At 46.2% G+C, this 284658-nt stretch overlaps 4 protein-coding genes and 2 long non-coding RNA genes across 25 annotated transcripts; 4 read left to right on the forward strand and 2 right to left on the reverse strand.

Moving 5' to 3' along the window:
• The first annotated feature begins 7786 nt into the window (after positions 1-7786).
• Positions 7787-35185, forward strand: ST8SIA2 (ST8 alpha-N-acetyl-neuraminide alpha-2,8-sialyltransferase 2). 3 transcript variants are annotated; one of them, XM_031587759.2, is made up of 6 exons: positions 7787-7965; positions 19183-19245; positions 21122-21250; positions 21892-22149; positions 23861-24154; positions 31382-35185. In XM_031587759.2, exons 1-6 carry the CDS (start codon positions 7868-7870, stop codon positions 31665-31667), a joined length of 1128 nt encoding a protein of 375 aa, XP_031443619.1. In that variant the 5' UTR covers positions 7787-7867; the 3' UTR covers positions 31668-35185. The 3 variants fall into 3 exon arrangements, with proteins under 3 accessions (XP_031443619.1, XP_031443620.1, XP_090005165.1); XM_090149039.1 differs by lacking the exon at positions 7787-7965 and adding an exon at positions 13867-14218; XM_031587760.2 differs by lacking the exon at positions 19183-19245 and having other exon boundaries at positions 7788-7965.
• Positions 35186-49028: 13843 nt separating this feature from the next.
• Positions 49029-68090, reverse strand: FAM174B (family with sequence similarity 174 member B). The gene is made up of 3 exons (XM_031587761.2): positions 67753-68090; positions 59359-59490; positions 49029-52714 (listed from the first exon to the last, which is right to left on the reverse strand). Exons 1-3 carry the CDS (start codon positions 68031-68033, stop codon positions 52711-52713), a joined length of 417 nt encoding a protein of 138 aa, XP_031443621.1. The 5' UTR covers positions 68034-68090; the 3' UTR covers positions 49029-52710.
• A 170-nt stretch (positions 68091-68260) lies between these two features.
• On the forward strand, positions 68261-178443 carry CHD2 (chromodomain helicase DNA binding protein 2). Of its 17 annotated transcripts, none has more exons than XM_090149051.1 (52): positions 68261-68344; positions 68646-68838; positions 81431-81539; positions 89103-89189; positions 90439-90557; positions 91305-91488; positions 95448-95532; positions 97082-97289; positions 104696-104775; positions 107473-107581; positions 112387-112458; positions 113152-113231; positions 117103-117159; positions 122665-125851; positions 126185-126318; positions 138818-139037; positions 141683-141769; positions 147111-147172; positions 148499-148621; positions 148915-149064; positions 149231-149364; positions 150033-150258; positions 151111-151211; positions 151700-151744; positions 151891-152066; positions 152761-152885; positions 153072-153288; positions 153708-153797; positions 153921-154111; positions 155126-155314; positions 155752-155914; positions 156284-156436; positions 157590-157661; positions 158664-158813; positions 159419-159567; positions 160063-160159; positions 160884-160976; positions 161442-161615; positions 162481-162656; positions 164115-164156; positions 166172-166311; positions 166736-166877; positions 167019-167169; positions 168466-168588; positions 169437-169565; positions 170305-170445; positions 171603-171737; positions 173293-173471; positions 173871-173970; positions 174179-174404; positions 174769-175018; positions 175233-178443. In XM_090149051.1, the coding sequence occupies exons 15-52, from the start codon at positions 126257-126259 to the stop codon at positions 175564-175566; spliced, it is 5517 nt and encodes a 1838-aa protein (XP_090005177.1). In that variant the 5' UTR covers positions 68261-68344; positions 68646-68838; positions 81431-81539; positions 89103-89189; positions 90439-90557; positions 91305-91488; positions 95448-95532; positions 97082-97289; positions 104696-104775; positions 107473-107581; positions 112387-112458; positions 113152-113231; positions 117103-117159; positions 122665-125851; positions 126185-126256; the 3' UTR covers positions 175567-178443. The 17 variants fall into 17 exon arrangements, with proteins under 17 accessions (XP_090005177.1, XP_090005180.1, XP_090005179.1 ...); XM_090149054.1 differs by having other exon boundaries at positions 122665-125847; positions 166739-166877; XM_090149040.1 differs by having other exon boundaries at positions 68262-68344; positions 122665-125847.
• Positions 178444-182105: 3662 nt separating this feature from the next.
• Positions 182106-201852, reverse strand: RGMA (repulsive guidance molecule BMP co-receptor a). Its single transcript, XM_090149058.1, has 4 exons — positions 201779-201852; positions 195368-195483; positions 184731-185242; positions 182106-182856 (listed from the first exon to the last, which is right to left on the reverse strand). Exons 1-4 carry the CDS (start codon positions 201790-201792, stop codon positions 182146-182148), a joined length of 1353 nt encoding a protein of 450 aa, XP_090005184.1. The 5' UTR covers positions 201793-201852; the 3' UTR covers positions 182106-182145.
• Positions 201853-209687: 7835 nt separating this feature from the next.
• On the forward strand, positions 209688-215264 carry LOC116225412 (uncharacterized). 2 transcript variants are annotated; one of them, XR_004166057.2, is made up of 4 exons: positions 209688-210255; positions 212683-212875; positions 213876-213966; positions 215036-215264. It is a non-coding gene; the product is annotated as an uncharacterized LOC116225412 (long non-coding RNA). The 2 variants fall into 2 exon arrangements; XR_016470435.1 differs by having other exon boundaries at positions 213879-213966.
• Positions 215265-222727: 7463 nt separating this feature from the next.
• Positions 222728-246696, forward strand: LOC116225413 (uncharacterized). Its single transcript, XR_004166058.2, has 3 exons — positions 222728-222930; positions 238430-238726; positions 238943-246696. It is a non-coding gene; the product is annotated as an uncharacterized LOC116225413 (long non-coding RNA).
• Positions 246697-284658: the final 37962 nt, after the last annotated feature.

Raw genomic sequence — 284658 nt, forward strand, 5'->3', positions numbered from 1 at the left:
CGTCCCCATCGCTGTCCCCGTGGCATGGTGCATCTCAGTGTGCTGCTGCAGGTCCCACTGCCAACTGTACGGTCCTGGGCTGGAGGAAAAGTGAGCCACGTGGGGGACATCTGCTGATGGTGTTTTCAGCCATGGCCAAGTATTGGGCTCTTTATCAGGAACTGTAGGTACGCAGCACCTCACATAATCAGGCTTTTATGGGAGTTTGGTTCATCTCCATGCAGTTCCCTTACGTGCAGTACTGTTCTTTATAAATGCTCCCATCTGCCAATGCAGGGATGAACACTGCTGCTGTTTCAGCTGACACAGATTCTGCATCTTTCTGAGCTGTACCAGAGGCCTATTCTCTGCAACACTTCTTTCACTGTTCACCTACTATGGAGACAGCAGCTCGCAGGAAAATTTATCTCCTGAAGATGTCGGTGTGAGAAGAGGCTTTTCTCACACAGCCCTCCCAAACCTCCCTGCTGAGCCCTGCAAACAACCTGGTTGGACAGACGGACAGCGTGGGGAGGTGAGTGCTGGGAGAGGAAACGCTCTGGCTTTCAGGGAAGCAAGAAAGGCAAATCTTGGCAGAAGCATTAATTTATTTATTGAAAGAAGCAAAGGAAATCCTTCTTGCTCCCCTAAATAAAACTCTCTCATTCCCCGACTCCAGTCATTCACAAAAAAAGGAAGCGTTTTCCCATCCTCTCTGGATTTAGTGCCTTGTGCTGCTTGCTAAATATACGCCAGCCTGCCACTTACTGCAGCGTGCAGGCTCGTGATCTTTGCATGGCTTCCTCCCCTCTAGGAATGCCATAAATAAATCACTAGGTCAGGAAGTCTGCTACATGCCTCTGGTCTCTCTCCCTCATTCTCTCTCTCCTTCTACATTTGTACAGAGCGCTTAAACCTGCCAGGAGCATTATGTGCAGTCTCCCTTCTGATGGTGTCTCACTGCTCTAGGTGGAATCCAGCAGTGGATCAATCCCTCGCATTCCTCACCATGGAGAAAACTAATGATCTAAGATCAAAACAAAAATCATATTTAGGCACAAGCTGCACTGAAGTTTTCCCTTCCTGAGGAGCGTGTATAGGGTTTGCAAAGGGGTGGCCTTCCACGTGCGTGGTGTTGCATAGCCAAGGTCATGGATGCAAGAACATAGGATTCAGAATGGAAGTGTGACTGCAATGCATAAAGAGCTTTTTTGGATCAAATGTAGGTGATTTTCATCTGGCTGTGGTCACCTAAAGACAAGTTCTTATGTGAGTCCTGGGTGGAGAACTTCAGTTCTTGCTGCCACAGGTGGGGCTGATCCAGGGCTGTGCTCACTGCATCTTCTAGCTGGAGATCTCTGGGGAAACCCCTCTGCCCAGCTTTACTCTTTGAGCAATTTCTTGATTCTGAAGCCTGGGCAATTCAGTCAGCAGCTCAGCACAGTACAAAGGACATGAAGGATGAGAAATATTAGTATAAAAGAGGAGAAAAAAGCATTCATTATTGATGGGGGGAGCAAAACGACAATCTCTATAGACAGAAATCAAGTGCCTTTCTGGAGCTGAAATGAGGTTTCACATTAAAGGCCTTTTGCACAGCAATTTTTACTTGGTAAAGAGAAGTGAAGAGAAGAAAAGGTTATGCTCTTTACATACCCCTAAAGATTTTGTCATTTTGCTAAGTGGAACATATTGCTGAATCTCATGTGTTCCTTGCAGAAAAGTTCTCATTTGCAAAGGGCCATGTGTGCATGCAGGATTTTTTTTCTTTTTTCTTTTTCTGCATGTTTTAATTGCTGTTGAAACCTTTATGTTTCACAATGACTCGAGATCAGAATTTTCCCAAAGACTGCAAGAAGATCAGGGGAGAGCAAGAAAGCTGTGCGTCGTTATCATAGAATCATTAATCACAAGTTTGGAAAGGACCAACAAGATTATTGAGTCCAACCGCCCTCCTGTCACCATTACTACCCCTAAGCTACTAAACCAGCTCTTCCCAGGTGTGCTCTTCACTGCTGTGATGCACTTCTGAGAGGTCAGCAGTGCTGCCTTTATACGGATGGCCCCAAAAGAAGTTTGTCAATATATCTGCTTCCTTCTTCACCTATTTTTGAGTCACCTTCTCCAGCCTTTGTCTTCACTTGGACATCTCAGAGGTGAGAACAGAGCCTGCTATCCCTAATTAATCCTACAAGACCTCCCTGGAAATCTGCTCTGTGCCCATATGCAGTTTATTTCTTCATCTCCCATGCAGAACTGTTTATCCAAACCAGGTAGATTTACCTACGTGTCGCTGTTGTGGAGAGTAATTGGGCTTCTGTCAAGTACAGGACAAAATTAATCAAACCTGCCAGCTCAAAGCAGGCCACAATGAGATTCAGATTTGACCTGTGCTTTAAGGGCCAGAGAATTCAGAGAGCAGTGTGCTGATGAAGGTGTTCTGTGGAAAGAAAAGCCACATTTTAGCAGCTTTGAACTGAAGATAAAAGACAAAATTCAAAAACAGATGGGGTCTGAATTTGGCATCTGAAATTTCTATCTGTTTATCAGACACTTTACATCTAGCATTGTAAGTGAGAAATACTTATCAATTTGGAATGATCTCGAAGGAATGTGTTGTTAAATTCAAATAATTGCTAGTTGTATGCAAGAAAGGGGAATGCTTCATGTCTAACTGAGCACACGTCACGTATCCTGAGTCACTGAAAATACGGCCTTGCAGAGATCATTTTTGTTTTCCGTGGGGTGGGAAGAGCATGGGTGAAGAGTGGGCTATGGCACAAAGCCTTGGCAGGAGCACATCCTCTTCCCAGGCTGGGAACACGGGTTTCAAGAGAGGAGAAGCATGCCAGCTCCATCCATTTGCAGATCTCACTGCCTCAGCATCAGGTTCAGATAACGGGCAGTTTGCAGTTGTCACACATTTTCTACCTTTCCCATTTTTTTTGTGTGTGTGTGGTTAATTGCGAGGGGGAGGACGGCAGACCTTATCTGCTGCGACTAGTGGTGGTAAAACTGAAAAATTGTTTTCATTACCAGGTAGAAGGCTTTTCACATGCAAATTATCAATATCATTGTGAGGTGGCATTTTTATTAATCCAAACCAGCTTATCTGACCAAAAAGAAAGAAAGATCATTCTTGTTTTATATCAAACATTTTGCTCTGACAATGGTAAGTCATATTTGATGAAATATTGCATGGATCACACCATTTTACCATTTACTGCAGGAGAGAATGAAATAGAACAGACTAATGGATGGGGTTGGGTTTCTTTGTTGATGGTGTTCAGTTTGAGGGGGTTTTTTGGTGTTTTTTTTTTTTTGCTTTTGCCTTTCTTTTTGCTTGTGGACATGTCTCCTAAGTGTCAGTCAGAAATGACGGCTTACAAAAGAATTTTAACTTCTCTCCTTCTGCACTGAAGAAACCGATCTGATTTTATAGATATGCGTATTTTTGTCTCTCTATTGTGTGCACTTCTCCTTCAGACAGTGGGAAAATAAGGTCATGTTCCCTATTGAGTCCATCCTTTTCTATTGATTTTACTTTCTTAAAATCCTAATAGAGCTTGAAATTAATACAGTTTAATTTTCCTCGCCCTTTCTTGCAAACCACCAAAGCTTTTTTTGTTGCTGCTGCACCACTTTGGTCATAAAGACCATGATAGGCTTGGATTCCTTCTTCCAATGGCAAAAATCCCTGGGAAGAGAAAATCACTGAGGGTTTTGGGTGTCCAGCCAAGGACTGTCAGGGCTCCAGCTTCCATCATACAGGATGAGAAGTGGGGCTCTCATCTTGAGGCAGTTCAGCAGGGAGTGACAAGTCCTTAATAGGTTGCCCAGAGAGGTGGTGGGTGCCCCATTTCTGGAGACACTCAAGGTCAGGCTGGAGGGGCTCTGAGCACCTGATCAGCTGGAGGTGTCCCTATTCAGTGCAGGGGAGTTGGACCAGATGGCCTTGAAGGCTCCCTTGCAACTCAAACGATTCTATGATTCTGTGATAAGTCCTGGATCTTTCTGACCACCACCATCAGGCCACCTCTCAGCTAGGGCTGTGTCTCAGTGCTGTGCATTAATAATGAGCTATATTCACACCCCCATGCTTAAGACTTATGAATGCATCTGGCATTTGGGAGCCCCTTCAGAAGACTGCTTTTTCTTCTAGGGGGGATGCAAACGTGCTTATTGTTGGAGCTAGCTTCCTCAGGATTCTGGCTGGAAAAGAGACTGTGTGCTCTTTATGCTAGAATGCTAACACCCAATACTTCACCAGAGTGCTCTACTGGAAGGGGAAGGTGGAGGATGTGGAGCCTACAGCATCAGCTCCTCCCTTCCTGCTAAAGGCCCTACAGGGGAGGAGAAGACACACTGTGCTCCATGGGAGCTGCCTGCCTTCAGCTACGGAGGTTCCATTGGGAAGCACACCCAGAGGCCAGCTTGTTGCCTATAATGAGGCAATGAAATGTTGCGACCCTGCTTAGTACCGGCTCCCATCCATCATGACTGTTTATCACACCCAAGTGCTGTTTAGCTGCATAAAATGGGCTGTAAACTTTGTTCACTTTGTCTGACAGCTATGATGAAGGTTGGCGTGTGTTTTACAGCCTTACAGATTGGAAGGAGAAAGGTCCCTTGAGACACCTCTTCCCGCTCCAAGTCCCAGCATTCGTCACAGCATGGGACTGACCCAATGGATCACCTTCACGGCCCTCCTCTGCTCACTCAACCTGCCTTTCTCGATGGTGCTTCTCGCACGGATTAAAAACATTTTAAATATGTATCATTTTTGCGCTCTCTGCATATCTGTGCCTTTCTTATCCGCATCTTAAATTCATCCCCTCTCTGTCAGTTGTTTGTAAATGTCCCTAGGTGTTTAACTCTTATTCCCTCAATCCTCCCAGCTATTGTTGGCGAATACGGCTGTTACATATTCCTGCTATTTCTGAAAGGTCAAAAGAAAATGTAAAAGTGCCATTTCTTTTCTTTTCTCCCTTCAAAGCCGCAAAATGCAATGCTGTGCTTGTGCAGTAACCTTTGCTGTTATGCAAAGACTCTTTTTCAGTACACCTTATATTGTATTTACTGCAAGTGTTCAGGATGCAAAATTATTTCCTCAAATTATTAGAAACGAGAAACTGTAATAGCCTTTTACTCTGTTTCAGAACATACCGCTCTGCCACAACAGTCTATTTTCTACACTTTGCTCTCATCTTCCTGCAACCCATCTTACAAATGAGATGTAAAATTGTGGCTCCGGATGCTTACGGACCCAACCCTGCAGCATTTACGCACCTGTTTAAGTTGAATCGTGAGGTTTTCATAGTGGATTGAATGTGTGGAATGATGAATGCTTGAACTATGGCAATTATTCCAAAGCAGTTTGCAGTTCTTAAAGAGCAATGCATTAAACTGGAGTGTGCTGTCTGCTCATCAGACAGTTCTGGACAGAATGCTCTAAAGGATGGACTTGGAGCAGAGAGTAAAACGTGCTCCTGTGGTCAGTGCCATTATGCTCATTCCTTGCTACTGCTGTTGTACAAGTCCTGATCGTACAGTATTCAGCCCTCAGCAATGCAACAGAATCCCCAGGTTTTCACCACGGAGCTGCACTTGGGGATGTTACAGAGCCTCATTAATTGATTACAAAACAGTTCAGCAAGCTGCACTGTTCCTGCATTGCCTACAGAGCTGGCAGCCTCCTCGCTCAAAGCTCAGCTGTGTGCCCAGGGTCCGGTCCCTGCCTTTAAAGCCCAACCAGCTGAAAGATGACCTTTCTCTCTGACCTACATCTTTCATAGGAATAAAGCAACAGATGACTCCAAGCAGCACCTCCACGGCTCTTTATGCAAGCCCCTAGCAATGGAGCTCCCCAGTGAAAGGCATTGAGCTTAGCTCCTAGCTCTCCCTGCTAGGGAGACTGCTGATAGCAGCGTTGCCATTGCCTTATGCAGGAGCAGAGTCAAATCCCAGCATGTCTTTTAACACCAGTTACTCCTCAGCATCTCAGCAAACCGGGCATCCTTTCCCCTAAAAGAGCTTCCATCCCATCACACCATGAACAATCCCCACTTTTTGCTCAGCATCCTTCGAGCTTTTCGCTCTTGCACGTCGCCACCGTGATTGGCAACCGAAACAGAAAGATCAGACAAAAGAAGCTGAGCCACCACCTGGGACGGAGCTGAAAGAGATGCAGGAGCAGATATCTCCATCTGCATTCTCGAGGATTTGTGAGCAGCGGGAACCAGCTGCAGTGCTCCCTCAGATGCAGGGATCCTACATCTCAGGAGGCCCCAATGGCACCTGCAAGGTCACCCCTGCTCAGGATGCTGTGGGACTCCAAATATGGTGAGCAAAAGGAGCCTGGAAAGAATAAAGGAGAAGAAAAATGAGTGTTTCCTCAGATGTATGCAGAAGGTAAATTATGGGGCTACTTAAATTGTCTAAAATCACTTTCTCTCCAGGGGTCTGAATATGTTCTATTACAAAAGCTGTATACTAGACTGTAAATTTGCCATACATACTACAGTGTAATTGTACCACACTCACCTGTTTTGTTTTTTTTTAACCTATAACCATAAGGGTGATTTGGTCATCTCCTCTTCCTACAACAGGAGTTGCAGAAATCCCCAGGACAGGACACTGGCTCTAATGGGCTCCATCCACCATTTAATCCATATAGAGGGAGAAGTGCTCCGTGGAATGCGTGCACAGACCCCCATCAGACATCGCTGTGACACGCAGAGCACCTCAGCATCCCTGCTAGGAACCCCAGGATGCAGCCAGCAGCCCTTCCTGCCCTCAGCAGCGTACTTTTGTGTCGATGCAAAAAGCCGTGCACAACACGGAGGATGGCAGCTTTCCAAGTGGCCCCAGTTAATAGCTCTGCTTTGCTTAATGGAGCCTCCCATTCAGCTGAAAGATGCTGTTTTAAATATGTAAGCAATTAGTATCTCTCTCTCTCTCTCTCTCTCTCTCGCACCACATCTGTGCTTCTCCTATTTGCTGCATTACAAAACCGCCGTGCCCCTCTCCAGCTCGCCGGTGCGTGGACCTCAACAACTCCTTCCTGGTCCTCAGCAACTTTCTGGTCCGAAGCATCACTCCGGGCTCTGGGGATGCTGTGCCAGGCTGCCCTTACCTGACCCTGTGGATGGTGCGGCACTAACAGACATCAGGCCTGCAGAGGAAGGACCCTTTGGTGCAGTTTTGGCCGTTCTTTGGCTCAGACCTGTTCTCCTTCCTCCCAATGGCCATTTCCATACGTGTTCTATGCAGAAGGCGAGAGGCACCGCAGCCCTTTCTCTCAGTGCCAAGCCCAGCGTTAGGATGCTCGCTGGGGCTGCCGGGGACGCACCCTGGTGCCGCGAAGCGGTTTCTGCTCGGTGATTTCTGTCTGCTCAAAGTCTCCTGAGATATCCAGAGTAAAGGCAAGGCCGGCGCGCTAAATACTGATGGAGCGCGAAGAACTGTTGTTACCAAAACGTGAATCAATAGCAACAGAGACAGGTGTGATTAGTTCTCAACCACCTTTATTTACAACGCGGTTCTCATCCCACAAGCCGCGCATTATCGGCAGAAAAACGCAAAGGCGCCCACCCCGCATTGTTCCCCTCCGACCCCGCAGGGAGGGGCGGCAAAACCCCACCGCGGGGCTGGGGGCGGCCCTTCGGAGGGCTCCCCCCGGTGCGGGGCGGCAGCAAACTTTGTCCGCTGGGGGGAAGCGGCTCAGCCCCGTGCCCTCCCCTCCCCACGCCGGGCGGGGCGGGACGGGAGCTCGGCGGGCGCCGAGGGGCGGAGCGGCCCCGCCGGGCGGCGGCGGCGGCGGCTGTGGGGCCGAACCGGGACGCGGAGCCGCGCTCCGCACCCCGCGGAGCGGCCCAGCCCGGGAGCCATGCCGCTGCCGTGCCGGGGCTGGACGCTGGCTTTGCTCACGCTGCTCGTCGGCTTCCTCATCTTCGCCGACATCTCGGAGATCGAGGAGGAGAACGGGTAAATTGACGGAGGGAAGGGGTGCCGGAGGAGGAGGAGCGGTGAGGGAGGGGGGGTGCGCCCGGACAGTTTCTTTGTCTCCGGCTCTCCCGGTTTCTCGCTCGTAGAAGTGGGAAGGAGCGCGGAGACAGCGGGCGGGGAGCGGGGTTGGTTCGGGCGGCGTGGGGCAGCGCGGTCCGGGTGGGGAGCGGGACCCGGCGGTCCCGTTAGGGACAATGGGGTGTCAGCCCGGCTGGAGCCGCACCGCTTCTCTTAGGGGCGTTGAATAGCGGTCCGGGTAGGGCTGCTCGATCCCTACACGTCCGGGTAGGGATGCCGGGCAGGTAGCAGCCTGTTCGGAGGTATTGGAGCGGATAGTGGCTCGGAGAGAGGCTTTGGTTGCGGGCAGCGCTCAGGTGTGGACGGGCTGATGGAGGGGCGAGTGGCAGCCCGGGGGAGCGGGTGGATGGGCGTGGTGGAGCGGGCACCGGGAGATGGGTGAAGGATCGCCGTGCTGGGGCCGGGACCCGCCCCGGGGAGCGAGGAGGTATGGAGCAGGTACACGACGTGGGATTGGGGTGATCGCCCTTCCCGGTGCCCTACGGGTGGGTGCTCTGTATGGCAGAGACTAAAGGAACCCCAAAATCTAGGGAGAGAGCAGTGCCCTGCCCACCCCGTACCACCTCTGAAGGCTGGTTAGGAAATTAGGGAGTGAGAGGAACAGGGAGGAGGATTTGCATTAACCTGAGGAACTCATCGCAGCAGTGTGAGAAAACAAGTCAAATAATCACAGCAACATGGGGGGCACTTGTAATGGCACAGGGTCCTTCTTTCTGCATAGGAGCGGGTGGCATTTCCATGTTCTGTATCAAAACAAATACCTGGCACTTGGCTGAAAAGAGAAAGGAAAGGCAGGGATGTTTGTCATTGTTTCATTGTTGTGTTGTGCTGAGTGCCACAGGCAAGAAGTGCCCAGAAGCATCCAGCCTGTAGGTTACTAGGCGGGATGGATTATTGCTCTGCAATCAGCTGGAACCATCTATATAATAATAAAGGAAATGAAATGCTTATGAAGCATCCTCCCCATCGGACAGGCTGCTCCGATCCCATTGCTTTCTTCCCATCACCTTTCCCTGCTTCGGCTCTTTCTTCTCTCTCCTCTCCTATCTGCTAGATCTGTCCACTAGAACTTGCTGTGCCCTTATTGAAAATCCATTCTGTTTTGTTAGTTGCTCATCCTGCTTTTCCCCCTGGTTCATTAGGGATTCCCAGTGAGTGGCTTTCTTTATTTTTTTTTTTCTCCTCTCTTTTCTGTACATTGTATGGAAATTGGATGTTTGCTGGCTGCTTATCTCCCAGCCCTGGCATCTGAGTTTGTTGCTGTACTTCTGTGAGGAAGTGCTGCCAAACAGTTCAGCGACAGCAACAGGGTCAGAGGAGTTGCAGAGGAATAACGAGCAGCCCGTTCAGTACCATGCTTCTGCCAGTGCAGGAGGCAACGTGCACAGCCCTGTGCACTGCTCAGCCCTGCACTGCCCCACATCTGCTGCCCTCTGATATGTGGGCATCAGTCCCATGCTGATTTTTGTAGACAAGCTACAGCATGGGCTGGGACACAGAGCAAAGGTGAGACCTGGCTGTAAAAAGAAATAATCATAAAGCAAGACAAACTGATACTTTTTCCTTACTTCTCTTTTCCCACACATTTCTTTATCCCCACTGCACATCAGAAATCCCAGATGTGCTCCATGTCTTGAGTTCCTTCACCTCATTCACACAAGGGGCTGCTCAGTGATCATTGCACACCCCAAAGCTCTAAGCAGGGGAGCCTGGTGCAAAATGCAGCTCATCCCTGTGCACAGCGATGGTCAGCGTGATGCTGGGGAGATCTAAAGGTCTGTGGTTCATTCCTAGGCTTCAGCAGTGGTTTTTTTGGAACAGGCTGGGCAGGGAGGTGGTGGAGTCGGTGGTCTGTGGAAGTGCTGAAGAATTGTGGAGATGTGGCACTGAGGGACACGCTTGGTGGGCATGGTGGGGATGGGCTGGTGATTGGTCTGGGTGATCTTAGAGGTCTTTTCCAACTTCAATGATGCTATGATTGTGGATGTAGGAAAGTCAGCTTCTGGGCTCGCACGCTAGCAGAATTGCTTGCAAGCAGGAGTTGTAAGGCAAAGGGAACTACGTGACAACAAGTGCGTGTGACAAAATGTGCGTGATGGCACAGAGGAGCCTCAAAGTTTTCTAGGAGCTCTCAATGTGCAAAAGATGTTTGGAAACTACAGGCTTTTTGCTTAGCCCTTCCCCAGGTGGAGATTATTTGGGTGATGGCTCATTGTCTTGCTCTGCACTCCCCATTGCAGGCAGCTGGCCCTGGCACGCAGGGCTGGGGGCTGCAGGCAGGTGCAACTCTTTTCTTCCTTTTCCTTGGCATCGAAGCACTCTCTAATTATTGTGCAGAGCGAACAGCTTGCCCACTTTTACACGTGCCCTGCCCCCTGCCTGCGAGTTGGATTGTCTTTGGAAAGATATGCCTTGTACGGGTAGGAGAAGGGGGAATGTATTTCTCTCACCTACAAGTACTGAGAAATCTCAGAAAGAAAGAACAAAATGTTCATTAGGTTCAAAGTAAGAGTGTAATATTACTGGCAAAGGGACCAAATATATATATATCTCGTGCTGTTTGCCCAGAAAAGTTCCCAGCATCGCAGGTGAAGGGGGCTCGGAGCCGAGGCTCTGCCTGGCAGAGCTGTTTGAGGAACGTGGTTAGAGTCCGCTTTGCTCCTCCGGCTACTCACGGCCCTTCCTGCAGGCGGAGACGCTGAAACGACGAGGTGAGGGCAAGGATGGCCGCTCAGCAGCGTGGCGGTGCCGGGGACGTGCTGCTCTCCAGTCCTGCGTGTCCCATCCGGACACCCACATCCCAACTCGCAGGGGATGCTGGCAGGGATGCGGTGAAGCCGGGACGTTGCCGGCATCGTTGGCGCTTCGGTCCCCAAAAGCCGCCCGGTTTCGGCTGCTGAACTTTCCCTACAACCCGCTGATGGGTTTCCTTGCGCTTCTCCGCCTCTTTGTTTCTCCCGAAGGAAACAAAAGAGATGCTTTGGGTAACGCGAAGCGATCGCTGCCGGTTCTCCCAGCAGCCGGGATGGAGCAGAGGGCCAGACGGAGACAAAGGGCTCGGCATCCACGGGGATAATTATCGCGAAATCCTGCTCCTCGATGGCAGTTTAAAGGCACTCTTTGTTATGCGTGTGCCGTCGCGGTCCTGCGGGGGTCCGGCTGTGTCCTGATTGTCTGTAGAGGGAGCTGGTGACCCGCTGCCACCAGGTGACTTCTCAAATTAGCGGTGAGCCATCTTAGGGAGCACTTGACACTTAGTAATGGGTTGGACTTAATGAGCCAACCTTTTTCTTTGCCAGCCCAAACCGCGTGCCTTCCAATCCTGATTACAGAAGGAATTCTGTCAGCTCTTTGAAGCGAGGAGCTGGAGAATCGCGTCTTGCTACCTTGCCCCAAAGCATGTCCCCAAAGGGCCGCTTTTTTCATCGTGTGCTCTGTCCCAACGCCTGCCTGTCCGGGAGGCTTTGCTCCCTCGGTGGTGCATTTGCTCCAGGTGTCTGTAGCATGCTGCAGTCATACAACACTTTTGGCAGTGGAACTGTCCTGCTTAGGTCCTTCAGGCTGTGATTTACTGCACCTGGTAACAAGTCATGGGATCACTAAGGTTGGAAAAGAGCACTAAGATCACCTGGTCTGACCATCACTCCGAGACTTGCTCTACACTAGAAAGTTTTGGTGAAAAAAGCACCCTATTCTGTGTTTTTGCATACTTACACACATGAACCACCAATCTGAGTGGGCTCAGAGGAGCATTGCCTCTGCAGGAGTCAGCAGAGGGGCTTTTGTGTCCATTGGGTAGGACAGAGCTCTCACAAAAGCTCCATGCTTTTTCAGGCTGGAAAATGAAACCCATGTCGGAGTACTGATTTGAATAAGAAAATATCAGAGTAAGCTTTGGTTGCAGCCATCCTGACAATAGCTGCAGCAGCCAGTTCTATGTTGGTTGCACAGCTCCCCTTGCTCCATCTGAGCTCCTTTGCTCCATCCCAGCTGAGCTTCCAAGTCGTGCTCAGTATCACCCCAGCGACCACAGTAACCAAGAGAGAACGCACTCCAACAAGTGCTGCAAGTTTCTCTCTTGCCCAGGTGGGCTTTCTGTTTCCTTTCACTACACCTGCAAATGCATGAGTTAAATCCGGAAGGAATTGGACACTGATAAAAGGCTCTATTTTCTTTTTTTTTCTTGTATTCTGTGTTCACATGCCTGCAGCAACCGTGGTTATTCTGCTTGGACATCTGTTCATCTTTGCCTACCTGCATGCCAAATGTGCTTTTGATCTTCCAGAGGAGCATATCACAGGAGCTCCCACTCCTTTCCCCAGGCTTGCTGGTTACAAGTGTTTTGGTTTCTCATCCCCAAGACCAGAACTACTTAAACACATCTGCAGGCTATAAAAAACAGTTGTTACAAAGACAGACTTCCTCTAATTGCCTCCATCATTTGCTTTCCCTGGACCTGGGTCACCCTCAGCAGCAAGAAATAAGCCCAAACCACAATACTAGGCAGCAATTGTTTTGCTTTTTCCCTGGCTTCTTTTTGCAAGGAGGGAGTTCCCTAGGCCAGCAAATTCACTGTGGGAGCAGAATTTAAGGTGTCCTTCAGCAGATACTGTGGCAGAGCAGGCTGGTGTCAGCAGCTCTGCTTCTTGCATTTTAATAGTGGGGGAAAAAAAGCAGAACCTTATATTGTATATATACCTTTATAATATATAATATATATCCTTATAATGCCTTTTTTCTTTGTATCCACTGTAAATCTGAACAGCCTTGGTGGTGGCGGCCTTGAGAGAAGCATATTCAGCAGTGCTGATGGCACTGTGGGCACAGTAACTTTGCTGGTTCTCCTCTTGACTGCTCACAGGTTTCTTGTTTGCATGGCATTCAATTCATTGAGCTGGCTGTTGGTTCAGTGGATCTTTTCAAAATGAAGCACTGGAATCTTTCTTCTTGCTGCTGCTGCAAACAGAGTCCATGTTATTGCATATAGAAATCCACTGGGAGGGTCTCAAACAACACACACACACACAAAAAAAAAAAAAAACACAAGCAAAAGTGTGGCTATCTGCATGCTGAGCACACGGTCCTGCCCATCCAGCACAGGCTGGGTTGCTTTTAAAAGCTCAGTATTGTCACAGTGTGGTTTTGGAGTGCTCTTTTGATGAGCATCTCAATGCATCCTGGTGTCCCGAGTTGAGTTGCACTCCTGGTACCCAACATCACACTGAAGATGCTCAGACAGAAGAGCAGCATCAAGAGAATGTTGCTGCCCAGGAAGGTCCTCAGCACCGATGCTGACAGTGGAAGAAACCACATGAGAGGCTGAGTATTCCAGCGAGCCTGGAGACTACAGCCCCTCTGATGTGCTCTTTTCATATTGCACCATTCCCTTTTACTTTGTCCTGAAGATGCCACAAGAACCACTGGGGTTTCTGCCTTTTAGGGCATGAATGCTCAGGGTGACAGGATCTGCTACAAGACTGATGCTCTACTGCTTGTGACTTCCAATAGCTCTGCTGGCTTAAAAAATGATCTCAGGAAGGACGCACAGTGTAGACATGGGTATTTTAGCAGTGACACTTTTGTCTTTCTCAGCTCTTTTCGAGGACTCTTGGTATTTTTCTTCTCCTCTCCAGGAGGGGAAAATCGAAATCTACAGACAATGCTCTCATCTCAAGGCCTCTTTGGATCCTTTCTGTCTGCTTCTTTGGCTTTTCCTGTGCTGGATATTTCATTAATGTGTCCGGAGAAGCTTTTCAAGAAAAGGGTATATGTGGCACTGAGGGACGTGGCTGGTGGGCATGGTGGGTGGGTTGATGGTTGAGGATCTTAGTGGGCTTTTCCAACCTTAACGATTCTGTGATTCTGTGAAGGAGTAAGGTCTGCCAGAATGCAGGATGGGGGGAAGTAGAGTATGTGATGTGTCACCCCTGTGACCACGTAAGTGGTGACAAAACAAGAGCATTGTGTGATGATGGACATGTGCAGACATGAGAGCTGGTGCTGGCTGATCTGTGTCTGGCTGGGAATAGAGCCTGTGAGGTGGGGGTTTGGTGCTGATGGTCTGGTTACCCCAAAGGGATCCCCTTTCTCTACCTTGTGTCCTTTCACCTTTGGAGCTGCGCCTTTCCTGCTGCCTCTTTGCTGGTTTTGTCACGTAAGCATTTCAGCCTAATTGGCTTATTCCCTAATAAGCAATAGGTGTCTCTGTTTTGCAAACTCATGCATCTCAATTCCTGTGCCCTCGGCATATGCTGGCAGTGATTGCACACAGTGATTTGCAGCCAGGCAGAGAGCTGAGAGCCAAACCCTGCTCTGATTTACACCGGAGTTGGTGCGGGGCTGCTTCAATGCTCCTCCAACTCCTTGTCCCTTCTGGCCCTGGGATGGGCAGGTGATGGAGGAGGGGCTGGAGCACGGAGGGAGCAGCCAAATTAGTGAGGCTGATTCACACGAGGCTGACATCCACGCGGGTAGATAGATGGCTTTAAAAGAGGGGTGATTTAGATTAGATGTTAGAAGGAAATTTTTCTCTGGGAGGATGGTGAGGCCCTGGCACAGCTGTCCAGAGAGCTGTGGGTGCCCCTTCCATCGAGATACTCAAGGCTACATTGAACAGGGCCCTGGGCAGCCTGAGCTGGTGGGGGCAATGAGCCCATGGCAGGGGGTTGGAGCTCAATCATCTTGGAGGTCCCTTCCAGCCCAAGCCATTCTCTGGTTCTGTGATTTTCCTGAGTGCCCCGACACGGGCACACACTCTCTGAAATGCCTTCTTATGACTCGATAGAAAGAGTGGAACTTAGAGCTGCAAAAATAGCGCCTGATATTTAGGAAGTTTTTGACACTCTCTCTGCCAAGCTGTGACAATATGAACAAGTGAGATTTTAAACACATCCAAGTGAGATTTTAAATGTCTCATCAAGATGTATTGCAGGATCTTTCATCCTAGCAGGCAAATGCTTTAGAAATGCTCTCCAAATTAATCCCTAAGGAGGAACCTTGCTCACTGGGAGAGCACACGTTGGCAGGTCCCAGTCCCCTTCACACCCTGGCTTGAAAACCTCAACAGCAACTGCTGAAATGTCACAAGGAATGATCTGCAAATACCAAACATCCTGGTGTTAGGATGTGTGATGTACGGAGGTGGGTGAGAAGCAAACCTGAGAACTGTGTTTCTGGAGTGAGGGGAACGTGGGGGTGGGCAGGTGGTGTTGCCTAAAAGCAGCTGATCTCCAGGGTGAGAGACACACAGGTGCCAGCCAGTTCTCATGCTGCAGGCTCTGCCTTTTGTGCATGCATAGAGGTTACCCATGTGGTTTTGGCCGAGCCACTTCCCCAGTACCATCCCAAAATCATAACATGCACCTAACATGTGAGGGCTGGGAAGACTCAATGAGTGGGCATTGCTCATTTACACTCCTCAGAGAAAGCAGGCACTCTGAGCTCTCTTTCTGAGGAATTCAGATGAATACATTTAGTTTGACAGTCCCACAGTGGGTCATGTATGCTACTAGCTCTATTTTCCATGGGTGAGAGCTGGGGTAACCTGTCTTGCCCATGGTTGGGAAGGCGACCCAACATGGTAGAGTAGAACACTTGCTCTACAAGAAGTGCAAATGCAGCTCATGATGTGCTTAGAATTTGCTTGTGTCCTTGGACCATGCATGTTGTGCCCACCTCCCGTGTGTATTCTGTTCTGGAAAGGAGAAGGAACCAGAGGTTGACTTTATAAAATATCCATGGATAACACATTTTTAAATTTGTATGCCTGCACATAGGGATGTGTGAAGCCTGCTGTTGGAGACCCAGTCACCCAAAGAGGCTGTGTGACCTACTTGTTCAGTCAGAGGAGCTCTAGTTTCATGTATCAAAATGGCTCAAAGCAAGACTAAGCTGTGCTGAGTGACAATTAAGAGAATTATTTAAGAAGAGGACAGTGATGTAAAAGGAAACAAAAACCTTAAACAACCCTTTCGTAGACAGGAAATAGAAAAGTCTTTGCATACCTGGTATATCAAGAATTCTTTATCCAAGAAAATTTGGGCCTGAATCATAAGATAATTTTTCTTTCTTATCCTCTGATGTATGAATCAGTGTCACTTTGCAACCGAGCACAGAAATTTTTGACCTATATAATATCTTAGATAGTCAAAATTCAGCTTGAAGAATCTTGAGGCAAAAATGAGAAAGGATGGTGTAAGCCAGTAATATGGCATTAGCACATATAGACGTGACTTATCGCTGGAAAACATCCAAGCAGAAATCAAAAGAAGAGCGTTTTGTAAATAATAGGATTAGGGAGCAGGTTGGTATTTCGTGGGACTGGCTACACAGTCAAACTGATAACAACTAGATTAATAAAGTAATTCAATCTAAACACGGTGTAGCCCGAGAAAGCTTTTCAAAATCAATGCCTATCTGTGCAATTTTAATCAAGGTTGGTCTTCGCCTTTTGATGCCAAGAGATTTGAAACTCCAGGTCAGTGAGATGTAATAAAATGGGCTTTGTTTGTTGGTTGGTTTTACACAGGCCTCTTTAATTACTGCCTTCCATTTCTTAGTGTTTGCCTCTTCCCAGATGGGATGGTGAGGTGGCACAGGTGGTTTGTCTTTGTTGGAGGCTGTGGCAGACATTGGAAAATATTGTGTTTGGTTGAACCGCAGGCATTTTGAGCCACTGGAGGGCTGAGCTGGACGTACCTGGATGGGTCAGTCATGGCTCACTGCAAAGGGAGGTTGTAGGGCAGACGTCCCAGAGTTGCGGTGTAGGGCAGGAAGGAACAAAAGGCAGAAAAGCAGCTGGTTTTGGATGGGAGAGTTTTAGGATTGAGTGGGCCTTCAGTGAAGTACCATATCCCAACCTTTCTGTGTCTCTGTAGTTTGCAAAGAGGAGCCAAGCCTGGTGCAGGGAGCAGCATCACTGCCAGCATTCAGGTGTCTGCCAACAGCAACCCCACTTCTGCTGGGCCAGGCATTGGCTAGCAGAGCCCTGCTCACTCCAGCACCAATGAGCCATCCCTTCTGTGTTCATGTAGGATAGCAGTTTCATGTCATAATAGGATATAGGGAGCGTAAATACCCAGAGAGAAAGGCAGTGTTTCCTTGCCCTTTTGGGTGTCAGGGCACCCACAGCCGTGCCTCATCCCACGACTCCCAGCTTATCTGTCTGCATCCAGCAGCTCTAGAGCCTGATGGAATTTTGAGAGGAAGCGTGCACAAGGCTGTCACTGAGGACACATGAAGCTTAGATTGGATAAATTCATTTGAATAATATGTTGTGATGCTTCAGATCCTGATTATGATGACAGAGCATGGATGGGACGGAGCTACGAAGTCTTCCCCACTTCCTGATTTCTGTGATTCCTTCCCACCCCCTTTCACAGAAATGGTGAACCAGAACTTATCAGGGAGCAGCATTTCTTTTTCTAAGCCCTTAATCCAGTCCCTATCTCTCTTACAGCAAGTGTGAAGGAGTGTGAATCCCATTTGGAAGGCTCCTTCAGAGGAGACGTCTCTGAAAGGCTGCGTGGTTTGCACGCTAATCCTGCCTGCTCCCACACCCTGCGGTGAACCCCATTAAAGCAGAGGCTTGTTAAATGCCAGTAGGCTCTAGGAATAAGCTAGTCCTGCTGTTCCCTTGATACACCAAAAAAAAAATGAAATAGCTCGCTGGCTCTCAGGTTTGTCAAAGGGAAAAGGAGAGTGTCAGAGGGAGAATCTCAATGGCTTTGGCCACAGATTGTCTCTGCAGGAGGGAGAGAAGGGACAACCTTTGTGGCATTTCCAAAGGTTTCACATTATGCAGTGCTGAGGGCTGCACTCAGCTTAACTAAAGGGTTTACATCGCATCCCACAAGCCTGAAAATCTTTTTAATGCTACCAAATGGTCATGCTCACTATTTCATTTGTGTCTAATGCATTTGGGATCTTTTCAGTTCTACTAGAAATAACATACTCCTGAGATACATTTTCATTAAGATATATATTTCTGGGTAATAATATTTCTGCTGGAAAACAATTTGGTTCTCTTTATGAGCGTGTTCATGTGGATATCTGTACAATGGAAACAATAAAGCAGAGCAGTGGGTACGTGGCAGTTGAAATGTGTCTGCCACTGAGCATCACCTGAAAGCAGGGTAAGAGTTCTTTGTGACCTGTTAAAAAATAGTGAGCTGAATCAGGAAGGGGCTCTGCAAAGTCCTGGACGAGATTGTATTCGTTGAACTGAGGATTGATGGGTTGGATGAGTGTCTCAGGTTTCTGAAGAGGTTTGGTGCCACCCATCCTTTGCTACAGCATCAGTCCAGAGCCTGGTGTTGGAAATCTGGGCTTTCCACTGGCACTGTTCTGCTCAGGGAGGTTTGATGTCCTCCTCGTGCCGTTCCATGGCAGTGGCACTCAAGGTCTCAGGCCCAGCTTGTGAATGAGCTGGCCTCGTAGCTCCAGCCTGCTTACACCAAATGTGAGACTGGCGGCTTCAGGGCACCAGTGGGATCAGAGGGAGCTGGATCAGGGCCTTGGGTCTGCATGGGGTCACTGGAAGCCAGGAGAAGGTGCACGGTGAGGATAGGGTCTCTGCAAGTCTCTGAGGAGGCTAGCGGCTCATTTTGGTTACAGTGGAGATGCTGGGTGGTCTTCGGTGAAGGCTTCCATTCTCCAGGAGAAAGACCTGGAATCCCATCCAGGTTGGTCAGTTGGTCCTCAGTGTAGGACAGGGACATCCTTTGGCACCACAGAGGTGGAGGAGAACTCTGGGCACTACTCCCATCCGATCTGTAAAAACAGAAACAAGAAGAAATTTATGTAACGCAACCTATGGGCTGCATGCTGCTTTGACAGCAGAAAGCAGATGTCTTTGATGGCTGGTTAGAGAGCTCAGGTATTATTCATTGGGTTCGGTAGGAGCTCTTTTGCTGTAACAGTTCTACAGCTGCAGCAGGGCAGTGGTGACAGTGGGTGTGAAAAGCCCTTTGCAGGCATCAGGACATCTCCATTTTGACAGGGTTGGGCGTGAGCCCTGCCTCAGCTCAGAGTCCTTTGGAGCAGGTTCTCTTGACTGTTGAACAATGCTTGGCAAAGAGGAGCCGGGTTTATAAATAATGCATTTCCTTTGTCTTGCAGGAGTTCTGGAGGCAGAGGTACAATCAGATCAGCTGTGAACAGCTTACATAGCAAATCTAATAGGTTTGTAAATTAGATTTTGTGTTCATTTGTTTTTGCTGTAAGGCAGCTATTAATCTGCTTCTCCTCTTTGCTGGATAGTGCTGGTCTTATTTAGCAAATGTATCTGTTTCTTTTCACTTCTGCTTTGCATTTTCTTAATCGTTTCTCCCCCCTCCTCCCCCAGCTCAGTGCAATAATCATTTGCAAATAACCAAGGATCTGCAAGTTGCAGTGATTGAGAGAATGAGAGAGTTACTTATTGTGAAAATAAGTCAGTGATAGAGTTGCCATTTGCGTAGTTTTACTATGTGCTATTAGGGGAGAAAGAGCTGCTTTGACATCAGAACTCCATTCGGTTTTATCGTAATGCAGTTGGGTAACGTTGCTCCATTGCAGTCATTCCGTGGCATCACAGCTTCATTCCGTGTCTGTGTTATTGTTATGATGATGTTGTGTCATCCCAGCCTTACCGAGTGATGCGGTTGCGAAGCTCAACACCACCACTCAAGACAGACAGGGCAATGCTGTTCCATGGTGACGTCACAAGGCGTGATCAAAACACAGAAAACAGATCCCAAAAAATTATTATTCCCAAGATTTCTTTACTCGTTTCCTTGAAGATTTTGACACTGACACCTCGTAGTAATTTTTTGCAAGGCACGAGATGTTGTGGCAAAATGCAAGAGTGGGAAACAACCTCCAGAGGAGGTCCTGTAGTGTTGGTATGTACAAGCACACAGTGACACTCTGGAAGCCAGCCTTTATAAACAACCTTTATGAACACATTTCCTTTCCTTTCTGCAACATTACATACTTGGAGCCATGGTGTCACCCAGAAACACCTTCTGAGGGCTGGAGATGTGCTCCCAGGAGTTACTCATTGCCATGAGCCCAGGCCACCAGCTTTGCCCCCATGTCCCCCTCTTTTCCCTCCTGGGCTTCACCTGCCTTTTATCAGTGTATTTATTTAGAGACCATTCCCCAGCTGGAAGAAGTCCTTTGCACTACAGAGGGAGATTCCCTTCAACTGGTAGCGAGTGCTTTTGGCTGTGTGTTTTTCAGAGTGCTCAGAAGTATGAAGGCTTTTTTGGGGCTGCGGACACATGCGCAGCTTCTTGATGAGGTGCTTGGGAATTCTCTTTGGAGGGCTGGCTGGAATCAAATATGCAGAGGCTCCTTTAATTTATGCCATTTGATGTAAATTGCACTGAAGTGCTGGGGCTCGTTTGCCTCTTCGAGCAGGGATTAAAAGCTGGGGTCTCCCAGTGATCATCTCGAAACCACAGCAGGAGTTTATTTGGCTGTTCCTCATCCCCATGCTCATTTCTGGGCATGGAGCAGGCAGTATGAATGCTGAAATCTTTTTGTTATTTTTCAACAGGAGGAAAAAAAAAAAGTGATCTGCGAGCCAACGTCCCCCTGTTTGGGTTCCACATATCCAATCTCACAAGCAGACCCAGCAGCTCAGTTAAACTCATTTCTCCCTTGGTTGAACTGCAGGTTGCGCTTTTCTCATGAGGTTCTTAACCTGGAGCTGAGCAGGCTGTGCTTTGGGGCACGACCAATCTCTCGGTGAAGTCTGGGGTTCTGCGTCTCAGCCTGCCTGCAGAGCTCCTGCTTCCATGTGCATGCATTTCTCCAGCCCGACATCTGTGATTGTGTTTTATGTAAACGTGTAGGTCTGTGTTCGTGTGAGCAAGCAGGAATTTAAGGATTTGTGTCTGCTTGAGTGTAGCAGAATACAAACAGGCTTTCAGTTCTTGTTTGGGTAATAACTACCATTTTGCTTTTCTGATGAAGTTTGAATTCCAGCAGCCACAGCCTAAGACAGTGATTAGAAATGCCATTGGGATGCTAACGGATCCTGTCTCTCTCCCTCCATCTCTCTTTTCTCTAGAGCTGAAGTAGTAATAAATGACTCTTCATCTCCAGCTGTTGTTGACAGAAGTAATGAAAGCATTAAGCACAACATTAAACCAGCCTCATCCAAATGGAGACACAACCAGACACTCTCTTTGAAGATCAGGTACTGGTAATTACCTATAGGACAAGAGACAGATCTGGTCCTCTCCAGTGCAAGCTGGCAAATTGCCTCTGTATATCATCTAAAGAAGTCAAGGAAGAAATAAAAAGCTTATCTCCTGCTGAGCTAGACTTCATATCTGTAAGCAATCGCTTGGAAATGAGTTTCTGGCTAAACCAGCTGGCCTTGCAGCCATGAAACATGGAGCTCGAGTCCCAGTTCCCAACCAGGTGCTACTGATCTGCCCAGGGTGGATGCAGAAACCCCAGGAATGGGGGAACACCCACTGGAGGGGCTGGGTGGGACAGAAGAGAGCATCCAGTTGGAGCTAGCTGTTTACATGCTGTTCCTGGAGGGCAAATGGGAAGCAAGAGGCCATCCTCTGTATTACTCAAATTATCAGATTGGATATTAGGAAAAAACTCTTCTCAGAAAGAATGGTGATGCAGTGGCACAGGCTGCCCAAGGAGGTGCAGTCACTGGCCCTGGAGGTGTTCAGGAACGGTTGAGATGTGGTACTGAGAGATGTGGTCAGTGAGAATGGTGGGGGTGGGTTGATTGTTGGACTGGGTGACCTTAGTGGTCTTTTCCAATCTTGGTGATTCCATGATCAGCTGATGGGGCCATTTCTTCCCTGTCTTCAGGAAACAGATCTTGAAGTTCCTGGATGCAGAGAAGGACATTTCCGTGCTGAAGGGGACACTGAAGCCTGGGGACATCATCCACTATGTCTTTGACCGGGACAGCACCATGAACGTCTCGCAGAACCTGTATGAGCTGCTGCCCCGCACCTCGCCCCTCAAGGGCAAGCAGTTCCCCTCCTGTGCCATCGTAGGCAACTCAGGGGTGCTGCTGGGCAGCGGCTGTGGCCCTGAGATCGACACACACAGCTTTGTCATCAGGTAGGGCACATCGTGCTGCACGCTGAGCGTGGGCGTTTGGGGTCTTGGGGAGGTGCAAGCATAAAGTTTACCAATGCCAACACCATGCTTCAGTGCCTCTGCTCCTGGTGCTGGTGTCCCTGCAGACACATTGCCCCATGGGCCTGCGGTGGTGGGTCCCCATCCCCACCCCATCTCCTTCAGAAGATGCTCAAAGCAGAGAGGAGGAGCACACTCGTTCTCCCATCCCCTGTACCCATGTACATCCCTCAGCTGTGGGAGCCCACGGATGATTTATGGGCCTGCAGACTTTTGCTTTCTGGCAAGTCTATTATGAGGACAGCCCAATCCATCAGCAGCTCACAGAGTCAGTCCCTGTGTGACATAAGGGTTAGGATAATGTCCCCTCTGCCCCTGCTCACAGCCAGCTGCTGCCTTCTGCCCGCAGGGGATGGAGCCGTGTCAGCTGCACCCTTAAATATAACCTGAGCAAGGGAGCAAATCACTTACTGCAGTTCTGGCAAAGTATAGGGGTTTCGTGTCAGGCAGCAAAACTGCATGAGAAAAGTTGTACTGGGTATTGGGATAGAATCGGGATGTTGAATGATGTCTCCTCCGCCATATAACCTGGTGGGCAGTGCCCACGGTGGGCTCAGTCCAGCACACAGCTCTGTTTGTTTTCAGCCATTTGATTCCTGCAGTGAGTGGGTCAGATGGGCTCTGGGCCCAGCATGCCACTTGCTTGGTTTTCTTTCTACTGTTTCCCCAACTGTAAAGTGGGGAAAAGAGCAGTAATAGCTGATTATGGAGACAGATGGTTAGGATGCATTTCCTGCTTGTTAACTACTGTAACTTCACTGTAAAACACCACTGGAGAGCACAGCATGCTGCACAAAACCCCATATAATGGAGGAGGGGTTGCTGGTGATTTATCCCACTGCTCTTCCATCCTCATTCCTCGTAGCCCCCCCAAGCTTGTAGAGCCCCGAAAGGACACCTATTAAAATGACAGAATGCAATTGGGTTTTGAAGGTCACAGCATCCATCAGCCCACATCCTGGCACCATCACCTGCCGGTGTCATTGTCACCGCTGGTGCCAGCAAGGCTGCTGTGAGCAGAGACTCACTGGCAGCAGGGAAGAAGGGGCTTGGGATAATGTTACTCTAGCAGGGCTCAGGCTAAGGGCTGCGGGTGTCACATTGCTATTCCTGGAGAGAAGGGAGGCTGCAGGCACTAAGGCCAGTTCCTGTGCATGAGCAGGTAATGGTTTCTGGCTGGTGTATGGGGCACCGTCAGCTCTCTCTGCTGTGTGTCCTACCTGGCCCCAAGCTGCTGCCACATGGGAAAAGCAGTCTCATCTCAAACCTGCTGTGGCAGCAAAGCAGGAAGGTTTGTTGCTATGTTTTATTTTCGAATGGCACCGGGAGAGATACAGACCCATGTAAACTCACCCACCAGCTACATGCATTATTAGCGCTGCCCGGAGACACGTGCACACACATCTTGGTGCATTGAGGAATGATAACCTGATGGTAGGATGGCTCAGTGTTACCAGGTTAGAGCCTCTCTAATTCATTGCAAGACCTCATTCTCCCTCTGCCACCTTCCAAAAGTGAGAGCAAACAGACACGTCTGTCGCTGCTCTGGCTTTTAGAATCAACCCATTGCAACACTTGTCAGTGCCCTCTGTCACATCCATCACTAAGGGCTGTTGGGTATTTCCACTTGCAGGTGCAACCTGGCTCCTGTTCAGGAGTACTCGCAGGACGTGGGCACGAAAACGGACCTGGTGACCATGAACCCATCGGTCATCCAGCGGGCCTTCGAGGACCTGGTAAATGAGACGTGGAGGGAGAAGCTGCTGCAGCGCCTGCACAGCCTCAACGGCAGCATCCTCTGGATCCCTGCCTTCATGGCCAAGGGGGGCAAGGAGCGCGTGGAGTGGGTTAATGAGCTCATCCTGAAACACCGCATCAACGTCAGGACTGCCTACCCCTCACTGCGCCTGCTGCACGCCGTCCGAGGGTGAGAACGTGGTCGATGTGCTCAGAGCTGGGATTTTGTGAGCTTCCCCAGCAGGAGAGCAGTCATTGCACTGGTGCTCCCTTAAGTGGAATCTGGTCCCTTGATGTGGGGTGGAGACTGCCTTGCAAGCAGGACCCCTTGCTCTGCTCTATGAGTATAATGTCTTCTAGCTATGCAACAGGCCTAAAGATCCAGGTTGGGTACTAAGAAAAATTTTCTCTCATAAAGAGAGGTTGGGACTGGCACAGCTGCCCAGGGAGGTGGTGGAGTCACCATCCCTGGAGGTGTTCAAGAACGCTGGGGATGTGGCAGTGAGGGACATGGTTAGCAGCCGTGGTGGGAGTGGGTTGACTAGATGATCTTAGTGGTCTTTTCCAACCTTTATCATTCTGTGATTCTAAATCTGCCTTTGCTTTGCTGGCTGTAAGCCTGGATATCGTCACAATAACTCCCCAGCCCACAGCTAGGGCTCTGCTAGGAGAAATGTGTGTGGTGGCCAGCTGAGCTGGTGACAGGGTTTGTCAGCGTGTGCCTGAGGCATGTGTGGAAATCTCACTTAGCTCCTTTGTACCAGGGAGCTCATAGGGAGGTTGAGACCAAGGAGTCAATGAGAAGCTCAGAAGTTCCAGAGTAGCCCATGGGTACCTGTGATAGTGCTAATTGCATTGTTCATCTTAAATGAACTTCCAAGGCATCCCGATCTAGTGGATGGCAACCCTGTCTGCAGTAGAAGTTTCAGAACAAGATGATCTTTAAGGTCCCTGTGAACCCAATCTGTTCTATGAACTTGCAAGGCACTGGAGGTGCTCTTAGGTTGTCCCCAGCACAAGCCAGCCAAAAGGCTCTGATCAATCCCAGGCAGCAACAAGGGGTGAGAAAAGTTGGGTCTGCCCTCAGGCGCTTCTGTTTGAGATTTCTTGGGGCCTCAGAGGCTTTTTACAGAAAATTCTGGCTTTGAGGTAAAGAAAGAGAAGGGGAACAATGCTGTGCTCAAAGAAAAGGGGGGAAAACAACCCAAATTCAGAGCTATTTCTAGCTGTAATTGACTTACTTTCATCTGTCAAAATAGAATTAAGCTCCTGTAATAAGTCCTTTAAATCAACAGGCTGCTAATCCTGTGCTGGCAACCCCTCCTGGTGCCAGGAACGTCCCGCAGGAAGCTCTGCAGGGCTGGCAAGGGCTGGGCACTGCTTTCCTGTGGAGGCAGAGGAACCCCCAAAGCTGCTCATCCCCTGGCACTATCCTGGTGTGCTCCTGGCTGGCACCATGTTGTCCCCGTGTAGTGCCCACAGGGCAGCTGGACCTCTGCTGGTGGCTGGATGGATGGTGGTAAGCCCTGGGGTTGTGTGGAAGGAAGGCATCTCTTGGTTGGGGTCCTGAAAGCCCCTGATTGCAGAAGGGCAATGGGAAAGGTGGCTTGTGCTGCACTGGGGGAAGCAGCCAAGGGCAGAGCGTGCAGCTGGTGCTGGGCAGTGCTAATTCAATCAGAGGCATAGAAGCCAGTGGTAATCCTCATCAGGCCCTCCAAGCCAAGGGATGTGCTGCCTGCCCTGCCCTCCTGCCTCTCAGCCCAGCAGCAAGAAAGCAAGGATGCTACTGGTTACTGACGATTATAATTAATATTGTAGCCCCCTCGCTAGCCAGAACTGATGGGATCGCTTCAAAGCTGATACTGTGAGCTGTAGCCTGGCTAAGGGGCCATGCAGCAGGACCCTTCCAAGGCTGGGGTGCAAAGGGCTCTGTCAGTGTAGTATCAATGATGTTATCTTTGGTGCAGCGTCTTCAGGTTTGGGCTCTGGGATGGATGTAAGAGCAATTCAGGCAGTAATGAGTGAGCTGGTCACAGCTGAGGGTGGGTGCTGATACTCTCGGGAAGTTTTTCAGGTACCCATGGGGTTGTCTTGACCATTTGGCATCATTCCTGTGATGTAGTTTGGGCTGTGGAAGTATCAGCATCACTCGGTGTTCACTTATTTGTCTTCTGTGGTTCCTACAATGTTCCTTTTATGCTGCTGTGCCAGTGCTGTCCCTTTTCCTTTGCTCGATAAAGCTGCCCTTGATTTATAATCCGCCCTAAGTTGATTTGGAAATCACGAAGAAATGGGGAAAGTCTTTCAGCTAAGACACTCTTTTAGATATTTTATTATATCTTGTAGAAATAGCACTTTGTACAAAGACTAACCTTATCTCAGCCAACTTCAATTCAGCCACAAAAGCTTTGCCTTTACTCTTCTTCCTTCCTTTCCAGTGAAATACATTTGTGAGTTCTTGACTCCTCCTTGAACCACAGTGTTTATTGTCCTCCTCTGCTCTCCCCCAAACCAGAATGTGTTCCAGTGGCAATCAAACACTTCTTCCTATAATTTGCAGTGCATTTGGGGCACTTGTAGAGAGTGCATTGCTGAGATAAATAGAAAGCATTTGTTTTCTGTTTTCTTTAACAGCACCATTTGAGACATCACCTTCCTAGCTCTGCTGGTGCCTTAAATGTTTGCTGATAGCTTTTGTGCTGATGCTTCTGGATAACTGTGCTGTAGGACCGAGGCTCTTTTCACACCGTTAAACTCACCAGCTCTGTTCCCTGCCTGCCAGGACTGGGGAAAGTCATTGGCATTTCGATGCAGGAGCTCAGAAGCAAACCATGAAAGCAATGAAGCAGAGTCACTAGCTAGGAAGCCTGTTTCCAGTGTCGTTGCCGTGCATTTTGGGGTGTGTGACTCAATTCTAAGAGGTTCTCTAAAATGTCTCCTGAGCAACACACCCAGCAAGTACAGCACTCGTCTTCTGGCAGGGAAGCAGGTGAGCCCGTTAGGAGTCATCTGCTAATGTCTCCAAAAAGCCTTGTAATCCCTATTGCCAGGCAGCTTTTGTTAGAGAAATAACATGAAATGCAAGAGGCAGAGGGAAGAATTGTATCTGGAGGTCTGACTATTGCATCTTGTGGAGAATTTGTGGACACGTTTCTGTTTGCTTTGTATTATCTAGTCTAGCATTTCTCACCGTGTCCATCACAGGGGTCTCTTGGCAGTAACCACTTCTAATCCCATAAGATTTTATTAAGAGCTTCTTGAAAGAAGAAAATCGATAAATCTTCCAGCTATCCCGTTAGGTTTGCCAGCCAAACAGCCCTGACAGCTTGCGTGTGTGCTCCGTGACAGCGACTGCCCTGCTTGGAGTCCATAGCTCCCATAGCACAGCTCTGCCACCTGTCCTCAGAAACCCAGTTTGGTGGGATGGAAGGTGGATTTGTCTTTGCTTCAGGAGTTTCCCTGGGTCCCGCACCCAAACAACATCTAAGCCTTGGAGTTTTTAGCATGGTAGTGCTCTGAGGTTGCCTTTCCCATCCATTGGCCATGATGGAAGCCTTCCCCTGGTCCCTCCTTGCCTGCATCCCGACAGTGCCTATCTGGTAGCCTAGCTGAGGGCAGAGGTGCTGAAGTGAGGGACACAGGCAGCCACAGGGTGCACGGGGAAGGGAAAAAATGACTGACAAGTGTGTGAATGGAACAGGTTGGAGGCCTACCACCACTTGTGTGAGCAATTGTTCTTGCTTCTGCACAAGGCAATAAGGCATGTTGTATCCCAGCTGTGGTGTGTTTGCACACAGTCCCCATGACATTTGATTTGTTCTAGTTGATAAGAAGAAGATTTAGGCTTTCCTTTGTAAAAAGAAGTGGAAAAGTGCAGGAAGGAAGGGGGAAAGAAACAGAATGATCCTTTTTTGGCTGCATTCCTCGTGTTTGGTCTGTGTGGAAATGGTTTAACTCGTGGGTGTTGAGTACCCTGTGTGCTAAAACTGGCATTGCAAATACCAGGACCTGGAGATGAAGCCCACCGCTACTCTGTGTCCAGCATTTGGACTCCTGGAGAAGACCTGAAGGGGGTCAGCTGCTGTTTTACCCATCCAGCACTGATCTGTATGCAGCTCTTGGTTATTTTGGTGGAATTAATGGTGGAAACTAGACACACAGCCCAACAGGAGGATATTGGTCTCTCTCCCGGCTCCATGCATCATTCCATTCTGTGCTGTTCCCTGCTGGTACCAGTGGGTCCTAGCATGTAGCAGTGGGAGCACAGGGTGCCCTCAGGGTGCTGTCTCCGCTTGCCTTCGGACAGCTTTTCATGAGCATTAATGGGAGCAGGATGTGTGTGGCAGACTGATAACGTGCTTCAGACAGGCAGGGGCTAGCACCTCCACAACAGCTTGTGTTTGTATCACACTTCTACAAGTAAGCTGTTTTAAAAAGGTCTGAAATTGCATTATTTCAGCTATTCTGATTTGTATCAAGAAATAATGCAGCTGAGGCCGCTGAAACTTGATTTCTTCATTGACCTGGGTTTCTTTTACTCATTTTATCAGTGTGATGGATTTTCAGTTCTTTTATCCTGCAGTTTAACCCTTGCCTGTAGAGAGCACATTACCCAAGGGTTTTCTTGGATGCGCTGGGATGCACCCACCCCCTAGCACAGTACTCTGAGCTGCTCACTCTGAAGCCTCCGTCCTCAGCTGCCATCAAGTATTAGTTCAGGTACTCGGGCCCATGTCTGGCCTGTTTCCTTACAAAAGATGGCCTCGATGATTGTGGTGGCATTTCCCATCTGTCATTATCATGATCCTCCAAACAAGAGCTGTCTCAGGCAATTTCTGCCTGGCAGCACTCGGCTTCCTGCTCATGGCTGCATCCCACTCGGGTGCCCGACCACCTCCAGAGCTGCTCGCACCCCTGGGGTTTATTTATACTGGTTCTGAAGGAGGTCAGCACGTGGGCATGGGCTCTGAGAAGGGAGGCATTGAGTTTTAGGACTGCTCTTTGCTCTTCCCTTTTAATTGCTGTCTCTTTCCATAAAATGTTGCAATTAATAGTTATGGTGATTGGTGTAGCCAATTTGAAAAATAATTACTGCCTGCTTCAAGATTATCTTTCCTCCTAATTAAAATCCTGGACCTCACATATTAAAGGTGTGCTGTTGACACAGCATCCCATGTGCACCCAGACAACCTCATTTGGATTTACAAAATTAATTAGGTTTTATTTCCATCCCCAGCTGTTCTCTGCTATACTGGGAATGTGGCCACTGTCTCCATTGGCTAATGGTAGGAAGATGAGGTCTTCCTGCATAGCTTTTATACCCCATCTCAAATGGGTTGTTAAAAAGTATTCCCCAAACTTCACTGGAGGGTTTCCCACCTTCATTGTTTAAGAAACAAACTGCAAATGCTGTGATGTGGTCAGTGGTATGGTTTGGCCATTGTGTGTCATGTATGGCATCCATTTTTTTTGTTCTAAGCATCTGAGTTGGTCCCTACCCCGATGTTATTGGAGGGTTTGGAGTGTTCAGCTGCCACGTGTGCTTTGGGTTGTTGTGTCAGAACTGCTTTTGATGCTAGTTGTGCACGTTTGTTAGTGGGGCTCTTCTGAGGTTGCCCCCAGTCCTTTTTGTCACTGTTAATACGCTTCAGGTGGTGATGGTGAAGTGAGATGTCATGGGCATCATATGTAGGTGCAGTGCTGGTTTGTGTCTTCCTCCAAAGCAGGCCCGCTGACAGGACAGCTCTTCCCAGGTGGCTTCCCTGTTGTCTGCTGTACTGTAATTCAGTGCTAAGTGGCCGTGATATCCTCCCTTTCTCTGCACACCTCATGAGTCTGGTGTGATTACCTTGAATGCAGTCAAGGAATCTGTCTCATCCACCTGTGGGTTAAGATGACCTCAGCACCGCCACAGCCTTGGCTGCCCCGTAGCTCAATCCTTGGGGCTGGGTACTGTGTTTGTTCCCTCTAGTATTTTTTTCCTCTTTCATGCTGGATGCTGAGAGATCAGGTGAGGAGGACCTCCATCCTAAAACACCGTACCCATCATTGGGCAGCCCTGGGGTGTTAGACCCCCATGAACTCTGCTGTCTCCCGCCCTTGCCTCTGGAATTTGATTCACCAGAAAAGTCAATTTTCCTCTTATCTAGCTGAGAACAAATGAGTACATTTTGTGCCTTGGTTGCTAAATTTTAATGGCTTTTGTGAAAAGCTAATTTGCAGGATTATGGCTCTGCTCTCCCGTGGGTTCCCGCTGTCTGAGCCCCAGACCCTGGGGAGCCCAGCAGGAAGTGTGAATGAGGAGCGAGATGCATTCCGTGCTCAATCTCCTGCACCCGGTCCCTTTGAAATACCCATCATAAGTAATCTGCTGGCAGACCCCGTGGTGCAGGCTCAGACAGGCAGTGGCGGCATCAAACATATTTTGGGAGGAAGGAACATGCCTGGGGACCTCTTCCACCAGCCCAAACTTTCTCCATTTTGTATTTCCTCATCTGACAATGCTTTCCTGCTGAGCAAACTGGACAAATTGTCCATGCAGTAAAGCACTGGCACTGGAAACTTTGCAGTACAGTGGTGCTGATACTGCAGTAACTTTTATCAGCATCCCAAAATACTACTGCTGATGCTATTTCTGCTCATGCATCACTATGGGATACCTCCTTCCCCCTCTCTTTTGGCCATCCCTCGTAAAAACTAGCACAGTTTGCAAGTGAGTTCATCTGATCTCTATAGGATGTGGTGTATTGTGGTAGGCGTGGTATATTGTGGTAGGTATGGTATATCGTGGTAGGTGTATTACAGTAGGCAGGTGTATTGTGTTATGCCCTGACTTTATGCAATATGGTGATGTATTTTGACACAGGATTGCAGAGCAGTGGCTGGGTATAACAGGAGCATGGTGGTGTGCTTGAGCTCTCTCAGCCAGCTGACCCTTTATTCAAAGGCAAACGTTTTTGCAGCCCTGTTGTGTTTACTGTCAGTAAATCTTCGTTCATCAATGAAAACTGTCAGCTGTGTGTGTGTGAGTGTCTGCTTCAAGGAAGGGGCTGCTGGAGTTTACTTGATGTGAGGATGGTTTGCTCTGTGGTATCGATCTCCTGGGTTGATTGGAAGATAATTGTAGGCTGAAGTACTGAAGGCCAGCGTTGCAAGCAATTTGTTTTTCATAAAGGATTGCCAAGACGTGAGATGCTTCAATGCCATAGCAACACGCGTGATGTAACCGCCAGACAGAGAGCAGGAGATGCTTATTCATGAAGCAACCCCTAGAGAGGCTTTCTTGGCATGGAGAACTCTTCTGCTAGTCAGAAACCTCTCACTTTGAATCACCAATATATCTCAGTCAGAGAAAAAAAGTGAGAGACACAAGCTTTGGCTGCAGGGGGATGACAGGCTCTCTGCTCTTCCCTTGCAGGTACTGGCTGACCAACAAGGTGCACATCAAGCGACCCACCACTGGCCTCCTCATGTACACCTTGGCCACTCGTTTCTGCAACCGCATCCATCTCTACGGCTTTTGGCCATTCCCCCTGGACCAGAACCAGCAGCCAGTCAAGTACCACTACTATGACAGCCTGAAGTACGGCTACACCTCGCAGGCCAGCCCGCACACCATGCCCTTGGAGTTCAAAGCCTTAAAGACTCTGCACCAGCAGGGAGCCTTGAAGCTGACTGTAGGGGAATGCGAGGGGGACACGTAGGGTGGCCCTGGCTGCGATCCTGCAGGCTGCACAACCGGGGCAGGACGGGGAGGGGGCAGAAAGGAGCCCAGTGGGGTTGGGTGTCTTTGTTAATGCGCAGAGCAGCGGCACAAATATATATACGTGGTACCTATATATATTGACCTGAGTATTATAACTGTTCGGTGTTTCACCAAGGAACGGGTAGGAGACATGTGTGAGCATCTGGAGGGGCCAGCCTGGGTGAAACCTTGGGTTTGCTGGGCTGGGCCAGGCGTTCGATCTACGTCCATGACGTGTGATGGTGACCTTGGTTTTTGAGGGTATGTTAGGTGATGGGTAGACGTTCAGCCGTTTGTCGTGACTGGTCCGAGGTTGGTAGTTAGTTTGTTCGGCCAAGAGCGCCGCTGCCGGCACGTTCTTGGCTCCGTGCTCGGGGAGGGAAGGGGCAGGGAGCGGGGTGGGCAGGGAAGGTTTGTTGGCGGCTCTCACAGCTCAGAAGCACCAAGCAGGACCCATCTCCTGCCCTGCAGGACCCGGTGCCCAGCAAAGTGGCACGCAGATCCATTCCAAGTGGTGTGGGCATGCGAGTGGCCCTGGGGGGATGCAGCCTTCGCTGGATGAGCTGGGTGAACAGTTAAGAGGCTGCTGAGGGTGTGTGTTGAGGATGGGTTTTCCTTTCCTAAAGAACAACGTAGAAAGGAGCAGAGATGCTGGAATGTGGCAGGAAAGAGGTTTGATGCTGCAAACCAACACCATTAGTATGAAGTGTCTTACTGTGCTCTAGTGTAAGACACTCAACATCTGCCAGGGCTCGTGAAAACCATAAGTATGACGAGCTCTAAATTCCCAAAAGCTACCTGCTAAGCAGCCTGCCTTCTCTCCCCCTCCAAAAATAACTGCTGATAAATCGGCGATGGGCCTGAGACCCAGCCAAGTAGAAAGACCGCAGGACTTCAAGGGACTTTGTCAAGTCTAAATAATTTATTTTCACTTCCCTGCAAGGAGCTAGCACACTGTGCCGTGTTCCTGGAGTCCTGCTCTTGCCTTTCTTTCAAGCTCCAATTAGTTGTTGCTGCGAACAGTTAAATAGGATGTCAGATGGATCTCAATGGGATGCTTGCACGGTAATGAACGTCAAAGAAGTAATTAATCTTTTCTGAGAGTCCCTAAATATGAAAAAGTTCTTACAATCACACATTGGCTTTTCTGTAAATTTGGGGTTCTTTTTTTTTTTTTTTTCTGGGAAGCAACTACATTGGTCTGATTAGCCCATTTAATTTTCTGCTTCTATAGCCTCCTCAATTCATCTCCTAATTAGCAACGGGTGTGAAAGTGCAGGTGGGCCCAGGGTTCAGTGAGTGCAATTTGGGTTTAATTTGTGTGTGAGCAAATAACATTGCACAGCCGAGCCCTGGGCGTGTGTTGCAGTGCTTTCCTGGCAAGTTTTCTGCACCTTTGTGCCTCCCAATACCACTGTGGTTTTGAAATTTAAGAAGTGTACCTCCTGGGTCTGGTATACTTGATATTGTTTCTTTAAAAGCAAAGTGCTTCAAGTGGTAAAAGGAAGAGCTCTCTTTCATGTTTTGGGATGTAGACAGTATGATGCCCATAGGAACCTCCAGCCTGCTAATTAGTGTCAGATGAAGATGCCGAAGATTAAGGTGTAAGCAACTTTATAGTGGATAAATGTGGGCTAATCTGCCACCGGGGAATGTTTCTTTCCAACTCCAGAAAATGATTGATTTTATGTATGCTTTTTAAACCTGTTTAGGTTGTTGGGGTTTTTGTTTTTTTTTAAACTTCCTTTTTATTGAGTTTAGTGACAGGATAAAGCTAAATCTGGCTGTGAACCTCTGCTTAAGCTGCTGAGGTTTCCTGAGATAGGAGGAGGAAAAGAGTGAAATTGCAAGGTGGAAACCATCTGAAGTGTCAAGGAGCATCCCGTGATTCAGGAGTGGTTGTGAAGTCCCTGGTTTGGTACGGCAGGGATGGAGATGAAGGCCCAGGACTGCTGAAGTCAGCTGTTGTGTGGAGGGGCCTGGGCCATGGTACTGATCGCTGTTAGCAAACCTTCTTTTTGAATAAAAATACGAGAAATGAAACAGATGTGCAGTTGTGATGTATTGGTGGGGTAAGAGCGTAAAATACTCCCCAGTTAAATAGGGAGAAAAGGGAAGAGAAGGGACCTGTGGCGGATACAAGGCTATTTGTGTGCTGCACTTGTGGCCAACTCAGATCCCTGTTGGGAGTGTGCTTTGCCTTCTGTGTCCAGCAGTTAGCTGGGACCCAGCTTTACCAACCTTGGCCCCTGCCACTGGACCGCTTTAGAGCCTGTTTTGTAGAGGAGAGTTTGGGGACTGGGCTGCTGCTTGCTGGATAACTTCACGCCTAAAGCTTGAGGCTCTTCCAAAGCTCAAGGAATGAGCCTGTCATTACAGACCCTGACGTGGGGCTTGGGCAGGCTGAATGAGGACCCTTCTGAAGGTTTAGCTTGGCTCATCGTGCTGTGATGCAACAAAGGTAGGTACTCACATATACTGATGCGAATGTGGCTCTCTCAGGGGATGTCTTGCTCATTACCTTGCAGTGTTATGGGGTATTGCTCTGGTAGTCCTTTGTACCATCTATACAGATCTTGATAGAGAGAGATGCTGTCTTTTTGAGCATCACTTCTTTAAAAAAAAAAAAATCAAAGAACCCAATTTCGTGCTAGGGAAGCTTGAAACTATGGAAATTAAAGCTTAAAGCTTTGAGATGGGATGGCAGGCGTGTGGTTTGCTCCAGGGTGCCCTTCAGCATCAAGTGTGTGATCTCTGGTGTGGTGCTTTGTTAACCATACACTGTTCTGCCCATTTGGTGTTCCTGTTCTTGTTGAATTACTCACATTTCATGAGCGGTCTGTGAACGCGGTGTCTCCCCAGCTGCAGGACCAGTGAGAGGAGCAGATACCTGAGCAGGCAAATCTTGTGTGTGACATCTTGGGATGGCTCCAATCCCGGCTCCACGTCAGGTCATCTCACTGTGGATATTATGACACTCCCAGCTTCAGCTCCAGCCTGGAGAGCCCACCACAACCAGGCAATGGACTCCATGAGTTATTTTTCACCGCCCAGATGATTACTCATCGCCTATTTTTGTAAAGAAATGACTGAGAAAGGCTCTGAGCAGAGGTCTGAATGATAACCAAAAAATCATCATCCTCTCAAGAGGATGAACTTCTCCCCCAGTATTAGCAATATCAAGGCATTGGGCAATAAGCTCCTTTTCCAGCTGGGAATCGCTCCCATTCGGCTCCGTTCGATGCACGAGCAAAGCTGTCACATGCCAATTGCACTCATAATCCAGCTGAAGGCAAAGGCATTTAGTTGCTTAACAGCATTTCCAAGCAAATTTAAGAGCAGTTCTGGGGGAATCGCAGTCAACTCCCACTAAACCCTTCCTACACTGATGCTCTCACAACTCAGTGCATGAGCTGAGCGCCACGGATGGAAATAACTCCCATTTGACATAGGCATTCCTAGCACTCAACTCTTCAAACAGCTCTTTAAAACGGAGCACAAGGCAGAAAAGAAGGGTGGCCCTATAAATAAAATTAATAATAATGTTAATAATAAAACTAATAATAAAATGAAATATAAACAATGTACCTGTTGTATAGTTTGGGATGGGAACCCAGCTCTCCTGTAAGACTGCACAGGTGCTGAGTTTACTGTTCTTGTGCTCTAAGCAGGACTGAGCTGTATCTGTTACATTGCATCAATGACGATAAAAAAAAAACAAAAACAACACAGAGATTGAGCAAGGATTAAGCACTGGGAAAAACAGCACTGCCAAACACCTAAAGCCATTCAGATCTTCCCCAGAGCTCCTGGCCAGAAGAAGCCATCTAGCGCTGCTGGAGGAGCGCAGCCAGCAGCACAAGCTAAGCCCTGCTATGTTGAAATGGTGGCAGGCCATCTGATGCCAATCCTGTGCCTCTTGTGAACCAACCCCTCCAGGCGCTGTGACACAGCCCCAGCTGTTTGCTGCTTTGGTTGCCTGGAGAGATCCCTCCAGCGAGTGCCAGTGAAGCACTCCGTGTTCGTGCACGGCCTGTGCAGCAAAGGTTAAAGCACATTATAGGAGTGCAATGGGCTTTGTAACGAGCACTTGGGAAAGCCTAACAAATGGCTTTCTAGAAAATGTTGCAATTTAGGTTTCGGCAGGAACCACAGAGCAAGGAAAATATTATTCTTGGACCATCAGTCTTGCGGTGTCTTCTGTACAGGTTCCAGATGAGCTTGCTTAGCTGCTCTCGTGTCTGCAAATGACTTTGGATGGGAGGTTGCTTGAAAAGAGGAGCAGTGGCACGCTCTGCTCCTGGACTGCACGTCAGTGTTCCATATGGGTGCAGAGCCAAAGCATATGGACCTGCATCTGTTAGGCAGGCCTGGCCTGGCCCCGTGGATGGTTTGTAAAGCGCGTAGATTCATCCAGATTTGGGCTTCCTCCAAAGCAAGAAGCGAGCCAATGACGCAAATATTGTGTAAAGCCATTGAAACTAATGGCACTAAACAACAGCCATTTGTCTCCAGTTTCGTTTTACTTGCTGTAAAATAATGAGTTAGTTACGGGGGTGGGTGGATGTTGTGGTGCGGATGGAAGCTTTGAAGGAAGCATGGTTAAAAGAAAACAAAACAAAAATCATCAAATTACTGCAATATATTATTCCCCAGAAGGGAAGCTGTGTCCTTCAACTTCATAACCTGGTATTTACGCTCCATCTGTGATCAGATTTAGAGATTTGCATGCACAATTTAGGAAACTTTCAATGGCAAACATAAGGAAGCTGAAGAAAAGATTTTTGAAGTTCTTCCATAACTAAGACAATCGTCAGAAAAATTACCTTGTCCATACTAGCTACAAGCTTTGGACTTGGATCTTTTCTATATAAAATGGATTGCATGCCCCCAGTGATGCTGGGTGCTGGCATGCCGTGCTGTTCCTTGCATCGGGAAGGCGGTGTGTGCTGGGAAACAACCTGAAGGCCAGAGCCTGGCATTGCTGCTTCACTCACCCCCTCCAAGGGCACATCCCTGTGCCCAAGGCCGGACCTCAGCAGCTCCACTGCAGGCACCGTGCCGGAGGACTTGTGAATGTTCCATGGAATGCTGTGGGATGCAGGATGAAAGCCGTGGGCAGGCAGTCTGACCGCCGAGGAGACGTGCTATTGTGTCAGCCCCTGGGAGAGTTCATAGCAGCTAGAAAAACCTCTCTCCACTAAAGGAATTAATTACCATGCATGTTAGCTCTGTGGTTTGGGGAAATTACTGTGGCCTGATTTCCTTCAGCGCTTTTATTCCTGGCTGGAGACCAGGGGAGTTGTTGAGGTTGCTGACTTAAGACACCATCACAAATGCCTTGAAACGACGGGGCAGGCATTACGGTGTGTAACCTGTGGGGCTCACCTGCCTCGAGTACAGCCTTCAGGGCATTTTTCTGGTGCTTTTATGAGAAGGGCAGGTTTATGGGCATGCCAGCCCGCTCTTAGAGTGTCCAGGAGAGAGCAGAAGGGCTGCAATTCCTTGGCTGGAGAAGCCAGGCAGCTCTGAACATCCCGTGGTTTATTTTTGGAAGAAGTCGTTCTGGTAACTGCACGTGTGAAATGGAATGCAATTAGGGATGGAGAGAAGGTGTTATGTGTGTGGTGGAACAGCGGCCGCTTCCCAGCCAAAGGGATGGAAATGGAGAGCGATGGGGCAGAGCTGCAGAGGTGCTCTGTTCTGTGTGTTCAGTGTGGAACAGGGGATGGAAACGCTCACATCTGTGATGGGTCTTTTATGGTCCTCCCAAGGTTTTAATTAAAAAAGCAATAAAAGCACGGCTATAGGAAACTGGGATGTTTTTATAATCATCTGCTATAAATTTTGTGGTTTTTTGTAGGGGGGGAAGAAAAATCAAAGAACAATGGTTTGTATGGAGGTGTCAGAGCACTGAGTTCAGATGGAAAAACAAACCATTTCAGAAAGGTTTTGCTGTTGGGAAGCAGCAGTAAGTGCAGGGAGCTCTGAGCCAAGCGGCTGCTCAGCACCGGGCACAGGGGTGTCAGGAATGGGAGCACAGGGTGTGGGGTGTTGGGTTTGGGCTGGGATGGTCCCAGCACAGCTCATAGGATTTCAGCAGGAATATCTGTGGTGATGCAGCACGGCGTGTTTGGTGACAGATGGCTCGAAATGCTTTCTGCAGCACCTGTTGCAAAGGCAGTGTGACCACGGGTGGGAAATGAATGCTGCTGTGTGATGGATGGGAGGTAATGAGGCCCAGAGCGGATGCTGCAGAGCATGCAAGCATTATGAATTTGGGGCAGGACGTGTCTATGGAAAGGTTTGTCACCTATTGCACATCCAACTCCTGGCTCCACAGAGGAGCACCCAAAAATCAGACCATATGGTACCAAGATCCATCTAGAGACAAACATTGAACGCTCCTTCTTCATGCTGTTGTGTATGCACAGAGGGGGTGGGAGAACCTCACCACTTTGCTGCCTTCAGACCTGACATTTGCCTGCACACAGCCATTCTTTTGCAGGAGATGGACCAATAATATCCCCAAAATGCTCCTTTTGTTGGGGCAGACACGCTCTGGTGGGTGTTCTCTCTGCCCTCCAGGTTCACTCAATGAAAGCCCACTACAAGTAGCCCCCGAGGACCCACGTGTGCTGAGCTTAAAATGGAGATTAGATTCTAAAACTTAACGAGAATCTCTGTGAAAACAGAGGCCCAAGGATAAAACAACAAGTGTTAAATAAAGAAGAAAGAAGAAAGAAAAAAGCCTGTTGAATACCCATCCAATTAGGGCTTCCAACCAATCCTCATTAAACATCCGCTCCTGACATTTGACAGTGGAGTTTAGATGAGAGCTGTGAAAAATCCCCTTGAAAAGGCTGATTGACGTTTTGCAGAGGAGTGTTTTCATAGGAACGCTAATAGTTTACAAACCCCAAGCTTTCAGCCAACCATGACAAAAACCCTTTGGGCACGGCACTGGGTAAGGTGACCAACTCCTCACAGTGATGTGCACAGGCAGCCCCTGGCCGTGGCTCCCCACATGTACAGTCTTTGAAAAGGAGCATTTAATAAGATACAGAAGCCAGATTTTTTGGCTGAGCTGAATATGGAATCGCCATGGCAACCTTTCTTCGGAGGTGATCCCAGTCAGGTAGCAACAGCAGCAATGAGCAAAAGGTCAGCCCCGCAGGGGAAGATGGGCACTGATGAAGCGCTTTAACAAGACCCGGAGGAGGTGGCATCTCAAAGCCACCCAAAGGGCTCGGACACATCCTGGAAGGTGGAGAATTCAGAGCACAGCACTCATGTGGGATGCTCCCAGCCAAGGATGAGGCATGGCCCAGCAATGTCACTCCTGCAAGGGCATAGAGAGCCGTGAGACCATGGGGATCCACCACTGGGCACCCTGTGCTGCTGGGGAGGAGCTGGAAAATGCTTTGCAAATGCGCCTGTACCCAAGGGAAAGCAGTAGGTGTGGGAAGAAAACCATCTGAAGTATCATCTAAGGCCAATTGCAAACTGATCTGAGACTTGCACTTCCAGATGCCCCGAGGTTCTCCAAGGAACCTTCATATGAAGGGCTCAGTGTGATTTATGACAGTGCCCCACTGCTGTTATCCTCACACCACAGACAAAGGAAAGAGGTGAAGAGGTTTTGCCGTAATTTCCACAGCAAAGCTGGGCACCTGAAAACACAGCTTGGTGCTTAACAATGTGGCCAACCACTCAAACACTGCTTTTGGGGCCTTGCTGAGTCAAAATGGATTGGTGTAAGTGGCTCTGGGAAGACCAGGGAACAACTTAGTGGCAGATCCAGAGACAAAACAGGACTAAAACTCTCACTGCAATAAGGTTTAGCAGCAATGGCGAACACAGGGTGGGTGATGTGGGAAATGTCACCACCATCAGACTGCTAAGCAGGACCTCAGCATCTTGTCACAGTAATTAGTGCTGGCAGATGGACCTGCTGCCTCTCCCAGCTGTGGCATGTTCCTGCCACATGCCCTGTGCTGGGCTCTGAGGATAACCCGGGGCCCCACAGGGGCAGCTCAGACCATGAGGATGGGGCTGGTGGGGATGCATCTCTTTGCTGGGAAGGAAGAGCAGGCTACAAGCTGGTAGCACTGCAGCTCAGCCTTCCCCCCAAATCACAAAGTTCTCTCAGAGTAATACCTGTGGGAATCCTCCTGTATGCCATCTATTTTTAATTTTGTTATTTTTCACTACTTCTCAGGGTCTTTTTATTTTTCCCAAGCCTTTTGCCTGTAACCACGAGGGCCAGAAGCTCGCAGCCTTTGTTGTATGCATGAAAGCGGAGCATCTCAAATAATCTTGAGTTAAAGAGCTGTGGCTTCAAAACCCCAACATGTCATATGACCAGGGAAAAAATACGGTGTGAGCTTCCATAGCAGCTCTCCCCATCCCTACAGCGCTCAGTGCTCACCCACAGCTGCCACCCCACTCCCAGCCAGAACTTACTATCATCTGCAGCTCTGGGTCAGGACCTTCACGTTCAGGAACAGAGGGGAAAATCCTCATGGAGCCTGAATGACAGAGAAAGCAGAGGGTTGGGAGGTTTGGGGAGCGTGGTTTTGCTGATTTATTGCTGGGAAGAGAGAGTGGAGCTGATGGCGAGCAGAAGGCTCGCAGGTCAGCACGAAACACCCGCAGAGCCCTTCCCATCCAGGCACATTTTGTGCCTCTTCTTTCAGAAACGGGGACAAAATGAGCCGTGCTGGGTCAGCCTGCAGTCGCCATTCCATTTGTCACCGCGGCTGCTCTAATTTGAACTAATCCCACTGCTGCTGATGGCAGGGCACTGCCTGCCTCCTGGCTGCAAGCACGCGATGGCAACAGAAAAACAGCCCCTCCTCAGCGTGGTGGGATAATATTTCATAGCATTGCCAAAATGGACCTCGACCATTTATTTTGACAGCTGTAGCTTTAATTATTAACGTGTCGATTTTACAGTGTGCTGGTAAATGGACTGCAAGGCGTTTCATAAAAAAGGAATGAAGCCTCGCCGTGGGCTCGCTGTAATAAAGCAGGAGGGAGGAATGGGGAAAGGCAGTACCAAGGGACCCCTACCAGCAAGGAGATTTGTGAGGAGAAGCTCTTCCTTTGGGAAACCTTGAGAGACGTCATAACGCTGATCAAAACTTGGAGGTGGGACACATATTTACTCTTTTTCAAGACTGAGTACCAACCATCAGCCCTAGCAGTCCAACCATCAACCTATCACCACCCTGCCCACTCACCACGTCCCCCAGCGCCCTGTCGCTCCATGGTTCACTGCAGGATGGAGAGGAGCTGTGAGCAGGACAAGCAGTGCTGTTCCACGCCTCCACAGTTCCAATCCCATCCCACTCACCAGACAGGGAAAGAACATCTCTGCCCTTCAGAGAACGGCGATGTCTCAGTCTTTGCTTTCCTTGGGGATGGAGATGAAAGCCACAGTGTTCACGGAGGAGAAACTGCACAGACACACACGCAGTGGGATTTAGAAAGATGAAAAGCTTTCAGCCCGGCCAACGTTTGCTGTGTTGCTGAAATGCTCCCCTGGAATTGCAGTTTGGATGTACCGTGCCTTCGTGCCCCTCCATGTAGCAGATGGCTTTGCTATGGGAACTGAACATTTCATCAGAAGTAGATTTAATGGGAAAATATTCCTGGTTCTCCTGGGCAAGCCTTGAAACTGGTGTGAACTTGAGGATAATTTTACATCTCTGCTGCGGTTCTCCGCTTTCCAAAGGAGGAGAACAACAGCAGCACACCTCGTTACAGCTCTTGGAGAGAAATGGCTGGAAAACTTTAACTAAAACCTCACAGCTACAGCAGGAAGCGTTTGGGGTCTCACCATTCTCTGTGAGGTTGGGTTTGCTCTGTAACTGAGGCGTGATGAATCGGTGCCCATCGTGCAGGCTGTCCCAGGAATGCTGCAATCATTCCTTCAGTATTAGTCCGAGGGGACCCATCACTTCAGAGGTGGTTTTAAAGAGAGATGTGAAATGAGCTGAGACTTAACACTTGCATATCGGGTGCGGATAGGTCACAAACTGAACTGTTGTTTCGGGCAGCGGGGCAGGCTGATCCCTGCAGGCTCTGCTCGTATGGGTGGGAAAAACACAGCAAGTGGGCAGGGATTGTGCTACAAATGTATGATGTGCTGAGGTAACCCTGCTCTGGGGATTGCATCCTGCCTGTGACATCTCCCTATTCATGAGATCTCCCATTGCCTTCTCCCAGCGTGGCCAAATGGAGCTGAAGTCCCTCCAGGTGGTCCCCATGAGGAATGGACACAGATGACTGCAGAGGGGACTGGGCCCAGCCCTTTGCAAAGAGGATTAGGAGCAGTGGGGGATGATTGCTATCATTCATGTCAGGAAGCAAGCAAACAGAGAACTCCGCATTCGGTATTTTGACAAAAGCCACGGGGTCTCTATTTGCACTCAAGTTCTACAGAATGCTCTGCAGCGAGGCTTGAAACAACAAGGTAGAATGTTTATGGTACTAATAACTTCTTTAGTTAATGTCAAGGCAAGTGAGGAGAGTTTCTTGCACTTGATCCCTTGTTAAAGCTTCGGCAGTGCTAAATGCTGGGAAGGAGCAGGTTGCACAGAAGGAAGGTTGTGCTTTGTGTTTCTAATCAGAGAGGGCTGCTAATTGCACAAAGCTGGCACCGGACTGCTGGTGTCCTGGCTCATAACCTGCATACAGCCTGAAATCCAATGTCAAATATCTGGATCTCACCAATCATAGAACCATTAAGGTTGGAAAAGCCCATTAAACCAGCCAGTCTGACTGCTGATCCACCCCCACCATGCCCACTGACTGTGTTCCTCAGTGCCACATCCCCATGGTTCTTGCACACCTCCAGGGTCAGTGACTGCACCACGTCTCTGTGCAGCTGTGCCACTGCATCACTGCTCTCTCTGAGAAGAAATTGTTCCTAATACCCAACCTGAATAATACCCTAATATCCAGTTGTGCAGTTTTAAGCCTGGGAAATGTAGGCCACTGATCTTCAGTCTGATCTAGGCAGAGTCACGTCTCAGTGTAAAGGTATCTATGGACACAGCTTTGTCTATTTTTGCCTTACAGGAAGGTAACAAAAGGAATTTTATCATTCCTGCTATCTTTCTAGTATGTAGAACAGGGTCAGCAAAAATAAACCCAAGCCCTGGCAGGTTCTTTTTGTGAATAAAGGAATATGCAGGGTGCTTCATATGCCTTATCCATCCTTTTTAACCAAAGTGCCAATTCCACTGATCCCTTCAGACTTCATCTTCGCTGCATCCATCACGTCACTTCAATACTCGGAGTATCTTTAGCTGTAAGAAATATGAATAATAGCAGCTGGATTTTGTCCATAAGGTAAAAGGAAAAGCCCTCACAAGCCTGCAAGGTAGGGAGGATGTTTAAAACAACACAGGTCGATTCAACAAGCCAAATGAGGACAGGCATTAAGGACACAGCACGGCTGCACTGAGCACCATTTTGGGGTCCCATATATGAATGCAAGACATTGCATAGACTGTATCTCATTGCTGTGAAATCTCAGCTGATGTGCAGAGGATTTTCTCACCTCCTGTGGCTCCGGGCTGTTGCTGTTGCTTTGAGTTCTTTCCTTGCAATGAGTGCTCCCGGCAGTGCTGGGAAAACTCATAGCAGCAGTGGCTGCAGCCCGCACTGTGGCTGTGGGTGTAGTAATGTGCACATATATATCGGTGGTGATGCAATCCTCGTGTTACTGCAGGGAGGGCAAAAGAAAAGAAGCAAAATAGTGTCCACCTCGTGAGAATGTGACAAGAGCTCATCAGCCAGGCACTGGCTGCATGCTAAATCCACCTCCCCCTATCTTTCAGCAGCACCTCAGCTGGATTTAGGGCAGGAACCCTTCAGAAGTGCTCAGCACACTGAAGCCTAATGCAGGCTGGAACTCCTGTGGGTGCTCTGCAGTCCCACTCCGACTGATGAGAGCTGGCCAGCAGAACATGCCAAAAAGCTGGGTGGGTCCATAGGGTGAGATGATGTAAAGCACTGCCCATGGCAAGGGGCAGGGTCCCTGATGACCTTCATGCTGGCAAAGGCTGCAGAAATCATAGAAAAACTCAAGCTGGAAGGGACCCATAAGGATCATGGAGTCCAACTCCTGGTTGAATAAATTTGTCATCTGCGCTTTCCTATCTCCATCCCAACGGGGCTTCCAGTAAGATCTGCTTTGCTCTGTGCTGAATAGGAGCAGCTGCACATAAGGGCTCTCTGACTACACACACTATGCATTTTTGGGGAGCGGTCAAAGAAGTGGAGTGAAAAACTCAGTGCTGCAAAGGCCCCCATGGCTGATACCTTGTTATTTGTATTCTGCATGCAAGTTTTCTACGTTTGCACACATTTACATTAAAGTTTAATAGGCTTCATTGAAGTATTTTCAGGTTCTGCGGAAAAAACAAAATGCCAAAGGAAGCCTCAGACTCCGTGTTCCTAATGTCCTCGTTCAGACTTCAGCTTTTTAGATGGTACATCAAAAAGGAACATAACGAAGCTGCTATTATTACTAATGTCTTCCCCATTATCCGAGTTGCAGGGAACAATTAAATGGCATCAACGACGTGCTGTTACGCTTGGGTACACCACCAGGCTGCAGCCTGATTCACCTCCTATCTGCTCCTGCTCTTCCCCACCTGCTCCTCGTCAGCAGGCAGAACACTGCAGCACTGCTTCCAGCGAAACTCAAAGAAAACTTCAAATGTTTGGAGCTCCTTTCAGAAAAATAAAATGTGTGCTGAAAGTATCACCCCCTGTGGGAATTTGCCCCCTAACAGCAGCAGCCCCTTGGTGCCTCCGGTCTGGGGCAAATTGCACAGCGGCTCTCCGCGATGCTGAGAACCCAGTATCAGCCTTGAAGTGAAAAAGCTGAAATTCAATCAGTGCGCAGAACTCAGAACCTTACAGCCCACACCTACACCTCTGCAAGCTCTGTTTTTGATTTGCAGCCTTATTCCTCCACCTGGGTCTGAATGGTGAGGAATAGGATGGGAGAGGCTGCTGACCAAGGAGGGCAGCTGGAGGGCATTGGGTCGTTGATGGGATGCTGCTCAGGGCCCGAAAGTTATAAAGGGCACAAGCAGAGGACTCAGTACAGGTGGCGTAGGGGGTGTGGTGGTGTGTTTGTTAGGTGCTTGCTCGTGGATCTCCAGGAGTCTCTCAGAGATTGGTAAGAGAAGGCTGGAGGGTTTTTTTCCTATTTATTTAGGGGATGAAATGTCTGAAAACTGAACTTTGATGTGGGCAGTGGTTGAGTTGTCTGGGATTTCCTGTAGCAGCAGCGTGGGATGTGAGGCTGGGCAAGAGATCTGTACTTAGTCTTTGGTTTGTGTCTGCTGCTAATGGTATCTGAAACATAAAATGCCCAGAGGTTGTGAGCCTGGGTGTGGCAATGGCAATTTGGAGAGTGAGCACTGGGTGTGTTAGAGCATGTTTTTGTATGGCTATGGGCCTGTGCTATGCTATTGTAGGCTTTATTGCTGGCAGGAGGGGGAATTGATATATCTGAAGTGCTGTGTTCTGTATTTGACATCTAACGTGGTGTTGTGAGCTGTCTTGTGTGCGTGTGGGTATTTGCTCTCACAAAAGGCTCCTGCCTGTTTGCTTTCTTGCTAATGAGATATCCTCACTCATTTCTTTGTTACGCCAGCTCTCATTTAGAGCTCTTTGACACGAGCAACCATTTTTCTGTGAAAGGCTGAGATAATAAGGCAGGATTATGAATTTACTCCTGAAACGTCCCATTAATAAATGATAAAGTGTTTATAAATATGCAAAATAGATTATTAGTCAATTCTACAAAATCTTGGCTACAGGAGCATAAAAGTGTGCCCTGCAGCTTGTATATCTATTATAAAAAAGAGGAAGAAACTATAAAGAAATCCAGGCTCCCTTTCTAACTTCCGAGCAGCAAGTGCTGAATAATTTACTTCTGATAGTGATTATGTTAAAAGCAAATCATTTGTTTCCTTGAACAGCTGCAAACAATGTGCTGTAAATATGTGATTTTAAAAATGGTATGCATACACAGAGGGACAAAGGAAGTTGTTCATTTGAACAGCTCATTAAATAGCAGCTCTCCAGCATGGGACTCCCCCAGTACACTGAGAGGTACCACTGCTTTCTTTAAGCTTAACAGGCTTTGGGAATGCTAATCCTGCTTAAATAGACCTGACTTCATCAACAGGAGCTCAGACTGGAGGGTTGAGTGAAGTCCTGTTTAATTTGGTTGCTGTCAAGGCAAAGGATGAGCCATGTCTGCTGCTCCATGGAGGCCTGTCCTTGGCAGCTGGTGGTTGCAGCAACAGTTTGACCATTTCTCCAAAAGAACCCTCCGTATTTCTCCTTTGCTGTGACTTTATCTATGAGGGCATTGCTAGCCCATAACCGCTGGGCATGGCAGGGAGGAATTCAGGGTTTTTGTGGCCAAGCGTTGGTGGCAAGGAGGGCAGAAAGGCAGGGATCCCCTCATCCACTTCCTGGCGCTGACAGCATTTGCTCAGCATCAACACCTTGAAGTGGTCTGACCTCCTTAAAAAAAACAAGAAAAAGTACTTTGAAAGCCTCTTTTTCCTGTTCACCTGAGAAATATTGTAACACTGGTGGGCTCTGTGCCTGTAGGAGTCCTTAAGCAAGGAGCGGGATGGAGCCAGGTGATGGCAGACACTGCCCAGAAGGCACTGCTGAGACAATGCTGCTGACAGCTGGGCAGAAATGAAGTGGGGAAATGTCAGATGTTCTTGACCTGAGCTAAACCTTCACGAATTGAGGGCAGGAGGCGAGAGAAATGTCTGTAAAGAAGAGCTGCTTTCCAGCTAAATATATTTGTACCAGGGCAGAGGCAGTCTGGAAACTGATGGCAGCAGGGGGGAACAGCTCTGGGGGTGTGAGGGCTTTACAAGTGATGTCTTGAGGAGCTGAAGATGATTTGAAGCATTTTATTCATCTTCACTTATCAGCAGCACTGTGCTTATTTTGAGCTGGCATCAGGGCTGATGAGGAACAGCCACATCAGCCCAGATTGCTTCGTATCTCCTCTAACAGACACAGGGCAGCACAAACACACGCATTACCTGGCACAAAATACAGCCATGTTCAATCTTTCTGTACTGCAGCTGTTTGATTTCAGTGGTTTCACCCCCAGGGCTGGAAGGAGGAATCCTAATTCAAAGTCCTTGGGCACCTTTGTGCCACCATCTTCCCATCGGGTTGTTGGCTTAGAGAAAGTTTTGAGGCTTTTCCATCCTCTCCTGCTGCTAATTTGATGCCTGTTAACACATGGAGAACTGCATCTGAAATGGTAATGCCATTTGCTTTTTAGCTTTAACAGCAATGGTCACTCGTTCCGTACTGTTGTTTTTTTTTCATCAGATGGAAGTGCTGCTTTGAATTAAGCTCAGCTCATTGAACAAGCCCTGAGCAAACGGTCATTAGAAAAGCAAACCAAGTAGGAATGTGGTTGGTTGAGCTCAGAGGAGCAAGTGTCTGCTGGAAACGAAGGCTAGGAGAGTTTCTGGTGTCTTAGAAATTGGTAATTGCCAGCTGATAGGAAGATCAACTGTCTTCAATGATGTTTCTGTGCAGCCTAGTTACAGACTACTTGGTCTTAAGCAATTAGAGCCGTTTCTGCTTCATACTCTAATAGAGCTCGTTGTCAGGCGTAATTCAAATTATCTCAGTGCTAAGCTAATGTCTCTTTGATAGCACTTGCCAAACATCGCTGACAATTTTGTACTTTTAAGTATCAAGGCATCCAAAGATCACTGACAGACACAGGAGGGGCATCCCTCCCTTCTCCAGCATTATAAATATGTATTGAGTTAACCTCACGCTTGGGTACAGACAGTGGCTGCCAGTGAGAGCAGTACCTTGTATGAAGGTAGCAACACCACGTCCAGCAAAGGAAAGGTCGTGTTATACCTTGGTCTGTGCAGAACTCTACCAGAAATCAAAATAACCTGTTAAGAGGACCCATTTAAAATATATATATATGAGGACGTGTCTTGTAGCTTCAAGTTTCTCCCATGTCAAAATTCAGAGAAGGCTAAAATGAGCATCCCCTTTCTGCCCAGAGCCCCAGCTGCAATCATCTTTATCCAACTCCAGCTTTTTCAACCCTTAGCTAAGAAATTACACCAGATTTTTGGTCATTTATCTCCCACTTGAGTTCTCATCAGAAAAGCAAGTGTGTGCAGATTGCAGCTGCTGCCTTTCATTTGATCTTCCCTTCTGCAGTGTGCACCAAATAAGGGAGCTAGTCCTGTTTGAGCACAGCTGGGTTAGGCTGGTGCTCCTCTCGGTGGGTCAAACTTCCTACAAACACCAGCTTTGCTGCACAACAGCTGGCTCATGGCTGAGGCCTGATTACATTTTGATACGCGTGTTGAATTGGATTTAACTTCACTTTGGCAGGATGTCATTCAAAAGGCACTGGCTGGTTGGCAGCTGCTCTTTGTCTACAGCACTGAATTAGTCTGACTATGAAATAAGGCATGAAGACATCAAAGCAGGAGCGACTCTGGAATGTGGGAAGAGGCAGAACTGACTCATGCAAGGGACACTGAATCAGACTGTCCCATAACTAGCAGCCCCTCCTCACTTTAAATAAACATAGTGCAAGAGGAGAAGTCTTCAGAGAGCTTGCTCATAGTCCTAAAATGAGCATTAAATCCCCACACGCCCCACTGCCCTGATGCTCGTCTCTAGCTCTTCAGCATCTCGTGTGCCCTAAAAGCCACAAGGCAGAATTGCTTCAGATTGGGAACATGGACCCACAACCCAGCTGGAGGAAGCCTGCCCACTGCTGCCGTGCAGTCTGACCACCCCGGGGAGGGGAGACGGCTCGGTTCACTCCGCTTGGCTCATAGCCTGGGACAACAGGGCTGCAGTTTGTGGGTTTGATGCTACTTAACAAGGCTGGAACCAGCAGTACTGATGTCTTTGCTATAGCAGAGATGTTTGCTTTTTGAATCCAGATGTCAATCTAGCGTATTGATAGGGAGTCTGTGTGACTAAATGTATTTCTCTTCTGTGCTGTCACAACCAGTTTCTCTCCTTGTCGCGCTCTGGTTCAGGCTCACTGTACGAAGGGATGTGCAGCTCTGTACCAAGGCAGCGTGCAAGGCAATCTGAAGATCAGTGCACTTCAGCAAATGACAAACCCTTTCCCACCCCCTCCCTAAACACAACAGCACAAGGAGAGGTTTCAAGAACATGTTTAATAATGGCAGTTTCTACTGAAACATGAGATGTCCATTCAAACTTGTCTTACCAATTTTTCTTATTAAAAAAAAAAACAAAACAACTTTTGGTCACAACAACAAATTTTCTTAAAACACTTAAAGTTCAAGCAATTGCACAAAACAAAATGCATGGTCCTGATAACTCCTCACACAAAGACTGCAGCAGCAGAAAGCCATGTAACAAAAGAAAAAAACCTTAATGAAAACCATGGTGTGCCACCCTGCAGAGATTATGCCACGTACAGTGCTTTAGAGGGAGCAGTAATGAACAAAACGTTCAAATGCATTAGCAATTAAGTGTTCATTAGACTTCTACAAGTCGTTTGGAGCTTAGGATAAGCATTGACCTGTGTACAAGTTAGTGTGCTGAACAAGTGTTTGCAGTCATCTCCACATCTTTCAGGGAAGGGAAAAATACTACCTGTGCATTTCTGCCTTAATCCTGCAGGCAAACATGGCACGCTGACTTCTGCAGTTGGAGTAACGAAGCTGTGATTCTGTGCAGGGTTTTCCTCCGCAGCACAGCATGCACAAAGAGGAAAGCCTCTAATTTGCTTGCTCTGTTTGACTCTGCTACTAGTCAGTGGATTTTGTAAGCAGTGAGCAAGCTGCAGGCAGACATCTGTAATAATGTTTCTTTTCATTTTCTGTAACAGAAAAATGCCTTTAAAATGCTCTTGAACAAAGCAAGCTCGACTATGCAACACAAAATAGCAGCAAATACTAAGAGACAATCACAATCAGATTAAATCTGCACTGTAAGATGCACAGAATGTTAAGGTAAAACATTCATGTAGTGGTTAATGGTTATTCCTTTCCAATGAAATAGATCTACCTGAAAAACAGTCCAAATTATTAAAACTATGTTTTAAACTAATTCCTACAATTAAAAAAATATTCTTATATATACTATTAGATGAGTCACATCAAGTGCTCTTAAAATCTTAACTAAATATAGCTATAGAATATTTAACTAGACAATTTAAATCACATACAGCAACTTTTATAGAGGTAAACATTGCCTCACATTTGCAACAGCAACTGAGCAACATCAAACAAAGAATTCAGGTTATTTTCATGACCGTGAGCAGTGGGTGAGGTCAGCCTTTTATTTTGACCAAGTAGCTGCTCCCCCCCCTCCCAGCACTCCTCAGCTTATGGCACGTCATTTGGGACCTCTCTGAGGAGCAAGCTGAGCACCTCTATTTTCAACATCTGAAATGCTTGGTCCCCATCCACCACTGAGATTTGTCCATGTTATAAAACAGTGGGGTTTTTAGCCACAAGCAAGTGGAGCAGATGGCCTCTGCCAGCTTAACTCTGCAAGTAACCTGAAGTTGGTGGAAATAATTCATTTCAAGAACTGACTTGCCCTTGGAAAGAAGTACCCTTTATGCTCCTCTCATCTTTCTCCTTTGTCACCTGGTCTTGCCCCTCTTTTGTGCAAGGAGGCTTTATTCCCTCTATCCCCACCAATTCCAGAATGCCTGATGCTCAGCTTAATGAATTTGGCAGAAGTGTGGACATGAACATGTTGCCATGGTGTTTGCTCAGAAAGCACAGCTACTGCCCTTCATCACCTCCTTCAGCAAATGCAAAAGGAGCTTTTAACCTAGCTTTCCTCTTAGCATCGCCACTTCTTTGACTTAAGAAGGATTCTACCTATCTAAATTTAGTTCCTGCTTTTCAAAGTACTTTAGTCCTGAAGAGACATGCTATTTCCTTCAGAATCATCCAGCCTGAATCTCAAATCTGCTTTACCAAAGTGGGGAAAGATTCTCTGGCTTTCATCTCAATCTGCAGCACTGCTCAACCCACCAGTACTTACACGTTATACCATCCTGGAGACAGCCTGCTTGGCCCCATCATCAGTTCCTCTACTCTCACTTAGTAGCTGATATGAAATATTGCTTAGTAACAGTACTGTGGAATGACTCAAATTCATTCCATGAATGAAAATAGCAAAGCATTTTTATATTGCCTTGATGACTAATGGTAACACGACAGTCTCCCATGGGATTTTTCCATGCCAGTTGAGTGGGATGTTTGCGAAGCCTTTGCTAAGTCAGAGTTGCAGAAAGCAAGCTATGGGAGCTACTCTTACGAAAGCACAAGGCTGCTGGGGAAAAGAAATTTCCCTTCTCCTCCTCTTACGGACTGCAGGACCTAAGGGAACCATGCAGAACCAGCATAGGTTATGGTATCATGACAAAGCAGCTTAGTGTTCTCAGCAATCATCAATTCCACAAAAAAAAAAAAAAAGGCAACTCACTGCAAGGATGGTTCTTTGCCAGATACTCTGCAGTCTCCTTGAAGGGCTGTAACTGTAGGAGTAAGTCAAGCAAACAATGGGACAATCCTAAAATAAACAGTGTGGTTCCCAAGAAAAGCAAGGTTCTCCAGGCAGCTTTAAAACCCAAAGTACGAAGGTTTCAAGGGTGAAGCAAATGAAGAGTAAAAGTGTCAAAGAGAAATCTGAGCTGCATCTGTGGTTACTCTAAAGGAAAACCACAACGTGAAGAAACAAAACCAGTTAGGCTTGCCTTTTCTAATGACTGCCTGGAAAGTATACATGCTTGTGGTTTCCTTAGCCTGATCCATCCAGATGCAGCTATCTCATTTTGTTAGTGTCCTCCCACAGCTCTGACCTCTGCAGCGTGAAGCATAGCAGGGAGTAATGGTTCAAAATGCATCCTTGAGTTTAATGGGATTTGCCAAGCAGGTGGTAAGGGAAAACTTCCAGTTTTTTACAGATTAAGATCACTTATATAAAGCTTCCGTGAAATATAAGTAGTGGTCTTTCTGCAGTCAAATCATTCCATGTGAGGACTTACTCTGCTTAGAAAAAAGGTAATACAGATGACTGGTACACAAGTTACAGTAAGCATAGGACACACAACAGTACAAAACACTTTAACTCCCCGTGGAAGGGCAGAAAATTACAAAAATATATCTTTTTTTTTAATCCAAGATTGTTGTAGTGTAGGGCATGTCTGATTCCTCCTATTTCCCTGTGATCTCATTTATTGTTGGTCTGATCAGAGCTCCTAGGGACAATGAAAATGTCATTATGAAAGCTTAGTGCAACTATAATGTTTAAAAAATCAGTAGCAAGTCAAGAAATTTTTCTGCATGAGTCAACCTCTCACCTTTTTCCCCTTAAAATCCTATACTAAACATAGTACGGCATTTTAACATGGCTTACATTTTTACCACCTAAAGTCACAAGTCACTTCTGTAAGGCCAGAAAGAAAATACCCTTCTTAATATTTAAATGTATGAACTGTTCTACAGTGAGCAAAGTTTAACAGTGACTAAAGTACTGAATAGGGAAAATAAGTCCTTGAGGCAGCTTGATTGAATCTTCCTGTTCTTCCTTCTTCTGCAAAACATATTTAGACCATAATGAGCTGCAAGTTAGTACACAGGGCTGTATCTTGTCATGCTTTAGTGACAAAGCAGTCCTCTTAAAGCAAGAGACAGCTGAGTTGGTGAGGAGGAACTCCATCACTCCAACATAGTGGTCTGGAAACCAGGGAACCTAATGGTGACATTTTGGTTGGAAGATTTGTAGCCTGCCATATAAACAGCACCTCGAGGAGATGAGGCTTGGTTTGGTTGTAATGCTGCAGAGATGAAAGCCTCCCCTTTCACAGTTATGGCTTCAGCAGGTCCCTCAACAGCAGAATGCCACCTGGCAGGGTACCAGTGCTCCACAGAACTGCTCTACCTGGAAAGAAGCAGGGGAAATTAGTGCTTTTGTAGATTTGCAATTAAATAGCTCACAGACAGAGATGAGAACTGATGTGCATGGGATGAGGAAAAAAGCCTCAAAGGCAGTGTTATTCACTGATTGCTGTCAGTTCCCTCCAGCAGCTGATTTCCACGTTGACAATGGACACTGATATGAGGTTACTGTTATGCCAGGAGAAAGCAGACCAAGCAAAGGAAAAGAGCAGCACACCAGACAACCCCTAGATTGTGTGGTCAGCACTGTGCAGGCCAGAGCAGGGAGCGTGCACACAGGAGGAGGTTCCTATATCACTGCACACGGAATAACATCTTGGACCTAACAGCTTTTTTCACATCAGTGCAGCCCCTCTCTGACCAGCATGTGTGGATTATTCACCTTGCAATGGATTCTCCTGCTGACTCCCTATTGCTTTAACTGTTTCAGGATTTAATGACTAAAGACAAAAAAGAGAAAAAAGTCTTAATAGAAACTTGTTATACTGTCGTGCATGAGGTGAGCACCTTCTCATAGGACTGCACTGCCTGCATATGATCAGCTGAACTGGCCAGCAGAATGTGGTGTGCGCTGTAACAAGTGTGAGGGAAGAGAAACTGTCCTTCAAAACCCAAGCAGAAAGTGCTTTCTAACTATGTATTTCCTCCCCTGCTGCAGATCCACAGGAAATCATAAACAGCAGCATCAAAGCTTTGGCAACTTGCTGTATTTATGGCAAGCAGCTGACTGAGTCGGTGATTTGCACCCCCTTCAGATGAGGGTAAATGATACACCTCCATTTATACTCAACCTGTCACTGCTGCTAGAGAAAAAAATTTAAGCTGCTACAAACCCCAGTGCAATTCACCTAGCATCATCCATAAAGGCCCGAGGCTTTCACTTGCCAAAAATCCATTACAGCTGCTCCCTTGAGAGCAAACACGCTGCTTTAACAAGCAGACAATGCCCCGCTCCGTTCAGGGCTGCACACGCAGTTAGGATCTGGAAAAGATGTATTCAAAGAGAAGACACCAATATTGCAATCGTATATTTTACAGAGAGACTCCCAGAAGACTGGAGCACATCAAAGCTGAGCCCCACAACGGTGATGAAGATGTATTCACACAGTTCAGTGCTATCAGCACCTGAAAAGGGGTGAATCCAGAAACAATGCGCTCTGCCAGCCCTTTGATACAGCGCATCTTTCCTCTAAAACGTCCCGCGAGCTCTCCAAAGCCCTTTAGTCCAATGATGAGCGCATAAATGTTACTGACCTCTTCTCTCTGCCTGCCACCACTCCTTGCACGTAAATCTTTCCGCTTTCAAGAGCGCTTTGCAAGAAGCATTCCTAAAATGCTTCTGTGCTTTGTTGGTACTGCTGCTGTTAGAGGGAGAGGTGGCAATCCACGTGGAAAACAAACTGAGACATTTCACTTAGCTGACAGGAGGGACAGAAGCTTCAATCTGCCCCGAGAAAAACTTGTGGCTTTCTTTTGGTTCTTATTTAGGAGTCAGACATCTGGGTTGGGAAAATTCCAACTCTGGTATTTAAATTCTGAGCTCTTCCTTGACTGCAGGCTCTCGCGTGGCGCATCTCAGCCTGGACCCCAAAGGCTCCGCAGGAACAGTTGTGAAATTCACCCAGCTGGGCCCAGCAAGCACAGCAGGAGCAGAATGCACTGCCTCAAGCAGCTGCACTTCAGCAGGGAGAGGAGATGCTGATCTCCCAGATTACTGAAGTGCTTTCAAAGTGTTCGTGTACAAGGTACCACAGAATTTATTCAGTGCTTGTTTTGCTTTTTCTATTGAAGCTGACAAGGAATCCCCCAATGAATGACGCTAGAGTTAATAAGCTTAATAACCCAACAATTTTAATTACCTTTTCAGAAACTGGTTCTTTTCGAAACTGCTCTAATCTCTTTTTCTCTTATTACTTAAAGCATTCTGCCTGCATTGTGATGAGGGATGAATGAAGTTTATTGGGGGTGTCTGCCTGTCACCTATTCCCTTCCTTTACACTTCTTGAGTATCATGCAGTGCTATCGTGTAGGAGATCAGAAAATCTGTGTAACTTTCTTTCAAGAAGGCGAAGGAAAGTGCTAATATAGCAAATAGGAGAGGAACATTTTAAAATCACACCTACTGATGGGATGAGAAAGCACAGCAAAGGATGGGATTTAGCTTTCCATTTAACTCATTTTCCAAGATGTAATCCCATCATAAAACATGAAAAAATACCTGACAGGTGGAAAATGATGACCAGTAATGTTGATATTGTCCAAAATCGATTGGACGTGGATAACTTTCAGCCTTCTGCAGCACAGACTGAATCAGGGATCAAGAAATAAGCATTCTCTATGTTCAGTTTGCTTTCTTTGTGTAGCTCTGTAATAATTTCAGAAAAATTCTTCAACTTTTTATCCCAGTGCCTCATTCAAAACCAGAGCAAATACACCAAAAGCTATCCTACATACTAAAGAAACATTCCCATGAAGCTTTTCAAAGAGGTGCTAATATCCAAGTGATTAGGCATCTTTGCACTGTGACAATCTCTGATTTACACTTTCAGCCTCTTGTCAGAGGCTGAAATTGTGCTCTCAGGATTAGAGAAGCCATTGACAGAACCATTTCCTCTGCTGCAATAAGATTGCAAAAGGGGCATCTAATCCAGCACCCTTGAGCTTCTGTGTCTGACAGAGACAGGTAGTGGGTGGCTTTTGCCTCTGTGGAAAGGACTGTATTTGGTTGAGATGTGAAGTGTCTCATTAGCTTGCTTTATGGAAAGAGACAGGTATTCCTTGGCTCCGTGGAAGCAGAGAGTGGGGGATCTATTGGGAGCCCCAAATTTTAGAGCCTCCTCAAAAAAAATGTAAACACCTTCATCCAGCAGCCCAATTTACACTGCCTGCTGTTCTTTGATGCCTCATGTAGGGCTGCAAACAAATACTTGCAAGGACAAAGCATGAAAGGAAAGAAAATTAGCTGCATGAGAACAATTGGAGAGGTATATGTGGCTTCTCCCCTGTTGCTGCCAGACATCAACTGCCTTTTAATTAGGGCTGTTTGCATTGCATGGGGGACGTGGCTCAGAATCTTAATTACTCCCCCAAACACAGACATGTCAATGTGTACCTCTCAACAATCTGGAGGGGACCCCAAACAAACCAGCCCAGAGTCCACCCCATCATCCTCAGCAAAGACTTAAGCTACAAACTCGAAATGAGACTCTCTGTGAGCTGTTTATCAGCTTGAGAAATACGTCAATACTGAAGTAATATACTTAGTGTTATGTACAGGAGGCACCTAACGTCGTGGTAATCCAAGGTCAGCACTTCAGGAGTCCCATAGCTGCCATGCAGGTAGCAGCCCTATGAATCTAAAAGCACATAATTGTCTTGGAGCCCATGAGTAACATCTGAGCTGAATGATGCTCGTACTCCATTGTGGCCCTACTGCATTGCATTCTGGAAACCTCATTCCATTTCCACGATGTTTTAAATATATTTATGGTGCTTTCCTTGTGGAAAGCATTGGGCAAAGGCCATAGCAAGTCACAACTTTCTGGAGAATGGACTCTTTTCCTTGTACTTTTACAGCCTTTAAATCCCCAATGAACAGCTCTGAAGAATAAGCTAATTTCATATGACTTTCTGGAGCCAGGAAGGCTTCAAAAATTCTAGGTTTCAGTGACAGAAAGTTGGTTTCTGCAGCAGATGTGGTAGCGCATATGTTACAATATTGAGTGATGTGCCCAGCCAATAGGCTTATCTTTTCCTACCAGCATGACATGAGGAAATAAAGAATTAAAAAAAAAAAAAATCAGAATGACACCTCTTGGTCAGCCATAGCTCTGCACCAGCAGATCCTCCCATAGCTCTGGGCTGAATGAGGTTCAGCCTCTCTGAAAGCAATCCCTGGGATGGTGCAGTCACAGAAGCGCTTTATGTGAAGCAGCACCTTGCCAAAATCCCCACGCCAGGAACTGGTAGCATAGACAGGGGCCAGAAGTCTGTTGTACTACAGGCCAAGCGAGTGCTGCTGCTAGGAGGTTGACTGAATAAATCCAAACGATGGATAGTGACTGCTGGCAAGGAGGCACCTTCATTTGAATATAAAAATAAACACATAAAAGAGAGCACAGTACATCCTAGCCTGTGGGTACTTGTCAGGAGGCACCTGTTGCTCCTCTATCCCCTTCACAACTGCTTCCAGGTTGCTGTGGTTCGTTACACTCTGCTGTAGTTTAGCTAATGAGTTGAGACAGCAACATCATGCCATTCCTTATGCAACAGCCCAGTGACAACTGTGAGGGTTCACCTGATGTGTTTGCACTTTTTTTGATATAAAGGAGAGGGGAAGCAGCTTTCCTGCTGCAATAATTAACAAAGATTCCTTCAAATCTGCAGGCACTTGCTGAACACCTATAACAATCCTATCACTCCAGTTATGTGGGTACCCACATATATTTATAACTCCTTTTAACCATGGGCAGGCATCAGAGATACCACTCTTTATGTGATCTTGCTGGAATCTGCCTCCAGCTGCAAACAAAACAAAACAAAAACCTTAGGTGGCAAAAGTTAACTATTATTCTTTGATGGGGTGGGGAATTCCAGCTTCTACCAGGTGTTCTGTTAATTCACCAACCATCGAGGGCACATCTGAGATGCTTACTTATCTTGACACAAGTGCTACAAAGGACTTCTTGACTAGTTTAGGGAGGGATTTTGGTGGACAAACTTGGTAATGCGTGGATGCAAAGATCCTTTACTGGTTAACAGGAGACAGGAACTACTCAAGATGTGGTCTCTGAGAGGCACAAAGGTATCAGGAAGCAAATGTATCTTCAAAGAAGCTTTCTGATGCTCAGTCCTGCGAAGGAGATCTCTGTAAGGTGATATTCCCCTCTAGACTGAGGTAGCACTGTTTGAGCTCGAACTGTATGCTTAAAAACAGCAAAGACTTCAGGAAATATGGAATTTAATAGCTGTTGTACTGTGGCAGAAAGGAGGAATTCCCACAGATGAAGAGAGGACAGGTTGGCTAAGAATCAAAACCCCCTATTGTCTCTGAACAGAGCATCACACAAGGTGAGATGAGCTATTTGTACTGCAAAGGAACCCATGAACACTAAATAGCTTTTGGGAAAGTATCAGTACAGCATGTGCTCCAGGGGAGCAATGTCAGATTACATGACTCTCACGAGTCAGAGACTTTCCAGCATGCTCTCCTCTTTGTTCATCTAACATTTTACTATTAGATATCTTATCCTGAAGCATTGCCATGATGCAGAATCTTCTGTTCTCTGTCTTTGGAAAATCCCTCTGATGCTGCTACCATAAGGTCACAGAGAAAGTTCTCAGTTATTTCTGCTTAGTGAAGAGGAAGCAGGGCACGAGACAGAGGACTGTTGAAGGAGGCTGTGGTGAGATAGATTTCTTCAAGGTTAACAAAGTCTGGGTCAAACAAGCTGCTTGAGGAACAATACAACCCAAAATTATTACTGTAAACACAGAACAGCTACAGGGAATGGCAATGGGATGTCAAGGACTAAAAGGAGCCTTCCAATTCAGGCACTAATTACTAATGTTTAGCAACATGACTCATGCCCTTCATTGTTTTGAAACTTCCAACTAGAGCCTGACTTTTACAGAGAAAGAATGCAGTTATTTTGATAATGACCAGCAGAACGTGTGGTGCTGTGTGTTTTAGATGCTGGCATACAAGTGCTTAGAACAAATATGTCGTTCCCCTTTCTAAAGTTAAGAGATGGGCAACTTGAGTGAAGTCTGATTATTTTCCAATTAGGAGTTGTCAAGATCTGCATTTTTATAATTAGAAAAGCTTATTTCAGCCAAAGAGAGACAGATTTTAGAGTAGGCCATATTTGGTTAAGAATGCAACTCAAGTGCTGCATATTGCTGGATGCAAATAAAAATAAGAGGTGCAGATACCCTCATGCCATAAATCAACGTGCAACATCATTACATGCTGAGTGTCCGCAGTAAATCTCAGGTCCAGAATAGGCACCAAAAGGTTTGGGTTGTCACATTGCTCCTATCTCAGAAGAGACAAACACGTTTAGGGAAAGTTTGTTGCTAAAGGATAACTGCTGCAACATTAGGGAGTGACCACAGTCCTTTCTCTGTCACAGAACAATACCACAGCATATCTAAATCCAGAGGTCAGTGCGGATTTGCCACTGTTTCCTTCCCTACTATACTGCAATAACAGTGCCTGGAAAAGCAGCCCTTGACACACAGTCCTCTATCTAGAATGTGTGTAGGCACTGTGAGTGTGCAGGAATGATTGCTGACAACTGCTGGAGAGGGGAAGTTCAGTCTGTTAAACCTTGTTAGCTATGTGGGGCATGTGTATCCTACTGAGCTGCTCTGCAAAGGAAAGAGGAGGGCAGAGAGAGCCTCAGGGTAGCAAAGTGGTTATTATAAGAGAAGGAGAGTACGGAGCAGATGTGTGCTGAGAAACTAGGCACAGGAGCTGTAAAGGAGAGTGATAAGGCTCAGACAAAGCGAAAGGGAGACAGTGATTGCCTCATCTCTGTCAAGGAGGCCCAGTGGAGAGGAAAGAACAACCTTTCCTAATAAGAGCTCAGTAGCAATTCTGACTGGATGGGCTTGCAGCCATACCTGTATTTCACATCAAACACTGTTGAGTCTTCATCCTCATCATCTTCTTCATTGAGAGGAGCCATTTCTACCCGCTCAGCTGGAGTGGTGATTATGTCATACTTCCTGGTCTTCTTAATCCTCTTTCCTGACCTGAAACAACAGAGGTGGGGAGGTTAAGGTTCATGTCTACACAGTATTCCTTAGAGGATAAAGCTGTTTCCTGTACACACAAGCCCACCAACAATCAATACCAGTCTGTTGGAGACCTCCCCAGACATAAAGGCCACGGAGCCAGTCTGCACCCTGCCCTCCTGCTGCCTTTCCAGGGCTCCCATTCGTGCCTGTCAGTGTATAGAACCATTTCTTGTCAACTGCAATCTGGATCAATGTCAGTTTTTTCAGCTGCTGACAATCCAGAGATCATTTGGCATCCAGGACTAGCACTGAGCAGCAGTCCACTGCGTCCTCCTGCTGCCATGCTCAGTAAGCGAGGCACAGGCTTAATCAGCAGAAGCAACCAGTGGTTTAGAGAATGTGTTTAAATGGGAAAGCTCAGGTTAACTCTACTGAGATGAGGGAATTCTGGGTAGGATTCTAAGGAGTGAAGGGTTGGCAATATTTGGGTACAAACAGCCTGCTTTCCTTTTCTTGCTATCAAGCCTGGCTCAAGGCTCCTCCTGCAAAACTCCTTAGCCTTGTCTGAGAAGTTCTGTGCTCAGTGCTGTGCAAGTGCTATGAAAAATAATCAGTTGTGATTTGTAGCTAACTGTACCCGTTACCTCTCCTCCCACAACAGCTTCATGTCCCTTTTGAAATGGAGATACTCAAGTGCTTGCACACTCCAGGATTTTGTAAGATCTATTTTCAAATACTTACTTTCAATTAACAAACAATTGGCACGCGGCTTTTCAGCTAATTCCCTGCTTCTAGTTTGAATTGGGTGGGTCCTTTTTACTTCACCTACTTCTCCAGAGTGTATTAGGAAGGTCACACTGCTTATGTGTGAATCCAGTTCCATGATCAGACAATGAAGAAAGTGTTGATGTGTACAGCTTGCCTTCAGGGAGGAAAGACAATGTTTCTGTAGAATTTTCCCTTTAACCTTTAATAAAACAGAACTGCCAAGCATGGGCTGATGCAGGCACAAGCAAGCAACCCCTAATTTCTGGTAATCACAGCTGCTGTTCAGAGCAGGTCAGGACTGTGCTTTCACTGTCAAGAAGCCTTGCCCTGGCATGTTGTGCAAGGTGTGCTGGATTCGACACTGCCATTTTTGCATCAAGAACAAATGTCTTGTAAAGAGTTACACAGCAGGGAGATCCAAGGTGTAGCCATTACCAAGAGACTGGGACTTGGAGCTTGCATCTGGTGTCTCTACCAGAGCTGACTACAGTGGTCTCTTCTGGCCTTAAAGTAAAGGAAGTTTAAATTAGAGAGCTTAAGAGCTCCAGCCTCAGTGCCTCTACCTTGTGTGGCTTTTGGCTGTTAGTCTGAGGCTGAAGAAAGAGGTCCCATCCCTTGGGATGGAGGTGTTTGCATTTCCTCCCTGTGTGGTTGCAACAGAAGAATGGAGACAGACTTCTTCTGTCACCTAATCCTTACAGCAATCTGTGCTGCTGTATTTCACAGAGCACAGGGTGGGCTGTGCTATTACTGCTGTTGGTGAAACAAGCCATTTTGTATCCAATACAGTAGGAATCTTAACCTAAACACTTGAAATTTTTTTTTGAAAGCACTTGTCTGTATTATTCTGCTTCTCAGCCAAGACCCAACAGCTAAGTGATTCAGGGAGGTCTCAACTTACAAGTAATGCATTGCTTTTACAGGAATCATTTACTCACGCTGTGAAGCATAAACAGACACAAGAGCTAACCTATGTCTACCTGTCAGAACCAACGAAGCGCAGTCTTAGCACTTCACCTTATGTCTACAGATTGCAACAGCTTTCCATAGGTTCCCAATTTAAGAGCCTACCTGCATATTTTGCCCACGTTAATGAGAAGCAGCCTTCCTCGTTCCCTTCTTATTCTGCAGAGTTCATCTTAGAACAGTAACACTGGAGCGTCTGAAGCAATTACTGCAGAATAGCTATCTTTAGAAATTGTAAGCTAGAACACTTTAGCCTCCAGCAATTAATTAGTCTATTTGGGCTCCATTTTAAAGGGGACCCGGAGCAGAACTCGCTGCACAGTTATCTCTTAATCCTCTGTAACCCTCACTTAACCGTAGCATTCATTTAGAAAAGGGAAGAAGTTGGTTCTGCTGGTTTTTGGCGCAGCCTCTACAATCATTTGCCCAAAAGGCAAACGATTTTCTCCATGAATTCGACACCATTTTAACTCACTAATTCATCATGAATTTTTGCAGCGGTCACTTTTCTCACACTGGCTCATTTGGACAACTCCCCTAGGTTTCATCAGCACCAGAATCATCACCCGGGCTACTTTGAAGGAAAGCATTAGGACTCTCCCTGTACGCATGGAAAACAAGTTTGTCTGTTGGGAAACTGCTGCACATGAAAACTGCTCAGCCTTGGTAGGATCCCTTTAATCATCTGTGTCGGCAGTGCGAAAGGAAAAGCACTCGATCCAGTGGGTGGGACCAGACAGTATCTTTTGTCTGCAGGCAGACAGCAGCGTCAGCAGAGCAGTGCAGGGAGGAACTACAGAATACGAATGTTTCATGAACTTTTGAGACCTCTCAGGTAGGATGAGGATATGTCAGGCCTCGTGGGTCTATTTTTTATGCGCTTTTTTCTTTTTGTGGTGTTTTTTTAATATTTAAAGCAAACAAAAAAGCACTGAAAGCTGTGGCCAGAGTATGTCCCTGGCATAGTGACAAGGTGAAACCCTCAGAGTGATTTCATTTGGGTAGGAGTGGTAGTGCATGTTGCAATGCTGAAAGCTGTCTTCCATCTCAAAGGCACGTTGCTTCTGCTGTCCGACTCCAGCCACCTCCTGTTAATAGCAGTGAGGGTGCAGAGGCAGCAGGGCAGGATGGTGCTTGGGATCATCAGAGCCTGAGATGGAAGGAGGTACTGCGGAGTGTCTGCACTGTGCAAGTCCCAGCAGCTGATGCTAACAGCTCCTGATGGCTTTACCCCCAACTCTGGGGCCGCCATACAACCAGCATGGGGTAGGAAAAAGAAGCTAGCTGTAGCCAGAAATATTAGCTGTTCACTTGAGACCCAGTATTGCTCCCATCCAAACCAGCTAGCCTTAATAGAAGGCAGATTTAGTGAGTGCAAAGACAGAATGAAGAAGAACTGATTGGACCTGACGCGGAGGGCTGCTTCCAAGCTCCTGAGCTATTCAGCCTCCGTTGCTTTTGCTTATTTGCATTCCCCTTGGGCTGGAATGCCTCAGGCACTGCATACCACGTTGGTGTCTGGCCCGTAAGAAATCAGATGTATTCCCTTCACCGCACAGCAAGGGGAGGGAGGACACGCAAAGACGGGCTGGAGCAGAATGCTGACTTTGTGTCTCTGTATTTTGACCCGGGGCTATTTAGATCAAGCACCAGTCACATGCAGAACTTCATCCTTCGTTCTGAGGCATCATGTGGTGGAGTAAATGCCCAAGCCAACTCACTGATTCATTACATTATTTACGCCTCTCATCTATTTTAGTCAACAACCCTGATATTCAAAGATAATGCTTTTCTTGACCCATAGAGAGAGGTCTCTGCATTTCTAATCTACCATTTACACTTCCTGCCAACAGCTGCAGAGGTAGAAGGCCATGCCCTGAGGAAAAAAAGGAAGCTATCCTTTCACAGTAGATGTTTATTGAAGCCTGATTAAGCCAGCTACAAACCTCCCCCTACAAATGTAGCAATGCTGTATTGGGAGCAGAATTGGGACCAGTTTATTTCCAGTACGTGAATTTCTTTAGCAGTTAAAAAATATGGAAGTACTGAGCTGGGGAAACTCCAGGCTTATTAGTGGCTGATGAATTAGATCAGTGGTATTTCATTACTGTTGATCAGTCTGGGTATCTCTGCTCTCTGGGTGGTGCTGTACATACTGAAGTTAAGTCCTCGTGTGCTCTCAGGGTATGTGTTCTCTGTTGCAAACCAAAGATGTTTTTTATAGCAAAGTCCTTGAGATGGAATATACGTGGCCACAAAAGCAAAGTGCCAACTTGCTTAACGGCGTGGCTAATAAGAGGGATCTGACAGCTATGGGGAATAACTTCAGGAACATCTAAATGAGACATTGCTGTGGTTCCATGAAACCCACAAGCAATTAAAATACATCAGTCGTGGTGTTAGAGTGTACTTTCAAACATTTCAGTACAGTCTGACTGGATGTGCTCAGGAACTATCCCTCTTTTATGGGAAAAATCTATAGAAAAGTTTATGATCTACCCAAATGTTTTATGCCACTGAATCCCAAAACAAGAAACAATCTATTCTCTGTTGTGACTGCTCACAGAGCTGCAAAGAGCACAAGACAGCATTACATGGAACCCATCTTCCTTCCTTCCGCCAGTTTGCTGTCATGCTCAGATGAAGTCTTCCAGGTACATGGCCTCTGAGACCCAGGACAAGTGTCCCATTCGTCATTCTTCTCTCTGTGGCTCTCACTAAACTGCACAAAGCTTAAATGAAGCTTTCCATCTGGGATCACAAGTCTGTGCTTAGCATATCCTTTTTTCCTCCATTTAAAGTCCTTTTAACAGTGAGGATTTCTTTCCTGTTCCTGGCAGAGGTCTTTTCTTTGCTGGAGTACTGTGACTGGTTATAATATAATTAGTTTTAAATCAGTGCAACTCTCTGGGGTTAAGGCTTGGACGGCTCAGAGCCACTGCCAGCTTTTAGAACAATGGGTCTTGTATCCTGTGATCATATGCCTGAACATTTCTCCTCAACCTAAGTAATTCATACTGGTTTTGCAATTATTGGAAAACCAAGCTTAAGATGGTATTTGAGGAAGGAATTGTAATGAAACATGTAATGTAGCAAAGCAACAAGTAATAAAATCTGCAGTAGCTTTCCTCTAAAAATACAGGTAAGCAGCAGCTGTTTCTAGCCTGGGCTTTGTTCATTCAAGGGCACGTCAAGACACATAGCAAACACTATTACAGATGGTGCTCTGCACCTACAGCTTTGGGTTGCTTTCAGCTGGCACATTTGAGCACATGTAACTTCTCCTGTTTTCCCAGAAGGCATATGGCTGTATGTGCTGGTAAACCATATCTGAAACATTACGTTTCCTGAGAGCTGATCCCAAGGATTGTATTACAATGAAATGAACTGAGCTGCACCAGAACAGAAAAAATATTAGAATATGAAGGTAGAAAAGCAAAATCCAAAACACAGATCAAGTAGTCCAATTGAACTCTAGAGATCATTCACTAGCTGTTTCAATAAACTGTGCTTTTAGGGAATACAACTTACTCAATTATTTGATTGGGAACAACATGAAATTTGGTCTGGTAGGGGAAGGATCTTGGTTTAAGAGCCTGCAGTGCCCAGGGATATGAAGGAAGAAAGTTCAGAACTGGACTTGCAAAAAAAGTAGTAATAATAATATTCAATTACTGCAGCCAATTAGGCCTTGCCTCACACAGACACGCAGCAATGTGTTAGCTGGCCTTTCTGGTCCCCAGCAGCCACAGACAGACAGAAAATTCAGATCACTCTGGGTAATTCAAATTCTGAATCACTCGACCATCAAATGGACTCAGAGCATAACACTCCTAAAAGGAATGAACAGGAATCTCTGAAATGTTGTCTTAACAATAGAGCTGGAAAGCTAGAAATCCATCTGTCCGCGCTCTCATTAAACAACTACAAGAGAGTAAATAATATATAGAGAAATACATTAAAATGAAATTATAAAAAACAAAAAAACAAAAAAAAAACAATGCTGGTGACAAAAATATCTGGCTACTTGATAGTTTATTTCATCTCTATAATTCATATCTGAAAGGATAATTTACTTGCAGCAATCCAGAGCAATTTCACAGTGAAGGTTTAATCAAAGATTGGATTCCAGCAAAATCTCTTTAATAGGAATCCATGACACTTCAAAAAAAAAAAAAAAAAAAAAAGAATGTTTTTGACTAAGCATGAACAAAGCTCTTATTCTGGCAGAGGAAAGCTTTACATTTATTGAGGGTAAATCTCTTATCTCTTTTGCAACAGCATCTCTTCCAATCTGTTTTGTCAGCTACAAGTGTGACATGGTACAAACATACCTGTTGGTATTTCTGTCTCACTTCCCAGCTGGGATAATTATTTATAAACAAGTGCTCTGCCTGATAAACGTTTTTTGAAGCTAAAACCTTAATTTCTCATTTTTCTTGCAGGGTCGATTAAAAACATAGGAGAGATCTCAGAGGGATTTTTCTTTCTTAACACATCTTTAATGCAACATTAACTCTGACAAGTTGCATAACAATGACTTTGGCATAGGATAATTCATCTACCATTCCAATGTAACTTTAATGTGGACCTATTTCTGCTGATGATGGTATAGGGAAAGGTCATTATAGGCTATCATTTTGCATACTTTGGCTAGAAATATTCAGACTTATGCCAGATCTGTTTGATACAAGGTCTTGCTTTACACCCAGAGAAACTGAGGCAGAGGGTACAAGCCCTCCAAGGGCAGAAAGCAAGAGGGCTACGAACTTATGCTTTTCATTCAGCACTTACTTAGTGACTTGCTACTTCTCATGTTTGTCCATTAGGACTGTATGAAGCTGAAAAGTGGTTGATGTTGATTAAAATAATTATTTTTGAAATTTTACTTGCTTCTCCTGACCCACTTTGCTTTAATGAGCAGATCTTTCCTTGTGTTGTCTTTGCCAGCTACTGCAATGGAATTTAGTTAAATGTCAATTTCTTTAGAAAAACGGCAGTTCTGATCCTCTCAGTCTCTAAGTCCACATTTAATAATACTGCAGTTGTGAACGCTGCTGTTCCTAACACAGAATTAGTGTTCAGAATTCAGAAACAGGAGAAGGGGAGAATTCAGCTGCACCGTGTAAATACAAAGGAGCTGCTTGGAAACAGAACGAGGAAGAATCTGCAAACTCTGCTTGTTCAGTCACTTCTATCACCTCCGACGCAGCGCACGCCTCCTCCCAGCTCCTCTTCCTGGACAGCGAGCTGCTCCACTTTCCAGGCACTCTCCTGCAGCCTGTACCTACAAGTCAGATCACTGCTAACTACTGAAAGTTTGTAATCTTCTATGGCAAAGTTAGGAGTGAACAGGCAATAACTTCGTCATCTGCAAAACAGGAACAGCTTTTAGCACTGCATGGGGACTCTCACCACTACTCTGAGATAAATAATAACACTAACAGTGCCAAAAGGAGATTAATAATATTCATTTCTGTTTCTGCTTCAGCAACAAGCCAACCGGAGGACTGGCTTTTTAAAGCAATTGAGTTTCCATTGTTCTTGTTCCTCCAAGCAGGAGATGTTAGATAAGATTCAAGGACTGTTGGCCTAACTCAAGCACGTGCCAGCACCAACCTGCTTCAGCAGCGTGACTGAGCGGGCCTCCTCTGGCTGCACACACTGTGTGGACCAGAGATGAGCACCAAGCAGATGAGAACCACCGCCAAGTTTCCTGCTTCCACCGGCCCTTCTTGCAGTTCTGCAAGCCATCAGGAGCTTTTTGCCCTTTTGCAATGGGTGTGGGAATTTGCATCCATCAGTACTCAACAGAGCACCAAGGGGTGTTGTTCCAACCGATGTACTGCCGTCCACTTTGGGCTGGACCTTCTCAAACCAAGCCTACCTGCTTAAGCTTAACTTAAAAAAGAAGCGTTTAGACCTGGTGTGACTTCTCCACCAGGGACATCTGCATGGCCCCACCTGCAGGCAAAGCACTGAGGCTGGAAGGCACCTTTCCGGGTCACCCTGTCCCATATAGGCTCACCGTGTCCACTCAGGCTGAGTGTCTTCATGGCCAGAGCCTCGCAGGGCTGCCTCCTCCACAACAACACAGCAACCTGTTTTCTTACATTGGGATGGAAGGTGTTGACTGTGTCTTTTCCAGTCTGCGGGCAGCGCTATGAGCCTGGATCCACCTCCTTCACACCAGGTAACCTGTAACGATGCCCCACTGTCTCACCCACCACGGTGACGTGAAACAGAGCGATGACCTCTCCACAGCACGCTAAAAGTGCCTCGAAACCCCCCCCCTTTTCTTTTTTTTCCCTTCCAAATCAAAGTAGAGCGCATCACATTTCAACCTAATTCCGAGGACCGCGGGGCCACCCAGAAGCGGTTCACCCTTCTTCCCTTTTACCCGAGCTCAGGCCCGACGAAAAAGCCGACGAACAGCCGAGCGCCCATCGCAGCGCCCCGTCCCGCACCGCGCCGCGCCGGCAGCCCGAGGCCCTGCCCGGGGAAGCGGCAGCCGAGGGCCGGGCGGCACCTGCCGCTCCCTACCTGAAGACGCGGAGCAGCAGGCAGGCGATGAGCGCGGCCGTGAGGGCGCAGGCCCCGATGACGGCGGCCTTCAGCGCGGACAGGTCTCGGAGCAGCGCGGGCACGGGGCTCAGCTGGGCCCGGCTGTGGTTGCCGGCCGCTCCGTGCGGTTCGACGGCCGGCCGGCTGCCGTTCACCGCCGGGCTGAGCGCTACCGCCGGCGGCTCCCGGCTACCGCGGGCTCCCGGCAGCGCGAGCAGCGAGCAGGCCGCGAGGAGCAGCAGCGGGCACGGCGAGCGCATCCTGCCCGGCTACGGCCGCCACCGCGCCGAGCCCCGGAAGGCAGCGGCGGCCCTGCCCGGCCCGCCTCCCGAGCGGCGCCGCCTCCCGAGCGGGAGAGGCCCGGCCCCGCTCAGCGCTCACCGCTCGCCGTGCCGCCCCCCCGCGCTCCGGCGGCGCTGCCCGCGGCTGAGGTGCGCGCTGCGTGCCGGTGGGCTGCGCTCCCAGCCGGGGTTGTGCCCGCTGGGGGGGACCTGAGCGGCTTGGGCACAAGTGCTGTGGGCTGAGCTTGAGGGAGACGGGATGTTCTCCACACTCTGAAAGTGAAGTGAAGGTGAAGTGGGGATTGGGCCTTTTTTCTCAGGTAACAGCGATAGGATGAGAGGGAACGGCCTCAAGTTGTGCCAGCTTGGACGTTAGGAAAAATTCTTCTCCAAAGGTAGCGATGCATTACAACAGGCTGCCCAGGGAGGGGATGGGGTCACTGGCCCCGGAGGCGTTCAAGAACGGTGTAGATGTGGCACTGAGGGATGTGGCAGCATTGGTGATAGGTGGATGGTTGGACCAAAGGATCTTAGTGGTCTTTTCCAACCTTACTGATTCAGTGACTCATACAGGCCTTTCTCTCTTACCAGTGGGAAGCAAGGAAGAAGGATGCTTAGAAGAAAAGCTGATGCCCTGTTTCCCACCAGCAATGGAGGAAAGGGTGAGGCAGGACTGGGAAGGATAAAGCTATCGCTGCCAGCTGGGAGCCAAGCAGACAGGCTGAGTTTCGTGAGCAGCACTGCACCGACGGACAGATGTCATGCCCAGGCTGGCCTGCTTTATGTAAGTCAGCCTTTCCTGTGTTTAAAGGGTGCCAGAGGCACTTGCCAGCTGGTGAGGATCTATGCAGTTAAAGGGTGTGTTAATCCACAGTGACTGCTCTATAAATACAGACTTGGATCTTATTACTTGTCTGGTGAGCTCACGGTGCTCGTGTTTCCTTAGCAATTGCTGCCCTTTTTGGCTTAAGCAAACAGATACGGTATTAAATGTTCACCATCCCTTGGTGCCCACTGAGGTGTTTCAAGAGTCCGTGCCTGGCTTCTCCCTGAGACTCAAACCTGTGATGATGGCTCTGCACAATCCCTTTTCTGCATGGGACTGCTGTCTAGGAAGGTTGTGAGTGGAACTCGTCCCTGTGACTGATTTTACTCTTTCAAATGTGTAGTAATTCACAGCACTTAGGAAGCCTTCTCAAAAATGAGAGTAAAATTAAAAAACATTTTGCTTGAAAAGTTGCCTGCTTTCTGTACATGCCACTGGACTCTTGGGGAAGGGGTTCAATTATCTTGTTTCACTCTCGTGTTCCTCTAGAGACATCTATCTAAGAAACAGATTGGACTAATTTTATTTTTGTATGCCTATTAAGTCAATGGGGTAACACCAGGGATGAATGTGGCCCAATGGGTTCCTTAAGAACTCATCTGTTCCTTACTCCAATAACATTTCCTTGCCAATAACAACTGTTTTTAATTACAACACGCAACATCTGTCCAAATATAAAATGAAGTGATCACAGAGTTCAAGCTGCGATGCATTTGCATGGGCATTCTCATGGAATAAACCTCGTTGTGTTGCTGATTCAGCATTTTGTATCTGTTAAACTGAAAGAATTACTAAAATTGCTGTACTTCTTTTGCCTTCAGCAACAAAATACACTGATCGCCTCGACCTTGAGTCTAATTTAATTTATGTGGCAATACTTGACATCTATCAAATGATGGTAGTCCTTTTCTTAAGATTCATGGAAAGCACAGTTGTGGCTGTGAAATTAATCCAGGTGTGCTGAGTATTTGAGTAGTGTCATTAAGCCGGACAGTGAGAATAAATAAGGAAGCCTATGCTAGGGTACTGCTAGGACATAACTTAGTTTTGCTTGCCATGTGTTCTATCGGATTAGCACAAGTTTCACTGCTGCAAAATAATTGCTTGTGTCTGGGGAAAAGGGCACGTTGCCACTGAAATGAAGTGAGAGAAAGGAGGAGAGAAGAAGGAGCTGATTTCCTGCCTATTAAACTCCGCCTATGCTTCAAGCTTATCATGGTAGGGTATAATCTATGTGTGTGTGTGTGTCAATCAACTTTGAAAAAGATTACACTGCTGGCAGTGTGCAGTTGGGAAGATAGCAGTAAATAATGTATGGTTCATAGGCTTTCCTGGCCAATTGGGATACTGTATCAAACACCACCCACTCTATAATAAAGGCATCCTGTGCTTTTTGCAGGAAGTTCTTTGGTATGAGGAAATTTTGACATGTACAATGTGCAGAAGGGCATCTAAACTGTCTGAATTGGTCATTGTTCCAGCTTTATTTCATTGTTTGTTTTTGTGTAGTTTCCCAGTTTCTGACATGGGGCCCCAATTTATTTCTGTTCACCAAGAGAAAAGAATCCAGCTGGGGAGAAGGTCAGATTGGTGATGCAGACTCTTTCCCAAACATTGGTGTGAGCACTGTTCACTTGATTTATTAATTGTAAACACTGACCCTGATGTTGGCCCTGCCTGTTATGAGATGTTTGCCAGCTGCTGCTTTGCCTCTGTCAGACTTCACTGTGTCATACACTGCCATTCCTCTTGCAGCTCAGTGCTTTGCCATACAATGAAGTAAAAGATGTAGGGGCTTCCAAAGTGAACTGATTCTGGCTTGTCACGAGGCTTCGGGTCCAAAAATGCATCAGTCATTTGCTATTGCTTTTATAAGTGTAATTAGAGCTTTGCAGTGACATGTACTGGTCATGAATCTAGACAAAGGCACTCTTTACCCTCAAAAACTAATATCTGTAACTGGTGCCTTCAGTGCTCAATGGTTATGCAAAAATGAGGGGTAAAAAGCAGATGCTGTCCCCTGTGGACAGCATCTTTTGTGTTTCTTGTGCAAAGACAGATGAACCACAAAGATTCCTTCTATGCTTGCTCAGAACTGAGTGCTGCCATCTTTGCAGTGGGGTGATGCAGGACAGTGGGAAGCACAAAATCCTTTTTGAGTGTAAAAAAATTAGCATTTCTGGATCTATGATTTTCCTGTGATCATCTTTAACCTTCTTGTAACATTCCTGTTGTAGTGCAGGACTGTGAGCTTTGTAACCCATGTCAGTTTGTTTCACATCCATTTTTTAATAGAACCGGACTTATTCCCAAAACATTCTGCAAGTTTGCAACAGAATTTGCTGTATTGTATGAGTGCATCAGTCTAATTTTCTCTGAAATGCTTAGCTTGAAACATCTGTTACTTGACTAGCATAAAGCAGGCAGTGGTGGATGCTAAATCTAGCACTTTTGTTGGACTTTTATTGCTACTTTTGCTTTTTTTTTTTCATGTTCCTGCAGCAGATATTTCAGTCTACTAAGATTTATGCTGAAAGCCAGCATGGAGAATTAATATTTATTGACACTACAGAGTTCCTCTATTTGACAAGGTACAATTGTACCAGTATGTGTGGTGTCAAAGATATTCCAAACAGTTTAGAAATGATAAAGCTCAGGATTTTTCTGGCTTGTTTTGATCCCCCTAAGATGCAGACTTGTGCTGTTGGATTTTTTTTGGTGCTCAGATGAGAAGGCAGCACAGCAGAAGTAAAAAAAGGCATTATCTACGTACAGAGTGCAATTACTTCCATTTGTACCTTTGCTCCGTCCCCTGCCTTCTAAGGTTCTTCTTTATGGCCATTTCTATCCTCAGTAATCTGGTTCTGAACATAATTGGGTTTAACTAGCCACTCAGTGACGGTGATTAATGATTTGGGTACTTTTTATTGCACTCCTTGCATCCAGGTAATTTCTGCTCAGCAATGTCTAGACATATGTGGGAATAGAGGTGTGACTGTGTTTAGAAATAGGACCTGCTGAGTGGGAGTCCCATGGTAAGTTACCTCTGTGTACCTCCTGCATGAATTTTGCCTGTTTTGCCTGTCTTTTTCACTGGAAGAGGTCAAGGAGTGTCAGAGAGATGCAGCTGTGACCAAAGGCAGAACATTTCATGAAGCTGGTTTGAGATTATACTTCAGCAGTGTTTGAGCCACATCTGAAGTTCTCTGAATGAGACCTATTGACTTAGATGAGCCCTGGATTTATTCCCCGGAATCTTCATTCTGCAAAGCAATAGAACATTATATTCCACCACGTTGTGTGTGATGCTGAGGTTCTGTTCAATTACGATTTAATTTCATTTTGTTCTTTAATTAGGACAGATTGGGATTTGTTCCCATCTGTTCGGTGGAAATCCCAAGTGGCTGATTCTTAGGAAAGTAATATCTCAGCTCTGATCCATTTTTTTATGAACTGCACAAGGTATTTAGTGTAGTCACTTCCTCTTCAGATGTTAAAAGGCTGAACCAATGGAAAATGGCTTGACTTTCTTGAGAACAAAGCATGAAGCCCCAAGAGGAAGTATATCTTCTGAGGGCTTCCCAGCATCTTGGCTAATTTTAGACACCATAAACTGATCCAGCTGTCATTGCTGTTGTAACTTCTCAGGTGATTTATTTCTCTTTGGAGCCAGAAGAGGGAAAGTTTACCCCAAAACTGAAAATACTAAACCAGTGGCAAGAATCAGTGTTTTGGAAAGGATTCACAAAACTGTAATGCAGAGAGAAAAGGACTCTCGTCTTAGCAGAGGTAATGTAAAAGGACCTTCGAGTTTTTTAACCTTGCAATAAATAGCAGCCATAAAAAAGACTCAACTTTTATAACAGTATATTTGTTCTTCAGATTATCCTTGGAACAAATAGGGTGTTAGAGCAGAGGGAGCTTGGAATCTTCCTTATAGCCCCATCCCTAAAGATGCCAGTAAAGTGGGAAGCAAGACATCCAAATTCTTTTCCAAATGGCAATATCCAAAGGAAATATTTGCAGATTGTTACTATGTAAATAATCTGTAAATGTTCCTCCTGAAATTTAAATTAATTTTGCAATCCTAGCTCCATATTCTGAAGATACAGAGGACTTCTTCAGTAAATATATTTGAAGTAAAGCGTCATTAATATGTCAGCTTTGCAAAACATAATTTGTTTCACATGGCTTCAGGGGTTTTTTGTTTGTTTGTTTCAGCCTTTTTTTTTCCCCTCATGGATGTTTTACTGATATTTTTTCATGTCATTTGCCTACACTGGAAATCATTCCTGGTTCCTAGTCTGGAATGTGACATTTCGCAACTCTGTTCTTCAATGACATCATGTGGCTTGTTCTGAACAGAGCAGTAATAAATACAAGAAGGGGAGTTTGCCAGCCCTTCTGCAATAAGCATTCTACTGGAACAGTCATTTGTCTGAGATTTGAACTAATTCATGGGGTTTAGATTTTGTGTAGTATGTCACATTTTCCATGTAATTAGGACAGAGGGTCCCACCTGGATAACAAGGAACCTCTATCTTTCTTTCATCTCCCCCTTAGCAGTGGTTAATGCAAAGGTATGCACTCCCAGGAGCTTTGGTAGAAGAACAAGATTTTGAGGAAAAGAAATTCAGTCAGTAGAAAATGCAGGAAGTGTTTGGTTTCGTTTCTGATGAGAGCTTGCTTTTCTATCCTGTTAAAACATGAACCTCGAGGAGACTTTACATCAGGGGTGGGAGTTGTTTTAGCTTTTCCCCTTACTGAGCTGTTCTTTCAGTTTACACCTGCTCGGTGTCATTATAGACTTGAGCTCTCATGCAATAATGCTTTTGGCAGAAGAGCCTGGTTCTGACTAGATAGAACTAGGAAGTGTTTCTCTCTGCTACTGCTTCTGGGAATGGCAGATTTCTGTATTTATGGATGCCTATTACAGGAACATCCCCATTTGTGGGGAACGTTCTTTATGCATTGCTTAGAAATGCACTTGAAACTCAGGTTGCCCATTGCTTTGGGCTTCCTGATGACTTCCACACAGCACACAGATGTATTATAGGGCACTCAGAATAAGGGAGAAATTGGAAGAAATGGTTCAGAAAATAAATAAGCAAAGGAGATGAATTTGGCTACATCATTGGATTTAGGCAAGTTGGGAATTGTGGGAACAAATACACCTTTGTGTAAGAAATGAAACATACTCACATTGAGGCAAACTACCTTCCCAAGGAGTTTCTGCAGAAATAATGCATCTTCTGAACAAAGACCAGGTGGGAAATGAAGTGTGATGTATAAAGAAGCAGTGCTGTACGAGCACACTCCTTCCCATGCCTCAAAACTAAAAACTCAGCCGCTAGCAGAGATATAAATGCAAGGAGTGACCAGGTCAGGTATCATCAGAGGAGTCTTAGAGCTTGTATGTCAGAAAAGAGGGCACATGCCACCAGAGTTTATGTAACTTTGAAGGTTGAATCCTTTTTCTGGTGACTGTCGACAGAACCTCAACCAGCAGTGCAGTAAAACCCCAGTGCCTCATCTATCAAGAGTGATCTGAGGGCTGCTGCCAGGTCCTATTGCTAATTAAAGACCAGTGATCTAGAGCAAGCAGTATCTTCACATATGCTCGGACAAGTCTGACTCCTTTGAATCCTTCTAGTTAGCACATTATATTAGACTGTTATTTCTATAACCTTGTAAAGCGTTTATGGCTTTTTACAGACACTTAAAAGCCAGTCTTACTGCTGTAAAAGGCTTGCAATTTAAGTCTAGGATAAGCAACAGATTTCTTTTAAATAAAGGCTGGTGCAATCATTAAACTGGTGTGCAGAGATTATCTCTTAAACAGGTTTCTACAATAACCATAATATACACAATGTCAGAGTGTAGCAGTTAAATCTGGGGGAAAAAGAAAAAAAACAGGAAAGGAAGAACACCAGCAAACCACAAATCTTTGTTTAGTTTGAATAACAGTAATCAAAGAACACAAAAGCCGATGATGACTTTGCCTCCCACTGGTTGGCTGGCTATTCATGCAGTGAATCCCGGATGGCTTGCTGAAGTGCAACCTGAAGGAAACTGACACATAAATTAAGTCGTTTTTTTTTAGATAATTTGCAGACTGCATTCTTAGAGTGTTCTGCTTTATCTCAGCTGCATTAAATAAACTCATCGGGGTGGTAGCTAATAATCTTGTAGCCTCAGATAACTTTGGAGATTTATTGATGGTGTTACAGTGACTGCCAAGTAGCAGGACTCCATAGAGAGCTACAAGTGACCAGGATGTGAAACAAACAGGACAAAAAACCCCTATTTCTTCTGTCTCTTGATGTGGCTGAACGACTGTCACCATCACACGTGGCACTTGTTTTGTCATTGCAGGAGATAAGTCAGATGAGGTCAAAATGGTATTTCTATGAGTGGATATATGTATGCTGTAATAGAATTTCTCATGCTTCAGCACCTACTTCCATGTGTCTTAGAAGTCCTGCACAGGTATAAGAAGCAGAGGATCCATCTAAGCCCATGTATGGTTTTGCAGTAATGCATCTTGATCATTATCACTATGAAGGCAACCCAGGGACATCTGCACACTGTTTCTCATGTAGACATCCTCTGGTGTGTGTAGCTGATCGTCAGCAAGCCTGCTGATCATGGAGTTGCTGTGTGACTTGCCTATCCCACAGCATGCATCTCAATGTGACTGATGTCTTTGGACGTGTTGTGCACTTTTCCTATTCATCCTCTTACCCTGTTTGGGAAACAGAATGACCCCATTGATCCTAAGTGCTCCTGTGTGTGTTTCCATGCCCTGTACAGGTGCTGTGGTAGAGCTAGTTATTGATCCAGAGAAACCTTGCCAAAACATCTGCTCATAGGAAAGGCAAGGAATCCTAACAGCCGATGAAGCGTGTATAGGATGAGACAAACTGCCTTCTGGCTCTGCTCAACATTCTCCTTTGAACAACGGCAGACTTCAGCTCTGGTTCAGCGGAGCAATGCTTATGACTGTTGTCTCAGCACTGGCCTTTCCCTGTCATGCTGGTGTCCCCCTGGAGCAACAGCAATCTCACGCTGCCTACAGTAACTCTGGGAGGAGATCACTTGGCTGGGGTCTGGAAGCAGTTCCATTAAACCCTGTGACATCTAGCTACAGATTCAGCAATCAGTGGATGGCACATTCTAGATGTGCAAGTAGCATCTGCTCTCTGGGGAAGGTAGGAAAACACCTGTTAAAATCTGCAGCTGGACTGCAAAAACCCCTGTGTAAACCAGACCTAATGTTGCTTCATGGCAAGGTGCATACCTGGAGGGGGCATCCCAAAAGGTGCACTGATAGAGGGAAATGTCAGCTCCTGCTTTGCTCAAAAAAGGCCTCAGTGCTGTGGCTTGTTGGTGCCGTTTTTGTTTGGTATTGCTATAGTTTACAGGAAGGGATTACTCTGTTTTTACTTTAGAAGTTCAAAGTCTTATCTTTGTTTGGCTGGAGGGTCCCTAAGGATGAGTGGAGGCAGTAGGATTATGACCTTGCTAGATCAAAAGATAAAAGATAAGCAATCAGGAAAGGAAAGATTATTACATAAATTGCTAGAAACTCACTGTTGCTTCTTTTCATGTGTTTAATTAAAATATTGCAAAAATATGTGGGGTGAGAATCTAGATATTTGAAAGATTCATGTGTCTCTCCACTTTAAAAAACAACCCTATACCTACTTTTTCCTCTGTTTAAAATGCGAAGAGCAAAGAAGAAAGGGAAGAGGCCTGGATAATCCTCAAATAACAAACACATCTTTTTCAGCTAATTTTTAAGCCTTCTTTATACCTGAAGAGTAGGTGTAAAATGTTTCCTTTACAAAGCAGCTTTAAATCAACTAAATAAATGCAGCTTTTCACCACAGAAATTGTCACTTAAGCCTTGCTTTTGTGAGCAGTAATTTCTACCCATCTCTTGTTTTTGCTGTCTGAAACACCATTTTAAATATTTTCCACATCAACCCAAATACAGCTGACGGTTTTTGGGAGTAAGCACTTCAAATAAGGTTGTTTCTAAGGAATTTGCCTAGTGCCTAACATCTGCTGTCAGCACTGTTATCAGCGCAGTGCCACAAACCCTTCCTCACCTGTGCGATGCTAATAGGTTTATTGCGGTCGAGATGAAAGATGCCTGATCCATAAGCCTTTCCTGTTTCTCTCCATTTTCTTCCACCAGTTCAAACACCCGAGAAGGGATGTAGTGTTTATGAAGTAGGAGTCTGAGCACTGTTTGGAGCCAAGCATAACCCACAGTCCTCCCTAGAGGGGCTAATTCACCACGGTCCTAGCTATGAGGACTGGCTAATCTAGCCTATGCTCTACCTCCTGCCCCATGCTAAATCTGCTGTGCCTCTAAATGCTGAGCACCACGACTCCTATGTGCACACGTCCTGAGCCAGATGTCAGATCTGCCTGTGAATGTTGGATCTCATCTCAGATCAGCCCCTTGAAATATCAGTCTTCAACTTTGCACGTTGCTCTACCTTGTGAATCTGGAGCGGTAGAGTGAATATTATTAGAGCATTAAGCCCTCACACAGTCCAGGGAGTGGTGTGCCCATTCTCTAGAAGATCTGATAAAAAAGCAGCTCATCTGAATTCAGCTTGGAAAATTTCCCACTTTATGTGTAGTGCTTCCTGCCAGCAGAATGCAAAGCCTTTTATTGGAGTAAACCTTCTCCAAACCCCTGGGCAGTGGGTAATAATGTCTACTTCTATAGCGTACTTGAAAGCGTTTCTTCAAAGCTTCCACTACCTGAATAACACCATAATGACCTTTATTTTACAGAGGGATAAAGCCATGCTAGGGAGCAGCAGAGGCTGATGGAGTAAGGCACGGCAGCGCAGTATGCTCTGCAGGCAGGTCCGTATGTATTGCTTTGGTTGAGCGATGTGAGTGGTAAATTGGAAAGCACTTCTAGGTCACAGAGAAATGAAGTCATGCAGACAGTTGCTCCCTGCTTCTGGGACAAACAGGCTAGAGGGCATCAGCTAATGCCAGACAGGGTGAGGGCGGACCTACAGGAAAAGATCATTCCTCCCACGTATACAAATTCTTTAGCTTTGGGTGTTCCAGGGCCACAAAGAGCAATCTGGCGTTGTGTTGTCTTGTCTCAGCTCCACAACTGCAATGCTACGTCCTACTGTTACTGCAGAATGCCCTTCCCTTGTTCCTGGCATAGACCCCCAAAGGAAGGGGTGCCACAGCCTGGCAGGGAAGCCAGAAGAGTTGCTCTAGACTAGCTAAATGTTCCCTGTATCCCTAGGGTATAATGATACAGGGAACATTTGCTTTGACAATGTCCTTAGGAGTATCCTGCTCTTAGTTCACTACTTTCCAGCCAGGAGGTGCTGGGTCTGGTGCGAACTGCCTCTAGGCCACAGCATATTCTGAGTCCTAAAGTTTATCATGGTGAGAAGGTGACGTCTAGAATCCATCTTTCAGCAGAGGTTGTACATTTAAATCCAGCCCCAAATACTTAAAGGGAAGGCAGCAGACATTTTCATTTGTGAATTTTCATCCGCCAGCAGAGAAGCAAGTGTAGATTTCAGAGAAATAAGAGAGATTTAGTTATGCTTCTGTGAATAATCTACTCATGTCAACAGAGGTTGCTAATAGAGGCTATGCCTGGGCATTTGGATGGAAATTAATGCACTGAGGAGACAAAGCCTTGTGCGGTTTGCAGACATGACACTAGCTCAGTGAATGGAAATGATACATTGAGTTTTATTATAGAAGATTCTAGGTAGACATGTTTATTAAATGCCTTACCTGCCAAAGGCACTAAAGGACTTCTCTGATTTTCTTCCTGGCTTGCTGTAACACGTATCTGTAGGGCTTCAGCTGGAGTGTGTCCCCACACACTGCATCTTTTCATATTTTTTCATCATGGCACAGTCTTAATGAACATCACCTTTAAAGCCTTTAGGCATCAAGAGATCCAAGACTTCCAACCTGTCTGGCTCTGAAATTCACTGAGATGTTTTCACTCTGTGTTTCTAGTCTATCCAGATTCCTTTGCATTCTCTTTCTGATTTCCCTAGCATTTGTGATCCCTTTCAACTTCATGTCACTTTTGTGAATGCCTGTCATCCTTTTGTTCAGTTCTTTTTTAGAGTCATCAATAACAACGTCAAGAAAGACCAAGGACCTGATCTCTCTGATGCCCTAATAAACATAATTCTGCAACACAATAACTCCCTGTTTAGCATTCTTCTTTGTCTGCAGCCATTCAGCTGTGATTCAGTCCATGGACTATTGCATTCAGATCATCCAGAGAGCTAGATTTTATGATGTGGTATCAGATGCTTTACCAAATCCAAACGTGCTCACAGATAAATTTTAGGATAGGAAAAAAAAAAAAAAACATGAGAGCATCAAATCTGCTCTTTTCAATCCTTGGTTGAGCATGCTAATGTGTATCACTAAAGCTCTTCCTGAATGACTTGAGTCGAAGACCTCATGAGATAGGAAATCAAATACTTTGCTTCATTAATCACGCATATTGCTTTTTTGTTTTAAAAACTTAGTGTTAAATTTAATCAGGCTTTACCTTCCAGCCATTGTTTTGTGTCTTTTTTCTCTAGATTAAAGATTGTCTCGTATCCAACCGTTCCAAGCTACGTTTATCAACGTTTCATGCAGTGCTCTTTTAGTTTTGTCTTTTCTTTTCCTCACTAACGTTGCTCTTGATTCTGCAAACTCTTCTTTTCTTATGCACCTGGAGAAATCAATCAGTCTCTGTTAAGAGGAATATCTGCTTTCATAAGGCAATTTGCAGGCTTTGAACTCGAGTTTATAATTCTACCCATAAACAGATACATCAGCTCTGGCAATACTCCTTTTCCTACAAATCTTACTACTGCTTGTAGGTTCTCTGCTGTGTTTTAATATTCTTCTCTACATAAATAACCCATTTTTGATCATTTAAAGCTTAGGTAAGGTTCAGTACAATGATGCATGTAAACGACGGTCCTGGATTTTCTACACACTCAAATATGGACAAATGCAGAGTTATGACTTTGAAGTCAGTGATGGAAAACAGGTATACATGTCAGGGGAAACAGATACAATCTCTTTCAATATCTCTGGAGCAGGCCATGCAGAAATAGCATCCCAAACAACATCTATAATCAGCTGTTCATCCCGTGCCTCCAGTCATTCTCCACATACCTCAGATCCCATCTCCCAGCTGACAAGAAACCCAACTAATCCAAAAATGGAATTACCTAATTTTCTTCCCCATTATCTGAGGCTCATAATAGAAATATGGAATGACCTGGGGTGTTACCACAGTGAAACCAAAGAAGCTAGTTGACTCTCAGGTCTCAATTCTCACTACATCATATTTCCATTTGCAAAGGTCAGGGTCAAACCTGGTGGGTTTTCTGCTCCCTAGGTATTAAATGAAATTCTTTTAGGGTTAAAGAGGAGGGAGGAAAGAAGGGAAAGAAAGAGCTGGAGGATTTATTTAATGGAAAAGCCTCCTTTGCAGGCGGTATAATTCAGCATTGTTCAGGGTAGCTGAGCACCATGGAGGACAGACAGGCAGCTCTCTCCTTATTCTTGTGCCTGTGATGGATGGTAATCTCACAGGTAGGAATCGAGAGGAGGTGGAGATAGATATACACTTTCTTTATTCTCTCAACATACCTCTAAGCCCAAAAGTATGGGTCTCCAGGTCTGGGCTTAAGTCTGAGAGCTATAAATAAGGATCTGTAAGCTGTCTTAAGCTTGCAAATCTCCTGATGTGGTAGCTCAGTCCTATCAGGACACACTTCATTACACTGATTACTCAGGGTCAAAACTGAACTTCAGCACATCCCACAGAGCTGGACCCTCTGCAGGCAGACATGGAGCAGGGAAGAAGTGTCACCTGCAGAGCCCACAGCACTGTGCTGCTGCTGTGTCAGTCAGTGGAGCTGAGATGGCTCCTCTCCTGGACTGTAGCAGCGACACGGGCCCAGCAGCTGCCTGCAGAGCCATGTGTTCGGTTTCCCGGCATCCAGGTTGCTAAGGAAGCAAAGTCAGAGGCTCTCCTCCACCATCATCTCTGTTGTTTTGTAGTGCATGAAGTACACCAGGGAGGTTTTTCCCCTGGGCCTTGATCTAAACTCTCGATGGCGTGTTTGACTTGTGTGGTAGTGAGATGCCAGAAAGTTAAACAAATTATTCCAAAAGCAGAAAAGGTTAAAAGCTCTTTGCTGTGAGCTCAGTGCCATGAAATGATTTTGCACTCGGTTTTGTGCTTGACAGTGTCAGAAAGGCTCATGTTTTATTTCTGAGCACCCTCAGCTAGGCCCTGTGTCCTTGTCCACATGCCTAAATGAGGGTCAGGCTATGAGCTCAGGCCATGGTCTGTTTGCCACGGCTCATGTAGTTCTGCAATTGCTTTTCATAAAACTTCCCTGATTGCGTGACTTCCCATGCATGATGCTGCTTTATTGGCATTCGGGTGCTGGAGGGCATCAGGCCTGCCTAGAGGGTAGCAAGGGGAGCATTAAAGATGTCCTTTCTTCCCCAGACGCACCGTTTCCCTCTGGAGGCTGCAGTGGAACCATGGAAGTGCAAGTTTCATCAGGGGAAACGAAGCCAGACAGATGAAAGGAAGCAGCTTCTGTGAAGTGAAGAAGGTCAGTGAGTCAGGCAGGAGCACTGATCCATGTGGCGCATCGTGAAGATGCTATATAGCACGTTGAGGGTATTTTGGAAAGAGAGGCTGAGCCCTGGTTGGCAAAGTTACATTCCTATAGCTGCAGTGCTGAATGGGAAATGATTCTTCCAGCAAATGTGCTACTGTGAATGGAAATCACTCCGCCAGAGAGTAGATGATGCTCGGCATGGCTCAGTTCATTTATTTTGCCTCCTTGCATCTCATCCCGAGGTCCTGCAGGGCACAGGTGTCACAGCTCAGCCTCCACCTGCCCCTGGCATAGCCCAGGCTGTGGGAGTGATTGCAGGGTGTGGCTGTGCTGGAAGGACAAACAGTGGTGCAGATCCCTTTGCAGCTGGGAGTTGTCACAGCCTGGCTAAAAATGTGGTTGGAGCCCCACTGAAAAGCTGCTCTGGCTGGAGGGAGATCGCAGTGACTTCATGCAATCTGAGCTAAATAAGCAAAGTCCTAGGGAGCAAAGGGTTGTCTAGATGTGGGGGTTTCCTGGTTCAAGCTGCAAATAATTGCTCAAGTTGCAAAAGGACGAGTCCTTGGTAGGTAAGAGCAAGAAGAATGAAAGCTGGGAGGATTTTCAGTGCTATCATTAAAAAGATGTTTGAGATTCCAGGGGCAAGGTAGTCCTTTTACGCTCCTTTTTCCTTTTCACCGCTGCTGAGTAAAAAATACAGGAACAGTAATATGGCCTGGGGACAGGACTCCAGTTCTCAGTAAAGAAGTTAAATCCTGATGATTTGGTACCTTTCTTTTCCTATGTATGAAAAGAGGGACTCCAAGTTCAGGAATATTTTGCAGAACCTTTGGGGGTAACAAAATGAAGCTTTCTCCCTTGGTGCGGTGCAGTGCAGATGGGCTGAAAAGATCTGTAAAGCTGCAAGAACAATGCCAGTCTTCCTTGGAGATCGGTGTTGCTGCAGCTTTTTTCCTGCTATATTTCAAGAGGTTTTTACTAACTCTTGGGTCCTCTTAAAACAGATTGTCTGATTCCTGGCAGTATATTTTGAGCGCCCAATTTGTTTCATGGCACAGAAGCATTTGTGGACCATGATGTTTCTATGTCAACACGTGCTTGAGGAGGCAGTTTATTCAGCTGAAGTGGCAGGTGTTAGAATCCAGATCAGAGCTCTCTCCACATCATTATTTTTAGTAAAGGACTTCTTTTTTAATAAGACATGTTGATATGTTTTTCTCTATGTGGGATTAAAAGCACTTTAGGCTCATGTATGGAATTTCACTTTATAAATCTCTGTGAGCGCAGATTTTCTCCACTCTTGTCCACTCTGGTTATATTGCCTTTGTGAAATGGGAATAATAAACCTTGTCTGCTTCCTGAAGGGGCAGGGAATTAACTCTCTGAAGTTTGTAAGACCATATAAATGCCTTGCTATTATTAAAGTTACTGCTATTCGGGGCTATTACATAGCTGCCACATTTCACTTGAGGGGAGGTTGCCTTGAACTGGTAGGTGAAGTGAACACAGTATATCAGGGTGTTATGTTGGAAAAAAGCTTTGGGATCTGTAGGCTGAAAGGCGCTATATAAATATGAGTTATTTGCAAAAATGGATTTTATAACCCTATCAGTCTCCTCTGGTGTACCTCTTAATCTAAGGGCTCCAGTATTCTTTATGAACATTTAACAAGATCTATATTAAGCTTCAAACCTCTTCAGCGCACATATTTTATATTTACATCACTTTACAGCCTGAGTCAATGCAGTGGGAACAGATTTGGTTTTCTGCCCAGCTCACACAGTAGGTCAGCAATGGACATGACTTGCCTGCTTTGATAATTAGTAATTCATAGTGACCTGCTGTCTGAAAATGGTGAGAGACCTGCCGTAGCTTTAGGAACAGGGGCCTTTAAAGCTGTAATGGTCTTGGAACATGCATGCTTCTTCCTGTCTGTGCAGCTTTTCTAGGAATAAGTGATGGTCTCATTTAGGCTCTGGATAAGTGGGTTTGGATTACAGGCACAAGGCCCTTTCTCTCAGGCTGGTTTATCTGTGTTTCATCCATATTCACTGTTCCCATTCCTTTCATAAATATTGGGACAATAATAAAAGATGAAAGCCTCTGAGTATCTCCATTAATGCAGTTATGGTGACGTGATGAGTAAACTATACAGACTGGGCAATGGAGGCAATGAGCTGGCATTTCACACAGTTCTGTATTCAGGCTGCCAGACTCTTCATTGCTAGAAGAGGGAAGATTTAAGCCCAGATAAGCATTTCTTGAAGGAAGATGAGGAGAACTTCATTACTCCTGATCCTTACGCTTCTAACCTCGTGACCTTTTGAATCTGCTTTGAGTCTATTAGTGGAGCAAAAACATTGTTCCTAACCTTTGCTTTATTATTTCTGCTTGGGAAGATGTGAGACAGGAACAAATTTTGATCTGTAATACTTCACCAGTGTGGAACAACATTCCTGAAAAGCAGCTGTTTCAGACTGAGTCTGGTAACTTGTTTTGAGCTTCCAGAGCTGCAGAGCAACAGCAGGGCACTGCCGCTCTCTTGCTTTTGCTCAGGCAAAGGCTCTCCAGGACAGTATCTGTGGGAAGTCAGCAGTATGTTAATGTCTTACCAGTCAACCTGAGGGAAGGCTGTACTCAAGGTTGAAGAACTTCTGGGCATGAACAGGCTGATGAGTTTCTTTCCTCCTCTGCAAGAAATGCTGTTGTTTTTGAATTCATCATCTGGGTTGCTGAAGAGTATAGGAACACAGCCTTTCACCTTGCCATGGGAAGCAGTGGGCACATTTGCACAGGATGTGTGTGGACACATGTGCTATGTCCCCTGGGTTGGGACTGGGATAGATAGCCTGGGTATCCAGGTCTCTCTTTGCTCCCATGTGTTCTGTGTTCCTTCATTAGTATCTTTGCCAAGTATCTATTGATTTCAGGCACACTAAACACAGTCCCTAAAACGCATTTGTTGCTTTATGTCTTCGGAGTATTCAACAAGCATTAGCAAATTAATCTTCCTAACGTGGCCAGTAAAATAGATAAATATTATTCTTGCTCTGTAGCCAGAGAAATGGAAACAAGGAGATACAGCAGCTCCATCAAGCTAACCTGGAAAGTTTTGTTAAGGCCAGAAATAGTGAAGAATTCTGACTTTTGATGGCAGTCGCCGTCTGTGCTGCCACAGGCAGATGTATGTGTGGCATCCTTTTCTAGAGGAATTAACAGCAGAGAACTCATTTGTCATTGTGCTGATAAGCGAGATGTAACATGAATTCTAATTTCTACCTCTGCAATCCACATGGACTTCACCAAGTCTGGAGGTGCCAGAAGGGACTAAGCAGAGTGCAATCCCTGTTCGCAGCATCACTTTATTTTAGATGCTCAGCTATCTATGCTCAGCTGCATTTACAGGTGCCACAAGATTTAGAAAATGAAATACTGTGAGACAGCCTCTTCTTTTACAGCCACTTCATTTACAGCTGCCAAGTAAATTGGATTTTGAAGAGGCATCTGAATTTAGGATGTTTCTTTCCATCAAACCTCCTGGAACCGGTGAGTCTAATAAGCAGCCTTTCTACTGATACTCAGTAGTTTTGCTTGTTCTCATCTGCAGTCTGGTTGGAGGGAAGGTGAACTACGGAGGTAGGAGAGTATCCTGGATTTGAAAACCAAAGAAGCTTCCTATTACTGCTCTCAGTTTGAGCTAAAATTTCTCTATAGAGTTTGTAGCTGCCAACATGTGGGTGGAAATTATTTGCCTTACTTTTGCATGCCTGTATTTTGAATAACATAAGTCTTAATAAGAAAAAAAAAAAATACAGCCCGAGAGCTTGATGTCGTTTTGCCCCATTTGACGATCAAAAGTTCTTTTGTTCTTTGTGCTGCTCCTGTTGTTTTACATGGAGAAGTGGGGCCGCACAGGCAGCTGCAGAGAAGAGGATTAAACTCCAGGAGCCAGCACCGATGATACCTGGAGGTGATATGTTTTGTACAGAACATTTCCTTAGCTCCCACAATGCTGTCTAACTGACGCCTGTTCATCAGCCATACACATCCCAAACCAATTGCCCATGTAGCTTTATCCCAGCGGAGCTGTATACAGAGCAAGAATGTTCTGGAATTCAAGCTAGCCCCTCAGTAGGAGATGAGGGAGGTTGGTCCATCAATATTTCACTGCATCTCTGCCCTGCGACAGTAGTGGCTGTGGGATGTTTCTCTCTAGCTCTTGTGCTTCTCAAACTTATCTCCTTGACAACTTTAAACAAGGTTATTTTGGAACAGGAGCTGTCAAGAAATGACTCCAAGGAAGTTTTCTTGTTAAAACATGTTGGCTCGGCAGCACCATCTTCTGTTCTGCCCTTTGAACAGCCTTGGACATCACACAAAGTGAGTGAGTGTTGTCTTGGCTAGCTCAGGGCAAAAGGAGAGTTTGAAAAAGATGGAGCTAATGTTTTCCACGCTGGGAGCCTGAACCATTGAGCTGAGACAGGAGATGTGGGTGCAGGTCTGCAGAGCAGGAAGACAGCAGGGCTGTGGCACACAGCGGGAGCTCCTTCGAGCAGCTGTGGGCACAGTGCTGGCAGCACAGTGGGGAAAGGGAAAGAGACCATGTGCAGACGCAGACTCCAAATCTGAGGACTCCAGGGATGTCGATAGGTCCCATCAATGTGTTCCCAGCACTTACAAGCTCTGTTGCCTTTATCTGTGAGATATCAAGCTTGATATCTCACCATATTAATATATATGTACACAACTGCCTACATGTGTTACTATAGCATTAATATATGTTTATATGAGAGAGAATATCTATATTTTACTTCTGATTTAGAGTGTTGTTGCAGGCCATAAGTAATTAATACCTGAGCGACTCAGATCCTTGCATGGTAATCCCCACACAAGAGAAAAGTGTTCCTGTTAAAAAATACAACAAAGGCCTTAAATCTAAACCACAACAGCTTTCTTGTCAGAGACGCTCTGTGGCAGGAGCCTGCAACACAGCCATCAGCCCCTTTTCAATATCCAGAACAGAACAATGTGGGAAATACTTGGACAGCAGCCACAGCTCTCATAGCAGCTGCTGCTACATTTTTGTCAGGATTAAGTTCATTTCAATTATAGAAAGCCTTGTGATCACCTGCTAGGAGGTTTTTCAGCAGTTCGGGTGGCCGAGGGAGTGTACACAGCTATGTTTAACACTAACCCCTTACGTTTCCAGCACCATCCCATTTGCAGAGAGCTCTGCAGACATTCCCTAAGTAAGTGCTTAAATATAGATTCCTTCTTCCTTTACGGCTTGATACGAGTGGATTTTTTTAAGGTCTCTATAAACCCTCATTTACTTTGGAGAGAATTTAAAGGAACTGAGGAGACTGAATGAAACAGACATCGCGCATCCCTTTGTTACTGCTGCATTGCTCAGGCTGTGCCAGTAGGGGGCTGAGCACTGCAGCTTTTGGTGCTGTCCCACCCTTCGCTTCCCACAGCGAAGTGTAAATGGTGCCAAGGACAGGAGTGCTGGCATCACCTCAAAAGGGAGCATTTCATTGGCACAGGGGTTGGCGACGACGCAGGCATCAAAAAGCCACGGCTGAAAAGGCAGCACGGAAACCCAGAGCCCTCTGTGCAACTTGTGTGGAAAGGGTGAAAAAGAGAAAGAAGACGATGCCCCATCCCTGGAGGTGCTCAAGGCCAGGTTGGTTGGGGCTCTGGGCAGTCTGAGCTGGCAGGTGGCACCCAGCCCATGGCAGCAGGTTGGAGCACAGTGATCCTTAAGGTCTCTTCCAACCCAAGCCCTTCTCTGATTCTGATATGACTAGATCCTGCTTTGAGAAGTGGTTACAGCCAGAGGACACGCAATTTCACATGGCCCCCAGTGATCTTATCCCAGGTGTAAATGAACCCAAGCAGCCTGAGTATATAGGTGGTCGTTCATGCTCATCACCGTGCCATTCCTTGCTGGTTGTCACCAGAGTCCTCCATCACTAGGAAGGTGACAAGTTGGCAGTGAGATGTGGCCTCCAGAGTGTCTGCACTCACAATTCCCCGTGCCTGTCTGCTTTCACTCATGTGTATCCTTCCTTTCCATCCATGTTTGAATGAGACAGAGAGGGACTGCTGACATTTGGATGCCAGAGACCAACTGATGCTGTTCTGCACGTTTGCTTGTCGTGTCCCATCAGCACCATGGCACCATCACTCAGGATGTGCTGCAGCAAAAAAGGACAGAGAGTGAAGCGGCCAGAGGACAACGTCAGCAAAAGGGAAACCTTTGGTGACAGCAGCGAGTGAGGGGCTTGGCAGCTATGGGAAGTAGCTTCTAAGGAGGTCTGGCACCTCACCTTCTGATAGTGTGTCTGGCAGGCGAGCCACAGCTATTATTTGGCTTGAGGGGTGCTGTGATTTGGTTGTCTTTTTAAAAATAAATTGGAAAGTGGCTAATGCCAATTTTTAAGCATCTGAATAACTGAAGCTTCGTAGCACTTTCCAAAGTGCTGCCAGAAGGTTGTTCTCAAAGGAATTCATTTTGTCTAATTAAATATCTCTGTAGAGCTCTCCAAGCATCAAACCAAAACATCAACATGCAGCACTTTGCAGACTGATAGGAGTCACACTGGAGCCTGGCATTGTGAGCTGACGGGTGGGCAGATGGAGCTGATGGTGGCGGTGGAAGAGTGAGAGGATAAACCTCCCTTTCTACCTCCGCCCCAAATAACCAGTTTCATCCCCCGTCTCAGTTCACCCAACTGTAAAATGTGTAGAAAATACTTGCTATGGCAGGATTTACCCAGAGGGAAGCTGGTTGTGGTCATGGAGTGTGAGGCAAAGGCTTTGTGTGAGCTGAGAGCTTTGTGCTTTTTGGATGGTGTTCTGATGAGCAGGGGCAGTAGCTCTGGTGGGAACTGGAGGATTGCATCTCTCTCTGCAGTGTAGCAAGGCAACACTCAATGCTTGCAAACCCCAAGCATCCAGCTGCCAGTGTGTGCCCAAGGCTGGCTCGCAATCTCTGGGTGCTGTTGCATGTTGCACACCAGAGCACTGAGCTCCAGTCTGGAGCCAGAGGGCATCCACCACTGAGTCCTGCCCTGGCGCACCCTCCTCTTGGGTTTCCACCTCACACAAAACACCAGGAATTTCTGCTTTCAGCCCTTCTGCAGCTGCCATCTCCTTTTGAAGTCCCTACGGAGTGCATACCTTGCATTACAGCTCCCCAGTTGCTGCTGTCAGCTCCTCTCTATTGACACAGTGTTTACATACATTGCTATGTTTTTGCAAGCCAGAGAGATTTTTCATGCTTGGAAAGCAGAGGTTTTAAAAATATTTCTTACCAAAACACCTTCCATTTTATAAAAACCCTAACAGTCCTTACAAATGAGGTTAAACAAAAAGAAGTGGAAAATAGCAAAGTCCTCAGAAGGTATAAATAGCAGTTGAAATGTCAGGTGCAGCCAATTGCTGCTTGGTGTGTGTTACAATATGTGTGTTAAGTACCATCTCAATTAGTTTTCAGACCATTCTGAGTTCGCTGTCTTTACTTATAATGAGCCTTTTCTCTATTTATAGGAGACTCTTCTATATTGTGCAAATGCTGGGTGAGATTCCACAAGGTGAAAGCTGTCAGATGCTGATTACCTTGCAGCAGGCGATAAGGTAATCCTGGGGCTTTTGGGGGGCTCTTTTAGTGAAACTACAGGCACTGAGATGAACGTTTGCATGCTGGATGGTTTCCATTGACAGGAATAAGTTTTCTGTTTGGTTAAGCAACTGAAAATAATAAGAGATATGTAAAAAACACTCAATGCTCTGTTTCTATATCCACTGATAATTTAGCATGTCTGGTAGCTGACGTTACCAATGGCCCCATTCCTGTCAGCGCTGGAAGGCTCCCAGGGGTGGATAGGGGCTCAAGGTGATTTTTGACAGGAGGGGGAGCTCTCTCTGCACCAACTGCTGTGAAAACACTGCTTGCTTCAGGCTGAAGGGCAGGGGAAAAGCCACGCTCACCATGTTGTTCCTTTGTGTGTTTTCTCATCTGTTTGCAGGAATTTTGCTGTTCTAACCTCAGTGATTCAGGTTTATACATTTACAGCAAAGCTATATAAACCTAGCAGTAATACAAGCTTCTGTGCAAGGTGTGATTCAAGAAGCTTAACCTGCTTAAATCCAACAGCTTGGTTGTTTTGGAGGAGTTTGGCACAGGAAGGGGATGGTGCACTGCTCACATCCCTCAGGTCCCTAGTGGAGAACATCTCCCTTGTAACGTCAGGAGTTGCTCAAAGTATGCAAGGCAGTAACACGTGGTATCCAAATTTCTTATTAGAAACCAACAGCAGAAGATTTCATATCAGATAAAAGTATCGTTGCCTTTTAAACTCAAATAAATAAGAAAAAATCAAGGGCTTAAACATTAAGAGGGGGAAAGGGAAGGGGAAGGGGAAGGGAAGGGAAGGGAAGGGAAGGGAAGGGAAGGGAAGGGAAGGGAAGGGAAGGGAAGGGAAGGGAAGGGAAGGGAAGGGAAGGGAAGGGAAGGGAGGTGCAGCAGGATTCATTTCTTTGACTGAGGTTTGCATGTTTACAAATAAACATAATCTCAGTTTTCTGATCAGAGGACTCTGTTGGGGCAGTCCCCTTGTTCAGCTGTTCAGCACTGTGCACCATAACTTGTTTGGGCTGTTCCAGAACACCTTTGTTTCTCACGTGCAGCAGTACTGCTGCTTAGTTTTCACACCCTTTTGTCCAACAACAAAACACCATACATCCAAACACATACGCACTCATCCAAAAGCCCCAGCGATGTGAACCAATCCAGAAGCTAAAGGCATCATTTATTTCTCGGCGAGTTTTTACTGCATTCCTACCTTCTGTTTGTTAATTAATTTTTTTTTTTTTCCCCCCCCAGCTATTCCGAGTTTTGCAGGAGGGCAGAGGGCCCGGGGCCGTGCAGCCGGCAGGTGGCAGCAGCTCGTTTCCAGCGGGGCCGGAGCGGTTCCCGGTGCGGGATTGCACGCACTGAGATCGGTGAGCGGAGCTGGAGGAGCCGAGTTCTATTTGCTCGCCAATTTTGCGCTTCATTTCATTCTGTCCATTTGAATATTAGATGTAGTTTAATTCTCTTGGCTGTTAACGCGCTGAGCGAGTAGGGCAGATTAGCAGCCCTTGCACTTGAATTCCCAATTGCTTTTTTGTCTTAACTCGTAAGGTGGAATTACTTTCCAGTTTACTGCAGTGGACAAAGTGCGTGGCAAAGACGTGTTTCCTTTTTACACGGCTTTGCTGGGTTTGGTTGGATTACAGCTGTGACCTCAATGTCTGTATACAAAGGTATGTAATAGAGGATTTGCACAAGTTGTGATAGGTGTTAGGCAAAAAGCACAGCCACGCAAGCAGAAGTTCCTTTTTGCAATTCTGATCTTTGTCTCAGAACAGGAGGGATTTAAAGTCTGCTGGTATCCATCTGGTGAAGCATCCAGAACATTCTTCATTTTCATTATTTGTTTCTTCTCTGTTGAGATATTTGCAGACATTAAGAAGTTGTGCGATCCCAATGACTGTTTTAACACACCATCAAAATAATTCATACTTGCAACAGCCTTCGGAGTCATAGTATGACTGCCTGCTGAAATAGTTTTGCTCATTGATGATAGAATGTTTCTGTGTTTAAACAAGACATCCTGTCACTAAAAAGCCAAGATGGAGCTTTGACTACAAAATTCCTAGCAGATGAATGGCATTTCAGGGCCAAATTTATCTCTGTGTATTTCACAGTTACTTTCAGGAGGATGCAGAGGATCTCAGCATTTCATGCTGACAACAGGACAGAGATGTGGACCCACCTGAGTGTACCTCCCTGGGCTGGGATGGAACAGAGCAGCCCCACACTCACCATGAAGAAGGAAATGGGACCGGTGCTGCACTTTTTCCAGTTTCTGGCAGCCCCCTCTCAGGAGAGGTCAGTACAAACCCTTCAGTCCCAGTTTGCAGATGTGGGTGTGAAAAATCTGTCTTCACATACAGTGGTGGGATGACAAAGAGACATTTTTAGAGTCAAAGTCCCCCAGAAACCCTCATAGCATTGCTTTAGTCTCTAGCCTACCCTTGGCATTTACATTCATTTCTTCCTTAAAGGTTTTGCATTTATTCAGAGTAATGTGTCAGTGTGGTAGGGCTGTGCCAAGCAGAGGGGCAGCCCTGATGCCACCACTGCAGGCATTTACCAGCACAGCTGTGCCAACAGGACATGGGGCTGAGGCTGGGGTGCTGATGTGGGATCTCCCAGCATACCACCTCCCAAGTGCTCTCAGGGCTGCTAGATGGGCATTATATGTGTTTTGGAGAGCAATATGCATATTTTAGCATATTTTCCCAGAACAGACAACTGGAACCTGTTTCTCCATGAGCAGAAAGTAAATCCCAGTTTCCTGCAAATCTGTGTCCTTTATAACTGGATTCCACCGCAACCATCCCAGCTGCCTGCCCACCCACATTAGGCAGGCAGGACGTGTTGTGATTAACTGTGCAGTAATTGTCTGCTAAAGCACACGTGTGGGCTGGGGGGGCAGCAGGATGACAGATGGATGCATTTACAGCCTCCTTACCCCCCGCTCAAGAGGATTTGGGGGAGAAAGGCAGAGACTTCTGGTGGGTTCATGCACCTTTCAGATGGGGCTGAGGTCGGAGCTCAAAGTGTTGCAGGGAGGCACTAGCAGATGGTGCAGCACGGCGTTTCCATGGGGAAGCAAGACAGCAGGACTGAGTCAAGCTGAGCCGGTTACTGTCTCATGTGATATCACAAAATGTCCACTTTCTGTATCTCCCAAACATCCTCCCCAGGTCTGCAGCTACCAGCACAGCAAACAGGCTCCTGTTGGCTGCAGGCTGCAGCTGTTTCTGCATTTGGCCTTTTCTGGGCTAACACAGAAATACAGAAAATGTATAAATACAGAAACCAGAAATACAGTTGGGTGAGTGAAAGAGCTGGTAGTGTCTCTCCTGAAGTTCCTCTTCTTATATTTCCTCTACATCTTCCTGCCCCCCTAGGTCAAACCTTACCCCAGCATGAAGGAAACACAGAGCCATGCTGTGGTGGCCATGCTCTTTTTCCCCCACTGCTGTTTTTGCAGGCTCAGCAGAGAGGTACAAAGCTGCAACAGGAACAGAGGCACCAGGGGGCTGCTCAGCAGTTTGTTATGAAGGGCCTGAAGGTGCAGCTTGACAAACATCTGACATACTGAGAACTGGCACCTGGCCTGACCGAAAGCCCTCTGTTTCACTGTCACCCAGAGCTGCTCCCCAGCCCAGCAGCCTGCAAGGCCACACAAGCACTGCTGCCAGCTCTCTCTCACGGGTCTGTACCCAATTAAAATGACTATTAACTATGGCTCTCATTAGTAAGATTGACAACGACAACTTTTAATCATGTGCTTGGCTTGTGGAAGATGTGGAGGAGGGAACAGCTCACTTTTCCATTTACCATGGATACACTCTTAAAAAAGCAACTACAAAAATTCCCTGCAAGTAATTTGAGTGAAATGCAGCTGGACTTTAAAAATTAAGTTTTAGGCCTGAGAAGGACAAAACATGTTTTAAATTCCCATTTTCTCTCCCTAGCCAGATGAATTTGAGCAAGGATCAGGTTCAGTTAAGATGATTTTCCACGACGACTTGTGTATTTCTGCCAGGACTGAATTTTTACATCCTATTTACAGTGGTGGGGGTAGAGTAGAGGTGCTGACATGGTTTCACCCCCACAGCACTGCTGCTAAATACACACATGGAGCTGGCCTTGTCAGCTTACCCTGGGCTCTTGGGAAATAACTAGCAGCTCTAAAAATAAGCCTGAGGAGATCAAGCTGCTTGCACCAAGTGGGTACAGCATTGCTGCTAGCTGCAGCACTGGGCACTACAGTCCCAGGACACTGCCTAAGGCTTCTCTAGAATCACTACCACAAGATGGGGTTCATGGCTCAAGGCGTGTTGGGAATTGCTGGCCTGATTTATGAATGCCTTTATCTGATATCCCAGGTGCATGAAAGGGAGAGGAAAAACCAGCTGAGCTAGAATGGCCCTGTGTGGCCAAGGGTGGGGTTGATCAGAGTGCAAAGACCAAACACAGCCAATCTGTGCTGTGTCCCTCTGTCCCTGTATTAGTCCCTGGGAGCTGTGCTCCACAAGGGCACTACCCTTCCCTCACCTCCTGCTGAGATGCTTGTTGGACCACAAACCACAGGGTAAGCCCACTGCAGGTGCAGGCTGTGACAGTTCTGCTTGGTGCCTGGATGCAGAAGGGCTGGCACTGCAGGAAACAGCCTTGTACTGAACAACACACAGTGTCTTAAGCTGGGGGCAGCAACATTATCTTGATTTTGAAAGAAACCCAGGCCAAACCTTTGAGCAAAGCTGAACCTGGTTGTTTGCAGTGGGGGGATCTGCAGAAATCAGGAAGCTTGAGGTTTGCTCAAGCAGAAATGCTTGCTCAAACCACAACAACTGAAGGGGAATTTAAGAGAGCCAGGGGCTTTTTACAAGAATCTGCTCTTTTCGCACAATGTGAGTTTCTCCAAGCAAGCAGGACGGTGTGAGAGGAAACGTGAGGATTGCTCAGGGGTCTCTGTGGGCAAGACGGAGCCAAAAGGCAGAGCACTGAGGGCTTCACAAGAGCTGGAAAAATGAATTCAAAATATTCAGGTGGATTTCTATGCCATTTGGAAGAGTGAGCGTGAGATTCTTTAAACTCGAAGTGTTAAGGTGGAAGTCCACAGGAAGCCAAGCCAGCTCATCCAGCCCCTATGGCATGTCCCCTGTGGCACTGCCCAGCCTGGCTGCAGGAAATGTGGTTATCCAGTCGCTGGCTGCATTTGGTCTTCCCTTTATGACAACAGTATCCACTACGTGGAAACCCAGATTGCATTAGCAAAGTTAGAAAAAAGCCAACAAAGCCATAACACATCTGCATTCAGCTCCATCACGCATGGTTACTGAACTTTTCTGCTGTCAGAGCACGGCCTCAGCAGCAGAAAACACCAGCAGCTCCACAGGAACAGAAGCACAGGGCCACAGCTTACTCCAGCCTCGGATGCCGGCACATAGATCTCTTCTGAGCCCAAGATGAGCTTTCACCCACAATGCACGTTTGTGGTTCTTCCAGGAGGTCTTTATAGCAGCATTATGCAGTGCTGGAGGGTTTCATTTCACTTCTCTATGCAGCTGTAAAAGGTTTCTCGGAAACCAGAGATCTTTGCATTTGACTTGAGTTTGCTTATCTGCCAGAGGCTGTTTCAGGTTACTCTTTGCAGCCATATTGAATGAATCCCGAGGTGAGAAGGAGGCAGCAACAACAAGTGCTCTTTATCCTTGTTTAGAAGTCACTGCTTCTAATTTTGTTCCCTCCTTATAATCATTAATATCAAGAACTACAAAATGAGGTCAACCTCTATTAAACGTAATGACTTTGCCTGCGGAGTTGGCGATGAAAGCAGCTTCACAGTAAAGGTTTCCATTTAGGGGGAAAGCTCTGTTTCAAGAAGTCCTCTAACCCAGTGCAGCTAGTTATAAAAAAAATGCAGAGACTAGGGTTGAGATTTTAATCAGCAAAAACCCAGGAAAAACAGAAGAGTAAAATCTGAACATGCAAATTAGGAACACAAGAAGACCAAAAGACAGGTTGCTGCAGGTCTGGCAAGCAAAACCTTAATATGCAGAGATGACTGAGAGCTGCATCCTCGAACCAACCCGGGGTCATCATGAGCAACAGCTGCATGCAGCAAGAGGCTAGCAAGAGCAGCAGGTTTGCCTCATTTACCTGTAGATAAGTGGGAATTCCCTGTACCTGGTTCCCTATAGGTGCCCCCAGCAAGCAGATAGTGCATGCTGTTTCTTGTGGTTGTGAAATGAAACTTGTTATGGATACAGGAGCTCATCTTGAGATGTGAAAGACTACTGGCTGTGTAGCAGTACTGCTTCCTTCCTGGTAGAGGAGTGCAGTCCTGTCCCATTGGTAAGTCTGCAATCTCTAATGTCTGATTTTCATCCAGCAGTAGTATGCAGTTTAAATGGGGTATGTAGTGTTGTTACAGCTATTTGCATGGCTCTTTAGCTTGGTTTTAAGGTAGGCAGGCACAGGGCTGCCTTAAGAAATTGGCCTCTTTTTCACTTGAAACTGGAGGTAAAGATGGCCACGATTTTTCAAAGCAGCTGATAAAAGCCTTGTGATTGGGGAAGTGAGATTGTTCTTTTCTTAAGGGCTCCTGCAGCTGCTCAGGCAGTGTCATCGTGACTTCAGCTCGTGGCTACTGTTAACTGCACCATGCATGGGCTGCTGTCTCTGAGGCCGTAGATCTACCATGTCTCCTCTTTGCTGCTCAGCTCTCTGCTTTCCATTTCTACCACTGCAGTCTGCTGAAATACCATGCAAATGCTCCCTGCCTTATTAACGCCCCAGCGTGCCGCTGACGCACTGCAGACCAACCTTCCCTGCTTAAAGGCGATTCTCGCCCTTTAAGAAAAAGCCCGCAGTAATTTTCCATTGCCCTGCTCGCTCTTGCCTACGTGGCAAGAATTGTTTGCGGAGGCCGGAGTGCAGCAAGCACCGATCCTGCTGTGTTGCCTGGGCACCCGCCTCCCTGGGTGGAATTGGGATTCTGTCCTCGTGCTGCGGGTGGGTGACGAATGCTGCCCTTCCAAAGCAGCCTGGGGTTGGAAACACCAAGAGCCTCCCCGAATTGTGATAATAATAGGTTGGAAGTTATCGCCTGTGATGATTTCTCTGCCTTCGCGCAAAGAATTGCCTTATTAAAATGAGGTTTTATGGTCTGTTTGCCATTGCAATAGTTGCTTCTGCAAAGCAGCGTGTCACATCACAGAAATTATACCAGCAAAATCTCTTAAATCCCCCTGCTTCTGTTGTTCTCATTTAATAAATGAGATGAATATTAGCTGCTCTGCAGCCTGCTAAACAGATTTGTTGGGCAGCCCCTGGGGTGCCGCTGGGCGAGTCCCTGCCGCAGTCTGTGGAGGGCTGTGGGAAATGCCTGAAATATTTGCAGCACTGCTGACAAGCTGTGTAGCAGCAGGGAGGACTGCCTTTACATGCTTTATCTGCCTGCTGATGCCAGGAGAGTGCAACAGGCATTGCCGTGGTGGCTCAGGGGTCATTTATTTGTGTGAGGCTGGATCCTTCCACAGCTAACACAGCATCTGTGTGCTTCTGTTAGCTGCCTACATTGTTAAGGATTTTCCCTACGTCAGTGAGGTCTGCCTCCTGTGCTGGGAATGACCAAGCACCCAGATGCTCAGGACTGAGCTTCCCCATCCCGAGGTCATGCTTCCCCTCATGAGGAACTTTGAGGTTAGAAACAGCAGCTTATCCACCTGTGTGCTGCCTGGCTCCCTCTGCTCAGTTGGTTTTTTGACTTGTCTCAGCTGTCCCTGGATTGTGAAGAACTTCAGCTGCTGCCTCTGGGCAATCTTACTCAACCTTGGTGTGAGTTTGGCCTTTGAAAAGTAATCATTAGTAGTGGCTGTTTTCCTTTTCACTGTATTTTCAGGCATGAAAAGCAGGAGGTCTGGGCTCAAGAATTTTCCAGCTAACCCAGCAGCCTGCAAAGGGGGCCCCTTACTAACACTGGTTTGGCCCCATTCTGCATCAGCTCCAATGTGCTGCCGCTGCTGGACTTTGCTTGGCACAGTGCAATGCAGAGGATCTGGTCTGCCAGGAGCAGGACTCGCCTCTTGTTGGAGCAGTGAGGAATGTGGGTGAGTCACTGCCTTGTCTAAGGAATGAAACCTTAGATCCTGGTTTCTTAAAACTTTGTTTGCTTTCAGAACTGCAGTGGTTTTGAAGGCAGCACGCATTTCTGGGTTTCCTTTGCCTCTCAGTCGTAACAACAGCTTTCATATTTTTCATTTCTCTACCTTTTAGAAACACGCAGGAGGGAATACCCATTTTTGCATGCACTCATAAGTCTGTAGAATCCCATAGAATTATCTAGGTCAGAGCATGCAAAACGACCTGGCATTGCCCATCCTTCTCTGAACCACAGCCTTGATACTGTGGTCCTGCCAACTTCTGTCCCCAGCAGTCAGGGCTTGTGTTCTGTACAACCACTGCAGCAGGAACTGCTGAGGGTTCTTCCACAGCAATGTGACTAATTAAAGCCATCTTAGTTTCCACATGACACTAGAATGGTCTTTGAGGCTGATTTGTTTAAGGAAGGTGAGAAAAGCAGAGGAGAGAATGCGCAGGAAAAACAACAGAGCACAGCACGGTCTTCCAACTTTTGTAGCTTTCAACTGTTTAATTAAGCTTAGGGACCTGTGGCCGTTTTGTGAATAGTTCATCTAATTTTAAAGGGTTTGGATACCTCAGGAGATGTTGCTACCTTTGAAAATAAGGCTTTTCACGTGGATGCTTCAGCATGAGCTTAGGTTCTTCCTGCTATGTTTGCAAAATGGAAAAAGATGATACTAAAATATTCCTCAAATATTCCTTGCACCATTTTCCTTCATGAGTATTTGATATCTAAACCTCACCATATTTTATTTATGTAATAGATATTTTCATTATCTGTTTACTGCTGTATTGCTTTCTTACCATTTATGATTTAATTCAATTCTACCAGTTATTCCCAAGTACTCTGTATTTATTCAGTAGCAAGCATGGACTGCTGTGACCGCATAATTATATCAAAATGAATTTGGGTTCCTTTTGTTGCAAAACATTCTAGGGCTACAGATAGAGACTGAATGTATGATAAACTCTGAGCATTGAGATTACGAGAAAAACTATCTATGAAATCCTACAGATTAAGGTCATGCATGAGTTACTAATTCTCCCTCCAGTGAGGTTTGATTGCAAGAGATAGTCAACTCTCACTGACTTCTTAAAATGAGATGGCTTGAAAAATTGACCAGATTCTGTCAAATTTGCTTTGCTGCTAGAAGAGCTGGAGGTGTCGAAGAAATAAGAAACTGTCAGGAAAAAAAGAAGCAGGGACCAAGAGAGGGTCAAAATCCCTGCTGGCTAGCAGCTTGAGAGTGAAGGAAATCACTAAGACTCCTCTTTTTTAATTTTTTCCCCTATCGGAACTTGATCCGCTGTGGAATTATGGTGCTCACTGCGGTGTTTTTGGGGCTGGGACTGAGGCTCCATTGTGCCAGAATCCACATCCTTTCAAGTAAGACATACGAGAGCAGAGAAAATATGGAGAACAGAATAGGGGGGTAATAGGAAAAGCACCTCGATCCTACAGAAAATTCAGTCACTGTCTTCTCCCATGGAGGCAGAGATGTATCAGTCCACAACTGTATGGGGAAAGACAACAGCAGCATGTGCTTTTCTACCTCAATTTGCTGTTATCTACATTTGGTCAACACATTTCCCTGTGATCCATGCAGCAGAGGGTAGAACTGGGCTCATCAACTTAGAGAAAGTATTTTTATTTGTTGCATCTCAGTGTCTTTGAAAGGTGCCAAACTGGATATCCCTCTAGTTTGTAGATTTTTGCTTCCAAGTAAAAATTCCAAGTGTTGACTTGCAGTGCACCATGTGGCTTTGTGCTTGCTTACCTCCTGTTACATCTTGAAGCAACATGCCACAGAGCCCTGGTTTGCTGGAAGTTAAAATTGGATTCCTCTCCATGGGCCAGCCCTATGGGAATGATTTAGAGTAACTCATTTTGCCAAATGAGTGAGGTGAACCTTTTACAGGGAGCAAAGCACTGTGTCTTTAATGGTTAAATATCAGTGAGCTGCACACATATTCCTCTTGAAATAACCTGTGGCCGTAACAGTCTCATCCTGCTGGAGCTGTTATTAGTCTCTCCCTTTCTTCATGATGCCTGTAACTAGGGCACGCTGCTGCCTGGCTGCACATCCCAAGGGAGCCTGCTGGTGTTTGTACAAATGTGATTGGGCTGCAAAAGGGGTGGAGAAACGCAGTTCTCTGTGCAGGATATATTTAGTGAATGCAGCTGTGGGAGGCAACAGGAACAAGAGAGCTCTTGTACTGCCAGGGCTCAGAGCTTGCAAGCCTAAATCTGCTGTTTGCTTTGCAGTACGTTTCTTCCCCTCTACAGTGTTTATTTGAATGTAGATTTGCACTTCGGTGTAGCCAGAGCTGCTCTTGGAGCTTAGAAATGAGATGTCACAGTGCCAACCCTGTTAGCTCCTTCTGCAGACTCGGTACTTTTTCCTGGGTAAGGAGGGAGATTTGACCTCGTTTTCTCCATTGGAGAGACTAGCATTGTGGGAATAGGTGTGTCATATGCTGTGGCTCTTGCCTGGAGTAGAAGCAGCCTTGCAGCACTGGGATGGCCTCTCCGCAGCAGCAGGTGCGGAGCTTAGGGCATTCCATGGTGCCATGTAAACACTCTTGTCTTCCTGGCTTCCCTGACAGTCTGATCCAATATTCTCTTGTACATCATGGAATACAAAGAGAGCACAAAAATAGGTCTGCTGCCCGGCCGAGTCAAGGGGGAGCCTGCTGCTCTTAGATGCCCAGGCATGTCACTGGAGGAAAGGGCTGGGAACTGAACCTTTTTTGTTTGTTTGCTTTGTTCTAATGCAGTTGGGGATAAAAAAAAATAATAATAATCAAGATGAGTGCATGGAGGACTGTGTCTGGGCACAGGGGATTATGGAGGCACATATGTTTAGAGGGAGATGGGTTCTGTCATTGCTCTCCCATGCACAGAGGTGTTGTTCTGCCTGGAGAGGTTGCACAGGAAACGCAGCGCATCCCCATAGACGGCACGGATCTGGAAACGCATCCAGCTTTATTAGAACTGGATGCTTTAGTTCTGGATGCGGCCGTTTTGTCCCTGCAGCGCTTTCAGCCCCTCACCTCCCCGAGCCCGTGCCTGAAGCTCGAGTTTCCCCGCAGCGAAGCGGTTAACTCCCGGACTAATTGGCTCCGAGAGCTCCAGCCCTTCGCAGCAGATGACTGCGGGCGGGGGAGCTGCTCCCTTCCCCCATCGCAGGAACAACCGCTGCGCCGAGAAACCCAACACCGCGCGGCCCCGGCCCGCAGTGCCCCGCGGCGGGGCGTCGTTCCGCAGCGCTCGGGGGTGGAGCCGCGCGGGTCAGGCTGGGGCTGTGCAGAAGGTTCTGCCCGCACCACCCCTCTAGGGCCCAGAGCAGGGAGAGAAAAATAATAGCGAACACAAAAGAAAGCGGTGTTCGCGGCCTCCTGCGGGATGCCCTGTGCCTTTCCAGGCGGCGGTGGGTCGAGGCGCCGCCATTTTGTGGAGCGGCGGCGGGAGGAGCCATGTTGTGGAGCCGGAGCTGCTCCGTGTGGAGCGAGACAACCGCCCTTCTCTCGCCCTCCTGTAGCGCAAAGCGTTCCAGATTCAGACTTAAGATTAAAAAAAAATAATAAATTATACACATATAAATTAAAGACAAGAAGGGAGAGTAAGGAAAATGTGTTTTCTCAAGGAGTAAGTGAGCAGCGGAAAACAAAAGTCTTGTCAGGAGGCTGCAGGAATGGCGGAGCTGTAACGCGGCTCTCGCTGTGCGCACGGTGACGGCCGTGGCGGCGCGGTGTGGGGCCGCGGCTGAGGTGCGGGGAGATGAGGGGTTTGAGCCGGAGGGAAAGAGTGTTTTTATGCAGTATTTGGCTCTGGTAGGAGAAGATGGCTGCGCACAAAATAGCGGTGCTTTCTGATGTGGCTTCCAGGTGTTGAGATAGTTTTGATTTAAAAATCTCAGGCTGGCTGCAGCTGTCAGAACTGCCTGTTTGATCAGGAGGATATGGAGGTTTTTGTCAGGAACGTGGCCAGGCTGACTCCCCTCCAGCAGACAATCCTTAGAGCTGAAAGCAGCGTTTCTGTCATGGGCCTCTGGTGTCTGAGTTTACTTTCGTTGCTCCCAGGTCTCTCCCTTTCACAGTGCGTTATTCAGCTGGTTTGTTTAATGAGGCTCTGGGAGAGGGAGCGTTAATGTTGGCATTTGGGAATACAGGAGAGAGTGCTGCATGTGATTTTTGGTTTTGTGTCATTGTTTTCTGGTTTCAGACTCAGGAAAAGCTGCTCATCTATTTTTCATGCTGCTGTATTTTTATCCTGGCTTCCTAACGAGGCAGAGCTTGTGAAACTGTGCTGTTGGAGGCCTTTAGCGTTTGATCCGATGCTGTGTTTCCAGCAAATTTCAGTGAAGTTTGTGGAAAGCTCTGGGTTACGGAGGCAAATCAGTGCTTCCACTAGAGAACTACAGAATGTGTGCAAGGGCTCATTTCTCTGCTGTCCTTGCTGCCCAGACCATCAGCATCTTCTGGTCAGCGATGCGTGGCACAGAAGTACTCCAGCCCGTGCTGTGTGGCACCCAGCCCTGCTCAGGACAGGGGACAATGAGCTGAGATTGTTGGGGAGAGGAAAGAACCTGCACACAGCACTGGGATTTCAGAGAGCTTTACTCATAAGTAAAGCCAGGAGTCAACTTCTTCCATGTTAACTGCAGTTCAGTTTTGCAAGGTGCCCGATTCCCTGTCTCTGCCTCTAAAGGAGTGTTTCCTTTTAAATTTGTCTCCAACTATGAACTGCCTGAGGCAGTGATTCCTTCATCACAGACAAAGAATGGAAAGAAGCCTTTTTGCAACCTCAAGATCATTATTTTCTTGATTGCCCATCTGTATTCTACTAGGGGTACCTTAAATCCATAGGTCAAACATGTCCTGAAAGCAGCATGCATCGATTGCCAGCAGCATGTGCAGCATAGAGGTCTGGTACACAGTTGATGTAAGTCTTTAGTTTGTTTTTGTAAGACTGCCTTATTATCATAAAGAATATAGTAATTTTGATTTATAAAAATTAATTTTCTGGCATATAGTAGTACACTTTTCTGAAACTCTCAGTTAGGTTCTGTTTTCTCCTAAGCTTAATTCCATTGTAGCATCACTTGAGCAGACTTTCTACATTTAAATAATTGAACTTCAACTTCATTTTTTGTTCCAGTTTTCATCATTTTTGAGTGTGTATGTGTATATAAAGACAATCCTTTATTAATCTTTTAACATGAGTTTTTGTTCATGCAGCAAAAGCTCTGTCTCCAAATATTCATTATCAGTACTTGATTTGCTAGCCAGCAGCACAATATTTTAATAATTGGGGTTAAAAAAAAAGAAAGTCAGTTATTAAAATCCCAGTGTTTCAATTTTGCTCGTTATGATTCTGAATTATTCAAGCATTTCATTTAATTTCCTGCCCATACACACTTGTATTCCCCATACATTTCCCTCCACAAAGTGTTCTGTAATCTTTTTTTATCTTCTGTACATGTTTGCTCTTACTCAAAATTCTCGCAGTTCATTTCAGATCCTTAGGACGACATTCCATTAAGACACACCAAGAAAATGCTGGAGTGATTCCACTGACCTAAATGTAATTATTCAGGGCTGAATTAAAGGCACAGATGCACAAGTTAAGGACTATGCATCTGGAGTAGCAAGAAGAGACCAAAATAACAGCTTTTGTTAATATGTTAAATGTTTCTACATTTTAAAAAGAGACAATTTGTAGAGCAAGTTGGTAACTTTTAGTTGCACCCAGTATTCAGTCTTGAAGAAAACAAGTCTCATCTTCTTGGGCACACAGAGCCTGAAGTAGATCTTCCACTGGGCAAAACTGCAGTGAAGTTTGCAGTCCGATAGTGATTGGATGTCTGACCTGAGCTATCTTGTCTTCTGCCCTAATTTTGCAAAAAGCTACTGGCCTTATGTTGTGACAGTGCTGTTCTGACAGTGCTTCCTTGGGCTGTATGTTTTTTTTTTTTTTACCTGTTCCCTTTCAATATTAATCTTTGACTAAATATAAAAAAGATTCATAGTGAATGATTTCAATGAGACAAGATCATCACCATTGATGACTCAGTTGGAGAGAGAGAACGTTTGTTACAGCATGCAAATTTACTGCTGCTTATTCTCAATAGACAACATGCTGGACATGCACAAAACTGCTCGAGTTCTGGGCTGGGTAAGGCTGTGCCAGCAGCCAGTGTATAGCAAATGGACTGCAGGAGGAAAATAGAAAACCTCATGGGTAACATCAGTCTGACACAGAAGCTGTTTCTGGGAAGGTGACATTCTAATCCAAGCATGTCCCTGATATAGTATCACTATATCAAAAATTGATTTTACTTCTCAGCTAACTAGTGTTGACAAATATAAAGGAGTTTGTTTTGAGCTATGAATGTAAGAAGTTTTCCCTTTTATATATACAATGCGTTGTCATGCTGGTTGTCTGTAAAATTTTAAAAGTAGGCTTGTACAATTTTAGAGAAAAGCACGGTTTCTGTTACTGCATGTGGCAATTTGCTGAATAATGCATCATTTTGTCAACTATTATATAGTAATCAATAAAATGCCCTGTGGTGCTACCTGTGCAGAAGAGAAAGGAATGAAGATTGTTATGGAAACAGGCTGTTACTATGTTGTTTGACTTGCTTGAAACAAGAATCTCAGTTCTGTATTGTATTTTTAGAGGCCTGGGTTGTGTTTCTTTTTTATTCTAGAGTAGCTGTAATTTGTCTTGTTCTCTCTGAGTGAAATTCATCATGTTTGTAAGGGTAGCACGGGGCCCCCGTGGCCCTGAAACTCCAGAGATTGATCAAGAAAAAACACCTTTTGTTATGTTTGTCATCAAAACTTTCATAAGTCTCCCTTGACTTGAATAAAAATTGAGATTTAATAAAAAGTAAGAATTAAATCTTATAGAGGTTTTTTCCCTTGATTTTTTTTTTTTTTAATTTGTAAAACACAAATTTGTACTGTTTTTCCTATTCTCATGCTATTTCTTAAACCCTGAAGCAGTCAAACGTCACTGACTCGCATTTGAAGAAAACAAATTGGAAGGATGAACAGATGAATGATTTCAGGAAGTAAAATTTAAATTTGTACAGGAGACAAATCACGGTAGAATGTCAGATTATTGGAGTTTTAACAATACTACGTTAAGTTTCTAGAACTTCTAAATTTTTTCAGTTGTATTTGAAATCCAAATATTGTAAAGATTTTGCTTAAAAACTATAAAATATTTTCTTTTAACTCTTTACATATCAGCCATGAATGTTACCTTGGAACACAAGAGTGTGGTGTCTTTATTTTGAAACATGAGGCTGGGCATTGCTCTCTTAATCTTGCCAATGCTTTCTTTTTTTTCTTTTTTCAGACTCAAGATGAAATAATGACCATTCCCCATCACAGTAGAACACTTCTATGACTTCGCAGACTATATTTACAACCAGAATGGTAAGATAAAGAATACTGATTGCAGTTCTGCATTTTAAACCCTGCCTATTTGTCTAACCTTTGTGTAACTATCAAGTCTTCTAAGTCTCCAAAGCGGTGAACAGCATCAGTACAGAGAAGTTAAAGCATGTAAGTCAAGTAATACAACCTGAGTTCACATCCTGTAGCTGTTAGTGTTAAAGTTCCTGGGAATGTCCATGTTAGTCTCTTGCTTGCTTTCAGAAGTGATGTCAGTTGTAAGCAGAGTTGCATCATTTTTCTTCATGTCCAGATACCTGTTAGCACTTGTACAAATTCAGGTGTTGAAGTAGGTGCGTGGAAGGAATTGATCAGTATTTTTTTCTACCATGTCCCACTCCTTTTTGCCAAGTCAAGAAGAATAGTTTATTACCTAAGAACCAAACTAGACAAACCAGGTCATTCCATACAAGTAGCTGTGGTAATAAGTTCCAGTAGCTAAATATATAAAAACATCAAGCTTCAAATTTCAGAACTCCTTGATGAAAAGAGCTCTAGATTTCTCCAGAATAGGTGTGTATTCCTTAGTCAAGTTAATATAAAGTACAGTAAGCACCAGGCAATAGTTACCTTTTTTCTGTTTGCCTTACTGTGTACAGGAATTCACACAAAATGAAATGAGCTGGGCAGGTTGTTTGGGTAGTCTTAGATCTAAAATCTGAGCTCAGACCACAAGATGATGTGTACAGAAACAATATCAATTCTTTGCATTCTGACCAACAAGTTAAAAAATTGCTTAGGATAGTTGACTAAATGCCACAAAAGATATTAGGTAAATTTCCCGTTTTCCTTATGATATTATTTTCGTATTGATAAATTATTTTTCTTTGAAAACATAAAAAGAGCTGAATTGTGGTTAAAAGAACTTAATTTTGAATATACTGCAAAAAGTACTGGAATGTGGCGTAGCGGACTGAAAGATTTCTTTACCACATGCTTGTGACAGCGACAAAAATTTGTTTCATATTATTCTTGGTAAGAAACCTTTCTCTTGCTGCTCAAAAGGTTCATCATTCTAAATGGGAGCAGCATAAAAGTGCTAGCAAAAGTGCCGTATTAACAGAATTGTAGTTTTCAGTGTTAAGTCATAGCAGCAAAAAGGGCGTATGCAAAATTTCTCCGTGTGGATGTGTTTGCAGTTGTTCATTACATGATGGAACGAAGGTCTGAGCTTGAATTCCAGTTCCAGACCCAGAGTAGAATGAACAGCATGAACTGACTGCTAGAACTGTTGGTGCTGTCACTGCTTGCTGTGTGAAAGTAGCAAAAAGGTTTAGCTAGGATCAATATACCATAATAATCTTTACAGTCACAGAGGGAAGTTGGTTCCGTGCTTAGAAGAACTTTGACACAGAATAATGTCAATAAACAGAAAGGTAAATAGAGACAAAGTTTAGTCAAATCAATATTAGTCATTGTGAAAAGTCCACAAATGAGAGCAGTGTAGATGCGGCTGTGTTCACTCAGCCTTTGTGCACGCTGCTCTGAAATTGTAGGTTTTCAGAAGTGTGATCAAAGGTAATTTTCATCTGCCTGGGTGTAACTGTGTTTTTAATGGTGAATTAATAAGAAGGAAACACAAGAGAAAACACTGCTTGTTTTAGTAACACGTTAAATACAAAAATGGAATGTAGGAATAGACTGAGTTTAGGATGAAGTGACAATTTCTGTGAACACACTGGAGGAATTTAAATACCTACCACAAAATAGCTTGTGTATTTGAAGGGCTTCTGTTATCCTGTTTGATAACGACCTTCATGGAAGCTGGGGGGGAGGTTAAAAGCTCATAGAATAAAATTGGGTGCCTAAATTGGGAGTTGTAGCCACAGATGCAGTCTCAGAAAACATTTCCCAAATTAGTAATGGAAATACTAAGTTGCCTCATTATTATTATTATGAACCATTACAAGTGGTTCATAAAACATGGCTGAAGTATTTGAATTAATGATACACAAAGCCAGAAAAAGAAAGTGCTGTCTAAAATAGAATACAGTGTATAGAGGAAATTGCAGTTGCACAGAAATGAGAAATTTAGAAGGGATAACTGGTGTAACCATAGAGGTGGTAGGAACAAGAATTTAGTGTTCATGTAGAGCTGACCATGGGAGATGAAAGTGTGAGAAAGGAAACTAGCACCGTTCTTCTGTTTCAGTTGGAAAACAGAATGCAAATGGTCTGTCACTGATACAGGAACGTGAAATTTGTCTGATGACTGTAGTGACTGGTGAGAGTGACTGTACTTACGTTCCCTTACATACAGCTCACTAGAAGCCAAGAAAGAGGAGGAGAAATGGATCCTTCTGTAAGTCTTTTTGGAGCTGCTTTTGGAAGCAAATGAGCAGCACTGACTATATTTAATTAGGATATTAGACTTCCAGTAACTTTTTGTTTATACTTAAAAGCAGTACAGTAATTGACTGTTAAAAACATATCTATCTGTAAAAGGTACAGGAATAAATATGTTTTTAAAGATGAATAATCTGTTGTATTAGGTAGTCCTGGGATGTTGGAGAAAATCAGATAAGCGTGCAGGTCAGGTCTTGTTCAGTTATAACCTTAAACCATTCTGGCTAGAACCACACTATTCTTACGAAGCGCAGTTATGTCTTGAACACTTGATCTCTTCTTTTCCATTTCATGTGGCTGTCACGAGTGATCGTACTTCATATGCTTTTCTAGGAATGTATTCTGGGAAGAAACAACAGAAAGGCTGGGAGTTGTATATTGAACTTCATGTCTTTATCCTTGCTGTAAAGACGGACCTTCCACATTGAGTGAAGATGCCTGCGTAAGTAGCAGTGCTTTTGCTGTACTGTGCTTTTATCTGATTTGTGCCTCATTGTGGTTGCCTTTCCCTTCTCTTCGTTGTTGGTATTCTTCCAAGAAGCACAGGCAGCACCTGGGTTCTGTGCATGCCAGCACCTTTGCATGCACTTATGCATGCACAGTTCCATTGAGAGCAAAAGGATTAGCTTTTGCTTTGCAAGAATCTGAATGGAAATGAAGCTGCAGAACAGGTTCCCTGTACCCCATATTTTCAACAAACCAGAACTCCAATTCTGCTTGTGGAGAAAAATCAAAGGGCTTTTGTGCTCTGCCAGTGAGGATCCAATATCTGCATGTTTGCCCCACCAGTACTTCCTTGGCTGGAGGCTCCCTTTATCACTGTGTGGGCCACCAGCACTGCTTTTAGGAGACTGCCAATGCTGTATCACCACAGTCTGTAAGGCAGCAGACTTGTGCAGTCCTTCCATACAAACTGTCTCCACCTATCCTACGGAGAGAGGTCTGCGTTTCTCTGTATTTTGCGAAGAAATGCATCTCTCAGCTCAAAGTCATTGTCCTCGGGGACATTAGTGAATGATTCTTTCCAGCTGACCAGATACTGGCTTTTCCAGGGCTGCAATTCAGGAGACTGCTGCTGCAGTCCAATTGCATGATTTCCAGTGCTGGACTAGCTCTCTGTAGGCCTTCCCCAAACGTTTCAGGTATTGCTGACTTAATTGCTGCCATACCTACTCATATTACTACCTAAAAAAAGGGGAAGAATGGGCCATCTTCCTGCATTTAACAGGGTAAGATGTGCAAACAGAAGGAGAAAGGCATGCTAATCACTCACAGCGATTGCTGAAGCATGTAAATATTAATTATGTCATTGTCACGTTAGCTGGGTGCAGAGCAATATCCTCACTGACCGGCTGCAGGCTGACATCTCCAATGCTGGCCAGCACATGGGGATGCTCCCATCCTCGTGGTATCCGGTTTCCATGGCAGTAGTCAAAATAGGAGACAGCGTCCTGGTGAGGTTGGCATACGAGCCAGTTTCTATGGTGTTGGCTAAAAAAAGCAGGGTGCTGTGTTCTGTTTGGGCGCTTGTGGTGTTTTTGAGAGGCGCTAATGCAGACAGTGATGCTGCAGGCAGGCAGGTGAGATGGTTCCTGCAACTCTCTGCGAGGATGGGCGTGAGGAGCAGGTGGAGGGCCTCAGAGAAGGCATTCGGGTGAAGGGAGAAACGTCTGTGTGGTACGTGGTGAGGTGGGCCCTGTCCGGACATGGCTGCTGGAAGGGCCCAGGCGAGATGTCCTGCCTCAAGGACGAATGAGAGCTGAGGCACTTTGCGAGCGCCTGAGGATTGCTGGAGCCCCGTCTGGGAGAGAGGCGGTGCTCAGCTCGAGCGGGGCCGAGGCTGGGTGGAGCCGGGGATGCCCCGGCCAGGTGGGGCTGGGGCCGCCGCCGGGGTGGGCGCTCACAGCCGGCTCCCGCCGCCTCCTTCCCCCCGAGGGGAGGCCAGGGCGGACGGGGCGCGAGCCCGGGGCGGGCGCGAGGAGGCGGGCGGGAGCCAATGGGCGGCGGCCGGCGGCCTCCGAGGCGGGGAGCGGCGGTGCGCGCGGCCAATGGGAGACGGCGGCTGGGGTGCGCGCGGACCCGGAGCGGGGAGGTCGAAGGAGGGCGCGGCGCGGCCAATAGGAGCGGTGCGCTCCCTCGGTCCCGGCGGGGAGGGCGCGGCGCGGCCAATGGAGAGCGGCGTGCTGCGCACGCGTGGTCGAAGGCGGCGGCGGGGGGGGCGCTGCGCGCCGTAGGTTGGGGGCAGGGGCCGCCCCGCCCCTTCCTCGCCGCAGTGAGTAGCGAGCGGGCGGCCATGTTGTGCGGGGGGGAGGGGAGGAAGGAGTTGAGAGGAGACGGGAGAGACTCCCTCACACACACGGCACAAGATGGCCGGGGAAGCAGCCGCCGCCGCCGCCCGGCTCCCGGGCGCTTTCCCCGCCGCTCGGAACGGGGGGGTCCGACGGGCGCTCCGGGTGCCGGGCTCGGCGGCCACGTCGGGCCCGGCGCTGCGGGGGCTCCGGGGGCGACGGAGCGCGGCCGGGAGAGCCGCCGAAGGGCTGCGACGGGCGAAGGGCAATGGCGCCGGGCTGCCGAGCCCTGCCCGAACCTCGCCCTCGGCGGGCGGGCGCGGAGCCGTCCCCCGGGCGCCGGCGGGGCGAGGAGGGCGGCGGCGCTCCGTCCTCGGGGCCCTCGTCGGCCGGCAGCGGGCTGCAGTCGCCGGTAAGTGCCCGAGCCGCCCCGCTCCTCATTGTCCTTTGTCCTTGGGAGGAAAAACAAAATGTCCTTGGAGCCGGGAGGGGGAGGGGGCCGCCGCCGCTCCCGCCGTCCCGTCCTCCCCTCCGCCCCCCCCGCCCCTCTCCCCGAGGGCGGCCCGGGGGACCCCGGCTCTTCTCCTCGAGCCCCTCCGGGCCGAGGTGGGACCTCGGGGCCGGGGTGCCGCGGAGGGAGCCCCGCTACGACGCGTCCTCCCCGCCGCCTCTCGGGCTGCGGAGCGCTCCCCGCCCCCCGCGTGCGGGGCGGCCCCGGGCCGGGGAGCCGTGGATGGGGGCGACGGCGGGCGGCAGCCCCGGAGCTGCGGGGCCGCACCGCTCCGTGCAGCGCCGAGCCGCCCTACGACTCCGCTGCAGCAGCGAGAACCCGGGGGGTGCGGACCGTGGCACAGCAGCAGTTACGTGTTTAGCCCCGAAGCTCCCGTCTGTTTAAAGAGCGTTTGTTGCCCGTCGCTGCTCGGATGGGGGGTATGTTTTCGTAGTTGATAAGAACAAAGACGCCATGTCCTTTTCTCTTAAAAATAAAACTTAGTGGATTTTTTTGGTGGGGTGTTGGCTTTTAACTCTTTCTAAACCAGCAAGTAAAAAAAACAGGCTGCGGATGAGACAGCTCGGTACTTTATGGAGACAATGGATAGGAATATACCGCACTTGGAAAACAGTTGTTCAGGTGCCTAACTTTAAAGAAAACTCTGACAATTACGGATGATACGATTTTGCTATTTAAATGGCAATATGAAAACTTCCAAACACGAGGAAAACAAAGATCGGTGGTGCCAAGTCTGTAGTTTGAAGTTGGCAAAATACTACGGTTGTGATCTAGGCGATGGTAGGAGAAGAAAAGGTACTTATTTAAATAGGAATTACGCGATATGGAGGCGAATGGGTTCCTGTGTGACAGTAGAAGCTTTTAAAAAGCATTTATTGGGTGACAGTTTTGTTGCTAGTGTTCAGTCCGTGCATTTTTCAGGGAGCTTGCAGTCATTTCTGTTTATATAGCATTTCCATGGTTGTTTTGCTTGTTAATAATTTAGAAGTTGTCCAACACCTATTGCAAGACTTTTGAAAAATGCAAGTTTAAATGGAATGCCTGATGTTTGTTTTGCGCTGGCTTACATTCAGCAATTACCAATTTATGGGTAAAACTGTAATTCCAAATGTGTAAGAAGTCGCTGCAGTAAAACAGGAGGTAAATATTAAGAACTTCAGTTTTAATTGGGTATTGTGTGTAGCCATATTTATTGCATTCATCTGTTGTACAAGATTATAAAACTCCGTGCAGGTTTTAAATGCTGCAGTTAGAGGTAAACCTATTTTTTCATTTTTTTTCCTCTGCAAACACGAATCCATCATTGCAACAATGAAAGCTGCCTTTTTTAGAGATGGGGATAGAAGTTTGAGCAGCCATTGGACTTGTATCACCTTTACGCAGGGTGCTTTGTATCTTTATTTTAGGTTTGGATTATGGCTTTGTAATTCCAGCAACAGTTCTGCAGTGTAGAACAGGTTCTGACATGCAGACTTTGCTGAAAAGAAAGTTCTAGCTTTAGGTTGGGGGTTGTATTTTTTTTGCTCTTTTTTAGTATATAGGGGGACATATTTTCAAATAGCTTTGGTTTATTTCTTTCAACTGCTGAAGCCAAAATAGCAACCATCTCTCACAACGAATTGCTTGTAATTTTTGACATATTTTGTTTAATAACTCTGCATTTTTGTGTGCATAGGATGTTGGTATTTTAATTTAGATTCTTAACGTAATGTGAAGACGATATTTAATTTACCCACATACAAATGGAATTATTTCAAACTTCTTCCAGAGTATGAAGTAGGGATGGTAAATGTGAGTGCTGCAGAATTAAATGTTGAGCGAGGGAAGTTGGCTGAAGGTAATGCACATATGGTGGTGGTTGTGTTGAGGAGCACAGTTTGGGATCTGATTAAAGGTCGGAGAGCTGAAGGCTTTAAAACTGTATTCGAAAGGGCACAAAAGAAACCTTATTTGGGGAAATCAGGTAACTCTTGACTTAGCATTCAGAGAGGCCAGTGACAGAAACCATTTCAGAACTTGCAGCGATAGCAAATAATTTTAAATAACGTTGCATAGCCTACTTGTAGGGACTTTAATGTGGGAAGAGTGCAGGGACTGAAAGGCGTTCTGCAATACAGAAATGACTCCTAAGGAAAAACTAAACTGGTTAAGCATTTGATCTTTTAGTCAAAGGAATGGGAGACAGAGGAGCAGATTACAGCTCTTCATGCAGAAATATAGATCGTGCATGTTGTGTGTCAGTCACTTTTCATCTCCTGTGTTTTTCTTCAGCCAAGTATGTACAGTCACCCGTACTTTTATTTTTAGAGTTGAGTTACAAAGATACGGTTACTGCTGTTGTAAGTTTTTACTTACTTAATAATTATCAAAAGGTCAGTAAATTTCAAGCATCTTGTCCTATTTTTCTAAAGCAAAATGCTGAATATTTGCTTTTTTTTTTTCTTTCAGGTAGAGTTCCATGAACAATACCTTGTTTCGTGAAAGGCTTCCAGAAGAATCGTTGGTACCTTATTTTCTTAGGTAAGAGTTGATATAACTTGTGTTAGTACATACAGTTATTGTTAATTATATGATTGTGAATTTTGCTTTTTTACTACTGTGGGGAAAAAAAGGAAAAAATTCAACTTAAATTGGAAGGAGCGCGTTTTATGAACGGTCTGGACTTCTTGGATGCCTTCTTTCTGCAGACATGGTTAGACTTAAGAAATTAATGAAATACATGCGACCTTTCCTTTTCACTTTAGCTTTTCTAAGGTTATTTATGAAAGTGGATTGTACACGTGTAAATACACACGCGTGTTGTATTTGAGGGAAATGACAGTATGTTTGTATAGACCCAGATAACTGCACGCATCTCATTTCACCTGTGAAAACAGGCATTCAGCTTCAAAAACTATTTTTTGTATTCAGAAAGTTTGTAGCATTAATGCTTGGGCACATGGTAACATCTGTGTGTGACAGAATAACTTTAGGCTTCAGGAGTTTCTGCAGAAGTCCATTCTGCGGGGTCTTTTTCATTTTTGGAGACCTGAATGTTAATGCTAGGCAAATACAGATATTATCGTGTATTCTAGGTACAATTTTTATCGGTCGTAAGACACCCAGCATGTTTTCAAGAAGTTTATATTGGTCAGAATATTAAGACCATAGATAAAAATTGTGTGTGTCTTTCTTCTCTGACAGACTTGTTTCTTTTGCTTTATTTTTCTTTAGAGGCTATTAATGGATACGGAGGATTCAGATGGCTGGTCAAGTAAAAGACCTTGATCAGAATTGAATGCTGTGTGTGCCAGGTATGTTATACCATTGGTTTTTTGTTTTTAATTCTAGATGTGTTATTTTTTTTTTAAGCAAAATAAACATGACGTGTTTAAGCTCAGAATTCGTTGAATTTTCTTTCCAATTTCAGTGCATTTGAGAACTGCTGTTACGTGCTAAATAATGTTCAAGTCTTTTTGCTAATTCTTTTTGCTAATTCTCTGATTTTTATGTTATATATAAGACATTTTTTAAGAATCTGAAATGAGCATAACTGTGAAGTAAGTGCTTATGGGAGTTGCCATTCTTGTTAACGACAGTCAGTTTAATCAAACTTCAGAAATACTTAAACTGAGGGCGTTGATTTGTTAACAGGTGATGTTTGTGAGTTTTTTTACGTACTGTTTTTACGGAAGAAACATAGAAATTCTATTTCCAAGATTTTTTTTCTCTTAAAAGCCTAAACCCACACTCAGCCTGAATAAAAAAAAAATCTTGCTGTCCTTGCAAATTGTTAATCAGTGTTCTAATGTCTGATTATTACTATTATTTTTTACAGTTAGAGGTTCTGTGTTTAGAGATGGAGTAACGTGTTACATTTGTGCCATGCTTTCACCACTGTATAATTAAAAGTTGGGAATCTTGTTTGTCTGTCTTAACTGGTTCCTTTTCACAGCTTACGATACTAATGTCCTTCAATGTAAATTCAGGACCTCAGAGCGTAAAGGCATCTTCTTGGAGATATGTAGCAGAACTCTCAAAAATACTCCTGACAATTTGCTTTTAAATAAATACAAATTTTATCCTCATAAGTTAAGAAGACCAGTCTTACAGACTTACCTGAGTGCAGCTATTCTCCTTGGCTTGGATGAAGCTTCAACCTGCTCGTATAAGAGGAGTTAAATACCTGTTTTCGTTAAGCATTTTAAATCTGTATTGTAATAAACTTTTACCAGTAACTCACTGCAGGCAATAGGCAAGATGGAAATCAGTCAGTGTTTTCAGGTAATAGGTAGACATCACGTACTGTGGATGGGCTGCAGCAAAGCAGAGCTAATTAAAAACAAAAGATGTGGTTCAGTGCATTCTGGACCTTCGTTGTGCATCTGCCTGAGGAGAGGTAGAAATTAGTAGGAATGATCTTATACCTTGAGAAGAACAGCAGAACATACTTGAAATCCCATGTGAATCTTCAGTTATGAGGGGCCAGAATTGCCAGGCATATTATAGTCTGTTACGTAGACTAAGCTGTGATTCACATAAAAGCATATTCAGACCTTGGTGGTAATAATGGAATTAGTCAAACTCAAGATTTGTGTCCTAATACTATATCCTTAAGCTACTAAGGTTATCACTTTTAATGACTTGCTTTTAAAAAGTGCTTATGAGCTGAGTCATCTTGACTGACACGAGCATTTTAGAATGCATATGAAATTGAGCTCTTCGGTCTTAATTGTTTAATGTACTTCGTATGCCATCATGATGCTGTTTGTGCTGAATGGATACTTACAACACAAACAGTTTTAAAAGTCCTTTGCTGATTTTGTGACCCCTCTGGAGTCTCTTGTTTTTGTATGAATGTGTTTTCATCTAGTAAGTGGCACCTTGCTCCTTAATTTAGGTATGCCTTACTGGGACTCAAGGAAAGGTTTAAGTTCATGACCACACCGCAGCATATTAATGAGGCATAACGTAGGATTGACAGCTTATGTGGAAAACCAGTGGAATGGATGTAGGTTGTATCATCTTCACAAAAATACTGTCTTAGTTTCTCCTGATAAAGAATGTAATGTCAAGTCAGTGGTTTAAGAACAGCTCGTCTCACCTCATTATGAAATGAGACGTGCTTTCCTGTTTCATGGACATACTAGTGCTGATCTCTTGGTGAAGGAGTAGCATCTAGGCTGCATAGCATGTTTTCTTTGGGGGTCTTAAAACATCTCTTTGCAGTCAGGAACTATAAGGCACAATTGTAAGCCTACCGAAGAAGTCCACATTTGTTTAAAAATCTAATCACATGATATGTACAGCAATTACTGTGGCCAGTCTGATTAAGAGGTGTTTAATTTGCCATGTATGAAAGAATGCTAAATAGGAAGTAGATGTGTTAATCGTCTTAAGCTTGTATTTACTGTCTTCCCAGTCTGCTGCTCTTGGCGTAAGCATTCAGCTTTTGTGGTGCATTTAATAGTTAGAGAGTGAACACCTCATGGGTATAAACAATTGTAAACTAAATTGTTACCGTGTGTTTGAAAATAGTGAAAAAATGATCACTTGTTTATGTACATGAACATATATCTTAGTGTTGTTTTATAAAACTCACTGCTTGATTGATTCATCTGTTCAGTGTAGAGAAGTTTCACTACTCCTTAGCAGTGCCACCACAACAAATACTAGATCTGTTCTCCAGCGTTTTGCTGAGTTGGGAAGAGTGCTGTCTAGTCAGCTTTGAACTTCAGTGTTTTGGTAGAGGAAGCTTTTACTTTGTGCTGTTACAAAGCCGTATTTTATATTCTCATTCAAGTTTCTGAGAAACTACCTTAAATGAATGCTAACTCTAGATTTAAAGAGAACAAAATAGCTTGAAGGTAGATAATGTGTTTCCATTGTTAGAAATGACAGTGCTGGAAGTTGAAAACCTTTCAGTGGTTGGCTTTACTTGGTCTTCATGTATTACATCACACTTTTTGAGTGTTTTATTGAGTGTATTGTTAGATGTAGGAGAGAAGCAGATTTGAAGGACATAATTAAGCCTCTTTATCTAGTTCATATCTTAAGCTTTTTATGTGTGTTCTGAGTAAATGACTGATAGGTGCCTCTTGAATGATCAAAAGCTGGCAACCATGTTGTGTTCTACAGAGCACTCACCCACCATTTTAGAATTGCCTTCATTTTGTACTTTCATTTAGTAACAGCTGTTGGATCATCTTTATTAAGTACATGTTTTAAACATGTAAATTCCAAGTTCATCTTGATATCCTTCATGTTTATACCACTTGTGAACTCATGATCTTTATTATCTTTCCTTCCTAAAGGGATTTTTTCCCATATTGTTTCAAGTGAATTGTAACAGCAAAGAAATAACTCTGTTCATCTGTTTTGCTTTCTACTCATCTGAGTAGCTATCAGTTTGAAGATGAGAATTTATAATACTGTAGGAAATGAACCACACTATAATGTCATCATACAGATTCATTAATTTTTACTTTGTTGGAAGCTGTGTTCTAGTATAAACAGATTCTGAGAGATCATGAGAGAAGCAGGTTCCTTCTACACGTTAGAAGGCAACTTGTGTGTCTCATGATTGTAAGTTGATTGGTGTGGATGAAATTCAATAAGAAAAGGAGAGGGATTGGTGAGTTCTTGATGTTTCAGGTTTTATTTTTATCTTGTTACCTCTGCATAACATGATTCTTAATAGATGTTTATCACTGGGGATTGCCAATAAGCGTTTTCCAAGTGGAGTTTTCTTATCTTGACCATAATGGGCAGCTTTGTAAGATACAGATCAAATAACTTGTTCTGTGTGAGTCTGTTAAACTATCCTACTGCATCTAACTGATACCACCTATTCATGAAACGAGTATTTTAATTACTTTTATGTGGAAGGCAGATCAGTGTCAGCATGTTTCCACTTGGTTTATTTTCTCTTTAGGAGATTTATGAATAGTTTTTTGGGGGAGAGTTGTGCAAATTCTTTGATTGCAGGTTGCCCAGTTATTCCTCAGGTTCAAATTCTTCATAAAAGTGCCTTCCGTACTTCATGCTTGGGAGTGTTTTTATTCAAGGGGGGAACTTCTGTCATAAGCCTAGGCTTGTGTTCTGGTCTGTTACATCTTTGTCTATGTTTTCTTTTTTTTTTTTTTACGATTAATTTAAGCATTTAATATACTGTTTTCCCTACAGATATGTTGAGAAAATGATTTACTGTAAGCAAAATAACTGCTCTTGGTTGAAGCACTGGTAAGTTGTTATTCTTAATAATGATTACATTTTAGCTGTAAAAACAACTAAAAAAGAAAAGAACCAACATATGGCTGTAATGTTGAACTTGTTGAAGTTTTTGGCTGAATACGTTCTGAAGTCCTTGAAAATGTTTTGCTGTGCATGTGTGTGTTTCTACAAGGCTTACTTAAGAGGACCACAGCAGCATTCTTGCTGAGCTATAGGAAACAAAAGCTATCTTTCAGGAGAAGAGCTTTCATATGTAATTGCGGTATTCTGGTCTGCTGCTTCTGTCACAGAACTCCATATTTATGAGCATTATTGAATCATAAATTTGCTAGTTTAGAAGGGCTTGATACACAAATGCCTGTCACTACAAGGGAATACTCTGCACTTAAAATTTAGGTAACAAATGGTGTGGAAAGTGTCACAGCAGGATAAATTTGCCGCACAAGCATTTCATGTTGTCCTTTTATGCTTGTCAGCCTCAAGAGAGGGGCTTTGAGCAGATAGTAATTGTCTCTGCAGACTTTTTTCTTCTATGATTATTCTGTTTCTGTTCATCTTTCGGAGTGTTTCAGCTTTGCAGAAAGTTGCAATGTTGATACAGCTTGCTGCATTAAGCTGCTAGCTGATAAATTTTCATTTAAGAATCATTCCCCGTATAGTCAACATGTAAAAATGACAGGCTTGAGTAGAAGAGTTTATTCAGTTCTGTACTGGATGAACGTGGGGATGGGATAGTCCCCATCTTCCTTTACTGAAAGCAGTTGGGTCTCAATAGCCGTTTGCTGTCTCTGGCACGTTTTGTGACTCTTAGGAGCTGTCTCTGGAAATACTCAAGTCCTTTTGTTTTCCTGTCTGCTTTAAGTTCCAGCTCCTTGGTTCTACGTTTTCAGTTAGGCCATCCATTGGATTTGTGTACATCAAGTGACTTTTTAGTAGGAGGCTCTGTATTCCTGTGGAACTGTGCTTCAGAATGTACGTTTCTTTAAAAGAGACAATTTCTTTGAGACAGTTCTTTCTATTTGAAGGGGTATCTGATTGAGTAGCGCCTGCCTTAGACTGCAGGTAGCTTGAAAAACATGTTCCAAGATGCAGATTTTCTGTAATTTTACTGATACACGATAGCTGTTAACTTTTAACTGGCTATGTTAGCAGCGACCTACAGCAACCATATCTAACTAGAACAAAATGCCATCGAAGCTGCCTCATGTGCTATAAAAGCAACTGCTCCCAAGTCACTTGCTTTCTTCTGTTCTATTCCTGTGATGTGAGGACTGAGGTAGAGAGCTCTTTGGAAAGGAAGAAGGATTGGGGTGGGGGGAGTCCTTATTCACTCCAGAAGTGTGTTGTGGCCTTGTGCTACCTTTGTTACGCTTCATTTTGGAGTATTTTATCACTGAATATGTTTGGGTCATGAAGCAAAAGAGTAGAAAAGACTAACCTTAAGGAATTCAATTTAGAGTGTGGGCATGTTTTGGCAGTTTTGGCTTAGTGTTTCACCACTTCTTCTGTTCTCTAAATTTTATTATGTTCTTCTACAAGTATTAAGCTACTTTTCATTGTGCAAGTATATGCAAAACAGCTTATTTCTTCAGATGTTGGAAGCAGATCTTTCTAGCTGTTCCTTGAAACTCTTGCTGAGCTGCTGTCCACTGTTACCTTTCTTCCCTGATCATCTGCTATAATCTCTAAGCATGATTTATTAATGTGTTGCACTTGTCTATGAAATAGCCTCTTACCTCTTTCATTTTGCTGTATGTTTCCCCATTTTCTGTTGTTGAAATGTAAATAAGCTGTGTTAGATTTGGTTTGTTGAGGAGGAATTAGGCTTCAGGTTACACACTGAGTAATTTTTCTGTCCTTATTTTGTAATCTTTACCTCAAGGAGAGGATAAATGTGGAACTGACAATTGGAAGTCGTTGTCTTCGAGATCTGTTAATTCAAATTGAATTTGCAAAAGAACGTAGGAATGTTTGAGTCTTGAAAAGCATATTTTAGTACCTTATCTGGTTACCTGCTAGCATAGATCATGCTTTTGAAATGCTTTAATATACTTTTTAAATACTTCTGATTTTTAATTCCTTTCTTAATTAGTTGGGAGAGGAGCTTTAATGTAGTTCATGTACTTTCCTATGTGTAGTAAAATCTATGTGGCTTATGTTCATTCAAGATACTTTTTATTTAAATGTGACTTACGGTTGGTTTTGAAAATAATACAGTTGTAAAGTGCATCTATGCATGAAGTCTGTCCTTGGTCACATCTTAAATCTTTAAATCTGAAAAAACTGGAAAACTGCTTTTCTCAGCTATAAATCCCTGATCCCACACGAGTTGTTTTTTCACTGCTGTGCTTACTTGAACGTGCAGTAATGTGAAAGGGGACTTAGGTCTGCCCAGAGCACCTAGTTACTTACTTGGAGGCTCTTAATGTCAACAGAAGGCACATATGCTTTTTCTTCTAGTGTAAAAGTTAACAGAAGTATTTTCAAAATCTTTAATGACTCTTGAAAGAAAAATTTTTAATCAGCTTTGAAGTACAAAACTTGAGGTTTCATCTGCCAGAACCTCCTTCTGTCCATTCAGCTCCCTCTGTTGGAGTCCATTTCTTCAGCAATCTAATTTCTAATCTTGTATACAAGCCTTGGACTGAGAGACTTCAGTCTGAAGAACTTGTAACTGTGTTGGTGTCTTACACACTTGCACTGGTACATGGCTGTTTTATATCTTGTAATTGATCTTCAATCTCAATACTTCAGAAATAAAGGCTTTCAGCTGACAGAAAAAATGAGACCGCAGTTTCGGCAGTAAGGGATACCTGTTGCTGTTATGGTTTCTGAGTAGATACAGTATCACATAAGTAATTATCTGAAGCAAAAGCTTTGTAAACACAAAGGTTTCAAAAATGTTATCAGTTAGCCAGACTGGTCAATATGTTACCAGTGGTTACCAGTTTGAGGGAAACAGTATTACATGGACTACCCAGGTCCTTTTCTTTATTTTGGCCATTACACTGGATATGGAAACAAATACATCAAATAGTAGGTAATAGAAATTGAAAAAATGGGGCTATTGTCTAACTGATGTTACAGAAGGAATTAAGTATTCATGTTTTCTGCAGGAAGGTAGCTATTCCATGGTTATGGGAAACGCAAGATCAGTGCATGTGTCTTAGTGGAGGAGTATACTTCAGCAATGCTGCTGAAATTTCTTAGCCATCTTTTTTGTAAAGACAACTTGTAAGCGTACAAGTACTGTGAAGTCATTTAACGAAGAAGTAAGTTTCACGTGAAGCATATTGATTGCTCTTAAGGCTTTAGCCATTACTGTGGCATCTTCTTGATGTATGAACAACCTCTTCCAAGCCAGTAGCCGTTCCAGCATTTTTTTAATTATGCTAACAGTTCTGTTTACAGCTAATTATTTTGCAAGGTCAAAAGAAGTGTGTGAAGTGAATGTGACAGGGTTACTTGGAAAGTTTTTTGTACAACCAAATGTAGGTGAACCTAGTGAAGAAATTTGCCCTTAAATGTTTCTTGGCAGATCTCATTAGTGTCAAAGGCAGAAAGCTAATTCAACTGAAAAGGGCCTTTCAAGGTTGAGTGATATATAACTAAAATAGATTTTTGAGAAGTGGGGAAAACTATTATCAGTAATTAAATCCACTTATTTCTTGAAATAAATAAAACTAAAGATATTATTTGTAGGGCTTCCAATGCGTTCCTTTAATGCTTCTGAATATTTGATCATAACAATAATGTACAAATTTCTGTCAGTGACTTTTTTTCCCTCAAACATGTTTTGGTACGTTGGAACATTATTGTTAAAAATACCCAAAGTATTACTTTATTTTCAAATGGCTGAATGAGTTTGAAATTAGGCTAGTGTATAAAACAATCATTCAAACCAATCAACCAACCCACAAACTGTTTTTTTAGGTTAGCAATGAAATGAAACCCTTCCAGATATTTAATTTGTCCTAAATGAGGATGAATTGAATGCTTGAAACAAAGAACTTAAGCAAATACATACGTTTTCAGAAGCAGAAATCAAAGATCTCATGACTAAATACTATTAGTAGTGCAAATGATACACAGTGTTTATTAAGGAGAGTGGATGATGAGATTCTGCATTCCACTTCTATGTGCTGTGCTGCTTTTTCATTGTGTTTAAAACAAGGAATAAACTTATCTACAGAGGAATGAAGCATAAGGCCCATAGGTGATTATGGAAGTCAGGTGGAGGCTTGCTGCACTGGTTCCATCACTATTTACTTTGCTTTTACTGGTAATTTTGAGATGAGAATGGAGAAACTTGGATAATGGGGGGCCACTAGATGGCTCCACTGATTCTTGCTGTACTGAGGGTAATTTCTGTATCCCTTCAGAGAATGTGCCCAGGACTCTCACAGGAGCAGCATAGGGGTGGAGTTAGCTTTCAGACTAAAATGAGATTAAAGCTGTGCACATTCAGAACAAAATAAGTATATGAATATATTGTTAGAGTGCAGGTACTCAAAATCATGAACCCATTATAAAATCTTTATTGTGTTTCAATCTCATCCCCTGTGGTCTATGTTCGTTTTAAAATGATATTTTGACCATAGAGTAACTTCCTGTACTTGATGTTTGAGTGTTAGGAGCATGAGTAGTTTCCTTGAAGTTCCCAAGCTTGTTATTCTTGGAAGAAAACGTAAGGATGGAGACATTTGATTTTTGTTTATCCACATAGAATTCATTTGAGAAGTTCGGTTTTTGTAATCACCTGTGGGCTAGATTGTTGTTATATGAAAGTGAAGTTGGAATATGGCTCAGGAGTAGTATGGTGGCTTTGCTAAAGCAACTAATCTGACTTGTGACCATATTCATCTGCTTTCTGACATGTTTCTTCTCAGTAGTAACCAGATCAGCCATCCTGTTTGTTTATAAGTGTTTTTTTTTTGTTGTTGAACTGTATGTCTTCCATAAGCTAGAAAACTAGATTATGATGGTGTAATTTCAAGAATGTCTTGTTTCCAGTCATTGTCTTTATATAGGAAGCCAGTTTTCATACGTTTGTGTTGGTTTTGATGGATCACTGTATTAGAAGAAAGGAGAGTGGACAGCGGTTAAAAATTTTTGGGTTAATTATAATTAAATTGGCTTTTCTAAGCAGTGTCAGCTTTAGTTGATGGGTCAGACCAATAAAGATGGTTTCCAGGGCAAATATCTCACGTTTCCTACTATTGATTTATTTATCTAGTGTTTTAATGCTATAGGAAAAAAATTAAATGGAGCTTATGGGGCCTGAAAAGGTTCTTGAAGTTGAAATCATTCCTCCTCTACTTCTTTACAGTTTGGATTAAAGTTCGTATTTTTGACTTTTGAACTGATGACCTTCATAGTTGGTGATAAAAGTAGATATTTTTGGTTGCATGATATGGAATGAAGAATATTCTAAGGTACAGTTGTTGAATGTCTTAGTTTAAAGATAAGATGATCTGTATTCCAACAGCGTTTTTCTTTTAATTTTCCATTAAGAATCCAGTAAGATGAAGAATGTCAAAAGGAGTCTACGAATGAGAACAAGATGGCAGTTCCACTCTTGATTGAGAGGTTGAGGAAGTGGACTAATGCATGAGTGCTGTGATATTTCTGTCCAAGAGAAGGACGTTAAAACGTGGACTCCTGTGTTTTTTAAACCAGAGAAGATCTGGGTTGTGATCATCCAATCAAAATGGACTTTGCACTTGAATTGATCAGGGGACTGTGTCAGTGGTTATCCATTGATGGATCTGTTTGAGGATTGGGTGGTAAAATTTTATTCTCAGATAATTTATGTGTAAGAGGGAAAACATTTTGCTAAGAAATCTGTTACTATCCCATTGGATAAAATGTACTTTTTTTTAAAGTGACTTAATAAAAGGTTTTGGTTTCTTTCATGCTTCGTGTTTGTCCTTTCTGGCTGAATCTTTTCTTGGTCATGTTGATATTTAAGTGTGTTATATTTTTGGTTGCTATGAAAGTGAGAAATACTTAACTGCCAAATACTAAAGGCAAGGTAAAATTTTTTTTATGTTCTTAATGTTTAAAATGTGGTTTTCATTTACAAATTATCTTTACTTTGATATGACTTCTAATGAATATTTATTCTGGTTTGCTCATTCAGGTGCTTAATGTTGGGCACTTTTTCTAATCTTGGGTGTGTTGTCAGGGTGCTTCTGCTAAACTTTCTGAAGTTATTTTAAGGTGGAATCGGTATCGTACTGAAAGCTGGGCAAATGTGTTATAATAAAGTAGTACTTAAATGTTTTCTGTAGGTTTGTAAGATGTGCTTGTTCAGTCGTGTGTGTGTGTGTGTGTACAGAAACTGTTACCAGACTTCCTGGACAACATACTTCCTAAACAGTCTTATTTTCCTAAAATTGTTCTGTACGTGTACCTAATCTGTTTCACTGCTATTTAGTGTGGGCATAGCTTCCTGACTCTGTACCATGTATTTGATGAGGAAAGCTGTGTTAATTTTCTTACTGCTGCAGATGATGGTTGCTTTTTCAAATGAATTTGAAGGTGGTTCTTACGTTAAAAAAAAATTCCAGATTTTTTGTGAATGAAATAATTGAACTATATTTCAAGTACGTTTCACTTGAAATTCATGGTTGTCTGTGTCAGTTTGGTCTTCATATGTAAGACAAATCTCATTCTGAGGACTTAAGCAATGGAGGTGGTTGTTGTTGTTTTTGTTTGTTTAAAGAAAAAGAAAAGAAAGAAATGGGATATTCAGTGATTTTGCTCCTTTGGGCCTCTTTGGAAATATCCATTTTTACCATAATGAATTGTTCATGCTTGTTTGATCCAGCTATTTTGATGTACGCTTGCCTGTTGAAGTTTGCTTTTGCCATGCTTTATGAGGTGGTGTTGGATGTTGGGACCAACTTAGGATCCACATTCAGATGAGTGGATTTTCCTTACCGTTAACCAAAAGCGGTTGCAATTTTGTTGTACTCCTTGGTTCTAGCTTAGGTGTTAAGGGGTCTTCTGTAAATTGTTGGTAAACTGACATTCAGTGAAGTGGATGCTGACAGCAGAGCGTACCTTATTGTTCCTCTTGGTTTGGAGATACGATACGTTGTTGGCAGAAATGGACAGCAAGTGTGTGGAGTTCAAAGGAAGTTTATTGGTTCAGTTTATTGGTGGAAGCCAGCGTTTCCAAGCTGTTGGGATGCTGTGCTGCGGACAGTCCTTGTAGACATTGGAACTTGCCCTCTTCCCCTCCATCAGTTACCCAGTGGCTGATTCCATCTCTGGTCGTGATGGCTACAAATATGGAAGAGTTCCTTGTGATTTAAGTTGTCTCCTGCTTGTGGGGAAACAAATGGTGGGCAGGATGCAAGAGGCTGGGGATGCTTGGTTCTTCTCCATCTCCTCTGTGATATGTCTTCTCAGTGCCCCAGATGTTGGACTGTAGATGTGGCTTGATTTCTGAATATGCATCTTGGCTGTTTCGTGGCTTTGAATTCTTTTGTTTAAAATCTCCTGGCAAATATTAATGAATTAAGAATGGAAATGAGAAATAATTCATTTAATGGTGTGAGACTTACTCTACAGCAGTGCCTTCACATCGCTGATGCAGTTGCTGTAGCTGTTGGGTTTGTGTTGCTGGGGCAGACCACTAGGGAGGCGCTGTTGAGCTGGAAGGGGTTGGTAGCACTGTGGGGCTTTTTCAGGAGCTCATGGCACTTCTGTCCCAAGCACTATGTGCAAGTATTGGATGACAAAAAGAAGAGCTTTTGTCTGGGGGTACTATGACTTAACTTAAAAATAAATGCCCCCCCGGGTGGGGTGACCCCCAAGGTGGGCTGTTGCTGGCTGCATGGCTGTGAGCTCCACTGCCATTCTTTCAAAATGGCTTGTAGCAGCAGCACTTCCTGTCCAGGGAGGAAGTAATTTTAGCCCATGCACTGAAATATTTAGCAAATCTTTAAAACAAAAGGAACAAATTACGTTTCTTTCTGGTTTCAAAAGGGTGGCTGAGCCACAGGGGGTTAAGGTGCCCCTTCTGCTGGGGTAGTTGGAAGGAGCCAGGGCTGTGGGGGGTAGCAGGCACCCTTTAGGTGGAGGCTATCTCTTTTTTTGGTAGAAATGAAGGGGTGGGTCTATGGTACATCACCTGAGTTGTGGGGTAAATGTAGAGAGTGTCAATCAAAGGCAGAGCTCAGAGCTGGGAAGGAGCTCTAGATGGCGGCTGTGCCTTAGAGAGAGCGCGCTCAGCTCCGTGCCTTCCCCAACACTTTACGCAACTTTCCCTAACTTTCGGGCAGCCTCAGGGGGCCCCCACAGCCCCTTGCCTCTCCTAGGCACTAATAGGGGGCCGAGCGGACCTTTTTCGGGCAGAAAAGCAGCTTTTGAGGGCTCCCTTTTCGTGCCTTGCTGGAAAGAAGAAGCCATGGAGAGAGCCCAGGTCGTTGTTTTTCCAGCTTAGAAGCCATGGCGTACCTCCATTTTTGTGCGCTCTCCTAATGAGCTTTTTCCCCCGGACATTTTTGTACTAATTATCGTTTCTTTTGCTTTACCGACAGCATATTTTTGGGATTAGAATATATATATTTTTTCTTTTTCTGAATTTCGTATTTTATCATTCGAACTCTAAATATTTTGGATCTAATGTTTTTCCACGACCCGAAACTAAGATCGACTTGGTCCTGGCGGCGGTGCATGGATCAGGTAGGTGAGCAATTAATAATAATAATTTTTAGATTTCTGCCGTTTTGAGTACTTTGATTTTCGACCGATCTGGGCTGTATTCGGATGACGCAATAAGATAGAGATTATTTGCATCCAGTGTTACTTTGGGAAAGTTTGCAGGATGCTCCTCTTCGATGTTTATTCCCCCGTATTTTTTTCTCTAAAAAATGATTATTTGTTTTAAATCTCCATTTTGCTGTGTCGATCAGTTTTGTGTATTGTTATAACAATATCATTGCAGCGTCAGGACTTTGTTCCTGATAATGAAAGCCAGTGAAACGAGCTGGGACCTTACCTTTCTTTCAACTTTTGACAGTAAATACCTGGGCACAGGACTTCAAAGCAAGCAGACATCCCTGACCCCCTCTTATTATTTAAGAATAAAAAGATGATGAGAAATAAGGACAAAAGCCAAGGAGAGGAGGGTTCAGTCCACAGCAATGCATCGAGGTATGATCTATCAACTTTCTTTTTTTTTTTTTTGTAAAACCTGTGAATACCCTGTTTACTTTGACAGCCTTGGGTTACTGTCAGTGCTTAATACAAAACATTTTACTAATTTTTGTTTCCTTTTTAAGGAATGACCTTGAGATTGTTAGCATGCCACACCCTAATTTTTTTGGTAGCAATTTCTGAAAGTTGTGTTGTGACTTAAGGGCCCATGTCATAGTCAAAAGGTACTGTACCTTTATTCAGGGGAGCCCTTTCCTCTGTATGATGTTTTTCTAGCTTTTGAATTTCAGTTTTTAGGTTTTTTGTGCTGTGAAAAATGACCTTGTCGGTTTAGCCATTGCTGCATTGCACCATTTTACATACAAGGCAAATTTTTCTTTGAAGAATCTCAGAAGTCTAAACTTTAACTGAGGGCCATACAGAAGCCTGGTGTAGTAGTAAATTATAGTAAATAGACACGAGAAAAAGTTGCATGAATGAAAAAAAGCTCATTTTAAAATATAAACTGAAAAGTGCCTTTCTGTCCGATAGCCCTTACTTCATTTTTTATTTGAGCTTGTGGAACTTTGATGCTGTTTTGATATTTTAGAATATTTTCATACAATTTATACTAAACTTTTCTCCTATGGTCGTAGCGTTTTGTATTATAAAATATAAACTGGGGCTGCTAACAAGAGGCTGCAAATGCATTGTCTGTTTATTTAATGTATTATTGCTCGGAGTATTTTTATTTATTTTGTGGATTAATTAGATTCTTTACAGATTTTTATAAACTGATCCTCGATGTAGGAAAAGTATGGAATACTGACAGTGTTGGTTTGTTAAGAATGCACGAGTATAATTACCAATTGCTCATTTTTATATTTAATGGGTCGACTTTAAAAAAAAAAAAAAAAGGGAAATTAATTTACATGCATTTTGTCTTCTGGTTTGTAAATATGCCGAATTTTGCCTTTTGTTAATTTTGATGGAATTCTGGCCTGTTTGTTATTTTTCCTTCAGTGTTAAGTAATTTTTAAGTCACACTAATAAAAAAAATTCTGAACAGTTTGTGGTATCACATGTACTCTTATGTGATGTTTGCAGGTGTTTGACTGGTATTTTTGATGTCCATTATTTAACCTTAAATGCACATTTGAAATACTGTGGGAATATTATCGAAATGCTGTGGCATTCTAAAATATATTTATGGGATTTGAGATGTATTAAGACTACAGTCAAATTTTAAATCCTAAAATGGATGTGGGTAAGTTTAAAATGATTATTAATAACACTAGCTTCAGGGATGTTGAAACACTATATATAGCACCTATACAGTGATGTTATAGTAATGCAATCTAAAAATAAGTCAGATTTTCAAACCTTAATATTCACGTTGTTAGAAATACTGCTGATATTGCTTTAGAAGTCTTATTTAAAAAAAAAAAAAGAGAATTTGTTTTTCTGGTTGTTTTAAGTGTGGATTGACAGCTAAAGCACTAGTAGGTGTAATTTGCTCAGGAAATCAAAATTAAGGTAGCATATCTGCCAGAAATACTGTGTTGAATACAAGGTGAAAACAGAGACATCTAGCAGTAGCTGCACAGAAAGAAGACCTTTGTGTTTTTGTCCTCGGGGTGATTATATTTGCATAGTCTCACATGTGTGATTTTGCTGATTTCTTTGAAAGGTTGTTTATCTCGATTGATTTATACGCAACACCTGTTGTGAGGTTACCCTGCCTCTTCCACTGTTCTTCCCTAAATAAACTTGTTGTGGGTAACATCCCCTCACCTGAGGTGTGGGAACAATTGAACACGGGCTGTTTGTGAGTGAGCCCTGTCGAGCTGGCTTCTGAGCTGTGAGTCAGCTGAATGTCGTAAAATGGGCTTTACTTCCTGAGGTTGACTTGAAGTTGCAGGGGAAATGATTTCTAGGAAGTAAAGCCACCACTTTGCTTTACTGCAGCCCAGAGCTGCACTCATGTCTGCACCTCAAATGCTGCTGGCCTGTTTGTTTTCCTGAGTTGTGAGAATGTGTACATTTGTGAAGTCCTGGTCTGTAGTCCTGGATCGGAGGTGTGGATGGTGGCAGTGGGTGGACAAAGTGGATACAAGCACTACCACTTGAGCTGGAGTTGCCAAAATACAGGACTAGGAAAAAGATGTTAAAGGAGAAGAAAATATAATACTTCTGTGCTCCTTCAGTGCACGGCCTGGGGAGTATTTGGAATTGACACCTGCATTGCCAGTCCTAAGGAAGTGAAAAGCTGTATGAACAAACCAGAATCCTTCTGAGGATTGTCCTGGAGCAGGTGATCGTTGTTGGAGACAAAATGATGCCGATGCCCCAGTCTGTGAGCTGAAGGAGTGCTGTGGTGGTGCCTCTGGGGGAGCAGCCACACCTGCCCTCATGTCCCCTCTGCCCACAGTGCTGGGCCTGCCCTCTCTCAACTGATAAATTCTGGGCCACGTCCTCCACGTGGGTGAGGTGGGATGCTACAGCTTCTAATAACCACCACCTGTGTGTTGGGGGCATGAATTGCATGTAGGCAAACACAGCAAACACAGCCCTGATGCTTCCCAGCATCCTTCGTTTTACCCTTTTTGAAAGGTGGGTGCTTGTGCTGAACAAGTTCAGTGCAACCCTGATGTGAACTGCAGCAGTGCAATGCAGGTGGGGGTCCTGTGACCCCTGGAGTGGTGCAGGGATAGTACACAGCACACAGCCACCATCTTGGTTTCCCTTGGCTCGCTCCCTGCCTTTGTTGCAGTGGCTCTTACATCCCTGCTTGCAGGGATTTTGTTACGAAGGCTGCAGGGCTGAACAGCCCATTGCATTTAGGTCTCTGCTTCTCGCCATTTTGGAGGAAAAAAAGAAAGAAAAAAAAAAAGCGTTACAGCAGGGTGGGCCTGAGGCTGTGTTGTTCAGAGCAGCGGCTCTGGCTCGGCAGTGGCTCTCTGGGCAGGGTGCTGCAGGCTGTGCTGTGTGCTCGGCCCAGAACGGCTCGCTGCTCCTCGGCAGCCATTTTATGAAGATGTAGTTCCAGACAGAGGACTTTGTGCGGGGGGGTGGGGGGACAAGGCTGCCGAGCAGAAACGGCTGTGCCTCTGTCAAGGGGAGTGCGGGGCAGCTCTTCCTCTTCTGCGGCACAGGAAAGGCCATGATACCCTGCAAAGGGCGAGGGGAAGGCCGCACCGCCTGGCATTTTGGTGCGGGTCCGGTCGAGTCACAAAATGGCTGTTCCTTTGTGCCGCATAGCTGACAGACATACTGCATTGCACTGTGTGTACTCTAAAAACAGCAGGAAGTTGCTGGTGGGGAGTTCAAAGGCCATCTTGTGCTCGCCGGGGCCGGGGATTGGCTGCGCGCTCACTTGGTAACAGCTGGCTGGACGGCGGCGCTGCGGGGAGGCTGGGCCCTGCCTGGGGCTGCGTGCGCAGCTTGCCTGCGCGCTGGGTGCTGGGAGCGGGCTGCGTGCTGAGCGCTGGGTGCTGTGGGAGCGCTGGGTGCGCTCGGTGGGCGCCCAGCACCCCTACTCCCCTTCTCTCATCCGATGGGCTCCTGGGTTTCCTTTGTGCTTGTACAGAACGAACCACAGGCTGGTTTTGGAAGCGAAGAGGGGGTGACTTGGAAACGAGCGGGGCTTTTTGCTGTGGCTTTTTTTTTGTACTTGGGAAGTAATTACAGAATATAGTATTCCTGAAGCATCTGAGTGCCTCTCGGAGCATTTCAACTTTCATCATCCCTAAATCACTGGAGATTAAATCTCCTTTTATTCCCAGCACTTCTTGTACAACTGGCTTTATCCAGGCTGAGTGGAGGCAGTGACTGTGTTTACCAAACCAGAATTCTAGCTTTCCGTCCACGCTGGCAAGTTACCGTGTAGCTGCTCAGCCATCCTGTGTGCACAGTCTCTTTCGGTTTCACTTGCGCTGATGCATTCTTAAATGAGATTTTTTTTCTTCCTACTTGATCTTTAACCCTTTATTAAGCTGTTGGAGGCTTTTTTTGGAAAAGGGAAAATGCTTTCTCAGAGCAGGAATCCAAAGGAGTAGTGTGTGAGGAATTTGTACAAATAGTGATGTAAGCTGTGGGGGGGCACAAAGGAGACTGTTCTTCTTTCGTGACTTCTGTTTCACATTATCCTCTCAAAGGAAATGTCTCATCAAATTACAAACACAATTCCGAGACCTAAAACTTCTCAGTTTCCTGTTTTATGACTGCTGCCAGGAATGGATGCTATATATAAAGGCTCACCGGCTGCAGGGAGCTGCATTTAGCTAGATTTCATCTCTTTTGGATTGTGTCCTTTAGTTAAACTTTCTAAGCTAGCTAATTAAATTTTATATTTTCTTTAAATGCATGACTTACGCTGAATAAAAATGGAAAACCAGAGAAACCAGAGCTCACCTGGGTAATTCAGTAACCCTTCACAAAAACTCCTGTAGCACATGGCACGTGTTTCTGCCAGAGCTCTGCTGAGCTGGGGCACACGTGCCCTGCCACAAACATCTCCTGCCTGCATTTCTCAGTGCTGCTGCCACGAGAAGCTGCTGTGCTGAGATCGGAAATGAAACGCCTGTTCCGCTTCCTTGGGTTGATGTTTCACCCGCAGCACTTTGAGGGCAACAGTTACCTTCTGTGAACCTTCCCCCATTTCCGAGGAGAGCTGATGTGGAATGCTCCCACAGATGGGGGAGAAATAATGTCAAGAGTGCAGCTATTTCTTTCAGAGTTGAAGTGAACTTCAAGTATACACCTGGGGCTGTGAGCAGTGCCTGAGCTGATGCTTCTGATGCCATGGCTGTGCTGCTTTTGAACTCCAGTCAGCTGCAGAGAGGGTTGGGTTTGGCAGCTCGGACTGAAGTGGCTTCTCCTGATAAAGTGGAGGTGTATATGAGCACCTGTTGTGCTGCAGACATCAGTCGCAGTAGGAATTGCACTTTTAAGTTAGGTTGAGTTCTGAAGATGAGAACTGTTTCTGTGGCTCTCGAAGGCTCTAATGGATGGAGAAAATGCAGAACAGCACTTTTTTTCCTTTCCTTCAAGGAATATGGATACAAACAGAACAACACTGAGGGAGGGGATAGCCTGGATTATCATAATTAGTTAAGCAGCCTTCTAGCAAAGGATGCACTGCCCTACTGACATAGTGTCTTACATAAATTTTGCTGGTGTACTTCAATGACAAGATGTGTGCTGAAGAGCCAGCAAACAAATTGCTTCCAAGAGGTGGTGGGGTGCTGGTAAAAACTGCCTGTGTCCTGTGAAGGATCAATGGAATGAAAGCAAAACCAGTGAGAAATAAAATCAGTGGCTTGTGATGAAGCTCTTCTAAGTGTCCCACTGCTCATGCCTCCTTTTCTTGGAGCTGGGAATGTCTTCTGGCTATAATAGCGAAATGTTGATTAGTCTTTCCAAATGTGCAGTAGCGTTTATGATGCTGCTTGTGCAGCACTGCTACAAAACTATTATTTTTCAATATATGCTTTACTTAATGTTAACATTTTGAGATCATCTATCTAGAAGCAGTCTATGTGGGGACCCAGTCTGGGATTCTCTCCTGGTATGGTGCTGGTTACTGCTCGCACAGCCTCACATTTTGGCTGGGCTCCTGGGAAGACTTGGCCAAGTACTGAGCCTCACAGCTTGCTGTGCTCCTCATCTGTTCACTGCTCACAAACCTCTACTCCCAGCTCCAAACGATTGTGTTGCAATGTGAAGAATTCCCTGTCTCCAGAACACTCAGATCCTTAGGAAAACAAAGTTGTAACAGTTTGTTTCTTGTGAGTTTTCTAGCTGGGTGCAGAAGATGTGGTGTAATTGTTCACATGTTAACTTGAGGGGTCATTTATGTCTCTTTCACGGGGAGGAGCCTCTGCTCTGAAGCCAGCAGGGCTGTCGATTGGAGAGCTTTGCATGCCATGTGCTATCTGTACAATGGAGGCTTAATGCAAGCCTTAGATCTGTTGCTTAGAAAAAGCTTTTAACAGACACGTGGAATGCAATTCTCAGGCTAGGTCAAGTTATGTTCTTCTCAACTGCGTCATCTGGCACCAGGAAGGAAGCTGTGCCTCTGACTTTTTGTTACTGATTCTAAGTCACAAATTCTCATATTATTCTGTTTCTTTACTGTATTACTTCTCAAAGGAAGCTTGCAAATGTTAAAGGGAGAAAAAAACACAAACCCCTCGCTGCAGTAATTTAGACCTGACTTGCGTGTTGTGTGCTCTGCAGGCTCCCTGTCTTGCAGCTTAGTGTTCTTTACATCTGGCAACGTGCACTATTCCCATTGTGCTACCCGAAGCAGGAGCTGGAGCGGCAGCGGGATATGGTGAGGTTTCCTCCCCTCCCCCCCACCCCTTCTTTCAGCCGTCTGGAAAAGTATAGGCACCCGTTGGCTGCATTTCATGGAGGTGCTCAGTGCAGTGTGTGGTTTGGAGTCGCTCAGCAGTGGATGTTGAGCGTTGCAATGCATTGCTGCCTTCCCAGGGGTGGGAAGAGCTGTCCTTTCAAATCCCCAAGGACTGCAATTGTTGGTGCAGGGAAGGATGCTATGCTGCCTTTGGGCGTTCTCAGTGGCAGTCCCTAATCAAGCAGCCAGGTTGTGACTCCTTTTGTCACTGTCCTTTTTTTTTTTTTCTTCTTTTTTTCTCCCCGCTAAACATCCCAGGCATTTTCAGCCTCTGGCCCAAAGATCAGAGAGCAGGAGAGCCCCCTCTCCCACTCATGAATGAACTGCTAGTTTTGCTTTATTATGCAAGCATAATGTGTGCCTTTGTAGTGGGGGAGGGGGGAAATCTTCTGGAAAATACTTGTCATTCAAGATAGCCCCGTGTGCTTTGAGCTGCAGCAGAGCAGTGAAGGATATATTTAGCTCGCTCTGTGCTCAGGATTGCTTTGCCTTTGGCATTTGGGAGTCCTGTGCTGGAGCAAGCTATGGTGTCTGTGAAGATTTCCCTCTGCCTCCTCCCCTTCCTGTCTTTTGAGCCAGGCTGGCAAGCGGCACAAACCAATTCAGATGGTTATTCAGATAGGATGCCTGCTGGGTGCATAATCCCCTGTTTTTTGCCGTAGCACGGTGGCCCTGTTGTGCCTGCTGCTGTGTAAATGTAATTAACACCCACTTTCTGCAAGCTGGCTTTGCAGTCACGTGTGGAAAAAGAGTTACTATGGAGAATATACAAGTGCCTGTTGAGGAAGGAAAGTTGCCTGTCAGTAAGTGAGATGGGGAAATATTTTTCTGCCTCCAAATCCCTCAGTTTCATCTGTGTTTTGGAGAAACACGTTGGTTATCTGGCAGGCTCTTGTGCCCCATGACAGCCTATCCAGATTTGCCCAACATATATTGTGAGTATTTTAAGGTGCTGAAGAGCCTCTCTGCCTTCAGTGTATTGTAGTTTGGAACTAGAGACATGCGCAGTGCTGAGTACTGATAGCAAAGCAATGGCAGTGTTTGTCTTCCTCTCCATTCCCTCCCCCATTTGCTTTGTTGCCTGCAGGAGATAAGTTCATTGACTAACCCAAGCTGGGAAACTTTAGTCTTTGTCGACTAAACTGTCTCAACTGTTATCACTAGAAAAAGCCATAGCGTGGGTGCCTATCACTTTTTTGAAAATAAAGCCTATAGAGTTATGAATGGATTTATTTTCAGTGACACAGGTTGGGTGTTATTCAGTAAGCTCTTCTACAAGCTCTGTGTACTGTCTCTTTCTTCGTGGCTGTACTTCGTATAGCGTTGGCTTGTGAACTTTTTTGTTTTCTTTAGGCAAAGGTTAGATCCTATTGAGAATTTTTCAGTTCCTGTGATCCATTTATTATCCCTTTTTATCAAGTGACCTGTAGCCACAACCGCTCATGTTGCTTTACATGGCTACAGGTGAGATCTACATGGCTTGATTTTTCTTTTTTTTTTAACAGCTACTGTGTGTCTTGGGCCATGCATCACTATTAACTGATAATGCTTGTTCCTGGTATACGTAAACGCAGTGTATGTATATAATAATAGAGGGCATCATAGTTAGATTCAGGGAAATGTTAAAAAGAAAACAGTGTGGGATCTGGCTGGATCAGAGCATGTTACATGGTTTGTCACGTTCCCTTTGTGTGTAGAACCACCTATGTGTAGGTCATATTAGGAAAGCATATCTTTAAATAGTTGTGAGTTGGTGGCTTGCACTATCTTTGCCACTGTGTGCTTTGGAGTAAATTCAGGGTTACTTCCATGAGTGGTGATGCTGGCAGCCCTCACTGAAGAACTAAAGGGAGTGAGAAACCCTTTCTAGTGGTAAAGCTGGGCCTGAAAGATGCAACCCCCAGGGGCTGAGGGAGATGCACAGCTGCTCAGTCTCATGTGCCTGCCGAGTGTATGGTCTGGAACATGTCCCAGCCCTTTCAGCTGTGTTCCCAACCCGGATTGCCATGGGGCTGGAATGCAACTGACCCTTGTGGCAGGATCAGTTGGTTCTGCCAGAGGAGGAGGACGATGTGGATTCAGGTGTAGCCAGACTGGCTTCTTCCTACCCCAAAATCGTAGTCATGCTGCTGGCCCCTTTCTCCACTGTACTGCTAGGCATGATGTACTTGCACTGTTCTGGAGACCCAGTTCGTGCTGGCTCAAGCAAAAGGTGAGTGTTGGGAACATGGGCTGCCGAGTAAAGGTGGGTGGGTGGGAGTGGGTGCCTTGTGTCCCCAGTTCAGTGAGCTGAGATGAAAGTGGGGACCTGGGCCTCTATCATCTACATACCACGTGAAGCTTTGCTCAGCCGTACACAAGGGTTAAGCATACATTTGCCTGTGGGGATCAATAAGCTTCGTTTCTGATATTATCCAGCCCCTGGATAACTTTGTGCTGAAGACTGTTTTGAGCCTGCACTAGGATTATTTGGCTAGCACCGGGGTTACTTGGCCAGCACCAAGTGCCAGTTAAGCTTGCAAAGCCTAGCAGAGTGTTGCTGTTGGGATTCAAACTTGTTTAGATTCAAAGCAGTGATGTGTTGAATACTTAAAAATCTTATTTCCAGGAGGGATTTGGCTTATGGGAGGATGTTGGACCGTTCATCCTCACTTCTCCTACTGGCTGGATTCAACTTCTGTCTATTGAAAGCTGAGTTTTGAAGTGTGGGCAGAAAGCTGCTGGAAAGAGCCATTTCCAGGGCAGCTCTTGACTCCAGCAACATGTTGGGTCAGTGCTGAGAGTTGTCAGCTTGCCTTTCATCTTCTGAGAGCATCCGCTGTTTTTACTTGTTGGGAGCATTTAAAACGTTTTGTTGCTGTTAGCAAAGATGATCTCCTATAGAAAGAAGTCACGTTGCTCAGATGTGAAATACTAAATGCTAACTCAGGAGGCTTCAGGCATGCTGTAATTGCCTTGTAAATGTAGATGCCTGATTGTGAAAGGTCTTATCATTGCCATTCAGCCAACTTATTTCTTGGAAGGAACATGTCCTTCTTGGTAAGGGATGATTTAGTTGTTTTTTACTTGTGTATTTTTTTCCTTTCATCCAGCAGATTCTTAATTAAAACAGAATTATAGCCTGAGTAGTTCTTAGAAAACGAAGGAACATGATCTGCTGAGCATTAGCAGATCGTAATTTCTATTAAAAAATTTCTCACTTTAATGCAGTTACCAAAGATCCAGCTGTGACTTTGGCATTAATGGGTGATTATCAATACTGAATTGGAAGTGTGTGGGACAGGTTGGATGTTTATAGCTTACCCTCAATTATACTTTAATAGAAAGTAGGCCTTTTTGGATGTTGACTCACGTATGATAAAGCAGGATGTATTCCCAAACCAGCCTCAGGAAGGAGCCCTTCAGTGTTCAGTTATGTACAATGGTGGGACCTGATTTGATGTGTCACGTTGCTAATCCCTTGTGTTCAGTTTGCAGGTGGAAGCACTCCCCCGATGGTCTCAGTGGTATTTAGGAGAGATCATTTTATGGAATTGGCTTATTATTATTTAGCATTTTAATATAGAAACAACAACAAGCACATATCCTTTTGTCTTAACTGATTTCACTGTTGTTTTAAATTACTTGCAGCAGCTAGAGAAGGACATAACCAGTTCTCATCTATGGGACCTTCTGGAGTTTAAATATAATAGATATCAGAGTAAAACAACTCTGGAACTTGTGTTTAATTGCTTAAATTACTACAGGGGGTCTTTCCTTAGTAGAGCAGGCGTGTGCAGCATTTGTGCCTGTCACGAGAGAAATGGCCTTTTCAGAAAGCACTGTTCACATCAAGGAAGATAATGATAGAGTCTGCATAACATAGGTAATGTACATGAGTGATGGCTATTTGTGTTTAGGAAGGCTGTGTTCCTCTGTCCTTGTAATAAAGCTCAGGGCCTTGAGAAAGAACGAGCTCTGGCGTGGGAGGAGGCCAGCAACTGCTGCTCTGTCTTTGCACAATACTGCAATGCTGTCTGGCCCCAGCATTGTTCTAATTTCTTCCAGCTCTTGCTAATAAATCCAATTGAGGAAAAGTATTTATTTATTTTTTTCGGTGCCCCCATGGAATACTGTCAACTTAATGCAGTGCCAGCCTGATGTTGCCATTGGTGTGGTGGCAGCAGGGGTTTGGATGCCTCCAGATGCCTTCTGAGGTCAGGGCCCCGGGGGTGGCTTCACGGGATGTGTCCTGCTGTCCCAAGAACAGCTGGTGAATCGTTTTCTTGGATGTTTTTGCAATGGTTTCTAATAAAAATCCCTTGGTTTTCTTGAGTAAATGCTGAATCTTCCAAAAATCCCCAGCAAAGAAGTTTCAATGCTGTTTTGAAGGACGCTGAGTTGGAAAAGTGTGGTTGAGCAGATGTCAGTGGATTTGTGGATGAATTCAGTGAGGACCTTGGGGAGGGGGATGGTGTGCCTGGGGGCCCAGCAGGGCAGGGCCAGGTGTGGGAGCTGGGAGTGCCGCAGCTGGTGGGCAGGAGCTGTGCTGGTGTGCAGAAGCAGGACATGGTGGCAGTTTAGCTGGATTTTCCTGTCCTTCTGGGAGGGAGCACTGCAATACCCTCATCCCTGTCCAAACCAAATGGGACAATGAAACCAGCAATCATCAGTGATGATGCATCCACTCCCCTTTGCTGGAAAAGCCTCCATGTCTCTTACCTTTGACGTTTCAGCTCACAGCTGTTTTTTATTCCTGTTTCCCTCCCCCCCACAAATGCTAAGTTCTTCCATTCCTGGCCTTGCAAACAAACCCAGAACACCAACCACCCCAGCAATGAACTCCTAAGATGGTGGAGGAGGGATGACTGTGAAATGGCGGCCGGGAGCTTGGCTGCATGCCCTGCGCTGGAGGGATTTGGGATGAGGCTCCCGCTGCGCTCGGCTGCTGCCCTCTGCCCGCTCCCTGGGAGAAGGCAGCTGCAGCCCAGCTGCAGGGAGGCCTCACAGGACTTACAGCAGTTCTGAGCATCTGGGGCTGAGAGTGGAGATCCGACTTCGCCGGCGTGACTGGTCCCATCTGCACATGGATGTGCATGCCAGCAGTAGCTGCCTGCAGCTAGTGGATGCCTCTGAAGTGTGTGTTGATTTCTGCATATTGTTATGTAATTACATATATGCTTTTATTTGTCTTTGGTATATTTTTAATCATGATGTCTGAGCAGAGTTTTCAATGTATCTTGTATAAGTAGAGGAAATATTAAAAATCTGCTTTCCCTCTGTGAAGTTTTTTCTGGCTCTTTATTCATGATGCTGTATTTGCAATGTACTCAAATATAATGGAAGCATTTAGCAGCAGATAAGAGCTGACTTGAAAGGAGAAGCTCCTCGTTCAAGGGATTTGTATTCTCATTACAACACTGCTTTTTAGCTTGTGATGGTGGGATTTCTAATACTGCCTTACTGGTAAATATGTTATAATGAGTTTTCCATTTTTTCTTTACTTGGATTTAGAAAGAGAAACAGAATATGTGTTATGGGAGAGATTGGACCAAAAGGTATTTTGAGTATTTTAGCCTCTCACTGCTTTGTTTTATTGAGGAGCCTGTGTTTAATTGAATGTGTGGATATTAACATATTGATGTAAAGCATGTTAACACAGGAGGAGATATTCTGCTCTCCTTTTACTGGATAAAGCTCCTTTCTGCTGCTGAATTTACTCTTTCTGAAAAGAATGTCACGTTTTCCAACACATGATATAATGTGCACAGTGTTTGGTGCTTTCAGAAATTGGATTGTACCCGATGTAGTGGAGAGAAGAGCAGGAGGACCAGTGCTGGTGGTATTGCTCATGCTGCTCCTCGTGGCACCCCTCATTGCTCTGGGTGATGAGCAGTGATTAGGAGCAGGTGCTGTCCTCTCTGCATTCAGCAGAGGTGAATGCGGAGTCCCCTGGGAGGGGACTGTGTCCGTTTCGATGCAACGAAGCAGAGCATATGTCAGGAGCCACGTGCCTCACGCTTGCATTTAGGCTATTCCAAGCTTTGCAGCTTGGATGTGGTTCAGTTTTACTTGTTGACAGTTCAGTTAAAATATAATCTCTTCTCTCTCTACCATTAGTCACTCGGCATCCGAAGAAGCCTCTGGCTCTGACTCTGCAAGCCAGTCTGAGAGCGAGCAGGGCAGCGAGCAGGGCAGCGAGTCTAACAGCAGCTCCGAGTCCTCTGAAAGTCAGTCTGAATCCGAAAGTGAATCAACGGGTTCAAAATCCCAGCAGACCCCTCCTGAAACCAAAGAAAAACCAGCCTCTAAGAAGGAAAGGATAGCAGATGTTAAAAAGGTATTGCCCCCTGCTGCTCTGCAGAGCCTTTACCCTGCATCCACCGTGGACGGGCAGAACACAGGACGTGAACCTAGCTGTCTTTCACTTCCCTGCCACTTGGCAGCCTGAATTGCACGTCAACCAAACAAGCTCCCTCCTCTGGTGTCCCCAAGCCCCTTGCTGGCCATTTGGTTTGTGTACTTATGGCCCTGCGTCATTGGTGTGAGCAGGAACTTGTGTGTTCGATGTGACAGCCCTTTGGGCACTAGGCAGGTAGTGAAGGAGGAGTAGGAACCTGTCTTTAGTAAGTGACACTATCATCTCATCCTCTCCCTCTACCCTTCCACTCCTCTCTCATGTCTGATCTCTCCATCTAGAAACAGTAAAGCTTCCCCACGGGTTGCAACTTGGGAAAGTGCTTATCTTTTATTTGGGCCACTTAGGTTTGTTTCCATCACTACCTGCCTCTTTGGAAAAAAAAAATGAAAAAAGTGATTTAACCTTTTTATTTGTTATGTTCAGAACAGTTGTGTGGTTGTGTTTTTTTTTTTCATAGCTCCCTTAGAAATCCCTGTCCTACCTACACAGGCAGGCTTGCCCTCACCTCCTTGCTGCACAGATAGAGGTGGGCTTGCAGGTGGTTTGCCTCTGGTTTGGTTGCTGCACCTCCATAGTGCAGCAGTTGTGGAGTTGAGGAGAAGGGAGCCCAAGTGCCCATTTGGAGATAGGAACTTTGTGAAGTGAGGTTTTTGGAGGGAGGAAGGTCAGGCTAGGTCAGTGATTTTCTGCCTTGTGGTGTGTGACTTGCCTCTTCTGCATAACTGTGGCTTGTACTTCTCACAGCTCGTTCACTAGATGGAATTTTGTGGAGAAATTGCTATGTATGTGACGCATAAGAAGAGCAGTGCTTGCAGCCCGTGTTCCCCACATACCTGCAGTGTTAAATACAGCACACATATTTCTTCCTCTCACCAGTCTCTGGCCTGCCTGCTCAGGTTGCAGTAAATCTCCCATATTTAGGCTGCCAGGGAAGAATGCATCTGTTAGGCAGTTGTGGTAACAGTGTTCAGATTTCTCTTTTATTGTTGGTAAGTGCAGACTACTGGAAGTTGTCTCTTCTGTGGCCTTCTAGAAGCATGTTCCAAACAATGAACATTAAGATTACGCCATGAGGGAACGCATCCATAGAGAAGAGGATAATTAGCATGGATAAAACTTCTAAAGGTCAAGACACCCTTTAATAAGGAAGCTTCTCCCTCCCTTAATTCTGCTGTTAATGGGCGTTTTCCTTAGCTAGGTCTAACCTAGACATGCCGATACCTGTTCCCCTTGAATAGCCAAGTCAATTAATTATATTATTGTTTATATTCTATCTCTGTCTAGACACACCCATGAAGGTGAGGTTCACTTGTGTGTGGTTCTATTCTGATGTGTAATGGGAGGCAATTCTTCCTCCAAAAGCTCTGCCACTTAAAAGATAAAAAGACAAATTCTTCAAATAGCTGGGAGAGCGTTTTGAATTGTTCTTTCATGTGGGATAATAAACAACCTCTTAATTTCTCTCTGCCTTTATTCCTGACAGATAGACACGCCAGCAGTTAGGCCGCTGTCATATTAGCCTCTTGCTTTTCCAACAGCAGCAAAAAAAAAAACCTGCCAGGCTGCAGCCTTGCACTCATCATGCCTGTGGTCCCAAGTCACTGCAGTGACTGGCAGTGCATTTTGATTTCTTTTTCCTGCCAGCTGCTTGCTGAGATACTTGAGAACTGGAGGGAGGGAGAAGCAGATAAATACTGAATAGGTTTAGAAAGCTGTAAGTGATAAACTGCTGAGGGCCAAGGCAGAGGGATTGTTTTAGGTGTTGGAGAGGCAGGTCAGGGGTTTGCATCTGCCCTGTAAAGCTTCTGTTGTTATGTATCACCAACACAGGCACGTTCCTGTACATCAGGACATCGGTTCTTGAATCCCTCTCTTCCTCCTGTCCATCCAGAGGGAACAAATCCTTGCTTTTGTACACAGTATGAAGTTGCTGTGGGGCCTGGTTATAGCACACAGAGCACAGCTGTTTCCAATAGTCAGCTCTGCACTTCCACAAGTCCTGCACTGCCAAACCACGTTCTGTCAATGCATGCAGGAGAAGAATAAGGTGGTCTGGCTCAGCTGCCATTCAGGATGGGTCACAGGCTTTGCACGTGAAGTTGCTGCTGGTGACCCCTTGCCACTGGGCTCGGCAGGCAGCTAATAGGGTTTCTCTATGGAAAACAGCAGCGAGGGCTGTGTGCGAGACTGAATCATCCCTTCGTGTTGGTAGGTTCATTCATTCCACCTGCACAGTGCTACCTCTTGTTGCTGCTGAGGCTGGCTGCCTCGGTGCTCTGTCCTTCAGCCTAAATAAGGTAGAAAGTGCTTTATGTCCTATGGGAGAGATGACCAGTATAAAGATAATGCTAAGCTAAATTGTATGCTTGAAAGCATTACCAAATAGCCCAAAATAATCGTGATCTGTTTCAGATTTTTAAACATGTCTACTAGTTGCTGCTATCAAAATTCCCTAATGGTGCTATGTTGATTCTTTTATTTTTTTAACATTTACCGTCAAACCTCTCTAGAAATCAGAAATAATGGAGCGAAGCAGGCCTGCTGATGGTCTGTTTATTTTGCAGATGTGGGAAGAATATCCTGATGTTTATGGGGTTAGGAGGTCAAACCGAAGCAGACAAGAACCGTCACGATTTAATATAAAAGATGAGGTAAGGAAAAAAAAAGAATGAGGGATTACTGAACGTATAAAAACAACTAAACCCAGAGAAAACAAAGGCAGGTCTCATCTGCGTTGCCTTGTAAACACCGAGTCCTAGCCTGGTTTGTGGATGGTGAAGTTCAGAACTGAGGTCCTGGTGCTGCACTGGAGTCTACGTGGTCCAAAAACTCCGATCTCAGTGGGATGCTGCATGGGCTGAGGTCTCTACACATTCATCTGGCCACTAGAGCGGGGCGTAGCATGGGTCATGCCCTGCTGTAGAAACCTGCTGGAGAGGACGAGTGGATGTTTAAAAAGGAAAACACAAAACCACAATGCAAATCCAACCAGGAATAAAAGAAAGTGCCCTGAAACACCTCACAATGATCAAACAGCTGTTGTTGCCCATCCTGGAATGGATCGTGCTCGTAAATGCATTTGTGTGCGTGTGTTCAGCTTTATGAACCATCACTTTGGTTGAATGTCAGGAGTATTTTGTGCTTTGATTGAAGGTGGCAGGCAAAACTTGCTGTTGTTGCTATCTCAGGACTTGCTTTTTCCTTGAAGATGCAGGAATTAGCTACTGCCTCCATTTCCGTCTATCGGACCTTGTTCACGTCTGCAGATCTTCAGGAAGGTTAAGTAGTTAGAGAGGAGCAAAAAAACAGGCTTAGACTGAAATTGCAGGGTAGGATACTTTGATACGAAAGCAGTTGGGAATCTGCAGAGAAGTAGCCAGATTTTGGGCAGGGCGGGAGCCTGGTGGTGCTCTCAGCAGGTCAGGCTGTTTGTGCTTTGATGCCAAAATACAACCGGTGGATGCCTGAGAGGTGCAAGCATAACACAGGTCTCTGCCATCTCCTACGCTGGATGTCCCCATAGCAGCAGTTAGGAAGGCCCTTGGCACGTCATTGACTTGGGTTTTGTTTTCCTTTTCAAGTTCAGGAAAGCCCAGGCTCACCGGCCGCCTCTCTCTGATGCCCCAGCGTGCACTATGCGCTGTGCTGGCACTGTCACACCCGCCACAGACCTCGCCTGCAGCCCCAGTGCCCTGTAGGGGTTCAGGTAAGTCCTGTCATTTTTTGTTTTACAATATTACGTGGTTTTGCAAATGTTGTTTTCTTTTTCAATATCTTTATTTCCTACTATTTAAGGTACGATAAAGTTTTTTTTTTTTAAAAAAAAAACAAACAAACCTGAGATGTACAAACTTTGCTATACCACAAAATATTGTAAAAAACAAAAAAAAATAATCCTCTGAATGAGCCCTTCATGAAACAGAAAACCAAAATTAATGAAATTGAACCAATCCATTCATTCCCCCCTCTCCTCCTGAAGCAGCACTGATTGCTTCCCATAGAGCAACTCCAGTGGCGGGTGTGATGTGTCAGGCACAGTGCTGGGGCCTCGCAGAGAGTGGGACCTGGCAAGTCTTGCTGTTGGAAGACCCGAAGCAGCAAGGGGAGGGCACAGCAGAGCTGATCCTGCATGGTGCTGAGCGCTGCTGGAGCTGGCAGCAAAACAGGGCACTTGACATCACCTAAGATTGCTTTTTGCCTTTCAGGGCTAAGCCTGTCACCAGTAACCTGCTCTTGTTGTTTGCTGCTTGGAACTTCCAGCACCATGTCTAGGAGCTTTGAATTGCTTTCTTCCCTAACACTTCTATGCAGTACTAGCAAGCAGCACTACCTGGGCAGAGGGTCAGACTCGGTGCCAGGCTGCAGCAGTTCCAGCCTTCTGACTGTCCCTGGTCAGGGTTGGTAAAGTCGTTTCAGGTTTGGAAAGCTGCAGTCTCTGCCAAGACCACCAGTTTGGGCAGAGCTCCTTCCCTATGAGTGCCTGAAATGCTTCTGGGAAGTGCCCTGAGGGCATTGGGCACCTCATGGAACTCTCTGAAATGGAAGCAGAGAGGCTGGCAACTTCTGGTTGAGACAGAAGTGTGGGCTGTGAAGGGCAGGAAGCAGAAGTGCTGTTTTGCATAGGGTGAAGGAGCTGCCCGAAGCACTGAAGCTGACTCCAGGAATGAGAGCACATGTGAGCTTACAGAACAAACGGTCCTTGCCTGTGCGTTTTGGGTGCAGCTAATAAATCAGCTTCAGGTTTCAGCAAGGGGAACTGAAACACGCAGAGCAGGGCAGTCAGGAAGCAGTGCGCCCAAAACAGGCACAATCCATTGGCTATAAAGAGGATGGTTTGTAATTTGCATTAGTAGTAAATGTCATGGTGCATCTGTTCTGTGAAAGAGGCCACAAGTCATGCACCACAGCTGTTCCCAAAATATATTTGGTTTTACCATTGTGAAAAATATATAATTCTGCCCATTTGCATTTTGATTAATGCTCTTTCTCACATCTTTGCTGAAAGTTCAGATTTTAAACATCAGAGACACAAGAAGACTAAGCTGGCAAGCTGGCAGTCTCCAGCTTCTCTGCAGACCTTGGTCTCTGCTAAGCCTGAAATGAGCAAATACCTGAGCTCAGTCTGAGATTTTGGGCCTTCCCATCTCCTAGCAGGCAGCATGAGCTCCAGAGCACTGCCTGGACCATGCCAAGGGGCTGAAGCCCCCTCCGTGGGCTGGTGAGGGGACAACCTTGGGCAGTCTGTGGGACCAGAACTGCAAAGCTGCTGCTGCTTTGCTTAGTGAGATGTTTGTGGTGTCATGTCTCGTATAGCACTCCTCCGTGGTAAGTTGCAGCACAGTTAATCTAGGAAAGTGTGTGCACTGTAAGTACTAGCAGAGAAGAAAGAATGATGGATGCCCCATCTCTGGAGCCATTCAGGGTCAGGATGGATGGGGCTCTGTGCACCCTGATCTAGGGGTGTTGCCTTTAGAGGTCCCTTCCAGCTCAAATAATTGTGTGAAATTATATGGGAGGATTGGGTGAGGCATGGAAAGGGAGGACTGACCCTTCCTCTGAGGTGGGGATTGCAAACAGTAAGAGGCAGGTCTCTAGTCCAATTGGAAGAGTGGCATAGGAATTGGTTGGGCGTGTTTGCAGCATTCAGTAGAAGCGGATTAAGGAAGGCAGTTTGGCTAGCACAGGTGTGCAGGCTCAGAGAGAAACACACACCTCACATCTCTTGCTGGACTGATAAAGTCCTGGTGGAGACTGAATTTGTCACCTTTCCCCATGCCACTTCAGGAGGTGACATTATTAAAACATGAGTTTAATGCAGTTTTGCCTTCCTGCTGAAGTTGGCTGGTGGGCACCCTTGGGCCAATTGGAGCAAGTCAGTGCTAAGTTCTGCAGCTGGGTCAAGAAATTTGAGAGAGTCATATAGTATGGTCTTCTAAAAAGTGTTTTAATTATTTTGTAATTGTTACATATAGAACAGTATTAAGCAGCTTTCAGCCATGGCAGGACCTGGGCAGCCTGGTGCCAGGATGCTGGGAGGAGTGGGTGAGAAGTGATGCTGGGGTGGACGAGGGCACCAGGGAGCAGAGGCTGAGTCACCGAGTGCGTGGGGTGGCTGTAGCAGCAACAGGCAGTGGTGACTCAGGCTGGGACTGGCTGTGTCAGAGCTGAAAGATCTGGGCTTGCTGCCTGAAAGAGACAACGGCGCTTTGAGCAATGCAGCTGGAGGCAGCTGAGCTTGGAGTCACAAGTTAGATTTGTTTCAAGGCAGAAAGAGGAAAAGATGAGTTGTTGAGATGAGCAACAGCTATGTAGAAACTGCAACAGAGCAGGAGAAGAGCAGAGGCATTGGGGAGTGGACAGCAGGATCTTGAAAAGTAGGATTTTGTCAAATGGAATGAAGTTCAGAAAACAATAAAGGGTGTATTTGGTTTTCTACAAACTTCACCAAGCTGGACTTGGCAGCTCTAGCTTAATGGTTGGACTTAGAGATCTTTTCCAACCTAAACGATTCTGTGATTCAAATCTTGTCTTCACTGATGCAGAGCAGAAGGAAAACTCACTGCTCTTTGCTCATGATTTGCCTAAAGACAGCGAAAAGTAAGTGCTCACTGAGAGATGGCTATTATTTCCCACCCGCACAGCTGCTGTTAGCTGTGCTGCAGTCAGTGCTGTCAGCCAGTCCCTTGTTTCCTGGATGCTTGGTGTGTGAGACAGGGATGTCAGGAAGTGGAACAGGCAGTGAGCACGTTCACACTGAGCTGCAGTGCAGGAGTGTCACTGTGCCACACATCAATCTGGCATGAAACCCCCTGAGAGATACATCAGCGCCCTCGGTTTGACACAGCATACAGTACTCCATTTTGAGCAAAAAGGAAGTTTCTGTTGGGGGGAAAAGGAAGATAGAAGTAAAGGCTGCAGAGACATGGGGCATGTCTTTGTACCCCCTCGACTTCTGGTCTTGCAGCTTGTGCCATTTCATGCCGTTCTCTGCACAGCTCTTGGCGTGAGCCTTGCTGAATGTGGTGGGTGTACAGGAGGCACAGACAAAGACAGGCTTCATCAGCAGGGCCTCTCTGACACAGCTTGGATATTGCAGCAAAAAGCAGCATTGAAAAGAGGGTTTCAGGTGAGCAAGATGCATCCAGCAAGCAGTCCTGAGGCTTTTCAGAGCATTTAAATACTCTTTAAAAACCTTCTGCTTTTTTCTGCAGTTTGCTCCCTGCTGATTTGTGCTTTCTGTAGCAAGTGTCTAAGGCAAAGTCATCTGTTTGTTTCGGGGTGCTGTGTGTGCAGGGATCTGTTTCTATGGTTGACTGGCTTTTACAAAAATAGGGCTGTGCAGAACAAAGCTTCTCTAGCTTTCTCAGTCAGTGGGAGTTGATGGCACCCACGTTTAAAATAGTTCAGCAAGGACATAGCATCTCTCTCAATATTTTTAGCTAGAGAGACTGCTGGTGGAGGCTGGTATGCTTGCAGGAAGGAAGGCAGCAGGGCAGGGTCTGACCCATCTGCTTCCTCAGCTGCTTTGGCTGTGGGAGAAAAATCCAGGGAAGCAGGGAACACCCCTGTGATAAGAATGTTGTCCTTTTAGGAGAATTTCCTCCTGTATAGAAAGCTTCTGAAATGAAAGTAGAGCTTGTCATGCATTTGTGTGATTGCGAAAGGTAGGTCTGCAATTCACAGAAACAGTCTGATCCATCCCCGACCATTACTGGGTTCATACTGACGTGGCAAGTATGGATGCTCTGCATTCTGCCACTGTACTTTTCAGTTACAGCCTTGTAAAAGAGCTGAGCTGCTGCAGAAGGAGCAGTGTGGGGCAGTGGGCAGCACTCCTGCAGCCTCATGGCTCCCCAGAGCATCCTTCTGACTGCAGGGAGAGCGGTGCAGCTGTGTCTGAGCTCACCCCACCTGCATGTGTCCAGCTGTGTCCTTGGGGAGACGATCCAGGGTAAAGCCTACAACCTCATTTTTCTTTCTTTTCAATTAAAGGCAAGTAGCGAATCTGAAAATGAGAGCCCAAAAAGAAGAGGCCAGAAGCAAGTGAAAAGAAAGTAAGTTTCTAGGGAAAAGAGTTTTGAATAGTGGAATTATTATTTATTCATTTGTTTTCAGAGTAATAATATTTGTTTGACAGGCATTGTCAACATGAAAAGCTTGTAAAATGAATTATTTACTATTTTCAGTAATAATACTCTGGGTGATAAAAATTCAAGTACGAATGTAAAGCTAGGATGGATGAAATTTTCCAACGTTTTCATTGTTTTCCCATTTTGCCTGTCCAGGAAATCTAAACAAGCCAGCTTCACTTTTTGTTGTCAGTCTTTCACTTCTTCATGATGTTATTTGTTATTCAGTGACACTTAAAATAATTGAATCTTCACTCCTTTCCCATTCTTAGGAAAAGGACAATAAAGTGTCAAATCATTTTTTTTTTAATCTTCTATAATCCTCTGATAAGTTAAAATAAAGCATTTCATTAAGGATATTTTGAATCTCATCACAATGACCAAATTCCCTTAGTATTTTTTACTGCCTTTTCCATCCAATCAATACCTTTTAGTTTTCCTAAACTAAAGTGTGCTGATGAGACCACTGAGCTGCCTGCTGGAGAAGACTCGAGCACAGCAGGATGCCACGTGGTCCAGCTCCCTCTCTCCTCTTTCTTGTTTTTTAATTTCTCATTCTCTTGTGTACAGCAGTGCAGTACAACAGGGGAGGTAATAGAAGCCAGGGAGGGCTGCAGTAATGGGGACTTCTTTTGGGAAGGACTCCCAATGTACCCCTTGGAGAGAGGGGGCATTTCAGAGCTGAGGTCTTGCTCTGAACCCACAGAGAATCTGCTTCCTTGCACTAACACATAGTGGGATTTGGCTTCAACCTTGGAAACTTGAATTGCCTGAAGCTAAATGGCACGCGACTTAGTGCTGTGGGTTTTGAGCAGCAAGGAGAAAGTTTATCAGTGCATGTCGTAAACCATAAGCGAAAGCGAGCACTTCTCAGAAATGTCTGTTTATTCAAAATCACCCCGAAGATATTTTTTTTCACCTCATTTCAGAAATGTGTAAGTGGAAAGGAAAGCTAAATAACTTGAAGCACGCCGGCTGTGCGGGGTGCAGCCCTGCCACAGCACGTGGTAGGAGCCACTCGTGCTGCTCTGCTAACTAAAATCCAGGTGACTGAGACCTGTTCCTAGAGGCAGAGAACTGCAGCCTAAAATCTCCAACGCATCACAGCCAACAACTTGTTAGCTAGAGCGCAGTGTTGATTTGTTGTGATCACGGCCTGCTAGGATCAACCCAGTTGGGTTGGGTGTCTACTTAGTCAGGTATTTGCATTGAAATATGATGGCCCTTGATCAGCTACTTTTCTGACCATAGAAAAAAGTGGAAAAGAGAGATTTCTGGTGAAGAAGAGGATGAAGATGGAGGGGATCAAGGCACCAGTGCAGAGAGCGAGCCTGAACCAAAGAGAATTAAAGCAAAAAGATCTGTTCAAAGGAGGTATGGAGTGGTTGGTTCAGTCCGTATCTCTTTTTCTGCATCTTTCCTACCTTTACAAGGGTGGAGAGGCAGCTGCCTCCTAAAGCATGTTTGTTTTCTTCAGTATTACCTTAGATTACAAGTCTGTGGACCTGGTTGCTTTGTCCAGTGAGTGGCGTAGTGGTTTCTATGGGAGCTACAGCAGAGTAAATGTCTGGGAATCTAATATCTGAAATGTGTATGTTCTTAAAAACTTAACCAAAAAAAAGAAAAGGATGTTGAAGTAAAACACTTTCTCCTAATACTTATTTTAGAGCAATGGCCAAAACCAGTGTTAAAAAACCTCCCAAACTCCAGCGTGGGAAGAAGAGAAAGAGACAGGTGTCATCTGAAGATGATGATGATGATGAAGATGGTGAAACTCCTAAGAGACAAACTCGACGAAGAGCAGCCAAAAATGTCAGGTATCAAAAAGTGTGAGGTGGCTTGCTTAAGCAGTGCATGTGCTGAACAAGCTCTGAGCCCCAGGGTAAATACTGGAGGTGTTGCTCTGTTCTATGTAATAAGCCATTCTTGTGTTTCTGGGCAGAGTCAAGGGCTTTTTATCAGTTTGGTTTTGGTCTTGTTCAGTTACAAGGAGGACGACGATTTTGAGACGGATTCTGATGACCTGATAGAGATGACTGGGGAAGGGGCTGATGAACATGAAGACAACAGTGAAACTATTGAAAAAGTCTTGGATATCAGGCTTGGAAAAAAAGGAGGTGTGTCGGCTATTTCTGACTTCAGTCATGCACTCTCTGTTTCTCTTCAACTGCTCCAATGTGTTTGCAATTTTGAAGCCTTCCAGGGAGGCCCAGGATTATTTCAGTGCTCTTCACCTTTTCCTGCCTGCCTCTTACTTCTTCCTTCTAGAGGCTTTTTTATTTGTTTTTCTTTTTAAACAATCAATCATTGAAAAACCTAAAATGTCAAGTTTATATGCCTGGCAGCTGTCTTTTAGTGTGTACACATTTTAAAGATGCAGTCATTGTTCTACAAGTTCTTGTTTTTCTCCCCTTTAAATGATAAAATAGCTCTTCCAGTAGAGTCAGTTTTTTTAGCTCTATTGACAAAGCCATAATGGGAAATAAAGCTGATGCTTTGTTCTCATAGCCATACAAAAGTGTTTTTGTAAAACTGAATGGTCTTGAATATTTTCAAGAGACCTTTGAATTATATTAAATAAAAAAAGGCATTTATGATAGAGATTTAAAAAGATCCTGTTGTGTGGAGAACTTTTGTGTGCCTGTCTCATCGGGTTCAAGAATCTGTAGGATATTCTTTGTGCTGTCACAAAGGATGTGTTAGAAAAACAACTTCCTGCTTTAATGCAGTTCGTGGCCAGTGGTTTTTAACAAAGGTACCAACTGCAGCCTGATTTCTTTTGCAGCCACTGGTGCTTCCACCACAGTGTATGCAACTGAAGCTAATGGCAACCCTAGTGCTGACTTTGACCCTGAAAAGGATGAGGGAGAGGTTCATTACCTGATCAAATGGAAAGGCTGGTCGTACATCCACAGCACATGGGAGAGTGAGGAGTCCCTGCAACAGCAGAAAGTGAAGGGCCTGAAAAAGCTAGAAAACTTCAAGAAAAAGGAGGAGGAGATCAAGCAATGGTATGCTCTATTTCAACCAGTGATATATGGCTTTGGGTGAATCTTCTTTAGCCATAGGTATGCACAGTCAGGACTGAAAACATTCAGTTTTTTTCTTGCAAAGCATATTCCATCCAAAGCAAACGTTTTCAGTTCACAACACTTTTCTCTCTCTCTGCCTGCTGTCAAACCATCCCCCTTATAGAAACAATATCTGTAGTATTGAAAGGGAGAGAAGAGGCAGAGCTTCACAACGCTGCCAGTTCTCAGGCTCAGGAGTTGGGTAGCTGAGAACAAATAAATGGTGCACAAGTGCATCTGACTCTGGAGGTGATACAAGGGCTCCTAGTTAGCAGTGAAACCTGGCATGCTAAACTAAGCAGCTGTGCTGGGAAATAGGGCTCATCTCAGGACACACTGCTGTATTCTGCTTTTGTCAAAGGCAGGCTTTGTCAAGGCAGCCTTGTTAACCCATGTTAATGATGAGCCTGTCTATACGTGAGTTTTTGTCTGACCTCCCCAGGACTATAAAGAGAACTTCTGTGTGTTTCCAAAGTGATAAAGCTGGAGCAGCAGCTTCCATCCCTGACTGTTTGATTTTCATTTTTGTGACTAATTCTTGCAGCAGAATAAGGAGTTGTTTAACAGGGAAACTGTGAATATCTATGACATTTGCTTCTCAGTAAAGCTTTATAATAGGAGATGCTTTATTATAGGAAGCATTGAAAAACGTGCCATTTAAGCAGTAGTTTGCTTCAGTCACATAACTACATAATCAAAAAATAAAGTAGAATTTCTATACACGGCCTCAGTAAGCACTTCAACACTACAAAAGCATTATAATGCCTGATTCGTTTTTCTTTTTGTATCTAGGCTGGCCAAGGTATCGCCTGAAGATGTGGAATATTTCAACTGTCAACAGGAGCTGGCTTCAGAGCTGAACAAACAGTATCAAATCGTGGAGAGAGTAATTGGTAAGTGAATCCAACACTTTTGTAAAGGGGTGAAGTAAGAAGGAGCTTCCTCTTCCTCCTTGCCCTCCAATATTCCTGTAGAATGGCATTGAATGTATTTCACTCAAGGAGGTTGTTGAAGTTGCTGCTGCTGGTGTAGTTCTTTGACCTCAGTTCTTTGCAGGCAAGGTGTTTGCAGAAGCACAGGTTTGGCTGCTTCCAGGACTGCTTTCTGTGACACTGTGGTTAAGGATGTGGTTAGGCTGCAAGGTGGCTCAGGGGTTAGATTTTCATGACTTGTTAAAAATAAAAAATGGGTCTTTGCACTAATATTTTAGCAATGGCAGTCAGAGATGCTTGCATCCAGTTGCTCTGGGAATTGGCCTAGAGAGCTGTACAACCTATTTCCGTACAATTCTTATCAAAGCACATGATGCTCTGTTTGTGCTGCTCCCCCTGCTGGCTCTCAGTCCACCAAACCCTTGTTTCCTTTGTGTCTCCTACCACAGCTGTGAAGACCAGCAAGTCTGCGACGGGGCATGCTGACTTTCCAGGTAAAGGAGCAATTTTGGCCTCTCTAAACTTTTCCTACTAGCCAAACTTGTACTGTGTTTGTAGGGATGGGTCAGACTGCCCTTGTGAACCATACTTGTGGTTCAGCCATACAACTGAGGTTTGGGCTTTTTTGCATATTTTGCAGCAAACAGTCGCAAAACATCCTCGAATGACCCTGAATACCTGTGCAAGTGGATGGGACTGCCCTATGCAGAGTGCAGCTGGGAAGATGAAGCTCTGATAAGCAAGAAATTTCAGCACTGCATTGACAGCTTCAACAACCGTAACAACTCCAAAACAATTCCTACCCGGGACTGCAAGGTTTGCTTGCTTCTCTTCTCTTCTGTTGCTTTGTTTCTCCAGGCTGGGTGATGAAGCAAACTGTGTGAATGTGAAGTTTTGTCAGAATAAATGTCAGAGGGTATTTTCCCATCTTTCCACCAGCATTTGAATGGTTGTTTGCTGTTCTTGTACTTTAGGCAGAGATGTGAAACCCTTTTGGTTTCATTTACTCGAGGCATGGTGAGCATGGGGGACTGGAAACTTTAATCCTTGTAAAGTGCTTCTTCCTGAAGAGGTGCTGCTACAGCAATGCAGATTTTTAATATCACTTGAATAGAAAAACAGCATACCAGGGAGAAGAGGAAGTTTGCAAGATGCTGATACAGTGTGGGAGAGAGATGGAGGAGATGGGAGTGATGGAGATGGAAGAAAAAACTAGAAGGGGCCAAAACAGAAAATGGAGTTTGTTCCATCTAATAGGCATTATATACAGCTTATTGCACTCTTGTGGGGACTGAGCCCTGATCATCAGGCCTGGAGGTCAGCAGGCAAAACGTAACGATGCTGAGAGGCGTCAGAACTGTAGATACTAGAAACAGATAAGAAAATGTGGATGGACAATAACTGACAAATCAATCTACACTCATTGCTGAATCTGCAGATTTCATTGCTGAATTTTCAATCTTACCTTGTCTTTTTCTTCAGGGGGTTTATGGTGTATTGTTTTCCTCAGGTATTGAAGCAGAGACCAAGATTTGTTGCCTTGAAGAAACAGCCTTCTTATATTGGCAGTGAGAACCTGGAGCTGCGAGATTACCAGCTGGAGGGCCTCAACTGGCTTGCTCACTCATGGTGCAAGTAAGTACATACACTAAGTGATGCTCTGGTCAGCACTGTAAATGAGCTTTGTTCATTTTGGGTCTCCTAAGCTTTGTCCCAGAGAACGGGATCTGACACTCTTGTTCTCAAGTGAGGTTTTTACCCAGCCTTGAAATGATAGGAACACATTAAATCAGTACTTAGGTTTGTTCTCTTCCTTCTCAGGAACAACAGTGTGATCCTGGCTGATGAAATGGGCCTGGGGAAGACGATTCAGACAATCTCATTCCTGTCGTACCTCTTCCACCAGCACCAGCTGTACGGTCCTTTCCTGGTGGTGGTTCCTTTGTCGACTCTCACCTCGTGGCAGAGAGAGTTTGAAGTGTGGGCACCTGAGATCAACGTGGTGGTTTACATCGGTGACCTCATGAGCAGGAACATGGTGTGTAATCTGCAAAGCCTGTGGGGTTGGATGGAAGCGCTGGGTGCTAATCTGTGCAGCATGTAATGTGTGTGATGTGCTATCTGCTGGAGCAGCTGATGGAGACTGCTGAATGTCCTCTGAATTATTCAGACAGGGCAACAAAACGTGTTGTGAGCCTGGTGGTGTCAGTAGTGAGATGATGGGGTAATGTCACAACAGCAAGTTGTTCGACTTAATTTTGTTACTTGTCTGAACTTGTGTAAAAACCACGTGTGCTCTCAAACAAGCTGCTCCTTGGACGCCCTTTGCTCATCGAATGGTACATTGAACAATAGAGCTTGGACTTCATTGGAGATCCTAGCTGTAGCTACAGTAAAATGATGATCGTTAACTCTTCGATAATATTCCTTGATGGTAACATCTGTCGTTTCTCACAGATACGTGAATATGAGTGGATCCACTCTCAGTCTAAAAGGTTGAAATTCAATGCACTTATCACAACATATGAGATCCTCCTCAAAGACAAGGTGGGTAAAGGTCCAAGGGTGTTTTATTTAGATCCTCTCTTGCAAATGGGGAAGCCAGCCTCTGACTAGTGGGTTTCACCTCTTTTTCTTCTGTGGTGATGGAGAACACTTCTTTTCCTCCAGGCTGTTTTGGGAAGTATTAGCTGGGCCTTTCTAGGCGTGGATGAAGCCCATCGGTTGAAAAATGATGACTCTTTGCTGTACAAAACATTGATTGACTTCAAGTCCAACCACAGGCTGCTGATCACTGGCACTCCGCTTCAAAATTCACTCAAAGAGCTCTGGTCCCTGCTGCATTTCATCATGCCTGAGAAGTAAGTCTCCTTTTGGTGCTTCGTAAAATACCTCTGTATGTTTGTCTTGGCCACTGATTAAACTTGAGGGAGAGCAGAATGGCAGAAATCCCTGAATTAAGCTCAATGGAGTTAGACCAGCTTAAGGGGAACAAACACTGGTGAGGAAAAGTCGAGTTTAAACGACTAACACAAGGAGTATTTCTGGCAGCAAGTTGAATGAAGAAACTTAAAACATGTCTTTCAAATCTGTCTGCTGTTTTAAGTGCCATCTCTAAAAAGCTGAATTTGTTTTAAGCAATCATCTCAGCCATTTCTGAATTTCCCAATACATGGTATTTCAGCTGTTCTCACTAAATGTTTTATGGCAGTCCCTGGGAGTACTTTTCAAAGACAGCTCTGCCTAGCTGATTGTTAGCCTCTCTACATTATAACAGATGTTTTCTTAAAAACAAAACAGGTAATGTGCATTGCCAAGACAGGCATGTCCCCAAACTCATCCAGATGATGTTTGACTACAGAAGGAGCTGTCTCCCTAATTCTTGGTTGGATCACAGAAGAAGCGAAGGAAAGATCTGAGGTCTCCCTCGTGGAGAAGGACAGATATCCAAATTTCAGAGGAGTTAGAGAAATCAGCAGTCTAAAAAAGTAATCTGAGCAGTGTAAAACATAATTTTGTTGACAGAACCCTGCCTAAGGATGGGCACTGTGGAAAGTGCTGCTAGGTAAATGCTAGCAGGTGACATCAGAGTAAATACTGGGGAAACCTGGGATTTTGGGTCCTGGAAGGTTGATGTGGAACTGTGAAGCTCAAAAGTGAAATACTTGGAGGTACTTAAACCCAGAGAGCTGCTAGCTTTGCCACCAGTCCGCTCAATTAGCCAGAGAAAACTGAACTTTCTATCCTTCACTGTGCATACATCAACTTGATGGTCTCCTGTCTCATTGTGTAGTGTGAGCATATTTGATATTTCCTGCTTGGTACCACAAGACAAGATATTCTCACTCCTTTCTATTACTCATCTTTGTTGCTAGGTTTGAGTTCTGGGAGGATTTTGAAGAAGATCATGGGAAAGGTAGAGAGAATGGCTACCAGAGCCTTCACAAAGTCCTGGAGCCGTTTCTCCTACGCAGAGTGAAGAAGGATGTGGAGAAATCTTTGCCAGCCAAAGTGGAGCAGATCCTCCGTGTGGAAATGTCTGCTTTGCAGAAGCAGTATTACAAGTGAGTCATTTATTAAGTTACTGAGAGTACCAGCAGAATTGGGCGCATCTTTCTTTGTGACTTGGGAATGTGCACAGTATATATAGAACAGAGTATGCTGTGTCCTTCTGAAGGTGTCAGTGTGGCAGCCAGCACATGTAGCAGGAAGGGCTTCCCAGTAGGAATGCAAGGTAGGGTTGGGTGGTATCTCCCCCTCATGTTACCCAGCTCTGAACTACTGGATATACTTTTCTAGCATCATAGTAATTCAACTGGCCAGCTTTGTAGGGCAGGCACTGTATCTTGGCGGAGTAAAGCTCAGCACAGAATTGTGGTGCTAGGGAAGAGTGTAGACTGATGCCTGAATTAAAGTATCCCTGAATGTTTTGTATCTTGGGCTCCAGCAGGCCTGCTTTTCACTGTGGAATGATCTGATCTGTTTATTTTCCTGTCTGCAGGTGGATTTTGACAAGAAACTACAAGGCTCTTTCAAAGGGAACAAGAGGAAGCACATCTGGTTTCCTAAACATTGTGATGGAGTTGAAGAAGTGTTGCAACCACTGCTACCTTATCAAGCCTCCTGAGGAAAATGAGAGAGAGAATGGCATTGAGACCCTGCAGGTGGGCAAAGACATTGCTTATCTTTATTTTTCCTTTATTTTCTACTTCCTGCCATTCTCCCTCCGAGATAAGATCTGGTGAGGCTTTTGCTTCTGACCATGGGAAACTGTCATCACAACTGAACCACTGAATTTCCTGCCCTTCTTATGCACTGACAGCTGAACGTTGTGGCAGTTTTGAGCAAGAGGTGAATGCTGTATGAGAGCTATCTTGGGTGATTTATTGTGTGTGCGCCTTCTGCTGTCTAAGTACAGATGATCTGATTAGAGAGGTGCAGGAGAAGTATGGCACCGGAAAAAGAAACAGTTCTCTAGTGTACATAGGAGTATGGTTGGAAAGCACCAGCTGGAATGACGGTTACTTTTTCAGTCTCTGATCAGGAGCAGTGGAAAGCTAATTCTCTTGGACAAGCTGCTGACCAGGCTGCGGGACAGAGGCAACAGAGTCCTGATCTTCTCCCAGATGGTGAGGATGCTGGACATCTTGGCGGAGTACTTGACTATCAAACACTATCCTTTCCAGGTGAGAAATAGCACGTGGGCTTCACCTGAAAATTCAAGAAAATAAGGAGGGGGCCTGAGCAGTGAGAGGCACTCGGGTTCTAAGGGTGTCCCTGGGTGTCCCTAAGGGTGGCTGGATTACAGATCGCTCTTACTGAAATGCACTGAATGGAACTGGAAAGACCTTTCTTTTCAATGTGGTACTCAAGGAAGGGAACATATGGAGAGGCAGAAGCCAGCTGAGAGCGTGTGATGCCTCACTGTGTCTGATGCTTCTTGGGCATGGCACGTCTTTCTGTAGATGTTTTGCTGTCTGTAAGTGAGGATAATGTTATGTCCTTTGAGAGCTGTAGATGAAGGCTGCTCTCACAACAGTCTCAGTGGTGATGTATAAAGTGAGAGTCAAAATGATTGGTATAAACCTGCGCAATGGATTCAAACATTTATTGGTGGGTGTTAATCACTAAACAATCATCTTGTGGTTTGGATTTTGCCTAACAGAAACACTCGTATCCATGATCTATCTCTGTAGCTGAGATCAACTGATGTGCTTATGCCAAAAGCCCTCAGATGCAGATCTCCCTGCATATACCAGCACACAGTTTTGTACAGATGGCTCAACACTAAAGCTTGCTTCCCTTGCTGGCTCTCTGAAGCTATTTAGAAATGCTGATATCTGCATTTCTTTTACCTGAGGTGGCTAATGCATCCTGTGCAGCTTGTTTTCATCCAACTGATGCTGGCTTGCCATCTTTCTTGCTGTTTCTCTGGACTTCTGTCACTTCTTGAAGGTTGCTGCATGGGGCATGTTTCCAGCATATAAGATCTCAGTAAATAAAGCCACATCTCTGCAAAACACTTCCTCTGCTGTGCTCCTTCTCTGGCCTTCATCCTGTAATAAACCCTGAGGAGAGGATAGAGAATGCAGAGATCCTGGCTGGGGGCCTGTAACAGGAGCTGGAACGTCACTGCTGTGTGACTGCTGCCTGAGCATACCATCTCCTGCCCTCGCAATGCAGTGTAGCTATTTTTAATTGGTGGCTATTTTTAATGATTAAACACTACGGGCGGGGGAGGGGGCTATCGGGCTCCCAGAACTTGATTGCAACAGTTCTACGGGGCTCTTTTCCTTCTTTATTTTTAATTGTTATTGCTGTTTGGTTTTTTTTTTCCAGCGCTTAGACGGCTCAATCAAAGGGGAGATCCGAAAGCAGGCGCTGGACCACTTCAACGCTGACGGCTCTGAGGTATGGCAGATGGGTCTTCCCTGCCTCCAGAGGGGTCTGGTGGGTGGCAGGAGGGAATTAGCTCAGTTCATTTCTTCTGACAAGACACCTGGCCCTTTTTAATACAGACACAACATATTTTGCAGTCATCCATATCGCTTGTTTCAAATCTCCCACATTCAAAGAATGGGGCTGCAAGGCAGATTTCCAGATAGTGCCAAAGAGGCTGATAACAGCCAGTATCTAGCAATTCTCTCCTCATGGTCTGAGGAATGAGCCACTTGCTAAATAAATCCTCCAGTCTGAAGTTGTTTGTGGATAAGAAATGGCAGAGGCAAAAGGGAGACTTTAAGAATAGGCAGTGAAGTCTGGTGTTGGAGGTGAAAGTCTCCGGTGTAATAGGAGAGGGCATGCTGAGCCTCTTGTCTGGGCTTGCTGACTCACAGTGACTGGTGCAGGGCACTCGTATGCCACCCCCCAGCCATGGGAAATGTCCGTCCTCACTCCAGGAGCCTGTGCTCTTGTTTGGCACAGGAGATGAAGAAGGTGCTTTGTGATAGTGGGGAATGTAATAAATAAAAGTGAGAAGACAGAAGTGCGGGTGGGAGAGAAGGGAGGAGGACTGTCCATGGAAGCTGCTCCTTCCCCTCTCCTGGGGGATCTCAGATAATCCTGTTTCTGTCCTGGCACCCTGTACCTTTGGGCAGCGACTCAAACATTCCATGTTTGGAACTGATCTCACCCCCAACAGACTGCAGACAACAAAAGCACGTGTCTGTCTGCTGCCTTCGTGGGGATCTGATGTGCAGTGTGATCTGACCTTCAGAAGTGACTCCAAGGTGCCCTCACCTGACCTTCCTCACTTTGTGCCTTGGCTTTCAGCCTTTTCCTTCTCTTCGAATGAAGTACGAACACACAAGAGCCTCCCTTGGTTTCCTTGTGTGACTTTGTAGTCACCATTTCTATTTTATATCCATAGTGATAGGCTGGCTAACTTAGTTGTTGTTGTTTTTCCCTCCCCAGGACTTCTGTTTCTTACTGTCAACACGAGCTGGAGGGCTGGGAATTAATTTGGCCTCTGCTGATACTGTTGTTATCTTTGATTCGGACTGGAACCCCCAGAATGACCTTCAGGCTCAGGCTCGGGCTCACCGCATTGGACAAAAGAAGCAGGTCAGAAGAGTTGCATCGAGTCATTTTCTCTGTGGCTTCAGTGTGTGCATTTAAGAGAGCACCTACATCACCACAACTTGTGAAAACATGGTCTTTTTGCCCCCAGTCCTGGTTGCAGAGTAATGTTATCCCTAGGGAAACTCATTTAAAGGTCAGGAAGCAAAAAGCCCAACATTGCTAGATGTTTCTGTTGATGTTTAGTCCTGGCATGGTTCCAAATGAAGAACCCCATCAGTGGCATCACATTTCTTAGCCTCATGTACTCCTGTTTTTTCTTGCCCTATAAAAATTGCTAGATAGAATATCCATCTTTTCCTAGAGTTTTATTAGAGATGTGGGAAGTTTGATGCTCATTAAGATTTTTTTTCAGTAGATTTGTACTTTGCCTTTTGTACACTACAAGATATGTGTTAACCATCCTGATTTGAAGTGGTCCCCCTGAGACAAAAGAATGTGCTTGTCTTTATTCTAAAAAGGCAAATCTGTGCATGAAAGTAGCATGTCAGCAGGCGAGTCGCCTCTGAAACAACTCAAGGATGCATCACTGTGTCAGCACAGTGTGTTCAGGTCCTGGAAAACAGCTCTGTTCTTCTCTTGCCCTTCAGGTGAATATTTACCGCCTGGTCACAAAGGGTACAGTTGAGGAGGAGATCATTGAGAGGGCCAAGAAGAAAATGGTGCTGGATCATTTGGTGATCCAGCGTATGGACACCACTGGACGGACTGTTCTGGACAACAACTCTGGGCGATCCAAGTAGGTGGTTGTGTCAGGAGGCAGACACATCTGATAGAGTATGTGGTGTAACCAGCTTCACCTTCTGATATGTACTGATTTGATTGGGTATGGGGCAGAAGAAGGCTTTCACTAATAAGTAAAGGGAGCTTCCACTAATTCGCCTCACACAATCATTAATTTGGACACAGAAGATAAAGATGATCAGAAATTGAAATGCGTTACCTGTTTTTCTTTACCTCTTCCCACCAGAGATCATCCTGGTCTGAGGGAAGCTGGTGGTGGCAACATGGAACAGCGTTTTGTCAGTGACCTCAGACTCTCCCCATTTCTTCTCAAAAGATGGGGCTTGTACCCCTTGCAGTAGCTCTTCAAGCCAGAGTAGGAAAGAGATGAGGTGCCAAGGAGAAATCTTGCTCCTTGTTTTAGATGGGAAAAGCTTCAGAATGGCTTTGTGCTGTGACAAAGCTGACTTAACGGCTCTAAACCCATCTTCATTCTCTTTTCTGTTTGCAGTTCAAATCCTTTCAACAAAGAAGAGCTGACAGCTATTCTGAAGTTTGGAGCTGAAGATCTCTTTAAGGAGCTTGAAGGGGAAGAGTCAGAGCCTCAGGTAGTTTGAAATAGAAATAACATCACTGTTGGTAGTCCTCTGCAGGTCTGCACTGGGGATATATTTATGTCTGCTCACTCTTTGTACTTTCTCTGTGCACAGCAGCAAGTTGGTGAATAGGGTGCATGAGAGTCCCAGGAAGCTGAAGGAGGAGAGCTCTGCTGCTGGGATCAGGGGCTGTTGTTGGGGGTTAAATAACAGTGGTCACCAGGAGAGTCCCTGGGCTCCCTAGGATTCATGAGTTAGTTATAGCACAGCTTGAGGAAAGCTGCACTCTGTGTCTCCTCTGAGCACCTCCAGCTTCTTTCTTTTTGGGTTGTTCTCATGGAGACTCTGGAGCCAGCACAATGAAGTCAAATAGGTCACTCCCTCCTTTCTCATCACAGCAGTGCTAAGCAGTTTATTATTGAGTGCTTTGACCAGTTCTCTTAGTGGCTCAAGTAGCAGAGCTACCCCTGAGGGAGAGTTTATACATCTCACTGTTGGAAAATTTTCCCTGCTGCTTAGCCTTGATGTTCTTTTTCTTCTGTCACTGTTTTTATATGCTTTTGTACCACTTGAGATAGTTCATCCCTGCCCCTCGCTGATGACACCCTGCAGATGTTAGAACTTCATTTAGGACATATCAGCACAATCAGTATTTAGCTATTGCACCCTGTAAGTCTGTTCTCAAAGCCTTCTGTTCCTTTCTTCTCTTTGACATGCTTTCCTTTCTGACTGTTAGGAGATGGACATTGATGAAATTCTGCGTTTGGCTGAAACACGAGAGAATGAAGTGTCCACCAGTGCCACCGATGAGCTGCTGTCACAGTTCAAGGTACAGACCCTTGTAGTGGGGTGCAGGAACGTGGCTCCCCATGTCTTCCCCTAATGGTGGGGTCAGGAGCAGACAGGACAAATCGGGCCCAGAGAGAGGTACTCTGTACAGAGCAGCTTTCTGAGGGGTTGCCTGGACGTAGTAGCTGGGCAGATGTGTAGGTATTCATTTCCTTTTAAGTGGTCTTGAAGGCTGTGAATAAAATGCTGAATTTACCAAATTTGGAAACAAAAACGATAACTTAGGCTCAGCAGTACTTTTTAAACTGCACGTACTTTCTTGAGAGTTGTTAGCCCAAAGACGTGGCAAAGAACCAGGAATGTAGTGACATAAGGATCAGTTATACAGTAATTATGGAAACGTTGGCAAAACTCCCCTGGTGAAGAAGTTGAAGCTTAGCAGACAGCTCTGGGGCATTCCTGCCAGGGGAGGGAATTTATGAAAGTGTTTCTTTGCTTATAAAAGGTGGCTAACTTTGCAACCATGGAGGAGGAAGAGACAGAGCTGGACGAGCGGCCCCAAAAGGACTGGGACGATATCATCCCCGAGGAGCAGAGGAAAAAGGTGGAGGAGGAAGAAAGGCAGAAAGAACTGGAGGAAATCTACATGCTGCCTCGCATCCGGAGCTCAACGAAAAAGGTACAGCACATCTCCAAGAACTGAGGGGCTGGAGGCCAGAGCTGGCAAAGGCAGTGCTTATGGGGAAGCTTTCCTGTGCTTCTGCCCCTTCTCCAAAGCTGATTAGGGATAACCCACAAAGTCACATTGGCCTCTTGTTGGCATCAAGCATTGGACCCACGGTTTGTCATACAGTGTAGGAGCTCACACTGGATTTGGTACAGCTCATGCTGGGTAGACAGAGAAAACCTGTAGTGAGCACAGGGCAAAATAACTAAATGTATACTGCAGATCTTAATGAAGTTTGTCATTTTCAGTCCGTTTCTTTCCCTTGGGTTCTATAGCTATTCTTACCTAAATGTATCTCTTGAGGGCAAAAGAGATACTATCTTCCTAAGTTTGTATTTAGGTGATGTGATCTACCCAAATCCAACAGTCTGTGAAACTGCTGAGATATGGGACTTTGAGAGATTGTGAGCTCTTCTCCGGGATAAGATGAGGAAAAGATTTACAATGGAAGCTAGGGAAGGATAATTTGTATCGTGTGATTGCAGTAAGGCAATTGCACCTCACTTCACAGGTGTCTTGCTTTTCAAAATACTCCAGATACCAAGGAGCCTTGGGTACTGTGGCACAGAACCATGGAAAATTAATGTGTTTTAAGGTCTTATATCTTAGTAAATCAGAATGCAGTTGGGAAACTAAGCTTAGCTAGCCAGAAATGGCAAGTGTGCACAACCTTACTGGTTTGATTACATGGTCTTGTGTATCTTCAGGAATTGGTGCTGAGTTGATTCAACATAAAATAGTTCCAGTGCATGGGAGGTATGGAAAAGATTGGCACATTAGCAGTTAAACAGCCCTGCTTTCCTTCTGCTGCATACAGGCTCAAACGAATGATAGTGAATCAGATGCAGAGACTAAGAGAAGGCTTCAGAGATCGTCGGGGTCAGAAAGTGAGACTGATGATACGGATGATGAGAAGAGACCAAAGCGCCGTGGACGTCCTCGGAGCGTTCGAAAAGATACTGTGGAAGGATTTACTGATGCTGAAATCCGGAGGTCAGTGCTGAGCAATAGGGATGGTTCAGTAAACAAGTATAGAAACCTCACACAGGTGTTGAAAATGCCTAGGTAATCTAAGAGAAGCTCAGCTGTAAGCATGTCAGTGGTTTATATGAAGCTAGTTCTTTGGAACAGCTTCTGCACTGTTGTACAATTCCGTTTGCTACTGACTGATGATCTCAGTATTCACATCTGAGCAAAACAGGCTGGATTGTCTTCATTAGTGCAGTCAAACTGGTACCTTCCTAGAACCAGTCCTTGAGGCAGCTGTCCAATGTGATCTGTGGATTCTGTACTACATATGAGATTTGAAGTGCCATGAGATAGTGCTGGAGAAGCCAAGGATTCTGGCCTTCCTGACATTTTTCTGGCAGTAGTCCTGATGAGTTAAGCCTAAGTGAAAGGCAGGCTCTGTCTGGCAAAACGAGCCCCATGAGAAGCAGTGGCCCAGTCAATCAGAGCAATAGTGTATCCTCTCCTGCACTGCGTCCCAGGAGTCAGCTGGGGACTGAATTCCAAAGTATTATTTTCTTCTCATATTTTCCTCTCCTTCTCAAGCCTTTCCCTCGGGCCTTTGTCTTCTGGCTCTGCCCAGAGGTTTAGCCAAAAACAGAAAAGGGTTTGTGAGTTTTTGTTGCTTCTGTCTCTAATAAACATGTTTTTAAAATAGGAGATATTAAAACTTTTTGCACTGTGGCAGATGCCCTATATACAGCCCTGAAACCATCGAGGAGGAAAGAGGTGTTGCAATGTGACCTATAACAGCTGTTTTGGTTAAAGTGCTGTAGCTGAAAGAGGAAAAGATGGAAAAAAAGAAGGGAAAAAATAGCTCATTTAAAAATAATCTGTTAGTTGAAGCCATTGAGTCTACTTCCAGCACAGAACACTGTTCAGTTGCAGCAACAGTGTCTGACTCTTGCCTTGAAGGTGCCATTAGCAATGGCAGTGATTCTCACAATAAAAAGTAAGAAATAAACATAAATAGTAATTCTTGTCTGCAAGGCTGTGTGATGGATTGCACCACATTTGGCTGTTCTGCAAGAGGTTGTTACACTTACAGCCTGAGCTTTAAAATTACTAATGACATTGATTTAATGCCTCTTGAATCCTTGGAAATTGAAGTTAATAATTACCCATACGGTGAGAGCTAATGCTTTCTTCTATTTTTTTCTTTTACACTACAGTTGTCTCTCCTCTTTTTTGTCATCTGTCAAACATCTGACATTCATAACAACGTTCTGTTCTTCTCCAGCTGAGGTCACAGAACTCTTTGTGGGGGTTAATGGATTACGCTCCCCAGTCCTGAGTGATGCTTAGCTAATCAGTGTGGAATGTGAGCTTGATAATACGACAGGCTGTAATTAATATATCCAAACATATTTGTGATATTGGACACATGTTTTATGGCAGTTGTTTTAGTTCCTTTTTTTTTTTTTTTTTTTGTTCTTTTCTTAGGTTTATCAAGGCTTACAAGAAGTTTGGACTGCCTCTTGAGCGGTAAGTCTCAGCCTGGCCTTTCTCCAAAGGGTTATCGTGGGGGAAATGTTGTGTTTCTGAGCACTGCCATACACGTAAGTGTTTGTCAGCCTCACCTGACAGCACAGAGCCCAACAAGTTTGCTGTCATGTGCTTCAAACGCTGTCACATGGTCTCTCATGTCTCAGTTGGTGGGCACTGATGAATGCTGCCCAAAGAGCAGCTGGAGCACTAGTGCTGCTGGCAGAATCTGGCCCTCGGGGCATTTCCATCCTGCTTTGAAAGAAGCAGGAGCAGCTGTCTGAACAGCAGATGTAACCTAAAACACTTGTCAAGTTTCTCCATACATGTTACAAGGGCTGCTGCAAAAGTAATGCTTCTATTTTACGATGTTGGCCACTGATGTCAGAGGCACGTCTTGGTGATAGGGCAGTAGAGGTTGAACTTTCCTATGAATTGGATTATTATTATGAATAATAATAATAATAATGAATTGCATTATTATGTGGGAACTGCGTACAGAGCTTAGTACTGGCTTCATTGCAGTGGAAATGATGGTGGCAATGTTGGAATATCACAGAGTTTGTGCAAAGTGGGTACTGTGAATGCTCACACAGAATGGACACTATATGCAAGGTTGCCAGGACCTACTGAATCAATACGAGGCTGAAGGTGACAGTTTACTGGATCACATTGCTACTGGGTACAAGATGTGGTGTCACCACTATGGGCTGGAGTTAAAACAGCAGTCCATGGTGTGTTCACATGCAAATTCTCCATCGAATAAAAATTTCAAGACAAGGCCTCAGTGGATAAAGGGATGTGCAGTGTCTTTTGGGATAGGAAAAGGGGTGATCCTTCTGGATTTCCTGGAATCCAGACAAACCATCAGCTCTGACCACTACTTTGCAGTGCTGACTAAGTTGAAGGCTCAAAATTCCTGAGTCAGGCCAGAGAAGAAGACAAGGATAACACCAGGCCTCATGCCAGTTTGGTGATATTTGAGCACGTTGCCAATCTTGGCTAGACTGTCCTACCACACCCACTGTATAGTCTGGATTTGGCACCTTCTGACTTCCATCTGTATGGGCTGATGAAAGATGGACTGCATGGCAACGTTCTCCTAGCAATTACAGCTGTGAAACTGTGGGTCCCCTCCACTGGTGCAGATCTTTTCAAGCATGACATGCAAGCTCTTTTTCTTTGCTGGCAAAAATGCATAGCTAACGGTAATGACAGTGCTGAAGAACAGTGTTTTGTAGCTGAGAATTTGCAATATCAAATGGTGTTACTGTGCTCTTTGTACCTGTTGTTGTTTCAATGGAAATAAATAGGAGGCATTACTTTCAGAGCAAGCTATGTAAATTCAAGATTGAATGCGGAGCATTTTTCTCTTATCTGTCTCCCTCTTGAAGGGATGTAGGGAAAGAGATTGCCCTCAACTCTGGGTCTGCACAGCCCCAGTGCTGTGCCCCAGCATGAATAAGGAGCCGTGTGCATGTGGTGGGTCTGCTAAGCTGGCACCCTTACTGAGGTCTTGGAGCCAGAGCAGGAATCCCTGCGTGTGTTGTCTGAGAAATGACTGTTTTTCCAGCTGGTTGTACTCTTTGGTTGTGAAACGCAAGGTTTGTATGGGCCTTGATGTTATGAAATTCAGCCAGGCAAAAGAGTCAGCAGATGGCAGCTTTTGACCACCAAATGGAGCTAAGGCAGCACTGAGAAGGGGGGCATGAAGCATAATCACACAATCAGTGTGCTGGTTGTGCCACAGATAGACAGTTCTCACCTTTGCTTTAACACTAAAGAAGATGAAGGACTGGGTCTGTTACGCTACATCTACACTGTATTGCAGTTGTCAGAACTGAAAAAAGGACTAAAACCTGTGCCAGCCCCACTCATGAAGGTTTCATGCCTTCATACACACAGAGCATTTATTGACAATCAAAAGCTCAGGGACACATTTGCTCAGGGAGCGACTGGCATAAGAAATGCTACATAAAATATAAAACTTGTAATTTGTTTTTCCCCCTTCCCAGGCTGGAGTGCATTGCCCGGGATGCTGAGCTGGTGGATAAGTCTGTGGCTGATCTGAAGCGTTTAGGGGAACTCATCCACAACAGCTGTGTGTCAGCAATGCAGGAATATGAGGAGCAGCTGAAAGAAAACCCAGGTGAAAGTAAGTGAGAGCATTGCTGCAGTTAGAATGTTTTTTGTTGATAAGCTGATGAGAAGCCATTCTCTTGCTGCCATGCCACATTGCAGCTTCTTAAATCATCCCATTTCCACCAGGCAGCTGTTGCCAGCAGAGATGCACAGGGGTTTGGAGATGCAGGGCTGGATTTTCCACAAGGTCTCTGCTGCTTCTGATGTATAAAACTTCTGAAGCAACACTCCAGCCTACTTAGATGTATTTTTAAGGTGAGGGATGCTTTAGTTGCAGATCTAAGTGAATTGATAATGATAACTTATACAGGGAACCTACGTTGGCAGATTTTGTTTAAAGAAATTGTGAGTAAGGTGTTGATCTCTGTGTCTGTCTAGGCACTGTTTTTTTTCCACACAAAAACATCCATTCCTAGTTGCTGTCTTTTGTTACTAAGCAGGGAAAGGACCTGGGAAAAGAAGAGGTCCTACCATCAAGATCTCTGGTGTCCAAGTGAATGTGAAATCCATCATCCAGCATGAAGAGGAGTTTGAAATGCTGCATAAATCCATCCCTGCAGACCCAGAGGAAAGGAAGAAGTGAGTTTGAAGGGCTAAATGGGCAACACAGAAAGAAGCTCGGGGAATCTGGATTTTGTGGTGGAAAGAAACTAGCCTAGATATGTGAATTTGCTTTAGCCCTGCAGCATTAAAAGTAGCTCATGTTTGCAATGCCTTCAGGTACCGCTTGACGTGCCGTGTCAAAGCTGCCCATTTTGATGTAGACTGGGGAGTGGAGGAAGATTCTCGCTTGTTAGTGGGAATTTATGAGCATGGTTATGGAAACTGGGAACTAATTAAAACAGATCCGGAATTGAAGCTATCTGATAAGGTAGGTGGTTTTGCATGTTGCTTATATTGGGTCCATTACAGTCTTCATAGAGAACACATTTGATTTAGTCCAGAAACAGATGTTTGTTTGTAGCCATTCCAAAAATAATAATAAATAATAACAAGGAAAACAGCAACCTCTGTGGAATGCTGCATGCTTGATGGAAAGCAGAGTTGTCTGATTTGATTGGCAGTAAATCTTCTTTGAACAGTCCCATATGTGCCATGCTGAAATGATGCAGGAAGAAAATAGTAATGCTGACATATGTGGTTCCATGCACAGCATAGAGGGTGCTTTGCATAATTGTGACTTGATATTTCCTCAAATGTCTCACGAGGAGCTGAGTTTGAATTTCTGTTTGGAAGTTATTTTTCACAATTTTACACTGCTTATGTCAGGAGTGGTCTATGTTAGCTTTGAGGGTATAGTTCCAGGAGTGGCTGCAACAGCAAAGCCAGCTGGAAAGCCTCTATTTAGTTCCTCTGTTCCTCGGTCATTCCCATGAGAGTTCTTTATAAGGGTCACATTGAAATGATCCTGGTTACAAATAAGCAGCCATCCCTTCTGTCAGTACCGTGGAAGGAGTGTGCACTGCAGCACTGGAACACGGGGACACTGCATCAGCTTGGCTGCCAATATGCTTCATTGCCATGACATCCCCTCTAGTGCTTTTAGCAAAGATCAGACTGTTGTTGAGATCCTTCCTATGTGAAGTTTCAGAAAAGGAATTTTACAATTTCCTGAGACACACCATCCAATTTCCAACAAAATAAGAAAGCAACCTTAGCTGGTAAGTTGAAATACGTCCTCCACAAAGCAGTACCTTGCAGCCTTGTTTTCCAATAAAAGTTCTGTGTTTGCACATTGCTGTACCAATGTCTGAGGCCACCAGAGAGGACAAGGCTGTTCTGACAAGGCTGTCACAAGCAAACCTGGTGAATCAAAGTGAGTGGACTCAGTACTGCAATGCAAGTACTTACATTTTGCAGGGCTTTTTTTTTTTTTCTTTGCGCATCCAAGATTGTAGAGAATCTAGAGAGCTGCCTTGGGATCCTTTTAGCTGCAAAATGCCCCAGGGAGAGATTCTTGCTTGGTGCTTTGCTTGTGGATAGACAGGGGGAATCTGTGTGAAGTCCTTCAGGTTGGTGGAAATGCTTGAGCCTTGTCATTCCCCCTAGAAGGTGCAGCATCTCCAGCCATTTGCTGCACCTGAAAGGAGTTCTGCCAGTGTGTAGTTCTTTTGCCAAGGTTTGATATGTACACGTAAATTTATATATTTTTTCTTCTTTATCAAAGATTCTACCTGTTGAGACAGATAAGAAACCTCAGGGAAAACAGCTCCAGACCCGAGTTGATTATCTACTGAAACTGCTGAAGAAGGATCTGGAGAAGAAAGAAAACATGAAAGATGGGGAAGAGGTGAGACACAGCTGCTTGGCTCAGGGCTTTTCAGGACAAGGGGTTGGTTGCTAGTAGGAGTCAAGACAGCTTGTGTGGCTAGGTCACTGAGTTTGTCCTACATGAAAGAATATTGACTTGTCTGCTGTCTGATTGCTTTGTGGTGCTGAAGTGATAATAGGTGGGGGACAAGTAATTAGTTATTGCACTTACCAAGGGACTGCAGTATGACACTCTAATTCCAGAAAATTTTCAACTTTTGTCACTTAGAAAAAAAAACCTCTGCAAGTTGAGTGTGCACACCACTGAGGGAGAGCAGGATGCCTCATGCCCTGTTTAGTAAGCTATTTCTGAGAAGTGATGGAATAAACAAGTCCGTATGCTGAAAACTCCATTAATTCTCAGCAAGGGGCACTTCAGGCTATTCAAACAGAGCACAAATTGTCCTAGAAAAAAAATATATATATATATATATACACATATATATATATATTTTTAAATATATTTTGCTTTCCTTTTTTCCCATGTGGAAGTTGCATCATGATATGCTCTGGTAAATATCCATAAAGTACCTGGTGTCAGTGGGAATCAGGTAGTGTTCAGCCCTCTTACCCCGTTGTCATTGGTCCATATTCACCAGTCTGTAGATGTTTGAGATATTCCTTTGACCTCTTAAATTTCACAAGCAATTCCTCTTTCTGGCTGATATTTGTTTGTCTAATTTTGTATGTGGTCCACCAAGCTTTCCTGTGCTTCCTCAGGCATCCTGGCACCCTGCAGGACCTGCAGCTGTTCAGGAGATGGGCTATGCCTCCAGGAAGCAGCTTGTAGGTATTTGCTTGCTCTGACTTGTTCTGTCTTCTCTCCAGGGCAAGCTAAAGAAGAGGAAACCACGAATAAAGAAAGAGAACAAGGCTCCCAAAGTCAAAGATGAGCATGGGAACGAACTCTCCCCTCCTCGGCATTCAGACAACCAGTCAGAAGAAGGTGAAGTCAAGGTGAGTCAGCCTGGATAGCAGCTTTTCCAGGTTTCCTTGGGCTGTACTGTTACTATGGAAACTCAAGCTGAGAAGCACCCCTGGCAAATGTCCTGTGAAGTCGAGAGGAGCTATAGAGTGCATTCCCACAAGAGACTAGTAAGCTTACAAAAAAATTTTGTGCAAGTGTTGAGGTGGAAGAAGGACCTTTTCCACCTGCTTTTCTAGGTCAGTACTTGAGGTGTTTCTGGGGAGGATGCTAGAAGGCCACACATCCACGTGCTGACCTGGAGGAAAGGTGGTCTCAGGACAAAATCTGTTGTCCTTATAAAGAAGAGAAAGAAGAATTGTTTCCTTCTTCTTTTCAGTATATCAGCCAGTGGTGAAGCTGGAGTTTACCAAGGTCATACCATTGCTTAGAAAACCTTCTGTCATTGAGTGGTTTGGCTTGTAGTCTAAGGCTTTTTGTTCATGTTCTGATCAGTATCTGCCTTATGGACTGAGTGTTCTCCAGCACAACTGGCATAGGAAAGTGGTGCTTATCTGAAGTCTGCCAGGGGCTCGTATAATTTTTATGCCCTCTTGTTCAAGGTTGTTTGGGTGGATTGTAGCACCGATCTTGCTGTCGGGTTAAAGAGGTGTGAGGGCAAATCTGGATGGATCTCAACAAATGCTTGCTTTTCAAAGATGCATGTTTTATGGAAGAATGTGTATGTGAGGTGAAGGACTCCAGCTTTGACTGCTGTGACTGATTTTCTAGGATGATGGCTTGGACAAGAGCCCAGTGAAAAAGAAACAGAAGAAAAAAGAGAACAAAGAGAACAAGGAAAAACAGACAAGCACTAAGAAAGAAAAGGAAAGTGATAAAGAGAAAAAGAAGACAAAAGAAAAGAAAGAGAAGGTATGCAATACTCTCACGAGCAGTTTAAGAGACAGGGAAGTCTGAGCAGAGGGGTAGGCTGTGAGTCCTCTTAAAGTGTGAAGTCATTAATAAAACACTGGGGTAAGACCTTATCCATTTTGCAGCCTTGCTGAACTTCTTAGTGTGTAGAATTGCACTAAGGAGTGGAAAAGGCAGTATCCTAAGCCTTGTGAAAAAGGAGCAAAAAGGAAGAAAAGATTTTGTTGGGCTGTCTGTAAAGCACAGCTGTCCCTGTGACAGCAGCATGGCTTAATTGCTGGTGTTAAGGAAGAAAGGGTGCAGAGCATGGAGCACTCAGTTCAAAGTTATGTTCAGCTGTGATTTATCACAGGATTGGCAGCTACTTGTCTGCATTCCTCTCTAATTTAAATTCGCCCCAAATAACCTAGCGGACCATTCTGCCAGGACTGGATTAAACTTGTGACTGTTCAGGACTCATCAGAAAGAGTGTTTCAACACGAATGGTATGTCATAAGCTAAAATGTCCCTTGATTTTTGGGTACAACTTGCCTTTAGGCTGAATTCAGGTTGGAAGAGAAGTAAAAGGTTCTGGAATGATTACCTGATGTACCTGTCCAGTGGGCAGGTGTGTACTGTGTGCTGTGTTTTGACACTGAGGTCACAAGTACAAACCAGAGAGCTTCATTGTGTATATAGGGGAAAGTTTGCTTTCCAGTGATTTTTCGTGTGGTTTTGACTACAGATAAACCATGTAAGTCAAAAATTATGCCTAATTTCAATCTGCGTTTGCTTTCCAGAACAGCTAGTTTGAGGACTTGTGATGCTATATGAAGTTTGAAAGTCTTCATAGGCGTGAGACTACTCTAGGCTCTTTGCAAGGGGCATATATTCTTTAGCTTAACCTCTCTTCTTCAACACTGTTTTTTCTCTCCATGAGTATAACCATAATATTCAGGTCCAAAACATTGGCTCTTAGCTCCCTCTGCTCGCTCAGGGATGACATAAAGCTAAACAGAGGCATTACAGCAAAACAGTTTGAAATCTTGGGAGGAAAGTTGTAGGAGCTGTGCCCAGGGTTTAACGACTGCCAGTAACAATAGTGTGCAGGCTGTTACTTGGATCACTTGGGGTCCTGCAGACTGGTTCATCATGTGATGTAATTTGTCCTTGTAAAGCCTAAAGGTGGTGAAGCCAAATCTGGAAGTAAAGGGAAGAGATCGCAAGGTCCTGTCCATATTACAGCAGGGAGTGAACCAGTCCCTATTGGAGAAGACGAGGATGATGATCTGGACCAAGAAACATTCAGCATAGTGAGTATTTCCTCAGGAGATGGGATGATAATGGCAGAGCCTCCTAGTGAGCCAGTGTTTGCTTGTACCTTATTCAAGGGTGTGTTTTAGGTGTCAGCGCTGATCTGTAAATCCACTTCAGCAAGGAGAGACCCTCCTCATAGAGCCCCACATCAATTTCTTGATTTCTTCTAGTTGGTCTACAGCATGACAGAACAACCCTGTCCGAGAGTTGCTCAGCGAGGGTTGTCCTCTGGCACCTCAATTGGAAGAAATTTCAAAGCTCAGAAGAGCTCTCTTTGTCAGCTGATCGTATCACAGAGTCACAGAATGGCCTGGGTTGAAAAGGACCTTAAAGATCATCCAGTTTCATCCCCCTGCTATGTGCAGGGTCGCCAACCACCAGACCAGGCTGCCCAGAGCCACCTCCAGCCTGGCCTTGAATGCCTCCAGGGATGGGGCATCCACAACCTCCTAGGGCAACCTGTTCCAGTGTGACACCACCCTCTGAGTAAAAAACTTCCTTTTAATAGCTAACCTAAACCTCCCTTCTCTTACTTTGTAACCATTCCCCTTTATCCTATCACTATCAACCCATGTAAACAGTTGTTCCCCATCATTTTTATGTGCTCCCTTCAAGCAGTGGAAGAATAAACTCCCACTGGTCACTTGGCAGCCTGAGTCACAGATGATGCAGCAGCCTGATGTGGCAGTCTTGTCTGCTGTAGGGGCCAGCGAGCCATTGGGGGCTGCTGTAGGTGGCAAAATACAGGGGGACTTGAAGAGTGACCTTGTATGGCTGTAGTTGGTATGGAGTTGTTGGAGCTGTGTAAGCACATCCCTAACTGTAAATGTTCTGGCAGCAAACATGCCTGCAAGGCTTGTAAAAATAGCCTAGTTGTTGTGACAGATGCTTCTTTGTCTGACTTACATAGTGAAATGCTGAAGTATCAGTTTTTAAAAACAGTTCTGTACTTTGAAATCTCTGTATTTTCAAATCTGTGTATTCCCTGTAGGCCCTATGTTATCTTTATGGCTTTTCTTTTTCCCTTTTATTTTCCCTCTGTGGTGCATGAAAGGTCCAGTCAGGCAGTGGAAACCTGTCTGATGTACTGTCTACGCAAAGTGCTGATGCCTCCAGTAGAAAAAGGTGATGCTTTCATCTCATGTCTCCCGGTCTTAATAAAAGCAATACATTAAAGCAAACACAGGCTGGGATGGACAGGGAGGCTATTGAGAGCACTAATTCAGCTGGGGCTGCTCGTTCAGCGTGTCGATGCTCAGTTCCACTTCCCTGCCTGTCCTGGGATCAGCCCATGTGCATTTACTGTTTGCAATGCAAACTGTTCACCTCTAAAAGGCTGAGGGGACAGCAGAGATGGAGAGACTCATCATTTCCTGATTATTTTCTGCAGCATGTCTAACAAATTGCTGCTTTCAGAGATGATTTCTCCTTGCCTAATGGTTAGATAAAGCTAATACCTCATGCTAATGAACTTTTTTCAGCTCTGATTAACAAGGGAACAGTGCAGAGCCCTTTGCCAAGTGAATCACTTTCTACTGTTTCTTTCTCAAGTGCAAGGAAAGGATGAGACCAGTGAAAAAAGCACTGAAACAGCTTGATAAGCCTGATAAGGGACTGACAGTTCAAGAACAGCTGGAGCACACACGCAACTGCCTCCTAAAAATTGGGGACCGCATCTCTGAGTGCCTTAAAGCCTACACCGACCAGGATCTTATCAAGCTATGGAGAAGGTGAGGGATCATTTTGTTGCTCATCTGTGATATTTCAAAATGGCACTTGTAGGCTGCTGGGTTTCATGTGGATGAGTGTGCTATTTGTCTCTTACTGAATGTAAGAGAAACCTCATGTTCTGTAGCCCTTTCAGTCCTTGACCAGCCTCTGGTGAGGGTTTTGTCTCCAAGTTGTGCTGGTTTCATTTAAATTGATTTCAGAGCTAGTTTAGAGAAACCAGTGCAAAACAGTTATTCTACTTCAAAGGGCTTTGTTCCAACTCTCCTGAAACATCCTGTCCTGAGTTAGAATGTGGCTGTTTTCCTTAGAGGGCAGAACTGATTTGGTGTTGGTTTGAAAGCAGATGGCAGTTGAACAGCTCACATAACAATTAACAGAAAATGTTCATGTCCTTCCAGGAACCTATGGATATTTGTGTCAAAGTTCACAGAATTTGATGCCAGAAAGCTGCACAAACTCTACAAGATGGCTCATAAGAAAAGGTCGCAGGAAGAGGAGGTGAGATCTGAAGTGCCTTTCCTCTGGGTGCTTTCTTTACCACTTGTTGCACTTGCTCATACTTGGGCACAGCTGCTTCACAAGGGGGTGGGTGGCCCACAAAACGGGGGATCTCCAGCGCAGGGCCTGACAAACTGGGCCACTGCTCACATAATCTGAGTTGTGGTTGAAGAGCAGCTGAGCTATAACTCTCTCTTACCCCTTGCAGGAGCAGAAAAAGAAGGAGGACATGGCCAGCATGCCCAGCATGAAGAAGCCGTTCCGCCCAGAGCCTTCCGGCTCCAGCCGTGATCCTGCCATGTCCCAGTCTCACGTGCCTCACAATCCTCATTCCCAGAAGCTCCACATGCCCCCTTCCCACGCCCAGCAGCAGATGCACGGGCACCCACGTGAAAGCTACGGCCATCCCCCCAAGAGACACTTCAGCAACACAGGTGGGTGCTGGGAAACCAGAAGCAACCATTCCTCCTAACCTAGTGGCTGTTTGCTCTTGGACACAAATTGTGGCTGCTCAGGTTTGAAGGTGATGGGATGGAATGTACGCGATTGCTGTTCTTACTGCTGGACTCAAAACACGATAACAGTATGGGGAGAGAGTATAAAAACAGGAGAGAATGAGATTTGCTAGAATAACGGTGAGGATATACAAGGAATAAAATGGGATCCGTATAATTTAGGGAAGAAAAAGTCAAAGGAGCAACAGTAAAAGGTTAATCAGTTCTTTGAGAATTGAGCAAAGAAGTACTAGGCTTAAAATTAAAGCACAGAATACACTTCTCACTGCTTTCCTCATTGCAGACCGAGGAGAGTGGCAACGAGATCGAAAGTTCAGCTATAGTGGCAACAGCAACCAGATGTGGGGTGGGGAGCGGCATCACCAATACGAGCAGCACTGGTACAAGGACCACCACTATGGGGACCGGCGATCTCGTGGAGACCCGCACCGGAGCTCTGGGAACTACAGACCAAATAACCTCTCCCGCAAGAGGCCGTACGAACAGTACAGCAGTGACCGAGACCACAGAGGCCACCGGGATTACTATGACAGGTAATTCTAGTTCCTCTTGGGAAGGCTGGCAGGGGTTTGCAGCAGTGCACCCAGCCACCGTGGACAAGCTTCCTTAGAAATGTTATGTTTGGAAAAGACCTCTAAGACCATTTAGTCCAACCGTCACCCCATCCCACCCTGCCCGCTAAATCGTGTCCCTCAGTGCCACTTTCCTTGGGGAGCTGACCTCCATCCACCCATTTTCTCTCTGCAGGCACCACCACGACTCCAAGCGCCGACGATCCGATGAGTTCAGGCCTCAGAATTACCACCAGCAGGATTTCCGACGGATGTCTGATCACAGGCCGCCCATGGGATACCATGGCCAAGGACCTTCGGACCACTACCGGTCCTTCCACACAGACAAACCGGGAGACTACAAACAGCCCCTTCCTCCACCTCACCCTTCCGTGTCGGACCCTCGCTCGCCCCCCTCTCAGAAATCTCCTCATGATTCCAAGTCGCCTCTCGATCACAGATCACCTCTGGATAGATCGCTAGAACAGAAAAACAATCCAGACTATAACTGGAACATTAGGAAAACGTAAAGCAAATGAGAAGGGGGGAAACACATCTTGAAAGACTTGGATGCAACAACCAGAAACTCTGAACATGCTGCTATCATCCTGCTGGGTCAAGGAGGATTTTGGAGGAGCAGGTGGAGGAAGACTCAGTTCTAATTTGGGTTCCCATTTTGTTTCCCCCCTTTCTCTCATTGAACATTGGAACCAGACTTGCCTCATTCTTTTTCTTTGGTTTGTTTTCCCCAATCCAACGGACACATGGAGAATTTTCCTCAGCCACGGTGTTTCCTCAAAACCGAGAAGGCGGATCAGTGCTGCTTAGGATTGTGCCAGAAGGCTGTGTGCCTGCTTGGTCTTGATGTTACATGACAGATGCTGCTCTGGGACTGGGGATAAACTGGTTGGGCTGGGCTTTGTGTGTAACCAGCATAGGTCAATGGATGGTATATTCCAGGAGGGATAGGAGATTCCCTCAGCATCCAAGCTGTTGTTGTCACAAGGGCTTGGTTGAAAGAGGGACTCTGTCTCTACAGTGACTCCAAAGGAGTTGGATCCATGCTGGTGACAATCCATCACTTTTCTGGACTCATTATCATTTCTCGTGTCTTTATCCATTTCAAGAAACTGGCTCTGCTCTGTCTGCCATTGTGTTCACTGCCGCAGAAGAGCAGAGGGGGATCCAGGGCTGGAATCAGCAAATCTTGACTCTGGGAGACTCTGGGATATGTAAAAAAAAGGCAGACTTCTGTAGCAAAGGCTTATTTCACTTCCAACAAGTAGGAAAGAAACTAGGGTGAGAGCAGTATTTCCTCATTGACAGGGCACAGGAATTCAGAACAAGACCCCTCTTCTCTCCTGACATGGGCAGCTTGGATATCCAGGAATTAACACAGGTGCTGGCTGGGAGCTGTGAGTTACCAGGACAAGAGATGGCTCTTGGCATCTGGGGACCCTGAAGCTCCTAATTCTGTCATTTCTCTCTGTGCTTCACAAAATGGTGATCACAAACCTTTAGTACAACCAGAAGATAAGGGGTGGTAGCACACAGTTGAAAGGCAGTGCTGTGAGCTGATCTCTGTCTGGGAATGGTCACACCTGTCACCTTTCTGCCACCATTCAGCAGTTCAAGTTGGAGACGTGCCTGCGGGCTTAGCACTTAAGTGAGGAGGAAAAAAAAATGAGGAATTCAGGACTTGGTACTTAAAAATTCCTGGTGCAAATGTTTTAGAGGCCCAGCAGGGCAGAGGGAGAAGAGGGGTTTGCAGCCCAGCTCAGCGGGATTCAGAGCAAACATTCCTCCAAGCGTTGGAGTCATTGCAAATGATACAGAACAGTGTCCAGCCAGCGGTGTGCGCAGCGGTTCTGCACAGGTTGCTGATCAGAAGCCAGTGTGGTCCTTGTCAGTAGAACTGCATCCCTGCAATGAACAAAGCTCTCCCAACAGCCAGGCTGCCCAGAGTGTGATGTCTGCGGATGCTTCGTCTCCCAGAGTTCAGTATTAAAGATCAGGCCGTTCCAGGCTGCTCTTCTTGGTGGGGGGCAGAAATTGAGGCTCTGTTAAGATGCCAGTATATGACCTTAATAAGCTGTGATGTCCTTTCCCTGATAGTCCGAGGGGTGTTGAGGGCTGGCCTTCCTGCTCCAGGCGCTTTGGAAAGCACACACAAATCAACACTAACCCCCACGTCTCCACGCCGTGCCGGAGGCGTTGAGGCAACGCGTTGCCGCTGCCTTTCTCACTAAGCTGTGATTGCACTTGCTGTGGTATTCAACAAAGAGGTCCTTTCTTTTCAGAGGTATTAGCTTTTAAAGTAAAAGTGGAAGAAACCTCACAGGGGCAAGGAGAAATTGCTCTTTTCACGTTCACACAGTGGTGCTGTCGTGATGGAAAGTTTGTGCCATACAAGTCGTAGCAAGAGGCAATACTGGCCAGACCAGTGTTACGGTTGGTGCAGGATAACTTCAGACTTCCAACAAGAGGCACTTCTGTGCCCATGCATGAGGGGTTCTGTTCATCCCAGGTTCCGAGCATGAGGTGGTTTGGGGTTTCTTTCTTGAAACCAGTGCAACAGCAAAAGCTTTGCCCATAGCTGGCGAAGAGTGGTCCCCCCTGTCACGCTGCTTTGCCACTGAACAGTCACTTGGGTTTGCTCACTCACAGTGGATGGCTCTTCACTGGACTGCACATTCATGCAGGCTGGAAATTTGTAGGGAAAGTCTTCCCCAGGTGTGCGTGCACACATTTTATCCCCTCAAAATAGGGACCAGACATAGTCACTTGGTGTGAGTGGCGTTGGAGGGGACAGATCCACAGCCATAAACGTCACTGCGCTGTCTGTGTCACCATCTGGTACAGCTCTTCCTTCTGAGCCAGCTGTGGGGTTTCCTCTCTCCTCTTTGCAGGAAAAAGTAGCAATGTGTTGGGTTTGTTTGTTCATTTGTGTGTTTGTTGGTTCATTCGTTCGTTCATTCATTCGTTTGTTCAGTTGTTTGTCTTTTTAAGAACGTTTTTCAGCCTGACCCCTGGGAAATGTTGTGAGTTCAGCCCGTGGAATCCTGCAGAGCAGATGGTGCCCAACCAAGGTGGCTCTCTGAGGTCCCTCACGTGAACAGTTTAAGTGACCCCCACATAAACACTTCTCTGCTTTCACTCATTTCCTCCCCACCTCCACCTCCCTCCAGGGAGAGAAGGACTCTTACTGTAAAAGTCTTTTAAACCTGTTGACTAAAAAAACAGTAATTAATATTAATTTATATTTGTGAAAAAAAAAAATGCCACTGTCCTAGTGATTTCTGATGTAAATATGTTGTTTATATAGTATGTATTAAATTTTCCTACATTGTAAAACTGCTGTACTTTTGATTCTTGTATATTAAAAAGTGTTCCTGAGGTTTTCAGAACTGTGCCAGACTGGATGCAATGCGGTGGGTGCTGAAAATTGGGGGTGTCACAGGATTTTGGGACCTTTCCCTGCATGCCAGGATGGGTATTTTCACTGTGCAGGAATAAGCGTGTCCAAGTTGTTGTTTTCAGCTGTTTTATGTAATTTTGCAGCCTCTGGTGATAGAGGGGTTGATCCAGACTTGGAAACCCCTTTGGATGGGAATTGCCACCTGATCAGGGGAAGCTGTGCCATTTCCTCGCTGGTTTCCATCCAGGATGGTGGTGATGTTTACCCAACCTTGGGCTCTTTGGGATCTCTGTGGTATACAATCCTCTTTTTGGCCCTTTACTGGGACGATCCCCCTTTCAATGTTCCCGGCTCATCGGTGGCATTCTCTGCTCCGTCCCCCCTCTCCCCAGCTGCGATGTGATGGGCTGTGCTTCACTTTGCTTTTTCCCCTCCACCCGTTCACACCGAGTCCCCAGCGAGGCACAGCGCAGGGACTGAAGCCATTTCTCCCAAGTTATAAGAGCTCATTGTAAAAAGGGCTTTTGCTTTTCACACCTGCAGCCACGGCGTCCGCCCCTTTCCAGCCTCTCTCCTGCTGAACCGAGCCAAGTTTCGATCGGGACTGAAATTTCATGGCTGAGTTACGTGCCCCTGAAAAATGGGTTTCCTAATGGAAAGAATGATGGGGCTGTCAGAACGGCGAGGGGCTGGAGGCCCTGCAGCGGGGGCTGCGGGAGGTGGGCTGCCGTCCCGAGCACAGCGCCGTGCACCCAGCCGAGGCTGCGGGTCTTCGTTCAGCGCCGCCTCATCGCGTACGCAGGGGAACCCACGGAGAAGGTGGAGAAGCTCGGGGCCGACGAGGGTGCAGGTAAGGATTTGGGCACGGCGGTGTAACGTCAGGCTGATCCGCTCACAGACCATCCCCAGGCCAAAGGGATCTGCACGTGGACTTGGCCATCGGCCACAGCCCGCGTCAGGGTGCAGCGCAGGGCCGGCAGCGCCCGCACACCGCGAGCTGCGCCTCGCCGTTCCCCAGCGTTTCCCCCGCCCGCCCCGTGTCTGGGAGCCGCGCGTTCGCTGCGTGCCGCGGCACAGCCGGCCCTGCAGAGGGCGGCCGCTTCCCAGCAAAAGCCGCCCGGGGGATCTCGGATCTCGTGCTGCCCTGCTGGCGGACAGGAGCTGCAGGGCCGCCGGGACGAAATCCGCACGGTTAGGCCAATTCCAGCACAGGGATGAGGTGTGAAAGGCTCCTCGGGTTATAGGTTGAAGCGGACCGCTTCGGGGAAGGGGCAGAAATGGGGCAGCGAGCGGCGAGCAGCACCACAGAACACACCGGGAACAAAACGAGACCCACTAATTTATTGTCAAAAAAAAAAAAAAAAAAAAAACCCCTCAAACTTTACTTGCGTTTCTCTCAATAAATAATTTACAGTATGTACAGGCGGTGACACTCCGTGGGTCTGAGCGCAGGGAGGCGGGGACCATCCCGTCACACCCCTCCCTTCCCTACGCCTTTTTGTTTCCATCGATCAGGGTCTTTCTTGGCCACACTTCACCTCTAAGCAGAACTGGGTCGAACACAACCAAAATAAAGTGCTTCACTGTTTGCTTCTAAAATAGGGATACCCCAACCACCTTCTAACAGCCGACCACCAGCTGGGCTGCTCACCCCAACAGCGGGACAGAGCCACGCGGTAATTAAATAGGCTTTCCTTGGCTGGAAGTTACCCTATATGGGTAATTAGGGGAGGTCTTATGGGATGGATGTACCTGTTGGCACGCTGTGGCTTGGTCAGTTAAGACCACATTGCACCATGGCTGTTACCTATGGGGTAGCAGCGAGAGACGGATGTTTCCTCTGAGTGAGAAACTCTGCCTTTCAAAATGTGGGTTTTGGGTTTCCAGGAGACAAAAGTCTGGCTATTTAGTATAGCAAAAACGTCCCCATCAGCCTTGCTGAGCAGTCAGCACATGGGGAAGCCCAGCAGCCCAGCAGTTGGTCTCCTCAGTGCCATCAAACTGAGATATCCTTATTTTAAAACCTGCCTAAACAGAACTTCTGGGGCACCAGCAAACAAAGCAAGGAGCAAAGTAGTAAACACATCTTTTTTTTTTTCTTTTTTTTTTTTCCTTTTTCTTTCTTTCCTTAAACGTTTAAAAACCAATTACATCTCTTCATCTGTACAGTCACACGAGATCAATGCCGGGGCTCTATATATTAAAGAGACAATATAAATTACATCCATTGACACAATTTTGCATTTCTCTGCTGCTTTACAAATGGAGCTCTAGAGCTGTTAGGACACAATGAAAAGTCACGCTGAGTATTTACACCAGGCTGCCTCTTGGCACCAGTTCTGACTGCCAAAGGTCGCCTATTCCCACCTCTTTTGGTGCTAGCTTGTCTCCTTGTGCCCAGAGACCTCCCTTGAGCAGGACATTCCCCCAAGAGTAACGCATGTCTGGGGATGACTTATGGGAAATTCCCCCTGAGGAAAGGAGAGAAAATCCACAAAGAGGTCTCCAAGGTGCAGACCAAAGGTGGTCTCGTTTTGTTCAGTGAGCGATGAGGTGAACCACAGAGGAATATGGGGAAGAGAAGGGAAGCACTGTGTGGTGGGGGAAGAACATTACCAATGGTCTTGAGGGAGGGAACAGACATCTGGGGGCAGATGGGGAGGGGGGCCCTCTGCTGCATCCTGTCTCCTGGCTGAATTTCTAACATTGCCCCATTCCAGAGACAAGCCCAGATGGGCTTAAGGTGCAACGGGTCTGCAATGGGGTTGCAAGTCATGACCCTGGGAGAAGGAGTGGAGCAGAGACCTAGCAGCAAACAGAGAGGGATGCTCCTGCTTCGGGACCTGGCTGATCCACGGGCAGGTAAGGGGGTACAGGGCTCGAGGGGGTGCAGATGGGGTCTCCCACTGAGCAGCCTCCCCAGTGCCAGTTTTAGGGGAGCAAACGGCACAAGGAGCTCGTCTGACACTGGGCAGAAGTTAAAGAAAATGCTTGAATACTGGCCAGGTTTCTCCTGTCGCAATCAAGAGTCCTCAGTGGGTCCAGGTAGAGACAAGGGAGCCAGGAATAAAACTGGAGTGAATCAGCCAGGTGAAGTGGCTAAAATAGCAGATGCCTTTTGAACCACAGAAAACACAAGCTGTAGCTTGAGGATCACAGCCTCCTTCCACCATGATACCTTGTTTCTCTCTGTGGTCAGCCCCGCCATTTCGGCACCTGCCTGTTGCTTTGCATTGCTTCCTGCAGCGATGGGGCTGCAGAAAGAAGCACACCCCAAAAAGTGGAGCCCAGCCACATTATGCTTGTGGCTCCCTAACACAAAGCCATGTTCACACATGCCAACATCACAGTCACCATGAGCGTTTTGGGACCATGGAGCAGCGGTGCAAGGAGGTGGGGGCTCCCCAGCACTCATGCTACAGAGAGGAGGAGGATAAAGGTGAGGGGAAGTGAGGAAGGACCACCTGAGGTGTAGTCCAACAAAATCTCCCAAACATCCTCAGGGCATAGTGTTCCTTCTGGGCAAGAGCTGGGGTGATGAAAGACTGGCTGCTGGAAAGGGGCTGAGATCTGAGGACGATCCATGTGCTCCCTGTTGGATCCTTTATCCAATCTCTCCTTGTCCAGTGCTGTCATCTTGTCCCTTGTCCCCTCCTGCTCCCCTTTCCCCACAGCGTGAAGGAGCAAAACTCTATAACAAACCCAACCAACACTGACTCAAACTCAGCAGTGCTACCCAGAGGGCAGGGAGGGCCCAGGGATGCTCCGAGGGAGCCGCGTTTCCCGGGGCTAGGGCCCGTGTCCTTTCATAGAGGTGCAGTTTATCTTTGTTGGAGTGAAGCATCTTCACGTCCTCAAAGGCGTAATAAGCAGCCAGCATGAAGTTGACATCCCCCGTAGTCAGGAGATCAAAGACGCACGACTGGAAGTAGAGGTCCTCCACGGGCAGCTTTTCCCTGCACTTGGCCGTGGCCGATTCATAAGTGAAGGCCTCAGGGGGGGCCGGCAAGCTGGGCCCCTTCCTGCGAGCACGGCCCTCAGCGGCCTGAGCCAAGCGGAAGGTCTGGAAGTCAATCTGTTGGTTGAGCGGACAACCCCGGAGGCACAGGTAGAGGCCCTGACTGTCCCGGTCCTCCACGGCGTTGACCACCTCCTCCGGCATACGCACGGCGAAGGTGAGGTAGCGGCCCACCTGCCTCACCACGATGGTGGTGCCGATGTACTTGGCCTGGATCTCGATGTGCTGACCTGACACCTTCTCAGTGATCTTCAGGCTGTTGGCTCCGTGCTTGTCGCCGCCGTTCTTGGAGCCATCAGCAAAGGCAGCAGGGAGCTCGTCCATCTCTGCCTGGTACACTTTCTGCTCCACGCATTCCTGGAAGCTCTTGAAGATGATGGTGAGCTGTGGGAAGAGAAGGATGAAAAGGAACGGGGTTACAAGCTGACCACCCAAGAGCACACAGCCACCACCAGGATGAAGGTGGGAGGTGAAAAAGCTGCCTGCTCGACCCAGCTAGGACGTTGGCCTCCATTTCAGCGGTAGGCACTTTCTCTTAAGAAGCTGCCCCAACTTTTAGACACCCAGACGAGATAGGTGCTCCAATTTTACACACTCAAATGTGCTCATCCTGCTTCAGCGTGGAGGTAAAGAGACCGTGCACTGATGCCAAGACCCAGAGCCTGGACTGAACGCGCCTCCTGGAGCTGTGCTGTTATCTCCAGGCCCCACGCAGAGCTCCCATGCAGCTGGAGCTGGTTGCAGGATCAGCAGGCGCAGGCCTGTGGTGGCATGCCCATGCATTCAACACTGTCTCGCCCCCAGGGCCTGGCTCCAATAGGTGGTGGAGCTTCTCTGGCTCCCATGGTATTCACATCCCGCAGTCCCAGCCTCCTCCCTTCCCCGGCTTTGTAGACGAACAGGGGGGGCTTTTCCTTTGGACCCCTGCACATGTTGTGCTCCATCTCAACCACATGCATTCAGTATCTTCAAGCAGGCGTGACACAAAGGGGAAAACGGAGGCAACTCGAAGGCCTGGGCTGAACACACTGGTGGCTCCCAGCCGCTCTGCTCCCAGCATGAGCCCAGAACCATCCCTGCCCTTCTCTCCCACCACTCTTCTACTGAGCACAGATGCTCCCAACCCAGTGGCAGCTGCGCTGTCCTCTCAGCTGTGTCCTGAGGCACCACCTTGCAGCACTACTCCTCCCATAGATGTCCTGCCACCTTCTCTGGGTCCTACCCTGTCTCTGGCTGGAAGGCATAAGGGTAAGTCAAAGACTGTCAAGCAGAAATACAAAGAGTGCCTTGGAGGAAGAGGCTTTCCTTTCAACAGCACATGGTCCACTATCAGTGGCCCAGGAATGCATCCCATAGCTCATGCTGCAGATCTCATGACTAATCTCTTGCCACCGCAAGCCTGTGAGGCAGATAACGGGTGAAAAGGCTCAATTAAAATGGTGATCTTGGGATCCAGCCGATCCAGCTTAGAATTGTAGGTCCCTGTATCCTCAGGGACCACCTCCCTCCAGCCAGACTTAACTGCATCGCTTCAGCAAGTTTTTAACACTCTTTGGTAAATAAGGAGTTGCAAGCATCAGTAATTATCTGTAAGGATGTTTATTAAGGACATGTCAAAACCAAAATGTCAGCTTCAGCTCAGGCTGAAACAGTCACATCCAGAAGTAGTGGCCCTTGGGGCCAGCCCTGGGTTTGTTTGGACCTCAGATGTCCCTGAAAAAGTGCTGCCATTTTTCCCAGTCTGCCTGTGCACAGACATCTGCAGTGCCTCAGGAGGGGACTTAAATTTGTCATCCCCATTCTTTTTTTTCTGTATTGCCCTCTAAACTACAGCAGCCGTGGCTCTAAATTGCACTGAGGCTCAAGTTGGATATGAGGAAAAGTTTCTTCTCAGGAAGTGTGTTGGGTGCTGGCACAGCTGCCCAGGGAGTGGTGGAGTCACCGTCCCTGGAGGTGTTCAAGAACTGGGGTGATGTGGCACTGAGTGACATGGTTAGTGAACATGACCAGATGATCTCTGTGGTCTTTCCCAACCTTAACGATTCTATGGTTCTATCCCATCCTGCTAACTCTAGAGACAGGAGAGGAAAGTCTGGATGGGCAGCTGATATTTACTGCCAAATGCCCGCTTTCAGAGGAACTACCACTCTTACCCTCCCCAAGGAGATGGACAACTTGTTGAAGAGACAGCTTTTGAGAAGAAATGGCATTCGGAAGCACCTGCACCCTGTTCATGAGCTCAGGTGCCCAAGGCTCACCTTGCTGGTGGCGGTCGCTGAGGAGCCAGGCAGCACCGGTGTGTTGGTGACCTGGACGTTCAGGTAGTTATTATCAATGAGCGGCCAAGCCCCTTGCACCTTGCAGGTCTGAAAGGTGTCTGTGAAAGTCCTGAGGTGGGGGTCCCCGAAGAGCCCGCAGTGGGTATAGTTGGGAGCTGCCGAGTGTTTGTGAAAGCTCTTCTCGTAGTGGCAGATTTCGGGGCTGTCAGAGCGCTCCTGGCTGTCCCCGGGGGGCAATGTCCGGAGGCGGGGCTGGGACGTGGGGCCATCCTTGGAGCAGTTGTGTTGCACCATGAGATCGTCTATGCCATGCACGGCCGAATGGTAGGCCAGGTCCCCCCTGCAGGTGCGGGCGGTGCGACGGGTGCAGTGCGCGTAGGCGCGCAACGCCGTGCAGAATTCCGGGGTTTCCTCTGCGCCCAGGTGGTGCGAACCTGACGTGGCCGCCCAGAACTCAGAGTTGCACTTGAGGATCTTGCATGGAGACGTCACTGCGAGGCAGGGAGAAAAGACAACGGGGTCAATGCTTGCGTGGTTCTCACCTTGCACATCGTGAGGTCCAACTCTATCCCCAGCCGGGCTCCCGCAGCCCAACCCCATCACATTGGTTGCACCGCGTGACATGACCTCGCTCACCAGACATGACCCTCTCACAAGACCCAGCTTTCATGCATCAAAGCCAAGGAAGCCAACAGAATGTGCCCCAATTTAAGCCAAGAAGGGAAAGAGCACCCGGCCTTCAGATGAATGTTCCTGGGGGAAAACGGGGTACTGAAGAATGGGACTCATTCATTAACAGGATAAGGCAGGATCATTAATGTGGTGGGAGGAGCAGTGGGGTTCTTAATGTGGTGGGAGAGATGCAATGGGGTTTTTATGCCTTTTTAGCACTTGACATTGAAAATGGTGCGGCGCAAATTACCGCGTGTTCTGCCTAATTTTCACCGTGGCAGAAATCCATGGTCCTTCCTATTCTTCTTCCCTGGGCATGGGAAAACCCATCCCCAGCACAGTCACTGTGCCCCAGACATGCAGTGATAGCACCACGGGGCAGAGCGGGATCCAAGCTCAGGGACTGCGCTGCCAGGTTTGGTGCTGCAGCTGAGAAGCCGTGCACCCCTCCTGCAGCACCCCATGCTGCAGTGCACCCCTGGGTGTTCCAGGAGCCCGGGGCGAGAGGCAGGAGGCCCGTTCCCCACCATGACCCATGCAGAGAGAGAGCGGGAGGCTGACGCAGAGGAGAAAAACCGGCACAGCAGGGTGCAGGCTGCCAGCCTCCCCGCTTGCTGTTGCCCACGCGGAGAAGCCGAAGGCAGCAGAGCCTCTGCCGGGCTCGGCAAGCTGGAGGAAGGGAAAGGAAATTTGGATCCTGCTCTTTTTGTTTTTTTTTTTTTTTTTAATTCCCCTTCCCAGTGCCTATTCCCCAGGGTTGTGTGGCTTCCCTGGAGCGGAGCTGAACGCAGCTGTGCAGAAGCACATGGCGTTCACTGAACAGCATGCAGACACTGCTTGTGCCAATCCGGAGCCCTGCTGGGTGAACCCAGGCTCGCACCACTTGACATGCATGGTGCTTTCCTTCCTCTCCTCTTCATCAAACCCCTTCAGAGGGCTCGGAGATGGGATCAGGCACAGAAGGCAGCAGAGCAACAAGAGAAAAAGCCCCACTATTTCCAGCTGCTTTTGCATGTGCATATATTCCTGTCTTGGCGCTTGTTTAGAAGGAGGCTGGCAAGGCATCTGTGCCAAAATCATTTCACGTTTGTTTAAAAAGAAAGTTACAAAACCCAGCATTGTTGCAGGCAAAACAGCGTGTTTTAGTTTTAAACACTGCAGTGTTGGAAACCTAAACACAGTCAGTGCTGGAAAATCAGAAAGAGAGAGCAAAGCTATAAAACACTCAGCAGTCCGGCTCTTGGGCTGCGTGCTCTTTCCAAGAAGAGCGAAGTGCAAATAGGAAACGGTGACAGGTTCCTCACAGCTTTAAAATTCTTGTTTTAATAAGCACAGATGCTAGCAACAGCTCTGAGAACCCAGGAGCTGTTTCAGCTTGGCAGTGTCCAATTTAAACCTGCAAGAAGCACTGTGGAAACCCTCGTATCCCGCTGTAACTTGCCATCAGCTGGAGGAGACCTGAAAACAAGCTTTGGACCTGAGACATGGGCTGACACTTCTGCTGTGGTTGTTACAGCTTATACTATAGCTGCACAGTGCCTGAATCAGAGGGAGAAGGGAAGTTTGGTGCTGGAGGTGGCATTCCTAGTGGAAGGTATGAATTAAAATGCATGCAGAAAAGTGACTGGTACCACTACTGCTGGCTGTCCCCAATGCCTGTGGCACCAGGCAACAGGATCCTTGCTTTCCCATTATGCCTAATGCCTTGCTCAAGGGTGCCCTGAGGCTGCACACAGACAGATATTGCTGCCCCTGGGAACACCAGGACACGTCCCTGGGCATTCAATCCCTGGTTCCAGACATCGGGACACGCTGTATGGAATTTTCAGCAGAAGTGAAGTCATAACCCATTGCTGAAGGACCATCGAGTCCAGCTCCTCGGCAGCTGCTGCTGCAAAACTGCCCTCAACGCTCTGTGCCACATGCATCCCACACTGCCACACCACCGAGGATCACTCACTTTATAAGGTTCAGGGTTAAAAAAAATAGTAATAATATCCACAATGGCAAGGAAGCCCATCTCTTCCCTCCCTGAGCCCGAAAGGGGGAGCATTCTTCTTTAAGATGTTATCGCTTGGGTTTGGCACCCGTCCCCTTCTCACTGTTTCGCACACGGCCCCATATAAGGCCACATTTCCAAGCCAGGTGCCGTGGCAGCAGCACATGGGGCGGTGCACAGCGGGGCTGCACACAACCGTGCTGCTCCATGGATGTGCCTCTCAGCAGGCTGGTGGTTCGGCAAAGCCCTGGGGGTGTTGCCTCCTCTTTTTGCTATGGGGTGGACTGGCCATGGGAGCTGGATGGAGGAGCTGTGGGTTTGCAGGCAGGGCTCGGTGGGCTTACTGCTGAATATAATGATTGTACAGGCACCTGCGTGACACAGCCCTGGGCAAGACACGTGGCTGCCACCACCACCACCATGCTGGGGACACAGCACAGAGCCACCACGGAGGGCAGCAAATGTGTCCTGTTCCATGCCGTGCCCCTGCCCCTGGCAGCAGCTTTGGCACAGTCATGCAGGCTGTGCATTTGTACCTGGGCCAGGGAGCGATGTTTATTCAATTTCACATAATCTATTTTCCATCTCCTCACAATGGATCTGTTTTTGAACCACAGATGACTTAGCACAGGAACAAACCCCTCCTGAGCAGGAAACTGAGGAAGATCTCCAGGCCCTGTGTGACACCCTCATCTCTGGGTGACGCTGTCACTGTGGTCTGTGGCAAATGGACCTTCAACCTGAGGACTAGGCAGTACCAATGACACCTGGCCTATGACACCTGGCCTCCTCACTTCTCCTTCCAGGGGGTTGGTGCCATTCAAAAAAGGAGCAACCTTTCCTTCAGCATCAAGGCTGGCAGGCTGGGAAAGTTTAAAGCTAGACAGAACATTCAGTGACAGCCACTCTGCCAGCCCAGTGTCTGCAGCTGTTCAAGTGTACTTCCCAGGAGGACTTCTGCAGCCCAAGGTGACCACAAGCTAAAAAGCAATGCCCCTGCTGTGGGAGTTTATCACCTTTACAAATGTGGGTCCTGCTTCTAAGTGGATTTTATCTGCCTTCATTGTAAGGACATAAAAAGAACCAGCGAGTTTCTCCAAAGCAGTAAAAAAAGTCCGTTAGTAACCAGCATGTGTTTCCCACAAAGATATTTACACACGGCAATCAACTCACTTGTCAATCCTCCAGATAAGCTAAACGGTTTGCACTTTTAAGTTCCCACTAGAAGGTGTTTGCCCAGCCCTGCAATCAGCCTGCTGCCTCCCTTCCCCACGGCAGGAGGCTTTTTGCAAGGCTCACCTCACCTCTGCCTGTGCACACTGGGATAAGTTTATCCACCAGCCATGGCCACCCGTGAGCCATGGCCATCCACCAGCCCCAGCAGTGTGTCTAGCAGTGGTGAATTCACCATATTCCATCAAGCACGCTTCCCTGCTTCCCAAAATCAGTTGCCATCAGAGAATCACAGAAACGTTAAGATTGGAAAAGACCACTAAGATCATCCAGTCCAACCATGGGCCCATCACCCCTGTGCCCACAGAGGATCACAAAGGTTGAAGAAGAGCACTATGGCAGAACCACACCGTGCTCCCTTCCAGCACAGCCCCGCCACGCTGCACGCTGTTAGGGTAAGTGTTCAGGCTTCCTCCACACACACATCCAACTTTAAGAGCCAAACTCTAACCGCCTTCTAATGATCAGTGCCCCTATTTTCCCTTCGTCGGGCATCAGGTTACCCGAAATTCATTTACCCAAATCACTCTCCTGCAGAAAACCAGCACAAACCCAACAATTCATCCCTTCTCCTGTAATTTCTCCAGCAATGAGAATTACTGGAAATTAGCTTCAGTAGGCAAAAGCCAGTTCTTTTAAGAGTCTTGGGTGCATGTTAACCAGACCTGTTAATTTTAAAGCGTTCACTGCTAAGAGATGTTGTTTAATATCCTCTCGGTTACTAACGGGCTGGAAAGTATTTCATCACCCACATGTGATGCAAATACATCACCCCGCTTCTTTCCAAATACATGGATTGAAGTGTAGATGTGCAAGCCTCACACATGCAGTAAAAGGCCTTTTCGGAGAACACAGTAAAACGTAATTACCTTTGGCCTCACATCTGAGCACGTAGACTCGGGCTCCTAAACACATATTTATTTAAGTAATCTAAATAAACATATTTATGCCGACACCTCCATAGGAAAGGCACGGCTCTCGGCTCAGTTCAGGGAGCGTGCAGCTCCTGCATGGACATCGCACGCAGGAGAACGATGGGAAAAGGGCTGCAACAACCACTGTGCTCCTCGAACAACCGACGGAACGGATCTCCTCCTGCGGAGCTCCTCCTGTGAGGTTTTGGGGTCCGGGCCCATGGGGATGGGCAGCATCACCCTCGGCCCAGCTCCGACCCGGAGCTCCGCCAGCGACCTCCTTTGAACTGCTAATCAGAGCCAATCTTGCCGAATAATAGCCTGCTTATTATTGCCTCGTTTGCATAACAAAGAGGCCCAATAAAACTGATTTGACTGTGCTCAGAGGGGGTGTGAAAGATCAGCCCTGAGAAAAGAGCTGCAGGAATGCAGCAAACTGCTCCAAAGCCTCAACCCAGGAAGAAAGACAATGCAATTTGCCATCAAGAAAAGCCCAATAGACCAATAAATTACCCATGTGCAAAGGGATTAGATCAGGTTTCAGTTGCGCTGAAGTGGGGGGAGGAGGACCGAGAGGAGGGAACTGCAGGAGAAAAATAAACCTGGCTCTTAAAACGCTGCAGCTCATATTTTGCAAGGGCGTGCATGGGGAGGTTGGCTCAGCTGAGGCACCTTCGGCGCTGCAGCCTGCATTTCGTGCTCTCTTCCAGTGGCCAAGGCAGCAGTAAATGCATTAAAAGCATTAAACGCACAGATGCAATAAAGGATGTGCTGAGAACTGGGTTGTGTCTGCAGCATTTTTCAGCCCAGCGGCTGTGTTGCTTAAAAGGATGCTGGGGAAGAGCTCCATTCGGTTTGTTTGTGCTAAAAAGAACACAGAAGTTTTCCCCTCTCAAGCACTATAGCATCTGGAGGACCTGCCACAGCCAACTCCCCGTTGTCCTCAGCACGGAGTTCATGGCCCCCATCCCTCCTCTCCCAGCATCACAGGCACGGGGCAAGCACAGGCAGGAAAACAGCAGCATCAGTGCCTTCCCTGGCCACGAACTGCCAGATGCTGTGGAAGAAGCCCACGACCGTTCCTGTCACAATCAGCCCTCCTGGCTCCGGGTCACCGCACTGCAGCACGCTTAGCAGGGCTGAACACATCTCCTCCCAGTGCCCAAATGGGAGAGCTGGCATCAGTGCAGAAGCAGCAGCCCCGTGCTTTGGAGCTTGTTGTGATGCTGCTCTAACAGGATCCAGCAAATCTTGAGACATTCAAGATAGACTGGAAACAGGAATGAGGATTCACGGCCGGAGCAGCAAGTTGCAAGTTGGCCCGTTTTGCTTTTAGGCTTCACTGTGGGACTCAAACTTCAGCAGTGCCTTTACTGCTTTGGTTAAAGCAGCAGCCCGGAGCTGTGCTGCTGCCGGAGGGTTGGTGAGTTTTGCTTCACAGATGCAGATGGAAAGCTGGTGGACAGAGGAAGACAAGCGAGGGAAACGACCTCCTTTGATTCTTCACCTGCAGAAGGGCACTAACAAAGCAGCTCCCCGCCACGTCACACCACGGGTTTTCCTGGCTGCTCTCCCAACACCAACAACATCCGTGTGAACCACCTTGGAGGAGTGCTCCATTTTACAGATAAGAATATGGGGCCAGGCAGGGATTCACCCAAGGTGAGCCTGGTGGAAAACAAGGCGGTTTTCCTCCCTCAACCCCCAGCTTCTCCAACAGCACCCGCCCCTAAAACAGTGACACAGGTGCCCTCAGCCACCTCCTCCAGCCACCAGCCCCGGCCACCCCAGGCCTGGCAGCCCTGCAGACATCTGCTTTGGATTTCCATTGCGCTCTGTGCACCCGAACTGTTTTCCCAGGGTGCCTTTGAAGGCACAGCTGCCACCCACCAGTGCCCGCGGGCCCCCCAGGTGTGGCAGCGGGTCCTTCACCCTCCTCCTCCTTGCCCGGGCCGCAGCAGGGCTGGCAGGGAAGCACTCAATGCTTACAGGTGTGGATTCCCTCTAGGAATAATCATCCCCGCTGTGCTCTTGTGAAATTTCAACCCTTCAAACGCAGAGGTAAATGAGACACAAAATGAGGAGATGGAGAAAAGCCCGGAGCACATAAATCTGGATGAGGCAAATTTATACAATTAAATGCCTGCCAAAAAAATTGCGGCATCTCCATCGGAGGCGTTGATTTGAGTGCAGGGCAGGGGGTGGTGGCACAGCACCCAACCCAAAACCTAGGTGGGCACCCAACCAATGCTGGGGTCACACCTGGGGAAGCACAGGGACCAAAGTGCCCAAGAGGTAAAAAGTAACAGAAAACCACCCAGCTTCGCCCACCCATCCTTCTGCTCAGCCAGGCCCATGGCTGCAAAGCCCAGAGCCAGAATCTCTCAGCGTGCAAACTGCTCTGGATGCTCACGCAGTGCACAGCAGGACTCAGCACCCTGCACATCTTGCTGTTCTCGTATCCTCGGGGACTGCAGCCCCGCACACCACAGCTGGGACATTGAACAGAACTGCTCAGTTGTAGGAGCCAGCTTGTTCTCCACAGTCAGAGCCCTATGACTTCATCAAGGGGATGGCATCTGGTTTTGCAGTTGGACATAATTCAATTCTCCCCCTCGCTGCAGGAATTTCAGCTGGTGAAGCAGTGATTTACTCAGTCAGGCTGCACTTGAGTGCAAAGCAATCTCGAGGCTACAATCGAACGCTCTGTTATTTTGAGAGCTGACGGACAAGACGAGGGAATAAATATCCCAGTGATGGGAGCTCTTCTTTTAATCCTGGCTGTTGCCAAGTGCAGGTTGCAAAGCTTTTTAAAGGCACTTAGGGGCTCTCCTGTTAGAAATGTGCTCCGTGCCCCAGGATGAGACTCCTCAGCTGCCCCATCTGAGCACAGCTGCATCTGAGCATCCCCCATCCCACCCCAGATCCCTACATGCCCACCTCACTCTGAGCTTGCAGCAGCCCTGAGCTCTCTCCAGCCCCATTTAAACCATCCGGGACACTGATTGCTCTTTAGGCCCCCTTATTCCACATTTACTGGAGTACCCATTTAGCTGTGCCAAGCCCCCATTGCTATTGCTTTTTTTCTTGCCATTCCACTAATGTTCACCCAGGGCTGAGCTGGATGGAGAGCACAGAGCTGCTGTCACCGTGCCCCAGCTCTCTGGGGCCAGCAGGTTGGTGCTTAGCCCCAAAGCCCCAGGTCAGGAAGTTCTTTGGGCTGCACCGAGTGCTTTCACACACACACCCGCATTGGCCACAAAAAAGGAAACCTGAGCTGCTGCCAATATAAACCCAAAGTCACCCCCGATATTCCCCCATTTCCAGTCAGCAAGGGCCTCGAATCTTGGGAAGGCAACTTGTGGGGGAAAAATAAGCAAAGTGCCCACCCCATATCCAGGTACAAGGCCAGCTCAGCACATAGTACAACAGGGAAGCCCATGTATTTCCAAGCTGACGTTTGAATCTCGCCCCAATTCCCAGCACTGACAGCGTCCTCCCAGTCCCAGGCCCTATTCAAGGTACTCAGGTGGTGTTGGTTCAGCTCCTCTTCTCAACATTGGCTTAATGCTGTTATAACATCCCTCCCTGCCAGTGTGACAAAAGCTTTTGGGCTGGATCCTTCCTGGGAATCCACCCTCTTGCCCAGGTGGACCAAGGGTAGAAAATGTTTTGAAGGCAGAAGCATATTTCAGGCAGAGCAGCCAAAGCAAGCCACCATCTGGGAAAGCCAAAGTGAACTAGAGGACATGTGGGAGAGCAAAAACTGGACTGATTTTCAAAAGGATTTGCAAGAAGACTCACTGCAGCTGCAGCTGGAAGGCTGAGGCACCCCAGACACAACGGTCCCACATGTTATGGGACAGTACCCATGAACATCCAACAGTGAGGGCTTGGTGTGAGCACCATCCTGCTCCCCATGCAGGACTTCTGCCAGTGGTAGCTTTCTGCACACCAGTATTCCCCCCCCAGGACCTCCATGGAGTCGAAGCCAGGTTGAAGTCATTGGTGTGAAAGCAGTACACTTGGGAATCCAGCCCAAGCTGCATGTAGGGGGGAGTAAATAAATAAGGCAGGACTCAATGAGGCAGCGACCCAGCCCACCAAGCCCCACATCCCCCAAGGTTTTGGGGTGCTACGTGGCTTCCTCCGGCCACGACACCTCTTTGGGGGCTCTGCCAACATCCTTCACCGGGAAACCAAGAAGGGGAAAGGAGGAAGAAATCCCCCCCACGTACCCCATCCCCATCTCCCCTCCCCCAGAGCTGGCAGCGGGCCCCCCAGCACCACGCACGGGCAGCACCATCCGTCTGCTCCCTGCTCCCGCCGGCTCCGGATCGCCCCGTTTTGCCAGTTCTTTGCACCTTATTTGACTGCTGAAGGGAGAATCAAACAAAGCAGGCGGGCAGATCGCGTATCAAGTTCTTTCTTGCACCGTAAATCTCACAGCCCCAACCCGCTCGGAACAGGGCATTGTGGGTGCTGTGATGGCTTAACCCCCCCAAAATAGGCGTTTGTGCAGGGCTGGGGGGGGGAAGGCTCGGTGTGAGCACGGCACAGATGGGCTCACTGCATTTAAGACAGGAGGGCGCAGAGCAGCGCTTTATTTATTTGCTGCATGTGTGTGCAAGACGGCTGCACCTACAGTTATGCAAAAGAAAGGCATAAAATTTGAAAAAGGGGAAACTTGTGCTCAAATACAAGATAAACAAACCTGGCAGAGCGGAGTGCAAAGGCTGTTTCGCTCTCCCTCCTGCTTTCTCTCTTTCCCCCCCCACTTTTTGCAAGCAGAAAAAAAAAAGAAAAAAAAAAAAAGGAGGTAAAGAAACTGGAGAGTTTTGGAAGGAACAAATCCGCCTCTGTGGACTCGGTTTCCCCTCCCCCAACAAAAACAAGCACTCAGGGCTTGAAGGAATTTGCAGGCAGAGATCTGCCAAAAACATTGTGAAAAACTATGGGGGATTCATTGGAAACAGATGGCGTTTTCAGCTGTAATTCTGAAATTCTCTCCTTTTCTGACACAATACAAACAAACCGGGGGTAGGGGCCGGGGGGGCCGCGGCGTTACGGGGCAGCGCCGGTGCGGGGCCGGGCCATTTGGTCGCCGTGCAGCCATTTGCTGAGCCCCCCCCCCCCTCCACCTCGACTATCTGCGACCGAAACAACGATGCAAAGGCTGCAGCACCCGCGGAGGGCAGGAAGGTGACGGCGGAGGGGGGCAGCTGGACCGCGCATCCCGCCCCAGGTGAGCACCTCAGGGCTGTGCCCCCCCCCCCCACCGCCTTCCCCATTCCCAACCGCATCCCCCCGTCTTGTTCCCATGCCAGCACAGCAGCGGCGATCGAAGCAGACCCCCCCGGCACTCGCACCCATCAACGCATCAATGGGCATCAGGCGCGCTCAGGTGCCCCCACCGCTATTTCAGGGCACCCCCAGGGACGGGGGACAGCGTGGTCTGACGGCTGCTGTCAGAGCGAACCCCTCCTGCATCGCCCTATTGTTTTGGGTTGTTTGAATTATTCTTATTTTTCTTCCTTCTCCTCCCCCCCCCCCCAACCCCTCCCGATCGTCTCTTTTCCCGTGAGATGAGGCAGCGGGGAGACAAAGAGGTGAGCGCACGGCAAAACCCCCGCAGCGCTCGAGGGGGGGCGGGGAGGGGGAGCAAATCTCAGCCCCCCACTCCTCCCCGCTCCTCTTAAACATGTGGCCAAGCGCTGCGGAGAGCACAGAGGAGGCCCACGGGCAGGGGAGAGGAGATATGCAGGGGATGGTCTTCAAAACAAGAGGTTGGTCCTTACCTGGAGGGAAGATGCAGAGAAAGACAGGGAGGATTTGGAAAAGTCCCAGGGCTGTGGATCCTGCCCCTCTCCCCATACCCATCCATCCAGCTCGAGCTTTAACCACTATCCTCTCCCTGGAAGAAGAGTTTAAAAAAAAAAGAAAAAAAGAAAAAAAAAAAAGGAAGAAGAAGAAAAAAAAAAAAGAAATAGGGAAGGGAGGAAAAGAGGAGGAAAAAAAAAAAAAAAGGAAAAATAAATCAATCGAAAGAAAGAATAAGAAAAAAATAAAATCTAAAAGCCCCACATGGCTCCGAGGAGCGATGCAGGGACGGGCGGCCCCAGCTCCTCTGGTGCCCTCTGCACTGGAGGATTACACAGTTTTCCTCCTCCTCCTCCTCTCCCCCCGCCCAGCCCCGGCCGTCCGTCACCCGCCGCCCGCCAATGGCGGCCGCCCGCCCCGCGCCTCCTCCACTCCGCGGCGGCGGGGAAGGGGCAGGGCCGGCGGCCATGGGAGGCGGAGGGAGCGGCGGGGGGGAGGCGGCGGGGACTGGGGGTGCGGCCTGGGGAAAGCGGTGTGGTACCACCCCCCCCTTCAAATGTCAGCGTTTGGAGCTAAAAGGCGCCAAGGGGAGGGAAGCTGAAGCGGGGGTTGTGAGAGCTCGCCCACCTGTGCGGGAGGTGCGAGCCTTTCGCAACCCGTCCGGGTCGTGATGTAAACCCGGCTGAGTCAGAAGTGCGGCTCTGAGGTCCTCAGCCCTGCACTCGGCGGTCCCCGGGGAGGTCCACCTTTGGGGGGGGTTCCTTCGGGGTCCCCAAATTCAGCCTGCAATGCAGCGCATTGTGTAACTTGTGCTTTCTCAAGACCTCTGCTGAATTAGCTCTGGATGTGCAACGCATCCTTCTTTTTTTCTAGGGAAAACTCCCACTGTTTGTGCCATACGGTGGCCCCGGTGAGTCCTGGAGCTCCTTCCTGCTCCCCAGCAGCAGCTCCGAGCACAGCAGACGTTAGTTTGCCCGCCGGGCTCCAAAACCCTTCTTCCTCCCACCCCTGGGTGCACAGCGGGACGAGGCGAGCAGGTCGGACCTGCAGGTCCCAGGGCTGTGCTCCACCCCAGGGAAAGGCAGAGCCAGGAGGAAAGCATCCCTTAACAGCCCACTCGGCTCTGTTTAAAATTTCCCTTAAAGGATATTTTAGCCCCAGCGAACTGAAAGCAACTCCTGAACGAGAGTGCCCACGGGTGTACTATGCTCTAACTAACGTGCTTTAACTTCCCCGTTTTAGATCGTCTGCCCTCCTTTGATGGAGTGCCCTCTCACCATCTGAATGTTTCCTCTCCTCTCTCCGAGGGGTTTTCTACAAAGAAGGATGCTGGCTGTTCTCCTGCCCTTCTCCCAGCTCTGAGTGCCCTCTAATGTGGGGCCCTTCCTGCCATGGCCCAGCACAGCCTACAGATGCTCACTGACTTCGCTTCCAGCTGTCCTTCTGGAAGGAAGGACAGAAGAGAAGGAAATCACCTTCTCTTCTGCCTTGCAGCACCCTCAAGGATGCTTTCCACCTGATGGTAGCTTCAAGTCTCCAAGAAGAGTCCGCGATTTCCTCCCTACGTGGCCTCCCTACCGCAGAAAGCATGTGGAAGAGGAGGCAAGAAGTTATCCCTGGAATGGAGGGATCTAATAGTGCCTGCCTGGTTCTCCTCAGGGGCTTGAGCCCCTTGGCCTCCAGATGAAGGAGGGCTTTGTCCAGGCCGCAGCCAGAATTAAAATGCTGGAGCTTTTCCAGATGGGACCCAGATGGAATCCAAAGATCCTGGGCCTTTGCCTGCTTGACGAGAGATGTGTCAGGGTCCTGCAGCTGCACAGGGATGATAGAAATGCAGAATGGTTGTTGGATTGGAAGGGGCCCCAAAGATCATCCAGTTCCAACTCCCAGGTGATGCCCACTGAGGGCAGAAGGAGCTCCGCCAGGAGGGAGCTGTAGGCTGCATCCAGGGCTGAGGCGGTGGGGGAGGAAAGCCTACAGCAGGCACTTCTCTGTGGGAGATGTCAGATGGGGGCAAGTACAGCCCTTCCAGCTGCTGCTGCCACCCAGGGAGGGGACACAGAGGGGACAGGAGCGGGAGGCCATGAGCTGGGGGTGCCTCAGCCTGGAGAGACAGGGCCAGGGACACAGGCTGCAAATACCCTCCTCTTCTTCTTACCCCCTCCTCCTCTCAGCCCCAGTTCCTTTCTGCCCACCCTTCGCTTTTTCTCTGGTATGAAAAATGTCCCTCCTGCTATCACTGATGACAGACAGTGTGATTTATTTGTTTTTAACTCGCAAAACAGCCAAATGACCACCACTTAAAATCCAGCTGCTAAATAGCTGCTGCGAGGCTGGTTGGGTTGTCTGACCTAAAGCCTCCCCCCTTTGGTGTTGCTGTTTTGTGGCAAGCTGACACATGGAAATGATACACTAAAAATCCCGTTTGAGGCGATATTTTAAAAATGAGATCCTCATTGGAGCTTCTGCCTTTGGTACAGGAAAAGCTGTAAAGCAATGAGCTGTTGCCCCTGGCTCTGGTTTGTGAAAAAATTTCTCCTTGACTTTGCACAGTTGCATCACGCATTGCAAATGGGATTGCTGTTTTTGGCACCGATCAAAGCAGCGGATTTCACTGGAGAAAACAACAGATGTGTCCAAACTGAAACGGCAGAGCATGAAAAAGCCCCAAATAAGGTGTGTCTCAGCTCCTGCTCCCTGCTCTGTGCTTTTCAGGTCACCTTCACCTTTCTGATTAGCTGAATCAAAGACCTGGACTTAAAATCACCCATTAAGACCGAAGCAGTGTGAAGCTGGGATTTCTGCCTTGCCCAGTGGGGCTCTGCAACATGTGTTGGAGAGCAGCGACTGCAGTTTCCCCTGCTCCTTTCCTTCGTGAAGCCAGGACGAGGCTCCCTGTTCAGGCAGCCCAGCGCTTTTTGCAAACAATATGTGGGAAACCACCCACCGCTATGTGCAAACACCTCCGAGGCACAGTGGAGCTCCCAGGTGACATGCAGGGAGAAATCCCAGCCTCTGTCAGCCGATAGAATCCTGCTGATGCTCAGCCGGCCCTGCTGGTCTGAATTTATTTTTCAGAGCGTTTCCCAGCGCGCTCTGCCCTATGCCACACTATGCATATCTGTGGGCTTCAATGGGGCTGAAGGAATGCACCTAATTTGAACCCTAAGGTTTAAAGGTGATGCCTTTCCTTACAGCTTTCCTAATGGAATTATTCAACACCTGTAATTATATTGCTAAAATAGTAAATATGGGTATTTCTGAGGGCTGTAACTGGTAGTTAGAGGACTCCTGGTCTGCTCCTGACTCTCCTGTGAACTTCCTTTCATGCAGTGATCCCTGCACAACTGCAACATGCCTTTGCCTTCTCTGCCTCAGGACAAGGCGTCCTGTTCGTGTCCTGGCTGGGGTGAGCTGTGATCAGGAAGTTCATCTTGCACCGTTCAGCAACAAGGCGTGCTTGGGTTAAGCAGAAAAAAGCTAATCATTCCCTAAAGGAGGAAGGGAAGTTTGTAGTGGAAACCCCCAAATTATTATCTGGGGAGGTTTGCGAACCGATTCCAAAATGCTTATGGAAGTAAAAGCAAACACCTGTGCTCTGAAAGATTCCCTTATTAGAGAAAAAAAGCTCAGAACAAGAAGAGAAATAATGAGGAAAAAAAAAAAGCCCAACATTTTTCACATCTTTCTGCAGTAAGTCACACCTCTTGTTTTTGCGGTATACTGGGAAATACTGCAGTTCATTTCCTTTCCTTTACTTTTTTTTTTTTTTTTTTGTCCAGTTATTATTATTAAATACTTTTGCAGTTTCCCCAGCTGACAGCACAACCAAACTCTGCTCTCCCTGAACTGTGTGCCTGGAGGCTGCCCAGCAAGTGCCTGAAGCCTCTTTCCTCCAACCTGTCACCTTGCACTGCTGGTAGCAAAGTGTCCCTCCAAGGTCTCAGCCATGCACCGAGTGTCTGATGTGAGCTAATGGGGCAGGCGTGCTGGGACTGAAGGCTGCTGCGTGGCAAAGTGCAGGAAAACGTTGGCTAGCTGGGATCATCCACCTGCCTCTGTGAACGTTAGACTCACCGACCCGGCTATGCAAAGAGAGGCCAGTGGGGTGAAGGTGGAATATGCATAGCTTCGTAGCACCAGTAAGTAAAGTGGGAATGGTGCGTTGTCGACCTGCAACTTTGCATCTGCCGAGAGTGGCTAATTAACGGCAGCCCTAATTGAAGTTGCTGTGGATTACCATGCTTCAGGCTCTCTGTTCCGTGTGCCTGCTCCAGACTTGCAGCCACAAGTCACCTCCGAGTGCTCCAAGCCAGCACAAGGCAAGCAGAAGGTAGAAAACTTTGTCTCACTCATCATAGAAAGTGAAATGTGGGGATAGTTTCAATCAAACTCAGTTCGTTACGTCCCTGCCTATAGCAGAAGGATTGGAACTAGATGATCTTAAAGGTCCCTTCCAACCCAAACCTTTCTATGATTCTGTGATTCTATGATTTTTTGTTTTTTGACTGGTGGTATTCATTCCTTTCTCTCCCTTCCCCTTGATTGCAAAGCCTTGGGGGGTAAGAGTCCTGCACGGGGCAGACTGTTGCTCTCCCTTGTTCTGTGGGGTTTGGAGGGCTGCCTGGCATTCGCTCTCTGTGTATTTAGTTCTCTGCAGGGTGTTGCACTTTCTAGTCTCCTCTTTGGGGTAAGAATCAAGTGCTACCTCTGTAGTCTGTCTTCCACACATCTGGGCTTCTCTAAAAAAAAAAAAAGAGGTGGGCTGGGAGGTGCCCAAGACGAAGTTCAAATGGCCACATGTCAGCTCAGCAGAAAAGATGGGTAAACCTGAACTGCCAAAAAATAAACAGCACAGAAGAATTCGCACCCAGAGCTGGGTGTTTATCAGCAGAGACAGAAACCAGGCTGTGCAATGGGACAGGGGGGGCAACCTTGGCTTTCCCTGCCGCCGTTAATAACTACTGCTGTCTTGAGAAAGTGCAAACACAGCTCCTTAATCCCCCCCCCAACCTGGCAGGTCGGCTGAGGACATCTCCTGGGTCTCCACGTTTAAAGGTGGGGCATGACATTGTGTGTGTTTGTGAATGTGCATCTTCAGCTGGTTGAGAGAGGTGTCATTGAGAGGTCTTATGGAAAATGCTCTGTGAAACCCAGCTCGTGTCTCCTTGTGTCAGTTCCTGACAGCGATGGCCAGAAATGCAGCAACCCCATAGCACAGATTCTGTGCGATTATTGAGGTTCTGAGATGCTGATTCAAAACTTTTTCCTGAATATCTGCAGAAGACACTTTCCTTTTCATGGGAGGGGGGAGAAGCAAAAACTGTAAATCCAGCACTTCTCTATGTATTTCAGGAGGTGAAACCGGGCCGGTGGCAGCTTTCATGGGGGGAGCAGCTGGGGGTGGCCGTGGCCCCACTGGGTGGTGCTGTTAGCCCTGCACCGCCTGCACAACGATCCAGTTTATAAAATAAATGCAATCCAACGCCGCCTTAAACCACATGACATAACAGCAGCTTGCGAGCTCCCATTAAAATCTCAATTTGGGGAAATTGATTCTACCTCTGAGCAATTGCAATGCAATTACTCCAACAGGCAGCAATCAAGAATCACATCAAAACAACACCAAACTTTCATCTCCTGCCTCACAACCACCACCACAACAAAAAGCACCTGTCTTGCAAACACAGCCCGGTTTCCTTCAATGTATATAATATTTAAGAAGAGCAACGTGCAAGTCCCAGGCTGGAAGCAAGCCTGGACAGGGGCTGTAGGGCTGGTGCCTCTGTACTGTCCTGACTCAGGGCGATCTTCTGCCGCTTTACACCTCTCCCACCTCTGCATCCCGGCTGGGATTGGGGGCTGTTTGCACAGCCAGTTCCCCAGCAGCGAGACCAGCCACGCTCCAGCTGTGTGTACCCTCCCTACGCACAGCAGCAGCCGCCCCTGCCCACCTCCCACATCTGGCCAGCTGTCAGGCATCGCCCACCCTGCCCAAGCCCCACATCTGGCCAGCTGTCACCCTCCGACTCGCAATCCCCACCCAGCGCTTTGAAACCCATCTGCAGACCAGCTCGGTCACAGCGACTGGCCCCGCTCTGAGCAGCCCACCGATGAGAAAAGGGAATCTTTTCCGTTCTCATCGGTGGTCTGCAAAGAATTATTCGGCTGGCTTAGCCCAGGAAGGTGCAGCTTTAGTGGCGACCATCAGGAGGAGGATAAATTAATAACCGCATGCTAGCAGCAAGCCGGCCGGAGGGGAAAGGGAAGAGCTGGGGTTCCGTATAGAAGAGGCCGGGGAGGGAGCAGGCAGCCGGGGCCATGCGGGGGGCCGGGGGCAGCATGCGGCCGGGGGGGGCCCCGCGCAGCCCCGCGCAGCTCCCGCTTACCTTAGCGGCCGCATCAGCCTCTCCAGCCCTCCGCGGGGGGGTGGGTGCAGGGAGTTTTTGGTTGGTTTTTTTTTTTTTTTTTTCCTGTTGTTTTTTTTTTCTCAGTAAGAAAATAATAATAAAGAAATGAAAAAAAAAAATTAAAAAAATAAAAAAGAAAGAAAGAAGTAGCGGTGGCGGGGAGGGGGGGGGGAAGGAAGGCGGCCCCCCCTGCCCTGCGCAGGGCAGCCCCGGCGGGGAGCAGCGCGGCCTCGCTCAGCGGGACGCGGGGAGCCGCATCGCCCTCCCGGAGCATGTGAGAGGCAGAGGAGGAGATGGAGCCAGATAGGGAGGTCTCCTCCCTCCTTCCCTCCTCCCTCCTTCGCTCCGCGCACGCTGAGCAGAGCCGTTAGCATGCGGCGGAGGGGGGGGGGGGAACCAGGAGCAACCCCTGCTATGGGAGCTGGGGAGTCCGCGCTGCAGCCCTCCTCGGGCAGCACGACGAGGGTGGGGGCTGCAGGGTCACCCCGACACGAGAGGGGTGGGGATGCTCCACCTGCAGCAAGAGCTGTGGAGGGGATGGGGGCTTGGGGCGCATCACTGTGTTGGTGGGGTATTGTGGGGAGAGCCTGTTTCAGGGGAGGGAAGGGGATGCTCTGCATGGATCTTTCAGGCAATAGGAGAGAGATGCAGACCCTGGGCGGCACCCGTGTGTAACCCCTATCTCAGTCTCTCCCTTCAGCCCCTTCACCCACTGGGGTGAGCCCAGGATGGGCACCGAGCTCCCACGGAGGCTTTTGGACACTGTGGCACATGTGGGCACCAGGTGCCCGCATTTCTGATGGGAAAGCTGTGGGTGCAAGGCTGTGCCAGCCGGAGTGTCACACACACAATTAATTACTGCAGCCCCAGAGCCACAAATGTGCTAAATATGCTGTCGGTGTAGCGCGTGGATAATAGCAACCCTTTGCAAAGCGTTTCTTTCTCTCCTTTCTCTCTCTCTCTCCCTCTCTCTCTCTCTTTTTTTTTTTTTTTACCCAGCTCAAGAGACAACAATTGCACAGAGCACACAGCAGCTCTCCGCCGCTTGATTAAGTCAGCAGCGAAGACAAAATGTGCCTGCACAGCTTAAGGAGGGATCTGAATGTGTGTTAGGTACAAATTAGAAAATGGATGTGATTTAATCACAACAAATCTAAACAACCCTGCCACAGAAACCCTGCCATCCAGGAGGTCTTTTTCTTAAATGTGGATATGATGGGTGTACAGTCCTGACAAAGGAACAATGTGTTTGAGGATGAATTGTTAAAGCAAGAACAGAGAAAAGGCTGGGGGAAAGGCTGATGTATACCAGATATGTTATCAGCTATAGAAAGAACCATTTCCTTCTGTCATACTTATTTGCAAATTACTTTGCAGCTCTGAATGCTGTGGGGTCTGGATGCTGTAGCACAGGCAGGGCTGCTGCTGCCAGGGCTGGGAATGGGCACAAAACCTTGGAGGTCTTTCTGAAATCCCCATGGCCACTTCCCCCAGCTCTTATCAGCACACCGTTAATCTTTGGCATCACAACAGCAGTTGGCACCTCCAGTTCCAAGTGCAAGGTGCGTGTCTTTGACCTTGTTTTCTGTGCCCCGTGCAGCAGCGTGGTGCAGAGTGCAGGCGGAGGTGTAAAGGCCCTGGTTCTGAGGGTGCAGCTCTAACCTAAATGTGGTGGGGAGATGCTGTGGGAGAAGAGAAGGACTCCGTGGAAAATGGACTGTTGGTCTTATTGATAGGCTTCAACAGCACTGGTATGAATTAGCTCGCAGCATGTAAATTCCAGCCAGATGAGAATTAAAGGCAGGATGTTCAGGCTTCCCTTCTCTGCCTATCCCAGGAATGCCCAGTTTAGTGCTGTACTGCTCATGAATTTATCCTTCTCCCTCCACGAGGACCTGCTTGGCCACAAACCAAACCAAGCGAACAGTGCCGGTAAACTTTGTCCTTCCACAAACCATTAAAGCAACGTGACCGAGTCGGCAGTTAAAGGAGGAGCCTGGCCCTGGGAGAAGCAGAGTGGCAGTGTGAGATCAGCAGGCAGGTGGTGTCCTGGGAGCTGCAGGGTGCAGGTGACATTGGGAATGGTGGCATGTTGGAGTGTGAGACTTAGGGAAGTCATCTTCACGGGCTTGTAGGTATCATTGGGTTGAGCTGTGGGAGCAATGGAGAGTGTGGGATGCACAATTTTTCCATTTTCTTTTCAATTTTCACAGAAATCACCTGAACGTGTTATTTCCGTGCTGCAGCTCTCTTCCTGACCTCTCCAGGATCTGGCTGATCCTGATCTTGAGATGAAAGATTGCCACCTGACGGGCTGTGAACACCGGCCCGTGAGATTAGGCTCTGAATTATTAATCCAATCAATGACTGCCTCCTTTCATCAGACAGGAGGCACAAAGGAAAGCTATGGGGGCCCTGGAAGGGAGGGAGAGAGGAGAAAGGGAGAGAAGTAACCGGTGCAGATTGGTGTCCCTTGGGTGGAAGCACCTCCATGCCTGTTTGGTTCTGGAGGCAAAGACAGCAGCACCATATGATTGTGGCATATTTGAGGCATTCTGGGGAAACTGATGTCTCTCAGCTCCTTTCCCTGTTACATTCAGGAGGAAGGTACCACGGCCCCATCCTAGTGAAGGACCAGAGGAAAGGGAAAACTCCCTGGTTCTGAGCCTCATGTAGGAAATGAAGCCAACTGGAAACAAGAAAATAAAACAGCATTTTACTCCAATTTTCAAGAGGTTAAAAAAAGCTATTGTGCTAATAGAACTATTCTTTCTGGGAAGATAATGCAAAGCATTGCTTCGGTGCTGGCCAAAATGTCTGAGAAACATTTTTCCCCCATTTTCATTAAAATTCAGATCAACATTACAAGTGAGATAAGAAAAGAAGTGTACAGTTACAATTCTGTAGCGCTTTGTGATCACAACCAGATTCTGTAATCCCTACTCAGGGGGTTTTAAGAGTTCAATTTAGCTTGTTTCAGAGCATAGCATTGAGCTCTGCCAATGCTGCTCTCCCATACAACCCTCATCTGCGCCCTGGTCACACAGGGGACCCGCGGCAGGACAGGCTGCACAGCCAAGCAAAACCTCCCTGGTGTATCAGCTGCCCTGGATGGGGACCAAACCTCTTTTTCTTTTTTTTTTTTCTTTTCCCTTATGGCCATGTATTAAGATTCTTCTCCTATTTTGAATCTGACATTTGCTTTAAGCATCAGAGAAAAATGATAGCGGTTCAACTGCAGCCCAAGCAGTGAGTGCACAGCGTGGTGACTGAGAAACACCACGAGTCATTGCTATTGCCAGATATTCCTAGAGAAAATATTTAGGACGTGGTTCAGGACAGGATTTGTACTTCTGCCCTGCCACTGCTGCTGAAAGCTGCATGTGGGCACCTGGCTTGTGTGCCAGTGTCCCTGCCAGCAACCTGTGGGCTCTAATTTCAATGGGGCTTTGACCCACAGACAGGACCCTGAGCAGAAACATTCCTCCTCCCTCTCCTGTGTTTCAAACCATCTGACCTCAAGGTACTTGTGGCAGGCATAGGAATTGTCCCTCAGGTTCAGAGTGGCTATCCCACACTCATATTTAGGCACATGGTGAAATATCTGGCTGAGAGTGACATTTAAAGTTGAGCAACCCCTGTTGGTTATATGGATTTAATGAAGGAACTGTTAATTTCAGTGCTAGGTTGTGCACAGATAACTCAGAGAATCATTAAGGTTGGAAATGATCATCAAGTCCAACCATCAACTCATCACCACTGTGCCCACTGAACTGAAGTTACAGAGATACAGAGATGGACAGGAGTCAAGTGGGCTTCTGCAAGCAGCCCCAGCTGCTGACAACTTCTGCTGTCATCCCCCAGTATTACATCTCAAGATGGAAGAGCAACGGATATAAGGACAGTGGCAAGAGGATGCTCCCTCAGCAAAAGCGGTCCCTCACTGTGACACAGAACTCTACCTCCATTTCCAGGCTGCTGTGAGATTAGAGAAACATTTGCTATCACGATGTTCCCTCAAGCAATCTGTGAAGGGCAGCCTGGGGAAGCATTTGGGTTTGATGTGAATTTAGGTTGCACTTTGGTGAAGTGTTTCATTCTAACCACGCTGATTAGGCTTCCCGCAGCGACCATTGCACTGAAGGCAGATCTGGCCAGAAGGTCCCTCAAGCATCATCTGCCCAACAGTTTGGAGAACCCACCCCTCTCTGGATAATTCAGTCCCACTGGGTGCTACGTGCAAGACTCCAGCGTGTGCAGTCTTCATTTCAGAAGGCTACAGCTGAAGAGAGATTGTAGGGATAACATTTAATTGGAATAACGCAATGGCCAAGCCATAGACCAACCCTTGGAAAAGAGAAAGGAGCTCCAAGAAGCTGGGGAGCCCAAGGGGTGCCCCTTCCTGGGACCTTCAGTGCCGCTCACTGCTCCGCTCCGGTGCCTTCGTGTGGGGGGAATACAAATTGGGCAGCACTGAGCATATGGAGGGGGAAGAATGCTCAGCTGTGAATTTCGGGATGGGTATTATACAAACCCAGCCACCAGCACATCACCTTTTCAAAGGTTTCAAATCCGCTACAAATTGCCTCTGAATGACAATGAGAATTTCTCGCCCTTCACAAAGCCTCCCATATTAGCATCTTTATTGGAATAAACTAGCTAATTTCTCCAGTTGGAGGGCTGGTCTGGAGAATCCCTAATTCCAATTAGATGGATATTCATCAAGCCGCCTGATGCAGGCGGGGAGGCAGGGAGGGGCTCACCACCTGCCAAACCCAGATCAGAGACAAAGAGAAGGGGACGGCTCCGTCCCCAGGGCCAGCAGCAAAGCTGGACATTGCGGGGTCCTTTTAATCCTCAATTTGTTCTTTGTGGCACTTGGTAATTCCCAGGCGCAGGGTGGGGAGGCTGAACCCAGCCTGGCAGGAATAATGATAAATCTGTGTGCCTTGCTATTGCTAAGGTGCCTTTGATGACAAATATACCTTCTACTAAGGCAGGCTGAGTGCAGCTGGGCTGAAGCACACACGGACCAGAGGGAGGTACAGTCTGTCTGTCCGTCCATCCATCCCAAACAACCGTGCAGCAACTTGTAATGAGGTTCAGTGTCAGCATTTATCTTGTAAAATGGGCAGTGGGATTTCTCCAAGCCAAGGCCTGATGCCTTGCACTTGGCTGCACTGCAAAGGTGAAATTTCTTTTGTTGCCATTGATAAATTTCACACAGAGAAATGAAAAAAAAAAAAAAAAAAAAAAAAAAAGATAGAACTTGAAGTTCACAATACAAATATCCTCAAACTAAAATCTGATGATCTTGCAGGTAAACTGAGTTAATTTTTCATTATGAACCAAAAACATGAAGAGGGCTTTTCTTAGACTTTAGCTCCCTGCAGCAGGGTTTTTTTTAGATGTCAGGGGAAAATTTTTCACTCAGAGTGTTGTGGATGCCCCATCCCTGGAGGTGTCCAAGGTTTGATGGGGTCCTGGGCAGCCTGGTCTAGTATTAAATGGGGAGGTTGGTGGCCCTGCCTGTGGCAGGGGGGTTGGAGATTCATGATCCTTGAGGTCCCTTCCAACCTGGGCCATTCTGTGATTCTGTGATTCTGTGATTCTGTGAGGTACTGGCATAGCTGCCCAGAGAAGCTGTGGGTGCCCCAGCCCTGGAGGTGCCCAAGGCCAGGTTGGATGGGGCTCTGGGCAGTCTGAGCTGGTGGGGGCAAGCAGTCCATGGCAGGGGGTTGGAGCTGGATGGGCTTTAAGATCCCTTCCAACCCAAGCCATTCTATGGTTCTATGATATTACGAATATGTGATTTATTTGGACATTCCTAGTGCAGCACTGGCTTGGCCCATGGCTGCCCAGTCAAGATCTGGCCAGGAATGGCACAGATCACCTGGAGTGACTGACAGCAGGAGGGTATTTTCCCTTTGCTTTTAAGTTCTTGGATTTAAGCTCTGGGACGTGGTTGTCCATGGCAGTGAAGTCTTCAGTGGTGACAGATCCTTTTGCATCAAGCCCACATTGGGTGGATTTCTCAGTTCTTCCCAACTAATAAACACTGTCCCCAGTCTCCCCATGCTGTTTGTCGCACATCCCATGCAAAAAGTCCCAACACTGATCTCCCCTCACCTCCTCTGAGGGTTAATGGAAACAGGAGATGCCGGTAAACAAGGCTGGGCTGTGGAGGGGAGCAGGTCAAAGGACAAAAATGAGGACAAGTCTGCACATAGCCTTGTGGCTGCCACCTGCCCCAGCCCCAGGATGGAAATTGCTGCCTGACTCTCTTCCTCCCATTAAAGTATCTCCCTTCATCAAGACTGTGCCTATTTGGGCTAAAAAAAAAAAAAAGATTAATTCCATTTTTTTAGAGGGTTTGTTCTCCCTCAAACAAGAGGCTTCTGAAACTCCTGTGAAAGCAAATCATCTCCTTCTGTATTTTTGCAGGCTGTTTTCTGAGGCACAGGGGATTCTGCTGAGGAGGGGATCTGACCCAACGTGTGAAGAGCAGTGTGCAGTTACTGACCATCACCTGGAGCACGGGGCTGCTGCCCTGCCTGATGTGACCTGCAGGACACAGACATACAATAGTGCAGAATGACAGTGCTGCTTGCTTTGTCACCGGGATTGAGCCTTGCTATGGACTTATTTATGGTGGAAAAATTGTATTTGAGAATTGCTTCACCAAACTCTGACAGGCAGCCGCTGCTGGGGTGGGAACCGTGAAGGGTCTGTAGGTTGCCCTATCCCTTGCAGGTGCTGTGATCCCAAATATCTTTCATCAGTGCCCTGGTGATGGGATTAGCATGCATTAAGAGTTTCTCTTCTCATCTCTCCCAGGGAGGATCAAATGCAGTGAAATATCCCATTTTGCTGGTTGCTTTTTGAAAAATGCTTGGTATGTGTTCATGTTAGGAACTCAAGGTCAAAGGAGCAGGAGCACGGGACACGGGGCTGCATAAACCCTTTTAGGACATTGGGTTCGGTCCACTCATTGTAGTCCTGTTTGCAAAACTGTTTTAAAAGTAGTGTGTTTGTTTACCCTCAGCACATGTGCTACAAAGGCTCCTCCTGAATCACCAGTGTTTTCTGGGAGGAAATGTGGAAGGAAAGCTGTGGGTCTTGTGATCCCTTGTCCCTTAGCGAAAGACCAGCCCTTGTACCAACACCCCAGGAGCATCTGTGAGCATCCTCTTCTTCTGGAGAAGCTTCCACTCTACCCAAGGAGCACAGAACCGTTGGTGAGGTTTATCCCATTGCTTTATGTTGGCTGGTTGGCTTTGAGTTTGAAAGTTGTTTTGACAGAAATCAGCACTGAGCAGAGACCAGCACTGTAGATTGCATTAAAGGATGAGTAAGAGGGGATGTTGAGGAAATTGCATCCAGCTGAAATAAGGTATTGGAGCAGGTGAGTTTAAAAACCAAAAGTCACTTAGGCTGCATGAATATATGAAGCACGTGGACACTGAAGCAGGTGGACACTTCAGCAGTGACCACCAAGTCAGCCAGGTCACTTACCTGCCATATGGCTTGAAGCAGGTCCTGCACTGAATGGTGCAAATAGCAAGGCCACAAACCCTCTGAGGAAAGAAATTGACAAAGACAGGGGTTATGTATACATGTATATATATATATACAGCAAGTGGTGGGGAGAAATTAGTGATAGCACTACTTGTTTGCAGCAGCAGGCTGCTAAAAGACAAGCTACTTGTTCTTTTTCAAAGGCCTTGGGGGAAAAAAAGGGCCATCATTTCCAGGCAGGAATTCTTCTGAGGAGAATATTTTTGTGCCTGGCTGAGAAGAGATGAAAAGGTCAAAGAAAATTAAATTCACATGCTCAGAACATTTTGGGGCAGGTGTTTTTCCTAAGCCAGATTTCAGGCTTGGGAGGGCATACCCAGGATTTATGCCCCTCCTAACATTTCACCTGTTGCATGAGCACTGGAGGGCAAAGGATTTCACAGCCCTGGCAGCCTGGCTTCTCTGGACCCAACTCAAAACTTTGCTTCAAGCTCATTGCAATTTGTACAGCTCGAATGAAGGCTCAGATGAGCACTCCGGTCTGGCTGCTCATCACTGCATTTCACTTGGCATGTAGGCTACGGATGAGGAATGCACAGAATTTCCTTTTCCACCCCGTCAGATCCTCTGTCTTGAGCCTGGCCCAGCCCCAAGAGCACAACGGATGCAGCTGGAGAAGGGCAGGTCCAATCTTGCTGCTCAGCTCCAGTGACACTTAACCTCCTCTGCTGCTGAGCTGCTTGCAGCTGGCAGTGGATGCTAATGAGCATCAGCCTACTGAAATGGCTCATCAGGGAAGGAAGGGGAGCTGATTTCTTTGACTGGAGAAGGCAATAGAAGCTGGAGCTTTTGTGGGAGAAGGTGACCCTCAATCTTAATGAAGGTGGTCTTTGGTTTTGCAGTTCGGTTTTTCTATTGCTGTTGATCTGCTTGAGAAGGTAACAGGACTATAGGTCTCTCCTCTGGCTGCTGAATTTGCTGTCAGCAGTTTTGCCCCTCTGTAAAAATGACCGCAACTAACTGTAATTTCTTAGTACGTGGGAATCAATAGGGAGCTCTGAGCTATCAAATAATGAGGTCAGTTAATCCCTGGCATTGCTCTAGAGAAGATGTTGGGGAAGAACAGCAGCCTTTTGGGGCAGGCTGTCTTCTTGGTGACACCTATGTTCTGTGGGACAACAAGGCTTTCCCACAGGTCTGTTAGCTTGGCCTCGGTTGCGAAGGGAGCTGTAAACATAGGATCAAATTCTGTCTTATCTCATCCCTAAAAATGATTTTTCTTGGCCCAGAATGGAACACTAACTGGCTTTCTTCCTAAAGCAGCTGTACAGCAACGATGGGATTGAATGAGTCCTCTCCCTCGAGCTTAAGCACAACCCGTGGATGGGTAGAAAACTGCTGTTGTATCTCTGATACAATAATATATATTGTATAACATAACAGTAATTCACACTGTGTCTGAAGATACCTGTATTTAATTGCTGTCAGTGATGGCTTTACTGGTTGAAGCATCTTTATCACATTAGGAAAACAAGTTTTGCTCCACTTTTTTCTCCTAAGAAATGAAGAAGAGAATTTTATTTATATATTAGTTTTGGTGGAATAATCCCAACAAGCAGTGCATAAGTTGCTGCAAGTCAGATTCAAAAGGTGTTAGAAAGTATTTCTCTTCATCCCCAGACCATAGCTTTCCTTTAAGGGAAGAACAGTGTCTTAAAAATAGCCTGTAATTGATTTTGTTAATTAGTCTTTATTTTACTTATATATTTAATTTCGTTGACGTAGTTAAAGGCTGCATAGGCTGAGAGAATTAGCATCGTTTTTTCTCCTACCTACTTCTTTGCCTGAGAATTTCTAGGACTGTTAAACTTTCTCTTTTGATTTCTGCAAGAAGGTCTTCCTTTGCAGGGTAGAAGCAGGTTTGCCTAATAATGTTTATTAACGTAATCAAAATATTAACAAAGACCTTCTTTAAACAAAGTGCTGGCTAGGCACTGGATGAAATATCTGCTAGCAAAACCTGTAAGTCTAAACTAGAGAGGAACTTTGCTCAATCACTCAGCTTTGTGTTCCTAATGGTATTGTGATTTTACAATTCAGTAACCATATAGATCTCAATTGTCCCTTGATTTTTGCAGCATCAAAGAGAAATAAAAACTCGTTTTCTGAGAGTTTTCAGGCTTCTTTCTCCAGCAGCAAAGCACCTAACCTTAGTTCTTGGACATTGCTCTCTTTGGCCTCCTTGCCAATTATTATGGGTTGGATTTAGTTTAACCCAAAGCAATCATCAGGTCACTGTGACTCTGGAAACAGTTTTTATTTTTTTAATAACTATCTTGCTCTTGTCTCCTTTTGTCCTTCCTTTCTTGCTGTAAAGCAAAAGGCTTCAGTTGTCTTTTCTCTAGAGAGATCAACAGCAGCGTGTGGAACGAGCGCTGTGCTAATGAAATCCTGTCCTGGCTTAATCTAAACAGGGACTTTGGCTAAATTCTGTTTGCACAGTGACCCCCCCAGAACAGAACGTCCTGAGGATGGCTCAGCCTGTGGGGTGGTCCTGGAGAGACTGAGCCTAAGGATTTCACCCACGTGCTGGGATCCCGGTGCTGATCCCATCCACAGCTCCTGCTGCTTTGGGGACAGGGCAGGAGGGGAAAAAAAAGCAGTGATGGGGAGGAAGGGTCCTGCTGAATGGTAGAGCATCCTGCTCTGCATGCCTTCTCTCTGCAGGTAAGGGCAGAGCCTACCTTACCAGTGCACAGCGTGGAAAATTCCCTCCCAGCCTCCGAAGCATAGTGCAGGGATGCAGGATGTACAAAATGGACAGCATTTGAAGTGTTTCCTTATAGGATAATCAGAGGAAGTCATTGTATTAAATATCCATTTGTGTCATTAGCCTTTTATTTGGTGCTTTGTCCAGACATCCTGTTTGCTTCCCCTTTGAAGTAATGAATGTTTCCTGCGTGCCGGGTCCCATCCAAAGCTCCTGTGCAAAGGTACCGAGCTGAGGTCAGTTGTGTCCTCAGTGCATCTTGGGTTCACCTTGTGTGAGGAATTCTGGGGTAAATCTAGAGCTCACCTGTTGCCCTCAAGCTGCCCTCCTTGTGCTGCGAGGACAAAGAGTCAGAGTTGTCACTTCCTGGCATTTGAGACCTCACGCTATTCTGGTTGGACGTTACAGCAACATCAGCATGTCACGCTGAGTGCCTCTGAGGTTACAGGTCTGGCACACAGAGCAAATGCTGAACTGTAATTCCATATGTTAGGAGGCAGCAGGTGGGAAGAGCTGGGGCCTCTCTGTCTTTAAACCTAGGAGGTGACAAGCTGCTCTACATCCCTCTCCCTTCCTCCTTCTTGTTCCCATACAGGGATCGGTGTCCTGCTACTTGTCTGCAGCAGCTGCCTCATATCTGCTACCTTATGGACCCCTTCCAACTCAGGATATCCTATGATTCCTCCTTCATCATCCTTCTGCTGAACCTGGGACCTCCACAGTGAGCAGCTAAAGGCATTCTGTGTCTACACCAGGGAGAAGAGAGAAGCTCTCTGTGAGGCCTGGAAGTATGATGCATGCTTATGAGCAGGCTCTAGGCACATACAGTGCACTCATTAAATGCCACAAGGAATGCTGTGCCAGCAGGAGGGATTCTAGCCTCAAAAACCACTGCAAGAGCTGCATGACCCCTCATCCCCAGGTGGAAATGGGAGGACACTTCCATCTTGTAATCTGCATCTTTCAAAGAAGTGCTCTCCTTATTTTTTGCCAGTTTGGGAAGGGTTAATGAGTGAAGCACAGCCCCCAGGGGCCAGCACTGTTGTTCCATGCAGATTGGCTTGTTCTTGTTTCTTCCATCGATCGCAATCACTCAGAGCTGTGCCTGTAACAAACTGCCTTAAATCATTGCAATCATAATAAGCACACCTTGGTAAATAATGCATGAGGTATCCATAAGCCTATATTCATTAGGAGGAAGGCGCATATAGAGCATGGTAATCATCTGGGCTCAAGGAGGGGCTTGGCTGGTGGGGCTGAGCTGGGTTTGGGGCAGGCTTCCCAGCCCCTCCAGATGTTGGAAATGTAGGCAGGTTCCTTGTCACCTTCATTAATTTTGCACGAGATGTTTTAAATGCCTCTAAGGTTCGCAACGTAATACAGGTTGGGTGGAAGTGGGCTTGTGGCGAGAATCCAAATGGTATAACAGCAAGGCATCACAATTAATCTGTTTAATACGTTTTAATGACTCAAAGCATGTAGTGCGTAACAAGTTGTGCTGTGAGAGCCTCGTAGCCAAGTTAATGGTCTGGATATTAGAAGCTATTGTTTTAAAACAAATTAAAAATGCTTTGTTTTCCCTTTGTCTTGAGGAGCAGAGCGGTGTTGCAGCATGGAGCTCCTTTAGGGTGGTTCCATTGGGTGTTAGTGCCATCCTGGTGCTGTGGCCTTCACTGCAAGGTTTTCAGGACAGACTGCAAGGGAAATTAGGCAGAAATTTTCCCCCCCTTTTTTTTTTTGTGTGTGTGAAATGACAACAATAAGAACAGTTTTCTTTTGTATGGTTAGAAGGGATGGAGCCGCAGCAGAAGCATTCCTGCTCATATCAGACAGCTGTGGATGGCAATGGGTCATTTCACTCCATTATGGTTTCTGGCAAGTGAGTATTAAAGGGTGTGTGAGGGCATCGTTTCTCAGCGATGACTTCATTTGGCTGTCTAAACAAACAGCCGTTCCTCACCAGGTGCAAAGGGCCTTCTATTTGTTTTTTAACTCTGTGAAGGGGAAAAAAAAAATACCTAAAGGGAAAATAGCAGATCCTGTCTGTTTGACAGCCACGGTGGTCTCTGCCTCCTCAGAAAACAGCCGCAGTGAGCACTGTGGGGACAACTCGCTCCTTGTTCAGCCCCAGTGGATGTCTTTGTTGCCAGTCTGTTCGAGGGCCTCCAAACCACAGACCTCCTGGTGATGCTGGTTTGCTGAGGGCTGTCTATATCCAACAACCCAGTCCCTAGAAGTGCTCAAAGCCAGGCTGGATGGTGCCCTGAGCAGCCTGATCTGGTGTGGGGCAACCGTCCCATGGTGGCTGGTTGGAGCTGGGTGGGCTTTTAAGGTCCCTTCCAAGCCATTCTATGTAAATTTGGAAGTACTGGTGGGTCTGCTAGCACTGGAAGGAGACATTATCTTTGAGAGCTCCCAGAGATCCCATCTCCACTTGTAACCAAACCAGAACGTTTCTGCTTTATACACGCAAACCATTTACATGTACTTCAGAGCCCTAAGTAGACCACACTTTAGATAAATTTAAAAACTCCGCTCTCCTGTTGGCAGACACTTCCTAAACTTTCACAAACTGCTATGCCTTCATCTCTGAAGCTGTGTTTTTGTCCGTGATGATCTTCCTGGAAGACTGTTGCAGAAATTCACAGCTGGTGGTTACAGTTAAACATAAGGAAGAACAGTCAAAACTTCTCCTTTCTAAAAACATATATCTGAGTGCCAAGCTCTGCCTTATATCCAGGAACAGTCTGAAAAGCTCGGGATGATTTTTGGGTCCTGGGTTCTCTCCAGAATCAATTCTTTGTGCTTCCTTCCAGTGTAATTAAAGAAATAAATCCCCCAGCAGCTCAGCTCCTCGCAGAGCAGAGCCCCTGCTGAATTAAAGTGATGATCCTGTCTATTCTGCAGTGTTGTTAAACTATCTTTTTTTTTTTTTCTTTCCCCTGCAGTTCTAGCTGCATAATCTGTCACAGAAAGAAGCAAAATGACGAAGAGAGAAAAGATCAGTAAATTTTAAGCTGGAGAAGAAAGACCATTCAACCCAAGGAGAAGCAGATAAATGGGGAATCATTACCTTCACTGCCCTCATCTTCACACCAAGCTGCCTTGAGTGCCACTTGCCTGGGCGATGTCACAAGAGATGTGACCATGTGAAACCATGAGTCCTGTCCCCATCTCCTGGAAGTGGAACCCCTGTGCTGGGGTTTGCTGGGACTGGGCTTGATGTGGCGTGATGGGGAAGCAGCCCCTGGCTGTGCTGCTCAGAGCCCATCAGATTCACTCCAAGCCAGGAATTGGGCCAAAGTCTTCAAAGGTGAAAGGCTGATCCACTTGCCACCCCCCCCCCCCCACCGTGCTGCTGAGTCCCTCTGCTTTGTGAAGGAGATGCTGAATTTGGGGAAATCACTCCTCCACCCATAAATGAATGCATTGTGAAAGCCCTGCTCACAAACACACTGCAAAGAAAGCCCAGCAAGGTTGCAGACAAAAGACAAGGACAATCAACTGAAAGACTCCCTGGCTTCAATTATGGTCTGGAATTTAATTCCAGTGAGTTTGGTGGGGTTTCCCTACCCCCACAGCCAATCAGCCCTAGGGAAAGGCCAGCTCTCAGATAGGCTTTTCGGAGGGCTCAGGACAGCCCGCAGAGCTATTAGGCTCCTAAGTGGTTTCTTATGCACAGAAAGTCCTGTAGATACCAGAAGCTTGTGCAGATTACTTCTGGGTGAAGCTGTAAAGCTGGGAGTGAAAGGAGCTAGGATCTTCTTGAAGCTTGGGAATCCAGGCTGCAGAGAAGAGAGGAGGGAGGGTTAAAACCTGTAAATAGTTCAGAGCTAATGAAATGGCTGGGTGTGGGGAAAAGGGGAGAATAGCTCCTTTTTTGAAAGCAGATGAGGCAAGCATGCCTCCCAACATACTTTGTGCTCATAAAACCCAGTCTGGGTTTCTAGGTAACTAATGGAGATACCCTGGGGAGAAGTTTCTAAGGGTTTCTCACAGTTTCTAGATTTGAACAGCAATGCTGAATATTGACTGTGGTTGTTATGATCCAGGCTGACCTCCTGGCTATCCCTGTTAAATCCTAAGTCTTTGCATCCAAGTGTTGTCCTACGGCTGTTCATCCTTCTGTAGAACTCATCTCCATTTTGCGTCTTCTTTATCTACTAAGCCTCGATAGGAACAGGCATTGCACTGAAATCACTCTGGATGAACGTTGGTTCTGTTTGGGGCTTTTTCCATGCTGGCTCCCTTTTTTTTACTGAGCTTCAGACCAGTTAATCCAGTGCGTAAATGGGAATTGAGTGCATTCCTGCCACCCAAAACAGCAGAAGGCTCTTACCAGCTAAAAGTCGAATCTTAAATTCAGGAAATCCTGGCATGGCAAAATGGGGAATCCGGGTGGGATCTGTGCACAAAGCCTACTTAAATTCCAGTAACAAATTTTGTGTTGGTCATTGCTGTTTAAAAAAAGCATCTATAGGGCCAATAAAGAGCCAGCAGATCACCCCTGCAATGGAACAAATGGATGTCAGGATGGAGAAGATTCAGATCCTTCTGTTTGCAGCCTGTGCTCTGGTGAGCTGAAAGGACAATGGCATGGAGATAATTTACTGCTATGATTGAATTTAATATTGCTAGCGTATCCGTGCAAAGTGGTGGCCACACACAAGGATGCAGGACCCTTTCCCCACACAGACAGAGGGTGTAGGGTAAGTTCAGAGGAAGGAAACAGCACACACTGCTTCCAGAGGTCAGTCCTGCACAGATGAATGCAGGCTGCCATTGTGCTTGCAGAGCAGAAGGAGCTATAGATAAGGGAGAGGACTATATGTTCTGTACGTCCCTACAGCCATTGTTTTATCTTCAGATCTATTTGATTCCCCTACTATACAGTCTCTGGGAGGGCATACAAATTGAAAGCTAATTATGCAACTTGATACTATCAGTTGACAGCTGCCTATCTCTTCCCACATATCCTGAGAGAAGGAAACCACCTCCATACCTGACTTGCAGCCTATGGAAAAGCCAAGGTGAGCAGGCTGGGGGGTCAGAACACTCATACTATAGTCATCTTGTGTGGTTTCCTTTCTTGCATTCACAATTTGTGGTAGGAGCAGAAGGGTATTTCTTCAGCTCGATTGGGAAGAGCATCCGAATTATCATCTCCTTCACGGGGCTGAAGAGTTCTGACGGATGGGAAGTGCCCAGGTTTTCTTTCAGTTGGCAAATTCTGTGCTCTCAGTGATATCCTGATATCTGTGCCAATCTCTGCAGCTTTCAGACACCCCCTGCCCAGAGCTCAAACCAACCCACTGCATTTCAGATTATGTAGAGAACTTCTCCATTGGCAAACTCAGCCCATAAATAAGGTTTGAAGGATATTCCTGTGTTTCCCAAGAGCACGCAGCTTTTGAACTGCTATTTCCCCTGGAATTAGGAGTTCTGGAAGCTGAAGCCAACCAGATGATCAGTATCTCTAACCATATAATGAGGGCTCCTTTTGGGAAAACGCATCTGTATGACAAGTTGTCCTACGTGTGTGAGTGAAGTGTTGAAAATCAGCTGAGGGGCAGAACATACGGGAAAGGTGCGTCTCTGGGTGTGCTGAAATTTTATCTCCAAATTGCTCGTTAAAACTTCATTTTAGTGTCCTGATTCAGATCCTGTTTATTCACGTGCAGTCAGGAGTGATTTCACCTGAAGAAAAGCAACGCCCTGCATCCTGAAGCCCTCTTTGGTTTGGAGCACAAAACAATCTTCACTTAACCTCATTAGAAGCCCTATTTGAGGGGAATTCTCTGTCAATATTGAGTATAATCGCCTTTGGCCCACGTGTCCTTTCCTCTACCTGGCTTTGACCATCAGCCCCATGTCTGTTATTTTTGGGATCCAGCAGTGCTGCTTTGGCAGGTTGTTGAGGCAGTTCTCAAGTAGTCATTCAAACGCTGTTCAAAACCCTCATCTAATAAGCTAGCTTCCAGAGCTGCACTCCATTCCAGCAATTCTCTTTGCCAGCTAGAAATTACGCTATTTTCCAATTTCATTATTACCTCTGTTTTTTATTACAGCATCATTAGAGTGAGAAAACTGGAAAGGAAGTGGGGATTGTATAATGCAGGAAATAGTGAATTAATACCTCTACCATATGATGGAATGGTGCAGAGCTGTGACAGTGTCAGGGAAATATAGAGCAAGTAAAGATTGTGCTGGCTGGATGAGGGTGAGACTTCTCTGCTTGCTCGGAGGAGTGTTTGCTCACAGAAATAACTGTTCCTCAGAAATGCAAGATTTGCATTTTCTTTCTGCATGTGCACGTTGCAAATAAAGCCATCATAAGGAGATGGAATGTGGAAAAAATAGCTTTTATTGCAAATAGATGGGCTGTAGTGTGTTGGCAAAAGAAGGCTGATTTATTGCTTGAGAAACAGTGTCAGAGCATTTTAAGGAAGGGGCTATGTATGATGATAACAAAGAATTGTCTATTCCTCACTGTGTGGCTCTACAGTGCTAAGCCCTGAGAAGTGTTTATTAGCTCTTGAGCATTTATAACTACCAGCTTCAGCAGGCTGCAGTGAGTGGGAAAGCGCAGCTCCCACAGCCGGCAATGTGAAGGGGTGTGTCTTTCATTCTGAAAGGGTAGGCAGCACTAAGAGAAAAAAGCACCGGTTTTGCTCCTTTTCTTCATATCTGCTCCTTTCCTTCTTTTCCTGTGACGTCTATATTTTCAGGCTCTCTGTCCTTACAGTGACACACAGATCAGACCCAGTAAGTTACTGTGCACCCCGGAATTTGGGACGGACAGAAATAGGGTGTTCCTAGCTCACGGTTTCTTCAGCTTCTTGGATAAAAAGCCTCTGTGAAATGCATCTCCTATAAACCCATTTTGTTTGTAGTAACACCAGAAAGTAATTAAATGCTGGTATGTATCATTTTTATTTTGACGCTGCCTTCTGAGATGCTAAGCGATTCGTTAGCTTAAACAAGTCGGAGCACAATCTGCATGTGTCTGTTGTGCAGTTGTCAGATGGCAACAAATGTGCTTTTAATCACAGCTTGTTACTCAGATCGCTGGGTTGCGAAGGGATGCAGCTTTTGGAAGCGACTTCTTTTATATGTCTTCTGATCATCTTCCTTGCCTGACAGTGCTGCCATAAAGATGCTTCAGAGGAGCTGCAGGGTCGTAAGAGGGGAAAACAAAAGTATCCCAGGGTGAACCGAAAGGAACAACGGGCGCAGGACTCTGAATTTTCAAGCATCAAATCCGGATTATCCATTTCTAGAACTTCTCAAAGCTTTAAACTCTTTACAGCCTGTTGAGAGCAGAATGATCTCTGACTTCCTGAGAGGAGGCCAGCGCTGGGGTGGAAGGATGCAGCTGCTCCGCCAGCACTGAGCCCTTCAATGGGATGTGAGGAATCCTCCTGCATCCCTGAAACCAAACCAGTCCCTCCCGCATCCCTAAAACCACACAGGGGAGGGAAGGGGAAAAGCATTTATCTGCCACAAGCCACTAGCAGTTGTCCTGTGCCATCCCAGTGCCACTGGGGATTCTGGCTGGGCTGACCCTAGCAGGGCTTTGGAGGTCTGAGATTTGCAGAGGCAAATTATGGGATGTGAAATAAAATGCCAGGCAATGGATGGAGAAACATACATTTATTGAGGTGTAACAGTCAATTGCGTGGCTGTTAAAGAGGTGTAACTGTGTATTAAATAATCAGTTCAGCTGGAATTTGTTTAATATAATCACAGCCTATTAAACCTGAATTAAGTACAGAGTTAAGTGTCTCTGGGACACAGCTGAAAACACTGCCAGGAACGTTTTATGTTGCCTGAAACCCTTTGAGGAGAACTCCTACAAACATGCTCTCTGCGAAACTGCCCTTCATTTGATGCAGGAAACACAATATGGGATTTTGGGCTTTTTGTCTGAACTGTGGTTATCTAGCAAGTTTTGCCTAATCCGAGACTTAGTGTAGATGCAAAAATACCTGACTGATTTTCTGGAATGCCTCCTTCGTAGATTTTGTATGGCCTTTTATGGCTCACTTGCACATCTTTGCTCCCCTGCTCCACGTGCAGCCATTCACACCAGCACAAAGTGAGTCCAAAGTAAATGCGAAATGCTGCGAAGTCAGCACAGATTTGCTCTGAGCTGGCTGGGTTCACAAGCAGGGGATGTGAACAAGGAGAAACTCTTTGGCTCTGGAAATGTGAGGTTGGAGGACCCCCACGGCTGCCCAGTGCTCAGCTCCCACTGCCTTCTCACTCTGTTTCCAGCAACACATGTTGGTTTGTGCCCCAATCCCTGGACTATGGGTTTGCAACCTGAGTGCCTCTGTGTAAGGAATGCAGCAGCCACAATCCTGTTCTCCCTCCTGCTAATTAGCCCACGTTTAACACCCAGACAAAACTGCACCTGCACTGCCCTGGGAAGCACAATGCTGGAGCAGCAACAAAGCAGTGTGTCAGGGACCCTGAAAGCCCTGAGCTCCATTGCACGCAGCACTTTGAAAAAGGATGATAAAAAAAGGAGGAGGAGATTCTCTTGCTCCTACTTTTCACTATTGGAGAGAATGGGTGAAAGCCCACAAAAGCGGCTTAATAAAGAGGAGAGGGAGAACAAGGCAAGGGGAAGTGAGGGCAGGCTGAAAGGAAGGAGGACTTTCCAGGTTGCATTGTCCTCTTTGCCTTCCAGAGATCCTGAGTCAACGTCTCAAAAGCCGTCGATGACATCAAGTTGATTGGTTTTGCTGCAGCCCTTGAAAGCAGTGGTGGGGAATCGATGCAGCCCAGGATCTGCTTTTAGGAGGACAAAATGAGCCTTATTCATGGGCACGACAAAGGGTCCAGCGCTGCTTTGATGTGGTGACCAACCGATGGCCCCTTCACCTGTTTCTTCCCTTTGGAGGAGCGGTGCAATGCATTTTCATCTGTCTCTTTAGCCAGATTCTTCCTAGAAATCGTTGCTATTCAGCAATAGGTGAAGGTTTCCTTTTTGAAATCTTAATGAAAAGAGTATAAATAATGTTCTACCTTCCACCCAAGACGGGCAGGATTATTTCTTCTCCCACTTATACAAATGGAAGGAATGGTTATGGATGGATTGTGTTTTCCTGCAGCCAGGCTGGATGACAATCTGGTTGACTTCCAGGACACAGCTTTTCAGGATGCTGCTTCTTCAGCAGCTGCAGTGCCCACGCTGGTGGGATGTCTGGCACGTGGGACCGCAGAGTAAATGCTTAATTAGGAGATTGCTCACAAAGGCAGTGGTACAAGGCCTCATTAGAGGCTTCAGGCATAATGTGGTTGATCTCAAAACACGAACAGAATACTTTCAGGCTTAAATAGCAGAGTGATCACATCAGTCTCTGCAAGAATCCCTAGGTGTCTGAGGCACTGGACATAAATTAGTATCATCAGTTCAAACACCTTGAAAATTGGAAATAAATTATGCCAGACACTGGAGACAGATGGCATCCATACACCAGGCAGAGCCAGAAAGCCCAGCGCTTTGGACATCTGTAGATAAATTCCCCGAAGCACCTGGAGCAGCAGAGAAGAGAGGAGAAAGTGATTTGTGCCTGAGAACGGATGTTTTTTTGGAAGCATCACTTCAGCTTCATCCAGAGCACAAGCAGCAAAGAGAGAAACTCATTCACTAACCCAGCCTTCTGCTGTCTCCTCCTATAGGGATATAAATATGGCTGAAAAATGTCTGCACTGTTTATTACTTTGAAGTCAAATGTGCACCAGCTATTTTCAGAAACATGGGAGAAGTAATGCCTTCTGGCTGGCTTAGAGTTGCTAGGTCGTCTGAATAATTTCCCTTTCCCTGTCCCCCTGCTTTTATATACACATGGAAAGGCAGACGTGGATATTTTAATGTATGTATTAAAAGTAGACCAAAAGTTAGCATGCTGTTTGGAGATATGTGGCATAGAAATAAATCGCAGAGGAGAGCAGGGAAGGAATGTGTGCTGCTCCCTGGCAGCCTTGGCTCGCTTGGGGCTGCACAGCAGAGCAAAGCACAGCTCCTGCCTCGCAGCCTCGAATAGATCAAGCTCTTTTGTTTCCCCACGTGTAGGGTCACTGTTATTTGCTTTCTCACCTGCATCAAACAAACAAAAAATATCCTTGAAAAACGGATCCAGGTCCAACCGGTCAGTGAGACATGGGACTTGGCAGGTAGCTGAATGCTGCAGGACCGATCCTCAGCCTGATGCCACCAAGAACAAACGAGATCTGCACGACAGCACCCCACGCTTCCCAGAGCTCAGAAAACAGGAAGGGACATGAGACAAAGCTGATGGCATAGCCCAGGCACCAGCAGAACAGTTATGCACAGAGTTCCATAAGAACACAGCCTGCTTGTAACACTCCTTATTGTTATCCATGTCTTTCCAGCCATACAATGGACAGACGACTACAAGACAACTCTATGCTGTCTCTAGAGGGTTCCGTGTGCACCAGCAGAGAGACAGAACTCTAACAAAGAGGATGGCAGTACTCGAGGTTGTCTTAATTGAGTGCTAATGGGTCCCAACCGGGAGACAGGCTCAGCTGGGTGCCATTTGCTCTAATTGATAAGAAGCCCTGATTGGGTCCTTGGAGGGTGCTGGTTCCTCACTGAACTTACTAAAGGGAAGCTGGAAAAGGAAATCCCTGTTGCTTAAAAGGGAGAAGTTTTAGTTATGGATTGTCTGCTGTAAAGCAAGTGGAAAGATTTAAAAAACAAAACAAACAAAAAAAAACCTACAATGGAGCTGAGAATGGGAGTGGAGTGGATCAAATGAAGTTGCTTTGAAGAAATGACTTCAATGTGAAAGGAAGTTGTTCAGTGCAGGTAGGAGAAGGGTGCTTGGCAGGGGTTGCTGGCAGCTACTGGTAAATGAGAGCTGCGGTTCTGCTCCTGCTGTGCTGCTTGGGCAACGAGTGGGCTGGGAGATGGGGAGGCTGCAGGAGGTGGGATGGTACTGCTGTTGCCCTGCTCCCTCCTTGCTTGCAGCTGCAGAGCTGCCTGCACGGCTTGCAGGAATGCTGTGTGCTGGAAGGGAAGAGTCTCTGGAGCCTCCCATGAGGTGTGGCTCATCAGTATCTTAAGGTGAGGATGTCTACTTGAGCTTGAGTAGCTCTAGTTGCTGCTATGTGAACAGTGGTGTAGAGCTCTGTATGGAGGAATGGTAGCAGGAGAGCAGCTTCTTTCAGAATGGCTCTGAGTGTGCTGGCAGTGCTGATACGAGTGACAGTCTTCAGCTTATAGATGAAATAGCTTCTGTCCTCCTGGAGCGTGTTTGTTGCAGCCCTTGCTCACAGCAGGGATAGATGGGCCTGAAGGAAACAAAATATTCTGCTTGTCCCTGAGTCTGCCACAGTTAACCCTGTGCAAGTGAAAAGGAAGCTGAGTTACAGAGAGGTCATGCCTCAAATGAGGTCCAGCAAGCCTAAATTTATCCTGTCCTCTGACAGAAGTTAGACTGGAACGATGCAAATGGTGGAGGCTGCTGTTTATTTTGCTTCTGTGTTGCTGAAAATCCTGGACTTTTTCCTTTTTTGGCTAAACTGACCCATGGTGCCTGACTCTACTGTACCTTCAGTGTCTCAGCTGGTGCCATTCAAGTCTTTCCCACCCGTGGTTTCCTTTCCTGCAGGAGGAGGGAGTTCAGCGGGCAGCATACGGCCTTGCTGCGATGCCAGGCACTGGCAATAGCCTCATTACTGAGGATCCCTCTTCCTTTCCCTTTTTCCTGCTAGAACCATGAAGCACTAGCAGTGGTGAAGGCAGCTTCTGAGCATGGCTCACCTGCTTGATGCAACTCAAAGGAGCTCCTTAGAAAGCCCCTGTAAAAGTATCCAAGGGATGGCTGGGTATTTTGTTAGGGTGGGTATCTTGCCTCTGGTGCATTTTTTTGGTCATGTCTTTGAACTATAACTGGTAACAAGTGTTGTTTTTCTTTTTTTAATCGCAACCTTAGATGGTCAACAGCAGATGCTCTGGGGGAAGGGGTGAGGGAGCAAGCAAGGGATGATCCTTGTGCTGTTCTTTCAGATGCAGCTACCAAACAAGACTGCTGTAACCATATGAATTCTATGTGTCTCTGCCAGTGAAGAAAGAAAACTACAGCAGGCATATCAAGGAGACCAGCAGAGTCTCATCACTGAGTGTGCCCTGCTGACTTATCAGCTTTTAAATTGCTGACAAATGACAAGTTCCTGTAATGATCCAGTTCAGGGGGTCCCTACTTGGAGAAACACTGGGATCCTTCTGGCAGGGTCATTACTGGAGGTCGTTAATCACTGATTTGATATTCAAAGCTGATGGCGAAGTCAAAGCGGGTCAGCGTGCTAATGGTCATCAGCAGTGGCAATGACCAATTTCCCTGGAATTATTGTCAGCACAAGCAGCAATAAGCAGCTCAGGAAAGACAATCTTTTATTTTTACATGGAAACCAATGTGAGGTGGGTTGCATGAGCAGAATGAACCACCGCCTGACAGGAGGCAGATCTGCTTCTAATTGGGAGAAGAGAGATGCAATTGTAATTCTGCAGGGAAGGAATGTTTCTCAGCTGAGAGCATCTGCTGTCATCTTCAAGTGAGGAGTTAAGCAAGGTAATGCTTCTGGTTAGTGTGAGGAAGCTGGTGTTCCTTACAGGTGAGTGGTGAGGATGAGTCCATCCTTGTGGCTGGAGAACAGCCCCTGGTGTGAGGCAGAGTCCTGTGTAGCCCAGTTTGGAGGTGGAATGTAACTGTTGTGAGTTCTTGAAGTCATTGTTTGGCTCTTTCATGGTATGGAGGCACACAAGGAGTCAGCTGGTCTGGCATGTAGGCAGTTTGCTGTAGTCCCCTGCTCTGTTACAGCAGCTCAATTTTTCGTGAATACAAAATATAATAAAAATACTTTATTTGTTTATAAACACCTTAATAAGTAGTTTTTCTTTCATATTTTTATTCACTTTAAAACTCAAATGAGATCACTAATTCCACCCTGAAGGCCTGAAGTAGTGCTGCTCTTAAGGCTTAAAGCAGTGAGTGGGGTCCTCCATCTGCACTTCTGCCTGCACTGACGGACTTGGAGCTGCTGTGCTGATATGTGTGTAAAATCAGAACAAAAAGATGACCTCTGCCCTATTCATATCCCAGACTAACGCCATCCTCTTATCTCATTTTTCTTTGGGGAAAAAGGGTTCCAGCTTTGCTTCAGGGATTACCTGTTGCTCTGAATTATTGTCTTAGGATATATGAATCTGGGCTGCATCTTGAAATTATTTCTATGGAAGCATGTATGGTGTGAGAACAGTACCTCTGGAAATTGGGAGAATGGGACAAGTGCTGTTTGATCACACTGACCTTTGCCAAAGGCAGGTCTCCATCTGGGGATAAGGCAGGAGCTTCATCTCTCATTGCTGTTCCGCTGTCTGAGTGGTTTTTGACTGATGCAAGTTTGTCCAAAATGGACACACATGTACTAGGAATTGGACTTGAGACTAGCAATTAATTTCACATAATACCTTTGTTGTCCCTGCCTTGGACCAGATTTGAACTGGTGACCTGGAGATGAAAGTCACCATAGTCCCTTAATAGTCCCCTGAGGCAGGCAAGGCAGCCTCCTTGCTGGCTGTGCTGAAAAGCCACAGCCAGGCTATTTCCCTGCCTTCCCCCCAGTTTAGCCCTCACTCACCCCCTTCCTTCCCACCTCCTCCAGCTCTTCTTTGCCTGCTGGGCATGACCAGGATAAAAGGAAGAGCAATGAGAGCCATATGTGGGGCATTTTAACCTTCTGTATGGCCTGTGGTGAGTCTGGCAGTGGCAGAGTTGTGTGATCCCTGAGGGTCCTCTGGATGACTTGAGCCTCTGGTCACGGCACTGAGAGGGGGCCATGTCCTGTGGAAAGCCTCTCTGATGTTACATCTTCTAGAGAAGAAGTGAGGATGTCAGTCTTCTTGCCGTCTTGTTTGTGAGCCGTGCACCTGAAGTCCCCAGTACCTTGGTGAGGTAGCACAGCTGTTATCCTACCAATGTCCAGACCTGCTTTGGGATCGGTGGCAACCCCTCAGCACTGCTGTGTGGGCTTTCTTCTACTGGTGGTGAAGGTGCCATGTTTTGGGCTGCATCCTTGGCTATGAGAGCTGGAAAGTTCCAGGCCTTCCTTCAGGCTTTTGCACCTTACTGCAGCATACTCAAGCAGTATTTCCCAACTCTGCTGCAAACAGGTCCAGAAATCAGAGAAATGCTGAAAACCCCACGTGTCCCACTCTGCCTGTGCTGGGCAGGCTGCCAGATTGGTGACACAAGCAGATTAGTGGGGGGGGCTTTTTGCAGCAGGCTCCGTGCTGGGGGGTGCTGCAGCCTTCCACATCTCCCCACCAGCTGACACTGAGCAGGAGAGGCAGCCCTTCCCCAGCCAACCAGTTCTGCCCCTTCTCTCACAGACATCTTAAGGACCTTACAAAGCCTTATGCATGTGGGCTCATGGCCCTGGCAAGGCAGAAGCTGCCTGCGGGCAGGATAACCCCCATTTGGACAGCTTGATGAAGACATCACTCATCAGGCATCAGCCCTCTCCAGGTAACAAATCTCCTGGCCCTGCTTTGCAGGAATGTCTGCAGTCAGCGCTCACACCTGAGGCTGTCCGCCTTCAAAGCCCTTCCTCTCTGCATGTGCTGCTTTTGGGGCCAGGCCCCGAGAAGAGCCCCAGCCAAGCACCTCCCAGCTGTTGGAATGGTGAGAGAATGTCAGCATGGGGCAGGAGGGAGGGGGGTGGGATTGGTCCTCCTAGAAGGAACTTAGCTTTCCCTCCAGGTTGTCAGGATCCAGCTGGGAGGATGGCTAACAGAGCTGGGCTGCTCCATTAGCACCCATTCCTACCTATGCCTTTTAAATCAACCCTACTGTACAATAATAGTATTATTAATAATGAAACTTTTGTACCGTATTTTTTAGCCACCCCAAGGGTCACAAAGTGAAGTGGAAGACTGAGGAAGGGTTTACGTGTGTGAAGGACATTAGTTGGTGAGGTTGGTTCTGGTCTGTGAGTTAGCATCCCTTGATGTCTTGCCACGAGGAGGTGATGAGATGACAACTCAGTCTTCCTGCTGTTGTGCAGGAATAATACAATGAAGGTGTTCAGCTGTGGAAGTGAGGGCTGGCAGCCCTATGAAGCTCTACGTCTTTTCTACATTGCGTGATAGATGGGGGTTGGCCTCTTTTCCCAGGTGACAACAATAGGATGAGAGTTAATGGCGTTAAGTTATGGGAAATTCAGGCTGGATATTAGGAAAAAATAATTCTCAGATGGGTGAGGCATTAGAACAGGCTGTCAGGGAGGTGGTGGAGTCAGCATCCCTGGAGGTGATCAAGAACTATGGGGGTGTGGCAATGAGGGACGTGGTCAGTGGGCACAGTGGGATGGAGTATGGTTGGACTGGGTGATCTTAGTGGTCTTCTCTAATCTTAATGATCCCTAAAGTAGGAGAGGGGAATGTCTATGAAAGCTGTGTCTGAGTTGTCTGTTTGGAAATGGAGTTGGGGTGGGTAGCTCTGTGCCCACTGAATTTTGGGTGATCTGCTCCACTGCAAGAGGACCACTGTCTGCCCAGTGCACTGCGTTGTGCGTTCCCACACCTCCTGTTGGATGTTAAGTGGATTCTGCTCTGCGCTTCATTTTCTACACAAACTTTGCTCCACCAGGATAATAATGAGATTCAAGTGGGGAGAATTTTATATTAGTTGGTCAGGTGTCAGAGGAAGGAATAATTTCTTCTTCCATGCAAGAGGACGTCCAGCCACGTTGCAGTGTGGGTCTTTGAAGCACTGTGATGGTTTTTTGTTAGGGAGAGAAACGTCTCCTTGGAATAACAGGAAATATTTCCGCAGTCCTTGCCATGTGTCCCAAAGTATGAATTGCCTCTAGCACATGGAGGGTGCTGAAAATAACAGCATGCAGATCTTCTTGGGGGGGAAAAAAAAAAAAATTAAATAAGTGGACACATGGTAGGCACCGGGAGAGAGGCAGTGATGGAGCCCTTCCAGAGAAAACAACCCTCTGTTCTGGGTCACGGAGTAAACACAGATGTCTTGAATTGCAAGTAGCCAGAGGAAGCAGAGCCATCATGTGGGATGCGGGAGAGGGTTTGCCTTGTGGGCAGCCCTGCTGGGATGCTGGCTGTGGTGTGGGACAGCAGTCTGGTTTAGACATGAGCTCGAGGGATGGCAAGAGAAAACCCCAATGATTTAATAATAATAATTAATGATTTAATAATTTTTTAAGTGTGCATTTGGTGTTTCATTTTGAAGCACAGTTCGACCATGCTCTTTCTGGAAAGGGAGCAAGAATAATCAGGGCTGCAAAGAGGATTGCTGTGCAATGAGAGGTGGAGCAGCTCAGCTCTCTGCAGTGAAGAGGGACCTGGATGCTGACCTCACTCAGGCTGCAGGCAGTTGCAGGAGGAATAAATAGTAAATCTGGGCTTATTGCCATGAATAATATGATGTCTTTACATCCTGACCTAATTGTATTAATTCTTCATGGCAAATATCATATGGAAGTGGCTGATTAGTACCTAGCAATGAGACTGGTATTGGCCATCTGGTGCTCCTGGCTTGGAAGGAAAAAAAAAATTGAGATGAAATAAAGCTGAAAACCATTATAAGAGTCTTTCAAATAATGAATTAGCTGGATTCATTAAATTCCAGTTCAAATTTGTCTCTACTGCTACTTGTTACTCGCCAGGGCATGAGGCGGTTGCATGGCTGTATCTGGGAGGATGGTGAGGATACTCCTTTTGCCTCTCTCACATCTCCTTTTTGCAGCTCCTCTTTTTGCTTTCCCTTTTGTCATCGCCCTCGTGTCCTTTTGCCCCTGCAGCTGCTGCCCTCACTTTACACCTGAGCAGCAGTGCTGTGTCCTCCCTGGCTCTAGTTCTGGGGTGCAGTGGGTGTTCAATACATGCAAGGAGCAGAAAGGGGCAGTTGCCCATTGAAAGCAGTACCATAAATGAGCCCCGTTCCCTTGCTCTCAGATATGAGATGGAGCTGTCTGTCTTTATGTCTGGTTTTCTACATCCCTAATAAACCCTGGGTTTGCTTTTAATTTAAACCTTATTTTCTTTTCCTTCTAATAATTAATGATTCAGCCCAGTTGCTCGATGGAGCAGGAGTGCACTGTAACCAGGGCCTTTTCAACAGGCTCCTTATTAAGCATGCTTGTTAAGTAAACCCCATAATGTTGAAGGGTGAAGGTTTGGGGTTTTTTCCTTGGTTCCAGGATGGAATCTTTCCCTGGGTTTTTCTTTACCTAGGACTATAACATTTCCCTTTGGTCTTCTACTGTATGTAGTAAGCTGCTTTGAGGAGATAATTTTGTGGTTGCAGTATGATGGGTTTGGTCACCCTGAGGCTCCTCTGACTGCAGGTTCTGCTCCCCTGTATGGCACAGGGCTCTGACAATCTTGCTATTGAGGGCTGACAGGCAGCTGTCAGGCTGGGGGGCTGCAGTGGGGGCTTTCCTGGATATTTCACTTAAGCAAACAACCCTCAGGTGGGATCTCCTTCTGAGTGTTCACAAAATCTGTTTGGGTTTTGAACCATTGACCTGCAGGTCAAAGGCTTCCTGCCCTGCTCCATCCCCAGAGAACAAAGCCTATTGTTAGCCACAGCTCAGGTACAGCTGCTCTGATGCCTGGCTTTCAGTGACTGTTTGCTTTTGGAGCCAAATATGCAGCTCAGTGTCACCTCCACTGTCACGTTTTGGCTTTTTACACCTTCTTTTCATTCCTTCAAGTTAAAAAAAAAAAAAAGAAAAAGTGGGAGCTGACAAGCCATATACCTTGCAGTGGGTCAGCTCCTTCATCCTTCAACTTGTTGCCTAATTGCCATTGGTGTGTTGCAGGCATTCTATCCAATAGTGGATCTGCTCAACTCACCATCTCCTGCAGCCAATCTTAGACAGCATCTTGCTGAATGCCCAACACCCACCTTTTCAACGCACTGCCAACCTGTTTGATGCTTAGTTCTTATATATCAGTCTGGGACTTTGTGTGATAACGTACCCATGAGGCCAAACTGATATGTTGTGCCATGTTTTTGGATGGGCGTTGTGATGTAGTGAGCACTGCTTCTTACAGTGACTGAGCCCAGAAAGGACAGGCATCCTGCCTTAGGATCACTCCACTTCCTAGTGATAAGTGGTTCTCTATTTGTTCTGTTATGGGGTCCTGATGATCGTGACTAATTTAAAATAAAAAAAACATCTTGCTTGAAAGAAAACCTTTACCAGCTGAATATGGGACAGTTAAAATAGACTGTGTGCTGATTGATGAGGACGTGATATGTTATGATCCTTTTTTGGCTGTGGTATGTGGATGACTGATTGCCTTGTAAAGACAATGTGATTAATATGGAAGGTAAGCTATAATTAATAATAGTGTTTCATGGGGTGGGAAGGGTGAATTCGGCTGGATACCTCTCCTTCCCCATCTGAAACAACACATCTGTGGCAATAAAGCAGGTATTAGAAGTGCACCTGGCACAGTGTATAAGAAGTACTACAAAGAGAGGCACAAATAAATAAAGCAAGCTTTTATTGACTGAAAAATTAAGAGAAAGATAATCAGCAAGTGACATCAGCTGCAACTGACGGCACTGTGCAAATATGTGTAATTATGCAAGCAATTTGCTTAGCATTGATGGTATCAGTTGTGAGTTAAAAAAAACATCCTGGTGCACTGTGGGAAGGTCCATGAGAATCTCAGCAGGGCCCACAACCCACCCCAGAGCCCTATACCGACCCTACTATGTTTGCTCACTTGTTCCTGTGTTAGTAGGACCCAAATGTATTGTTTTCAAAATATTCTTGCTTCTCTCCAGTAGTTTTACTGCTACCAAATCTGTTCTGTGCCCCAGCACAGCGGTAGGTGGTTATTTAAAACAATACATTTCTCTTCTGTGCGGTTCCTTCTCAGAAGTCTCCGCTTGTTTGGGATTTAACTAGACTTCTGCATGCAAATTTAATGTGTCGTTATGGCATACTTAGGAATAATTAATATGGAAGGGTTACTTATAAATTAGAGCGAGGGACAGATTTGTGAACTCAACCCCAGCAGTGCTTTTCCTTTAAATGCTGGAGCTGATGACAGGTTTGATGTGAGAGTGTCAAGTGACATTTACTAGCCAGGAGTATTTATATTTTGGATGTGTGTGGTGGGAGGGTGGTTTCTTTTTTTTTTTCCCTCATTTTTTTTCTGTTCCCAAACTTTGCAGCTGTGCTTTGATTTACACGAAGCAGACAAAGTTGTGAGTTTACAGCATTCCAGTTCCTTCCCTCATTAGGAACCTGGAATGGCGATTCCAGCAGTCCCATGGGGAAGGGGCTGCGATACCCCGAGCACAACACGAAGGCAGCTGAACTGATCTCATGAAATCTTGGCTAAAATGGGGCAAATAGAGAAGTGCCTGGTATGGCAAGGAGGTCTTTTTCTTTGTTTTAACTCCTCATGGAAGGTTGTAATTACAAGGGGTGCTCTTTCACTGGCTGACTCCTTCACTGCCCTGCCTTTCTGAAAGCACAGTTAGGGTGTGGAAACGGGGAAGCTGTAGATTCTCTTGGAAAAGCTTGGAGGGGATGGAAGCCTTGTTGTATCAAGATAAAATTGGCTTGTAACGGAGGACAGGGGAAAAAAAACTCCCTTGGAACAGCTGGAGCCAATCCCCATCGCAGTCAGGATGTAGGGCCAGATGGTCAGGTCTGGTTTGACAATTATATATTTTTTTTAATTTAAATGAAAACATGCTTTTGTTTGGGGGAAAGAAAATAATTGTTGCCAATTCTGCTGCGAACAAATGTAATGAAAATGTAGTCCTTTTTCTGAGAAGTTTGCAGCCTATGAGTGACTCAGGTATCATTGGGAGTATTGAGCGAGGAAGGAGCAAATCAAGGATGGGAGGAATCTGCTCTTTTTTTCTTTGGCTTTTGGAACCCAGCAGAAATACAGAGAAAAATTGCTGGTAGTTGATGTATCGACCTGTTTTCATTATAACTTCAGTGATTCTTTCAACTGAAAGAGAAGATATGTCTTGATTAAATGAAATGTCACCCGAGTGTTGAATTAATTACGTAGAACATGGGCAAGGAGTTGGTATTATATTAATTTGGCTGCTCTGGAGAACACATCAATAGGCTGTTTGCAAGTGATAACTTCATATTGTCATCTTCGTTGAAGGGATCTCACAGTTTTTTTGCAAACACTGATATATTGAGCTTGGTAAAGGTAGCAAAGTATTAAAATCTCCCTTTCATACAAGACAGAATAGCACTAAGAGGGCGTTAAGGCTTTTCTTCTACAGTTCAAAGGTAAAGGGAGTTTGCACAAACTCCCATATGTAAGGCTGGTCCCTAAATCATAGGAATGTTAATGTTGGAAAAGACCATTAGGATCATCTAGTCCAGCCATTAGCCCACCCCACCATGCCTGCTAACCGTGTTCCTCAAAACAAATCATTAAAAGCCCTTCTGATCCCTTGTCCTACAGAGTTGCACCAGTTTTGCCAAAGGTAATGGTAGGAGAAGATCCAGCTTCTGTTGTTTTTAGTAATGGAGTTTTTAAATGAGTACCAAGTTGTGTCCTTGCTGGTGGCTCATTAAGAACTGGCCACAGCTGGGGGTTGGCAAAGATTGCTTTTGTAAGCCCAGGCTGATTCACAAGCGAGTTGTCACATAATGCTTTCTGGAGGAAGTCGATTATAAATCAATAGGTTTGGATTTGAAAATGGCTTTTGGCAGATAGGTTCTTTTTAATATACCTATGTATGCTAAAGCAACACTGAAGGTGAGGTGTCAGCGAAGGTTAATCCGAGCCAATGTCTGAGTGGGGTCAGGTTTTATTTGAGATGTCTTCAAGCTTGCTTTGAGCGTGTTCCCTGGACTTGCCACCACATTTAATAGGTCACTCAGGGCTTGAGAAGGGCTTGGATCTGAGTCCTCTAACTTTGTGCAAGTGCTCGAAACCTGCCTTTTTGAAAGACCCCATGGAGAGAGGTACAATGATTGATCAACCCACAGTGTCGCAGCCCCAGTTTAGCTTTTACTCAGGGCAAGACAGGATAATGGTGCAGGCTCACTGCCTGCTCAACCCTTCACCTTCCCATAAAAGTGGCTAGGGCAGATTCTGTTGTGTCTAAGCATGGAGCCCTCCCAGCCAGGTAGTGTATATATATAGCAGGAATCATTACTGGCAATCGTTGCGTGAGATTTTACAGTGCAGACGTAGTTTTATGGTTATTATTTATTTTTATGGTTCACTGGATCAAGGCCCCTGTTTACTTCATAGCTCTCCAATGTCAACAATTATCAGGCAGTTGCTAATTGAGGCTGGATCAGAATCAGCGGCCTATCACTGAGTATCTCTGTGGGTGACATTTCTGACACCTCCAGAATTGATGGCAACAAGCCCAATGATGCTGAGGAAGCCAGAAAGTTATCCCATTCCCTATGCCCATTTCAAATAACGAGTCTGAAGGACTCAGAACAAGTCTTGATTTCCATCCTAATGAAACCTAATGAAGCACGGAGGAACACAGTTAAGTCACAAGCAGTTGTTTGGTTTTTTTTTTTGCATTAGTGGCTGGGTGCAAGGGGGATCAAAAGTGGTTTTTTCTGTTAATGGCTTTATGACTGAACAGGATGGTGTTCTGCAGAATTAGACCCATGGATAATGAGGATACAGATAAAGGAAAAAGGAAGAATACTTTTTTCTATGCATTTCCATCAGGACAAAACAAAAACGGTGCTTCCCACCTGCTCTACTAGTGACACAGCCAGGCGTGTGCCGTGCCATCCCTGTTGTCCCCGTTGCCATCCAGTTGCTCTGGTGGCAGAGCTGCCAGCCCTGCAACAGCTGCAGCGTGGGAGGTTGGCTTCATTCAAACCGGCATCTTCTGCAGCTCAGGCGGCAGATCCGGGCGATGCTTCTGAGCTGTGCAAACAATTGACATATGTGCAGTGAGAGCGGTTTGAAAATGTGCATTTGAAAGGTTTTAATTCTTGTGTTTTTTTAGAATAAGCCACTCTGCTCGCGTGCCACGCGGGGAGGTTGCAAACTCCCCAGAACTGCTTCTCCCAGCCCTATATTTCACCTTCCTTTTGATTGTGCTGTCATTTTGAGACTTGAGATAATAGGCCATTATTCTCAGAATTGCTATTATATTGTATTAATAGGATGGGAGGTGGGATTTATTGTCACAAACTGGGTATGATTTGCAATCATTGCGCTCGCAGCTCTCAAAAAGGGCAAATCATTTAGCTGCCTTCTTTGATGGATGCGGGCTCTGATCTGTTCCTCCCTACTTATCCAGGTCTTATCAGCACTTGCAGCCTATGGGATGGGCACTGCTGAAGCTGTTGGCACAACCAGCTTGTCCCCACACAGTGATGGGATGGAGGCAGGTGTTAGGGCTGGTGGCTGGAGCCCAGCAGATCTGAGTTCTCCTCTCACATCTGCACGTGTGGGTGTGTACGTGATTATAGAGCCCCAACAAGTCTGTTCCTGTTTGGAAGATCAGTGTCAAAAGTGTGTTTTGTAAGAGCTGGCTCCTGTTTCCACATTACTACCTCAAAGCAGTTAGCTGCCTTTTTTGGGGGGCCTCTGCTTTTCCAAATCAGCTTGCAGCTTTGTCTTGTCCTTTATAAAGGCTGCAGGAGTTGGGAGGATGCAAATCAGGTCTGTTTTCACAAGGAACCTCTTGGTGGAGGTGAGTTTATCCCAGTGGGCTGGGCATGGTGTTACAGCATGGACAATGTGACCACGGTGGTAAAAAAAAAAAAAAAAAAAAAAGTAACCCCACTGGGGGATGGGACCAGCTCACTAAAAGACTCCTGGTGCTTACAAGATAGGAGCAAGCAGGGACATGTTTGATCTAGCTCTGTCTCTCCCTTTGTCTCTGTACAAATCTCAGTTCCTCCAACCCTCCTGATGCTTGCAGCAAGGAGTTTGTTTTCTTTTCTCCTGGAGTGCCTGAACACCTGAGGCTGAAAATCCTGTTCTTGCCTCTGCCTCCCCTTGTTCCTGTAGTGCTGTGCTTGCAAACATCTCCAGATGCCTGGGAGCAGCAAGGGACTGGATGTGTTGGCAGGCTGCTGTGCTGCTGGGGACGTTGCACTGAGTCCTGCCACCCCCTAGGGAGAGACCTGCTGGTCTGCCCCAGGTTCTTCTAGGGGGCATTTGTTGGTCCCTAGAAACAAAGTTAGGACTGCTGCAGGGACACCATGCTGAGCATCACCTTCATTCATTGTCCCTGGGGAGTTAGAATCGCTGAAGTTGGAAAAGACCACTAAGGTCACCCAGTCCAACCATCAACCAACCCCCACCATGCCCACTGACCACATTCCTCAGTGCCACATCCCCACGGCTCTTGATCACTTCCAGGGACAGTGATTGTACCACCTCCCTGGGCAGCCTGTGTCACTGCATCACTGCTCTCTGAAGGGGAAAGTTTCTGTAATATCAAACCTGAACCTCCCCTCGCACGATTTGATGCCTTTACCTCTCGTCCTATCGTTGTTACCTGGGAGCTGAGGCCAACCTCTAGCTTCCCACAACCTCTTTTCATGCAGTTGTAGGGAGCAATCAGGTCTTCTCTGAGCCTCCTCTTCTCCATCCTGACCCATCCCAGTTCCCTCAGCTGCTCCCCATCAAACTTGTGCTCTGACCCCTTACAGCTTTGTTGTCCTCCAGACGTGGCCCAGTGCCTCAACGTCTTCTTTGTAGTGAAAAGTACCTCCAGCATCCGTAAGTTTGAGCACTGAAAAACATCCCTTGGGGCATTTGAAACGTTACCTTAGAGCTGGAGATGGGGTGAAATTGTCGTGTTTTAAAGTTATGTTTCACATCATGCAGCTGGAGCTGGCTTTGTGAACCTCATGGTGGAGATGGGAACGCTGGGGTGGTAGCCTGCCTCCATCAGCATGAGGAGGTGGAGAGGGGATGGAGAACATGCTTTTCTTTGTCACTGTGTTAACTATCCCTGTGTTCTTGGGTTGTAACATCTGGGGCGCAGGGAGCAAACAGCAAGAGTGGCCCTCGGGGGAGATGAGACACCTGTGGTGTTCAGTTGCTAGCCACTGCCTGGCTGTTTTCTCTTTCACATATTTCTGCCTGTCAAGCCCAGAAAAAAATGGTATTTAATTTGGAGATAGGCTGCACAGATGGAATAAATATATGCATACCTGTGCCTTTGGTTAGGGTTTAGGTATTTGTCGAGGGGGCAAAAATGCCTCGGTGTTCTTGGATGAGGGTCTTGCATTTTATGCAAAGGAGGAATTTAGCTTCGTAGCTGCCTATTAAAGTTGTGCAGCCATCTTGTTAAACCTGCTCATATCCTGGATAATCTGTTGCAATCCAAGTGTTTCTCAGTCCGAAAGAGGATGCTGAGATCTGGCCTATGGGAACTGGAGCACGGGAGCTGTCTCTTACCCATAGTGGAGGAGCTGGAAGGTGCTTGCCCTGGCACCTCTGCCATCGGTCAGCATTGACAAACTGATATCCTGTGTGGAAGGACACGAAGATCTTTCCGGAAAGAAATGCTCCCAGATATTCTTATTGACAGAGGTGGAAATAGAAATAGGGATTATTGACTCCTTGTTCAATCTGTAACCAGCAGGTTCAACAGCTGAAAGAAATCAATTGGGAAGTCAGTGGGTGCTTCATGGTATTTTAGCACTACGCTTCCAATATTTCCAACCATGCCCTATTAGGACTCATGCTCTGAAAAATCCCATACCAACATGGCAGTCTGGTGTTTCCAATTGCAGAGCTGTTAATAACTTGCTGAAGATTAGGACAAGGACTTCAAATGTGCAGAGCTGCACTCAGGACTTGGGTTTGCATGTTTGGTTTTTACTACCTACTCCTGAAAGAAGCAGAATGCAGCTATTGAGTGCTGCTATTTGTTAATCCAAGCTCTTTGGAGTAGTTTCTTTTGTTATAAGTCAGTCATTAAGTTAATCCTGTGTAGTTCACTGTCATATCGGGATATATGATTTTACTATATGTTTATAGAGTAAAACTGTCTTTGGCACTGCTATTTCTGAACACCCCACAGCAAGCATGAGTCAGATTCGTTTAACTTTTTTCCCCACTTTGTAGGGTTTTTTGAAGTCCAGTTCTTGCACAGCTTCTTTTCCCTGGTTATTAAGGTCCTATCACTTCTGGGGACAGGGTTCAAAAGGTCTTTAGGGAGAACAGGTTTGCATCCTGAACTTGGAAGCAAGTGCTACAGGCCCCAATTTGCAGAAGGAACCACAACTAATTATTTTTGTTGCTTATTTAACTCTTGATGGGTGCCATGAGCCAATTAAAATCACCACTGTTACTTAGAGTGGCATGAAACTTAAATGAGGAAGCAGTAGAGGTAAGTGACAGTGCCTTCTTGTGTAGGAGGTTCTGCTGTTGTGATGGGCAAGAAAATTCAAGTCAACTTGGAAGCTCACTTCTGATAAAAAATAAAAAAGAAGCAGAGATGATGATCACAGGCCTCCATCAGTGGAGATTTAAGATGGTAAATACTGTAAAACCATGTAATAACTCTTACAGCTCATTTGTAATGATACTGGATGGATGAAGCAGGCCATGAAGAGGGAGAGCATCCATGTGTGCGGGACAAAATGCACTAGAAAAATTAGTTTGGGGTTTAAAAATCAGCATCTTTCAAATGACTCTTGAAAAAAATTTCTTTAACTGTGGGGAAATTGGCAAAATGATGTAAAGTCAGCCTGGAAAGTTGCGCAGCACTTGTGGGTTCGAACAGTGAAATTAGAAGTAACATATATGCTGAGCTATGAGACAGATATTGCCTTAATGAAAGGCATAGCAGTGACACTGCGTGAACTTAATGTTTAGTCAGTGACGTCTGCACTTCACGAGAGCCCATGGGAGGCAATTAGGAGGGCTGCAGAAGGAGGGAATAATTTTACCTGTCAGCTTTGTAAGTGGGCAGCTTTTTGTATGTGCGTGCATATGTACGTGTATTTGTGTGTGTATGAAATAACCAGAAAGTAATGAGATGGAGAGGCTCGGTGGGGTCTGTCAAGGCTGTGGTTGGAGGTGGGGAGGCAGCTATTTTCAAACCCACAAGATTTATTTGTGGAACTGATGGAGAGGTGGGGGGGTGAAGGTAGCAGACTTTAGCCTTCAGGGCTTTCATCTGCTTTAAATTCAGGTTGTTGTTTTTTTTTTTTAAATGGTTATTTGTGAGAGTGAGCAGGTAGGTTACCACATATGTCTTACGGATGACTTCATTACATTTGTATTTAAAATTTGTTCTCTGGTTATTATTTCTTTCCATGTTTTTCAGAATGTGACTGAGGAGTGGTAGATGGAGGAGGCTCCGAACTCACTGCATGCAGCTCATGGTCTCAGGTTAATTTAGGTCAGCTGAGATACAACACTGGACAAAGAATGCTGTCGTTCTGTCCGGAGTCAGAATTGTTAAGGTTGGGAGGATCTCTAAGATCACCTGGTCCAACTGTCAACCCATCACTGCTGTTTTTGGAGTGAAGATGAAATGGTGCCAGCAGCTGTGCACAAATTGTCCTTTATCCGGGAGTGTGCAAACACCAGAACAGCAGTGCAAAACACTCCTGAATTTCAGGTTGGATATTAGGAAAAATGTCTTCTCAGAACGAATGGTGATGCAGTGGCACAGGCTGCCCAGGGAAGTGGTGGAGTCACCATCCCCGGAGGTGTTCCAGAACCATGGGGATGTGGCACTGAGGGATGTGGTTAAGGGATATGGTGAGGGTGGAGTGGGCTTGGGTTTGATGATCTTAGAGGTCTTTTCCAACCTTTATCATTCTGTGATTTTCAGGTTTGGCTGAAGTCTGATGTAGACCTTGTGGTCATTCTGGTCTTCAGCTAGCACTGAGCCCCTGATCCTTTGCCTCCACTGATTTTGGGAGATATGGATCTGCGCTACTTCTCCTCCAGGGCAATGAGGGAGAGCAAGAGAACACTGAAATGCCAACTCCTAAACAAACATCTCTGGACCTTGGCTCTGTTGCTCTGAAGCAGAGATGGATCCAGGTGTCTGGTTCTGTCACCCATCAAGGTACCTGCTCTGCCAGAAGTCTTTGGCCCATATCTGTGGGGAAAATGAATACACAGCACAACAGCTGGGAGCCCATCTTAAAGCAGTGCTGTGAGCTAAAACACTGCACAGGCAGTTATCTTTGGTGGAATATGAATGAACCAGAGCTCAAAATCTTGGCTTGAACCAAGGGCAGAGGTAGAAGATGCCTCATTTAGCCTGAGGAATGCTTCTGACAGACACATTGCTGCCACATGGCTTGGCTGGGAAAAGAAGCTGTACCTCTCTAGTGAATGGAAAGGTTTCACCGAAATCCTGCTGTAGGAACACCAGGTTGTCTCTTGATTGCTTGTAGTCCAGCAATGAGAAAGAAACTCACAGCTCATTCAAACTTGCTAATGGAAAAAATCACACTTAACTCTATCTTGTGGTCTTGTGTGACTCACAGCAACGTTTGGTGCTTATCCTTGAGTGGAAAGGTTCTGGAGGGGAGGAGCTGTGGTGTTATTTTTCCAGAGGGCTGATTATTTAGCTCTGCCCAATTTGGGAAGTGGGGCTATCACTGTCTTGCTGTTATCACCCTTTCAGCAAGGCAGATAGCAGCCAGCACATTACTCACCATTACCCCATAGCTATCTGTTTTCTGATTATGTGTTACAAGAAGTGGCAGCCAAAGCTGCAAAGCCTCTTCAGCACTGGCTGAAGCCACCTCCTATGGGCTGTGATGCTCTTGTCCTCGTCACCTGCCCTGGAGGCTGTGAGCCTTGGTGACTCTGCTCTGTTGGCACTCCATTAGCCACTTCTCCTGGGGGTTAATGTGTGGGGAGGCTATAAGCTGTGCTGCAAATAAGTTCTCTGACTTACCAAAACTGCAATAATGAGGGAACTTCTTTATAGTTAGAAAAAAAGCAGCTCTCAACCTGTTGCTTCCTTCTTCCTGACAGCTGGCTCTGAGGCACCATGAAGGTATTTAACCTCTTACTGCCACTTTGAAGCTCTGCATAGGGTTTCAGTGGCTGCACAGGAAATTCTTACAGCTGCAAAACAGCACTAAGATGGGGCCATTCAGTACAGAGAAGCCACCGACTTCTCGTTGCATGATGCAGTGTGGAGTGCAGACCAGCTTGCCTTGCGCTCATCTGGGTTTGCTTTGCTGTGTGCTCATATGTGTTAGAGTTGTGGGTCTGCATGAGCAGCTAATGTTCCTGTTTTTGGAAGCATTTGCTCTTTTGGTGCTGGATTGAACCTAAGATCGTGCTCTTAAAGTGTTCTGTCAGAATTAAAATGAAAGTTTCTGGAAGATAGGCTAGGAGCTTTCTCTGTAGTTCTGCAGAATGCACAGAACTCCTAGCAGAGGTAAGCTTCACTGGGGTGATGGGAGAAGATGGGGTGAGAAAGCACCTGTAGTTTCCCCTAGGCATGATAGAGAGGTTTTAGGATTGCACAGGACTCTCCTGGGCCATGTTGCTGGGCTTGCTGGGAATGTGATGAATGCAAAAAACACATCCTGCAGAGAAGCTCTTAGATTTTTTTTTTAATAAAAAATAGGATTCCTGCTTTAACCTGCAAAGACACGGAGGTGAGAAAGCTTGAAGAGCTATTAATGCCACCAGGTTGGTTTGGTAGGAGCGGAAGCAGAAGGTCACATTTGTTCAATGTGGTGCTTGGCAAAGTGCTTTGTGTGATCACCTTTGAGTCTGTCCCAGTGCTAAATGTCCCCTTCTGGGACAGTTTGTGTGTACGTGTATAGAGGAGAATGGGGACAGAAAGGAAGCGGTGTTCGTTCATAGCTGTCAAGGAGGATGGAAGATTGACAATTCTTGTCTCACAAAAGGGTAAGTGATGCTGAACTCTCCTTAGACCGATTCCAGTTGAACACAAAGCATTTTAACCTCTTAATCCTCACTTCTGAATTATAGCTCAGACATTCAGGGCTTTGTGGCTTTTTGGAGCTTCTCGCCTGTGTGTGACCCTGGTCCCAGGCAAATAGTAGGGCAGCCTGACCATCGCTTGGTGCATGCTGAGTGCTGAGCAGAAGTGCTCATCCTGTGATCTCCTGGCTTGTTTGCTTCCCTGTCTGACTCTGAGGGGAATTCATGGGAATCCTCACTGGGAAAGAAGCAAACCTGAAGTGACTGTAGATGTAAAATGTCATTTCCCACTATGATTTGAGGAATCTGAACCTGATTTTTATCTCGCCCTTCTAAGGAGACCTCCTCATCAAATGCTGAAAAGCTCCTCCATGTTTCCCTGTGTGCAGACCTCAATGACTGCATATCAATAGAGGTGACACATACGAATGCACTATTTCCCTTTTGGCCTTATTTGCATTATTTTTGGTTTTCATGTTTGGGCTCTGGCATAAAACCCAGCAGAGAGCCTCTCATTTAGTCAAGGCCATTTCAGCATTCATTGCAGATGAGCATGGTGCTCCAGGGAGCCAGTTGTATACTGGGCTTTGCCAGTGATTCATTTCTGGACGCTGCCTGAGTGATTCCCTCTGGGCCTCAGTTTCCTGTTCTGTAGAATGGAGATAATACCCGTTTATGGCCCAGGGCTGCTTTGAAGCCTTTACAAAGTTAGCGAGTGTGTGTTTGGATGAAAGTTGTTTTTTTCTTTTCTTTTTTTTTTTTTTTTTGTAAAGCAGATTCAGAACAAGAAATGCAGCTTTCATTCAGGAGCTTGTATGAAATGACCAGGACTGCAGAATTCCTGCCCGGGATGAATGTGCCTGTGCTGAGCACTGAAACAAACATCATGTAACTCTTCTAAAAGCACCCACTGTTGTTGCTCATGGCAGGGTTGGCCGCTATTCATTCTTTTTTTGTTTATTTTATGTAAATCCTTTTTTCCTTCTCATTGAAAACACAAACAAAAAAAAAAGGGAGGGGGGGAAGACAAAAAATAGAGAATTTTGTTCTGTAAGCCCCATAAAATCGATTCATCGCGACGAAGGTTTTAACGGTGCCAACCCTCTGCTTGTGTCTAAAAGAAATTCCCCTCTTTCTCCCAACTGTCACATGATGGGGGAAGACGTGGAAGCAGAAATGAAAGAGGTGCAGACTTGTCCCTTTGCTTTTCTCGCCCGGTTCCCTTTATGTGTGCTCTCCCACCCCCTCCACCTCCCTCTCTGCCTCAGTTCCCATTGAAATGTCAAATGCAGCAGTTGTCTGCGAGTGAAAGAGGGGTTCCCTGGTGGGAACGGGCTGCCCTTCTAACCTGGAGGCCTCGGCTCTTCTCTTCTCCCTTTTTGGTGTTTCCCATCCCACTTTCTCAGCAGATGTTGTGTGGCTATAAAGGAATGAGTTTCTTTTCACCTGGCCATGTGAATGGGCTGGCACAGAAACACGCACTCATTCTCTCAGGCTCTGGCAACAGCTTACACAGAGATTTGTTTCTAAGAGCCGTCTTTTTTTATTCTTTCTTCCCTTTTTTCTTCCCTTTTTTTTTTTTTTGTTTTTAAGAAGGAGATAGGGAGGAAAAAAAGGCGGAGAGAGAAACTGGCTGTATTTTAAGCTTCCTCCTTGGGTGCCAAAGGAGCCCTTAGAGTTTTGTTTCCACCACTTTTGTTCCTTTTATAGCTGGGATTCAAGCCGCAGGCTTTCAGCTCCCCTTTGTCTTAGCCCTGCTTTTCCCAAGCAGTTGACATGAGAATTGTACGGCAGGATGGAGGTTCAGCCAGGAGCACTGCCTCTGCTTTAGTCTGGGGCTGAAGTGTTCAACTCTCTCAGCGGCTGACTTGTGCAAGTTAGCGAGTGTGTGACATTTCATGTGCTTTCTGCAGGAAAAAGATTTACTTTCAAAAGAGTTCTGCCCAAAAATATGTGGCAGCGTGGTGCAAAAATGCTCAAACTATCTTTGTGGTGTTTTCTTTCATTGTCGCTCTGCTAGTTGAGATAGCAGAAGCAAATTTCAAGTCAGTGAAACAGAGGTTGGGGAGGTTTTCATGCTTTTTCCTTTCTTTCTCCCATTTTTGCCTTTCTGGTGTTGCTAGGTGCCCTCTGCTCTTTATCACTGCACTGTGAATTTAGGCTTGGTCAACCGAAGAGCAGCAGAGAGGTACCAAGGAGAGATGCTCTCCTCCCAGTGCTGTTGGCTTCGTGCAGCCTGTGTTTGGCCAGGTCTCTTTTCAGAACCCATTCATCATATTGAGGCTTGGTGGATATTCAGGAGCAAATGACAGTACCTGAGATCAGGAATCATTTGATCTCATCCCACCCTGGTGAGACAAATGCACATGCTGAGCCTGAAAAATGGACTTGTCGTTTACTGATTTAATGAGTAAATAATGAACCATTCTGAAAATACTGCTGGGATATTATGCCAGTGCTTCTCTCTGAGTATTTACACACACTTTAACTCCAGTTGTTTTTTGCTGTGTGTGTGTGGTTTTTGAAAAATCTGAAGTTTATTTTTACAGTGGTGCTTGGAAGGCAGTAAATAATCCACAAGGAATTAACAGACAAAAGTCTCTGGCTCTGCTCCACCCTACTGAAGGCAAAGGCAGAACTCCCATTTACTTCAGTGGAAGTAAGAAGTAGGGCCTGTGAGTGTAAAAGATCAATTACTTTTATGATCAGGATATCTTTGCAAGTGTTGGTCTTTGTCCTTTATCTGACTGAGGTCATAAATGAATCATGAGCATCTTCTGAGGTGAAATAGAGACCTGTGAAAACAAAACATCCACATCTGAAAGTTTTTGGTAGGTTTTTTGATAATATTTTGGAAAGCTGAGCTCGGTGTGTTTGAGATGTTGAACTGACTCTCCATCCATCCATCACGTAGTCAGCATTTCACTTCTCCCATTTGTACGAAGTGCCATTTTTGGAGATGTGGGACTAGGAGAGTCTCAAGTTGAACCTCCTGCCTGGAGAAATGAGCACAAGACACATCCTTGACAAAAGCAAATGGGGAGGAGGTGGCTCATGCCTGCACGCATGGTGCTTGTGGTTAGGAGTTTACAGAAGCATTTTTCTTTGCCTGTTCTGGTGCAGCCAGTGATGTTATTCTTGTAAGAAATAGGATGATATAACTAACTCAAAGGTATAGTTCTTATTTACTTCTGTCAATGGGCTCTAAATGACCTCATGAAGGAAGCAAATACCACTGTCTTGAGTTTCAGATGGGAACCTGAGGCTCTACTGCATGGCCAAATACGTAAGGACAGGGTTCAGCCTTTATCTAAGTCCTCTCCAGCATCTTATCCTCTGCCTTTTAAAAGCTTTATCCCTAAAATGTGTCTTGAGCAAAGGACTCTGTATTGTAGTTTTCCTATTGATTCCTTTCCTGGAGTTTATGCCTTTTGGAGGAGATGGGGCATTGCTAATTGCTTCAGCTGTTCTTGACTGTTACAGGGCACTTGAGCAGAACTGTGCGGCCTGAGCGTTTGTACTTTGTAAAATAACCCTTCAGCCCCGCAGAATGGAAGGATTAGCAAGTTTAGCCTCCTTGATTCATCTTGAATTATTCTCTACACCATCTTCGTCTGTGGTGCAGCGTAGCTGAAAGTAAGGCAGGGCTGCCACTAGATTAGCTCAAGATGAGTGCCACAGAAATAAAGTGCTATTGTTGCTCTTCAAGCAGTGACACTGACCAAAATAAAGGACATCTGGGTAGGAAACAACTGCCTGCTATCCATGGTGTACCCCAGCTTGCCATGAATGCTGGCTGTGCTAGGCAACCAGCAAAGGGAGCTGCAGGCAGCTGTAAGCCAGGCCAAAAAGGGAGAGAAACAAAAGACCAACCCTGAGAAAGAGGGGTGCGTTCTTCCTTGCCATGCTCTGAGCTGGAAGTCTTTTTATTCTCATCTTTTGTTGCGTTTTTCCCCTTCCTTTTCATGCCCCAGCAGTGGGTCTGGGTGCAGGGGAGCATTGGGTGGTCACGTCCTACCCCTCCTGTGGGTCGTGGGGGCTGTGGTTTGGGGATTCTGTACAGCTGTGTGAGTGGGGTCAGGTTGCAGTGCTGTTTGTGACCCATGGAAGGAAGGGAGGGTGACACCCATGGCTCCCTGAAGGATGTGGGTCTGACTCTGGGTGTTGCCAGAGCTATAGATTCACCTATGGGTAAGCAGCTAGCCACAGAGTACAAGCCTTTTTGAGGCAGCTGGTGGTTGATGTGGACTATTCAATGCTTAGTCTCCAACCAATTTTTCCGGTCTGATGCTTTGAAGAAGGCAGTGGTGGGCAGAAAGATGCCAAACGGCTTGCCCAAGGTTTGAGGAGAAGCCTGTGGCAGAGGGGATGGATGGACAGTGGGACTGTAGCATTGGCCCTGAGGCTGTGACAAAGTGGGAGTGGGAAGTGAGAGCAGGGATGCTCTCCCTTTGGTGATGATCTCACCTCTCAAATGTATTTTTATGCTGTTTCTTTTTTCTCTGTTTCCCTTTGCCCCCTGAAGAGCTGCTGCCCTGTTAGAAAGGTTTTGTCTCCCTGCTTCCTTTATCATAATGTGTGAATTTGCAGGCAGTTAGTTCCCAAACTATGTATCAAAACTCTCAATTTGAATAATCATTGTTTCTCTCAGATGCCTTCCATCTTTAAGCACTGGAGCAGTGCTATCCCACAGAGATTGGGGTGCTGGCAGCACCCCAGGGCCCTCCTGTCCTTTGGCGCAGGTTGAGGTTGAATGTGGGGAGGGCTGCCAGCAGGGCCAGCTGTAGCTAAAGAAGCAGCCTCCAGAGGGAGAGAAGGCTTTCTCTCTCTCTCTCTCAGGCTTTTACAACCAATGCTCAAAGTGAAATGCATTTAGAGAAGAAAAGGCTGGGCTTTCTGGCTGTACAAGACCCAGCCCTGCAAATCTGCTCAGTAGCTTCACTGCCTTTGATGCTTCTTTGGTTTGATCTTTCCCTTTGCTCCTGCTGATGGCTGGGGACTATAGAGCTGTGCCTGGGATGAGGAATCTCACCTAAATGGATGCAGGTCTGAGGATCTTTTTTGGTCAGAGATGCATCATCCCCATGTGCAATAGGACAAACATGCAACAGAAAACAAATGGAAAACTCTTTACTTCCAACAAGGAGCTGGCTCGTTAAAGACAATGAGAGGTTTGCAGCACCAGCCCTAGCAACAGCACTGAAAGTTATCCCAAACATGTAAATGAAGCGAGCTCCAGCGATGGGAAGCCAAGCCACCATGAACCCACTGCATCATGCTGTTAATACAAAGAGGGGCCTCAATTAATTAAACTCTTACAGGGTGACGCAAAAGCATCAGAAGAAATTTGCAGTGCACGTAAAGACAAAGCGTGTTGCACCATACCTAATTGCCAGAATAATTATTTTCTGCTATGCAAATTATCATGAACAAATTCACTGCAGCTCATTTGCGTGTATTTAATTATCATCAAGAGCTGGGGTTGAGGGACTAGATTTAATATGTTTGTAATGAAATAGCAAGAACTGTGTGTGTGTGTTTGCAGAGAACTCGTTATTTTACCACAGCTGGATTTGTTTATTTTAAATAAATCGTTATGGCAGATACAGTTTTGCATGTTTGCTCATTTGCCGATTTATCATAAAAACTGTGGTTTCAGTTATATGGGTGGTTTCTATCAAACACATATGATCCCTCTTGCTTGCAAGCGCCATGTTTCTGTTTTAAGGAGGAGCTCAGCTCAAAAAGAAGATGAGTTTGCATGCAAATCAAGAGTGGAGAAGTGGGAAGAATTGGGACAGTCGTCACTGAGAAGAAAGCCCAGATGTGTGTAGGTTTTGTGCTGGACTTTGGGTCTTTGTGCTTTCAGGATGAGAGTTTTAATTCCAGCCTCTCCCATTTGTACACCAAAAAGGCTCTTGTTTGTGTTTTTGTGTTGGCATGTGCAATGATTCTATGATCATAACAAAAAGAAATAGAAGTGGATGTGGGATGCAAGGTACCACTTCTGACATTTATGTGGGTCTTTCTCTCTTTAGATGCAGGTTTTCTGGTATAGTGCTGAACTGAAGATACTGAGATATCAATTAAACCCTCAAGTTACAAGAAAATATTAAATTTGGGAAGAAAATGCCACTTAAAAATCATAATTGTTTGCTTCCCTTGGTTTAGAAGCAGTACCCTGGATGCAGTTGGCTTCCACCCGATGCCCAACCATTTCATGTGGTTAAAGCTCCAAAAAGAAGCAGAGAGGTTCCCAAACTGCCCAGATCACAGCATGCTCCAGAGGTGCCAGGTAACTTAATGCAAGTAGCAATACCAGCCATAACCACAAAACAGCAGATATAAGCACTTGGTTTCCTCTTGTGGATTTGAATAGGAGATGTAAGCATAACAACGAAGGGGTAAGGAAAGGACACACAGATATCAGTGGAGGACAGGCCAGCTTCTGGTGACATCACCTGGGCCCCCAGGGTGCCCACAGAACCATTATGTGCTGTGTCTCTATGCTGGTTTGCATATAATTGATGGTTCCTCTGAGGTTGTGCCTCCCCATCCTCTGTGGGACGCCCTCCTCTATGTTAGTTTATTTTTTAAATAATTAACAGACTTTGTGACTGCCTGTCTATGCGTCCCCTTGGAATTCCTCTCCAGCTGCTCTCATCCATCCCCACAGCTCCTCCCTCTCCTCTGCAGTGTTCTTTTCCTCTCACTGCATCTTAAAGCGTTGCCTTTTGTTTTGACTTCGCTGTGCAACACAATCTCTGGGCACTTCTTTTGAACAGGATTCCCTATCGCTGTTTGCTGGTGGCTGTAATTCTCTTCTTCCTAGCAGCTGCCATTCCTAGCAAAGATTTTGGTCTGAATAATTCTTGTGGGTGGGTGTATCATGTTAGAGACTTCAGCTGTTGTTGGTAGTGAGGACAAGAGTCTGCTCCCACTCTCCCTATGCATCCACCTTGCTATGGTGTGAGCAAAAGAGAAGCCTTAGCACTTCTTTTTGCCACTGGGAAAATCAGCTATGGGATGTGCTGGCTTCCCTTCTGCTGCCATGTTGGCTTCTTCCCAGAGCCAAGTCCTACTAGCAGTAGAACTTTTTTGTGCTCTATATAAATGCTCAGTTGGAAATGGTAATCTGTGCAAAATCCCTGACTCCTGGGGAAATGCTAGTTCCTTGGTCTAGATTTGGGAGTGTGAAATGCTAGGACTGTGCTTGTTTGGTTGAATGGGGCCCTGAGCAACCTCATCTGGTGTCCATTTGAGTGGTTGGCAATCCTGCCCGTTTGGCAGGGGTGTTGGAACTGGATGATCTCTGAGATTCATTCCAACCCAAGCCATTCCATGATTGTTTCATCTGGACCTCCTCTCATTGTCAATGAAAGATTTAATCTGTTTGTTTCTCTTTCACCCATTTGAGGACCATCTACCTATTCTAAAAACTTTATAAATGACCTTGCTTCCCATCTTTACTTGCCTTGGCTTGCTGCTCTCCAGTCTCAAGTCTTAATTGACACACAGCTTGTGGCATAGCTCGAGGCAATGCCAATAATGCACATATTCATGGCATGGCAGGCCCCCTCCCTCAGCTACCATCGCTCAAAGCATACATCAGACAAGCTGCTGGCTTTGATGTGGCTCCTGGGTTTCCTCAAAAGAGCAATATTTGGAATCCCATTGGCACTGTTCCTTGTGCCAGACGTTGCAGCAATATATATCATAGAATGGCTTAGGTTGGAGGGGATCCTTAAAGATCATCTAGTTTCAACCTGCCTGCCATGGGCAGGGTTGCCAACAACTAGATCAGGGTAGAAATGGCCCAGCACCTATTGGGAGGAATATTTTGCAGTTCTTCAGCAGATAGGACTCTGTTGGAATAATCAAGAGCATTGTGGGCTTTGCAGTGATGGGTGCTATGGAAATGATAATGATTAGGGCTGGGGATAGTGATGGGGGCCATCTGAGGCACCTGTCAGAGGATGTTAGCCCTGCAATTAGGAGGAGGGAAGGGAAGTCACAGCAAGAGTGATGCTGTGGCGGGGAGGGCTTTTGTGTCAGCACGCAAAGCTTTTATTCTCTGCAGGGCTGCTGGGATTTGCTCTGGTCTCCTCCCAGACAAATTAACTGAGAACACCACCTGCTCCTTTAATATTGACCAGGCTAATGATAGGCTAACTGCTGCAGACCTGCACTTTCCTTCTCTCTTTTTAATGACGCTTATGCGGGCTGTGAGCTCCCTTCTCTCTCCCTCTTGCCCCCCAGCCCACTTTTTCCCATGGTGGGTGAGATCCTCACCCCAAAACCAGCACTGGAGATCAGAACAGTTGAAAAACTTAGAACAATCCCTCCCTCCCCCCACCCCAAAAAAGAAAAAAACACACACACATACACACAAAAAAAACCCACCATGAAAAAAAAACCCAAGCTGGCAAGAGGTGAAGGGTATGTAATTGCTATTCCTTCTGCAGCCTGCTAAAGCTGCATGTTTTAACCATCTGAGGACAGCAGGGAATTTTCCCTTCCAACAGAGTCAAATGTGGAGGTTTCATTTTATTTCTTTTCAGGAGGGGTGTGGGGAGAAAGAAGTGGACTTGGTTTTCATTGGGATTAACTAAAGCTCCTTCCACTTTTATGTTGGCAACATGAGGTTTCATCAGACCTCTGATCCTGCACTGAATAAAAATATAGCATTACCGTCAAACTGTAAAATGGAGGGCTTGAACTTAACTGGATTAAAGTGCTTTTGAGACAGCATTCTTTGTTTAATGGAGCGATGGTGTGGGGCTGCCATGCCTGAGCATCCTGCATCCCTGCTGGAGCATCCAGGGGGTCCTGTTCTCTGCTGCTGGCTGGGCAGCCTCCTGCTGAATTTTCTTATGGAATATTTGTCTTGATGCTCCAGTGCTCCCTCGCTGCAATTCTCTGGATTTCTTCTTGACAAGGCACCGCTGACAACAGGCTCGCTAATCAGTAGGGTGCACCTCATCTTCATGGAGATGTATGCACATGCTTTAATTGCAAATAAATGCACTGAGCCATATTTGTGTATCGTTTAGAGCTTGCCTTTCCCATATGAATAAACACATCCTTGGCTGCTTGTCCTCATCCTCCACGCACGCTGCTAGTGCTTTCACAGCCTGTTTGCCACCGTTGGCTCTTTGCTTGCTGCTCGGATGCTTTCCTTGCCAGGTTTTGCAAGGTTCCCCCCCCCTTACCTGGGAAGGAAGCATGTTCTACCTGACATTAGCTAATGGCCCAGTGTAGCAAGGGTTTAATGCTATGTTTTACAATGGAGCCCAAGACTTAGAACCCATTTGTGCCACGTCGTGTGCTGTGCCTCTGTCTCGACGAGCGCTTGGAAGTATCCCCATACGTCCAGTAATGAGCATGGGCTAATTGCCTAGGCAGATAGAAAAATAGATAGGTAATTTGTAGCTATTTAATTTTACATTAGGCAGAGGGATGTTAGGGGCAGAGGCTAATGTTGTTGGCATTTCTTTTCAGGGTTGTTAACCAGATATGCTGCCTCTGGGGCATAACAATACCTCCCTCGGTAGTGCTCTCTAATACTTTTATTACGTTCTTATTAATTTAGTGATGGCCTAAAGTCTGTGAGGCACCTTCCAAGGCATGATCCCTGCCCTGAGGACCTTACGGACTAATTCCAAAGCATGATACAACTGGGGATTACTCAGTGAGGGCAAGGGCCTAATGGGGTATGAAATGGCTTCTATTAGATAAATGGATAAGAGTGAATCAGTGGAAGAGTTAATCACATGGCTCTGTGTAGGTACGTGGGGTAAGTATCACCTTGGGGCAGCAATGTGGCTGAGGTCACTCCAAGCAGGGAGTATGGATGGAGGCTATCCAACACCTCCCACCTTGCTGGAGCAAAAGCAGAGCATGTTGGGTATATTTCAGAATGAAATCCCAGAATGGTGCCTTTTTGCCTCGGGTTTCAGCTCACTGCAAGCCATGAATTGAAGGTCCCAAAGAGGGGAGAGGCCCAGAGAGGAGCGGGGGCTGCATGAGGGCTTTGCTCAAGGGTGGCCTCAGCACCTGTCCTCCTCGTTTGAAGCCTGGAAGCTGCCCAGCACGGGACAGATGGGGCTGCTGGGCATTGACAGCTGGGGGGGCAGAGGGCAGGAGGGATGAAAGCGAGCTGGGCAGCCCTCCCCTCGCTGCAGGGGAACATTTGGTGTCCATGTGGCATCTGGCAGCAGTGCTCGCTTCTCTGGCATTTCCTCTGGTGAAAGGAAGAGCAGAGCAATTTGCTCCCAGGAGGCTACTTTGCTCAGCTACAAGGCAGCAGCCGGGTCCTGCCCCAGCTTTTTGGCTTGGTGCTGCAGCACAGATCCCAAATCGCCCCCTTACCAGGAACCCCCACTCAGGTACATGTTCTCTGCCCTAATTTATTCCCTTTATTATTATTATTATTATTATTATTATTATTTTGTTTTGTTTTGTTTTCTTTTTTCAAACTGCCAAGAAGCAAACAATTGCATCGCTTACTTTAACAACGAGTTGCTCCAGCAACTGGACATTGGGTTTAGCGTGGCTGGCTGCATCTTCTTGACATCATTGTTTGATTTTTCAGTTGCTGGAGCAACAGATTGCTGGGAAGGACCAGCGAGGTCGAGGTTTCTCTCTCTTTCTTCCTCCACATTGCTTTTCTTTAGGCCCAGAGCATCAGAGTCGGTTTGCCTTTCACTGAAGACACGCACTGTTAACATATGATGGGAAGATGTCAGGCAGTATTAGAAGAAATGGAGGTTAGGTCAAAGGCTTGTTACAATGGGAGAATTCCTGAAAAACTGGAGAAAAAAAAAGAAAGGAGAGAATGAATGAGCCATTATATTTTGCCAGATCAGAGGGTGGGGGATGACGTGGCTCCAGTACGCTCAGTGTCAGCCATTTGCCATGTGGCATTTTTCTATTGGTGGCTCTGAACCCGAAGTTTTTCCAAACCAGAGATGCAGCGGGGATGTAAAATGCCATCAGGTATTGCTATTTAAGCCAGTGCCATAATGCAACTCCTTGATTTCTTCTTAATACGACTTCATGCATATGTTGTCCTTCTGAAATTTTATTTTTCTTAACTCCGTTTTCTTGGGAGGGGAGGGAATACAAGAAGAAATTAAAAGTTAACTTTGACAACAAAATGAGAGAAATAATTAAAAAAGAAAAAAAGAGAGAGGAAAAAAACCCTTGATGTCAAGATAATGGAAACTGTCATTAAAAGTTACTTAAAAATGTAAGCTTTTCTTGTACTGAGAATTCCTCCTAATGTATCTGACTGCCCAGCTCATTCCAGGCTGTTATAATATATATAATATAAGTGCAACCTTTTTCACAATGAAGTTATGGTTTCAGTGTTGCACCCTCACTGCCCACAAAATACACAGACTTCAAATGAACAAATACACATGCCTGAAAGTCTACACAATGTCAGCCACAAATATGCATGCAGGAATGCTGGTTGCTAGAGTTTGGAGTCAGCTATTAGCGAACATTTGTATGGTGTTCAGATAATTTGTTCTTAAATGCCACACACGTACCACATGGTTCTGATGTGGTTTGGGGAGCCATAAAATGGGATTTCAAACTGGTTCTGTCCCTACTCTTAAACCCATAGCTCAATTAGGGCTCAAATGCGTCTCAGCCGTAGGGCTGCCGTCCTGGCTATGGGATATTGCAACCCGCTGGGTTTTGTGGAGACTGAAAGGCATGGATGCAGCTGCTTATTAGTGAATAGGTGCACGTGCCAGTCTGCAGTGAAATGTACTTGAAATAACCTATCCTATATGCTTCTGTGAAGATGATGGCCCCGATGATTTAGCTATTTCAGTTCCAACTTGAATTATTCATGTATTTGAAAACACTCATGAATTATTTGTGTTTTCACTAAATACATAATTTAAGACCCCAAATCCTTCCGATGGAATATACAAATGAGATTTAGTTAATTCTCTTGCTCGAAGCTGCTGCCCCTCGCTGTAGGCTTATGGGTGTGCCATGACACAAGGAGATCTATACCTGCATCTGTGCCAGCCCTGATTCGGCAAGGAAGAAGCTCTAACTCAGCTTGTTTGCTTCTCAGTGCTACGTTTTGAGAGTGGTGACTGTTGTACACAAATGGATTTAGGATTTGGAGCCTACTTTTGTGGCCTCCGTTCCACGAGGTGCTGCATCTGGATGTAAGGTGCCCGGCTGCAGATGGTCCCTGCAGTGCAGGCACAAACTCACAGGCTGGTTCCAATGCATTCAGTCATTTTGGAGACATAACTTTATCCTGGCAGTCCCTACGCTGAGTCCAGTCCTGTCCGTCATCCTCAGGCTGACATAATGTGGGCAACCAGCTTACAACTGGAGCACATCGCATCACGTGCTCGCGTTAATTCAACAAAAATGTGTTTGTGCTCGATCCAGATCAAATTCGTCCTGCCATGAAATCTGGGAGTACAGATGCGATATTAATAGACGTGGAGGCACAGCCTCAGCCTCATCTCCTCCCCAAACATCTGCAGCTGAGGGGGCTGCTGCTGGGAGGAGGCATCCTGTAGGGACAGCCGTTCTGCTCTCGTTTAACTGTGTGAGCTCCCCAGCACTTGCATTAATTTTGAAGAAAGTACTTTGGCATAACTGACAGAAAATCTGGTCCCTGTACCTCAAGGGATTTGTTCCTTCCAGGGGAAGTTTGAGTAGTTGCACTCTAATAAAGCGTCTTAACGTAGGATGTCGTTTGTCTCTCTTTTTTTTTCTCCTTTTTTTTCTTTTTTTCCCCTCGTATCTCTCTCACTGCAGCAGAACTCTTTTCTATTATACATTTGTTTATTATTTGTATGTAATACACTATAGATGATACATAGAGGTATATCTATCTATATAGAGATATTTATGTAAAATTCACTTGTAGTTTTCCATCAGTTCCCTGTTCTTTTTCGTAGAATCATAGACTCATTAAGATTGGAGAAGACCCTAAGATCACCCAGTCCAACCCCAGCCCACCCCCACATTCCCACTGATCACATCCCTCAGTGCCACATCCCCACGTCCCTTGAACGCCTCTATGGACGGTGACTCCACCACCTCCCTGGGCAGCCTGTCTCACTGTCTCACCTCTTGTACTGTCTGGAAATCCTTCCCTTACGTGCCTTTTGACCCAAGAGCTGAGATCTCCCTCTCTCTGTGAGCTGATTAACGCACTTTCATGTTGTTTAAGACGTTGACTTTTTACACTCGTTGCTTGGTGCGTTGTGTGTGTGTGTGTTCAACAAAAGCCTTTTCTCTCTTCATCTCTGTACTCTGGGACTGAGGCCAAGTTGTGATTGTAATAATGTAATCTCTTCTGAATACTTGAAGTGATGTGAAAAAAAAAAAAAAAAAAAAAAAAGAGAGATTCTGAAAATGAAATAGATTAATCTATAGAGCTAGAGGGGGGAATCATGCATTTTAATTAGCTCCTGAAAGCAATTTTCCTTAAAGTAGTACATCCAGGTGTGCAAAAGTATTCTCCTGCTTTGAGAGTCTCACTTGTCTTTCTGGGGTCCTTGGAAAAGAAGGTGACAAGTGACAGGTTTGCTTGAGATGCTTACATTGAAGGGATGGAGCATATGGCAGCTCAATGGGACCTGAATTTTCCCAGGCTGCAGTGGGCCTGGAGAAGTGTTTGATTCCTTGATAGATGTTTATGGAACTGGTTGTACGTGTCTGAGCTGTCACAACACAAATCTCCTATTTGGGAATAATGGAGGCTCTTCAGCCTCTTCCAGCCCGGATCTGCAGAGGACACAGGATTTCATTCACTCGCTCTGGATTTCATGCCCCAGTTAGGCAGACTGAAATTTCTTGAACTTCTTTTTCAATCAGTCACTTTGGCACTACTGTGGCTTGGGCCGTTCTTTTCTGAAGTCTGTTTTAATTCTTTGCCTTTGTATTTTAGCAGCAAGTTGCCTTGAATTTACAGTTCCTGTTGAATTCCTCTAAGAATAGCACCTAGGTTTCCTACACTGCAGCTGCAAACAAGGTTTAAAAGCTTTTGGGATTTCTTGGCAGCTAATAACTCCCAGACTTCAGCATAGTTCATTTTCGAAATGTTTCTCATGCTTCAATCTGGACAGCATTAAGCAGGTCAGGGAATCCTGTCAGACTGGGGGCCAGGGGAGGATGTTCCATCAAAAGCTCTTTTGGCAGTCTTATTTTTTATTTTTTTTTAAGAAAAGGTCCAAAAGGACGTTTAGGAATACTGCTTAATATCCTTTCCATCCAAAATAGGAAAAGCACCTGTAACTGATGCCAAGCACAGGACAAAATAAATAAAAAAATCCCCAAGTAAAGACCTCCAACTGGAAATATTTCCTGAATGATCTCACTGAGAATCCCGTAAGTGGCTGGATCAGCTTTAGGGCAAGGGGAATACAGGCTTGAACTCCTTACTGAAAGACAAGAAAAAGCTTCAGAAAAAAAAACCAAAAAACAAAGAGCCAAACCCAGATGCGAACTGTTAGAGCTGCTGGGACTTTTTTCATTCCCAGTTGAGCCCTTTTGACATTTGCATGGTACAGCAAGACTTGAGACGAACCAACAGGTCCAAAAAGTGTCGTAAGATGATGCTTGTTGGTTTCATCCCGTGCCCACCCTGGTGTAGAGGTAGAGCTGAGCAGGAGCAGAGCCTATAGGGTAAATCTGGTTCTTATGGACTGGTTATCAGTAGCAGGGGTGGGGTGGCAGAAGGCTTGTTTCACGTCATTCTGGCCATAGGAGTTCATCCAGCTACGCTGTGCAGTAAGTATGCATGTGTTTGGTGTGCTGTCCCACAAAGACAGGAGCCTTGTAGACTTTTACCATCAGAGATTTCAAGCTCCCCTTCAATACTGACTTGCACTGTTCATAAGAACAACCTTCAAGGTTTTAGCCTCATCATACTCATCACCAAGGCAGGGCTTATCTTAATTGTCTTTGCCTCCACCTGAGCTACAGTCAGATACTGTCTCTGCTTTTTAATGGTGCATCAGCAATTGGTATTTATTTTAGATTTAATCAGACAGCGCATGTCACTAATATCTCAATAATTGTGATCGTGCTGTCAAAAAGGAAGGAGATGAAACTTCAGAAGGTCGCATCAAAACTCTGAATCTGATCTCAATATAATGTGATTCCCAGGCAGGACTGATTGCAACAACAAGGGATAGATATACAGAGGTTCAGGACCACAGTCCAGAGAAAACTGCACAGATTTTTCTGTAGACTGGGGCCAAACTGAGCCACTAGGAGACACATTTGAATGACATTTTAAAAAGCACCTGTTCAGAGCTGGATCTGCACTGTCCAGAATTTCAATGACCTGTGCACTACTTCTCTTCCAATCTTCTGCATATTATCCATTCACAGAGGTTAAACTGGAAGTATCTTAAGGAGCGGAATCCATCAGCCCTGGCTTCCTGCTGCACTGGAAATATTGCAAGGCATTTTTCCTGATGCATTTCTTGCTGAGGCTCAGAAATGTGAAACAACGGAACCACTCAGATCAGATGTTTCCAACCTGTGAGTTGCAGATGAGTTTTAGTGGCCTCCCTCTGTTTTAACAGCCAGGAAAGAGAGTCCAGAAGTCTCTCTTTTCCATTGCAGCATGGGATCATGAGATATAAAAGACTGAAACCTGCCAAAATAAATCCTCATTGAAAGCGTGCTTGGAGCTTCAGAAAAAATGTACAGAACTTATCTGAGTTGAATTCGTTTGTGTAAGCGTGGCATTCATTTGGCTGAAGGTGATCTCTCATAGAATCATTAAATTTGGAAAAGACCTCTAAGATCACCAGATCCAACCGCCAACCCATCACCACCATGCCCACTCATGGAATCATTAAGGTTGGAAAGACCTCTAAGATCAAGTCTAACTGCCAACCCACCACCAGCATATCCACTCGTGGAACCATAGAATCATCGAATCAGTAATCTCCTCTCAGATGCACTACAGGCTGTGTGTTGTAGTGCTGGGACTGAACAGGGACAGCGAGGCTCAGGGAACCTCCACACCACCATCTGAACACCTTCAACTTGCCAACCTGATGCGTTTCATCAGAGTGGGCTGTTCTCTCACGGTGTAATCGCAGAATGCAAAGTATGAATCTGTGGCTGAAAGTGTATTCAGAAAAGAAAGTAATGCATATGCCATATGGTAGAGATTGATGTCTGGTAATAGATGCTTCATATATTCCAAGAACATCATTTTCTCCAAATGAAAATTCTTACTCTTTAACTCTTTTTTAGCCAACAGCTTTCTAAGCCAAGATCTTGGCTAATTCTGCTTTGCACGTGGTGGTTCTGCCTTCCTGGAGATTTCATCGCATCAGTACTGAGTGCTGTGCCCTTACCCCCCAGTGCCCTCCACAGTCCCAGCTTCACTTTGCCCTCATCCCACTGCCCTGGCAGGGAGGGCTGCACGGTGCTGACAGGCTTTAATGGGATGCAGAAGGGGTTGCTTTCAACAGGGGGTCAGCTTATCTCTTTATTTACCGTCTGGGAAATACTGTCAGGTTCTGAGAGATGAAGGGCCTCTGCAAGGAAAAATACTAAATAGTTTACAAGGCAGAATCTCATTTTCAGAAGAGAAGTGATCCTTCAGCACTTGTTAAGAGTGGTGTTGATAAGTTTCCATTGGATAACTGAAACCTGGCTCTGTTCTTCAAAAGCAATGCCTCACTTTCCTTTGAGTGTCCTCAGTAAAAATAACCTCTGAATGCTCTTTATTTATCAGCCTTCATCAACAAATACGGAAATAGAGCCCTGTCTGGAGTGTAAGATGAGCAGTGTTCAAGACAATGCTCAGCACAAAAATTTCTTGAGCTGTAAATGAAGAAAAATATCATATTTCCCTGAAGGCCTGAAGGGGAATGCAAGGCAGCAGAGTATGCTCCGCAGTGATTTAGGAAGAACCATGCACAGGGAAGCACTGGAGAACAGGCTGGGGGTCTCCTCAGAGCTCCACACAGTGCCTTATCTATCACAAGAATGTATATATATATGTACATAGTCCAGGTATGCTTTCCTCCCCAAGGTGTCTCTTTTTCTTCCTCACTGTGTGCCACTCTGATCAAGCTGGTAAATTTAAGTAGGTGTGTGTGGAGGCCTTGAAAAGATGTGTGGCCAAATTCAGGAGCATTTTAAAGCACCGGAGCTTAACACTTCAACATGGTCCCTTCTGGTTCCAAAAAAATTCACAGGTTCTAGCGTGAGCTGCAGGGATGTATGGTGGGGTTATGTGTTTGCTTTGGAGTGGAGCCTACAGCCAGCCCACAGGGATCACAGCCCATTGTGTGAGTGCTTTACGCAGACATAATGGAAAGGTGTATCTACACCCCAAAATGCAAAATGCATCTGTAGTGAGTCACTTCTGAGAGGTAACAGCCAGTCATGCAGAGAGAGGAACAGCTTAGTGAAAGAGGTGGGAATTGGTCTTGAGACTTGTTTGCAAGGCAAATCTCACTGAGGTTGCCCATGCAGGTCTGCTTTCAGCTCATTGCCAGCTGCAGGTGAGAATCTGGTGAGGGAACAAAGAACCGAAAACAAAGAAACAAGAGCATTTTAATCCACTGCTTCCTGCCATCACGACAGCAGAGGATATCAGAATCGTGGTGCATGTGCTTTCTTCACCTGCTTACACAACAGAAGGTTGAGAAGGAGAAAAGCTTTCTCCTTGCTTTTGTGCGTACTGAAACCTTGGGATCAGTAGATGTGGTTTTGGATGTATTTTTGGATGTATTCCTTCTGTCATTTGTGGCGTGCAATGGAGAAACTCAATTAAATTTCAGGAGGGTGAATGAGCTGGACATACAGCAGAAGCCTAACAAATCGGGAAAGTAAATGCATTCTCTGTTTGTATCAGTCACAGAATCACAGAATTGCCAGGGTTGGAAGGGACCTCAAGGATCATGAATCTCCAATCCCTCTGCCACATGCAGGGCCACCAACCATTCCACCTAATGCTAGACCAGGCTGTCCAGGACCCCATCTAATCTGGCCTTGAACACCTCCAGGGACGGGGCATCCACAGCCTCTCTGGGCAGCCTGTTCCAGCACCTCACCACTCAGTCATGGGATAGTGAGTGGAACTGATCCAAGTTAAAGTCTTTTAACTCCAGTGAGGGAAAGCATCATGTTGTTCAGACCACCATCAGATAGGGTTACAAGTTATATCTGATGAAGACCGGGGGGCACATCATCGTTCAAAACAAGGGACTGAAAACAGAGCAGAGAATTGCAGCCAATGTGCTGGGAAGCACTCCAAGAAAACAGCAAAGCTGCTTCTCTGTATGGATGAGATGTTAACTGGATGGTGGAGTGAAGAAACACCATCATAGGCAGATAGACCTTCATTTGCAGAGGGGGACCTTATTCAGTGTCGTCTTCTTCCTCATGGATAAGTGCATCGCCAAGAGAAGGTGCGGAAGATGTTTTGGAACTTTGAGATGGCCCTGAAGACTGTAGATCCCTTCATGATACACAAATCGTGCATAGCAAGAGGACAATGTTTTTAAGTCTTCTTTTCCACCAGTTAACTCTGCCTGCAGCAGAGAGAATCCAGAGGCAATCGCCAGGGATGTTCTGCTGGAACAATGTTGGGGATGCACAGTCATAGTTTTTTTTTCCTAGACAAGAGGGAAAGAGGAATTTAAGGAGACTGCCAGTAGGAAGGAGAAAGCCTGCCCTTCTTTTTCACTTGATCTGCACACAAGCAGCCCACTGTAATCCTTGCTATTGGTGTTTAGCTTGTCAATTTCAATATGGTGAAAAATGGCCTAGAAATAAGCATAGGCTCTTGTTAATGGAAGAATGGTTTGTATAACTGGTAGTAATAAATAGGTAGATAAATCACCAGCAAACATAAGAGCATTTTTTAGCTGCCTGAGGAAGATGCAGGTAATTCAAACAGTTTTCTTGCCTGCGTGACGGGAGGCAGCTGCTGGAAAACACCCACTCCTCAACACATTCATTGGCTTTTGGCCCACTTGGCGTGACTGCTGCTGTCGCTCTTCAAATTTCTACATCGGCTTAACCTGTCAGTCCTGTTGGTGCTGGCAGATTTTGTTTTCATCTCGTTCCTCTCAGCCCATAGGCCTGGGTAGAGCTGAATATCTGTCTCACAATGGCACAAAGAAGAGGAGCTTCCAGATGTTCAGAGAGGACATCCGGCCTCAGCCGTGCAGTCTGTCATTAGCCAGCTGTGTGGTACCAGGCAATTCTAAAGTGGCTCGAAATGAAGAGGGTGGAGGGGTTGCTGAGGTTTTTATGGCCCTGTTTTACAAAGGCAGAAGGGTCCTGGGGAGAAGGCTGGGTGAGAGAACCTGCCAGATGTGAGGAGATGCTGAGCCAGAGGAAAACATCCAAAGAGTGAATCAGATTTTCTAAGGGAAGCTGCGCAGAGCTATTTTTCAATGCAGTGTTTCAATGCAGTGCAATGTTTTCATGTGCTCCTCCAGGCTGCTTTCTCCTCAGTGTTGTTCACCATAAGAAATGTTTTCAATCTGGTGACACTTCTCCACCCTCAGCCCCCAGGAAATGCACATAGCAAGCAAGAATATATGTTTTTTTTTTTTTCAGGTTTTCGTTATTTGAAGAAAGAATCATTTCAATTCAGGACAATCTGTGATCCAACTGTTGGGATCAGGAAAGCCAAGGCGCAGGCAGAACTGAACTTGGCCAGGGACGTGAAAAACAATAAGAAAACCTTCTACAGGTACATTGGCCAGAAGAGACAGGCCAAAACGGGCGTACCTACTTTGGTAAATTTAAAAGGAGAAATGGCTTCAACAGATGAAGAGAAAGCTGAGGTGCTGAATGAGTTCTTCACCTCGGTCTTCACTGGTGGCCAGGATTCTAGTCTTTTTCATGTCCCTAAGTCTTGCACCCCCATACCTCTATGTGGGGACCAAGGAGGTAAATCCCTCCCCACTGTAAGGGTTGAGCAAGTCCGAGAGTGCCTCCTTAGACTGAATGAGTATAAGTCTATGGGGCCAGATGGCGTGCATCCCAGGGTCCTGAAGGAGCTGGCTGAGGTGGTTGCTGAGCCGCTCTCCATCATATTTGAGAAGTCGTGGCTGTCAGGTGAGGTCCCGGACGATTGGAGGAAGGGTCACGTCACTCCCATTTACAAGAAGGGGAGCAGGGAGGACCCGGGTAACTACAGGCCGGTGAGTCTCACCTCCGTGCCTGGGAAGATTATGGAACAGATCCTCCTGGACAATATGCTTGATCACATAAAGAACGAGCACGTGATCCTAGATAGCCAGCATGGCTTCACCAGGGGAAGGTCATGCTTAACTAATCTTGTGGCCTTCTATGATGGAGTGACGGCATTGGTGGACGAAGGGAAGGCAACTGATGTCATTTACCTGGACCTGAGCAAGGCCTTTGACATGGTCCCCCATCACATCCTCATCTCCAAACTGGAGGGAAGTGGATTTGACGGGTGGACAACTAGATGGATAAGCAATTGGTTGAAAGGCCGCAGACAGAGGGTGGTGGTCAATGGCTCTATGTCCAGGTGGAGGCTGGTAACGAGCGGTGTCCCTCAAGGGTCTGTCTTGGGACCGGTGCTCTTTAACATCTTTATTAATGACATCGATGAGGGAATGGAGTGCACCCTCAGCAAGTTTGCTGATGACACCAAGCTGAGTGGTGCAGTCGATACGGTGGAGGGAATGGAGGCCATTCAGAGGGACCTTGACAGGCTGGAAAGCTGGGCTCGGGTGAACCTAATGAGGTTCAATAAGGCAAAGTGCAAGGTTTTGCACTTGGGCCGGAAGAACCCCAGGCACCTGTACAGGCTGGGGGGAGTTGTCCTTGAGAGCAGCTCGGCAGAGAAAGACCTAGGGGTCCTGATAGATGAGAAACTTAACATGAGCCAGCAGTGCGCTCTGGCAGCCTGGAAAGCAAATGGGATCCTGGGCTCCATCAGGAGAGGGGTGGTCAGCAGGGATAGGGAGGTGATTGTCCCTCTCTACTCTGCTCTTGTGAGGCCCCATCTGGAGTACTGTGTTCAGGTGTGGAGCCCTCAGTACAAAAAAGACATGGAGATTTTGGAAAGGGTCCAGAGGAGGGCCACGAAGATGATCAGGGGGCTGGAGCACCTCCCCTATGAGGACAGGCTGAGGGAGTTGGGTTTGTTCAGCCTGGAGAAGAGAAGGTTGCGGGGCGACCTCATTGCAGCCTTTCAATATCTGAAGGGAACTTACTCCCAGGAGGGGAATAAACTCTTCATAAGGGCTGATAATAGCAGGACACGGGGAAATGGTTTTAAGTTAAAAGAGGGAAGATTTAGGTTGGATGTTAGGGGGAAGTTTTTTACTAGGAGGGTGGTTAGGTCCTGGAACAGGCTGCCCAGGGATGTTGTGGATGCCCCGTCCTTGGAGGTGTTCAAGACCAGGTTGGACGAGGCTCTGGGCAACCTGATCTAGTAAAGGTGTATGTTTGGTGGCCCTGCTAGGCAGGGGGGTTGGAACTACATGATCCTTGAGGTCCCCTCCAACCCAGGTCATTCTGTGATTCTGTGATTCTGTGATTCTGTTAAGGTACCTCAAGGTTTTGCTGTATGATAAGCACGAATAGAGATTGACTATCTAAAATTCAAACAGATATCCCCCCAAAGCCCCTAACTGAGTAAACATCTTTCCCACATGCAGAATCACCCAGGGTCAAATTGTCTACTGGTGTAAACTGGCAGAAATCCATTGAGTAATCCCATAAATCAATTTAATTAAAAGTGTCTTCTGATGTCTTTGTTTAGTAATAATGTTCATTTCAGAAGGTGTTACGGTCGGAAAACTAACTCCTCCTTTGCATCGCTTACACCTCCCAGTCCCTTGGCTTACTTTTAATGTATTTAAAATATAGTTAGCTTTTAACACAGCAACAACGAATGTGCTGTTTGTGAAGAACCTTTTGTTATGCCAACACGTTTGCTTAGACGAACGCTTATCTGGGCTTGTGTGCTGGAGAGGGAGGAGAAAAAGAGCTGGGGCAATCTGCTGGTATGAATTGTATGTATAACTGATGAAGATGTGTTCACTTGATAAAATAAGACCACCCTCCCTGAAAAACTGCACCTCAAGCATTAAAAAAAAAGAATCCCGAACTTCTGAAATTATGTGATTTATTTAAGAACTATTTTCTTAAGCTCTCCTACAAATCTGACTACTCCACTGGGACAAACCCATTAGGCCTAATTCAGCCAAACACTCCAGAGCTTAAATTCACCACCAAATCACTTAACCACAAGCTTAATTTAAGCACGAGCTTAAGCCCCAGGCATTCAAACCATTCCTATGTGATTTATTCCTGGCCCTTTGGAAAGCAGGAGGAATGCGACAGGGCCAATCCACAACCGATAAGGATGGAAGACTGAAGTGACAGACAGAGGCGTCCGGAAATATTTGCTTGACTCTGAACTTGTGTATTGACTGGTAAGGGAGCTCTGGAAGGGACTCAGACTGTTTTCTCAAAGTTTGCGGGGTGTTATCCTGATTTTTCATGTATCCCTTTCCTACAGCAGACTGTTCTTTTGCCTTTCACGTGGGCTCGAGCCAACCCATGAGCTCTGAAGCCCACAGTGGTCTTCCTCAGCTCCTGAAGACAACAGCATGTAGCACAGAGGCTTCAGAACTGCTTTGGGAAGAAAATGGAACAGATCACTTGGCCAACTTTCCTCATCAGAACACCCCACAGGTTACAGCACTGCAATGAAGAGCATCACCCAGTGGTCTGAACCATGAAAAAAGCCCTTACCCCCAGCAACTGAAGAAGAAACTTGGTGAAAAATACGTACATTTCACATGCACTCTGACTAGGAGGCTACAGATAGGATGTGCTAACAACATAGGGGCTTTCTTGAGGACTCAGGGGGCTTTTGCCCTCCTCTTGTGGCTTTGGTGAACGGCCTCCAGCTCTGCCACAGATGACATGTTCCTACGTGCTACATCTTCCCCATCTTTGCTTTTGCACTGAATACAAATACGCATTTTCTTCATGCATGAGAAAGAGGGTTGTGTCATTGCTGCTACCGTGAGACCATCCACCATCCACTCAAACCACATTTTCTTTATTAAATCCATTTTTCTCTGAAGTTTCCTCATCGTATGCTGGCTGTGTTGAGACCTCCTCACTTCCCGAGATATTTATAAGCTTTAGTAAAGAACTGGATGGCCCTTCGAGAGCCAGGATTTAAATTTTAGCCTGCACTGAGCATGAATATACTGGAGATGAACTAATATTTCTTACTTAAAAGCCTTATTTAATTTGATCCAAAGCACCTTATTTTTCAGAGTTAAACATTACTGTTGGAAGTAATTTTAAATTTGCACAACAGTGAATCCTAAGAATAGTTCTGAATTGGCTTTACAAATGCATATGTTCTTTCTGAGGTTGAAAGAGGAGGAAGAAGAAAGGGAGGAAGAAAGAAAGACCGCAGGAACTGAAATAAAAAAAGACAACCCCTTCATCACCTAAATAAAACCCGCTAAGTGTTGAAATGGGGTCGAAAGATGTTCGTTAAGACTGTGAAGTATAAAGGCAGCAATTATTTCTTTGGAAAGTGTCTCTTTAAGGACTTAAGTGAAAGCCTGGTGGAGGCTGCCTCCAGCCAGCAGGAATTGCCCCTGGCTTTACCAGGAGTGAGAGAAAGAAAGGAAGCAATTACCCAGTGAACAATGGTGCATTAAGGAGCTGCATTGTGTTTTCAAAACCAGGATCTCTCCAGCTGGGTGAGCGGAGGGGACGGCCCTCCTGGGGAGGCAGTCAGTGGGGCCAGGACAGCCAGGCAGGTGCAGGAGGTGGAGGGAGGGAAGTGCCGTGGGACCTCTGAGGATTGCCTCTTCCCTTCGGGACTGAAAGAAGTCCTCCCATGGATCCAGTTTTGGCAAGCCCTTCGTCATCCCTCTTCCTCTTTGTTGCTGCCCCGCCACACCTGCCAGCTGCCCCAGTTGCTCTCCATAGCCAAGAACCATCCAGGAGCTTCTTCACAACAGCTCCTAGTATCCTGTTCTCTCCTCAGTTTCCCCTACAACGAATAGAGATGCCTACAGCTGATCAGGTGCTCAGAGCCCCGTCCAGCCTGACCTGGAGCATCTGCAGAGATGGGGCACCCACCACCTCTCTGTGCAACCTGTGCCAGTGCCTCACCACCCTTATTGCAAAAAACCTCTTCCTTATATCTAAATCTCCCCTCTTTAAGTTTGAAACCACCTCCCCTTGTCCTATCACAACAGGCCTGCTAAAGGGTCTGTTGGTACTGTAGGTACTGTGCGTGGTTGCCTCAGGAAACCAGCCCTAAACCTCATCATGGTTCAGCAGCAGGACAAGCTGGGGGCAAGGCTATCACCTCACACAGATTCAGATCCCAGGTCAGAAGGAAGCACCCAGGACCAGAGGCCCCTCCAGCCCCACAGCTGCTCCTGGGCCCACAGAGGATGTACAGCCCCACTCATGTGGGTCCATGCAAGAGCTCAGTGCGGATCGCTGCAGGAAAACATATAATGGAAAAACCAGCCAAGGTCAGGTTGCCGTGCCCCTGTGATTTCTGTGTCCATCCAAACTAAAAGAACTTGATGGCTGAACAGCAGGCTTTGAACTCATCTAACAGTCTGACCTTGGTGCTCTCTTAAACTGAGTGAACACTTCTGGACAACACGCTGATGTGTATGTTGGGCATCTGTATGTTTTCATGCTCACTTGTGGTGTCTACATAGGCCATGAAACTATGGGCCAGAGCTGCTCTGAGGAGCCAGAAGAAGATTGCTCCCAGACACACTACAAAGCTTGAAGCTCACACTCATCACAATCTGAGCCTGGCTTTGTGGTTTATTGGAGGAGAGGACCTGAAGATAGCGAGGGTTTGCATGGCTCTGGTGAGACTGAGAGCACAGCTGAGATCCTTCCACAGGTATCCTCAATTTAGTTTCCCTCTGTCAGAGCAGGGTGAGTATAATTAAAGACATGGGCTTCAGCTGTTGTGCTGATAGCCTCACTCAGGGAGCATATCTATCCTCCATCCCAGTTGGCAAGCCTTTTGCTCAGCCTGGTGGGTGCTGGAAGGACCACTTTGTCTTCACCAAGGTAGGACTAATGCTATGGTTTTCTTAAAAGGCCTTTTTCTTTAACTTGTGCATGAGTCTGTTGTTTTGTTCTTGGCTTGCTGATGTGTTGCTTGTAGCTGGGAGTAAGTAGTTGTATGTCCTTCACACAGTCCTGTGTGGCCCCTTTGAGTGTTCCTCTTGCCTGGCAATCTGTAATCTCGATAAAGCAACATGTGGGCTGTGAGCGTGTGAATATCCACCATGGCAGCACCTTGCCTTCTTAGTTTATGCTTATTAATAACAAGCTGTAAAAATAGCAGTCAGACAAGATGAGATCATAAGGCTGATTGTGGGATGCCATATGCTGTCTGTTTTACTGAGCGAGCCTCATGCAGAGGAGACCTCTGCAAGAGCAGAGTGGGACTGGGGGTATACAGGCTATGGCCTCTTGGGATGAGTTTCATGGAGCAGAAAGGCAGTGTTGCTAACTGCTGAAAAATGCTAAATCTGGGGAGCATTGTCTCTGTGGATGAGACAAACACGCTGTGAGGTTTGGGTAATTCTATGTGGCTGCATCTCTGGCTGCTTGGTCACATAGGTGCCCAGAGCACGCTGAGACCTCCTAGAGCAGAGTGCCTCTGCCTCCTTTCAGCAGTGATACCTTAAGTGGAGCAGAAGAGTTTTCCTTCGTTTACTGTAAAATTAAGAGCTAAAAAGCCTTGGTGAGAGAATGCTGGACCCATTTACACTTGCACATGCTTCAGAAAGATGATGTAGCTCTTGGCTAGCAGCAGAATAGCAACATCTGCACTTACAGAAATTATATTTCCAGCACCTAGCAGTGTCTTATTTAATCGTTCACAATCCCCTGGCTGAGAAACGTTACTCTACATTAGGGCTCTTTAAACTTTGATGGCTTATGGACAACTGTGCTGCTTCACTGCAATGTAAAGGTTGAAGGTATGCTCTCTGATAACCTCAGCCAATGTGCCGGTGACCTTTTCTGCTCAGGAGATGTGCCTGTTGTTGTACCTGGGTGCCTCATGGCAACGGCAGAAACAAACTTTCTGATTCCATTCCCTTGCTGCTCACTCTCTGCTTAAGGAATTCCTTTTCTAACGTATTTTGTGGCTCCCTTGGTTGTACCAGGGGCTGCAGAGCTGTGAATTCAGATTCCCCCGTGGACCCTTGACTGATTCCCTTGTTGTGGCGCTGCTGCCTTGCCAGAAGGGGCTGTTTTCAGGGGGTGAACATGATATCCAAGCCAGCCCTTTGCTGGTCTGGTCTGATGGAGGCTCAGGTGCAAATTAAAGCTTGCACAGTGAAGGGAAAGTGGGACCTTTGGTCATATCCCTTCTCAATACCACAGGTTCTGCTGTCCCAGGATGTGTGCATGAGTCATTGTCTGGAAATCCAAGTGGCCAGATGTCCGCCAGATACCGCTGCACTCGAGTTGCTAACTCCCCCAAACAGGGGAAGGGGCCACTCCTCCCTGCAGAGCTGGCGGGCAGGTGAGCAGCTCGCGCATCCCAGTGGGTACCGGGGCAGGGAGCCAACGCTTGTGGGGCCTGCCCCAGGGGAGGCATCTGCAGGCAGCTGGGTCCATCTCCCCATACCCCCCGCTATAGGGAAGAAGGGGGGCTTGTTATAACAGCTGCCCTCCGGCTCTTGGGATCCAGCTGTTCTTGGCTGCGGTGGAGCCGTACGAGGGACCCCTGCAGGCCCCCTCTCCGAACAGCTGGGGAAATGCTCCTTGGGGTTTTGCTGGTGCCAAAGACTTTCATTTCTGAACACAGCTGTAATCTTGAGGCCTTTGCTGCTCCCCTCCATTTTCTGGACTGCAATCTCCACGCAAAGCGCAAGCAGACAACATCTGCTTTTCTTGCTGCAGTGGGAGTTTCTGGAGGCAGAGCCCTGCCTTGGGCTATGGGTTGTGCAGTGGTTTTGCTACCAAGGTGGTAAACTTTTTGAAGTTCTATTTCCAGTTTTTCTCCATGTTGTATATAAGCCTGGTTGCAATACATGATGGGGGTTTTCTAATCTTATCCAGCTTAGACAATGGCACGTGAGATCTTTATGCAAATCGATAAAGCAACTAGTGCTGAACTTGTTAATCTCTTTAAACAACTGGAAGCCATCGCGAGTTTTTGGGAAAGGTCGTTGTCTCTGCAGGAAGGAAGCAGTTTTCTGAGGAAAAATGTGTGACCAGATCTAGTTGGTATCTTGTTGGCCAAGGTTAGTGGTCTCTCCTTGCTTGAGATCCACCTCTTTGGGATTATCTGTGACACTGACAGCCAAGGGGTAAAACTGAGTGCCATCAGCCTTCGTAAGTCAAGCTTTTCTCCCTCTGCTTGGAATGAGGAAACCAGTCAAAGCCCCCAAACTCTACTGTGATGAACAGGGCATCGTGAGAAGCAGCTTGGATTTTTGAGGCACCTCTCTTATCTCTGTGGTTGTTCTGTGGGCACATTGCTCAAGTACAACCCCCAAGGTGAGGATGGGGCTCCATAATGCACTAGGGGTGCAGTAGAAAAAGCCCTTATTGTATCTGGCTTTGGAGGAGCCTTGCTGGAAGGTGAGTCAGGGCAATGGCACTGCAGGAGCTTGTTGCAATTGCCAGAGTTAGGATGTTGGGGTCTGAATAAACCTTTGCTTTTACTTTGCTGGGATAACTCAGGCTTGAAAACTGAAGTGACAGCCAACATTCAGCCTTTTCTGTTTGGCTTGTCTAAGATTGTGTATGTGGCTAAATGCAAGTAAACGCATGCAGTCCCAACTGCTAAGCTTACTATCTGCACAGGCTGATGGTTTGAGTGACTGAAGACCCCATAAATTACCTTTTCTCAGCTCTGAGTGAAAGTGATACGAGTGCTGCAGTCCTTGACAGTAAGAGATGGCTCCATTTCTGGTTGGACAAGTTTGATTGGTCGCTAATTTACTCTCCCTCCTCTCATAATTCAGCACAGCTCTCTTGATGCGCTCTGCCAGCTCTCACCAATTTGCTGCTAGGAGGGTTTTCATGCAAGTGAATTGTGAATTCTAGTTAAAACATGTACTGAGCACGCTCCTGCTTGATGACTCTGCTCTTAGATGTCACAGGAAGAGACAGTGTTTTGTATAACTGCAAGAAAAATACCATGTTCTAATTAGTGTAATTTATAGTCCCTTGCAGGCTAAAACAACAGCTGATGAGTCATGAAAGTTCCTCCATCTGACATTTGCTGAAAGAAATGTTATTTTAGCTCCCATGGCTTTTTTTTGGGAGGGAGGAGCAGGGTGGGGAGGGAGCAGTTGGTCTGAAGCATCTCGCTCGCTGAAACATCGCTCTGTCTCTTCCTCCCCCCTGTTTGAAAGTGTGGTGTTCTTCAGTGGGGTAGCACTGCTTGTGACCATGTCTACTTATCAGTCATGGCGGGCTCTACTTGGATTGGAGCCCTTGAGCCAGCTGTGGCTGCTGAGACTGGGGGTTCTCATGGCTTCAGTGATGTAGATGAGTAGAGGACTTGACAGGAAGGTCTCCCCGTGTGGTGCTGTTGTTCTGTCAATCTATTTCCTGTGGTTGGGTGATGTCTGAGCTCAGGATGGGACCCTCAACTCTGTTTTTGTGGGTGGTGTCGCCCAATTACTTGCAACCTCTTTGTGATCCAAGGTTCTGCTCAAACTGGTCTCTGTGAAGAGCTGGGTTAAGGCAGAGTGATTTCCACACTGATTGATTCGCCTTGAACTCCTCACTGGTGTGACAAGTAAGTTATTTAGGCAAACCTAAATAATCAGCTGAAGAGCTGCTCCTTCTCAAGTGGGGGACAGGTAGAGGTGGAGGATCCTTCCATTTTGTCCTGGACGCTGGCCATGTAGGTCTATCTCCGACCATCAGAGGTCAGCAATGGACTTGGCCAGCAGCTGGGTTGTCTCCTGGAACATGTCTGCAGAGCCACCTCCACTCGGTTATAAGAGATACCACATGGACAGCACATGTTGAACGCAGCGGTCCATGTGTGTGTTTGGAGTGGTTAGTGACATAAAGCAAGATCCTTGGAGTAGTCATGTCTGCAGCAAACTGTATGAAAGGCTTTGCCCACAGCAAAGCTAAAGATTTCTTTAATGATCTTTTTCATCCTGATGGCTTTTTTGTTTGGCCACCATGATATACAGGAATTCTTCAACCTTTTTTGTGAGGAGACAGCGTTGCTCTCTGAGAATAAGTAAAAATGATGGGGAAAAAAGACCTGGTGTGGCTAACTTGCCCTTGTTTGCTGCACTTAAAGTAGAATATGAGTTTTAGGAAATAAAAGTGAAGGGTTCAATCGTGTCCAAAGAAGTTTACTTCTTGCAATGGGGGTGGGGAATTCCTTGCATCAATTACTGATATAAATAGCAGAGGACTTCTAGCTCTTTCCTTCTCCACATTCCATGTTCCATCCTTCTACCTCTCTAATCATACACGCCTCAGCCACTGCAGAGCACCGAGTCAGGGTCTGAATAGTCCCATGAAGAGCAATGGATTTCATTCTTCTTGTTAAGTCTGTACATGTGCTTGCTTTGCCTGCATAACAGGAACATAAGCACAGATTGCTGAGTCATTAGTTGGTGATATAAGAGCTGGTTATTAGTATTTTATTTTTTCTCTCTGTGCCTACAGGTGACAACTGGGGTGGCTTTCTGCAGCCGACTGTGGTGAATATTTGCCATTGTGAGTGGAAATGTTTTCCTTTCTGCTTGTTGCACGTTAAGGACTGCCGGAATGAAAAGTCTGTTGTTGATTTCTCAGAAGATCTCCTTGTATGACAATAAAATGCTGTTGTAGCTTTGCAGGGATGGCCCCTGGGTGTCATAGGGCATGGAAGTGGCTGCAAACCGCTGGATTTATTTATTTTTTTGTGACTCCTTTCCCAGACCAAGCACTATGCTGGAGAGATGCCCCCTGCTTCTCTCCTCCCACTTGTCCGTCAAATGACTTATCTGCTCTCTGCAGAGACTCTCTTCTGGCAGCAACAGCAGTCATGCTAGGCTACAAAAGCATTTCCATATGAAAATCTGCAGCTCTGAAAGCTGTGCATGACGCAAGGCAGGGATGGATGCAAGATATGGGAGGGCAGCTGAACAGTGCAAAGAACCGTTGCTAGGTTGTATTTTCAAGCAAGAGAAACAATCTCTAAGTCTTTCTTCTCTGGCCCGATGTATGATGCTGTCAGTCACAAAGATGGCTGGGATGGGTAGGCTCCAGGAAGAACATGGCCTGGAGTGATGCACCTCCAGGGAAAAAAGTTAACTGAGGCTCTGGTGCCTCCTGAAATATCTGTCTTGATATATTGTCTCCAGGGGTATGTCTGCTGTGGTGTCTATTCTCCTTGAAAGGTTCCTAGTTTAGATTTAGTCATCTGAGCATCTGCCTGGACGTGTCAGTCGCTCCATTTATCCCTTCTGTCACAGATGCAGTGAAGGGAGAGGTCGGTGGCATGGAGAGAGGATGGAAATATGGATGGTATTTTTGCCTCTGAGGCAATTCCTTTGTGATCCCATAGGCCACTCTTGACAGATGACAACGCCTTGATAGGATTTAAGTTCTTTATTTTAGAGAGCAAAATCCAAGACCGGTCTTCTGCATCCCGTGCCTTTTTCTCCTGAATTAGCACACAGTCAGGCACCAGAGGTGCTGCAGGGCAACATCCGTGAAATCAAACCTTGAGTCTTTATTTTTGGTAGGCCTTATTATCCAATTGAAAAGTTAAAATTGCTCAGGGAGTTCTAAGATTCAATCGCTTTCAGCATTCCTGAAATTGTTACGAGGTGATATTAAGAAAATACCGAAGGTGAGGTTTAGATGTGGCAAGCAAAGATGCCCCGAAGTGGCTGAGGCTTGTTAGGTGCCTTGTCAGCGTGTTCTGGAACACACAAGAAGGATGTTGCATTTCTCACATAAGTGACCATACGAGGCATGTGAGATGCCTGGCTAACTGGAAATTTGCTGCTTGAATTGGAACCTGGCAAATCAATTGCCGGTGGGTAAACGCTGCAGCTTTCCTCAAATGAGGACCCGAGCACAAACATACTTGATGCTCTTAGAAATTGCTTTTTACCACCTGCTATATATCATAATCAGTGTGGTTTGGGGGGGGGGCGAGAAGGGGACATGTCTCCTTTCCTCTGCTCCTTTGTGTTAGGGGAAAATCTTATCTGAAAAGCTTTAAATCTTTTCAGAAAGGCAGCCTGGTAGCCTATGAAACTATAGCATGTGAAAAACACTTTAAGATCCCCCATTAATAAATTGTGATGCTCATACGTGGCCTCATTCCACAAAGGTTATAATTTATACCTGTGCTCCAGTGGCTCTGCACAGCACAGGGCACAGGGAGCGAGCAGTTCAGTAACCTGTAAGCACAGCTTGGGTTCCCCTCTCAGGATGACAGAAGGCATAACGAGCAAATTCCTTGCCTGGACCATAACTTCCTCCTTTTTAGGAGTGTCAAGATCCTGGCTGACAGAATCTGATTGATAGAGTGGTTGATCAAGTGTCTGGGCAAAGCCTATGCCTTAGGAATTCATGAAGCAAGGTGCAAGTCTTTGTCTGGAGCGTCTGTGTGGTCTTACTGGTGAGCACAGCTGGGCGTTTTTCACTCGGAGGGTGGTGACACACTGGAACAGGTTGCCCAAGGAGGCTGTGGATGCCCCATCCTTGGAGGCATTCAAGGCCAGGCTGGATGTGGCTCTGGGCAGTCTGCTCTGGTGGTTGGCGACCCTGCACATAGCAGGGGGGTTGAAACTAAATGATCATTGTGGTCGTCTTGAACTCAGGCCATTCTGTGATTCTGCGATTTTCTAGGAAAAACCCCCACGTATCAGTGCAACAGTCAAAGATGGGCTGCTTTTAATCATCCGTTCAGAGCTATTTCTGGAAGAACAATGAATCTCTGTGCCCCAGCCGCTCTCCATCTGCATTCAGATCTCATCTGTAAACTCATCTTTCCTTCCTTTCCTCTCCACTTCTCTCTGCACTGCCTCCTTTAAGTCTGCCTGTGCTCTCCAAAGCTGTTGTAAGGCCTATGAGGCAATAGGTAAGGTTACACGCATCAACCAGTGGAGCGAGAGCTGACTTATTAAACCCATTTATTTTCTTCACACCTCAAACATCTTCCTAAAGGAAATGATTTAACTTTTTGAGTACAAGGCTTAAGCCAAGTAGTTTTGGATTCACGTTGTGAAGCACTGCAAATGTCAATTAAATAAAGGTATGGTGCAGCCTATCTGAGTAGTGTGAGATGCTGCAGGTGGTATCTGCTGTGGGGGGGATTGCTGTCTGGGTAAAACTTAAGAGTAGTCTTGCTACATAGATGTAAAAAAGATCATAGAGGAGAATAGCACTTTTTGCCTGTGTGTCCTTCAGTGATGCTCCTCATCCTTAGAGAATCCCATCCTCATAGAATTTAGGCTAGATGTTAGGGTGAAATTCTTTATTCAGATGGTGGTGAGGCACTGGCACGGACTGCTCAGAGAGCTGGAGGTGCTCAAGGTCAGGATAAGCTGGTGGGGGCACCCAGCCTATGGCAGAGGCTTGGAGCTGGGTGATCCTTAAGGTCCCTTCCAGCCCCAGCCGTTCTGTGATTCCTTGAGAGAGAGTGAGTGAAGTGTAGGTATGAGATGCTGGTGTGCTTAAAATCTCTTAATGCATTAAGCATTGCCTTAGATGTTCTCTTTGCTGTTCCAGTCACCCACCAAACTGCTAACAGTGATCAGCTTCCCCTCTGGGTTAAAGTATCAATCTCTGCTCTTCAGTCAGTTTGCTTCTGTTTGAGTATTTCTGATTTTTTTTTTCTGGGATATTGTTGTCATGTAGATTTCTTTGTCCTGTCAAAATACCCAGCCACATGCTATTATTTTCCTCAGGTAAACTGTCACTGCTTTCCTTTCCTGGGCCAGTGTGTGTCAGGCAACAGCCTGACAGCCTCCTCTCTTGATAAATGATGCAAGCCCAAAGGGCAGCGGCTCAGCGGTTCTGTGCACGTGTGCTGGCCAAGGGAGCTCAGGCATTCTTCTTGCTGTGGGAAGTTTACCCTAAAGGTCACAAGAAGATTCATCACGCATAATTTTTTCCCAAAGACAGTGCTGAGAAGTGCTACGTGCCAAGAATGGATGGTGGTGGAAAGAAGGAGTAGCAGTTTACAGATGGCTGTAAGCTTAGGTAAAGAGGAATTACCTGCAGTGGTCCAAAATCCTTTCTGGGGAAGTGAGCAAAGGCTTGGAAGACTGTCAACTGCAAATCAAAGTACGGTGCCTTACTAGATAAGTGGAAAAGCACTTCCTAGGCTGCAACATGTATCCATTGGTTTGCTTTTGTGCTAGCACTGCATGCCTGAAGGCTTCACGCATTCAGGGCTTTGGTGCTGGGATGTTCCTCTGTGAGCCTCAGTGGCAAAGAACAGATCCTGATTTCCCCCTCTGTTCTGTTCCCCTCCCTCCATTCCAAAGGAAGGCTTTCTTCTGTAACACAGATCAGCTATGAGTTGAATAACTGTGATCAGCTAGAATAACTGACTCGACTCTGCATTTAAACACAAAAGCTTGAGAACCCAAAAATCCCTTAACAAAAAAAAAAAAGCAGTCTGTCCTGTTTTTATTGTTTGTAAGTAGAATCAGCAGTATTGCTATAGGTCATGCCATTTCCCTGCTGCTGTTAGCTTGCAGTAACATTTTACTCCAGTCCTCCTGATGCATTGTAAATAAGATCTTTCATTTTTCCCCTTCAGCATTTACTTGATCCTCTGGTTGCATCCACAGACCTTAGGATGTGCTGCATGCGGAGGAGGAAAAAAAAAAAAAAAGAAAAGCAGCAGAGTTAATTTCCTGGTATCTGTTCTGAGCAGGATTGCTGTTAATTGCCATGCCTGTCTTTTCCAGGCTGCAAGAAAATGCTACTGGAAAATAACTCAGAGGGTGTTTCTGTATTTTTTTGCTGACAAATTGCAAAGGTTCAGATTTTGGCCTCTCTATGCGGTCTTATGAACTGTAGTCTGGTGCTTCAAGTTGCTGGATATCAGGAGAAACTTCTCAGAAAGAGTGGTGCTGCATTGGCACAGGCTGCCCTGGGAAGTGGCAGAGTTATTGTCCCTGGAGGTGGTCAAGAGCTGTGGGGATGTGGAACTGAGGGATGTGGTTCAATGGGCAGCATTGGTTGTAGGTGGATGGTAGGACTAGAAGATTCTAGAGGACTTTTCCACCTTTAATAATTTCTATGAAAACAAAACTTGTTCACTGCCTGAATGGAATGATGTAATGCGAGGCTTCTGCCCATCTTGTGCAACCAGTGAAACAGTTATGTCTGGTTATTCTGGGATGTGACACTGAAAAGCTGTCTAGTGTCTGATGCAGATCCTCAGGTTTGGCAAGGTCGGGTTGTTTTAAAGATGGGATGAACCTCAGAGAATCGGGTTTAGTTGGGGTAAGAGCAGATGTGCCTGCCATATAACCTGAAATTGGCAATAAATATTTCCTTTTCATTATGTTGCTTCAGTGAACACAGTGCTGCTAACGATGCTTTGCTTTAATACCAACGTTAGTGCTCTGACCTGCCTCAGGCTTTAGAAATGATTGACTGGTTATTGTCCAGGAAGTGAGTAGCCTTGTCGTGTCCCTCTTTGGGAAGGGACAGACAAATATTGAGGCTGTGCACTTAATAACTTGCACTTGTGTCATTTTCCCTGGAGATGTATGAGCAATATATTTCTTGACTCTAAGGTAACAGTTCAAATGAAACTTTGATGCCCTGAAGAACACCTGCAAAAGGCAGAGCAAGAATCTACTCATCTTAATGCAGGGCCCTTGTTTGAGCTGAGATATAAAATGTGGACTGGAATGTGATGTTTCTTTGAACCCATGTGCAGCTGAAATCAAAGAAATAGGTCAAAAGAGCTGAGAACAGCTTGGCTACCAATTTGAACATGGTGCTCTCATAACTGCTGGAACACAGAGCAAGCAAGGATAACTGCAGGGATGGCTTTTGGTTTTGTTAGATAAAGTGGAGCCTTTAGAGTTTTATTGTACTCAGAATAAGCGAGAAGAATGTAGCTATGATTTCTTTTAAAATCTATCTTGCTGTGGTACTTCATGAGTGCTTTGATTTAATGTTCACGGCAATGGGGGCCCTATTGCTTCAAAGACAAATAGGCATCCCCATCCTGACCTCTGGCCTTGTCCTCCCCCAACTTCTCCACATGCATTTTGTCCATGTAGTCTCATTTCTTTACTCGCCCACTGTGGGACACATTTGAGATCTGAAGATTGGGTATTAGGAAAGAATTCTGAGTGTTGAGACATTGGCACAGGCTGCCCAGGGAGGTGGTGGAGTCACCATACTGAGAGATGCTCGAGAACTGTAGAGATGTGGCACTGAAGGATGTGGTCAGTGGGCGTGGTGGGGGTTGGTTGGGGTTGGACTAGAGGATCTTAGTGGTCTTTTCCAACCTTAATGATTCTATGATCAAGAAAGAAAATGATTCCTGAAGAAAATATTTGAAGCTTTTTTAGATCTTTTTTCTACCCTATGCCAGAAATGCATCCATGGCAGAGCATATCACTTTATTTTACTTGAATGTGTGACATTGATAGGAACCTAGACATTTCCAAAAATACTCAATATTTTTATTAAAATATTTTGAACTTGGAAAAGGACAGTGGCTACTTCTGTAATTTCCCCTTTATGTACATTTCAGGAAAAAAGTCAGGGCTCACTTGATGCATGATGGCGTTTTATTTATTTTTCATGCGACAGTGATCACAGTGGAGCAACTGATCACAACATAAATAACAGGGTAGACTACTGAAATAATAGGAGGAATAAAGGTGTCAGAAGTTTTGAAGATTAAGAGGAACCGTGAGGATGAAATCCACGCCATGAGAACAGTGTCACAGCTGGAGGGTACCAGGGGTCCTGGTTACCAGCAGTGGTGCTGCACTGGAGACATAGTTGGATGCATTTTCTTAGAGGAAGGAAAAAATAAAAGGATAAACAGGCTAGAAGGGAACCACACAGTTGATTGGTTTGATCCTTGACAAACAACACAGGAGCTTTTGCGACTGAATGGACTGTTTGGGAGTGGAAGGATTTGGACAGCATCTTCTGTGGTGTTTTTGTACCTTGTGGGCACCTGTGGCTGCACATCTTGGTTGTTGGAGCCATTTCTGAATCTCTGAATGAGGACAGACGTCCAGATGATGGTAGGGCAGGTTTAAAAGAGGAGGGTTTTATGGTGGTTATTTTTATGGTGGCTGTTTGTCATACAGTGCATTGTCTTTTGGGTCTAATGCTTTTCAGTAGCATTTTCCTTTCTTCTTCTATCTGAATGTTTACGCTTGATGGAGTTTGTCTCTGAAAGGAGTTTCTAAGCAAGATGATATCTTGGTGGGGAAATGGCAACTTGGTGGGTTAATCTCTACTTTTCCTGCATCGAGGCTGCTTTTCTAATTAAAAATGCTGGCTGGCACTTTGTATTATCAGGAGAACACTAGAAGCCTGGGTGGTGCTGATGGGTTGCAGACAGGATTTCTCCCAAGCTCTGGGAGCAACTGTGCTGCACGATGGAGAAATGTGCTGGAAACCCTATCGTGGCCCGGCAGGCGGATGGAGATGTTCAGCCATTTACCAGCCCGTGTGAGCAAACTGATACCATTTCCCAGGAGCTGGATCCTAATTACGCTTTTCTGCTCGGGGATTACGTGAACTTTTATTAAGAGGTTGGTAAGGAGAGAAGTGGCTTAGTACTGCAGTTTAGGAAAGGGGAAGGCTAGCCAAGGAGAGGGTTCTGAGATGCCCCTGACAAAACAACTTAAATCCTGTAGTGATTTTACTCAAGTCTCTTCAGCCTGGAAAACAACACGTTTCAATCCGATTGCAAGACTTCCCATTTAAGTTGGAAGCCTTTCCATGCTCACTGTATATTCAGATGACTATTAAAACTTGATTAAGTCTATTGCTGCTATCAGCATATTGGGGCTTTGACCATCAATGGTCTGTCAATATTTTTCTTGCCATTCTGCACTAGTTTAGTGCAGATCAGCTCTTGGTAATCATGAGTTTTCAGTAAGCAAATGCTGATTGCTGCATATGAGCAAAAATGAGCTCAGCTGTTGAACAAAAATAATTTCGTGGTTTCCTCTATATCCCATTTTATGAGATGCAGAAGAGGTGGCAGAGGATTGAATGATGTGATAAACTTATGTCTATGAATAGTACATATCCCTTCTAAAAGGGAGGCATAATGTTACTGCAGTACCATAAAATGCTCTACCAAGGACATCACTGCATTTTTTTAAATGGGATAATATGGGAGCTGCTGCCTCTGCTTCCTCTTTGAGATGTTTTTAGTCTAAATGTTTTAGCAGCGTGGTGCCTCTGTAGGAATGAGGACACTAAATCCTCAGCAGGCCCCTGGGAATGGTCTGTACAGCTCATCTTTACCCTCCTTCATACGCTTTCCTCAGAGCAGAGCACATCTGGAGGAGCTTTTTGGATAACACCACGAGGCTTGGAAAGGAGAATTTCACAAAGAACTAGTCTCTGGATGGATGCTGAAGGGAATAGGGAGGGGATTTCTCTCCAACATCCTTTGTGCAATAACCATGGATGCCAGGGGAATATGTTGAGGAAGCAATCACAGAGGCTTGCATACTCTGTAAATAGCATCTCCTTTAGCCAGTGTTGGAGAAAGGATATTGGGCTAAATGAACCACTGATCTAATCACTGAGTCTTGTGCTCTTCAAGCAGTCATCTGTCCTTCCCGGAGTATAAATCAGAGTCCTGGAAAGTAATTATTGCTCTGAAAAGGTTGGATGTGCCCTCTGTGTCTATCTGGTATCCCAATACAACCGCATCTCCAGCTGAGACCCTGGCAGACCTTGCAGCCAGATGCAATATTGGCTGAACTGGAAGAGAGCCTCTCGAGTCAATCCAGCTTGCGTTCTGCTCTGTGTCTCACCTTTTTGGCGTAATCTTTTCATTTATTCATCCTCCTTATTGTGATAGAGTTCTTGCTGTTGCCTATAGGTCTTATAACTTTCATAATTCACACTGACGCCTGGTACCCAAATGGTTAAGTGCATTTGGCTTTGCTGTCCTCCTCAGTCCCTGTAGATTGTGTTGCAAGAATTGAATGAAATTGATAGAGCTAGCATTACAGCGAGCAAAACCCCCTGAAGAAAGAGTAGATGGGTGGATAGAGAGAATGACCCCAAAGAAAACAGCTGTCAAGGGCAGCTATTGGTTTATCTTTCATGGAAAGAGAGACGTAATGAATTCTAAATTAAGAGAAACTAGAGGCAAGGCTGTTTATCAGCTCTCTGCTGCAGCATAAACAGGCACTTTAGAAGTATCGACTGCAGTCTCACTTAATGTACCAGGTACATTTCCTCAGTGCCTGGGAACACCACGCGGCCATCAAGTTGGACGAAAGCTGTGATATCTAAAATACATTAGGTCAGGGGAAGAGCTGTTCTGCATATTGGTCTCTTTTCAAAGGGTCTTGGACCAGAGACCGCTTCTGATTCTGACTAAAAGAGCAGTACGTGCACTGGGAGTCCAAATAGCCTTTTGCTTAAGAAAGCCGTAAGTTGCAAAAGTAGGAAAAGTCCACAGGAAAAACACTATGTAAGGGTCTCTTTGCAATTGGTGGAGATGTTGAGAACAAAACAGCCCCCGAGTTCAATATTCTACAAGAAATGTCAAAGAAAATATTATCCCATCATCTTATCTGTATACATCATGAGAATAATTGCCTCTTTGTGACCCCACTGATCAGACTCGAGCAGTGTATTTATCAACTGACCATGTGGGGTGGTAAGCCATCTGACAGCTGACTCCAAATAAGATAATAAGACTGACTGATGGGTTGTTCTTGCTATTCCCGACTTCACATTCCACTCCCCCAGCTCCATAGCCTGGCTCTGAGATGTAGCCTGAAATGTTTTGTCAACCCAAAGAGGATTTTGTGCTGGTTAAGTTTACCTCTAACTTAGAGGAATCTACAAAGTATCATAACCTAACCAAATAGCCTGTTGATTTTCCGCCTTGTCCATGCCACCATTATTTAGCTGCAGCTTTTTGCAGGGAGGTGAGCTCTAAATATTGAGCCACAAAGTCAAAGACAGCACAGTTGGGTCCTTCACTCCTTCATCAGCACCGCTTTCCCTTAGCTGAAGTGTTTGAAGATGGATTTGTGTCGATGTGTCAGCTTAATGTGGTCAAAATCCAGATGCCAAGGATGAATGTAACTCATCACGTTATCTCCTCATGGAAGCAATCTCACCATCCTCTGAGGTGCACTGACTCTTATCCATTCTCAGCCACGTGCTCTTTTGTCACTTTTGCTCATTTTCATGTCTTTAATTAAAAGAAAAGGCCTTCCCAATGGAAGATTAATTAGGACAAATGTGTTGCCATTAATATCTGCCATGCTTGGAAGGAGATGATTCACCCTGTGATTAAAGCCAAACGGAATCTGGAATCTGAGGAGTAATTAGCCCTCAGCGGCTCGTAAGTCTGAAGAAAGCACTATTTATCAGTGGTGGTGCTAATGCAATTACTTCTCCACTGCAGCCTCCTGGACTGATAAATCATAGCCTGAGCGTTTGGAGGAGCTATCAATTCGGGATTATGCTTCTCTGAGTCTACAGAGAGAAAAAGAGGGGAAACAAAGGGGCAATCAGCTTCTCAATGTCTTTAATTGTAACAAAACTATAGAGGCTGATGAAATCTGAGCACCTCTTCTGAATCCATTTTCTCACTTGCACAGGAAACTGAGAGTTAGTGGTCATTGCAGCTGATTAGAATTATGGCTTCATTTTTGGGAGGGAGGTCAGGGCAGTCAGTGGAACTGAATCTAAGAAGTTTTTGTTTAGGAAAAAAATGGGCTGAATGGCTAAACTTCTAAAGCTGAATCTCTAACCTGTGCTTACAGCATCTTTTGTTTGCTTTTCTTCTGGGTTTGTTTAGGGGCGGTTGGTAAGCAGTGTGTTAAAAGGTAATGTTTTTTCACATGCAGCTCCTGTCTGCTGTGTCGTTGGGTCTTCAGGAACCGTTTGGCAAATGTGGAGCACTTTTATCGTGGCATTTGGAAGGGGTATCTGAACATGAATCTACAACAGAATATTCTCCTCTCTCGTATGCACGTGTATATCCAGTGCTTCAATTTTAAAGTGGAAGAAGGGAAGTGAAATAATGTCTGCTTCATTTTGAAAAGCCAGGTGCATCCTTGATGTTGTTCTTCTCTTGAACAGGAGCGTGCCTTTCTGCATTCTTCAAATTTCCCACCTCTCTAATAAAACAAAAAAGCTGATGAAACAAAAGATCCTGCAAGCAAGCAACCCCTGTCTTTTCATCCTGGTTCTTCAGAAGTGCTCCTTTCCAAGTCTGAATTGCACAGCACTGTACCGCGTGGTAATTCAGCCCCATCAGAGAACTTCCAGTTGATGCAGTGACACTTGGGGCCATGCACCTTTCATTAACACTGTATTCCTCAATCCCTTCCATTTCCTGTAATACATAATGTGGAATAGACTAGCCAATAAAATGTCTGGAGGATATGGATGGGAATATGATATGCTAGGAACTGATCACTGGCCTGAACCATAGGGAAATGTCTTGGCCTCCTGCGCTGGTTATACATGGTATGTTTAAACTTGGGCTCCATTCAGGAATAAGGAGACAAATAAACAAGCATAGCTGAGGGAAGTACAGTAAAGATTGAACTAGATGAAGTCTTCCTTCTCACAGCTGTGACTGGCTGAGTTGTTATGGGATTATTCTGTTTTATGCAGAAATCTGTGTCAAGACCTGACCTGTCTCCTGCACCAGCTGAAACAGTGCCCCTGCTTTAAAGGTGCTATTGTAGAAGAAGTCCTCTTGAGCTGAAATAGGATGGAAGACCTTCTCAGTGTTCTCTGTTATCCACCTTCAAAGCTACTTTGCATAGTATTGCACAGCCCCTGTGCTTGGGCCAGAGGTGGTGGTAGGGTTAAACGTGGAACGGTAGTATAAAAATGAATCTTCTTCAGATTCCAGGCAGGTCTTCATCTAGGAAGACAGCAAATGAGCACGTTTGGGATGTTTTTGTGGCAGGCGTTAATTAAGGTTTTAAAGCAGATGGGTAAACAAGCTGAGATTTCTTGAAGGAAGAGATAACAGCTGTGAATATCATGTTGTGTTGTGCTTGTTGACATGTTGGCTGACTGTGGTTGTGTCATGGTGGGACGGCTCCAGCATCAACGGCAGAATATTGATTTTTTTTTTTTTTTGAAGCTTGAAGAGAAAAATCTAATGTTCTGCTTGGCTACTGGGAACAATTCTAATCACCTTTTGGTCCTCTAATAAAACAAACAAAGAAAACCAACACTAACAAAAAAAAAAAAAAACCTCCTGACATGATATGGACAGTTTTCTTAGGTGGCTTCTTCAGCAAGTGTCTCTGGCCCAGCCAGTGAACTGTAGATGTCATCTTGTGTACTTTGGCTTTCAAACATTTTGATTCTTCTTATTTCTACAGTGTAAATACAGAGCAGTTCTGGTTACTGGAGTACGGTTTACCTTCCTAGGTATAGATCTCAGACAAGTTTTTGAGCTGGTATATTGTTCCATAAACAACATGTTAAATAGGCATCTGTTGAAGAACTTCCTATGAAGGGCAGTGGGATGAAGTCCTGAACTCAGGACGAAAAAGTATTTGGAAAAATGCCTGCGTCCCAGGTGTCGTGATAACAATCAGTTATGGTGGTAATAAGGCAGTCCCAGTATCTGTTGGTATTATATAGTAGAAAATTAGCTTTGGGGGAAGAAAGAGAATGAGAGGTGGGTTGAACTGTCCCATTGCCTTTTCTGTGTGATATACTTCTTTGGGTAAGCGTGAGTACATCAATTCCCTTTCTAGAAGGTCAGTAGTGGGAGCTATTGGGTTACCAGGGATGTGGATTTCCAGAGACATTTCAAGTGTAATTGCTTGGCTAGTTCTGGTTAGCCACGAGGTTGAGTTTGTAGAAAGGTTGCAGTGAGGAGGAAAAAAAAAAAAAAAAAAGGTTGAGACAAGTAAGAATTGACTCAATAAAAGGGGGATTTTTTTTTCCCCGTATGTTTGAGGAGCTTCTGATTCCTGGTGCTTTTCTTTGAGGATCAGCAGGACAAAGGGAGAGATTAGTAGGATTGCTCCCTGCTATGGATGCTGCTTGCATAAATTCAGCCTGCAACCCATCCTGAGAGCTCTACATGAGGAGGTGCTGGGGGTGAAAAGGACTCCAGCCAGCCCTTAGTATGATCTGCTGGTTGCTCATCTATATTCTGTGGTCTGAGCCAGTGTTAAAGCCCTTGCTGACTTTGCAGTGGTAAATAATACTAACGAGCTGAAATGTCGATACCTCATAAAGCTTGGGCATGTTTCAGTAATGCACGATGGGAAGTGCAAGTGAGACTGGCTTTAGATGTAATCTGGATGCTCAAACATCTTTCATAAAGGCTGGATTTTTTTCTCCCTAGACCCTCTCTGTCAACTGGAATGGCTGGAAAGATTCAGACAAAAAGACGACAAAGTCACTTTCCTCTTCTTCATCCCCAGCTGCAATGCTGGCTTAAGTGTCAGGGGGCTCAGGCTTTAACCAGTGCCACTTATTTCCCACGTGTTTGGCAAAACATCCAAAGATTTCAGTTGAAGAGGTGCTGATAAAGAAGTCTAGTCCTGAAAACAGCTGAGGTACGTGGCTGCAGAAATTCCAATGGCTTCCAATGACATGTTGTAGCTTTCTGAGTATCAGGTTGACTGCTGGCCTTGGTCAGTGGATCTGCCTAATGTTTCCATACACAGGCCAATAATTCTAGAATACTCCATATCGTGGAATTGTTTGAATCAAAGGGACCACTGAAAGGCCATGTAGTCCAACTCCTCTGCAATGAAAAGGGATGCCTACAGCTAGCAGGTGCTCAGAGCCCTGTGCAGCCTGTCCTTGGGTGTCTCCAGGAATGGAGATGTTATCATTGGCTGGAGTGTGTCAGGGATATTCTAGTGTTCTGTGTTTAAATCCTTACTACTAATGATTGAAGTGTAGTTCTCCTGAAAATAACTTCCAGGGAGTAGGAATTGGGCTGTTCTGTTCACTTCCAGCGGTGTTTTTATGTTCTCTGAAAACCTCAGCCGGCGCTCTGCTTTTGCTAATTTCTGACATAGCACCTGTTTTGTCAAATTCTGGCTGAGGTTGTGCCTGGAAGCATTAAAACAGCATTTAACAGATCTACCTGAGCAGTCTGAGAAAGTGGGGGAGAACTTCCTCTTTGGAGATTTGAAGCCCTTTCCTGGAGCTGCAGGACAGTTTTCGTCACTGCAGTTAGCTTCCTTCTGCTTCCCTCTCTATCAGTCTGGAGTTGATTCATCACTAAGGGGTTTCTTTTGTGTTTTCTTCACACCTGTAAAAACAATCATATTCACCGCTTCTTTTTTTTCCTCCCTAAACTTGCTTATTTTCCCAGTTTTGTGAAAGGAGTTTGAAATGTTACAGTCTGTTTTCTTACACTCCATCTTCATGCCAAGAGCACGAAGT

Source organism: Phasianus colchicus, chromosome 12 (assembly GCF_987193195.1).
Source record: "Phasianus colchicus chromosome 12, bPhaCol1.hap1.1, whole genome shotgun sequence".
Lineage (NCBI taxonomy): Eukaryota > Metazoa > Chordata > Aves > Galliformes > Phasianidae > Phasianus > Phasianus colchicus.

What these genes read in the sequence shown, in the direction of transcription:
- ST8SIA2 (XM_031587759.2), top strand. Translation starts at nt 7,868, where the DNA reads ATGCCGCTGCCGTGCCGGGGCTGGACGCTGGCTTTGCTCACGCTGCTC. An exon ending in ACACTCTCTTTGAAGATCAG is followed by an intron (nt 21,251 to 21,891) that starts GTACTGGTAATT and finishes CCCTGTCTTCAG; the next exon opens with GAAACAGATCTTGAAGTTCC. An exon ending in ACACACAGCTTTGTCATCAG is followed by an intron (nt 22,150 to 23,860) that starts GTAGGGCACATC and finishes TTCCACTTGCAG; the next exon opens with GTGCAACCTGGCTCCTGTTC.
- FAM174B (XM_031587761.2), bottom strand. Translation starts at nt 68,033, where the DNA reads ATGCGCTCGCCGTGCCCGCTGCTGCTCCTCGCGGCCTGCTCGCTGCTC. An exon ending in CTGCTGCTCCGCGTCTTCAG is followed by an intron (nt 59,491 to 67,752) that starts GTAGGGAGCGGC and finishes CTGTTGTTTCAG; the next exon opens with GTCAGGAAAGAGGATTAAGA.
- CHD2 (XM_090149051.1), top strand. Translation starts at nt 126,257, where the DNA reads ATGATGAGAAATAAGGACAAAAGCCAAGGAGAGGAGGGTTCAGTCCAC. An exon ending in CATTTCATCATGCCTGAGAA is followed by an intron (nt 154,112 to 155,125) that starts GTAAGTCTCCTT and finishes CTTTGTTGCTAG; the next exon opens with GTTTGAGTTCTGGGAGGATT. An exon ending in CTTATCAAGCTATGGAGAAG is followed by an intron (nt 173,472 to 173,870) that starts GTGAGGGATCAT and finishes ATGTCCTTCCAG; the next exon opens with GAACCTATGGATATTTGTGT.
- RGMA (XM_090149058.1), bottom strand. An exon ending in TCTCTGCATCTTCCCTCCAG is followed by an intron (nt 185,243 to 195,367) that starts GTAAGGACCAAC and finishes CCTGCCTCGCAG; the next exon opens with TGACGTCTCCATGCAAGATC. An exon ending in CAGCGACCGCCACCAGCAAG is followed by an intron (nt 182,857 to 184,730) that starts GTGAGCCTTGGG and finishes CTCTTCCCACAG; the next exon opens with CTCACCATCATCTTCAAGAG.